The sequence below is a fragment of the Erpetoichthys calabaricus genome, chromosome 2 (genome assembly GCF_900747795.2).
Source record: "Erpetoichthys calabaricus chromosome 2, fErpCal1.3, whole genome shotgun sequence".
Taxonomy (NCBI): domain Eukaryota; kingdom Metazoa; phylum Chordata; class Cladistia; order Polypteriformes; family Polypteridae; genus Erpetoichthys; species Erpetoichthys calabaricus.
In genome coordinates this window covers 92,102,525-92,372,988 of record NC_041395.2, presented here as the reverse complement: position 1 = coordinate 92,372,988, position 270,464 = coordinate 92,102,525, and the positions used below count along the sequence as shown (strand labels likewise).

The window sequence follows — 270,464 nt, the reverse complement described above, 5'->3', positions numbered from 1 at the left end:
TGTAAACTGCCATCTTCAGGTCTCTCCACAGATGTTCTATGGGGTTTAAGTCTGGCCTTTGGCCAGACCACTCAAGGACAGTCTGAGACTCGTTCCAAAGCCATCCCAGCATTGCCTTGGCTGTATGCTTCAGGTCATTGTTGGTCTAAAAGATGAAATGTCGCCACAGTCTTAGGTTATATGCACACCTTAGCAGGTTTTCTTCAAGGACCCCTCTGTATTTTGTTGCATTCATTGTTCTCTCAGTTCTGACCAGTCTCCTTGCCCCTGCCTCTGAGAATCTCCCTTATAGCATGATGCTGCCATCACCATGTTTTATTGTAGGGATGATATTAGGCAACTGAAAAGCAGTACCTGCTCTTTGCCAGTCATAGTGCTTGGAGTTTTGTCCAAAGAGTTCAGTTTTTGTCTCATCAGAGAAGAGAACTTTTTCCCTCCTCCTCCAAGTATTTTATATGCCATTTATTCGAGAATGCCTTCCGTCTTGCTACTCTACCATAAATATCTGATGGAGTGCTACTAAGATAGTCAGGCAGGTTCTCCAAACTAAACAGAGGGCTTCAGAAGCTCTGTTCGAGTGACCATTGAGTTCAGAGTCACGTCCCTGACTAAGGCCCTTCTTGCACAGATACTCAGTTTGCCCAGATGGCCAACTCTAGGAGGAGTCCTGGGGGTCCCAAAGTTCTTTTATTTCACAATTGTGGAGGCCACTGTGCTCCTGGGGAACACTTAAAGCTTTAGAAAAGGGTTTATGCCCTTGCCCTGATTCTAGCCTCACCATAATTTGATCACAGATGTCTACGGAGATTCCCTTGGACTTCATGGTTTGTTTTTTGCCCTGATATGCAGTGTGAATTGTGGACCTCATATACACAGTCGTGTGCCTTTATTAATGACGTCCAATCAATTCAGTTGGCCACAGGTGGACTCCAATCAAGTTCTAGAAACATCTCAAGGAGAACTTAAGCAAACAGGATAACCTGAACACAGCTTCAAGTGCCAGAGCAAAGGGTCTCTATATGAATGAGAGGTTTCAGTTTTTGATTTGTAATAATTTTGCAAAGCTTTGTGAAAAACATATTTTCTTGTCATTATGGGTTATTTAGTGTAGATAAATGGGAAAAAATGATCCATTTAAAATTAAATCTACAGTACAATAACGTGTGCAGAAAGTGAAGGGCTTCTGAATACTCTCTGAATATGTATGTTGTGTTTCTCAGTATGCAACTCCTGTGCCCCAATGAACAGAGTGTCCAACAGTAAGGATCATTCAGAGGTGCTTGACATGTTTGTTTAGTACAATGAGTATTTTTACCTTTGCATTGTGTCTCGGTGTAAAAGTTTTCTTTTCACTATCCAGCGTACACATTGTGTTAGTTCACAGTGTCCCAGTGTAGCGTGAGTATGTACTGTATGTTGTGCAGTGACGTGTTTCAGTGTCCATGAGTATACAGGGGCATTTCTCAGTAGTGTGTGTGTGTGTGTGTGTGTGTAAGGTGCTGTCCCACCAAGTCTGCTATCTTCATTGTGTCTGTGTGTGTGTCTGAATGTAGTAGAGATTCTGCAATATGTGACATACAATATATGCATTTTGGAAATTTTTGCCTGAATAATACGATTAATGCTTCAGACAGCCTAAGTATTTCAGCTTCAAGTTCAAGACGTATTTGCTATATCTAACCAGGATATTGGAATCCTTATTTGTGTGTATTCTCCCAGAAACGAGTGAAAGACAAATAAATCAATAAAAATGAAGATTTGATGCGGGACTCGCATGCCGTGAGGCTTCGGCGCTGTCCATTGTGTCAAAGTGCCTTTGTTACTATTGCTGCTGTGCTCAATGATTTTTTTTAATATGCTTTGTTTTTTTCATGTAATTTTTAAAACTGCTACTACTCAGTACTGGTGTTAAATATCGAAGCTGCTATATACATACCCAGGAGGCAGTGGATGCACATTTATTTTCATGAATGGCTTCTTTACTTGATTCACAGGAAGAAAAGCTATGTCCTTTAGCAAAATAAAATGAAAGCGAAGGGTCTTGTACTTTTCTGTTTCTCCTTGCATCATGTTGTCTAGTTTTGCTGCATTCTCTCACAGATGAATATTATGATTTGTATGTGTGCAGTGTGCTTTATAATGTAGATGGCATGTAAGTATATTTCTGGAAAACATATTGACTGTTCATTTCTTGGCAATGCCCTCCATAAAACCTCTATGGCATCTCAGGTTTCCAAGTACTTGTGTTGCCTTCCCAGAACAGCTAACGTGTCTGCGGTCAGCCTCTGGTCGTCCACCATTACTGGCTACACTCGAGTCACTTATAAGGGGGCCAGCCAACTTGGAGCCAGCAGTCCACCTATTATATATGTGGAGAGAAGCGTCGGGAGCACAAGGAGAACATGCAAACTATACACAGGCCACAATCTGGTCAGGCATGGCACCCACGACTAGTAAGCCAGAAGCAGCAGCACTGACCACCGGCTCACCCTGGTTATGTATTTTGATTATGAAATCTTTATGCATTGTATCTGCAAAACAAATAATTAACATACTGTACATTGACACCATATGCAAAGTCTGTTCTGACAAGGTAGAACATTGTGGAAGTCTCCTGAACGTTGAAGTCCTCGCATTGAGCTGATAGAGGCCCATGGATATTATTTAACTAGACGGTACCAAGAAGTGCATCCATTGTAATGTGTGCTTTTTTACATCACTCCGGAGTGACTTGCTTTGATGCAGATCATTTAATTACACTCAACCCTGGAGGTAAATGGCACAGACTTCTGACTCACTAAAAGGGAACAAAATAGCAGGCATGATTTCTCCACCAGACAGCAGGCTTATCTCATCCACAGCCATCGATCTCACGCTTGCTCGTCACATATAAATTTGGAAGGCAAGTAGAGGAGGATTTCTTTCCTCACGTGCCTTGTAGTTTGTCATAATGAAAGCATGCTTATTTTTCTTTACTGTTGGGTCTCAAAAATCACGGAAAGAATTCAGGAAGGAGTGCGGCAGTAGATGAGTACTTGCAGCCCTGCCTTTAATGTCAAGCAATCAATAATCTTATCTGCTGAGCTTCATGGTCACATTTTTTTTTGTTTCTTATTTCTAACTCCTTTCCTTTTTCTTCAATGTAATAGACAAGAAATGGGTTTGGAATTAGCCTTACTTGTACTTTGAAGGTCACCTCTGCCTCTGCTGATGTCTTTTATTCTTAAAGATTTGTCACCCCTTATTTAATTCTGCAAACATAACACAATTTGGAGGGAGCACCTAATGCCAGGGACTGTTCTCTTCTGTTCCCAAGTTCAGTCATAGCTCCTGTATATTCATGTTTATGTGTAGTCACCAACCTTGTAGGTATGGCATAGTGTACATTACGTGTATTTATCCAGATATATACAGTAAAGCAAATGTGAACACTAAACAGAAATGTTTTGTTATTTGAGTAGGCTACTACTGACTAGCTGGTCTGAAATGAAAATGTCCAACCACATTGGCAGAGAACATTTCAATCAGTGGGGGGAAAAGCCACTAAAGAACCAGAAGGAGGTATCCCCGCTAAAAAGTCCATCAATCCTTTATATTTAATCAGTTTAGTCCAATACAGGGCAGTGTGGACCAGTTGGAGGCAGAAACCAACTCTGGGTGAAATGCCAACCCTTCACAAGACACATTCATGGACCTGCCAATCCACCAGTAATTTAGAGACACCCTGACAATTGCAACATTGAAAAATGTGCAGCCACAGGTCACTGCCTTGATCAATGCCCTGTTCAGGGCTGTGTCCTGCCTTGTGCCCAAAGCTTCCTGCACAGGCCCCCCCACTGCAGAGACTAGGAATTACATTATGGGGGAGTGCATGAGAAGAAGTTGGATGTGGCAATTACAAAGAAGTACAGAATAAGAAATGAGACAATCAGAAGTGCAGCAAAAATAGGAGAGATATCTTAGAAAGTTCAGGAAAGTAGGCTGAAGTGGTATGGACATGTGATGAGGAGAGGCAATGAATATGTGGGCAAAAGAGAGATGGGAATGGAAGTACAGGGGAAGAGAAACTGATGGAGACCAAAGAGGAGGTGGATGGATAAAGTAAAAGAAGATCTGAAGGAATGAGGAGGTGCAGGGCCAAGCTGTTTGGAGAAGGTTAAAATGGACCCCACATAGAAGTGGGAAGAGATGAAGAGGAAGAAGAAGACGTCAATGTTTTGTTACATATAATTTTTTCCAAAAGCTACTGTGGGATATGCCTGGCCTATGCGGCCAGCTCCCTCACATTCTGTACAGATACCCCGGGTACCAAATGCGTCTCAAGACGAGTGCTTAGCTGTTCGATGGGTGAAATGGTGACTGCCTCAGCAATTTCTGAGAAAATGTAGAATGCAAAGTGCTGGAAGCCAGAAATATTTATCAAAGGAGCACATCTTGGCCGGTTGCTCCATATCAGTATATGTAAAAGAGCACAAGATATCAAACAGTGGACTACGTTATTAATCAAATTTATTCAACAAATAGTGAAAGTGTAAATAAAAATAAATCAGCCTGAATCCTGAATGGAGCCACCTAGCACACATTTTTGCCCCTGAATTTGGGGGTATTTTGGTGGTTTAGGTGGGGTGGGGGGCTGTCTCACTTACCTACCCTTTGGATTCACTCTTAATTTCGGCTCGCTGTCTTATTGACTGCAGGCTCTTTAACTCGACTCAAGACTTTCAGCAGTTGGCGCCCTTAAACTCCACTCAGTGGTCACTTCCAAGCTCTTCCCAGAATCACCCTGTGGTCAGGAGTAGGCCTAGAGCAAGGATGTCCAGCTCCAGTCCTGGAGGGCCCACAGTCGCTGCAGGTTTTCATTCTAACCCTTTTCCTAATCAGTGACCAATTTTAATTGCTAATTGACTTCTTTTCCCTTCATTTAAATAGCCCTATTTGTAAGGATTCAGTCCTCTGACTTGACTGTTTTCTTCATTAAATGGCAGCAAAATAGAAATGAGATGTGAAGCAAGCCATTTGATGACCAGATAAGTCAGGGATTAAAACTCTAACCAATTTCACTCCAAACAGTTACTTAATGAGAAGCCAATTCTTGCTGTTAATTAAACCTGTTATTTCATTCCATTGCTCGTCGCTGCTCTTATTCTACCACAGCAGGCACTTCCAAAACTGTTGATTTTCTGTTTTTTTTTCTAAGAACACCATCAAAAAACTTTGGTGACCTGAGCAGATCAACTTTACTGAGACCTTCCTTCACCTTTGTTTATTTACAGATATTGTGTGATGGACACAGTTTAGCGTCGTGTTTTGGCTTGTTTTGTGTCTCATTATTGTTTGGCTGCTAATTAAGGAAAAAAGAAGCAATTCAGGGTTCTGAGTCAAGTCAATTCAAATTAAGGCAAAAGTAGTTAATTGGCAGTAAAAGAAGTGGTCACTAATTAAGAAGATGGCTAGAATGAAAACCTGCAGCCACTGCGGCCCTCCAGGACTGGAGTTTGAGATTTCTGGCCTAGAGCAAGGGTGGGCAGTGTCGGTCCTGGAGAGCCGTAGTGGCTACAGGTTTTCATTCCAACCCAGTTGCTTAATTATAAACCAATCTTTTCCAATCTAAGACCTTATTTAATTTTATGACTTGTGTCACACACATGCAAGTAGGAGGCAGCTAAAAGGCTTAAGTAATAGTAATACCACATCCAACCAGAGAGCGGCAGGGTGCACTGACTGTTGTTCTCAGTTCCCTGCAGACCTTTCCCAAGAAATCCTACCAGGTTCCAGCACCTTTGAAGACCTCACTTCCGGTTCCAGACCCTTTCGATGACATCACTTCCATTTTCCCGGGGGGCCCTTAGATGATGTCACTGCCGGTCCAGACGACATCTCTTCTGGTTCTGGGCCCTTAGACGACGTCACTTCCAGTTCAGAAGACGCCACTTCCGGTTCTGGGCCCTTCAATGATATCACTTCCAGTTCTGGCCCCTTTTGATGACGACACTTCCTATACGGGCCTTTAAAGCCGCCATTTTACCACCAATGAATCAGTTCTGTTTTGGACTCAGTCTTGTGAACAACTCTGTTCTTTTCATAAAGCCTTTTGCAGCCAGGGATATCATATGGGTGGCTGCTCCAAACCTTTTCACGATGTCTGGTCTGTGTTTCTATCACACTTGTTAGTCTGCAATGTAAGGTTCTTATATTGTAGACTTTTTCCTTTCCAAGGATATCATCAAAATGATTTGAAGCCTAAAACAGATCATTTTCAGTCTGTCACATTTTCTGTTAAGTGTTTTAATAAATCAAACAGTGCATGGTGAACACACAGAAATGTAAATCGAAACAAGCTAGATGGTGAACTGCTGACTGCTTTGTCATTTACATCTTATTGCTAATAATGAGCCATTAAAACAGTTAATGCAGCTGTTTAAGATTGAAATAAGCAGTTACGGGTGGGGAACCTTAGCAACTGAGACCACTAAAATGAAGCATCAAAATGTCACTTCAACAATAAGTACTTCATCAGCAGCAATTGACTTCTCATTAAGAAACTAGGTTGGAACAAAAACCTGCAGCCACTGCGGCTCTTCAGGACCGACATTGCCTACCCCGGCCTAAAGAGTCTGGGGGACACCAGAGGACCAAATACTATGAAGACACTAAACACACAAGCCTAAACATTTCAAGTTTCCAGACCCCATTACAAATCCAGGACACCTGGCACCATCTTACCATGCGCCCTGCGGGAGCTGTCTCCTCCCTTCTAGTTCCGGGTCCACCATAACCCTCTGTGATTCTTTTCAGTTTTGTTTATTTTTGAATGGCGTGGGCTCAGAACACTATGACAAGCTCAGATGCAGACTTTACTCATTACTAATAACATACTGAGTGCACATAAAGACACAGACAGGAAAACAAAGAAAGCAGTTTCAAATTGATTCACATAAATGGAGTCCAGTGAGATCTTGTCCGTCAATTCATTGTTAAACTGTGGTCTACTAATCTTAACTGTCAAAACTGGCAAGTCCTCAAGGTGCAAATGTCATTTTGTGTCTCCCTCCACATGTCCTCTACTGAGTTCTTCTCCTGTAAGGTCCAATTTTCAGGTCATTTTTCTGCTTTCATATTTCCAGCTTTTTTGACTGAAAATATCCTGGGCTGTTGATTTGTATTCCTGCTGCTTTTATTATGCAATACATTTCTGTTTCACATTAAACTCTGTTTTATTTGCTGACCTTCTTCTATTTTCATCCTGTAGTGAGAAATGTGACTTTTTATATTTTTGTTACACTGTTTAATACCTGCAAGTGTAATTGTCTTCATGTATTTTTTTTCTGTAGCATTTGTACTTACAAAGTTAATTCAAATAGTGAGCTCCCTAATGTATACAGAACAATGAATACAAAGCAGTGGAGCTAATATTGCTGGGACATTTCCAAAGGAGTGATCATTAGTAAGCAACCTTGTCGATTCTAAAATTTATCATATGCAATTTCAACATCATGACATTCTTAAAAACTATCTGCATAGGACTCAAAACTAACACAATTAGTTAAAAAAATACACAGTAAAATCTCCAGATCTACTAAGCAAATACATCCCATTGAGCATTAAAAAATAAAGGGAGACTCTGGGAAATAAGAACATCCAGTTAAAGCTGGAATTTATTTGACTGGGAAACCTGCTACCACTGTGGTCCTGCATGAACCACACCAAGGACACATGGGCTGTGAGATTTGATAAATGAAATAATGGAGATGAGGGCTGATGCTGGATCTCCCTTCCTGCTTCTTCTTCTTGGCTACACTCATGTTTTTAAATGTGTTGTCCACAGCCTTTTCCAGAAATGGTCAAAAAGCTATGATGAATAAACAGGAACCTGCCACTTGAAGATGAACCCCCACAAGTCTTAGCAAACACCCTTAGAGCTCTTTAGAAGTGAGTCCAGTGTATTACAGCTGCTTTGACTTCCCTTGAGGTTCTGCGTTTAGCCGTCTTCGATTAGACTGTTTTAGTTATCAACACAACAACAAGCCACATTCTTCAGTTCTTCTGTTTGCTCCCTGCCATAGTGACGCCGGTATTTAGGTGTCTGCAAATTGCTCAACAATGAAATTGTTCAAGACCAAGTCAAGGTTATTGTCACACTTATGGAGTACAGTGATGTTCTCACTTGCAAGTCAAGCCAACATGCAACACGTTGTGACTCTCCAGCGCCATGAGAAACAAGCATTGCTAGAGAAATGTGAACCTTGACTTGAGACCTCAAGACACTTTCTTTCTCGAATAGCATGCTACAAACAAAGCTGCAACTTATCCTACACAATCTCAACATCATGGCATTCTTTAAAAGTATCTCAAAAGAAACCTGCCTGAGGATCACGGCCTCAATATCAGGTCTTACTAATTCAATCCATCAGCTTTAGTTGTCATTTATACAGCTGTGGCTGGAATCTTGCATTTCAACTGGAGTAAAAACTCTTCTTTAGAAACCACAAAGCTCTGGCTTTCCCTGTTTTTCTTGGGTGTTGCAGTGCTACTTCCTTTCTTTGTCACAATTTTATTGGATTAATTTTAGTGTTTTCAGCGACATTTGTACAAAATGTCCCACAAGTCTAATATTTTCCTGAGTGTCATACAATGGACATACATTCACCAGACACTTTATTAGGAATACCTGTTCAACTGCTTGTTAACGCAGATATCTAATCAGCCAATCGCATGGTAGCATCTCAATGCATTTAGGCATGTAGACATTGTCAAGACGACCTGCTAAAGTTCAAACTGAGCATCAGAATGGGGAAGAAAGGTGATTTAAGTGACTTTGAAATATGCTTGTTGGTGCCAGACAGGCTTGTCTGAGTATTTCAGAAACTGCTGGGATTTTCATGCACAATCATCTCTAGGGTTTATGGAGAATGGTTTGCAGAAGGGAAAATATCCAGTGAGCGGCAGTTCTCTGGACAAAAATGGTTTGTTGTTGCCAGAAGTCAGAGGAGAATGGCCAGACTGGTTCAAGCTGATCGAAAGGCAACTGTAACTCAAATAACATCTCGTTACAACTGAGGTATGCAGAACAGCATCTCTGAACACACAACATATCAAACCTTGAAGCAGATGGGCTACAGCAGCAGGAGATCACACCGGGTGCCATTCCCCTTAGTTAAGAACAGGCAACTGAGGCTACAATTCACATGGGCTCACCCAAATTGGACAATAGAAGATTGGAAAAACATTGACTGTTCTGATGAGTCTCGATTTCTGCTGCGGCATTTGGATTGTAGGGTCAGATTTTGGCATTAACAACATGAAAGCATGGATCCATCCTGCCTTGTATCAATGGTTCAGGCTGGTGGTGGTGGTGTAATGGTGTGGGGGATATTTTCTGGGCACACTTTGGGCCCCTTAGTACCAACTGAGTAAATGCCACAGACTGCATGAGTATTATTGCTGACCATGTCCATCCCTTTATGACTGCAGTGTACCCATCTTCTGATGACTACTCCAAGCAGGATAACACAACCATGTCACAAAGGTCAAATCATCTCAAACTGGTTTCTTGAACATGACGAGTTCACTGTACTCAAATGGACTCCATAGTCTCCAGATCTCAATCCAATGGAGCACCTTTGGGATGTGGTGGAAGGGAAGATTCGCATCATGGATGTGCAGCCAACAAACCTGCAGCAACTGCGTAACTTATGATGCTGTCATGTCAATATGGACCAAAGTCCCTGAGGAATGTTTCCAGCACCTTGTTGAATCAACGCCACAAAAAGTCAAATCAGTTCTGAAGGCAAAAGGGGGTCCACCCTGGAACTAGCAAGGTGTACCTAATTAAGTGGCCGGTGAGTGTATAAGTATTTAAGACCTCTTTTATAAGGTCAGCATGGTATTACTGTAGGTACTGCTGATGAATCATAAAGTCCAGGGTTCGGAGGTTATCAGTATGCTGCTGCTGGAGTATGTGAATTTCCCCTTGATATTAATAAAGTATCTATCTATCTATCTATCTATCTATCTATCTATCTATCTATCTATCTATCTATCTATCTATCTATCTATCTATCTATCTATCTATCTATCTATCTATCTATCTATCTAATCCTGACTGCTCACTGTGTGGAATCTGAATGTTCTCTCTCTATTCATACGAGTCTTCCACCTGATGCTCTGGTGTTCCTCCAATGCAGCAAATGTTCGGTTAATCAGAAACTATTAATTGAGGGAATGAGGGGCTTACATTGAAATAATGCCTCTCCAAACGTTACCTTCTTCTTTGCACCAGGTGACGCTGAACTTGATAAGTGGGTTAGAAAATGAATGGATAAACTCTTTGATAAGCTAAAATGCTCTCCTATTGCCTCTCTCTATTCTGCTTGCCCTGTCTAAATTTTGAGATATCTGACGCTTTTTGATCTGCAACTCCTCTCTTTAACCACCACTTGGTCTATGCCTAGTGATGACTTATCATTTTGGTTTTTGCTCTTTGCTCTCTTGAAATCTCTTAGGCTCCCTTTGAATTTTCTTGAGGTGTAGCGTACTAGTCCAGTCTGAAATGATATTGGACTAAAAGGGCTAAGACATGGATAGATGGATGGATGAGTGAGTGTAGTAAAGCACTATAGGGCTATAGATGCTTTCTTTCAGGTTAAGGTAGAATGTCTCATCCATCAAGCAGTATAGTTCACAAGATGGGTACAAGCCCTTGACTGTGCATTAGTCCAACATCAGAATAAGTGGTCTACTGTTATCGCACAGTAGTGTTTCTGCAAGCCTGTACATGAAAAAATGTCCTTTGGGGTTTCCACTCTCCATCTTCCCGTCCTGGTAAGGTTCACAGTGGCAACAACAATTATACTCCTTTACCAGCAAAGCTAACATGCAGAGACAGAGTAACAGCTAAGATCTCAGATTTGAAGGCACTAATTCTCCCCCCAGCCATGTCACACTCAATTGTGCTCTATGCATCATAGTCTATTGACATCACAGATTCAAGAAAACCCACAAGAAGTTGAGCTGGAGCCCCCAGTTCTCCCAGTTGGATGTTCTTTAAGTCTTGGCTGTGCCTTGAAAGCCTCTGACTGCAAAATCACACACAACAGAGGAGATGAAACACACCCTTGGAAGAATTAAATGGGCTGAAGTACTTCATGCCAACTGATCTAAAGGAAATTCAGGGAATAATCTGAATGTACCATTAGCTCTGGAAATCCCATACTCTTACCTTAAATAACTTTTCACAAGATATTGGACCACCATCACCATGTCATCCATCCAAGTGATCTACCTACCCATATATATATATATTTTGATATACTACAGTATTTTAATCCCCAAAGGTAAATTGTCTTCTCATATGACTTTTGGTATTCTAAACCTGTTTGGCATTACAGGGTCACTGGGTCATTAAACACGGATTCAGCATTACTGGGCTCTAACCCGCGATAGAAAACCAATCCTCTGCAGAGCTCACTCTTGCCATCCAAGTTCAGAGCTACCAGTTAACCTAAAAGGGCCCATCTGAGATATAAACTTATGATTTTATCCTGTATATGTTACCCAGGATGTAAAAAGTCAGTTGTGTAAGTAGAGACAAAGCAATGAAATCGGGCCCATTTTGAAAGTGAAATGCTGAGAGAGGATTCCATCAATCTTCCTATTTGTATGGATATGGGTCAGCATACAGTAAAAGAGCTTCTATCTAGGAAACTTGGTCGTCTTTGGAATTCATGAAAAAAATCAGATCAACTCAAGAAAACCTCTACAGACACAAGGAGAAAATGCAAGTTTCACCAGTTTGTACAAACTTTGTTAAGGAAGAATCAAGTTGAGGTCTTTAAAAGTGTGAATTAGCAGTAATAAGCTATTTCAAAATTTCACTTCTCTACCTACATTTCATAACAAAATACAACAGTCTTGATCCACTGTACTAATTTCTTTCCTCATTTTTAAAAACTTCGGTCACATCACCTCTTAATCTGTTTGCATAAACTCATCACTCTTTAGTCTTTCTTTGTAATTCATCCCCTGTAGCCCTCAATCAGCCTAGTCGCTCTTCTCTGAACTTTTCTAGTGCTGCTATGTCCTTTTTGTAGACTGGAGACAGAAACTGCAAACAGTACTCCAGATGAGGCCTCACCAGTGCATTATAAAACTTGAGCATAACCTCCTTGGACTTGTACTCCACACATCAAGTCGCTATATAACCTAACATTCTGTTAGCCTTCTTAATGACTTCTGAACACTGTCTGGAAGTTGATAGCGTAGAGTTCTCTACGACTCCTAAATCCTTCTCATAAGGCGTACTCTTGATTTTCAGGCCTCCCATTGTGTATTCAAACCTAACATTTTTACTTCCCATGTGTAATACTTTACACTTACTGATATTAAATTTCATCTGCCACAAATCTGCCCAAGCCTGTATGCATTTAAGTAACTGGTGCCATCAGCTTCACCCCTCAACTCTGAATTACAGCCCATGTGACTTTACTTCAAAAGGATAATTTCTGTGAATTTTTGCCATTGCATTTTTGCTTGATATTAACATTGTGGTACAATATGTGCGCACTGCCAAACCTACGAGGGTTATTTAAGCCACTAATTTGACAACTACATTTTACTTGTAAACTAATGTCTAGAGTCAAAGGGGTAAGAGGTAACTGCAGTTAATCTGAAAAATATGTTGCATATTTCAGGAAAATTCTTCTTGGAGCTTAGTAGTGTGCCAATTAAATTTAAGGGGTCTTCCATATTTTGCATTCTCAACAAAGAACTTTGCAATTTCAACTCTGTAGGAAAACTCAGCAAATACGTATGGCATCCAAGCAGATTGAAATCAGCAGCCAGCTTCATTTGAACACTATGAGCCCTGCAGCACCAGACACACAGTACAGAGAGAATGCAGAAGGAAGAGCATGATGGGTGAATAGGTCTGCTTAAGGCTGCTGGAAATGCACACTTGTCATTTTGGACTATTAGCTACTCAAGCAAGAAATTTAATTTAATTTCATTATTTCAGTCATTCAAGTTTTCCAACTGACTTCATGGTATAATAAGATTCAGTAAGTACAATAACTGTGTGTACGTTTTTTTGTTTTAAACTAGTAATGACATACCAGAAGCACCAATAATCACATGCAAAGGAAAAAAAAACAGGTTATTAGCTTATGGATGCTCTGTGTGGGTGTTTATTAAATATAAATATAGGTGTGTGTTTTTATGTTTGGTTACAGCTTCTAATTAAAATTCTCTGATGAGAAGCACAGACTTGTGGGCGTGTCATCTCTGGGTGCAGCTGGACACAGGTCAAAGGTGAATGTGATGTCAGAGCTGCCCCCCCCCCCCCACCCCCTTTTCATTAAGGAGACTGAACCGAACATACTGCCTTGGAGAAAGATGATCGGATAGCCTGTGTGCCCAAAGCTAGAGCCAATAGATAGTAACTTATCATCAGAGTCTGTTGTGGACCTTTTTGATATTTAATTCTTTATGTGCCTTTCCTATACTTTTTTTTTGTGTTCTTTGTACATGCTCAATGTATTTTTATTGCATTTTTTTTGCCTTTAGTCTGTAGTATTGCTCTTAATTAGCTCTGTGATTGTGGTCACCATTTAAAACAAGAGTTCAATAAATAAGCAATCATTTATATTTTAGCCCACCAAGACCAGCTTGTGACATTCTGCATGAGTAACACCATTGGCTGGACTGTGTCTGTGATGATGGGCCAGCATCTGCATCAGCTCCCCTGTCAGACAGATGGACGGCCCTTTGTTCTGTGACATCGTGGCTGATCTTTGCACTTCCTTTTGAATTAAAGCAGCCAAGCTCGCGTTCTGACAGCTAAAGTGTCTGGGAAAAGTGTTTGTGAGGGTCAGGCAAATGTTTTGTAAAACAGAAACAGAAATTCACATTGTGCCCCCTTTTTGCCTAGGCTGTCATTCATATTTAGAAAGGACAGGTTTGGCAAAGCAGAGTTCCCAAACACCACCTTATGCAGACTCTCCTGAAGGAACATTTCCCAGGCAGATTCATTTTCAAAATGCACTTAGATGTTGACCGCTAAACATCAGCCAGGTGTATACTTGCAGCATTTGGAGAATATTTGGTTTCAGGCACTACAACGTTCTAATGCATGTTGTACTTTCACATGTGACTTGTCAGCATTACTGAAGTATATTCAGATGAGTACGAGGGTCCAATTCAGGGTCTTAAGGACTGCACTGGCTGTGGGTTTTGCCCTTATTTTAAGCCTGTTTAATGATGCATGTTGATTGATTAGACATTCAACTTGTTGTTCCTTTATTTTAGTCCTACTGTGTGAGAAACTCCAACATGGGAATATTTAATTTTTCTGAAAAAAATCAAGAAAATATTTCCTACAGTAGCAAAAAATCTCACTTATAAAAAATATTTTCTAGGAAGAGCTTTTCATATCAAGTAGCACCCAGGCTGACATATTACCAAATTATTCAGTTAGCTGTGCTTTCCTCGTTGTCTGTGCCTCACTGTTAATTGCTTATTGGTTAAGAAAAAACAAAGAATAAAGAATAAAATGCACAGAATAATTAGGCATTGTGCCCTAAAGGCTATCACAGCAGTAAACATTCAAGAGAAGTAAATTGTTAATTTCAAAGTTTGCAATCCAAAAACTGAAGTCAAATGTCAGATTAAACAAAGCGTTCAATCAAGAACAACTACTGACATCAAATTAAGAGACTGGCGTGAGTGAAAGCCCTGGATGACTAGTGGACGCCCCGTCTTAAATCCTGCATTCATACATCCTGAAGCAACCCACGCAAGCTAAGTGCGCTTTGGACAAAACCCCCCCAATTCTTGAAAATCTATAAGCTGTCTGGTCTAAGAGAAGGACCAGCGTAAATAATACACAGCATCCTTGTTGTAACATATTCTTACTTCATAACATAATCTCAAACAGAATTTCATTAAACACTCCGACTTTGAACTAAACTGATAACATTAAATCGTCGCCGTGTTGTGTATGCACGTGTCCTGCGATGCTGTGGTATCCAACTGGGCGCCACTTTCTGATGTTTCCCACTGCAACCTCTCTGAAAACAAAAATTAGAGGCGATATTAATATTCATTTTGATTAAATGTGTTCTTATAAAATGCAGATCCACTACACTGCCACTCACTACCTGTGTAGAACACCCCCATTTTTCCAGTTTTCATTGAAATTTAAGTAGTCCAAGTCCAGTGAATAACCTGAAATGGTACAAAGGTAAACAGTAAACTGCCAAAGGTTGAAAAAAAAATGGGATTACCAAATTACTGAAAAGCAGAGTTTTACAAAAGGCGTTCTTTCAGGAAATGTGCACTGGGTTTAACATCGTACAGCTTTTCTGCAGTAATAGAAGTTAATTAAGCCTTGAAAGTTGATGCAAACAATTCCTGCAAGTGTCCCTAATTTTGTTGATTACTCACAAGCCCTTTGTCCATATATAAGCATTTGTTGCTACACCCTCTGAAGCATTATTCAAAAAAAGTTGTACTTTATGAAATAGCAAGAAAAATGCAATTAACAAAGAAACTGATAGACCATCATAACTGTTAGACATGTAGGTCTCTCCTTCAGAGGAAATGCAAAGAAAGCCAAGTTGCTAATGAGCATACTTACCAACGGCAGGCCAAGGAACTTGGAAACTGGAGGAACTCTGACAGGACCAGGTCTGGGAGGCCCAGGGCCACAATACAATCAGAAGACGAGTTTCTGATAGTCAACAGCTTGCATAATGGGCTCCAAAAATCTTTTGATTGGTAGCGTAAATACTGTGTAGTAGCATAATATGCTCAAAACCACCTAATCCAATTTAAGATCATTTGGCTGGTCAGAGCCTATTCTTGCAGGGTTAGGTTGAAGTGTGGAGCCAACCCAGAGAGTGCACTGGCACAATCAGGCACACAGTCAGACACACACACTCCACGGGCCAAGTTCAAAATCAACGGACATTCATGACTTCAGAACATCGAAGGAAAACTCATGAAGACACTGAAAGAATATGGAAGCTTCAGAGAAACAGCAAAGTGTGAATTTCAAACCCAGCAGTGCTGCCCTCTATGCCCTTCCATGCTACAAATAGGAAATAGTCAAGTCAAGTGAAGTGACTTTATTGTCATGCCATCCATGCACAGTATTACAGCTGTAATAGACAACTGGGGACCTCGCCCCACCAGGACACCTGGAAAAGGGAAGGACCGGGAGAGGGGCAGTATCTTCCCCAGGACGCAAGAGGGCAGCTGCCCTGGATTGCATGGGGGCCACAGAGCTTGGAAGCTCAACCCTGTGGGGGACCGTGACCACCGCCAGGGGGTGCCTGGATGGTTCCAGAGCCATGGACTGCAGCATTTCTGCCACACCAGGACGTGCTGCTGGAACAGGAACCAGGTACACCTGGAGTGCTTCCGTGTGGCGGAAGTGCTGCAGGAAGGCCATCAGGGACCACCTGGAGCACATCTGGGTGCAGTATAAAAGGAGCCGCTTCACTCCATTCAATAGTCAGAGTTGGGAAGAAGAAGACAGAGCTTGGGAGAGGGGAGTGGAGGTAGCAGAAGAAAGGAAAGGACTGTGAGCATTTTTGTGGTGTTTTGCGTATTGTATTGTGTGTGTGTAGAAAATTAGAAAAAGAAAATTAAACAAGTGTGTTTTGGACATCTGGCTGTCTCAGTGTCTGTCTGTGTCCGGGCTTCTTGCACACAGCATAGAATGGCACGAAATAACGTTCACCAGGATGGCGAGGCAGCATATGCATAAACACAGGACAGGTGCAAGACAAGTAAAGAACTATGCTATAAATAAACAAGTGAAAAGCTAGTAATAATTTGAAATAAAGAAAGAAAGAAATAATAGAACAACTAATAATGAAAGACAACTATAGATAGCTGCTGAGTTGGTAAGGCCGGATCAAGCATGAGTCAAATGCGTAACAAAAGAAATTTCTCAGTGTAACAAAGTTCATTTTAAAAAGGGTTTAGTGAAAATTCAAAGCAAACAGTCCACACAAGAATAGAGAAAAAAGTTATTACTCACGCAGGATAAAAAACAAAAAAAGGAAAAATGTTTCTTCATTAAACTTATCTTTTTCTTGTTAAACTTCAGTTATTTCTCCATGCTTTACGTTCTATATGTATGGTGCTGCACATTCAGTAGAGCATGTTACGTTACAGACAACTTGGCACCTTTTGAAACTGTGTGCCCTCCATGCCTTACCAATCGCAAGGCACATCACTATCAGAGACTAATCTGTAGTCAGAGTGACAAGAGATAATTAGAATATTTGATTTCAGTTTAGCTTGTGGGGGTTATAATAGAATCTCCCAAATACTATGTACTAATATATAAGCAAACATTTAACATAACTAAGAAAATACTTCTATCAACTTAACATAACCTAAATAACTAATAAATGGCTCTTATAGCAACAGTAGTAACTAATGTAACAAATGTACTGTATATAAATAAGCTACTAGGAGCAGATCTGAGGGGGGCAGAACAAACTTCCAAGTCAGGACAGCCAAGGGGAACAAGCTGTTGCAGAACCTGGCATAATGTAATACATATAATAAATATAATAAAATATAAAATGATTTTGAATCAAACGCCCAATGAAGACTATCACTGCAATTATAAAATAGCCTTATGAAGCAGGTCTTGTGGTCGGGCGGTGGAAGGACAGACTGGAAACAGTAGGAATGTTGGGACACCAACCGGGTTGTCCCTTTTAATCGTCGTGACACAAAACAAACAAAAATAAACAAAAGCAATAAAAATAGCGCCTATGCGCTATCCAGAACAGGGATTTCTTTCAGAGTAATAATCCTTTCGAGAGTCACGTGCTCTGCCATGCGGCTCGTTCCGGTCTCCTGACAAAACACATCTTTCTCTTTGCCGGCGCTTCCTTTATATCGGTACTTCCGGAAGGGGCGGGGTTAAGTGCCCTTGCCAGGCAGCTTCTCGGAGCTGTGAGGATAGAAGAACAGGATAAGGTCAGCAGTACCCCCCCCTGTTGTCTCGGTGGGCTATTGTGTGCCTTTCCCCTGCCCTTAGAGGAGTCCTCCTATGCCCATGCGTGACAGTCTGATGAGAACATACCAATCTAAAAGATGTGAAGCATTAAAACTGAGGCTGATGGGTCTTCTCTAACAGTTGGCAAGTAACTGTTCAGTTTGGGTGCCCTACACCTGAAGGTTCTGTCTTCTATACAAGTTTCATTTCTCATTTAATCTTCAGATTGTAGTTGACACCCTAGAATATTGGCATTATTAAGATTTGTAATATAAGAAGCACAAACCATTTATAATTTCCTGTGTGAAAAGGAGGATTTTAAAATTGGCTCTGAACTTAACCAGGAGCCAGTGTAGTGATATAAGACCTGAAGTTATATGGTTAGACTTCTGAGTTTTAGGGCTATGTCCTTAATTGACCTGTAAAGGAGTATGTCAGTCAGTTAGTCATTGTGCAACCCACTATATCCTAACACAGGGTCACGGGGGTCTACTGGAGCCAATCCCAGCCAACACAGGGCGCAAGGCAGGAGCAGGGCGCCAGCCCACCACAGGGCACACACACACGCACACACACACACACACACACACACTCCAAGGACAATTTAGGATCGCCAGTGCACCTAACCTGCATGTTTCTGGACTGTGGGAGGAAACCGGAGCACCAGAGAAAACCCAAGCAGACACGGGGAGAACATGCAAACTCCACGCAGGGAGGACCCGGGAAGCAAACCAAGGTCTCCTTACTTCAAGGCAGCTGCGCTACCGTGCCGCCCTGAAGGAGTATGTGAACAATTCAAACACCCCGATGATAAAATGTTTTAATAGTCAATTCTGTTTGAAATACATGAACAAACAGGTGAATTCCTTTTTCACGATCTTACAAATTAAGGAACTGCTTTTTTCACACAATTTCTAAGAGAGAAAAATCAGGTTTTAGAAAGTATGGAAATAGGCTGAGTCAAGTTAAATCCGGAAGCACTTATTTACGCACATAGTTGTGGGAATCTAAAAACAAACAACCAAGACATGGAGTTAAAGCAGAAACCCGGGCAAGCTTCAAGAAATATCTGGATGAGATGGTGGGGTGGCTGAGCCATTAGCTAAACAAACAAGCTTGGTGAGTGAATGGACTGAATGATCTCTGCTCGCTTGTCAAATTTCTTATATTCTTATCAAAAATGACACCTGACTATGGGTTAATTTAGTCAAATTAAAGTTAAAACCTTTTTAATCGAGAGTCACTGTATTGCCTTAGTATTTTTAAAGGCCATGCTGGATGGTATTTGCTGGCCACTGAACTACCTGCTGTTGTGTGTTTTCATTATTTTGGGGTGGCTTGGGTGCACACGGGTTAACAGTGCCACCTCCAGAGCTAAGCCTGGGTTCAATTTTCAGTCTAGTCACTTTGTTTGTGGATTTAGTATATATTATATATTCAATATATATATTTTAGAATGATATATTTACTCTATATATACAAAATCCTAAGCAAAAAGTGCAACGATTTTGTACATTGATTTTCTGTGACAGTTTTATGTCACCTTTTTGTCACGCTTTAAATCAGGCTTATTTTAAAAGCTACATATATATGTTTTGTGTCATTCTTTAATGTGATGTTGTTAGATTTTCAGATTCTTATTCCTTTTTTAAATTATAAACTAAAAAATATCAAGAACTCACGTCCTGTGAGATGAGACTTTGTGCCAAGAGATTAAACCACACCCGGGGCCGAATATAAAAAAAAAATAGGGTTGGACAGCTGCTGTACAGGTTTTTAAATGTTCGAAGCACCACGTGAGATGCAGATCACACGGCACGGCAGCAGCAGCAACCTAGCAGCTGATCGAGCAAAGAGGAGGTCAAAAAAAAAAACTGTGTTTGTTTCCCACTGTATCACCGTTTAAGAGGGGGTTTCAGAGGAGCGACCGCGTCTCTTTGGGGTGCGTTCAGCCCCCATCTTCCCAACACAATCGGCGGAGACGTGAAGTGGCTGGTGTGTAGCGCAGGCCGGAGTGGTTGGCTAGCAAAGCGAGCAGGGGGCGAACCCCCTAGTTTAGTATATAGTTTAAATATATCCACATGAATTTCCTCCCGGACTGGCATCCCATCCAGAGTTGGATCCTGCCTTTTATGTAATCTTGCCATAGGGAGCTCCAGCTCCTTGTGTTATTATGTACAGTTCTGACTTTAGATATTATAGACATTGAGCTCACCACAGTGACACAGTGAGCCCCACGGTCCTGGGCATTTATGTTCACTTACCACCTTGGCCTTTTTTTGCATCCCAAAAATGCAGGGTTAGGTTAATTGGGTGAGCCGTGATGGACAGACGCCTTAGGTTTGCTCCGCTAGTATAGGCTGGAGGAATGAGCTTTGAAAATGGATGGATGGTTCAATTGAGGATTTGTCAGGTCACTATGAATCCTCAGTTTACTGTACTTTGCTACTTTAATTCATTTAATCTGTAGAATGTTATTTTTGTTACTTATTAATGATAATATGCACTGTTTAGATTGATAAACTGTGGTGGGTTGGCACCCTGCCCGGGATTGGTTCCTGCCTTGTGCCCTGTGTTGGCTGGGATTGGCTCCGGCAGACCCCCGTGACCCTGAGTTCGGATTCAGCGGGATGGAAAATGGATGGATGGATAGATTAATAAATGAGAGTGCAGGCATAGATAACATTTGGCAGTTGCTCAGTACAAGGCAGCCAATCATTTAATTATTCCTATTTTGTATTTGTCAGACCTCTTTACCCAAGGCAACTTATAAGGTTTGGATACGTAATAATTGTTTACTTGTGTGTTTTTACAAGTGGAGCACGTGCCATTAAGCACTCACAGGGGACTGGACGGCCATTCCATATGGTTTTCGGGGCATCCACCTTGGCCAATAGGCTACTCTGTCTTGTGTCAGCTTCTCAGGTTCTGTATAATGCGTGAATCCTCCTAAGGCTGCTTTAAATTTATTATTCTATTCATTTCACAAAGTGCTGTGCAGAAGAAATTAAGAACAATATTCCAAAATGAAGGCAACAAAACAAAGCCTCTATTTGCCTCAGTGGGGCTGGAGTTTCCTAATGTTTTGTCACAATGTGGTTGGTAGCCTGCAGTCAGAGCCCCCTCCAAGGACCCCATGATAAACAGTTGGTTTGTACCTTCTATGCTTTATTTCAAAGGAATACAGATCTCTTTTGTATCTCCTTTGTGACTGGGCAGCATTGCAATTTGATGTCTAAAGAACTCCACTTTAGTTACAATGTGAATGGCTGCAAGATGAATGAAGCTGAAACAGAACGGCCGGAGCAGAAATGAGTAAATAGCACATTCCCTCTTCTTTTTTTAAAAGACAGCAAATATCCACAAGTGTATTCAATAGTCTCCTTTCAGAGGACCTGAGGCTGGCTAGATAGATAGATAGATAGATAGATAGATAGATAGATAGATAGATAGATAGATAGATAGATAGATAGATAGATAGATAGATAGATACTTTATTAATGGATAGAACTTTATTTGTCCCCAGGGTGAAAATTAGTTTTTTTACATAGAGGACTTTCTTGCAGGGTAGATACAGAAGCTCTTTAAATAAATAAATACGTAAATAGGATGAACAAAGAAACAAATCAATCAACCAATAAATAAATACATTTATCCAGTGTGTGTTGTTTATTATTTGCAACATTTTTTAATTTCTTTGAGCTGCTCTTTTCAGTAGTTTTCTTGTTTGACTATTTTTTTTATTTCATGTCTTTCCTTTTTAGAAGAAATAAAGCACAGCTCTAAGTATGATAGTATGGCATTATCACAGAAACCTGAGATGTGGAAAAAGCTTCACTTCAATTTACAACAGCTCAAATTTTGATTAATCACACCATAACTCTGCAGTAGTGCACAGCCGGTATTTTAAAGCCATATCTTGTCCTTTAAGGAATGGCTTTCTTAACCCTGCCACAGGGGATGCACAAACCAGTGTGTTTCTTCGTTCCGGTCCCAAGCTTACATAATTGGGGAGGGTTATGTCAAGAAGGGCATCCGGTGTAAAATTTTGCCAAATCAATATGCAGACAACAAATTTTGGATGACCCGCTGTGGCAACCCCTAACGGGAGCAGCCGAAAGAAGAAGAAGAAGGAATGGCTTTCTTACTGCCACTCACCCTATCAAACCTGAAGCACAAAGTCTCCTCTTCACAGCAGAATCAGAAGATGTGCTTGAAGCTGTCATGCTGTGAGGCGCCTATCACATAGGCTGGTGACCCTCAGAAACGTGTCTTCTGATTGGGTTGCGACTTTGGGTCTGCCAGGTCTCTTCATATCAGAGTTTCCATTTGCCTTTGGATTGTGTATGACACCATATTCATTGACACTTTGATGTTTTGTTTTTTATTTGCAGTTTCTCTAAATGAAAGGCTTACACTTCTATGGGTAATATTGCTCTGTCTCGATTAATCTGTTAATTGCCATTTTCTTGCCATCATCACTATAATATTGTCCAAGCAGTACATCAGAGGATGTAGTAACACAGTCTGTTCCATCTCTGCTTTAAGATAGACAGAGGGGTTATTAAGTAATCAACAGAAGTTGGGACACCTATGCAAATTGTTTGCTTCAATTTGCAAGGCTTAATTCACTTTAATTGCTGCAGAACATCGGTAGGTTGTAACCTATTAGTTCTTACCTGAAGAATGTTCATTTGTAAAATTCTAAAAATTCTTTTTTTCAGGTTTTACTAACTAATCTTTAAATTTAAACCTCTGTCAGAATCATTTTAGCTTATTCATTGTATTTCAGTTGATTAAATTTGAAGAAAAACCTGGAAAAAGTGAGGTGTTCTAAAACCTTTACTCAGTAGTGTACTGGACACAGTTATGCAGCCCAAATTAATCTTATGCCTAAAATAACTGAAACTACAGAGTGGAAAAGGGTAAATACCACCGAGCAGTGAGCAAATGTAGCTTTTCTGTATTTCAGTACCATTCTTCATGGAAAACATTAACTTTAACTGATTATGAATTCATCCCTCGTTTGTGTTGCACATGTATGTTGACGCAGATGTGTGGGCTAAAGGACATGTAGTGGTGACAGATTTATAAAGAATGGCTTTCATACTTTTTCTGTTTTTGCTGATGAGGGCTGTGGTGAGCAGAACATAACTCAACTTCCCAGCAACTGTCCACCAGCTCCTTTAGGGGAATTCTGGCAGCAAGTTCTGGTTCTACGCCTGTGCCTCATATTAGTCCACCATCATAAGAAGCATATTTAGCACAGGCCCAGATCACTTAAAGTGACTTTACTGGTTTGGAAGGGCAATGACTCCAATCCAGAGTCCTCACAGAGTGTCAGACTCCTCACCACACATTCCAATCCAGCTCATCTGTCCTGTGTAATCTCCTATTTTTGATTCCCCACTGTCATGCACGGATGTCGGAGGACTCCTGTTAGGGCTGGGGAATGGTATGTAATAACCCGCTGAGACGAGAGGGGGGGCTACCGTTGACCTTGTCCTGTTTTTCTTCTTCCCTCACAGCTCCAAGAAGCCGCCCAGTAAGGGCACTCAGCCCCACCCCTTCCGGAAGTTTCACTGTAAAAGACACCCCGATTAAGAAAGAGGCGTCTTTTGCTGGAAGACCCAAACGAGCCGCATGGCAGAGCACAAGAGTTTCGTAAACCTCAAAGAAGGAGGAATCCCTGATCGGGAACAGCTCATTGGTGCATATTTTCATTACTTTTTATTTCGTCACAATTAAACAATTAAAAGGGACGACCCAGTTGGCATCCCAAACTTTCGACTGATTCCAGTCTATCCTTCCACTGCCCGACCACACCACCTAAAGCTCCTAATTAGGTAGGAGTGAAACTATTCAAGAAAAACTGAATTTGTAGTGAGGCCCCGTGTTTCACTTCAGAGAGAAAAGCCTGCAAAATAAGTTGTGTTTCACTTCCAGCAAAATCGGTGCCATTGACACCTGAAGAAAGACGACTAGTCCTGTCTAGAAGCTTTCACAGGACATACTTTAATTCCACATGTGTCTACTACTCATTTTTATTTGACATTTTGTATAGTACTTTGACCTACTTCCTTTGAATACAAATGTGCTATAGAAATAAATGTTCTAGTTGTTGATGTTTTGTTCCCTGATGCTATTCCCCAAATTATCAACAATTCACTGCCCCTTGCTAAAGCAATTTTGGCAACTTCTCGATGGCCATTCCTAACTAACTGGAAGGTTTGCCAGCATCTCCTTTGGGAGGCCATGAGAATGAATTTTGGATAGCCTCAGTTTGCCAGCACATTTTTGAGACTACCCAAAAGTCATTATCCACAACTTCATCTAGCATCACACTCACACGTGCGTTTGCTTCAGCTACTTCAGTAGCTGCTAACTTCTTCACCTTCCTCTTAAACTTAGTCAAATGAATGCTATAACTTAACAGGTCCCCTCCAGTTAGTACCCACCAACAAGTCCTAGGGCTTCCTCATGACTGTCACTGACCACCTTATGACCACTGCACCTTGCTGTTGTAAGTTCAGTTTTTCTGATTTACATGAGGCAAATCATCCCTCCACATACCACACTTTGTGACATGCATGCACACAGGGGACATCTTAATGGCTCTGGTAATTGTAATTTCCCACCACTGCAGGGGTTGGCGTTGTCTCCTAATGCCTTTTCTCTTCCCCTCTCTGCAGGCTAGAAGATTGACATCTATAATACCACTGACAGCATTTCCAGTGTTCGTGTACCTGAACGCAACTCTTCCTGCTGGAAGGACTTAAGAGCAGAAGATCCACCATCTTTAGACAGTTCAGATGAGTACTTGCATCTGAAAAGATGTCTCCGCAATTATTGCATGTTTTTGCTTTGTTTTTCAACTTTAATTATACAAGGTCACCAGGGTGGTGCCCCAACTCTTTATCTCTTACACCTTTTGTGTGTCTATTTTATTCTTCGTGCAATATTTAAGGTTGCCCAGTATGTCCTTGATTCATTAAATGTTATTTTTTCAAGCAGCACATCCATTGTTTATTAAAAAGCTGTAAACTCAGATTAATTGTCATGTACATACCCACAAACAAGAAAGACTTCCTTTCCAGCTCAAAGTTGCAGAGAGGAGACCCTCTCGTCCATCCCTCCATGTGCAGGACATGCAGCTGGTGGCTCCAGAGTATCTGTATATCCACACACACCCTCTCCTATGGAGCAGATCTGGAGGAGGTGAAAGGCCAGTTGTCTGTCAAGATGCTTGGTGAAAGACAAATGCTGCATGGGGAAGCAACTCCATTACATCAGACACCTTGCAAACTCCTCTGGCTCCTTGCTGGTAAGTTAAATGATGCGCCACATCCCAAGAGCCAGTTTGCATTATCATATACAATCTCTTTGAATTTGTTCCACTTCATCGACAATGCTATTCCTGCCAATTTCCACCCTTCAGCCTGCAAATGGAACCATAAAGGTTTCATACAGCTTCTTCATGACAAGCTCGACCAAGTCATTGGAAATATCTGTGAATGCCAATGCTCAGACCTAGTGCCAGCAGTGGTGCTCGACTCCAGTTGAGGTTCTCCCAATTCTGATTTGAACTACCATGGCAGATCAGATTTGAATATCTCTTTATGAAGCACACTTAGACATACATACAGTACCTTGGGTACCATCAATGTTCCAACTGTTAGTGGGGCATGCCAGTCCCTCTACCACAATAAGATCCCAATCCTAGACAGAATAGAAATACCAACTCCTTCATTTTTCACTTAGAAAGTGAATTCCCTAAGGATCCTTAGCTAACCAATGGTAATCTATTGGAAGAGGATGGGAGTCATGAGGTTGCTGGAAAGGGGTGTGTGGTGCCCCCAGTATTTTTGCAAAAGCACAAAGATTCAAGTCTTTAGATTCCTGGTGCTTCCTGTTTTGCAATATGGTTGCGAGACATGGACGCTATCCAGTGACCTGAGATGAAGACTGGACTCCTTTGGTACTGTGTCTCTTCGGGGAATCCTTGGGTACCGCTGGTTTGACTTTGTGTTGAATGAGTGGTTGGTCATGGAGTCCCAAATGAGGCATATTACCTGCATTGTAAGGGAGCGTCAGTATGGCCATGTGGTGTGATTCTCCATGGTTGATCCAGTTCACATGATCCTCATTGTTGAGGACCCAAGTGGTTGGAGCAGGTCAAGGGGATGCCCACGAAACACCTGGCTGCGGCAGACAGATGTTCATTTGCAGGGGAGGGGACTGGACTACATGACTGCCTGGAGGGTTGCCAACCAGGATCCTTAGTTGTTTCGTTGTGTAGTGGGTGCGGCAACACACTGTACCAATGCATGCTCCCCAACTTGACCTGACCTGACCTGCACTACCTCCGCTTTCTTTTCGGTCTTACACCCTAAGTAAAAGAAAAGAAAGGCAGCATCGTCTAGGCGTTGCTTGGTCTTACCTAACCTGCACAGTGTAGAATTATGCAGCTTTTTGATTTGACAAAAAACAAATCACACAAACAATATGAGTAGCTCTTTGAAATATTTGTAAGTAAGTTTTCAAGGACATCTCTGTGAGAGAACAGCCTTGAAAAGCTTTACAAGATTACTTCAGTTTCAAACAGACGTCAATTGTAGTAATTCAATAACACACATTAAGCAATCAGTGGGAGGATGTTGCTCAAACAAGGACAAAGGAGTACTGCTTCCTAGGCCATAATACACCCTAAAAAGGTTCTGAATTAAGATATAGTGACAGATACCAAGTTGGATCATCTCTCCATCAGTTTTCTCAAATTGAATTGGACAGCTTTCAAAAACTGATGGAAAGATGGAGTTTTAGATTTTCTAAATCCCATGACGGTAATGTAAGAGAACCAGAGCTGTCATTATTGTATGCAAGACTAGAACCAACCTAGGATGGCACACCAGTGCATCCCAAAGTTCACCCATGCTGATTTGGCTAACATACGATTAGAACACAATCTCCAGAAGAAACCTGTGTGGACATGGCAGCAGGACACCTGTGCATAGCCACCACACTCACTCACTCACTCAGTCATCACACTGGGCTAATACAATGTGGCAGATTACCGTGACCTGGGCAGAAATCAGAGCTCTCTGATAAAACCCACAGTTACCATGAGAGACACTAACCAGGCAGGGAGACAAAGCCTGGGCCCTAAATTTGTGTGATGGCAGACCTAGGTGCCATCCACTAGAGCAACACATGGCATAAAATTGCCATGTTTATTTTGACTCTCACCAACGCTTTACACTTTGTGGTATATTGACATGTTGCTTGAAATATTCACTTATTTTACTATAGAAGGCACCACAAGTGGAGTACAAGTCCAAGGAGGTTATGCTCAACCTGTGTAATGTACTGGTGAGGCCTCATCTTGACTACTGTGTGCAGTTTTGGTCTCCAGGCTACAAAAAGAACATAACAGCGCTAGAAAATGTCCAGAAAAGAGCAACTAGGCTGATTCTAGGGCTACAGGGGATGAATTATGAAGAAAGATTAAAACACCTGAGCCTTGTCAGTTTAGGCAAAAGAAGATTAGGAGGAGACATGATTGAAATGTTTAAAGAAGGGAATTAGTACAGTAGTACAGACTGTTACTTTTAAAATTAATTCATCAAGAACACGTGGAGCAGTTGGAGCCTTGTTAAGGGTAAATTTCACTCAAACATTAGGAAGTTTTTCTTCACTTGGAGAACCATAGACACTTGAAATAAGCTACCAAGTAGTGTGGTGGACAGTAAGACTTTATGAACTTTCAAAAGTAGACTTGATGTTATTTTAGAAGAATTAAGTGGGTAGCATTGGCGAGCATTGTTGGGCTGAATCGCCTGATCCTCTTAATGGTTATTCCAATGTTCTAATGATTTGCTACTTAAAAGACAAATGACAATAATTTGGTCAACATAAGAGCAACTGCAATAGAAATAAATGAACATCTGGAAGGTAATCGATTTATCTACCCATCCTTCTGTTTTCGGTAGCTGCTTATCCAATTCAAGGTGATATAACTCACTTTACAGATAATTTAGTTTTTTAGGAAAACAACATAATAGAGAGATGAGGTATGTTATGTGTGCCTTAAGCTGGCAAGCCATTTGATCTGCCTAGGTATGCCAGTATTGGTAGAAGGACTTTTAATTTGAATTGTCTGGCTGAGTGAAGGTGCATCTTGGGATGTGAGGGGTAAAGGGCTTCCTGTACAGCAGTTGTTAGAGAAGGAAGCTCTGTAAAGAAATGAAACCCTTTTGATTTGTGATTTCTTTAGAATTTAGAATATATTTAGTTAGAATTTAGTACAATAATTTTGAAATACATTTGTATGTTAGTATTACAGATCTACAAGCATTAATCTGATTTCCATGATTTTTTCCCCCCCAAGACCTCCAGTGAGTCAAATAAAAAAATGTTTAAGGAAAGCCACATGGCGCTTAGTGTTTGTGTTATGTTATACGTAATTAGTTGTATTAATGTAATACTAAAGAAAACATAAAACAGTCGCAGTAAATAGCACTTGGTGGCTTTAAATATTTCATATTGTACTCTCCACCTTTGAGAAAATAATAATTGAGTCAATTCTGTAGTTCTTGTTTGTGAAAAAGAGAATGTACTATATTTGAAATTAATGTTTTTTAGTTCATTATTAATGGAATCTTGGAAAGTGAGAGGATGCCTGAGTAGTGGAGAAGGTGTGTACTGTAATAACTACAGGGGAATAAAATTGATGAGCCATAGCATGAAGTTATGGGAAAGAGTAGTGAAAGCTAGGTTAAGACGTGAGGTGATGATTAGTGAGCAGCAATATCATTTCATGTCTAGAAAGAGCACCACAGATGCAATATTTGCTCTGAGAGTGTTGATGGAGAAGCATAGAGAAGGCCAGAAGGAGTTGCATTGTGTCTTTGTGGACCTGGAGAAAGCATATGACAGGGTGCCTCGGGAGGAGCTGTGGTATTGTATGAGGAAGTTGGGAGTGGCAGAAAAGTATGTAAGAGTTGTACAGGATATGTACAGTACGAGGGAAGTGTGACAGTGGTGAGGTCTGCAGTAGAGTGACGGATGCATTCAAGTTGGAGGTGGGATTACATCAGGGATCGGCTCTGAGCCCTTTCTTACTTGCAATGGTGATGGACAGGTTGACAGACGAGATCAGACAGGAGTCCCCTTGGACTATGATGTTTGCTGATGACATTGTGATCTGTAGTGAGAGTAGGAAGCAGTTCGAGGAGACCCTGGAGAGGTGGAGATGTGCTCTAGAGAGGAGAGGAATGAAGGTCAGTAGGAACAAGACAGAATACATGTGTGTAACTGAGAGGGAGGTCAGTGGAATGGTGAGGATGCAGGGAGTAGAGTTGGCGAAGGTGGATGAGTTTAAATACTTGAGATCAACAGTACAGACTAATGGGAATTGTGGAAGAGAGGTGAAGAAGAGAGTGCTGGCAGGGTGGAATGGGTGGAGAAGAGTGTCAATAGTAATTTGTGACAGACGGGTATCAGCAAGAGTGAAAGGGAAGGTCTACAGGACAGTAGTGAGACCAGCTATGTTATATGGGTTGGAGACGGTGGCATTGACCAGAAAGCAGGAGACAGAGCTGGAGGTGGCAGAGTTAAAGATGCTAAGATTTGCACTGGGTGTGATGAGGATGGATAAGATTAGTAATGAGTACATTAGAGGGTCAGCTTAAGTTGGACGGTTGGGAGACAAAGTCAGAGAGGCGAGATTGCGTTGGTTTGGACATGTGCAGAAGAGAGATGCTGGGTATATTGGGAGAAGGATGCTAAGGATAGAGCTGCCAGGGAAGAGGAAAAGAGAAAGGCCTAAGAGAAGGTTTATGGATGTGGTGAGGGAGGACATGCAGGTGATGGGTGTAACAGAACAAGATGGAGAGGACAGAAAGATATGAAAGAAAATGATCCACTGTGGCAACCCCTAACGGGAGCAGCTGAAAGAAGAAGATTAAGGAATTTTTCATATTTTCATGACTTGTGAATATGGTAAAACTATTTCAATTGTGCATATACTGTACGTTTATGCATTATCTGAGTACCTATTAGAAGTTAGAATGGAAATATAAATTGTACTGCAGATTGTTTTTTTTTTTTGTGCCTGGATTTGAATTGGATGGCAAGTCAGCCCAAAGAAATGGAATGCTTTATTCATTGCATGTGTTGAGTTCACATCTTTGTGTCTGAATTCTAGAACTTTCATGACAGTGAGTTACTCATCTCTGCTGAGAGCAGATAAGCAAGAAAGTTGAACTCTTTAGCTGGTCTGATCCTTGTTAAGTGGTTTTGGACTCTTGTTTAACAGATGTAATTATATATATATATATATATATATATATATATATATATATATATATATATATATATATATATATATATATATATATACACACACAGTACTGTGCAAACGTTTTAGGCAGGTGTGAAAAAAATAATGTAAACAAAGAATGCTTTCAGAAATATAAATAATGATTGTTTATTGTTATCAATTTACAAAATGCAAAGTGAGCGAACAAAAGAAAAATCTAAATCAAATCAATATTTGGTGTTCCTACCTTCTGCCTTCAAACCAGCATCAATTCTTATAGGTACACTTGCACAAAGTCAGGGATTTTGTAGAATTCTAGTCAGGTGTTTGATCAACCAATTCTACCAAACAAGTGCTAATGATCATCAATGTCACACGTAGGTTGAAACACAGTCATTAACTGAAACAGAAACAACTGTGTAGGAGGCTTAAAACTGGGTGAGGAACAGCCAAACTCTGCTACCAAGGTGAGGTTGTGGAAGACAGTTTCATGTCATGGCAAGACTGAGCACAGCTACAAGACACAAAGTAGTTATACTGCATCAGCAAGGTCTCTCCCAGACAAAGATTTCAAAGCAGACTGGGGTTTCAAGATGTGCTGTTCAAGCTCTTTTGAAAAAGCACAAAGAAACGGGCAACGTTGAGGATCGTAGACGCAGTGGTCGGCCAAGGAAGCAGTGCAGCAGATGAAAGACACATCAAGCTTATTACCCTTCGAAATTGGAAGATGTCCAGTAGTGCCATCAGCTTAAAACTGGCAGAAACCAGTGGGACCCAGGTACACCCATCTACTGTCCGGAGAAGTCTGGCCAGAAGTGGTCTTCATGGAAGAGTTGCAGCCAAAAAGCCATACCTCCGACGTGGAAACAAGGCCAAGTGACTCAAGTGTGCATGAAAACACAGGAACTGGGGTGCAGAAAAATGGCAGCAGGTGCTCTGGACTGATGAGTCAAAATTTGAAATATTTGGCTGTAGCAGAAAGCAGTTTGTTCGTCGAAGGGCTGGAGAGCGGTACAATAATGAGTGTCTGCAGGCAACAGTGAAGCATGGTGGAGGTTCCTTGAACTTTTGGGGCTGCATTTCTGCAAATGGAGTTGGAGATTTGGTCAGGATTAATGGTGTTCTCAATGCTGAGAAATACAGGCAGATACTTATCCATCATGCAATACCATCTAGGAGGTGTATGATTGGCCTCAAATTTATTCTACAGCAGGACAACAACCCGAAACATACAGCCAAAGTCATTAAGAACTATCTTCAGCGTAAAGAAGAACAAGAAGTCCTGGAAGTGATGGTATGGTCCCCACAGAGCCCTGATCTCAACATCATCGAGTGTGTCTGGGATTACATGAAGAGACAGAAGGATGTGAGGAAGCCTAAATCCACAGAAGATCTGTGGTTAGTTCTCCAAGATGTTTGGAACAACCTACCAGCCGAGTTCCTTCAAAAACTGTGTGCAATTGTACCTAGAAGAATTGATGCTGTTTTGAAGGCAAAGGGTGGTCACACCAAATATTGATTTGATTTAGATTTCTCTTTTGTTCATTCACTGCATTTTGTTGATGGATGAAAATAAATGATTAACACTTCCATTTTTGAAAGCATTCTTTGTTTACAGCATTTTTTCACACCTGCCTAAAACTTTTGCACAGTACTGTATATTTTTTCCTCAAAGATCTTAATCTTGTTTTGTTTTTTCTGCTTTAGTAAATCTGACGCTTATTTTTCTTTATAATTATTTGTTTCTCCGTCTCTCATGCCTCCTTTAACCGAACCTGGTAAACAGTGGTTGGCGTGGTGGGAAGAAAGTGTTGTGTTGCTCTCCTCTCTCACTAAGCGCCCACTTCAGTGACATATAGATGCCCAACAATTACTGTGAGTACAATAAAAGCAGGAGACGATTAGGGTAGTAAAAGTAGACAAACAAGGTTCAGAATACCATGTAAGCCTAACAAAACCGAGAAACCAATCACCAAAGGGGAAATATGGAAATGAAAATGTGAAATACAGAAACAAGATTGTAACCTGAATACAGATTTTATCACTGGGGCCTAAGTGTTTGAAAGCTAACTAACATTATGAATAACGAAGAGATGTAAATCCAATGATAGATAAGGCAGTATATAATCACTTCCTGTGACATCAACAGTGCTAAAACTGCAGTCATGTTCTCAACCAACCAGGTATTACAGAAACAAAAAAAGGACGTTAATGAAAATAAACTTTTTATTTTCAAGATCAATTATGGAAATCACTTCCAAAACAGATTCCTCATAGATCAAAACCCCAAAACAAACAAAGCTACACGTATAAATCAGAGTAAACTCTACAGACAGAAATGTTGCTATGTAGCAAGGAGGGCAAATCAAAAGGGAAAGGAATAAAAGGCAACTATCCGAAATTGTCTGAATGAGAACAGGAGGATGCCATGCACTGGAGTGCCATCGTGTCCACAGCCAGTTGTGCCCAGTGGCACTAGCATAAACTTTAGCCCCTCCACCTCTGGACTAGAAAAGCCAGGTTTTGAAACTGGAATAGTTTGAAAAATTGCAGGATTACTCTTTGATTACTCAAATGATTTTCTTCTTCATCAGCTTCTGTGTGGCAGTTGATAGACAGATGAAGTATATGAGAAGAACGTAATAATAGGGAAATGTCAAGTGCCCGTTTTAATGATATTACTATTAACAACTAATGGCTGGCATCCCATCTGTGGCCTTTTCTGCCTTACATCTGATTCTGGCTGTCTACAACATTTCCCCAGAAAAAACAGGTTGAGGAAATGGCTGGATTAGAGATGAATAGACGTACTGGTGTTGGGTGTACAGGTATTCATAGCAGGCGCAAAGTTATTCCTTCATGTTCTCACCGGGGACTCTTGTTATCCTGCCTCCTTGTCATCCACTCCCACAATTGTACTTCTCAAAACTGTTTTCAGAGATGGTGGTTCAACTGCAATGTCTTTTCCCCTCCTCAATATTCTGTCCAATGGCTGCTGAATAAAGGGGTTCTCAAAAGAGGCCTTGTTTCTCGCTGACTAGCGCTCACAGCTTTATTAAGAACCCTCGTTGGCCATTGCCAGTTAGGCTCGGATCTCTTATCCTATTAGGCAGATAAAGGCCTGGCAGTAACCCATAGCGACGATCAGAGCTCTTTAATCCGGCCCTGATGCAGAGCTGCACACGCCTTTCATGGTGTAATTTTCAGAAGCTGTTAGCTCTATTATTCTCGGGAATGAAGGGACAGGCAAAGATTAAAGAAGAAAAAAAGCCTCCTCTCTCTGCTTCTACTCTCATCGAAAATGAGATAGTTTAGCCAGCCTCAAGTAGACTCACTTCATGCTTGCCACGGCCAGAGCACACCTCTTGGGATTTTCTGTCCGAGGTTTTCGAGATGCCACTCACCGCTGCATGAGAAGTTTCATCAAATGTTGTGACCAAATGGGACTGGGAAAGAGGACTAAGGGAAAGAATCCAACTGAGCTCCCCTCAGCAGGGGGAAGGAGTGCCACACAAAAGCAGCAACATAAACAAATTACTGCAGTGGAGTAGAAAACATTGTTCACGACTTCTTTTAGGCAACAAAAACATATAAACAAGTTGAACCAAGCTGACCCTGCAGGCCGTTCCCAAAGCGCTTTCTTTCAAAAAGATGGCATTGGAGTGGGATCTGTAGAGGAAAACATCTGAAAGAAACTTTTTCTTCTTCGCAAGGGTTTGATGTTATTTGTTGAGGTCGATTCTAAGAATGCGTTTGAGGTTTCTCCAAGGTTTAGGAGTTGCCTGCAGTGACCTGCTTTCACATTCTTAAAACTTATTATTAGGGTGCATCATAAAGTAGCTACAACATATTTGTTTAAACGAACAAAACAGCACTTCAGAACTCACAGTCGCAAAGGCTTTTCAGCAAAGTTGAACACTTGAAGAAAAAAATTTTCTCAGCCTGGTGGCAAGCCACGTATAGTAAGCACTGCTTTGTTCAGCATTGTTACTGGAAAACAACATTCTGTTAAAACATCCTGGAAGGGATCAAACAAGTGGTAATCTGATGGAGCAAGGCCAAGGACTTCATGGTGGATGGCCTCAAGGCATTGCGACTGGGCTGTTAGAAGAGTGTGGGAAGCAGTTTAGATGACCATCTAACTGCAAAGCATTACTTTTGAATGGCGATCCCCCTCCTCTTTATTTATATCTGAAAAACTGGGACCATGTGGAGACACTCCACCAACCAGCACCCTAATGCCCGTGTTTATCAAGCATCTCAGAGTAGGGAGACGGAACTAACTTTCTCAAAAATCACAAATTTGTTGAAGTAGGAGTCAACGCATTTTATCAACTTTCCTCATTTAAGAAACTTGGATGAGCTCATGAGCCATCCTAAATCAATGAGAGCTCCCAGAAGACGACATTCAGACCGAGACTGGCATGCAAGACCTGGAAAAGGTGAAATGTTTTGGAAACGTTGGACAATGATGAATTTGTAAAAAGATGTCGATTTGGCAGGGATTGAATAATATTTGCAACAAATGATGTACACTACATGATCACTCCATCTACACAGAGAAGCCATGCGTCGTCAACCAGAATGAAAGTGTTGGTAATGCTAAGTTTTTTGGTCACAGGGAAATGCAGCTTTGCAATATGGATGGTTTGGGTATGTCACAACCAACTTCTTGAATTTTGCACTAAACTCTGACCGCCTTTATAACATGGGAGGTAATATGCAGATTTATACATTTCCCCACCACTCTTCCACTCCATCTGAACTAGTGTGGGGCTGAGGTGTCACCTGTTGCATGGCTGCACTTGGGTCCTAATCTGGGATCCTGAAGTTGGTTTGTTGTGTGGTGGGTGCGGCAATGCACTGTATCAGCGCGTGCTCCTAACCTCTTCCTTCTCTATGTGAGGTGATGTTAAAGCAAGCTGCATTTATGCAAATCACTGCATTTTTTTTGGAGTTGGTGGTGTGATTAATGGTGCACACATAAAGATCACTGCCCCAAATGTGGATGAGCATACATATGTGAATCGCCAGCGATATCACAGTGTCAACATACAGGTGGTCATTCATTCAGACTGTATTGTAGTAGCCAGCATATTACCCTGAAGATACAGTAAGTGGGCTGAGGGGGAGAAATATCTTGCAGGTAAGCTGAGCTCTTCATTCTACGAATCCATGGAACATTGAAGCCCAGGAAGGTTCAAGAAGGCAGACGGAGACTACTGGGGCATTGGATAAATGGAACCACACAGATGATCTTGGGAGATCAAGGGTATAGACGGACACATCATGCAACTCTGGAAGATGATCGGGAACACTAGAAGTGTGAACTCAACTTCGGAAACAGTGGCAGAATGGCCACAGCTAGTTTCAGTAGCTATTGTTTTACAAGGTGGTCTCCATGGCCATAACTTTGGAAAGGTGATTCTTCTGAAAGTATAGCTATAGATAATTCATTGTTAAATAAACATGACTGGTATCAAGCATTACTCTCTTTCGGTGTGTGTGTCTCAGTCTGTTCATCTCAGTGTTCGTTACTGTATTATTCTTGATACTGTTGGGAAGTGGCAACAATTACATGCAACTTAGTGTAATATCCTAACTTACTATATTTTACTATATTTTCCTTCTTTTTAATAAACATTCTGCAAAAGGATTCACCCTCTTGGCTACTTCTGCTCTTTCCTCTGCATGATTTGAGACTGTCCCAATGCCATCCCTATTGCATTTGTGTCTCAGATTCCTGCTCTTCTTCTTCTGGACCATTCCATACTCTCTCTTAGTTCATTGTAGCAGATGTTGCTCTCTCTGGGTACCAAGGTTGACAAACTGGCACTGGCCTACCACTAGAAAGCCCTTTTGTTGTCTTTTCCTGCCGACCCTTGGAAATCTCTTTTTCAATAACCCGATTCTTCTTTGCCTCTTGGCACTGAAGATTAATGAAACATCTGCCCCCAACACCAGGGAATGGCTGTCGTTCACCAAGCTTGTGAGTGACTGGATGTCTGGTGATGGATGATAATGGGAGCTCATCCTCCTTGTTGCCTTGTCTTTTTCTGTCCAGCTATGGACCGCAGCATGTTTTGATCACTCATGCAGAGTCCCTTCAGTCATTTTTTCAATTTCTGTATATTACTGTTGCTTACAGGGTTGGATTGTATGTGGCTGGTTTTATCTTGTAATTTCACACATCTGTTTCTTTATTTTTAATGAACTGTATTTATTTAACAAAAAAATAATTTAGGAAGTCAAAACTTTTATGTGTTACTTTGAAAATAACAAATTTTCTTTCTGTCACACTCGAAAAACAGTCAGGTTCTAAGGGTACTTAAATATAAATTGCACAGTTTTGATAATTTCACTGTTTATACACAAGTACTTTAGATATTTTTATTAAGTTAGATTTGTATTCACTATGTTACACATTAATGAAGTCATCAGGTGCTCATAAACTGTCCTGTCGGTGATTTCATGGTAGTCCTCCTTACTGTATATACATACACTTTTTTGTGTTTTGTAGCCTGCTGGCTAAATACAGTTTCTTCTAAAAGAAATTTCAAAATCTAGTTTAGTATGCTGTCACACATGTGCACTTAAGGTGCAGCCAAAAGGTCCAAATGAGAGCAAACGTACAACAGACAGAGGGTTGGAAACAAGTACTAACGCTTTTTTCAACAGAACAACAGAAGAAAAACAATTCTTTTTCATCCCAACCAGACGACAGTAACTTCAATACCCAGCAGACAACATCACTTCCGGCCCTGAACAATAAATGTCACTTCCGGTTTCCCTTATGATGACATGACTTTCCACCCTGTTCTGATGACATCATTTCCGGTCCTCAAATAATGACATTACCTTCATCCTCATCTGACGAGATCACTTCTGGCCCTCAAATGATGATCTCATACAAACGACCAGAACATTAGTCTTTGTTGACAATTCTGCATTCAAGAGATTATATGGGAATTCCCCCAACACTTTATGCTTGTTTCTGTCTTTTATATTTTGACAATGCAAAATTTGTGCTTATGGTTTTGCAGGTAGTTTTAGATAAATGATTACCCAAACATTTCCAGAACTGACAAGGGGTTTGTGTAATAATTGACTTAAAAAAGGAGGAAGAAGTACAGGTCAGCCCTTGTGATTCACGGGTTTACGATTCACGGATCCTCCTATTTTCAAGTTTGTCTTTAATAATTAATTCTGATGTGTATTGCAACCTAATGCTGAAAATCATAGACAGAGCTGTAGCTGAGCTACTTAAATGGACTCCAAATCCCATCAACCCTGGGAGTACTGCATTATTGGGCAACTTCAGTGCTTAACATGAGGGCTTCTAGCTTTAAAAGTGAGCATTAAGAAGCCAGTAGGATTGCAATGAGTTGTGTCTTTTTGTTTCAATGCTTCACTGAACAAATGGATTACAATTTCACCCAAAAGGATTACAGTTTCCCCGGATTTATATTCTTGTCCTGTGGCCACTTGTTCATGTGATTTTTTTTTTGGGTGGGAAAAAGTCTTTGACTTGGGAACTCTCCCAGCTTCCACAAATTTTCACTTACGTCATCATCATGGCAGGACAAAACTTTAGATAACTTTCAATAGGCTGTTCACAGGAAATTACATAGCTACACCACCATCATCTGCAAAACTGGACTGTGTCGTGAGAGTTTATCGTTTTGTGCTTGGGCTTTTGTTGGATTTCTTTTGTACCTGTAATATTAAACATTTTTAAAAACAGATACACAACTTTATTATAAAGACTGCTGAACTATACGCTTTATCTCTACAGCCAGCCAACCGCACACACGATTTGATTGCACAGTGATCGTTCTATCTTGTGTTCCTCTCAAGTTTTTGTATCTTACTTAGTGCAATAAACTAAGAATATATGGTAATCTGGTGCCCAAAACATACTCACAGATTTTTGCACTCCTAACCCTTGCGAATCACAAGGGATAACTGTAATTCCCAAAGAGTTGTGGCAGGTTCAAAGATAGGTGAGGAAATCGTGTTCCAGACACAGAGGCCGGAGATGTTCAGTTAGGGGTTGTGCATTTATATTTGGTCAATGCTGGATTCTTTGTCTATCTGGAGAAACATCTGTAGAAGTTTGTTTTGAATTCACAAGGATCTATCCGGACCTGGGAAGGAGTGAACTGGTGAGGGGTAAGCTTTCTGTTACTTGGGGATGTTGTTGGCTGTTCATTCAGTGATCATCTTGTGATGGTACAGATTAACTCTGACAATGTAAGCCAATTCAATGAGTCTTTTTCTACTTACGTTTGATGTGCAAGAAGTGTTGCAAAGGGATTATTCATGATATGACAATAAAAGAATAAGATTGTAAAAGGTTGGACATGACTGCCCTGAATGCAATGGAAGACATGGTTTGGAGTTCTAGGTCATAATCCAGAGAAATTCTTGAATGACTGAGAGAAAGAAGGTAGTGAAGAAGACCCTCAATATCAATAAAGATAAATCAGACTGAAGAAATTAATGTTACGATGATAAGGTTACAAGAGACTAGAAGTTAGGAGACAGGTAATGTAATTGAAGGCAGCTCCTCAAGCACGTCATTGGTACATTTCTTCACTAAGAGCCCACTCACTGCAAAGAGCGGCTTCTAGAACTGTACAGAGCACCAAGCCTCTCCTAGGATTGCTGTAATTATTACATAATCAAAAATTTTATCTGATTGTGATCATTTTACTTCATTTTTTTATATATCAAGGGATTTTTTTGGGTGAACTGAGATGTCAATATTACAGGAAACTCTACTTGACACTCTTGCACAAAAATTTCAGAACAGGATGGGCCTACATTTTTCACAAGCAGGCCTAATGTTGTTATTATAGTTAATTGTACAATCTTTTTAAAGAATACATAATTTTAAAAATCCACTAAACAATGTAAATTGGTTGTTTTTTGTTGTTGTGTCCTATTTAAATACATTGAATTTTTCAGCATAACTTAAATTAATTTACTAATGGGTGCTTCCTAAAAGTAAACTAACTGCCTACCTTTGGATGATCTTCACGTGTGCATCCAGTCTGCAAATGCGTAAGTGAAACTCTCCTCAATTGAGGAATTCCATAAATGCCACTGTTACCCTGCCTTACCCGGGTCACTCATTTTATTGAACGCTTTATGTCAGTGTTTCCCAGTTGGTGGGCCATGGTGGCATTCCACCAGAACAAAAACAAAACCCCATTCCTCAATTCACATCGGCACCATCAAAGTTGGATTGCGACCGACCCCGCATGAAACCTCATCTACAGGTCCAATGACTGTGATCAATTCACAGTGGCAGCATTGCAGGTAGACCCCAGTTCTGGACAACCTCGCCAACTCTGCTAAGAAGGAAAATCATTGACGATCGTGACTGATTCATCTAACGGTCTGATGCTCCGGTGATTGCACATTGAGGATTGTGCCTGATTCACCGAGTGAGACCCTCCCCTCTCTAAGATGATTGTGTCAAATTTACAGAGGACCAACCTGACACCACAAAGGTTGGGAAACACTGTTTTATGGAATGGTAAATGAGCACATGGGTACAAAAAGTAAGAACTGGCGTACATTGAGTATGTAAGCCTTATCTGGTATAATAAAGTTAACCCTAGACATCTATTCAAATTCCTTTTTACTTTATTTCCATTTCACGAATTGCATTTAGGATACATGGCTACAAAACAATCAGAAAGGGGTGGAGTCATCCACAAGTTGCAAGCTGCTTTACAACAATTTTTGCAAGAGTGGCACAACTGCATCTTCCAGCATGGGAAGAGAGACAAGGCGAGAACACCAGCGAGTGAACATCATGAAGGGAAGAATGTCAGGAAGAGGAAGGCATCTTGCAAACAGGAGAACACATGCTGCACATTTGAGTCTACACTTCCCAAAGTTTAGCTACACTTACATTTTTGCAAAAAACATATATCTTTCAGTATAGTGCACTCCGGCCACGAACCTGTTGTACCAATGAACCTTGAAGCTGCTAGGCTTACCATCAATAATGGAATCTGGAAACTCTGCAATCATTTTTATGATAATTAATCATCAGTAAAATTTTCATGATCATGATAGGTTTAGACTCCTACAACAAAGTAACCATTGTAGCTTGTACTATCTGGTCCATAGTACCATAGAGAAGGAAGCAACTGGGTAGAAGGAGACTGATCACATCCTCATTAACACTAAGACTAAAGCAGGTACCAAAGGCGAGGTGTCATGCACTTGAGTACAATTCAGTCCCTTGTGTGGTCACCATGATATTTTCTAACAGAATGAATACAAAGGCTCCAAGCAGAGCTACTGCTGGAAGGCATGATGTCCAGTTCTTCTGGCATGCCATGGTTCGGGAGTTCTACACAGTAGACATTAATGACCACTTTGCTGCTTTATTACTGAAAGCCCAAACTGACTGGGAGCATCTCAAGAATAAAACATTTAAATTACCACTTAGATCATGAATAGTACAGAGTTCGGCATAAGACAGGTCAGGACTCCGAGAGTTCAGAAGATGTTTTAAGGCCACCATCAACACCAACAGCACTCTGGCCAGCACATAAGTAAGGCACTGCAGTGGCAACTGTCACGGCCAGCAGGTGAGAAAAAACTAAAGGAAATGTTCTGCTTGGTCAAATCACACCTCTGAGTCGCTTGAATTTAGGCAGCAGTGGGAAAATCAAAACTATGGGAAAGGTCGGAACCCAGTGTCTGAAAACTTAACTAGGCTGCAAGTGACCAAAAGAGCAGGCCTGGCGCAAAGTTCACAAGAGACCGGAGTCCGTGCTCACAGTGTGAGCACCTGCCTGTTTTAAACAGCTCCTACTTAATGAACACTAAAGCAGATAAATAAATACAACATACATTTTAAAAAATACCTTGATTCAGTTTGGGCCTCGCCCTTGAGTTCTGTGTTGTGTATCTTTTGTACTTTAACATTGTGGCTTTCTCTTTGTCATTCTGTTTTAGTTTGATTTTGTTAATTTTCTTCATTTTTTTGGTTAATTGTCTTGGGTTTAGAAATCAGCTTTTGTTCTTCTAGTTTAATTATTTTTCCCCATTTTCCATTAATCATGTAATTTACTCTTTATTTGTTTTGGACGGTGGTGGGTCTAGGCCGTATTTATGTAATGGGCACCCAAGTGCTATAGTTGGTCATCATGGCAGCGCCAGGAGGACTACCACTGGCTTCCTAGTCACTCCATCAGCAGACTTGCAGTTGACTCTGTCTGTGTCCTAAACCCGCTCCTTTTCGAAGTCTTTTGGCGTCTTTAATATTTTCTTTACTTCATTGACACCTGCTTTGTTTTTGACCTTGCATTTTGGAGTGCAGTTTTGGACTTTTTGGCATTCTGGATTAAGTCATTGATAATTAGGCTTGTTTCACTTTATGCTTCGTATTGTTTTAGTTTAGTATTTTGAGTTTTCAAAATTAGCATTTTGAACTATCTGTATTTTGGAATTGGGATTTTCAAATGATTGGTTTTCCTTTTCTTCATTATTCAACAAATTTACTTTGATAATTGTAATTTTTTTCATTAACAAAATGAGTAAAATGGTATGCAAAAAAAATAAATAAGAAATAAAACTTAAAGCAGGTAGCAGAGATTTAGCGTGGTTTTCTATAAAGATGACATGAGCCAATGATGTCATCCCGGTGCAGGCCTGCCTTTATAGTGGCGTAGTCCAAGTAATAACAAATGACAAGAAGGTTGGTTCTTTCTTCCTAATATTCCTCACTTATTAGGCCTCAAGTTTTTGTTCACACGATGGTTATGTCTCTTGGCTGGACTACTGCAGCTCTCTGCTAGCAGGACTTCCTCCAGCTCCCCCAGAATGCACCTGCTCGACTGGGGGCCGCAGTTCCTCACTTCAATCGTACTGCTCCTCTCCTTCAGTCTCTCCACTGGCTTCCTGTTGCTTCAAGGATCTGCTTCAAAACTCTCATCTTGACCTACAATTCTCTGAACGGTTTCGCTCCTCAGTATCTCCAATCCTTGGTCTCTCCTATGTCCCCTCAAGAAGTCTCTGATCGGCGGCTGCCTGCGTGATGAGTGTCCCCACTCTTGCCAGATGAGCCGAGACTGGACATTGTTTCTCTGTTCTTGCTCCAAAGCTGTGGAATGATCTCCCTTTATCTATTTGAATGACGCCCAATTTCCTTGTGTCTTTTGAAAACATCTTTTTATCAAATATTTTGGATGTGCTTATCTTCTCTCCTACAGGGTGGCTGCTGTTGCACTGACAAGGAGTTTAGGGTACTGATTGTTGTATAATTATGTAGTTCTTCTAATCCCTTCTGTTTGCTCTTTATCTTGTTCTCTGCAGCTTTTGAAGCTGCAGCCTTCATTCTTTTATGTATTTAACTTGCTTTGTAAGTCACCTTGGATAAAGGTGTCTGCTAAATAATAATAATATTACCAAACCACAGTGGTGAGGCTGCCATTTTGGATTCCTGACACAACACAACATCAGCTAAACAATACAAAAAAAGGAAAAGCATAAACAGCCCAAAATGCACTGCAGGCATTGTTACAGGCATTAGTCAAAAGAAACCCCTGAAAGACAGAAAAAGACGTCAGGGCTTAGTTTCGTATTCATCCATTTTTAAAAATGGTCAATCGAGTTTAGGGTCATGTGGGATGAGAGCTTGTCCTGGCAGTACCCGGGGACAAAGCAGGTCTGTAAATGTTTAATCATTGACTTGTGCCAGAGATCAGCTGAGTGGTTACCACTCTCTTTTAGCAGACCCACCTGTCGGCTGGCAAGTCACCCTGAGCCTTAAGATTACATGGCCGTGGTATGTTGGTCCAGTTTTGAGACTATGTCCACATTAAACATAAGCCAACTTGAGTTCTTAGTGGAGGCCAATCTTGGGTGACTTGTAGGGCGTCAGTTTAGGGTCACCAATCAGCAGAACGCACTTTGTTGTTGGGATGGCGAGGAGTACCTGGTAAAGACTCGATGGTGACGAGGCTCAGCGTCAAGACCAGAGGTGTGAGGCTGCAGTGCTAACCGTGATAAATCAGATTACAATAAAATAGTTTAATTACACTCAACAGGAAAACACATTACTATAGCAATCGTTTAACACCTATAATGGTGATGCTCCTCACAAATATTCACTTTAAGTCCATTAAACTTGACAATCGTTCCTTCATTTTAGGTGGCACAGCACAGTGCTTACCACTGCTGTCTCTTCACTTCAGCCTGGTCACCTTCTGAGTAGACTTTGCACATTCTCCCCATGTCTGGGCGAGTTTTCCTCTGCGTACTCCGGTTTTATTAATAATGTATATTTTACAGACAACTTTATACGAAGCATCTTACAAGATCACTGGTTATAATCGGTTTTATTTTTTGACTTAGTGAGGATCAGACAGCAGAAAATGAACCAACAACCTGGGCCCCTAAAGTCGAGTGCCTCAGTCGGTACGCCATACTGTCGGATTAAGGTGTTCATCCCAAATGCTGAAGTTTCCTTTAAATTTGTGCTCTATGATGTTCTGACACGTTGTCCGCAGGTGCCCCTGTTGCTTCGGGGAGAGGCCCTAACCTCCATTACACTTATTTGAATCGCACAGGTTTATTAATGGAGGGATTTATTTATTTAAAGACACTAAACAGTCAAGGCTACTCCAGTCTGCTCTGAGGGGTTTCTACATCCCCAGTCCGAGATCAAGACCTTCCATTTTTATTTTTACCCATCTCTGTTTTTTATCTTTCTACTTCAGAGTGCTGCCAGTGTGTCTTTCATTTCAGTAAGTCACTCAGCTCAGGTGTCTGTGGCTACATCCAGGTTCACATGGCGGTGTACCAGAGTTCGGGCTGCTAAAACTGTTTATTCATTTCTAGGAGCAAAGAAAAGATAAATGTAGGCAGAAAGAGCAAGAGAATAAGTGTCTGTGCTGGAGGAGGGATGGTGGGCTACAGTGCATTTGGTGCCTGTCCTTGTGTCCAGTGAGGCCCACAGCCTGCTCCGTGAGTCCACTAGGACACCAAGTCAGACCTTCCTCAATCTTTGACTCCTTCAGATAATGTCAAGCAGCATAGCTGGAGCCCTTCATGTACCGTCGTCCACATGGGGCCAAAGCACTTTGGCCTAAAAGACTCCGAGACAACATGCCTGTCACGAATGAATGCCATGGGCTTGTTTAAAATAAACTGGCCTCTCCTGGAGGGTGAAGGCCAAGCAAGTAACACACAAGGCAGCGAGGACAGGAGCACTGAAGGGTACTGAGAATAGAGTTAGGAGCCAGGAACAGATAAAGAATCAAAGGACATGTTAGGCTGATGCTGTGCTCGTCACTGTAAGCCCTCCAGCCCTCACACTCCGTATGTCCAGGCCTCACTTCTGTATCCCATGGGGAGCCCCAGGAGAGAGCAGTAATCCCAAATCAGTAAGCCCTAGCACCCCCTCATCCCGACTCAGATAGTAAATAAAAGCTACACTTGCACCCTCTAGTGGAGGTGAAGTCTATCTGCAGTCACCAGGCAGGCCCACGCTTGCTTGCACGCAATACCAGATTGGGCATTTTAGTGAACCATGCAGTCAGGTCTTGGCATTTAGAAAGCTGTTGGAAAGCCCATCTATTCACAATGTTAGTGAAGACATCCTAAACCACAAGCTGAAACAAAAAGGTCTCCAGAACGGGACTCCGAGCCCGAGAGCCATGTAGTGCACATGAACCTGACGCTCTGATGTAAGCCATTTTTCTGCCGGCGTGAAATTAAAGCAGTGAAAATCAATGAGGAATTGAGGTCTGCGGCCTTAATTGTCTAAACCTTGGCATCCCTTTGACCTCCACCTGGTGTGCGCTAGCCAGCGTACAGAGCGCCGTATTGATCTCCCCCTCTCTGTGCTCTTGAGAACAGGGTTGGTTTCTGCCGCGCAATCAGCTCAACATCGGCTTCTGAAGTAGAAACACGGGTCACAAAATGAATGAAGTGACCTCTCATGGTGTGATTTGGCTCAATATATGGTGACATAAGTCCTTTTGGTGCAAAAGCAGCATTTTATATGGTGCCTTCCACACACTCAGGTCCTGTAATTTGGGATCCTGAGGTGGTTTGTCGTGTGGTGGGTGCAACAATGCGCTGTATCAGTGGTCCCAACCTCCTCCTTCTTCCACACGAAACATCGTCCCCAAAAGAGAAATAATTGCTTGCATATTTCAAAATCAATCAGTCTACATGTTTTAGTAGAACTATGCCAAAGTACAATTTTACATTTTATAATCGCCCCACACCATGCATTAACTGAATTCTAAAATGGCTTAAATCAATGAGATTTGCACCCCTCTGCCCCCCCCCCCCCCACTTCCTAAATCACCTCTGAAATCGTAAACTGGGAGAATAAAACCACCTCAGATGGGCCTTGTGATGGACCCTCAGGGCTTCTTCTAGCCTTGTGTCCAGTGCTGCCAGAAGAGGCTCCAGCAATCTGTGACTCCAAACTGGATTTCATGGGCTTGAGAGTGTTATGCATGTTTTCTAGATGTTTAATTCAGTTCAGAGTAAAGCAGCCATGGCAGCAAGGCAGGAAGAAGCCCTGGAGAAGGCGCCCACCCATCCGAGTGCTAGTTTGGGATCAGCGTTTCACTTAACCTGCAAGTGTTTGGAGATGTGGGAGGAAAAAGGACAGAGACACAGGGAGAACATGCAAACTCCACAAGGCACCAAGGCAACATTGGAGACCTCAAAAAGAAGCAACTTTGTCATTAATTAAGTTTTATGTTTTGTGTAGGATCTTTCACTAGACATGGCAGGCAAAAGTCAAGTACAATCATTTATTTTTCTATCCATATTTTACAAAGCACATTCAGCCAAGAAAACAATTAAATATGTTCTTGTTTAATTTGTGCACCTGTTATATTCTATATTGTGTCATTCACTAGAAGCACTCACATTTAAAATCAGTTGACATGAAGTTTGTGGGTTTTCCTTCATTCAGAGCATTAGCCATAATTACAATTAAACCATCTTTTTTACACTTTGTAGTCTTCTGTCCATTACATAGCCCACTTAATGCAGGGAAGGGGGGGGGGTGGGGGGGCAGAATTGTGCAGCACACCAATTACTTTCACATTTTGGCATCAATCTGCTCTTCTCTGGGAGCAGAGCACTTTATTCCTTTTACAAACTGTGGTCAGGCCTCATTTTAGAATATGCTGTCCACACACACACACGAGAGCCCAGTAGAATAACACACACTCATTGCTTGAACTCGGGTCACACAGAGCTTATCTCGGGAGTAATGCGGGGTCCACACACACCTATGAACCACTGGGCACCAGAGTGTCACACGCAGACCCCTTACTCCACACCAACATGAGTACATTTGTAAAATTAATCATTGTGTTTATTCTGTTTAGACTTCAATCCACATTTAATGTTCTTTCTGGCCAATAAAAACAAATTGTTTCTTAAATGCTCTCCAAAGTGTGCGAGTTTGAAAATGCAGCACAGCAAAATATGAAGACCGAGAAAAATGGCAGAATACCTGGTCTCCAGGGTTGCCGCTCCTGCAAAAACGTTGAATGAGCCCAAAACCAACCCAAAGGATTACGTATTGTCACTTTTGACCAAAATATATGACAAACCTGTGACGGGTGTATAAACGAGTTGCTACCATTTTCTTTTAACACATTCAGAGTTCATTCAGTGATGGCACCTTTACTGTGTGGTACTCAAATTGCATGGCAGACTGGCACTGCCAGCACACAAAACCCCTCGTCAACGACTCACTCACTGTACACACATTAATATATTTTACATTAAGTTATAACATATAATGGTTGTAATCAAGTTATTTTTTTCCTGCACTCTTCATAACAATCCAAGATTGCCCATTGCTAACACTTTCTTTTTATTTTTCAGTCGGATTTTTTGTGTTTTATTTCCACCTTTCCATTTTGGTCAGCTCTCGTCATTATCTATAACACAACTGAACTGTTCAGGTTTTCTTTCGTACCTTATGTGCCTCAGCAAAGACCGAGTGGATGACTTCAATTTGTGACAGCCTGATGTTTTCTTGAGCGTGCGCTCCAACACGTGTTTCATTTTCCAGAGTTCTGTAATTGACTTCATCTGCTGCGCCACCTCGCCTTGCCACCTCTGTGTTCGACTTCCTTCTCTAATTTGAGAGCGCGCGAAATTCCTGAAGACGCAAGCGCAATGCGAAAGCCACGCCCACTCCAGCGTACTGCGTCTGCTACAGCTGTCAATCTCTAAAATCCAAACGGGGTCGTTAAGGCAGTCCACTTATACCGGGCATATGTCACAGGTGTCTGGTCACACTTACAGGTAATCTAACTTTGTCACCATTAAAATATCCGACTACGCCGCCCAGTTTTATTAAGAGACTGGGAACTCCTGAAATTTACCAATAATAGCACACAGGTTTCTTTAAATTGGGCGGTGAGTAAACACACAATGAAAGACACAACAGTAATTTCAGAAAAAAACAACAGTAAGTTCTATTGTACAAGACAATATAAGGTACATTAAAAAGATAAACGAACATAACAGAACCTAAACATATCAGGAATTAATTTCCTTTTTTTAAAAGGAAAATACACAGTCCACACTCTAAAAGTCCGTTAAAAACAAGAATTGGAGGATACAACCTTTAGTGGTGCAGAGTCCAGTTTGTGCACTGTGTTACCCTAACACTTAATCGTTCAACTGTCCATGGATGCACTCTGTTCCCCGGACACTCGTTCCCCTACAGAAGTTGTGTCAAATTGTTGACTCCCTGTCAGCGTCTCTTCGTTGTTCCTTTTTCTTCCACTCTGGGCTCCTTGTGTTGCTGTGACCTAGGCACGCCTCATTTCTCGTCTGTCAGCTTTGCTGGGTCCTTTAATGCAGATTCCCTCTCTCGCTGAACCCACATCCGGCGTCTCTTTGTGGAGCTGTCTCTTCCTCCCTGGAAGTGTTGCCGTCCTTGTGCCTCACGTCGTGCCAGCCAGGTACCCTTGTCTGCCTGCGAGCCCCTGTGCCCTGTCCGAGTGTCTTGGCAGCGTTTTCTGTGGACTCTCCCTTCTGCTGGCCAGCAGTTTATATTTATTTCAGTCCCTGCTGTTGTCAGTCCTGGACAAACAGTCTAATCAATGGCACATCTAAATTGCCTGGGTTTAACAATTAATAAAAACACAAGTTAACAAAATGTATGGTTACCAAACATTAATAAGTACAGATATGCTGATTAGGAACCAATATTTCCAAGCCAGGTAAATACAGACATCCTCCAAGGCCAGACTTCAAAGCAGTGACTCCCTTGCAAGACAGCAAATACCATTAATAAGTACAGACAGCCTTTTAACTTCTCACCCCCCAGTCCCATCAGTGGGTGCTTAATGGAACCACCCAGTGCACAAAAAAATGTAAAAGTGTCCCCCTCTGACACATACACTGTGCGATTTTGGTACGATTTTAAGCGGAAATTTAAACAGATCTTCATTGGTCATCGTTTCACGTGGCTTTCTAAATGGCATTGAGTCTTACGATTAGGCTTTCGTTGGATCGGAAATATTTCTGTCACTTCAGTCGGCAGTCTTGTAGTGTGAGCAACCTGATGACGCAATTTTCTGATGTTACCATCCAGTTTCACTGTGCCTCAATTGCAGTTTATTATACATCAGGTATTGCTCATTTTCACATTTTTGATTATTAAAATCTAAATATCACATAGCAACATATATGCAACTAAATGGCCAATAACAAGCATGTTAGGAGACCATTACTGATTGAATTTAAACACACAAAATTACGGAAACTACTGTACCTTTGATTCTCTCTGTAAATTAGAAAGACCGTATTGTCCGCGCCTCACCCATCCGTGTGTCCAGTTACACCTTTTTCTTTTTTAGGTACTTTCAGACTCAGAGCACACTGCTGCAAGTGTCAGGAACGCATCACATTTCTTTGTTGACATTTTGAGAAGCCTGTGGCCATCGTGTTTTTTTGGAATGCGTAAAACGGTCTGTCTGGGCCATGTACAGGTACAGTATAGTCTAAGCATCCATTCAAAACAGCCATACTGTGCACTGCAAGTACAAAGAAAAGGAAACGGAGTAACTGGGCACACAGATGGTTGAAGCACGGACAAGTATCGGTCTGTCTTTTTAAGGGATAATTACAGAAACGTAGACTATGACACTTACCGATGTGTGTATGTAAACGTGAAAATGAGCATGATATCGGCAACACCCAATGTACAATATACTGCGATCGATGTACAATGAGATCATCACAGAAAATGACATCAGAAAATGGGGTCGTGAAACTGCTCACATTACAAGACAGCCGAATGAAATATCTGACATGACGGAAATCCTTCCGATCCTACGACAGTCCAGTCATAAGACTCATTTGGGCATCGCACCGTGTATGCCCGCCATTACTCCCGTTTATTCGTTTTCACTTTCATGATTTGTTTCGTTCTGGGGACCCGGGTTCACTTCCCGGGTCCTCCCTGCGTGGAGTTTGCATGTTCTCCCCGTGTCTGCGTGGGTTTCCTCCGGGCACTCCGGTTTCCTCCCACAGTCCAAAGACATGCAGGTTAGGTGGATTGGCGATTCTAAATTGGCCCTAGTGTGTGCTTGGTGTGTGGGTGTGTTTGTGTGTGTCCTGCGGTGGGTTGGCACCCTGCCCGGGATTGGTTCCCTGCCTTGTGCCCTGTGTTGGCTGGGATTGGCTCCAGCAGACCCCCGTGACCCTGTGTTCGGATTCAGCGGGTTGGAAAATGGATGGATGGATGGATTTGTTTCGTGACTGTAACGTTTTTTTAATAATGACAAAAAACGGCACCTCGTCTAAAGGGTATATTTCCCCGTGGAATTGTTTTCTAAGGTGCCCAATTTTACATCTGGTAATCCTGCGGGTCACATAGCGGTGTGAGCGGGAAACGCTTGCGTAAGACGTCACGTGATCAGGGCCAACCCCTCAGTCCTATCAATTGGTCCTTGGCTGCTAGAGGGTCGTGACAATGCATGTCTCTCCATCTCACCTTTACAGCTAGGACTTGCATTTGTATTGCGTCTTGGAACGCTCAACGGTTTCGCTCGGTTTATTTTGGCAGGAGTCCCAGTCCAGATGTTTCAAGGCCTGGGCAAATTTCGAGGAAAGTTAGTAATATTCACCACTCATGGCGCCCGAGAGCGACGACGTGTAGCATGTTGATTAACACATGCAATAATTTCACTGCACTCTGTATACGTAACAATAATAACCTTACGAACTTTTTCCTCGCCTGCAACCTTTAAAAGCAGACGTACTTAATCATCTGTTGTCACAGAAAGTCTGTTTTGTTCTTTTGGTATTTCGATTTACTTTGGGTTTGTTCCTTCAACAAACGGTGCACAGGGCTGATTAGCTATGCATGCCAAGAGGCAAAAGCTACGCATTAGTAGAGTTAATTATAAAACGCGAGTGAGGCCGGAAACTTTACAAAACGAACGTGCCCGTGTTATTGCGCTCCTCCATCGGTGCGCACACGCGCTAACTCGAGGGTGTCAAACTCTGATCCTAGTGGCTGCAGGATTTCATTCCAGCAACTTAAAATTGTAAGCAATTATTGCTGCTAACTGCCCAGCCATATTGATGCTATTGGCACCAGTGTTTGCAGAAAACAATACCTGCTGAAATAAATTGAAAGAAAAAAGGGAAGGCCTGAGAAAGATCGCTCACAAAACCATCTGGATGGTGCTTTGGGAAAGAAGGAAAATTAACAGTTTTGGAAATATCTGGTATGGCATAATGAAAGCATCAACAAGCCAGAAAATTAAAGTGATACTCTAACCATAAAATGTTTTTTTTTATGTTGCTTACTCCAAGTAGTTGGTAGTAGCAGAGCCAGTCAATCTATTACGTGGCCACCTATGGCACCATCTTGGTAACTTGGGAGTGCCTTTTAAAACTGAAGATTCGACGCTTGATGATGGAGAGAGGTGGGTCTTCACATCAGAAAGTCACTCCCATTACTCTTGTGTTTCTTGCTTGTTTATATGGTGATAATTTTGGAAGTGTCAATTTAACAATATTTTAACAAAAAAAAAACGCATTTATTTTGCAGATTTTGAGAAAGCAACTGGATTACAGACATGTGGATTGTGCAACGCAAAAAACACTCGTTTGTTTTGTTTTTTTCTTCCCATGGATGTTTTTCACATGGTTTGCCATTGTACAGCACTGGTCATTATTGGCTTCTGTTATATCATAAACATCTTTCACTCCGTTCTGCTTGAAAACATGACATTAAAAGTTTTCTCAGCCACTGCTACAAAGTACTTGGGGTAAGTGACATTAAATAATATATCATTTTTGGGTGGAGTATTCCTTTAAGTAATGAGTTTTATTGACGGCAACAGTTGACTTCTGATTAGGAAATTGGTTGGAGTAAAAATGTTGATCCAACAGGAATTAAGTGGGAAGCAGGTTAAGGAAAAAGAAACAAAGGTTTTGAATTTTAAAATGCAAATCAATTACAATGAAGACACCCCAATGGCAGCTGTAACTGGTTACTAAGTTAGAAAGTGACCTGCGGGCGTGGAGTTTGTGTGTGGACCGAGGGTAAGAGAGCAGAGTCCCTGGTGAAAGGTATATGTGTGTGTGAGCAGAACTTGCAAACTCCATCCTGAAAGCAGGGCAGCTGGAAGTCAAACTGAGAAGCAGAAATGCACAATTTGCACATCAAAGTAGCCAAACCTGTGTCACATATTGTGCATTTCAAAGGCAGCACAAGGCCTTGAGATCTTTCCAGTTGCATTTGAAATGTTTATACAGTGTGTTTATTTCACTAGGAGCACTAACCAACAGTGCAGTTAAATGTCGACTTCTACATTGTATAATTTAAACGCTATAATTTGGTTAGAAACGTAATGGCAGCATTGCGGCTCCACTCGTGCTCAGCTCAGGCCGCCTTTACTGTAGTGCAGGACTGTTTCTCGCACAGCAAAGTGAATATTCAGACCCTTTAATAAGAGCCTTTCCTCCATTTGACCCAGCAGTAACTGTCATTTCTGAATTTGAGTCACCTCTGCTACTCTCCAGCTGTCAATAAAGGAAAAGGGAAAAAATGACATCATTTACATTTCTTGATTGAGTACGCTCATTTTTTTTCCACTGCCTTGCACCCGGAATGAGGAATCCAATAACACAATTTCAGCTCGAAGAGGCAAATGAATTCCTGGAACCAAATTAAGGCGCAGGGTCAAGTTCTAGGAGTGACCTTCCCTGGAGGTGTGACAGGGCTATACGGACAGTCACTCTGAGCACATTGATCCATTATTCACACAGCGGCGTGCAACTCTCAGCAAGGTAGGACAAATCCAATAAGATCAAAGAGTCCACCGGGAAGGCCGATCAGCGCATTGGCTTTCACTTCCATATTGCTGGGCGGCCGGATGCATGTGTGTCGAACTACATTCTCTCAGCAGGCTTAGTGCACAAGACCTGTAGGGTAGCACAATGGCACAAGAGGCTCTGCTACTGTTTCCCAGCTCCAGGCTGTTTTGTGTCACATACATAAAGCTCGTGGTTCAAACCCTGGCTTGGAGTTTGTCTGTGTGCGCTTGGCACGCTCTTCCTGGGTCTGTGTGTTTTCCTTTTCTGCCCACATTACAAATACTTGAGGTTGGCCTAGGTTCCTTGATTGCTGGGCCTGATTACAACTCCTTGTAACACTTCATTGGTCAGAAACTGAATGGATGAATAAAAAGCATTTAAGTTAAATTATTTATTAAATGAGATGTATTTAAGTCCTAAAAGAGATGTGTTTGGATTAAGGGAGGATATGCACCTGTCAATGGGCACCTTTAAGGCATTGCTGGTACCTGTGATAGTGTTCCCAAGCTATGGCAGTTAGCCTGATCAGATGCAACAAGCACATGCACACTGCTGGTGGGGAACTGATCAAATTTCAAACAAATAATACAGCATTCTCATTTTAGGAAATTTGGGGTGCAGGGGGCCACAGCCAGTTCCAGTGGCATTCAATGCCAGGCAGGAACTAGCACTGGAATGGTTTGCAGAGTAAATTCAAGTCCACACTCTCAGTTTAGATTTCCAGTTAATCTCACATGCATGTCTTCAGAATCCAGGAAGGAAGCTGGAGGTCTGCAGGGAGAAAACACAAAGAGCACAGACCTGGCCCAGGGTTCAAAATCAGGACAACTGTGCCTGTTCATTTGTTTAATTGGCTCACATTCTTCACTACACAGTCGACTGGAACCTCTGCCAGCAGCACTGAGTGTAAGGTGGTAAGGTGAGCCTATGTCAGGTAATCCTGGACAGGGCACAGAGTTCATGGAACCCAGTGCATGATTATTTAACCATACTAGGATCTCAGTTCTGAATTATAGGAATTCTTGTTCCATTAAGGTGCCTCAAACTAGCACAGTACGTTTAGACTGCACTGAGTACCGATATGTGTGGTCTGATCAGATGTGTTTAACTGCAGATGAATCAAAACAGCCGTCCACATTAAAGAGTGGCCTCCAGGAGAAGGACAGAGGAGTGAACTTCATAGTTAATTAAATGCTATAGAACTGAACAGGGAACACATTCTTCTGCTTCTGTTAGTGCTAGATCCAAATGAATGCACTGCCAAATACACCACCATCTACAGGGATAGTGTCACAAGGGGCACCTCAGCTCAAGCTATCCCCTCAGTTTTGGCTAAAAGGATTTTGAACACTTTTACATACCTAACTTGGGCTGTATGTATTTACCACAGGATAAGCGCTCATCCTTCCAGTTCACTCCGACTCCATATTAAACACTACAAGAAGAATAAAAATGGCAGCTTTTGTAGTTTTACAACAATCCTTTGCTTTAATACTCAGCATTCATGTAGCAGTGGTAACCGGTGATTTTATTTTCATTTTGAGTCTGTATTGTTTGTTTCGTCACTGAAAAGATCTTCAGTTCACAACTAGTTGATTACCCAGTGGCTTGGCTCACTGAGTGCAAGGGAAAAAAATAAAATGTAGTCTATAAGTTATTAAACAGTAAAACGTTAACATTTAAGAAGTAAAAATATATTGAGCACTACTGGAATGGTTTGGGGTAAACTACATTTTAAAGGTGCTATAACACAACAGGTAAGTAGTACTAACGGGAGCAAAAATGTATTTGGATTATCTCTCGGTAGTAGATCCCTTGTGAAAGGCGCTACACGACCGCTGTGGTATAGAAATGGCATTTTCTATGTGATCGTCTAAATTTCTGTCTGACAACTTTGCACTACGTGCCTGTGATTTACTTCTTAAAATGATTCATCACAAAAGGAACTTTGAATGTTGCGGGGTTTTAGTGACCCAAACTCACCTTATGGGACAGTAAGTAGTAGTACAAGGTAATTTACAAACAGAGTCCTGCTTCGATGGCGCCGATTACACTCATTCGCAAAGATTTCCACTCTCCCAGGAGCCGACGGGGCACTTGAAGTGTCACAAACAGTGCGAGAAGAGAGGACGCTGCCCAAAACTGCGAAGCTCTCGACCCCGCGGAGCAGCCCGACATTCCACGCCTCCCAGCGTCCACTTTGTTCTCGCGCACATTGTTTACAGCTCACCGCAGTTAAAAAGTAGAAAGACGCAAAGCTGTTTTCCTCATCTCTTCTACTATCAAGTACTGCCAACTAAAAAAAGTTACAATGTGGCAGTTTCCGCAACAGTCACGTGGACGGCTCAGCGCTGTAATCTAGAGGGGAGGGCTGGGAGAGGACGATGCGGGGTGCACTTCTATGGGATAGATCGGCGTGTTTGTGTTTACTTCTTTTCAGTATCACTAAAATAACTCACAAATAATAACAATTTGTAAAGACGATATAAAAATGGCGTCCACAAACGAAGTGATTAGTTCCTGTATTATAATATGTTCTGTGGTCATACGTAATTTCCATATCGCGTGATCATACGTAATTTCCATTTCAAACGCGATTCCGTTTCATACGTAATTTCCATACTCAAAGCGCTATCCACACAGGGAGGAACCGGGAAGCGAACCCACAATCTTCCAAAGTCTCCTTCCATATCGCATGGTCATACGTAATTTCCGTTTCAAACATGAAAAGAATATTATATATATATATATATATATATATATACCGTATATATATATATATATATATATATAGATAGATAGATAGATAGATAGTTGTATATGTGTAGTGTGCTTGTTGCATTGACGCTTCTAAACACTTTTGTTATTCTGAGCTGTGAGGAAACAAGCAGATGAGAACCTGCAGGGAATATAGCCATGGGTCATATCACAACTTCTAAACGGAGCTTCACTGAACAGTATGGCAGTTTGGATTAGAAAATAGCAGTGGGCACTTTGATTCACTTTCCTGATTCAAACTTTCCATTTAATTGAATCAATTCATTTTATTCATCTCACTCAGCATTAGGATCTTGGGCTGGCAGCAATAAGAAAAACCTTACTGGTCTTCTCTGGATGATTGCATCACAAATATATAATCAAATAATAAATAATTAGATATACATCAGATATTAAACACACTAACATCATGGTAGCCTGCGGAGTCCACTATGTGTCCTAGGTCATTATCACAAGAGGTAGTTTTATACCAACCATTGTGTATTCAGATCTAACATTTAATTTCACCAACCCTAAATTTGCCTAAGCCAGTATGCTGTCCAGGTCTCTCTGTAATAATTTAGTTAATTCTTCATCATCTGCAAACTTTACCAACTTCTTGTTGATATTCTTGTCTAGATCATTTATGCAAATTAAAGAGAGCGACGGCCACAGCATTGAACCCTGAGGGTCACCACTCTTAACATCACTTCATTCTGAAAAAGGTCCCCTCATTGTAACCCTTTGTTTGTCCCCACTGATGCAGCACACTTGGAAGTTTCTGTTTTAGCCGGAGAAATCTCAAACCATATTTGTCATAGCCTGTGAATATTGAACCCGCTGAGATACCACACACTGCTTAGAACGGATGGAGTAGCTGGGAGTTTCACATGCAACTCCAGCTCAATGTCCAGAATTGGGTCTGACAATTCATTTTCATCCCTTGAGAGTTTTGTGGTCCAAGTGAGAATGCAGAACCGAGAGGGGCACCGCTTGAGGCAGATGCCCTCCCAAAGACTCCAAGTAAAAGCTCAACACAGTCAGCAATATTAGAAATGCCTGACAAAGCATAAAATGAAGTAACAGAAGCAACTGGCGACAAATGAGAAGGCTGGCTGGAGCAAACACATGCACCCTCAGAGGCCACCAGGATTGAGACTGGAGACCCCCAGCTTTAGAGCCTCCAGGTTGACATACTGTAACCTGCATGTCCTTAGGATGTGAGAGGACAAGAATATGAGAAGTTCAAACAGATGGGGCTCAGGATCTGTGATTTGTTTTCAACAGCAGCCATTTTATGGCATGTACTTCCAAGTGTATAAGCAGATCAAACTGTATTGATGTGCTCTCTTAAGGAAGCCATTCAGTGCTGTACTTTATCATTACTAAGGCAAAAACTTTGAAGTCTCTCAGTAACTAAAAAAAAAAGAAAATTAGGTTTCACGCTTTTCTGAGAAATGCTTTCTAATAGCGGTCAGAAAGTACTGATGGAAGAGACGTGGAACACCAAGAAAGCTCAAGATTTCCTAATTGGTCTCAGAAGATAGGCAGCTGCCTGAAGGATGCGACATCAAAGTGAATGCCTGTCAAGAGGCTGTCAGGTCCATGAGTAAATGAAATAGTCACCTGAAGACGAGCATGATCAATGGCATCGATTTCATCTGACTCAAAAGGAAAGCATCTCTAATCCCTGGAACAAATCTGTTCTTTAAGAAATGAAACATTGATCTGGTTTAATCCTGGCTCATCCGTGAATGGGAATACAGAGGGGAAACTCAGGAATTCCGGTCACTGCACCCAAAAGGATGATCACCTCTTCATTGAGTGAACTGTTTTATTTCTGCATAATTAATATCTTATTTTTGTTATTTATCCAAGGTGACTTAGTACATTTGAGATACAATTGGTTCCACTTCATTTGTTTTCCAGTTGAAACACAGGCGGGTGAAATGACTTGTTTATGGCCACAAAGTGTCAGTAGTGGGATCTGAACCCACATTCTCCGGGTCCAAAGCCTGAACATCTTCCATCTTCCATATATAATGCCACATCAATCCAGGAATCCTCAATTACACTGTACCATCTGATGAATCAGCACATATGACTTGGCATTCCAAGATCAGTGAGACTGTGGTCACAATAGGTTCAAGATTTTAAAAAACAAAGCAAAAGCCGCCACTAAAAGTCAGCGCTCAAAGTATAGCCCCAGGAGCCCTGGGTGGCATTTATGACAAGTTCAGATGTTGGCTTACCTGGAGTTGCCAACTTTACTGCACCAGGGATAGTGTGCTAAGAGGCCTTGACCATAAGACCTCTAAACATTTGCTGTGTTAGCGGTTGAACTTAGGAAGCATCTTTGTTAAGCACAGCAGCATGCAGACAAAAATCATCAATGAAGTGTCTACCCTGGGGATGCCTTGCTGTCTTAGTCTGGGCCACATGCCCCTTTCTCATGACGGTCACACAGGAACTGGCAGCAGGTGAAAGGTGTTCATTGGACAGTGCATGAGGTGACCTGCATGCTTCATCTGCTGCCACAGTTTTACAAGACATGAGCTGGTAACTGGCCGGAGCAAAGGTGACATTCAAAGTAGCACTTGTCATCCTAATGTGGTTTCAGTTTCAACCTGTGTAGGCCTGTTGGATGCGTTATTCTTCTTTTTGGGTTTGTACTGCAAGGATGTGAAAGTTTTCATGGGTAGCTGGTGCAGGACAAAGTGGCCATTGCCTGTTTTTCTAGGCGTCATTGGCAAACAAGGCCTGTTAAGACAGCAGATTTCACAGAAATGCAGAAATCCAGCTACACCAAATGGATACTCATTTTAGGCTTGTGACCTCAAACTGAACCTGCTCTGTACCCATGACCGAGTCCGGCCTAAGAAGCAGCCATTACTTCAAGAAAGGAACTTTGGCATCTACACTCTTGTGCCAAACAGAGTAATACTTTTCTCTATAAAGTTGCAGATGATATAGAAAAGGTCAAAACTGAGGAGAGCACAATATGCCATAAACAAAGGGTCATGTCACAAAGAGAAAGACAGCACTCCAACACAAGAACTTGAACACTTAACAACAGCAACTCCACACAACAGTCGACATCATCCTTAAAGATTTGGTACTGCAAAACTGTTTAACTGTCTGCATCCTGTCTTGAATAGCAACATGTATGCAGTTGTTTCTATAATCCTTGTGTTTATTAATAAATTGTATTATTCTGTTTCTTAAAATGTGTGTGCTTCAGTTGTCTTGATATACGTCTAACGGCCGGACACCACCTCCTACAGAGAAAAGTAGTAGAAATTATTTGCTAAAGCAAAAACACCAGAAGTGACTCTACTCCGTTGGGTCATTGGGCAAGGCCCTTAACTTGCAACTGCTCCGTCTTGGGTAGGACGTTAATCTGCACCCAGCGCTGCAAGCAGGTCCTCCAACTTACAGGGAAAACTTAGGGGTTGGTGGCAGGATTGGCACTTCAGCCACTGTACAAAACATGCACTGTTCAGTGTGTTGCTGAGGTGTCACCGGTTGCACGGCTGCACTCGTGTCTGATCCAGGTGGTGTGGGAATACGCTGTAATCCGCACATGCTCCCAATCTCCTCCTTCTAGGTTTATTTAATTACTGGAATCAATCAAATATTTTTCTCACATCATACACCATTTCCTACATTTATGTGGTGCCCCTGGGTGGGAGAAACATAAATCCCTCATTTTCCGACATTAATTTGGAGTCCCAAGGTGGACCAGAGTTAAAATCTTTCATTTTCCTACACTGGTAAACCAATGTAGGCACAAAATGCTTAGATGCCCACTCAGTCAAAGTAAGCAGACTGACCTCCACAATCCTGCATCTACTAATGGGGTTAGAGGATGTCACCAGGCCTCAAAGGATTGTGGGTTTTTAGCCCCTTAGGTAAAACTCTGCGAAACATCAAAATGTACTGAAAGAAACCTGCAACCCATTCAGCTTCTAAGGGCGACTCAGAATACTTTTGTAAGAATAAATAAATAAACTTCAACAATTATATAAATTGGAAGTCCCTGTGAACCAGTTCTGCTGAGGGTTCCAGCATTTCAGTGTTTTGGGATACCTGCAATGAATACAAGGCAGTGTGGTGTAGTGGGGTTAAGGCTTTGCACTTCAACCCTGAGGTTGTAGGTTCAAATCCTGCTAACGGACACCGCTGGCCCATGTATGTGTTTAGTGCATGTGTCAAGGTCTACTTGCCAGTTACAATCAAATTAATGGTACATGAGATTTGTTGAGATGTGTCATTTATAATAAAATGTAGCAAAAGAAAGTACGTGTAGGGGTCACAAGAAAGGATGTACTGTATTCTCAGTTGTAGGGGATATAAATGGGTACTAGTCATGGAACTTGCACATAACGTGTCAGCCTCAAACCCCTGAACGTTTGAGGAAGGCCAAGAGCAGCTTTGGTCAGGGTGCCAGTCTATCACACAGGGGCCAAACCAACCCGACAAGCATGGCTCTAGGAATGTGGGAAGGAGGCCCATGCAGTGTCTGGGTAAGCAAGTGGCTTACTGTACATAATGTAATTCTTGTAGGCTACACGTAAAGTCCAAGTCCAAAGAGCTGGCCAGGTGACTTGAAATAGTACAAGTGATTATTAAAACTAACTAAGAGGCTTTGGTCACCCTTGGTTTGTCCATATCTCTCGCAGGCTGTAACCTAGTATGGAATTCTAAAGTAAAGTAATGGACATCCATCCTTCTTACAAACCCACTAATCCAGACCAAAGTCTTTGGGCAGCTGGAGCCTATCACAGCAACCACTGGGTGCAAGGCAGGAACAACCCCTAGAGAGGGCACCAGTCCAAGTGACAGACATGGTTTGGAGAATAATGACACATTAGGGGCACACTACAACAGGCGCACATTTGTTACTTGTTTTATGATTTTCAGGCAAGGCTTGCTCTTCCAAGTGGCATTTTTTTTCTTTAATTTCTGCATAAAACACTAAAGATGGTTTTTAAATCTTATGATTTTCTGCACACATTGATATGACGACATCATTACAAATAAAAACTGATGTCATTTGTTGCAGATATTCCTGTTGGACACAATGCTTTTAACATCTCTTTAAACACCATTGCAGTGGCTACTCACAGTACTGATCCCCCACACACTTACCCCGTGGTCTTCACGGTTTACGGGGCTACAGCTCAGACCACCTATGTGTAGAACTTCAAGGTTTTACCACTTATAAACACAAAGTACTCTATGATATCAAAGTGAAAGAACATGCAAACATTTTTGTAAATTCACTTTAAACAAAAAATAACTGATGAAAAATTGGTGGGGAGAACCCTGGTGAAGTTACAGCTGAGGCTCACTCTGGCCGAGACTCTCCCACTGCAGCACATCTTGACAGGCTCTACCAAGTCAGACGTGGCCCATTTGCAACCAGCTATCTTGAAGCAATTGCAGATGCTCAACTGGACTGTCATCTGGCCCAAGTCTGCTACTCAAAGACTTTTTCCTTTTTGGTTTGACATTATTGTGCTGTTGGAAGATGAATCATCTTCCAATTCCAAGTGCTCCTGTGGGTTACAGCAGGTTCTTCTATACCTCTTTGCATCATTTTTCCTTCAGTCCTTATAGACCTACAAGATCTGTGTGGTGTGTGCTACTGTTGTCTCTTTTTAATCATGCACACGTTACTGTGTTTGAAGAACTCTGCTTTGGGTCTGCTTGGAATGTTCCTTGTTCTTCATGATGTAGCACCTTCCTGGAAATGCACCAAGCATGGAGGGCCGCACTACTCCACCAGTGTGTTTATTCTGAGAGCAGGCAGCTACCTCAGCTCTGGTCAGATGATAATGATGAGCTAACGTTAGGTGTGCCAAAGGATATGGATGGCATCAGTTTTCTTATTTTAAAAATTCAATTTAGGATAATGTCGGAATTGTTTTGTTTAGTTTGACATTAAAGAGTACTTTGTGCTGATATATAGCATAAAATGTCACTTAAACACAGCAACTGTCTTAACGCAACAAAATGTAGAGAGTCCAAAGGGAGGTGTGAACACTGACTTTCTGCCACTTTCTATGCATTGTATGGGAAAAATTGAATTTTTGTTGTTTGTCTTAGTATAATGACACACAGTGTTCTGTTTGTGTGACATTTAGGGTCAATTAATAAAGAATTAAAATTGGTTCAGAAGGTTTAGTTATGTAACATATATTTTTCCATAGGACAGGGACAGACATGTTTAGGAAGGTGGATTAGACAGATAATGAAAGTGTCAAAGCCTGAAGACAAACTAACCAAACTCTCACATGGTACATAAGGAATGGAAAAAATGGAAGACCTTTGTAAACCTAAACATCAATTAGATACGAGTAGACAAAGAGAAGACCTCAGAACATCATAAAGGGTTGGGGCTGACCCTTGAAACAAGACCATAGATGTCTTTAACCCCCCTTCAAATACTAACTTCTCACAGTGAAGTGCCTGCTGAATATCTACACGGAAATCAGCTTTTCCAGCTGTACAGGAGCAGATTAAACAAAGCAAAAGATATAGCGTCCAGCGCTGTGGTCATTTTATACTACAAGACCCAAAGACACTTAGCGAGTGAGTCTCCCACATTCTCAGCATTATCAAGAACTAACAATGCAGCTGTGCCAATGATGCTTTTTGTTTCACTGCATGTCCACAAAGCCACTGTATGTGGACGTTTTGAGTAGGAATGGCCCTTTCTAACTAGAGATGAGACAGAATGACTGCATTAACTCCTTTAGCACCCACCATGAGAACTACTAAACGATACATCACCTAATAATAATCTAGCGATTTCAGTGAAAAATGCCTTCATAAAGAATCATCCTCATCATCATCATCAGTGACCATAAGCAAGACGGAGACCAGCCTGTCTGCTTTATATACAGAGCAGCATAGGCAGAGCTATCACCTCACTTAGTGAGGATTCGAATGTGCTGCCTGGTTGTCGTCTCTTTATGCCTGTACTGGTTTCCCCCAAAGTTGTGCTGCTCAGTTGAACTTGTCATCTGACAGACTGGTGCTTTTCCAGAGTGATTTTTCTACCTTGGACCAAGTGCCACTGGGACAGGATCTGGTCTTCCATGTTCCAGAACTGGCTTAAGCAGGTTTGAATAAGTTTACATATACAGTATATTATCATCAAATAAAGCAACTTACTATTTTGTACAATGCAAGGAAAAAAGACTACCACTAATAAAAATACATTGACAAAAGATAAATTACAAATTCTGTAAAAGAAATAATTATAAATACTAACATTGTAAAAAAGGGAGAATGTTAAAGAGAAACAGACTTGCAGTTCTCACAAATGTTTTCCCATAATAAATTAAACTTTAATACTTTTTTGCAAGCTCCCACACTTCAAGTGCAGTTGTCTATTACTCAGATTGGAATTTGTGTAAATATGTTGTGGAAAATTCTCTTTGAAAGCTAATAAACAGAATTTACCTTGAGAAATTTGAAATGATCTATGATTACAAGCAGATCAAAGATAACTAGACCTTGTATAGTAACAATAAAACTACAATACAAAAAGTAAAAAGTTACATAAAATCTTTAACAATGGCCAGAATATACTACTACAAAGTATGCACATTATGTAAATAATAACACATTATCTGCCTTATTTTGAGGACTCTAAAAGCTCTTGGTATTATAAAACAAGAGCAGAACCACTGTGGTTTTTGTCCTTACCTAGATAACTAGTGATGTTAACAAGCCAAAGCGTGCCACACACCATGTGGTGACAGGGCCCAAACAGCTCGATTACTGCGTGTCTCCATAAGGTGGCAGAATTACTTTGAAGAAACTCCATTTTTCTCCCATACCAAACCACAGTCTCTTAGCTAGCAGCTCTGGCATTTCTGGCGAAGGCTCTGAAGAACTGCCAAGAAGGCTTCCAAGGATCTCCTAATGGTAGAGTGGAGAAAATTTATTCTCTGCAGCTTTATGAAAATCCTGAAAGAGGGGAGAGAAAAAAAAAAAGTAAGTAATCTTCAACTACAGTGAAATATGACCAAATTCTAGACCTGAAGGGTTTAGGAATCTAATCTGTAACAGCAAGTCGTGACTCCGTGTGTCTGATTGCACACAGAATGGATTTCTGTGCTCAGACCCCTGGAGGACACACCGCTACTTGTCCCCAAAAGGTTTCTAATCAGAGGAACAAGTCTCCCTAAAAATAACCACCACAGCATGTTACAGTGGCTCCAAGGACACAGAATATCAAAGTTCTTTTTTAAAAATAGCTACCACGTTATTCATATTAATTTTTTAACATTTAAAATTAACTGCAAATAAATGTGTCTGCTTATATACTGTACAGAAAAATAATTACTCTGGACACCATAACACCACACAGTTTAAGACCAAGAAAATAAGGTCTAAATCGATAAATCGCTTATTATTGGAATTTCCTACAGTGAAGCCATATTAGTTTTCTTTTGCCAGTAAAGAGGTCTTCATTTGATGGTGGAAATTCAGTAAGAGTATATCAAAGGGTACATTAAAGTTGATTTCATTTCCTGTTCTTTCCTTTCTCAAAAAGAAATAACCGTCTAACCTTCCACTGTTCTAATTGGTCTGAAATTTGCTGTTGCTTCTTTATGATTTCCTCCCTTTGTGCCACAACTTTCGCTGCTAACAGGGCATTTTCCTGTTCTAGTCCATGGACAGTCTTTTGCAGATGCTTTTGGCGACTCCGGTAATATGGAAGCAGAAAGCTGCTCACATCATCTTCTGGGACACCACTGGGACGCCTGAAGTAGTAACAATAGAAGAATAACAGGTTTTTTTTTATTATTTTGATCAGATTTGGACATGATGAACTTTAACCTGTTTGCAGAGACTGTTCAAGTACAGTCAAGCAACCTAAAATCTCTTTACTGGATTTCAACATTTTTGATTATTACTTAAATCACTAATGAGACAGCAAACAACTTTATGAACAGTAAGGAGGAATATCAGTAAAAGACTGGAGAAAGATGAAGGGGATTAGTGTGAACATGAAGTGAGCCTCGTTCGTTACTGTGTTGTAAACAATACGTCCAGAGCTGGTTTCAGAGATCCAGAAAGATCCATAACTTGTGACCATTCTGCTTTTAACCAGGCAGAGAACAAAAATGTATGGTACCCAGTTACATCACTAAGGTGCAACAGAAATACGCAAAACAATCGGACACATTTCAAGTTTAGAAAGCTAAATGTCCATATTGACTTTGTTCTGCACACAAGTACCAAATGAGTAAAGAACTCAAATGGTCCTTTAGTGATTTTTACCACGCTTATTTTAACTTCACCTGTTTGTAGTCTGGTACAAATCTTGTCATTAATATTTAACCCACTTCCTATTGTCCAAATCACTTGAAATTTTGCACACTTACTCACTTCTGATGACAATACATGAATCAACAATCAGTTTCACTAATTGATGAATTAATCCATGTTAAGAAAATAAATTTTCATATGAAGAATAGTTCAAGATTTCACCAATAGATGGCGCTAGTAAATGAAAGAAATATTAAAGGAAGTGTTAAAATATTGATTACAAAATTATACTAAAACAAACCAAAGACTAAAACGTTAAAATAAGTCTCTCATACATCACTCGTAAAATAAAAGTGTGGGCGCTTTTGCTAAGATTTTAAGTGTTTTGCCCATGCTTTTATTTTAAGAGTGTTGTATGAGAGACTTTTTAGTACACTTTTTAACTTAATATAAGCGTGGTTTTTAAAAAGTATTATACTGTATATATAATTTTTATTCTGCATTTGTAATGATTTTTGTTCCTTTAAGAAATGTACTGTACATGTTTATGTAATACATATATGCAGTGTAGTTTAAAATATACATTTACATACACACATATATATACAGTATATATTTACACTGAGGTGAAAGACTAAATACTAAGCTATGCTAACATATAGATTATTTCATGTTGACTGTGCAAGTCACTGCACGTGAAAACAAATGTTAGAGACACTTTTAGATCAGAGCAAAGAATAATACGTGTACTTGTTAAGCCACTCGAGGGTAGAGGTGCACTGGACAGCAGCAGTGAGAGGTAAACCCACAGCACGCTATACAACCGGACTCCTTTATTAATTAGTCTGAAAGACTTCTGAAAAGGCACAGAGTTCTGTAAGTGGCTCTTTGTACTACTCACAGATCAATACTTGCTCATGTAATTAAAGCAGTAGCTCTACACCACACCATCAATGCTTTGGTACTTGGTGATGAGCCATACCATCAATATACAGCAAGGCTTCAAATATTTGCCAACTGGTGTGAAAAGGCAAAGCCACCACTGCATAAAAGACCACCCTCACATCTCATTCTTTTAACTAAGGACACCGGAGAGACAGTCTGATGTTAAATTGTGACAACCGATGCAGCTCTTCTTTCCAAGGACAGTCACCAGCTCACTGAGCAACAGTCAATGGGAATGAAAAAACGTAAATTAGCATGAACCTTGATGAATACAAGTACTCACCACGCTGCTTCTTCCCGATTTGCTGCCTCCTGTTCTAACTTATCCAGAGTGCAGAGACCAGACTCCAGCTGCATCTCTTCTATCAACAGCTTAATGTCTCCCTAAAAACATCATCACACTGGTCAACAGATCAACAAACAGCATTTAAAGATTTGCTTGCTTTACAGCGACATTTTTCAAAATAGTTTTAATTTCACATCGAGATCTTTTTAAGCCTTTGCTTAGTGTTCTTTGTGATAACTTGAAAAAGGCGATTGATATCCTAGCCCACAGATCAGTTGAACAAACAATCATGCTGAGGTATGCCAACATGGATTTCGCTTTCAGGGTTGCTCAAGTTTCTTTTATGAAAGTTGACAAAGAGTTAATTTAGACCACCAGATTAAGCTAGAAAGACACCCCCCCCCCCCCCACAAAAAAAAACAAAACACACAGCTTCCCTTTTAAATTAATGCGGGTTTCCAATTCTGCAGCAGACAGACTGCAATCCACGGTACAGAAAATATTGTTATCTATGGAGATTTGTTTATCACCTCTAGCTTATTCTAGCTGTATCAAATTTGGAAGAAAGGATGCTATTACACATTTTGTGTTTCATTTGCTATTCAAAACTAGATGGTGCCAAGTAAAAGTGTTTTGGGACAGGACTTTTCTATTGCGGTGGCTCTCATAATTGTTCCTTCAAGGTTTTACATCCACTACTTTCATCAAGAATTACAGTTTCACTTTACATGGACTTTAATTACTTACCAATATTATAATGAAATGATTTTAAAAATGGAAGGCAAAGAAAGAAGAATTTGAATCCATCAACCTAAATTTGCAAAAAGGAGAGTCAATTCCGTGTACCACATCAGCAGCACTGGGATAAGACAGGCAGCCCTGCTGCAATCACCCAAAAACAAACAGGCAAAAAATAAGTGGAAAAAATGGTGTTCAGCATTTGGTTTCCTAAAATTTGACAAGGCATTTTCATTTTGATACATCAATATACTTTGTCATACAGACAAACTTTAATTTATCCAACAGATTTTAACAGGGATAATAAACACTTTTGCTGGAATACTTTATTTCACTTCCCTGCATTAACAAAACTAAATGTTTATCAAAGAAAGTTTTGATTAGCAAGTGGCACTGTTTTCCGCAGTTGGGGCTGGGTGTCCCTCTTAAGACGCAATAAATAAATAAATAAATAAATATCATTAACAATATTGAGAAGAAAACTTTCTGCAATCCAAATCAATGCAATTTTTAAATGAATTACAATAAAAACAGATCCCCAAAACAAGTTATTGAAGCACAGGCAAACACACCACATGAAGAAGAGCCCACTGTCAAGACAGACACGGATGTAAACATAGATTACTCATCATCTTCCTGAACACTCAAAGCTTAAAAGAGACGTCAATAGGAATATCCTGAGACACATAAGAAGCTACATTGAAAGAATGGGAAATTCTACAGGAAAATCATGTTGAGATCTCATGAAATGAACTTCAGAGATCTTGAAAAGCAAACAATGACAATTTGAAATATCTAAAAACATAATTATCCGATTTTGAAATCCACAGCCAGCTTACTTTGAGACATATAAAATTTTAATTTAGATATCTTAAAATACATTTGAGGTTTCTTAATGTAAAGGAACTTATGTGGAGTTCAGATCCCGAAATCATGTTTATATCACTAATTGTTAATTTAGCTTGCCACAGTGCAAATTACAACTTGGCTTACCATTTTCAGTAGTTTTCACCTTTTATGTGGATTGTACCCTAAAAGGAATACTCGATCCAAAAATGGTGGTTACTTACCCCATGTACTTTGTGGTGGTAGAGAAAAATTTTAATCTCACAGACTGAATGAGACCCAATAGTGATCAATGCTGGACAATGACAAATGATGTGAAAAATGTCCATGGAAGAAAAATATATATATATCTATCTCACGATATTGGTGGTGCATAGTCCTCATGTCTGTTATCCAGCCCTATGCTCAAAAAGTGAACACACATTTTTTGCCAACATTTTTATTAATACTTGCTTCCAGAAAAACCAGAGTACAACATAAAAAGGCATTCCCACAATACTGTGCTTTCGAATTGAAAACAGGACTTTTAACCAATGAATCTGGGGGACAGGCCAGCCTTCATGTAGATGTATTTGCTACCTGTGCATGTTACCCAGTGTGATTTATTCAGCTGGTCTCAGCCCACCTACTGTCACCACACAGTTTCTTCAAACTCTTTTCATTACTTTGCTGAACAGCTTCAGTTGGGAGTGTTTGGACTACTTGCTGAATGAGAGGGAGATGCAGATCTTCAATTCAAAAAGCACAGTATTATGGGAATGCCTTTCCTGTTTATGCTGTTAGACAATTTTTCAGAGGTAACTATCAATATGATTTTGGCAAAAAAAGCAGGTATGGACGTTTTCAGATTGCTTGCTGAAGTTATAAACTTTTTTCCTCTCATTCTTCATGAAAACAGATTACATTTTTTTCTCTAATAGGAATATGTGGTAAGTAACCAATAAAAACATATCACTTGTGGGTGGAGTATTCAGGGGGGTTCCCAAACTCGGTCCTGGGGACCCCCTGTGGCTGCAGGTTTTTGTTCCAACCAGATTCATAATCAGCGATAACACTGATCTCATTTAATTAGCTGCTCTTGCTTTCTCTTCTCTGCATTCAGAAAAGCACAGCAGTGTGATTTCTACTTTTTAAGACATTTAGAAATCTATTTTTGCTACAGTTTTAAATGCTTAACTCTCTTTTGTTGTTTTCCTATTATTTTTCTCTTTTTCCGTGCCGTTTGCTCCCTTCATTGTATCTTAATAATAACAATTAAAAACCAGCAGAACAGACACCCGAGCAAACAACAGTGAATCATGAAAGGCTGCAACTACTACAGCATCAGACCCACTAACTAGTAAATAATGAGTTAAATAACAAACACACCTGGAAAAGAAGAATGAAAATATCATTAAAAAAAAAAAAAAAATAGTACAGCATTTTAATAAAATTTATTACAGTTTTGTATTTTCTACACTGTCCCCAAAACATTGAAACTGGGAAATAACAGTTCACTTAATTGGGCTAAAAACAGAAGTTGGCTGGAACAAAAACCTGCAGCCACAGAGTCCCCAGGAGTGGGTTTGGGAACCACCGCCTTATAAAATACAAAGAACATGAAACCTCCCCTTAGACTGCTGTGTGCTGTCGATGTCCCAGTACTGCAGTGGAACAGCAGCAGATGAAGTGCAGGATTTGCTTGGTCTTTTAATGGTTACCTCAATGGAGTCCTTCAGCTCTTTGACAAACTGCCTGTGGATGGCCTGGGTCATTCGAGGCTCTTGTTTGTAGAATGGCTGGAAAGTGTGGGCAAACAACTGGAAACTGAAATACAGAGCAGGCCAGTCAGTTAAGACTTTAAGGATGCATTTCCCAAGACATATTTCGTTTACTAAGGCAACATTAAAGTGGATGTTACAGTATATCTGGCAGGCAGCTCAAAGCCCTTAAAGCGAGTAAAATTACAAGAACTGTATAAAAATATCAACTTTCACAAAAAGTAAAAAAAAAAATGCTTTTAACAAACTATCTGATAAGATAGAATTTAAAAAGTACTTTTCCCCAAAGAGAATAAAACCCCCAAGACCTGACTTGTGCCCTCCATCCCCTATATACTGTAGATATAAAAACTTTTGTCAATTAGGAATTTCAAAATCAACTTCTCGTTCAACTACAACATTCATTTTTATAGCACATTTTTATACACAGGATGTAGCTCAAAGTGATTTCCAAGATGTCAAAGAACAAGTTTAAAAAAAAAAAAAAAAGGAAAACAATTTAGAAATAGACAATATGTATCAATAAACATTTAATATTCTCTTATGGGTCATTCCATGTCAAATCAACCGATTTTCCAGAAATCCCACACACTTTGTTTCAAAAAAATTCTGAAAAAATACCAGGTGTACCTGTGTTGTCCAGGAGACACCCTGTAAAATTATTTTGATGTAAGATTAATACTTTCCATGATACAGTCAATTTTGTGAGGGGGGAGGGGTGTCAAATTTAGCGCCAGGTTTATTTTTACATCAGTTTCACAAGATCATATCTCAAGATCTAAACCACCTAGCAGGCTCAAATTTTGCATACTGGTACCTTTATTTGTATAGTAAGTAACAAAATTAAAATGTGTGGTCCAGATGACACCACTTGGTAAGATCAGACCTTCAAAAATGCAAAAAAAAAATAAAAATACTTTGCCTCTTTGGTTTCACCATTATTTAGGCTTTCAGAAAGCATACTTCTAACTAATACAACCTGCTGAACTTTTTTTTTCCATGTTTAGATATCTACACAGGGCTTTCCAAAAGGTTATAAACAAAAAAGAAACGGCATCAGGGTTTGACTAGAAGACCTCTCAAAAATCATTTTGGGTCTAATGTTTAAACCAGATTAATGTACTGTGGGAATGTCCAGACACTTAAAAAAAAATCCTGTATCCTACATTGTTCCTTCTTTTTCAAAAACAAGTCTTACTTTTTTATGTGAATCTCTTATTTTTATTTTCCAATCTAAACGTGGCTTAAATTCACCATTTGTCAGTAATGATAACCATTAAGTTCTTCATCACTAACTTGGGTATAGGATTAATGGAAAAAAATTAATCACCAAAGGCACATTAAGTACAACAACACGTGAACAATAGCTGCTTGATTTATCATTAAACACAACACTAGTTATAATGAAATGTCAACATCTTGGTATTGCAGCCTGCAGTGGGCTGGCACCCTGCCCGGGGTTTGTTTCTTGCTTTGCGCCCTGTGTTGGCTGGGATTGGCTCCAGCAGACCCCCCGTGACCCTGTAGTTAGGATATAGCATATTGGATAATGGATGGATGGTATTGCAGCAGCAAGAATGTGACCCATTTCATTTCTGTTTCAATCGAAGTGCAGAGTGTAGGGCATTTTTGTCTTTGAGATCAAGATGGTATTTGCCTGGTGTGCAATGACACACTGTAATGGCAACCAACAAATATAGTCTCTAGATGGCCAATGGAAAGACTGTTCAGGATAGTTTGGATGCATGAAACATATCAGGATGTCTGATTCCACTTCACTCTTATCACAAATCACACCAATCCAACATTTTTCATCATACATGCACAACATAGCCCTCAAATAGGACACTGGTCTAATGTGAGGGACACATCTGATCCATTAGGAGAGTGATTGTGAGAGGGCAGGATCTCAGCTGCAGCTTAAGTGGTGAATACTCAGACAGTCAATTGACTGTCTTCACCAGACACCTGAGTTTGAGTTTGCCATCTTCTGTAGGGATGTAACAGTGGTATTCTTGAGTACCAGGTACTCTTTTGGCCATGGAGAATTGTATTCTCAGTTCAGCAACATGAGATAGGACATCGTCATTTGATATGAAAAAAGTTTGACATTTTTGAGAACTTACTGATTGAAAACTCAATGATTATCACTATTGACACATGGTGCGTTCAGCCTATGTTTAGGATGGAAAACAAACATGAAAAATCTGCATAAGAAAAGTATGGTATGTGTTTTGAGAAAGAAAGAACAATGTAGAATAAATGAAAAATACTTAAATTATCTGAATATTCCCACATACTGTGAGGGTGCTCTGAAAGTGAAATCCAAAATGATTTTTTTGGATTTGAGAGGTTTGCTCTTCAAACTCTGATACAGTTACTTTTCTGTTTATTGCTTTTTTAGAAAGCCTATATAGTTATCTGAATAAGGGGGAAAAAAAAGTCCAAAAGTCTGTGTTGGTTACAAATGTGTATTTCTAAGTCCTAAACATAGTTAAGCCAAAAACTCTAATTAAATTGTGGTCAATATCAAGGGGCTGCTTTGAGAATGCAGGGTCATCTGGACCAAATGTGTTCATTTTGTCATATACTATACCAATTAATGTACCGGCGTGCAAAGTCTGAGCCTGTTCTGTGGTTTAGTTTCTGAGCTATGGACTTCTGAAGTTTGATGATAAAATGAGGCCAGATAAAATTGACCCCACCCTCCCCTCGGTAAACTGACTGTATCTTGTACATCAAAAAAATTTGCAGGGTGTCTCCTGACTAACATGGGTACACCTGGTAATTTTTCCAGAATGTTTTCAGTCCAAAGTGTGTGGGCCATTGGGTGATTGGACATGAAATGACCCTTATTCAACTACAGGATTGGTCTACTTCCTGGCTGTAATATTTTATTTAAATTTCAGACTCGGGTGGTTGTGTACCAACTTCATTGGCAGAGGAGATGGCCTTGCCGAAGATGTGAACACGTTAGGCTGGCACATTCACTTCTGGTGCCCACAGAGTCTTATTGGACTGCGCGCTGCAGTCTTCATTTAAGCTATGGTATTGGAATAATTCACTGGCTTTCAAGGACCTCGATAAGGCACATCTCCAGCTATACAATGAAGCAGACTGCAGCTGGGCCATAAGTTTGACAAGTACCGTGGGCACATCACTGGAACTGCAGCAGGAGATTCACGATTCTCGAGCTTATTAATGGAAATGTAAACATCGGGACTAAAGGCTAAGGCGAGGCCAATAGCGGACACACCCTGGTACACTACAACCTTCTGCCCCAAGATCACTTAATTATTGCTACACGATGGTCGCCTATTATCCTTATCAGAAGGACCTCAACACATTGCATTTAAAGATACTTCACGCTCCGCTAGTCATCCTTACTAAGATCTCAAGAAACAGCAGCTTCCCGTATCGAGAAGTTCTGCCGTATCTTCAACTGAGCACAAGTTAGTCTTCAACACAACTTTTTACAACAGGCAAACTTGAGCTAAACAACCAGACAGACCCAGGCTTTGCTACCGAAATCGCAAGATTTGTAAAGAAAAAGTGAATCAACATGACATCTTAAGATGAGTGCCTTACACTGTTCAAGGCTTCTCAAATGATTTAAGGTAAACGACAACAGCGGCTAACTGTCCGACAGGTAACGTCAACAAAGTTATCTGCGCAAAACTTGCAATATAATAGCCAATGTAGCCAAAGTCCTGTTGTCAGGTTTTCGCGCTTGCTCTCGGTGTACGTGATGCGGTCTAAGCCCACCTACTGTCGCTGATAAGTTTCTTCAAACTCTTCTCCATGACTTTGTTGAACAGCTTCAGTCGGGAGCGCCGGGGCTGCTCGTTTATGGCATCCGCCGAAAGCGCATTGTTTGGCTTGTTTTCAAACGGCTCTTCGTTTCCATCGCTTGAAAGCGCTGTCGACCTAAACCTGGAAATGCCCCCCAACTCAGCTTCCGATTCGGACGCTGCATTTCGACAAACTTCTTTATCGGAGTCTGTCGCAGAAAACACCGCGTCCTCTGTTTCCATTTTGTTCTGTGAATTCACAAGAAGCCGCCAACTGAATATGCCCGGCCCATTGGCATAGCGAAAGCTTATTGGTTGAACACAAACTAAAACCCCGCCTTTTCCGGCTATGCTTTTTAAGTATTGGACACTGCGATGTCATTCACTTTTTATAAACAGTCCTATTTCCCTTTTATTAGTAAACTTAATAACTATGATAGGAAGCGCAAAAGCCTGTTGGACACTAAGACATACGATTCTGACATTCAAATACGTTACTAGAGATGGATATTTTGTTTAAATGTACTGAATCGATTCTTTCAAACTACCCGATCGGGCGAAACAATTCTTTTTATTTGTTTGATTCATTCTTAGGATTAGAGGCGTATTTGTAATGATGATAATTCATACGACATTGTCCTGTTTAAGCACACAGCATGAGTAAACATTTGAAATGCCTAATTAAAATAAGATGCTTACGTTACAGAATCACAAGTGAACGAGGCTCGTGTGACGAGTCGCTCTCAGTTAATCAGTTTACTCGAAATAATCGGAAAATGGGCAACGTCAAGTGCATGCAATGAGACAGATGTGCGCTAAAGTGAAGTTGAAAGCAATTAACTGTTAGAAATCAGAATATTTTATAAGGTTCAGTTTTGTGTGTAAAATTAGTTGAATATACAAAGGGACAAACATTTTAGGATTAATTTTGTTATTCCGTTTAAATCAATGCCAATAGTGCCAACAATCCACCTCAATTAAAGGACTGTCTGTGAGTCAGTCTAGTTGCTGTGTCTGTCATTTCAACAGATGGCGCATCACAATCCTTTGTAGTAATAAAATGCCTTATGCCTTGTGTTTGTCACTTCAGCAGTCGGTGCATCACAAACATTTGTAGTAATGCATTTTATTACTACAAATGTTTGTGATTTGTTGGAGTGACAAATGCAATTAATTTTATTACAATATGCTTTACAAAATATATTTTTAACAGATGTTGTGCTGCAAACTGTAAAGCTCACACCTACAGTACGCTGATTGCTTTGATTTCAATCCATCTTAGACAAGTAGCACAGCAATAACATATAAAGCGCCTTTCCCATGCCCAAAGTGCTTTGTAGTAACACATTGTACAAAACCAATAACACCTTCTAATATAAATATGCTGTTATTGTGTTGTACTTGTATGATAAATGAGAGAATCATCAGTGACAAGTTTTCGTTTGCAGATATCGATAGAGTTTGAATTCAAAGCACTCGAATACGACTCAAGTCCAGACTCGTGATTGGGGCAGTTCTTGTGCATGCGCTGTAAACATATTCGAAAGGCACTGATGACACAGAACATGCATTCCCGTCAGCACTTGCATTAAGCCGGACTGTTGGGAACAGAGACATACAGTATATAGATAGACGCCGCATTCACTGTGTTGCCCCAAATAGATATTGCTGCAGACCGGAGTAAAGTGGGCGTGAATATTATATTATTATTAAATAATTCCTCCCAAATAACTAACATTTCTCGGACTGCCTTCTTCCATCTCCGAAACATTTCTAGACTTCGTCCTGTTCTTATGCAACACAGTACCGAAGTATTGGTTAATGGCCGAGTCACCTCATGTATAGATTACTGTAATGCTATTTTATCTGGCATCCCACAAAAACTTAGGCATCGCTTACAACTTCTTCAAAATTCTGCTGCCAGGATAATATCCTGCTGTTCTAAATCCACTGAACATATCACACCTATTCGCTCTCAACTTCACTGGCTCCCTGTTAACTACAGAATACAATACTAAATACCGCTCTTAACATTTAAAGCTCTCCACAACCTCACTGATCTCCTACAGACTGACACTCCCTCTCGCTCACTCAGATCCTCACCTGCAGCTGTACTTTCTGTACCGCACGTCAGACTCTGCTCAATGGGAGCTCGAGCGTCTCTCATAGTGCTCCTCAGCTCGGGAATTCTCTTCCCTCTCATATACAGTCCATCCGGAAAGTATTCACAGTGCATCACTTTTTCCACATTTTGTTATGTTACAGCCTTATTCCAAAATGGATTAAATTCATTTTTTTCCTCAGAATTCTACACACAACACCCCATAATGACAACGTGAAAAAAGTTTACTTGAGGTTTTTGCAAATTTATTAAAAATAAAAAAATTGAGAAAGCACATGTACATAAGTATTCACAACCTTTGCCGTGAAGCTCAAAATTGAGCTCAGGTGCATCCTGTTTCCCCTGATCATCATTGAGATGTTTCTGCAGCTTAATTGGAGACCACTTGTGGTAAATTCAGTTGATTGGACATGATTTGGAAAGGCACACACCTGTCTATATAAGGTCCCACAGTTGACAGTTCATGTCAGAGCACAAACCAAGCATGAAGTCAAAGGAATTGTCTGTAGACCTCTGAGACAGGATTGTCTCGAGGCACAAATCTGGGGAAGGTTACAGAAAAATTTCTGCTGCTTTGAAGGTCCCAATGAGCACAGTGACCTCCATCATCCGTAAGTGGAAGAAGTTTGAAACCACCAGGACTCTTCCTAGAGCTGGCCAGCCATCTAAACTGAGTGATCAGGGGAGAAGGGCCTTACTCAGGGAGGTGACAAAGAACCCGATGGTCACTCTGTCAGAGCTCCAGAGGTCCTCTGTGGAGAGAGGAGAACCTTCCAGAAGGACAACCATCTCTGTAGTAATCCACCAATCAGGCCTGTATGGTAGAGTGGCCAGATGGAAGCCACTCCTTAGTAAAAGGCACATGGCAGCCCGCCTGGAGTTTGACAAAAGGCACCTGAAGGACTCTCAGACCATGAGAAAGAAAATTCTCTGGTCTGATGAGACAAAGATTGAACTCTTTGGTGTGAATGCCAGGGGTCACGTTTGGAGGCTCACTTGAGCACATAAATGCATAGCTTTGCTAGGTTAGTCCGGCGTAGCTAAAGTTAAGATTATAAAGCGGGATTTTCTAATGGCCAAATATAACCAAAACAACTGTTCAGCTTTACCCATGAAATGTAATCCCTGTGATCTGGTTTGGAGCGTACAGCGGTTTATACAATCCCAAGCAGCGCATTATTCATTACTTCACTCCACAGCAGTGCCACTCACAATATGGCGGCGACGTTGACGTACGATGCTGCTGGTCATGAGGCGTCTAGTAATTCTATGTCTATGGTTGGGAACGTCATTAAGAAAGTGAGATTAGTTTTGGATGGCTGGGTTCTTATCACGGGTTCAATCTCGGTCTACTGGATTGTGAAGGAAGTCCAACTGTAGTTTCAGCTACAGATCCTCTTTGGTTACTTCCATCGTCCATAGTCGATTTAAGTCTGCATGATTAATGATAAAAAATCAATCTGTTATACCGGAGTGGAAAATTGTTACTCGATATATTAAGTAGTAGTGGGGTGTTGTACTGTGTTAGCCGTTTTCACTGTGGCCCTAATACGCTTCCGTAAATAAGAAGTCAAGCAGAATGACACCTTTTATTGGCTAACTGAACAGATTACAATATGTAAGCTTTCGAGGCAACTCAGGCCCCTTCTTCAGGCAAAATGTAACAAATAAATAAATAATAATTCATAATAAAATAGAATAAATGTTATAATTAAATATTTTAATTAAAATAAAAATAATCAACTATAACATAAAATAATAATAAATGAATAAAAGGTGTCATTTTGCTTGACTTCTCCTTGCATCGATATATTAAGGAAAGATTTTATGGAATGATATCATTTTTAACAGACTTCTCTAAAGACATTACGTCTGGACAGGCTGGATCAGCTGCTTATGCGCCGGAACTTCAAATCACGAATCTGTACACACAGCCGAACTGCATGGTCGCAGTCATTTTAGGTTTGCGTGGGTGGAGTAAACTATCGGAGCTGTTACACATTCAGACTCACATTCAGGACTGACGAGTATTCAAACTGGACAGACTATTTGCAGATTGGATCTGTTATTGGAAGTCAATCCGATTTTATTTCGCCTGTAAATTCTGGGTGTTAATACGTGTGCTTCTCGTGAGTTCCTAGGCATAAAGGTGTTGAAGCGAATGACTGCCATGGACACGGTCTGCTGTGGATATCGATATCCGAGTTTGTGAAGCTGAAGCTAAAGTACTGATAAAATAAACAAAATGTGTGGGATAATGGGAGTAAAGGGTGCCATTTGTAAAGAATACAGTACTTACAAAATGCTGGATTTGGGGTGAAGGTGGAACAACAAGAAGGGAGGGAAAAATAGATAGATAGATAGATAGATAGATAGATAGATACTTTATTAATCCCAATGGGAAATTCACATATACAGTCATACACGGAGCTGCTGAAAAGGCTGCCACTCACGGGTTACAGCTCTTCCTCCATCACTTACACACTGCTAAGTTTCCATCCAGTTTTTTGCGACGTTTTGTTATCGACAAACAGAATATACGTAAAAGAAATGTGCGAAATTTGCTGTCTCCAGCCTGTTTCCATCAAACTGGCTTTTTATCGATAAAATGGTGTGCGTGATGACGTCACCCCCCCCCCCCCAAAACGAACTGTCGCATAACTTTTGTTGTATCGCGAAAAAAATCTGCCCTTGAGCCGTTTCCATACATAATTTTGTGTATGTCGCAAATTATCTACCTTTTGTTTTCCACGTTACACCCCCTCCACTAAACAAAGAAACAAAGAAATGGAGAGATTATTCAGACAGTTTTTTGAAATTTGCCAGCTTACTGTTATTTCAGTTTCACAAATAATTGGAATTGTACATAATATCCGAAGACGACAGCAGAATGAAGCAGTTGCTTGTCTGATAGCCCTAGAGCTCGAAGAAAGTACCCCAGTGCGACGAAACCCACGGGTATGGGAGAGACGACGGAATAAGACCTTCTGGGAGGAGGTGGTGGAGAGACACTTCACAGAAAATCTCTGGCTGCAACATTTTATAATGACACGGCCGACGTTTGAGATGTTGTGTGGATTCATCAGTCCTGATGTTGCGCCCATCACAGGTTGCCACCGACCACCGGTTCCAACCCAAAAGCGGATTGCCATCGCCCTTTACAAGCTGGCAACCTGCGCCGAGTATAGAGTAGTTGGAGAAACTTTCGGGGTTAGTAAAACTACCGTCCATCGATGTGTATATGCTGTGTGCATCGCTATTAAAGAAAAATTAATGCGGCGTTATATCAGACTTCCGACTGAAGCGGAGGCCAATGAAATTGCATACCGCAATTCCTTGGTGCATCTTGTGCCACAGATTTACGGTGCGCTGGATGGCACGCATGTGCCTATTCTTCCCCCGACGGAAGGCTACCGCGATTACATTAATCGCAAAGGGTGGCCATCTATTGTTCTCCAGGCCCTTGTTGATGACAGGTGCATGATACGAGACATTTGCGTTGGCACTCCTGGAAGTGCCGATGATGCAGCTGTGTTTGCAGCATCGGATCTGTACAGGTGAGCCTACCTTTCAACATCCCTTCACTGTGCGATAACAACTGAATTAACCTGCTTCCCTTAAGGTTTTTAATTAAAACTGAAATTTGAATTAATACAAAATAACGACGTTTAATCAAAAAAAAAACTCTCTTCATCAGACCATGCGAACCGCTCCGCCATTCTCGTTTTGATTGCACGTGATGAAAATGTGACACATTTATTTGCGTTAAAGCCCTTTTTTCCGACAAAAACTGTTTCCAATGTAGTTTTTGCGACATCTGAAGTATCGATATGGAATTTATGCGCTAAAGTTAAACGGAAAAATATTATGTCGACATGTACAACATTTTATCGATAATTAGCATTTCCATCAGCTATATCGGTAAAAAATTTGAAGCGCTAAATATTTTTTCGCAAAAACTCCTTGGATGGAAACCTGTTGTTGCCAAACTTAACGAAAATTCTTAAACCATACTGCCATCTACCAAATCGCAAACTCATTTCCCGAAACTACAAACAGTAATGCCCTATTGTTACAGGATTCACATTCATTTCACCTTTTGTGCAAAACTCTACACAAAAATCCCTTCAAGCATCTTTGGTTTATGGGGTCATTTAGAAAGCACTGGATTCAATATCATTAACTCAAGTCAGCAAAGCTGGAACACATTTAGCACACAACTCCCCAAATACAAACACTACCAATCGAAAATTATTCACATACCAGTTGTAGCCTTAGGATAGACAGATAAAAGGCCCATGGGTCAGTTCACTTTTTTTTGGAACAATGGATCAACCGCCAGAGGAGAAAAAAAGAGGAAGAGGACAAAGCAGGGGAAGTGGAAGAGGGTGTGAAAATATGAGCAAGAGCAAGGAGAGAAATGGTTTCAAAGGTGATTCATGCCACTCTTGTTGACCATGTCCTTGTGCAAGGCATGTTGATAGCAGAAGCCAGTCAAAGATTGCAACCAAACCTGAGCCTCTTCACAGTAGCTTCTATAATATGTACCCTCAGAAAAGAAAATATGTAGGTCATTTACATACTGCGCTCTACTTTAACTATAGAGTACTGTACACTGATTTGTACTGAGATGTTCTCTCTGTTGGAATGTACTGTATGTGGTTTGAAAGGCATTGAAATACTGCACTGTTTAACAGTTACTGTATGGTCCTATTGTAAAGTGTATGGCTTTACAGTTAATACTTGCAGTGTTTTATTTTCCAGAAAATGCAAGAAGTCATCCCCCAAAAAACTGCCTGGCCAGAGCTCATATTGCATGCAATGGTGATGAGATTCTCTGGCCTGACCCTGACCAGAGATGGGATGCTGCAGCTGAACAGAATTTTATTTTTTCTCCCCCAGTTCTTTATGTGACCGGCGGAGATGTGAGGGATTTGTGTGCTGTTTTTTGGGGGTTTTTTTCACATTGTATAGGATGATAATTTAAATATGGTTTATAATCTGTCACTATATTATTGGATGGTGAGGAGGGGATTATTTCAAATGTGTTTTTTTTTAGTTTTATCACAAATTTATGGTATTTGTATTTCTGGTATTTTTTTTTTTTTGGAGTGACATTCACCTATCACTTTGGGATTTAATTTAGCTTGCGTCACATGTTCCGCAATGGGACTAATTAGGAGGCAGGACTTCTACTTTAAAAGGATCGGCCAGCAGTGTTCGGAGAAGTCGGGATTCTGGCTTGAATGGTGCGGGTTTTTCGGTCGCACTCAAGGAGCGCAGACAGCTGGAGGAGATTGTTTTACTGCATTGCCTTCAATTGACAGGATCCAGGACCGACGGTACGCCCAGCGTGAAGGAGAGAGGCGCAGCGAGCGGAGATCGGGAATCATTTAACTGGTGTGTCCAATTGACTTCATGCTGTCCGGGTTTCCACTTGGTCGAAGCCCGGAAGATGTGAGTATCCTCAATGCTGTCTTTGACTGGGGTAAGGCCCGGGTTCTCAACGTCGGTCCTGGGGACCCCCTGTGGCTGCAAGTTTTTGTTCCAACCAGATTCTGTTTTTAATTGGACTCCTGGGGTAATTAAGTGAACTGTTATTGCCCAGATTCTGTGCTTTGGGAGCGATATAGAAATTAGAAAACTAGATTTGGTAAAAATATATAAGCAATATGGGAATCTTTTTTTTTTTTTTTTTAACAATACTTTCATCTTGATTATCATTGTTTTTTTTATGGTGTTTAGGCCATTGTTGTCTAATTAGTGGGTCAAACGCTAAAGTAGTTGCAGCCTTTCATGATTCGGTGTCGTTTGCCTGGGTGTCTGCTCTGCTCGTTTTTAATTGTCCTTAATAACCTACAATGAAGGGAGCAAACTGCACAGAGAGGATAAAATATAATGAAAGCAACTAAAGCATTTTAAATCTATTACAAGACATTTAGAAATATTTCTGATTTTGCTAATGTAAACATCGTGCTACTGTGCTTTCTTAATGTAGAATAAGCGAAGAGGAAAAAATAACACTGAGCTCAATTAATTAGCTGCTGTCATTGATTATGAATCTGGCTGGAACAAAAAACTGAATCCACAGTGGGCCCCCAGGACCGACTTTGAGAACCCCTGGACTGGGATGATTTAGACTCCGATCTTAACTACTTGTGCTCATTCAAGTTGATTCGAGAGGAGAGCCTTGTCTGGCACCGTGTGTGTCGTTTTAGGAGCTGATGGAGCAGCGTGGGAAGCCGCCCCTTGAGACGGGCTCATGTGGAGGACTCTTGGTGGATTTGGCGTCGAACTGAATGAGGAAAGTCTGTGGAGCTTTTATCTTTACACGGATGCGAAGATAATCGACAGAGGCGGGAACTCGCGAGCATCTGCGCAAGCGCTGCATTTGGGCTCGTGTCCAATGATTTGTTAAAATTTTTTTTTCTTTAAAAAGATTGTCTATCCGATGTGGTTGTTGCTTATCCCTGTATATAAAAGAACCTGTGCTTCGAAACACTTTGGAGTTGGCTAATTTGAATCCCAGTTCCCTTCCCTTACTGGGTGGCATAGTCGGTCAGTTATTTATTTTTTTTTTGGGTATTGAGTTGGGTTGAAGTTGGGCATTTAGGCGCCCTTGCCGGGGAAAGAAAAAATAAGGCAAAGTTGTATGCTAAATTCACCAGACCCCTTCACCCCTCCCGAGTGTGCACGTTAAGGTGTATTGGATTAAAAATGAGAAACGCAGCCAAAGATTGCCACGCTGTAGTAAGGTGACAGATTTAGCCACGTAATACGGAAAAATGAAGCCGAGATGTTCGGGGAACTGACGGTGTTCTGATCCACTCAACCCATTTGAAGAATTTTCCACACCTGATGGAAAATATTAAGCATGAACGTTACTAAATGTGTAAGATAAACACCTAAAAAAACATGGAACGATGTGTTGTGAAGACCGTCAAGAAAACCCCCCGTATCTAATGAGGAGTTCACCCAGTGTTGGCACTGGGTCAAAGACGGAGGTGGAGGATTTCATTTGGGAAATTATTCTACGTAGTTCCTGTTGATCTGTTTCAGTAAAAGAATTTAACTTAATTAAAAGGAAATGCTGTGATTCAATTTAACTTGGGAGAGATGTTTCTATATTTCCAGCCTTAATTTTGTGTTTTAAAATATATTAAACAAGACTCAAGTTTCACATGTAATATTTCGAAGGCATTCCACCGAGTTGGGTTTAGAAGACAATCAATAGTTGAGAATAAAAGTTTTGGATTACCAGCATTCTTTTATAATTTTGGAGAAATAGGACTGGCTCTTAAGGTGGACTGCGTTTTTATATTCGGACTAAAAAAATGTGATCTTGTGAAGTGAGTACATCATTCACAAAACTCTGCACCCCAACACCAACCCTAGATTTGCTTTCATGCTTATCGGGCTTTCAATCTTGTTAATGAAGTCAGAAAAATTAACTCGGCTGGGGCAGGATAAGCGAGCCAATGTCAAATAGCCATCAGTCCCAAAGACTCGAACACCAGCGTCGCTATGAGTGGGTGAAGTCCTGACAGTGCGGAGTAGCGGGTCCACCGCTCAAAGAGTTGCCATTTTAATAAACAAACTAGTCGACGCCCGCCGTAGCATACGGCGGTGTAAGAATAGGAACGGAAAACCGGTGAGAAAGGAATTAAACATTTCTTGAAAGATGCAGTTGTGCATAGGTGTTTTGGTGGAGAAGACAGAAGAGTCGAAAGATCTAACCCTAGAAAAAGCCACGTACAACTGACCGTAGCTGCAGACTGGTATCAGGTCTGTGCTCTGGTCTTTGGGTATCCGACAGTTCATGTAGAATTTCCGGCCAAGCAGGATTACAGGTGAAAGTGATAAATAAATCAGGCTTTCCGAATTTCCGTACTATGGCCATGGCATCCTGATAGTTTTGTTGCATGTATCTTGGACTTCCTGGAAATGTTGCAACCGTCCCCAGTCTCCCGTACCGTCCACAAGTCTTATTTCTCCAATTAGAAACATGCTAGAGTGATGATACTCATACTGCACATGCTCAGTTAGGCCCTCTCTCCACCAGAGAGAAACTATACCGTTTCATCATCTGCTGCTGCATTTATTAAAAGAACTGTTTTGAAGGTATGAAAGTAATTTTTTTTGCAAGTTGTTTTTTTGACTTGCTGTCCATAGCTTTTATTTTAATTAATCAAAACCTACCTAGTTCAAATCATTGTGGTGTTGACTTTTAAAAAGTATTGTTAGCATGTTTCCCTGACTCTTTGAATAGCTAGCACATGGTGCTCTGTCATGGCTGGCAGGTCAGGGACGGTTGCACAACCGTCCCCAAGCCAACCAGCCATATTGAAATAGACTACATGTCATTACTTTTTAACATTTTTAGTTCAGCATCAGCACATTTTTTTTTTCAGTTTAAGTCCGAAGTATACTGCTATACAGCTTAACTGTAGTTTATGGATCTAAAAATAGAAATAATATTCTGTGTTTTCCAGTATGCCAAGAGTGAGGAAGAGTGTTACTAACCGAGGGGTTCCCCTCGAAATTTTGGAACAAGCCTCAAACGTAATTAGGAATGAGGGCAGGGCAGGACAGTCCGGGCAGTCGCCAAGGACTTTTCCATCTGTCATACCACCTTATTTCGATTCCATAAGAAAAGAGAGAAGCTTGCAAGTGAGGGATCAGATAAGTTACCACGTGCAGGGTACTGGACCATCAGAAGAGTGTAAATCCTGTTTTAGACTCCTCTCTTGGTCTTCTGAGAACAAAGGGCAGCAGACTTATATTATGGGTTAAGTCCTAAAGCGGTAATTTCTCAACAGAAATGTATAAAGAGGGTGAGAGGGTTAGGGTAATATCGGTAAAAAGTGAAAGATAATAACTATTTACATTTTATAACATTTTATTTCAGGTTCATAGGCTTGCATTTCAACTCGCCTCTCACTATAAGTGCAACTTTCCCTCACAGTGGAATGAGGCCTGTATGGCTGGTGTTGACTGGTTTAATGGTTTTTTAAAACGGCACCCAACTCTCTCAATAAGACGTCCTCAAGCCACAAGCCTTTCGAGGGCAACCAGTTTTAATGAAACGTGTTAATTTTTTTTAACAAGTTTAAGCCAGGTTTTGGACAAACACAAGTTTCAGTCACAAAACATATGGAACTTGGATGAAACTGGGATAACAATTGTTCAAACTCCCGACAGGGTTGTGGCAAGACGTGGTGACAGGCAAGTTGGTGCAGCTACCTCAGCAGAAAGAGGCACACTTGTCACACTAGCTTGTACAATCGATACACTTGGTAACTCCATACCCCCAATGTTCATTTTCCCACGTGTGCATTACAAATCTCATTTTGTTCAGGGTGGCCCACCTGGCTGTATTCGGACAGCCAACACATCTGGGTGGATGCAAGAGGCTGACTTTCTTGTTTACTTGAAACACTTTGAGCTACACAGAGTTCCTCAGATTCCAAAGTTCTTTTAATTCTTGACAATCGCCCATCCCACCTGTCAATAGAAGGCATCAACATAAAGTCTGCACACCCGGAGGTGGTGATTACACCTGCCACAACTGTGAATCTGACTAAAAGAGTTCTATTATTTTGCTCTTGTTTGTAGAAAGGTTCACTGGAAGCCAGTTCCCAAAATTGTTCTTCTAACTGGCCGATTTCTACTGTTAGTCAGTATAGATGTGGGGTACTTTATATGAGGGGTGATTAGCCACTGTTTAGGAATATCTGTGCAACTTTATTTGGGTTGTATTTGGTATTCTCAATATTGTACAATAAATATGTTTAAATACTGTTAATTAGTAAGAATTATATTATAATTGTTCTAGTAACTGGCAGATTTATCCTGAGAGCCAGTAGAATTGTTGGGGTGACTTTAAATTCACTTTGTATTCAATATTTTTTGACATGTTTTAAAGCAGATCCATGTTTGGACAATAAATGCATTTTTAAAAAATCCCGTGTGACACACATACAGAACTTTCAATATGAATAAAAATCTACTTTATTATTGTATAATTGTAGATTTACACAGTACTATGCAAGTTCAGAGAAAAAGCAAAGGTTAATTATTGAAATTCAATATATGTTTAACATGTTGCAACCGTCCCTTATATGTGTTGGAACATCTGACTTCTTCAGTTCAAATCAATATTGTGCAGGATATGTAAAATATATAATTAACTACAAGTACTATGGGTAATTAGCAGACAGATGTAAGTTTTATAGTATACAAATTTGGCTGGTGTAGTCCAAACAGTCTGAGTAAATGAGAGGAATGCAAAGAGTGTTGCAACCACCCCCAGTCTCCCCTAATCTGATCATTTTGCCTACACGTACATTATTTTTAGCGTTTGCTTGCAGTGCATCTGATAGTCCTTTGTACTGTTCCACGAGCAGATCTTGTTGATGTAATCTGAGATAGTTGAGATGTGCGCCCTCTGTTTTAACATACGCATCTATGATGTACTGTTGGAATAGTTTGCCGCTGGAGTGCAAAATACTAAATGTACTCCTCATTGCTAATCTGTACGCGTAAAATTGGCATTGAGTAAGCCTTATTTGCTTGGCAGTTCTTTTATCGGGCACATGTTGTAAATCTTTGTGCCAGCCAATGTCTCCATATGGGAATAAAAGTGAGTAAACCATAGGATCGCAATTCATATTGAGTGTGGAAATCTGTTTTACAGGAGTTGCCTATGGGATAGATGCAAATGTCCCTCTTGGCAGGCGGTTCGCCATCTTCTCCGACGAAAATTGCTGCAATGTGGGGGCATTGTATCGCCGTAAATCCTGCCCAGGGTTTTCCTTGAAAACCATTCATACAGATGCTGTTGGATTGGACTAAGCGATTACATGCATGTGTTTGTATGATTTAGCAAAGAGGTTGATGGTTCTGAGCATGGAATTTAGCTGGAGAAGTACATTTTCGCTGTATGCAGTTTGCTTTATTTTGTAAGCTTACTGTAGTAGCTTGCACTGTCAAAAATATACAACTGTCCATATCCTGGAGAGGTAGAAATGTTAGTGTAGAGAGATTTGGTGATTAAATTTGCCCGTGTATTTTAAAACAGTATGGTCCGTGGTCAGGAGGTTGAGTTATCTGTGCACCCATGGAAGCAAACGCTAGAGAAGAGTTGTACTCTCAAATGTGTTCACGATAATTTTTAGCTTCTGATGTTTACAACAGCTTCATACACTGCAAAGACACAGGAGCTGCAGGCAACATGGAAATGTGTGTGTGTATATGAGAAGAGATGATGAATGCGCTGGGTGGCACGGTGGTAATGCTGCTGCTTCGCAGTAAGGAGACCTGTGGCCCCACACCACCATACCTGCTGTGCACTTCAAAAATGTTCCCAATTGCTCCATTGTCCATTTTGATGTCCTATGCAGTGGGAACTTGAGAAATTTGACAAACAAGTGGAGACCATTCAGTCCATCAGACTCGTTTGTTTAGCTAATAACTAAACTGTCCCAATATCTCATCCAGATGCTTCTTAAAGGTTGTCAAGGTTTCTACTTCAACTCGTTATCTCTGTAGGTTGTTCCAGTTTCCCACATCCTTATGCATAAAGAAGTGTGTCCTGGTTTCAGTCCAAAATGGACTTCCCCATAAGTTCCATTTGTGTCTTCGAGTATATGATTCACCCTTAAGGTAGAAGAATTCTGCTGGATCTACTTCTATCAAAGCCTTTGAGATGTAAATGATCTCTGAAAATATGATGCTTGAACCAGATTCCAGTCTGGACTGCTAGCAGAGGCCCACAGTTATAAGTCTGTGCACTGGCAGAAAGCTGAGTGGCCAATGGAAAACTGGCCAATTGCTCTTACTGATGAGGATAACAAGGGCCTAAGTAGCAAGAATGAATTGGGGGAGAAGAAGAGAGAAAAATCAAGAATGGGTGGAGGTGAAAAAATGACATGCTCATTTGGGTAATGACTGTGTGAAGTGATTTGTCGCTACCTGCACCTAAACAATCCATTAAAAGTAGAGATGGCTAAATGTTCACAAATTCATGGTGAAACACTGGACAAAGATGAAAGTTTGGGCAAGATCAATATGTAAAGGCAAATAAAAAAAATCAGCAGTGGTCTCCCCTCATATACTCCAATATGAGATAGAAAGCTACGTTTTGTACCCAATACTTGTATGTAAAATGTGGTTGACCTAAGTGAAAGCGTGCTCAAGTCATCATGTTTACACACCCACACAGACATAATTCCAAAAATGGTATCTTTGGAGTCGGACTTCTAAAACATCGAGATTCATCAAAATCTAAAAATGGAATTTTTGGAGGATTACACTACTTCCCCTATACGAGAAAGTAAAAACGGGCATTCTGTGACTGCGCAGTGTCATACACTTGAACTATAAACTGACCAGAGTGTGCATCCTCTGTGGCCGTCTACGCCCGTATATAAATGGGCCTATAGTGAGAGAGACGCACCACAGCTCAAGGGAGAAAAATCAAGCCAATTCTTAATCTTTTATTTTCCATTTTAAAGTATTTATTGGATATTTTAGATTTTTTTTAATTTACACAAATGCACTGTTTTGATAGACTATTTATTGGAAGAATTTTGCACTGCAATTTTTAAATATTTTTATTTTTGCTGGTTGTAAATAAATGCATCAAAGTTGTTTGTGTCCTCCTTGTCCTAGTATATCTCAATCTTGACTATCAAAGTCCCAGATGACAGAAGATTCCACAGCCGTTGGCCCCCAGAACCATTCACTGGATGTCCCAGCTCTTCCCTGACATTGTGAAGACCTACTCACGTAACGCTGTTTTATGGGCAGGCCTTATTTGTCGCCGCAGTGGCCATCATGAATATATGCAGTGATTATCTGCACTGTTCATTTTTTGATGTATGTTGTGTTATGTGGAGGAGTCACAAACCTGATAAAAAGGGACTGAGGCCTCCAGAAGCCCCCATAAAGGCAGGCCAGTGCCTTCACTAACCAGTCCAGATCAGTCTCACCCAGTCCAGCCTGATCCAGACAAAATACATCAGGCTTTTAAACTTGGGAACACTAGTTTAATAATTCGAATCTTAAAAAAAAAAATGTCCAACACTCAACCCCCTGGCTTGTAATCAGAATGTGCAACAACGAATTTATAAACCAGGGCACAATGCTTAAAATAGCAAAAAAAAAACCAACACCACGTTGTAATACAGAAATTTCAAAGGTAAATAAGCAGGCAAGAAAATACAGGAACCAGCAAAAAAAAAGATTAATTGTAATACTTCTTACAAAAAGCCACCTCATACAAACCAGTACGCTCTCGCTCTGAGCTCAAGATAAGGGCAGAGGGAGGACCCAGCAGCGGTGATGTCAGGGTGGTCTTGCCCAGTCTGTGTAAACACATTTCAGCAGAGAGGCTTCTGTATCAACAGGAAAGACAGCCCCTCCAATTTATAGTGCCTTCACTGATGTAGAGATGACCACCATAGAAGCTCTGATCCAGCAGAACCAAATGCACTTGACAGACTATTTCATAAAAGTGCCAAGACTACTATTCCCCCCCAGAGGCTTATAGTCCCAGTGAAGTTAAGGGAAGGCAAATTAGGCAGGAGAAAGTTGTTTAAATACACCCTGAAGGCCCACTTCACAAAAGGCAGGATCAATATCGCTAGCTGGGAGAACTTAACCATGAAACATGGCACCACGATTCACTAAATGACAGTTTATTTTGAGAATGAGTGCCACTCTGTAGAGACAAACATAAGCCTGAAATGGAAGCAGAGGGAAGAGAGTACAGCGCTTCTTCTAAACAGAATCTTCTGTTCCCACCCTCCTAAGGTTTGTAACTCCAAGATTAGACTCGTCAGCCATCTCGAGCCATACAAGGTACCACGATGGACTTTATTTTCATTTAGTGTGACTGCTGATAATGAATGTATGCACCTATAACAGAATAAAGAAAGTCAAATAACCTTTTCACAACATGTGAATATGTTGATAAAAAAAACCCATCTTTTTTCGTGAATTAATTTTGATTATAGGATATTTCCTGAAATGTAGGTGGTTTACAAATGTCTAAGCTGTGCACCGAGACTGAAATGGAAGCACACAGACCACAAGAAGTAAATTGTGAGCTGGCTTTTTATTTACAGTAGGGTGATGTACAGTAAAATTCTCGAGCCTTCAGTAAAAACACCATTGTTTGACAAATATTGCACAGCACAAGATATATGCCAGTGACTGCTCCAAGTCATGTGATGGGGGCTCACATCGAATATATGGCAGACGGAGGACCCTTACAAACACATCTCTTCAGAAATCGTTTTACAGGACTGTATCACAAAGCTGCAAGTGGGAAATTCGTGGACACCAGCAGTGGAATAACTAGCCATGTGCTCAAGCCAAAGATCTAAACACTAAATGACATAACATCGGAGGAAGAAGGGGGCGTTAAATTGTTATGTCCACTGTGCTTTGAGCAATTAACATCTTTGACAACAAGTTCTGTTTGGTATCCAGAACAGGAGCGGTCAGTGACTGTACATTAATGGAATTAACATCTCGAGTCGCTAGCATATACATTACAGTAACAAAGCACAAACAGAATTACAAAATAAAGCTCAAATAAATAGTTAAAAAAATAAAACTGTCTTACATTTGCTTCTTTTTCTAAGTTCAGTGAATAAGCATTGTTCACATTTTTCAATACTGTTTAACATTATAACAACATAAAACAATCATTTCAGCAAAATTAACATTTTATTACAAAAATAGACAAGCATACTGTAAAGTAGTTGAATATCTACATAGGGCCACTGTTCAGTATTCAGTTTTTTTTGAAAATTTGCTTTTTTTGGGAGGAGGGGGTGGGATTGGTCTCTGAGGTGAACATATGTTGACAGGTTTCAGGACAGCACTGGGGAGCTTGACATGAAAGTGAAAATAAAATTTTTAATAGGTGGGACTTGACAAAGACAGTTTTATACTTTTGAGGTTGCCAACCTTAGTGTTTAAGGCAGTCTCTATGGTGAATCGACACAAACCTCACTTTAGAGTGGTAAAAGCAACCTCCACTTGGAACTTCACAGCCAGTTACCATTTGTTAGATATGCCATATGTGAACTGCCGGAAGTTTTATCGCTTTCATTCGTTCAGACCTCACTTACACCTTGGTGAATCTACTCCGTGTATGCACAGTTTAGGACAAAGTGGTTTTTCTTCAGGTTTGCTTTTGAATTATGGCTAGGATCATGGTGAGGCTATGAAGGTGCAAACATGATTGAATTTGAGATTTGACGACAGACTGAACTCAAATCTTCTCCCTATTAGTCAACTCAGTGCTGGTATCAAATTGGGACCTAGAGGTACAAACAAGGCTTCCTATCTCCTCATAGTGCCACAGAGATATACCACAAGATGACATTTTTGTTTTCAAAGCTCAAGTAAAATTATTATCTAGACAGTCAATATATGAGGTGAGACACAAAAGTAACTGGATTGGTAAAAAAAAAAAAAAAAATTTATTGATGAATTACAGCATTCTAAACATTGTCACCTTCTATATACTCCACCTTCCAGTCTCTACATTGCTCCATACGCATCTTCCATTGATTGAAACAGTGCTGGAAGTCTTCTTGCTTGAGGCTCTTCAACAGGCTTGCCATTTTTGTCTTCACTTCATCCATTAAAGAAAAATGTGTTCCCTTCAGGTCACGTTTGAGTTTCGTGAACAAGTTAAAATCACAGGGAGCTAAATCAGGCAAATAATAACAATGATCGAGGACAGGAATGTTTTTGTCAGTCAAAAACTGCTTTACGGAAAACGAGAAAATTCGCGAGAAATTTGATGTTGATTCGCGTATGATTTTTTTCTACGGCAACTTGTGTAGCAATTGTTGTGCAAATACGGACTGGGCTATTCACAGGATATACTTAGCCAGTTGGTGGTTTGTGAGGGCGTGTAGGAGGGAATATAGTTCTATGATTCACGTTCGGCTGACCTCCGGACGGTTTTCCAGGAAAGCCCCAAGCCCGGTCTGGTTAGTTTTGTGTCTCACCTCGTATGACATGGCCACTAACCGAGTCAAAACTGTGTGTTAGAATGCGATTTAAGAAAATTTCCTCTATATGGAGAGGGCAGTAATTTTGACACTATATTACAATATATATGCATTTTTCAGACTTTAGTTTTTTCCTAATTAAAAACATACCTGGTTAGGCAGATGATCTTGAACATTCTAACTGAAATCAAGATCCACCAAAAAAGAAAAAGTTTAAAAATGTAAACAATTATTGATGCAATGCCATACACTTAAAACTTTAAAATTCTGATGATTGGACCCAAACTATATGGATTATTTTTAACCTATGTCAAACAGTTTCTTATTATAACTGAAAGCTCAATAATTTAAAATCGGGGTCTGAAAGACAGTGTTGTTTCGTAAAAACAATTCATATAATTGAAAAATGTGGACCTTTTTTGCAACTCCTTTGTAAATGGCTACTGAATATAGGTGCATTCCTGAAAACATCTGCCAGCACTCCATATTAAGGTTAGTCATGAAAACAAAATGATTTATGAGATCCCATCTGGCACAAGACTAGCCTTCACAGACAAGGGCCTCCAGGGCTCAGAAATGTTAGTTGACATAATGGTACAAGAGAGAAGAGATACAAATCAGACCACTAAACAAACCTTGGATAAATAATGGTGTTAGAAATTAGACAGTAACCTCTGAAAGTGAAGATATATGTATTACACAGTAGATGGTGGTCCATTTGAGGACATTATGACTTTGGTAACAAATGGAGTACGTCTTCTGCAATGTTTTTTTTAAATCAATAGTTAAATATATTTAAGCTACAAAACTGTCTGGCTGTTAACTTTTCATTCCACCTAAGAACACATACCTATTACTGTAACCAAGCACAAGGTAAGTATAGTTAGGCAGTTGTAGTCTTATTCAAAATTCAAATATAGTAGAACCAGATAAGAATTCACAGCACTTATTACAAAAGACTATACCTACAGTGGAGTCTAAAAGTACTTTTTAAATAGCGTAAGTATTTCTTAAAACAAGATTTGGAGGTAGCAACTGTGTCGTGTGACAAGGACAATTACAGACAACAACATAATGTTAAGATAAATATGAACTTTTGTTAACATACTGTATGAAAGAAAGCAAAAACAAGTCCTGTGCCAGGTCATATAAGTCAGTTAAATGGGAAGATGAGAGACAGAATATTTAGCAAACTGTACTAGATGGTGTCTTAATGCCATTTGTGCACTTACGTTTGAGGCTCCTTGCACACACCTTTAGTTTGAATTAAATTATAAGCTATATACAGCTAAGTTCTTTCTTTTTAGCTATTCTTACAAAATAAAAAAATGTTACAAAAATAAAAGGTTCCTATTAGTTTTTGCTCTTTGTTCCAAACATGGAAGGAACACTGGGAGCCAAAGGGATGGGATACTCATTAGTCAGTTAGGAAGGATGGGGATGAGACTTCAGAGTGAAAGCTTCCTTCTTTTTCCAGTCTTTTGACAACTTCATCTCTGAATCTGGTAGAATATCAGCAGTCCAAATGTACCAGAAAAGATTTTCGACAGTCAATGGCTTTAGTACTGGGAGGCTGAGCTCTATGCTTTCGAAGTTCCTCCTTGCCAAGTGAGCTGGTAAGGCGACTATAAGCAGTTTTGTACTTTTTATCAAAAGCAGCTGCAGAAAAGACAAAAAAGTATTACCTTTTAGAAATATAAAAGTATACTTTAAAAAAAATGACAAAACATAAATAGTAAGTTAAAGGCAAGGTTCAATGCTTCAGCCAATATCCAAATTGAAAAAAAGAGACAAGACAAATGTTTTGAAAGTGCATTATCATTTGCTGCTCCTTCATTAATTCTAAAATACCCATCCATCCACACTCAAACCAGCTTCATCCTATAGTCACAGGAGCAGATGACCACGCAGGCAGAGCCCACCACAAGTGAGACCAGGCCAGTCTAGAGTCACCAATTAACCTAACACAACTCTTTAAGATGTGGGAGAAATAAAGGAGAACCTTGAGAATATTTCCAGGGAAATAACAGGTCATGCAAACCACACACATGCTCTTGGAGCTCTTGCTGTGAGGCAACCACTAAAATAACCAAAAAAAAAAAAAAATCTTTCAAAAAGGGCAATTTGGTAGCGTAGTGTTCAGCATTGCTGCTTCATGGATCCAGAGTCCTGGATTTGAATTTCATACGCATTTCTTCATGTCTGTTTGGGTTTCTTATCACATCCTCAAAGAAGTATAGGTTTTGTTAATTTGTGACTCTAAACCTCTCCTATCATTAGAGGGTCTTGTGATGGATATAATGGTTCAGTCCAACTAACATCGGGTTGAAGCTCTGTTAGGATGTTAACATGGCAAAGGATATCATACCAAAATACTTGGTTCTCTTTTAAAAACACTAACACCACAATGTATGCCAAGTAAATTAATCCATAAATCTTGATGAATAAAATTTTTTTTCTTTATCTCTTGAATACGCAGTTGTAGTCTATGCAAAACAGTTAAAGCGTGCACCTATAAAGCAAATATCAGGAAAAAGCAACTTGCCAACATTATCCTTGCCCATTGCTGCCAGTGTCAGAAAAAGGAACTCTCGATACAGACTCCTAGAAAGAGAGATGCATTGCCAAAATAAGTGCATACCATAATCTCACAGGAACACAACAAAGTGTATCATTGGATATCTGGGAAAGAGGTTATGCTACAACATCAAAAACTGACAATTAAAGAATGGGTTTTAAATATGCATTATAGTGAAGTATGCATAAAGTGTCAAAAGTATTAATGGAAAAAAAATAATTTCACGAAATAAAAACATTCATCAACAAACAAAAAATATAAAAGAAAAGAAAATGCTGACTTGCCATAAAACCCTTCAATTCCTGTCATGTACTAAACAGGAGAGATGGAGTGGATTGACAGAAGATAGATACAGTATAGTATTACAAAATGTTCTGCTTTGATGTTATATCTTTACATTGATAACAAGGTTTTTAAATTTAAGATTATACTTTTTTCATCCTTTTCAGTTCTACTTGCGTAAAAAATGCAATATGCCTCTTAGAAGGCAGACTGAGCACTTTGTTCTCTATAGGCTGTGAGGCATCTATTCTTTAATGGTGTAAGAGGAGTGATGATAACTGTTACTGTTTCCATAACTGAAGAGATTTACTGGTTTATTCTAATTTTCATAGTTTTGTGGTAAAGTGAGAGCTTTATGTAAAAGAAGAACAATGAACACATTGTTATATGAAAATGAAACAGTACAGACCAGGGTTTGTAACATTCTGCATGACTGTCTAATGTGCATTAAAGTTTAAATATTCAAAATTGAATTTAACATTGCTTTTTAAAGGTTTCTCCTTTATTTGAGAACAAAACATTACAACAATATGACCCAATCAAACAAATAAAATTCACACAGATAACACAACAGTATACTTCAAAATCAGTTCAAAAAACAAAATAACTCAACATTCAACTTTCTGCCAAACATATTTCAAATGTTTCTTATCAAGTGTCACATTATAGAGACATTCTATCCAACATCTGGGATTTGCAGATCAACATCTTGCCTTCAAATATCACTTCCAAGAACAGTCTATTCATATGTTAGGTTGATATAGTTTCTGTTCTATTGTCAGTGAAACAGATGCTGTCCAGGGGCTAAACAGCAGCCTTGTCAATGTCAAATGGAAAAGAAGACCCATCATCCATTTCAAGTAGAGCTAACAGGGTTACCTGAAGACTGGCTATACTCTACTTTATGCAGAGGTCAAATTCTAATCCTCCACATGCAATTATGGATTTTACCAAAGAGAGAATAAAATACACACCTCATGCTATCGATCTCTTTGTACTTGTGCATAGTGAGGCCATGAGATTTTGTGTAGAGCTAAACTCAGACAAAAATCATTTGTCATAAACACTGAGGAACTGGAGTGTATTTCCCATATACATTTTTTTTTACAAGTGGGCAGCACACAATATTAGCAAAATATTTAAATAATGCAAACAGCACCTTTTTACAACAAAAAGATACAAAAGATACAAGATATAAATACAAAAGATACAAGATATAATTCCATATATTTTTTTAAATGAACTACAGTTAAAGTACACCCACAAAATTACATTACATTAAAAAATCACACTCAAAAAAGACATTAACACAAAAAATGCATACAGATTTTTTAACTGAATCCCATTTTTTTGACTGCTTTACATTACAAGTTAAATTATTGAGAGTGAATGCATTTGCCTTGAGAGCATATTATTGCCTAAAGGCAGCATCAGATATATGTCTCAAAATAACCAGCAATATGTTTTACATGAAAGTCATGTCATTTCTGGATTGCAAATTCTAAAATGTCACCAATCCTCACTCGTTAGAGCTGTCATCACAAGTGAATTACAGTGTGTAACTACAAGATTGTAGTCTAGATGCAACATTGCATTGCAAATGAAGAGGAAAGTGAGGGTGAGTTTGATGTGAAGAATGCTGGAATATGAACAGGAAAGCCTCACAAATTTAAACAAACAGCACATTTTCCTTCTACATTTGCAGAAAGACAAAAAAAAAAAAAAAAAACCCAAAACACATAAACATCCTCTTACCTCTGTATGCGAGGAGGACTAGGCTGCTGGATGACGGTCTCCAAAAACAGCACGATTGCTTTGTGGACTTCATTCATGCCTACACAACGCAATACTTCCTCCAGGAAAGTTAGTGTAAATGGGTGATTGTGCCGACGCCAGCTGTAGGTTCGGGTTGGTACTCCACCTGTAAACAGGGAGTAAATGGTTAATTCATTTCAGTATTGTACTTTGTTTCTGAAGGAAATAATGATAGTAATCTCCATGATTCATTTATACTTTTAACACACTGACACTTCCATATTTAATCTAGTGATATATCTGCCAAGACAACTATAATCAATACTTAAAACGGGTACTTTCAAAGCTTTGACTGCACTTTGATAACTTGTTCATAAGTCATGAATAAAAGGAGAGATATGTGGACTTCACTGGAGAACACCTATATCAAACATTACATAAATAGATTTGAATATAGACACAACTAACACTTTAATGTAACAACAGCCCAAGATACACATACTCTACAACACCTCAAAGTAGTCATAAGTTCACAAAGCATGTGTAGAAAATCTGGATCCCATGATCCCTCAAATATCCATGCCCGGTTAAAGACTTAGGTCCCAGGTGTAAAAACAAAAATCTGCATTGTCTGTCCTGAATCTGATTTTCTCCTCATTCACCTGCATCGTCTCCAATTCCCAGGTAAGACAGAGAACAACGGTCTGGACTCAGTTATGTGACAGTTTGTCTATAACTTTTCAGTTACCCACAAAAGCTTAAGTTCCTTCCCCACCAGTGCACTGACATTTCTCAAGGTTCTGTTTTCATTACAATGGGCTATTCCATCTGCATCTGTCCTACATTTGAACATCATCCAGCTAGTGTTGAACATGGGCTCAAACCTTTACGTTTTGTGTACTAAGTTTAGGACTGGCTCCAAGTGTGATTTCTGATATTCTTAGTAAGGATTATTGAGCCTTGATATTCAACAGAATGATGATGGAGACTGCCTTTCAGATGAATTCTCTGTTACAGCTGATCTACAAGGAGGACAAACCACTGAACAACCTGCTGTAGCACTAATGATCCCTAGAGGCTCCAAACATCTCCATCACGTTAAGGTCATAATCACCCATCGTTTATCATCTTTAACTTTGTTGGTGGCTTTGAGAAAATTGTAATGATACTAATTAACACAAGGTGAAAGGATAATTAAGTCTCTGCAAAGAATTTTGTTTTTGTATTCTTGGAGAGATGTACATGTGTGAAACTCATGCAAAGAACATTCATCACTAACCAAACTTCTCTGTGCAAGAGGAGCCAGCAGAGAGAATATATTTGGAAAGTTAAACATGTTTACTGCAGCAAAAGCTTAAAGAGGCGGAGCAAAATGTACCAAAGCATAAAAGTGCAGAGAAAAAAATGAAAACAACCCATAATTGAAATGTACAATAAGTAATAAAGCTTTCTGAAGTATTTACTTTATAGAGAAGAACCCTACAGATTTACAGTTAAATTTAAGTTAAACATATAATAAACCATAACAGGAAAACAAGTTTTAATAAATACATTTTAAACACAAAATTTAAGATTCTTTGTGTGCAGACTTGCTTACTATGTATTCGCCAAAGGATGTAGAGGGGAGGCCACTGGTCAGTGTCAGGGCTCAATGTGTCCCACATTAGACGGACACGTACGATAGTCTCGTCAGAGTATGTCTATGGAGAGAATCCATTGGGGTATTCAGGCTTACATTCACAGACAGTTTATCTTTAACATTACATTTAAATATAAAAAATAAAATAACAATAATAATAATGATTTCCAACAAGAAACTTAAAACTGGATTAGTTACTCTTTATGTTCTAGGATTAATTAAGCAACCAACGCTAAATTTGGTTCTAAAAAAAATATTTTAAAGTAGATACACATGAAGGGGAATATGAAAAAAGCAATACTTTTTTTAATGGAAGTGGCAACTATATTTATTTGAATCACTCATATTCTGTACTTTTTTTTGAGAAAAAAAATCTTTGATAAAATATTGTGAATTGTTACATGTAGACCGACGTGCAGATCTGCAATTTATTTCTTTTACTTTGAAATTTCTCATTATTTTAAGTAATGGGGTGTACCACATAATGCATTCTCAAACCTGTTTAATTTAATTCAGGGTCTCAGCAGACAGCAGACCCAAGTAAACAGGCAGGAAACAGCTTCAGACAGGGTAGATGTCCAGCGCCGAACACAGCCGTGGATACACGGAGCCAATTTAGAATAGCCAATAGTACTCAAAAAAAACTCCCGCAGACAAACTCCACATACACCAGTGTTAACCACTGCACCACCATACCTGATCAAACCTAATATTGCTCTCTCTAAATGAAATTCTTTAAATGTAATATATTCTACAATTTTAAATACATATTGATCCTTTAAAATATTTTTTAAACTTTATTCACTTTATTCATCTTCATTCAACATTACATTTAGAATTAAATGGTTCATTCCTCATATTCCAAACTTCCATATACATACAAAGATATTCCCCTAATAACTGTAAATATGAAAAAAGTCAAATTTCATTTTCAGAATAGACATTAGGTGCTTTTCATCACTTCATTGCAACACCATTAAAATGTCTGAAACCATTTTAATTGCAATCATATAGTCTTTACTAAAAGAATAATTAAAATGTCTGAAACCATTTTAATTGCAATCAAATAGTCTTTACTAAAAGAATAACGCAATTATTTGCAGTTATTCGCAATTATTAAACGCAGTTTCAATTACTTTTTTATTGTAACCTATAGATGTTGACTAAGCTACAACTATTGTAACTTTACCTGAGTCAGCTGAGAGGCTAGTTGAGAAGCCATGATGAGGCCCAGCAGATTATTAGGCAGTGCCAAACGCTGAAAGTACCATACCAGGTTCCAAAAGATAATTGCATGGTTATCCACCAACTGTGGGTCTGAGAGGACACCATCACCCTCGTTTTCTAGGAGACTCTCAAGTTCCTTGCGTAAAACAAGTGGGCTCACATAAGCCACAGTGGCCTTTGGTGAACTTTTATCTGCATTCAAGGGCACCTGTCATAAAGAATATGTATTTATATTTAACTGATTCCAAATTGTGTAGCATACACTTTTGTTAATCAAGGGGGAAACAAAAGTGAGAAAACTAAAAGTAACAATCGAAAATCCCAAAAACTGCTTTAGTACCTTTAGATTCTGATTTTGGATAAATCACCTCTGTAACAAATTTACAGTTTTAATATTTTTAGAACAGTCCTTCACAGACCTAATAAAAGTCATTTACACTTTTACTAAGGATTCAAACAAAAGATATGTCCACCATCCTGAAGAATTAAATGAAAAAAATGAAAGTGCTAACCCAGGCAAAGCAAATTAGAATAAGTTTCTGTTATAATGATGATGATATTTATAATTGCACAAGTAACATTGCTGCAGTATAGTTAATAATAAAATCTATGAATAAAGACTTAAGTGATAAAAAAGTATAAAGTTGGAGGTGACTGAGTGGTGGATTCATAGGAATGTACATGAGGATAAAAACTGTTTGCATAAATGGTGGCAAAGCAGTAGAAACCACTATATTATTTACCATTGACACGGGACAAATGCTCTGTTTGACACAGTTAAAGTATCTGTTGGGCCATTTTGAGGAAAGATGACACAGGATCATGACAGATTCTCTGCAATGTGGACTGCTCTTCAGTCTTTCCATGGCAGACTCATTAATGTCAAGGAGAGAATCAGCACCTTCACTTCAATAATCTGCACCTTTGCTTTCTTGATTAAGTGGAAATATCAAACTATACTCATGTGACTTCTGTGCCCAACTATACAGTTGTGCATGTTATGCCATATTTAAGAAACCCAGCACATGATTTTTAACATTCTTTTATGTGTTGAACAGAGAAAAGGAAATGGATGCTTAAGTATATATTTATCAGTTTGTCATGGCCAAGACATTGTCTGTTGTGGGCTTGTCTCTAGCTTCACTCCCACATTCCAAAACGAGTGCTAGGTTAACTGGACACTCACCCTTATCAGAAACTAGCTTAGAACGATCACTGGACAGGAAATGAGCATTGTAATTAAATGTCAATATAATATGTAAAGCATATGTGATATAGATTCTATTATAACTCTGTTTATATTTATTTTTTAATGTGATAGATAACTTCAATTAACTTTATAAATGACAACAACAGACTTACAAAGTCACAAGTCCATCTGCAAGTAAAAAAGGTACATCAGAGTGATAGAACAACAACTGAAAATTCACATAACATGCTGATAGCATTACACTATAATGGCAAATTAAGACAATGGTTTCTTTGCAGGGTTTAACTTTTTTTCAAAACTATGTTTTCAACACTGTTTTTCTGAACCAGATTAATCAAAAACTTGGGACCTAGTGTCAAAATGACTACCCTCTTACCTCCAATATTTTAAAAGACAATTTACTATTTAAACTATTTGTGGGTTGGTTTTGACAGTTATCAGATTGACCCCAACAATTTCTAGTGTTCTGCCAAGACCGTCACACATTTTACGAACTATAACTGTATATGCAATTGTCTATGGCAAATATATATGTATAAATATCAATATCTCTCTATCTATATACAATCTATATCTATACAGTGGCATGCAAAAGTGTGGGCAGCTTTGTTTAAAAATTCTGTTACGGTGAATTGTTAAATAAGCAGAAGATGAATTGATCACCAAAAAGGATAAAATTAAATATGACACATTTCTTTTCAGCATTGTATGCAACATTAGTGTATTGTTTTGTACAATTGGACAGTGAAAACAGGAAAGGAGCAACATGCAAAAGTTTAGGCACCCCACGATAATTGAGGTCTCAGATAACTTTTACCAAGGTCTCAGACCACTTGTTAGGGCTGTGGCTTGTTCACAGTTATTATTAGGAAACCCCAGGTGATTCAAATTGCAAAGATGAAAAATGATCTGACTCCTCAAACCTTGTCCCAACAATCAGCAGCCATGGACTCCTCTAAGCAGCTGCCTAGCACTCTGAAAAAAAAAAAATTTATGCTCACAAAGCAGGAGAAGGCTACAAGAAGACAGCAAACCGTTTCTTCAGTGATTTGCAATCTGTACTAATCTCTACTAGTCTAATCTCTGCTTTCTTTTCTGCTTCTTCTGTGGTGGCAGATCTGTGTCACTAGCACCTGATCATGGCCCCACTATCATGTGAAGCCTGAAAACCAAGAGGACTGATTTAAAAACATTTATGTTGGATAGAATGCCCAGTGCGTGGGCTGGATGGTCCTTTTGGCCTTGACAACCACTGCAGATTTAGCTTTTTTCTCCAGCCTAACTGGATTATTTTTGCTTTTTCTGTCCTCCCAGCTATCTGACCCTACTTTTTTCTTTGCTACTTATTCTTCAATATTATTATCTAATCATATTTGTTTTTTTTACTTCATATAACTTTATGTCATCTTGTAAAGCACTTTGATGAGCTGCACTGTTTTATGAAAATACGCTATATAAATAAATGTTGTTTTCAGGTAGCTGTTTCCTCAGTTCATAATGTTATTAAGAAATGTCAGTTAACAGGAATGGTGGAGATCAAGTCGAGGGGTGGAAGACCAAAAAAAACTTTCTGAAAGAACTGCTTGTTGGATTTAAGCTAGAAAGGCAAATATAAACCTCAGTTTTACTGTAAAAGACCTTCTGAAAATTTAGCAGACTAAGAAGTAGTGGTGCACCATTCAATGTGTCACAAAATTCAGCACCTGAAGTTTGCAAATGCAAATCTAAACAAGCCTGATATATTTGGGAAAAGTCAAATAGAACATTTTCGCCACAATGTGCAAAGGTATGTTTGGAGAAAAAGGAGTACTGAATTCCAGGAAAAGAACACCTCTCCAATTCGATTAATCTTGCTTTGGGCTTGTGTTGCAGCCAGTGGCACAGGAAATATGTCATTGGTAGAGAAGAATCTGGATTCAAATAAACACCAACAAATTCTGGAAGCAAACATCACACCATTTGTAAAAATGTTGAAGATAAAAACAGGAAGGGTCCTACAACAAGATAATGATTTGAAACACACCTCAAAGTCTACAATAGAATACCCCAAGAGGCACAAACTGATGGGTTTTCCATGGCCCTCACAGTCCCCCGACCTAAGCATCACAGAAAATCTGTGGATGAATAGATCTCAAAAGAGCAGTGTATGCAGGACAGCCCAAGAATCTTGCAGAACTAGAAGCCTTTTGCATGGACAATTGGGCGAAAAAAAACCCAAGTAAGAACTGAAAGATTTAGCGGGCTACAAAAAGTGTTTACAACCTCTGATACTTGCCAAAGGGTGTGTTACTAAGTACTGACCATGTCTGGTGCCTAAACTTTTGCTTCAGGCCTTTTTCATTTATTTGGTGTTTCGTACCTGTGAATGATAATGCTTAAAATATTAAAGAAATGTGGCATCTTTAACTTTATGCCAACCTGGCCAGGACACCCCGGATATGAAAGGATGGGGGAAGGCATCTTTTTTAGGACACTGCCCCCTCAACCCCAGATATTAGAGGGCAGCTTCCTACCCCGGATTCCCGAAGGGCACCATGGGACTTGCAGTTCTTTATCTCAGCCCTGTAGGGTGCCTTGGGTAGCCGCCAGGGGGTGCTGTGGAAGAACTGGGGGACATAAATTGTCCGCCAGACCCAGATGTACTGGCAGACATTGTGGGCGGAAGAGCCGAAGCACTTCCGAATTGGACAATATATAAGGGTCTGCCTTAATCTCAGCCAGCGAGCCTGAGTCAGGAAGGGGTGGACAACGCTTGCTGGGAGGTGTGGAGGAGAGAAGAATAGGAAAGAGAAAAGAAGGAATCATTGTGGTTGATTGCCTGTTTACTTGTGGCCATGGTGCTAGAAAGCTCTGTGCAAGAGAAGAAAAGAAATAAATACATTCTTGGTGCTTTTAGCCTGTGTCCTCAGTGTCTGTCTGTTGGGTCTGAGGAGCAACAGTGCCCTCTAGCGTTCACACTACTCACTCATCAACAAAAACTCTATTTCATGTTTAGTTAAAATCCTGAAATTTGTCAGGATGGTACATTTAGTAGGTATCCACTAAGAAAGCGCATTTCAATTTTCGATATATCAATATTAAAAAAAACGAAATACCGCAAAGTCTCAAAAATGCCTCAGTGTAACACATAGGATTATCAGCATTTACGTATATCCACTTCAAGCACTGCTTTGCATATTGTGACCGGTTGCTCTGCACTTTTACTCTCTGAGCCTATTTCTGCCACAGAGAAAACACACTTTCAAACAGCAGACAAATACAACAGAAACATACTGTCAACCAGCATATAACACATATATCACATGGTGGTACAAGGCTTTAAAGCTAGTTCACATAGTAATTTGGTCTCTGTCCTGTGCAGGATGCTTGAGGTTCCAGTCCTGCCTCTTAAACTGAACACTCCTAAGGAGGATGTCTGAGTCCTTTTAATCTGAAGAAATCACTGCTGGGCTGGAGCAAAACAACTAAGAAGCTGTCAACTTTGCTGTGAGTTTGAATAAAGCTCCAATACATTTCCTTTAAGTGCCAGAATGAATGCATTTCTGCCCAGATCTCTCTTGGCTGTCTTTTTGTGAAACTCCATAGCACAATCGCAACCACACACATTCACATATGCAGGCTTTAAAAGGAGAATACATGTAACTGATGAAAAACACAAAAAGAAACACTGTACTTAAGTGAATGACATACACAAATGAAAATTAAACATTTAGTAATGATAAAAATATATACTCAAATTTTATATTATTCCCACTGATTACCTGTTTCAATCCAAAAAAGTACACTTCAAAAATACACTGTAAAACTGTATTGCAATGACCATTAACAAACACCAAGTCACTAGAAGAAGCAGAAAAAGTCAGGAATTGATCTAATACAAAAATGTTTTACTCATGGACTATTGTCTATAGCATGTCTAAAAGTATGCAGCTTCACTGACATAATAATTTTATTATTACTTATTATATGACTGAAGCCTTCATCTAATATGACTTACAACATCTAAGACACAATTGGTTACATTTACTTAGTTTTTCCAATTGGAGCAAAGACAATTGAAGTGACTTGTTCATGGCCGCACAGTGTCTGTAGAAGGATCTGAACCCACAACGTCAGGGTTTGAAGTCCAAAGAACTTAATCACTAAACCACACTACCTACCAATAATATTAGCCTTTGGCTTTATAAAAAAAAAAAAAAAAACTACAAATACTGTACATAGAAAAGCACTTAGTTTGTTACATAGTACTTCTGATACACCTGATTAACCAATGACACTAAAACTGACAGCCCAGGTAACAGAGCTAGTAGAAATACTATATATATTATTAGATATATATATACACATTCAAAACAAAAATTTGGGTAATGTAATTCATTTATTGGCATTACAGATAATTGTAAACTGAAAACAATTAGGAAAACCTACTAATATCACGGAGGTTTTATCAGACTGTTGGCTGCTGCTGCTCTCTGAAACAGAATCTTCCTCATTGATGCCATTGTACATTGTATGCTCATTTGACCTTTGAACAGAAGTGGATGATATCAAACCTTCTTTATCTATGTCTTCAATGATGTGTATCTCATCTGTAGACACAGTATTACTGTGAAAACAAAAGTATTTCATTCATTCATCTGTTATTGAAACCATTTATGATTTTGATGTATTAAAATGTTTAGCAGACTGAAGAGTTATTACAACAGAAGTCAAATAATAATTAAACATTAATATGCATCTATCATCACATGAACACAAGTCTTAAACTTCTTACGGTTGTCAGATAAACAGACATTTCATTAAAGCCGCAGGTCACAAAGTCAGTGCAAATGTTTAACAAAATAAAGTTTAAAAAAGAAACTAGATACACACTGGATGTCCTCAATATCCAGGGTGTGCCACTGATACATGTTGTTCACCAGGGTTAAAAGGAATGCCATACAAATTTATTAAGACTTAAAAACAAGCAATATCATAGTAAAGAAGGAAGATAAAAGATGTTATAGTTAAGTGTTATGTCATTTCTAAGGACTGACCCCTAGGCTGAAGTAAAAAAAGAATTTAATTTAGGAAGACATGCTGCTGTTTCGTGTCTAGTAGTGATATTTAAGACTACACTAGGAAGCAATTATAATCCAGTTAAGCTGTAAGAAAAAAAAAAACAAATTACATCAGATAAATCTTGTTAAAGTGATTCCAATTCTGAGTCTCAGAAAAGCACCAAGAATCAGGAAAGGGCTCTAACTGATCTGCTCTTATAATTGCAGAATAATTTTCCTCATACTGAAATTGGAAATTAAAAATTCAACGTTTATAGAAAAATACTTTGAAAGAGCAGATACAAAATTATTGACTGGAAAGTGAATTTCAATTAAAAAGAAGTTTCTCATAATGCATTTTAGACTCAGAGTGATTTTAATAGTTATTAGATAGATAGATAGATAGATAGATAGATAGATAGATAGATAGATAACTTTATTAATCCCAAGGGGAAATTCATATTGCTAATCAATTATATTAATAATCATAATTAACTTAGAACTTAAATAATTAAATAACTACATATTACTACTATCCTTAAATTACTCCAAATATAATTACAATAATTGGTTCAATATGGCTTTCAAGTATGTTATAAGGCAAGTTGCTAGATATGTACAGTAACAAGAGAAAACTGGAACTTTATGACTGTAGTTAAATTATTTTTACAAATACTTTAATAATATAAACTAAAAGGATGCAAAATGTATCTGACCACTTATTAATAAAGAATCCCTATACACTCTTTTTTTACTTTCTTCATTGTGTTCCTTAACAATTCTAGCTCTGTCATTTACTTTTTACTCTTTATTTGGATTTGTTTTGTATTTTTTTTTGTGTATACACAGTTACCACTGTACATCCATATGTATTGTCCTTAATCATCTCTATGAGATTTGTCTTCTCTGTTGTAATGATTCATCAGTTACTTTATATTGGTTATAACATACAACTACTTTGATCTTTATTACAATATACATAAGTCTGTACCTTATCACTTTTTCCACAATATAGCTGGTTTTATAATTCCTTTCTTTTGTTGTAAGGTACATATTATATTCCTTTTGGTTTCTATTAGACAATTATATATAAAATATTTTGAAGTAATTATTTTGCCCATAGTTACAGCTTTACTTAGTTTACAGCTTTATTATTTCATACAAGTAATAAAGTGTACTATGTAACACAGCTGATCTTAACACTTTGCATGTTTTGCTATAGTAGAAGAGAGTTTTTAGATTTCTTTAATAAATGGCTTTACCAGTATCCTATCAACTCACAAACCCAATGAACAAAAATAATTATGACTCAAAAAAAAATTACCCTTTAAATTTTGAGCTAACATTTAAACATTTTATAATTCTCGTAGTATAACCAGTATTCACTGATCATTTAGTTGCAAATTTTTCAATGATAAACATAATGTAATGTATTGTAAATAAATTATTTTGGTTAAAACGATTTGCGTTTAAAAATTTGAATACCTTAAATTAATAGACTAGTCACTTTGCCACACTATTAAAGCTGCACATGTTACCTTTGCTGTTGTAGCTGCTGGTCACTGAGCTCTATATTGAGCAGTGGAACAAAAGAACCTGAGCAAAAGGGGCAGTTGGAGTTTAAGTTGGAGTCATCAGAGGTCCAGCCAGCCATTATCTCCTCATCATACACCAAGCAGTTACAATTCCGGCACAGGGAGCAGCTTGACATTAGGGCCTAGGGTAAAATAAATGTTTAAGAAAGGAGTATTGGACCTTCCCAAATTAAAGGAACAAATGAAGTAGGTCTTCACTTGACAGTGGAATTTTTGAAAATCACAAAGAACTAGAATAGCATCGGGGCTTGATTTGGTTTATCTAATACAGAAAATAATATCTGGGGAAAATAGCACGTTGATGGGACATTTTTAGTCAGTTCCAATCCAAAGGTTTACAGAATATAACTTTAAATGGTCTTACTCTTCTCTATAATGTATAAGGTGCTCTGCAAGTCATTGTTTAGGTTTTATTTCAAGTCTGATTCACCTCCATTAATTGCACATTAATGTTTAAAAAGCTTGTTTGTAATTTAAAGTTTTTGTGTTTTTTAGTTCATAAAGATCTGGGTACTGGGAATTATTTCTGTCATTGAGAAGAGATTAAAAGGTAAAAAATGAAATAAGCACCCAAGAGTTCTACATAAGCATTCTTCCACAACAAAAATATGATCCCTTTAGTTAAATTTCTTTCTGGTTCTTCATGCAGTTAATCTACCCCCTTTTTAACAAGATTATACTTACCTCAACTGCTGGCACCTCTTGACTTGAATCAGATGACTTTCTTATATTATATGTCCATGTATATGAATCTGATATGTCCAGTTCACTGCCCACTGAAAGAGAACTCTAAAATGACAGTAAAGATCCATTTAATCTATGTCACAATTTAGGGAACTGAAGCATACACTAGTGGTAACAGGCACCAGGTAAGATCACAAGCACAGTCACATTAGGTATACTCACTGTTGTCTATAAAAAAGAAAACATTCAGGAAGCATTTAACAGTGCATTGACAGTTCATAATTAAAAATACTGTTTAGCAAATTTTAATTTTAATATATATATATACACACACACACACTACATGTGCAATGACAGAAGCAGAAATAAATACAATACACAACTCTAGTGTCACAATGTCAGTGGTCAAGTACTCATATCAGTTGCAGCTTCATTTAGCTCTGCTATTTCTGGTCACTTCAGCTAATGTCACCTCTCCACTCTCTGCTACTGTTAATGCTACATTTAATGCAACCCTTAAGGGTTAAAAGCCATTACTTACATTCTAAAGCCAGCAGGACATTAGCCAATTATGTGAACTTGCAATTCCAGTCAGAACAAAATGCTACAGAGAATACAGATGGCTAGAATTAAAGTGTATTCCCATGATAGACACTTATTTAAGCATTTCAGTTCTGTAAATAAAGTGATTATATCACATTTACATTGGTTACTAGGAATTTTTTTTCCTTTAGCCATGGCAAAGCCTCTTATGTCCCATTCTAGGATTTTGTCCTTTTCCATACTCTGGATATCTGTCTTTGACCCCTCTGCCTACCTAGGCCTATGTCTTAAGCATAACTAAATGTTTAATGAACTAAAAGAATAAACACATTTTTATTTAGATTAAACAATTCCAAAAAAAGTCAAAACCATATACTCTGAATTTGCCTCAGTGGGTGAAAGGGTCACTTGAAGTTAATTTTAAGTTGGAGAGGAAAACCTTATCTGTTTGACAGAATTTTCCAAATAACTATTTGTATTATTGTTTTTTTTTTTTTTTTTTTTTTTTAGACACGATGGATTGGTACTTTAAATAGTACCATCTACTAATTCTGGCATGGTACTCGGTGATTTCAAATACTCTATACTGGAAATGAGAAAGATACCTACAGAGGTTTGGTTTTGAGAAATGACATTCCTGATTTGAATATGAATCAGGAATTGTTACTGGATTTCTGTGCTAGTCATGGACAATCAATAACAAACATCATGGGCTAAATGTCAATCATCAAATTTGTAGCCATGCTGTCTAACGTAAGGCTATATTATGGCAAAAATGAAAGGTGCTGAGCAGTCAGTTTGTCATCACTTAGGAGTGAGATGATTAAGAAACATAGAGCACCCTTCTAGAAACCTGTGAAAGATACAAAAAGGTAATGAGGGTATGATGGATGAGTGGAGGAAGAGTTTCTCCTACATCTCATGTGATGGAGTGTGAATTTGATCATGTTGAAGACTTCACTTTTGGAGAAAGTTGCAAGGAGTTATCGTCAGAGAGGTATTAGTGGTACTCATAACAGTAACACTCAAATTTGTTGGTGGACTTAAGTGTAATAGGAAAATGTCAAGTTGGAAAAAGAAGCCTTCTGTGTAATGTTAGCAGAAAGGCCTCCAGAATCAACTGAAAGGTAACAGCTAACAAAAAGGACAGGAGATACAGCAGTGGCTGATGTGAAAACATGGGTATAGATGGAGGTTAGTAGCCTATATAGAATGACTTTTGGGTAGAATATTATTTGACAATTTATGAAAGGTAGGCAGAACATCCCCAAGGCTGTTCTCAGCAAAGGGTGGGGAAACACTGACCTCAACTGCACACAAAGATTTGGAGAATACACTTTGTGGGACTCTTAAGTCAGGAAAATACTTCCCCCGTTGGAGGAGTCAGTCAGAGCTGGATAGAACTATGTCTATTTCTTTGACTGAGCTTGCTGTAATGATTCAAAGCCTCAGTGGTGATAAGACTGCAGGGATGGATGAGATCCAAATGTAAATACTAAAAGTATTGTAAACAAAAAAATATTGTAGTATATTTTAACTAATGTGTGTGTCTCTTCAATGTTGTGTGCAAATGCATTAAGACAGGCAAATAGGAGTGCTGGTCTATATTTTTAAAAAGGGTAACAAGGTTTTTGTCTTTGCAAAGATATTCAAGAGGTCATGGGAATTTTCCAATCCTATGTTTATGCGCTTTGTGGACTTAGAAAATACATATGACCATGTACCATATAGTATATTATTATGGTAGGTGCTTCAAGAGTACTGGGTTTTGGTTATGATGCTATGTGAAATTCAGACACTGCATTTGGATTGCAAGAGTTCGGCTTTCATGTGTTGCATGGAGTTCAATCACTGCAGGCCAAAGAGCTATCTAGTCTCCTCTCCTGTTGATGTTTTTCATTGTGAGGATATTAAGACACAGTCAAAAACGGTAGAATACCCAATTTTGGGAATGTACTTGCATCCCTGTTGCTTACAAAGGAGAGCAACTGAACATTCCACAGTTAAGTATGATGTGCCTGAGATGAGACTTAGCACTTCTAAATTTGAGGTTACATCCTGTCCTTGAAATTAATTATTTAATCTTTGCAGGTAAGGAGTGAAAAACTGCCTCGATTGGAGGATTAAAATTTTTTCAGGGTCACGTGTATAAGTGATTGTGCGTTGGACCAACGAAAGTGCAGAAGAAGCAGTATTGTAGAAGTTGTACCAGACCATGATAGAAGGAGCTAACAACTTAGAAGAAATTTTCAATTCACTCATCAGTTTACATTCCTGTTCTCACATATGGTTATGGGGACAAAGAGCTAAGCGACTGAATGAGTTCATGATTATAAGAGATTGAAATTAGGTTTCAACTCATGGCTGCTGAGCTTGTTCACTGTGACAGGTCGAAAAAATCAACAATACAAAAGGATCTGTAAATAGAATCTCTGCTTCTCAGGATTGAGAGGGCATGTAGTTAGGATGCCTCTGAGCACCTCCAATTGAGAGAAAACCTCAGGTCACCTCCAGGACATGTGTTGATCATGTGGCGTGGAGAAGTACGACTAGGACTAGTTACAAGAGGTTGCTAAAGATAGGGTGTTCAGTTCAGCATGTTGCCATCTTATCCCTCATCATAAGGAAATTGAGTTAAGGTGAAATAAAGGCAATAAAACATAAAAACATTATTTTCAACATCATAATTGCGCAGCAATATTTTCATTTTTACCATGCTATGTGCATTATAAAAACTCCTTTTAATATAGTATACCCACCTCTGAAGCTGCAGAATGTAGACTATCCTTTGCTTTCAGTACACTGTCATTCCTGCGTGATTGACGGTGGTCAGAGACTTTCTTAATAGAGGCAAGTACACCTGTTTGGTATCGTTCATCTACGCTAGCTGTGCGTCTCACCCTATTCTTGGTGGGAGTCAGAAGCTGCTGGATTTTTCCGGCCAAGGTACGGCTTGGTGAGGCTACATTATTGCAGTTCTCATCCACATTCTTTTTAGCTCCCCTCCTACTTTCCCACTGACTGGTCCTCTTGACACTGAGGATTTAGAGAAAAAATATATTCAAGTTTATTAAAATAGTACTCGGCGGTATCAATTCTACAATATATTTCACAGAAAGCTGAAGGTAAGTAAATGATGCTAAACATGAAGCTCAGTTACTTATGCACAGTATTGCAAATACTACAGATTTATACTGCAGCCCCAATGTGTGTTAATCATGCAAGGCATTATCAATCATATCTAGATGAGGAGGTGTAGTGTTAATGGATAAATTTGGTATTTTTCAAGTTGTAGTTATTTGATATATATGCATCTGCTACAAGAAAATTTGACTAAAGCTAAGCTCTTTATATAAATTTAAAAAAATATCTTGCCCATTCTGGTGCTTTACAATGGAGGGTATGAGTCATGGAGGAAAAGTTTAAAAACCAAAAGTCAAATACATCCATTTTTTAAGCCAGACAGTTGCTGGGTATTGATCTGCACCAGTGTTTCTAATGCATGTTTGTGACAACAAAAAGGAACTGAAAATAATTATGTTATCACATAGTCCTGGTACTATTTTCTAGTGGTAAGGTTATGTTTTCTATCTGTCTGTGCAAATTCTTGCATAAATATGGATGCAAATCTAAACAAAACCAAACACATTGTACGCTAAAAGTTTACTGTTATTTGGTCTGTCAGGAGGAAACCATCCCCCTGAGGATGTAAAAGGTTGTTCTGCAGAAAGAAATAGTGCTGAACTAATGTGCATGGCTGGTCTTCTTTTAAAGTTCAAAATTTAAATTTAAAATGTGTGTGTAATCAGAAGGAAATATTTGGTAAGTTTTTAAGCTTTTCCTCTGTGCTCCATAGACTGCAATGTAAAACTCCAGTGCAAGCAAGATTATTTTTAATTAATTGAAAGAAATTAACTTTAGAATACAATTTTGTATGGCAAATGAATATATAGGATATTTGTGAAGAAATAACTGACCTGAAAACTATCAAAATTATCCTTTAATACTGATCACTGAAAATATATGTATTTATTAAATACATGGGTGGTATGTGCATGTATCAAACAAAAATATTAATGTGGGGAAAGTGAACAGTGTAAGTTATTTAAATGTGCACTCGCCACTTCACTGTTCAGTTGGCCTTTTTGCTGTTGCTATTTCAACTTCTGCCAGGGTATACATCACATTTTATTCTCGCTCTGAAAGGTGCTATATAAAGTGACAAAAGACTTTTTGAAAGCTTGGTTGATACTGAATACACAAAGTCTAACAAAATGCCTCTCGTTTCTTTCACTAAGACCCAAAGTTTATATCTCTTCCTCTCCTTTTTTGTAAGCTCCAGGAAAGGTCAATACTTAAGGCTTATGGTGTACTTTTATCTTCCTGTACTTCTACCCACTTTTTTGTTTTTGCTCCTTCCCTTGATTGCCACACGAAGCCAGTCCACAAGCCTTTAGCCTTTGCACTCTGTTTAGAAGTTATGACCTCCACTCTCAACTACTCTACCTTCAAATAATTTTTAAAATTATCCCACTTTCTTTCAAAAAATTTTGATCATTAACACAACAATCTAAACTCAAACCTGCTTAATCCTATTTATGGTCACCACTGCTGTGTAGGAGGAAAACCTCATGCATACATGGGGAAATCATGCAAACTCTACACCAGGAGTGTCAAACTCAATTTTACTGTGGGCCAAGAATAACAGTTTATATACTCGACGTAGGCTATATATCAACTAACAACTACTGCCGCATTTTCTTTACAAACAACACACACAGTTACCTCTCTGCTCATCACAATTGTATATTCTTCCTCACTTCTCCTTTAAAACTGTCGTCCCACTTTATTAGGTTTTCTTTTCTTGGACATTGCATTCCAACAACCACTGGACCGAAATCAGCATTGAGTGAAAAAATTACATTAGTCCATAAAGTCAAAGACGACTGGCAGTCCTAACAGATGCAAGAATTTATAGCAAAAGAAAAATACATCTATTCACACATGCACTAACACCACAATCAGATTTCATTTGACCACATTATAAAAAAAAAAAAAAAAAAAAAAATGGGTATAAACAGTGTTGAGGGATCACACAGACCACATTTGGAATTGTTTAGAAACAGATATCGATCACAATACCTCAACAGGAAATACAAATATGTTTTCTATCCACACACAAAATTCAAGTCCGTGGAAAAAGACAAAAGAATTGTACAGGGCAGTGGCAGCAGAGAGGAAAGCAGCAAAACAGTGGCCAGCCCTGACACCAGTGCAGCTTTAAAAAGTGAGTGACATGTGTGAAGTCAAGCTACCACCTCCTTTATGGGACTGTCATTTCTTTGGCACCATACTAAAACACTAAAGGTGTTTCTTGGCATTGTCGTATGTCAACTTTTTTTACTTTTTCTTGTTGGTTATTACAAGCAGCTTGTTTCCATTTTAACTGAAGGTCAATAGCTACAGAGCACTGCACTACACAAATAAATGCAAGTGAACACTGCGTGACACATTTTAATTACATTTAGCTCAACTACATACAGACTGAATCTATACTTGAAAGGCATATTAAAGGTTGTCTTGGAGAAAACCAATGGTCATATTGGGACATATGTAACATATTTTGAATATCAAATAGATCCATATTCAGTTTAAATATGTGTATCCTGTAAGTGTACTGGATCTGGTCCTTGACTTATACTGCCACATCTCTTATTTAAAGAAATCTGTGACATTTTTCCATATATTTCATAACAGGCATCCAATATCTTCTTCTTGCTCCTTTGTCTTATAGTTCTCTTTCTTCAGTTATTTCCTATTAGACACCACTGTTCTGATTCTTTTATGTGGGCACCACTGCCTCTCACTGCAAAGCTTCTAAATATTTTTCTGCCAATTTCTGGCAAATGCTCTTTGCTTCACAAAGTTATTGCTAGTAAGTCAGGAACCAACACTAGATTTTGCAAAAGTACACTGCAAGGCACACTTAAAGTTACAAACAATTCCACTTGCTGGGAGTTCCTAACACATTTTTTCCATTTTATTTATACAATGGCCAAACCATCTCATAATCCTATTGAACACAGTGTTTTTCTATTTGAAGATTTTTTTAGTTTTAGCTTTTATTCTGTTTTTGATATAATTTTTTATTTAGTTTTATTTTTTCACCAATTTTAATTTGTTATTTCTTTTTTTGTATGGTTTACGTTGAAGTTTTTCAACAATTAACTTTTAGTTTTTGTTACTTTAGTTTTGTATTATTCACCACACAGACATAGTCTTGCAAGTATAAAAACAATTTCTTTATAGTATTCAAACTGCATATTATTCATGTTGTACCTGTCAGCTTAATACATAGTTTTACTGGCTGTAAGAGACCGTAATGTGACAGTTCAAGGCTTCCAGGATAACCAAAATTGCAAAAATCAAATAAGTATACTCTGATGTCATTTGTTACTTTAACCTTTGCCTTTTTCAAATTTTCTTTGCAAGCAGAAAGATCACCACACACATACAGTTAGGTCCATAAATATTTGGACAGAGACAACTTTTTTCTAATTTTGGTTCTGTACATTACCACAGTGAATTTTAAATAAAAAACAACTCAGATGCAGTTGAAGTGCAGACTTTCAGCTTTAATTCAGTGGGGTGAACAAAACGATTGCATAAAAATGTGAGGCAACTAAAACATTTTTTTAACACAATCCTTTCATTTCAGGGGCTCAAACGTAATTGAACAATTGACTCAAAGGCTATTTCATGGGCAGGTGTGGGCAAGTCCGTCGTTATGTCATTATCAATTAAGCAGATAAAAGGCCTGGAGTTGATCTGAGGTGTGGTGCTTGCATGTGGAAGATTTTGCTGTGAACAGACAACATGCGGTCAAAGGAGCTCTCCATGCAGGTGAAAGAAGCCATCCTTAAGCTGCGAAAACAGAAAAAACCTATCCGAGAAATTACTACAATATTACGAGTGGCAAAATCTACAGTTTGGTACATCCTGAGAAAGGAAGCAAGCACTGGTGATCTCAGCAACACAAAAAGACCTGGACATCCACGGAACACAACAGTGGTGGATGATCACAGAATCATTTCCATGGTGAAAAGAAACCCCTTCACAACAGCCAACCAAGTGAACAACACTCTCCAGGGGGTAGGCGTATCGATATCCAAGTCTACCATAAAGAGAAGACTGCATGAGGGTGCACTGCAAGGTGCAAGTCACTCATAGGCCTCAAGAATAGAAAGGCTAGATTGGACTTTGCTAAAGAACATCTAAAAAAGCCAGCACAGTTCTGGTAAAACATTCTTTGGACAGATGAAACCAAGATCAACCTCTACCAGAATGATGGCAGGAAAAAAGTATGGAGAAGGCGTGGAACAGCTCATTATCCAAAGCATACCACATCATCTGTAAAACACGGTGGAGGCAGTGTGATGGCTTGGGCGTGCATGGCTGCCAGTGGCACTGGAACACTAGTGTTTATTGATGATGTGACACAGGACAGAAGCAGCCGAATGAATTCTGAGGTGTTCAGAAACATACTGTCTGCTCAAATTCAGCTAAATGCAGTCAAATTGATTGGGCGGCGTTTCATGATACAGATGGACAATGACCCAAAACATACAGCCAAAGCAACCCAGGAGTTTATTAAAGCAAAGAAGTGGAAAATTCTTGAATGGCCAAGTCAGTCACCTGATCTTAACCCAATTGAGCATGCATTTCACTTGTTGAAGACTAAACTTCAGACAGAAAGGCCCACAAACAAACAGCAACTGAAAGCCGCTGCAGTAAAGGCCTGGCAGAGCATTAAAAAGCAGGAAACCCAGCATCTAGTGATGTCCGTGAGTTCAAGACTTCAGGCTGTCATTGCCAGCAAAGGGTTTTCAACCAAGTATTAGAAATGAACATTTTATTTCCAGTTGTTTAATTTGTCCAATTACTTTTGAGTCCCTGAAATGAAGGGATTGTGTTAAAAAAATGCTTTAGTTGCTTCACATTTTTATGCAATCGTTTTGTTCACCCCACTGAATTAAAGCTGAAAGTCTGCACTTCAACTGCATCTGAGTTGTTTCATTTAAAATTTATTGTGGTAATGTACAGAACCAAAATTAAAAAAAAGTTGTCTCTGTCCAAATATTTATGGACCTAACTATATACTCTTATTTTACATTTATTTCTGATGTCTCCTGATGCAGACTACATGTCATTTACCTATTTTGAAACTTTGAAAGTGTTTTGTTTTCAGGTAGTACTTATTTTGCTGTTAAAGTCACTACTTGAACTTTATTAATAAACAATAACAGCAAAAATAGAGATGGAAGTATTTCCATGTACTGTATATACTGCATTTCTACAAGCATACCAATTACATTAAAAACTGAACAATTCTCATAGCAATATCATAGATATTAGCAACATAGAAAACCTGGCCAGTTACCTGTAAACCTAAACTGGGAGGATGTAATTTAACAACACATGTAGGCATAAACTAATTTTGGCAGTTAAGACCCTAATGACACACTTCTAATATCCAGCTATATTAAATAATATCTGAAGTTATGCATAATCAGTCCATAAACACATGAGGAGAACATACAAAATCCAATACAGACACTGAACAGGCTAGCAATCAAACTTTTGAATGTCTTTATTTTAGAGCTTTTCATGCAATTTAACAAATTTTAAAGGGTATTAATATTAAAATCAATGCTGAAAATGTTTCTGCTAATACAAAAAATCCCTTAATCACAGTGGTAATAATTATTACACTTCACAATGCTTATATGAAAGAGTAGGTAAATAAAATTTACTGAAAAAAATAAACTGTATTATAATTTCTTTGTTAGTATACACTAATACCTAAATATGAATGACTATATTATTATAAATGACTTGTCTTTCTCTTTGTTTTTTGTTCAGAACTAAAATAAGTTTCCTGGGATTTGTACAACTTATTTACACAAATTACCTTTGCCCTCTAATAATATAAATGTGGAATGAAACTTCAGAGTTATTGTACTTGTATATTAAGGAGAAAAAGATTAGTTAATTGTTTTGATGTGGCAAGAGTTCACCATTAGCTGTGACACCCCAGACCAAGGGACTCAACTGAAGAAATAGGTAATACATCTGTGCATGTAGCTGAGATTTTCCCTAACCAAACCTCACCTGTCATCAACCTCTTCAGGATCACAACCACATCTTTGCTCTTCTGCATCCTCTTTATTCTCAGTCTGAAGTTCTGCAAAATCCTTGTAGAATGTGGACAGGCAAATCTCTCTCCGTTGCACCTTTTCTCCAAGGGTAGGGGACATAGGCCATTCTTTAAGCTGTTGCCCACTGGTCGGTGGTTTACGAGCAGCCAAACTACCATCATAACTCTTTGCCGCTGTTCGTCTACACTTGGTTTCTGTGAAATGGACATAAAACATCTGTAAGAAGCAAGATACAAACAAACTGATTCAGTCTTGTTGCTTTCCTTTTCTAAAAAAAAAAAAGAACACACTCCAGTTGTACAGCAGCTGAAACCCACTATTTTGAGGCTGGCCAAAAAATGACAAATTGGTACTGTTATCTTATATTTTTGACAATGGTATATTTGGCAATGTTTGCTGAATGTACAGGTATGAAATATATAAACTATTAACTTAATTTGTGCAGCAATATCTAGAAATAACATGTCCTATATATATATATATATATATATATATATATATATATATATATATATATATATGGAATAGAAGAGAGCTTTGACAATTTATCTGATATAGACTAGGAAATAAAGTGACGACAAATATCTATTGTATAAGTGGAAAACAATTTGTAGAACACCATGATAGATCAAGAAGCACCTTAATATTAAATGTTTAAAATATGTTCCGCTTTTTCTGTGATTATAAACAAAATGCATTTAGTCTGCAGTGTTGGTAGAAACAGTTCATTTTTTGTATATGCCTTCCATTTTATTACTTGTTAATACTCACTCTCTGCTGAGCCCAGCATGCTGCTTAAACTGTTACTCTTCACCAGTGGCTTGCTCAAGGATTCATTACTGGAACCACCACTTAGTCCACTCCAGCTCGCTTGGCGAATCAGATTGGACTGGTGGCGGGGTACTGGCGGCTGCTCCACCAGGACATCTAAAGAGATACCAATGGAAATGCACCTTATCAATCCTATGATTCCATAAGAGCACCTAAACTAAGAGGTAAGTGTATAAATTCCTGTAAACAACTACAAATAGTGAAAATCGTGCTGCAAAAGTAGATTACAGCTAGATTATTTGCAGCTTTAACTAATTGGTTTGAATGCTCAGACAAGGAAAGGAAGTTTTCTGAGTAAAAGAAATATCGGCAAAAATTCTCTTGGTCTCAAATTAAATGACAACATTCCTTACTTCAGGTGCTACAGGCTTGTTCCTGTCAAAAGAGCTAACATGTCTTGGTATTTATTTGTATAGCATTCGTCATCTTTTCTCACTTCAACTATAATTCATTCCTTTGATCAGAACCATTACACTTTGTGAGAAGATGATGGCCCTGAATATCTCACTTCGCCATGACTTCCATTTATGTTTTTTGCTCATATTCATTAACTCAACTTTTCATTCTTTTGTCCTTGAAAATCTGGTATATTTCCTGTTGATTACCTCTGTGCTAATCATAGGTTGCATCTAGCATACATGCTAATTATAAAATTAATTAATTCCATTTATGTAGCGCTTTTCTCACTACACAAAGCACTTTACATAGCAAGTGGGGAGCCACTTCTACCACCGCTAATGTGTAGCATTTACCTGAATGATGTGACGACTGACATTTTTGCTCCTCATGAAACATTAGCTATTTGGTGGTGAAGTTGTGAGAGAGTTAGTCAATTAGAGACAGAGAATGATGGGGGGATGGGGTTTGGATTTGATGGTAGAATGACTAGACCATTGAGGGCAACTTAGCCTGGACATTGGGAAACTCCCTGCTCTTACAAAGGATGGCCAGGGATCTTTTATGGCCATAAAGAGTCAGAACCTCGGTTTTACATCGCATTCAAAGTACGGTGCCATTTTTACAGCAGTGTCCTCATCACTGCACTGAAAAACTGGGATCCACAGTCAGACCACAGGGTAAGCTGCACCTGATGGTCTCACCAACACCTCTTCCAGCAGCAACCCAAGCTTTTTCTAGATGGTCTCCCATCTAAGTACTGGCCAGGCCCAAACATGCTTAGCTTCAGGTTGATGACCTGTTCTGAAGCGCATGTGGTATGGTTGCTGGCTTCAACTTGTAAATGTGTAATTTTCTGCATTTGGATTTCACTAATGTTTCTGTGCTCACAAACTGCACAATGGGCTGTCTATCGGCTTATCACAAGCCACATTACAAAGTCTGCATCTTTATTCTTCAGTGGCTAGTACATCTATTCTAATATTGCTTTGGATGTAATGGCAATAAAGCTAACCTCACACAATTTAATTAGTAGATTCATGTGGCTATTAATACAGTATTAGTAGTGTGAACATGCTTGAAGGAAATTAAGTGAGGAGAAAAGTGGACACTACAGGTATATAAATACAGGAGGAGTGAAAATCCAGAGAACAAGGTTTTATCTTAAACATAATCATGAAAATCAGTAGTGCAACATAGTTAAACAGACATTTTGATAAGGCTTATATACAGTTCAATCCTGTGTTATCACTCATATATTATTTTTTCTTTTACCAATTTATCAATTTAATTTATTTTATTTGAAATTTTAATTGATTTTTTTATATTTAATTGTTACTACAAAATGTATTGTATGGTGCCATTTCTTTCCTTGCATATTGATTATTATTTTTTTTAATGACAAAGACAAAGTGATACTGTTTGTCATTTGCTTAAGTAACAAGAAGCTGATTTTTAGTACCAAAAGGTCAAACAATGTCTAGCTTAGCTGGATGTGGCATAGCCTCCTCAAAATAAGAAAGTTGCTTTGTTTAATGTTTACAATCTGCACAGAGGTTCAGTAGCTTTATAAAGAATTACAAGAAAGCCTTGTAAATGACAAAGTATATTTTACAGTATAACACTATAAAATATTTTGAAGAAACAGATGAAAACACAGTCAAACGCATATAATCTGCCTACTCAAAATGTACTCTTGAGAATAAGGCTGTGTTTGTCACAATTCTATGCACATTCAATGTGACTATGAAAGCACTTTAAGGCTTAACATATTAGGTGGACATTCTTACATAATATCTTTAGATTGTATACTTCATGTGAACCAATCTTTCACATGTGCCAATATCCATTATACATATCCGTATACATAGTATAGAGAAAGTATAGGCATTATGAAAAAATTCGAACTTGAGAGTCTGATGAATCTTGACGTTTTAGACCTTCATGAGTCCAAGAATACCATTTTTGAAATTATGTCTGTCTGTCTGTGTGTAAACACAATAACTCGAAAACAGTTTGACATAGTTCAATCAGATTTTGCACACCTGCTTTATATCAAAAATAAGGAATCCTATCAACTTTTGGCCACTTCTGGCAAATGGAAGTGATAGTTTAACTGAATACTTTCACATATTTTCAAGTAAACTATGGTTAGATAGATGATTCAAATTTTATATACATATTTATAATGATAAAAAGCAAACAGATATGAAATTTGAGAAAAATTACTCAACCAGAAGTAGTATTTTATATAAATAAATGTGTACACAATATTAAAAACTGTATTCAATATAACGCATATTCTTTCAATAACTGTTATTAATTTTATTTTAATTTATACATCATCAGTTTAACAATAACGTGTAAACATTGAACATGCCATGTAAATACAAAGATGTATTGGGAACAATAAGCTGCTATGTCCCCGTCGTGTTCCTGGTACACATTTAATTTTATGAATTTTTTTTTTTAATTTCCACCATCATTATCATAATTAAATGTAAATAAATGCAATTTTACCTGTGGCAATTTATTGCTACAACTATTATATAATACTAATACTTTTTCTATGTTTTTAGGTGACTATAACTCTTTTTACTTTGCACGTAATCTAGGTAATACATACAGTTAGGTCCATAAATATTTGGACAGAGACAACTTTTTTCTAATTTTGGTTCTGTACATTACCACAATTAATTTTATATGAAACAACTCAGATGCAGTTGAAGTGCAGACTTTCAGCTTTAATTCAGTGAGGTGAACAAAACGATTACATAGAAATGTGAAGCAACTAAAGCATTTTTTTAACACAATCCCTTCATTTCAGGGACTCAAAAGTAATTGGACAAATTAAATAACTGAAAATAAAATGTTCATTTCTAATACTTGGTTGAAAACCCTTTGCTGGCAATGACAGCCTGAAGTCTTGAACTCATGGACATCACCAGATGCTGGGTTTCCTCCTTTTTAATGCTCTGCCAGGCCTTTATTGCAGCGGCTTTCAGTTGCTGTTTGTTTGTGGGCCTTTCTGTCTGAAGTTTAGTCTTCAACAAGTGAAATACATGCTCAATTGGGATAAGATCAGATGACTGACTTGGCCATTCAAGAATTTTCCACTTCTTTGCTTTAAAAAACTCCTGGGTTGCTTTGGCTATATGTTTTGGGTCATTGTCCATCTGTATCATGAAACGCCGCCCAATCAATTTGACTGCATTTAGCTAGATTTGAGCAGACAGTATGTCTCTGAACACCTCAGAATTCATTCGGCTGCTTCTGTCCTGTCACATCATCAATAAACACTAGTGTCCCAGTGCCACTGGTAGCCATGCACGCCCAAGCCATCACACTGCCTCCACCGTGTTTTACAGATGATGAGGTAAGCTTTGGATAATGAGCTGTTCCACGCCTTCTCCATACTTTTTTCTTACCATCATTCTGGTAGAGGTTGCTCTTGGTTTCATCTGTCCAAAGAATATTTTCCAGAACTGTGCTGGCTTTTGTAGATGTTCTTTAGCAAAGTCCAATCTAGCCTTTCTATTCTTGAGGCTTATGAGTGGCTTGCACCTTGCAGTGCACCCTCTGTATTTACATTCATGCAGTCTTCTCTTTATGGTAGACTTGGATATGGATACGCCTACCCCCTGGAGAGTGTTGTTCACTTGGTTGGCTGTTGTGAAGGGGTTTCTCTTCACCATGGAAATGATTCTGCGATCATCCACCACTGTTGTCTGCCGTGGACGTCCTGGTCTTTTTGCCTTGCGGAGTTCACCAGTGCTTGCTTTCTTTCTCAGGATGTACCAAACTGTAGATTTTGCCACTCGTAATATTGTAGCAATTTCTCGGATGGGTTTTTTCTGTTTTCGCAGCTTAAGAATGGCTTCTTTCACCTGCATGGAGAGCTCCTTTGACCGCATGTTGTCTGTTCACAGCAAAATCTTCCACATGCAAGCACCACACCTCAAATCAACTTCAGGCCTTTTATCTGCTTAATTGATAATGACATAACGACGGACTTGCCCACACCTGCCCATGAAATAGCCTTTTGAGTCAATTGTCCAATTACTTTTGAGCCCCTGAAATGAAGGGATTGTGTTAAAAAAATGCTTTAGTTGCCTCACATTTTTATGCAATCGTTTTGTTCACCCCACTGAATTAAAGCTGAAAGTCTGCACTTCAACTGCATCTGAGTTGTTTCATTTAAAATTCAGTGTGGTAATGTACAGAACCAAAATGAGAAAAAAGTTGCCTCTGTCCAAATATTTATGGACCTAACTGCATGTAATCATGAAAAAATTCCAACACCATTTTCAACCTCCGTAAGTGTGAAAATATCATTTTAATATATGTATGATATTATAAATTAGCTGATGAGAAACAAAGAGATATTATATTTGAGAAACATTGCGCAACTGGAAGTGGTTCTGATTACCTTTTCCTCTATCTCGGTATACGAGAAAGTCAAGGGGAGCACACTCACGGTTTTTTTTTAAAATCCCTCTCAGTGCAACAAGTGTAAAGAGTCCAAAGTTACTGTGGCCCATCCCAGAAGGATCAATCATAAGACAAGAGTCTACCCTGGATGGAAATGTAGTGTATAGTATAAGTTTACTATTTCAAGCATTTCCTCTTGGATTTATAATGGACTAAGTCCCCAAGTTAAAACCACAAATTCAACTGCTCTTACTCAAATTTGGCACTTTGATTGCAATGCTAAAATCCTAGATTGTACTGATATTTGAAAATACACTGGCATAAGGAAACTTTCATTTTAATGAAAGCAAAATTCAATACAAATACACCTGAAAAGGCATAGTTTTCAGCTGGTCTTGGATGCTACCATTTTACATTTACCATAAAGATTGCCAAGATTTCACTTTTTATAAAAAACAGTCCATAGGAAAATAAAAATAATTTATCAATATATGTGTGTGTGTGTATCTATCTATGTTACAAGACATTTTTTCTTCTATCTTTTATTAAATTTATTAAAAGCATATAACGTTCCATACAGTCAAGTCAAACTTAACAAAACTAAATTCAGTTCAACCACCACCCATGAGAAAGAAAGACATTATTAAATAACTAGTGAGGAGACCTGACTTGTCAGTCACATCTGGCACATTTGGCCACAGCTTTTACACATTTCCAGTGAGGCAGTTTCTTGCCCTGTCTAAAATGAAATGCTTGATAACACTTCAGTTTTTCCAGTTTGTCTTCACATTTAATCAATTGAAATGCAATGAATGACCTAAAATGGTGAAAAGGTAAGCAGTAAAGTGTCAGAAGTTTAAAGTTAAAAGTTAGGTTTGCAAAAACTGAAAAAAAAGGAAATTTCAGAATACTGTATTACAAATGAGACTTCTTTAGGGAAAAACTAATAAGCTACAACCTACAAATCTTCCAAGCTGAAACAAATGATTTACACAGATGTCCCAATGTCTGTTGATTACTTAAAAACCCTCTGTCTGTCTTAAAGCAGAGTTGTAACATTACAGTGAACAGTGGAACAATGTAGTAGTACTTGAATAATGTTATACTGTAGAAAGTTGTAAATTCCAATGATAATGGCAATTAACCAATGAACAGAGCATTATTACCCTTAGAAGTACAGGCCTTTCATTTAGAGAAATTGAAAAAAGAAAAAAAAAAAGTCAAGTGTCAAATGTACAGAGTCGTACACAATCCAAAGGCAATTGGAAACTGGAAAAAAAACTATGCTAGGCAGAGATCTGGCAGACTCAAAGTCACAACCCAATCAGATGACAAATTTCTGAAGGTCACCAGCTTACATGATAGGCGCCTCATCACAGCATAAGAGCTTTAAGCACAGCTTAAACAGAGGTTGAAGAAAAAAAAAAACAAGTCTCAGTTTCTACTGTGAAGAGGGGACTTTGTGCTGCAGGTTTGACAGCGTGAGTGGCAGTAAGACAGACATCCCTTAAAGGACATAATAGGGCCTTAAAATACCAGATGTGGACTACTGCAGACTGAAAGAATGTCCAATGAATCAAAATTTGAAATCTTTGGTTCATCACTCAGGGTGTTTGTATGCTGTCGAGTTGGTGAAAGGTTGGTTCCTTGGTTCCTCAGTGTGCAATACCAACTGTCAAAAATGGAGGATGGAGTGTGATGGTCTGGTGTCCCTTTGTTGCAGGCAGAGTTTTTGACTTGCACAGATTGACTGGAATTCTGAATCAAAAGGGTTACCACAGTTTGTCTGTTATATCAGCAAAAGGTATCTATTCTGTTGAATCAAACATTCGAATAAAACTTTGTACACTTAATGATTTCTTGACCTATTTTTATTTGCCATTGCTTATTTGTTCTATGCATAGATTTCACGAGACATTAAGAAATTAAACTACATGCACTTCCATTAAACTGAAAAAAAACTGAGGTGTTCAAAAACATGTGACTATTGTCATAAGGTTTTTCTGGTAAGTGTTTGAGGTATGCAAAGTGCTCAGTAAATAAGGTTAAAAAATAATTTAGCATGAAAACCCTATGTTAATATGAAAATAAATATATCCTGAATTTTAAATGCATATGCATATATATTCAAATATTACATCTTATATATTAAACATTCTAATCTCAATTATTAACTAACAGTTCTTCTACACACATAACAGCTTATCTTACATTGGCTTACACAGAACTCATTTTAGAAAGACACACACTTATGTGTTATGTACAATGAATGAGTATTCCAAGTCTTCTGAGATATTTGAAAACCATTTCAACAAAAAAAAAAAAAAATTAAGTGGGTATAATTGCTACTCTAACTTTTCTCAAATAAATGAGGAATTGGCAAATTGTAATATAGTACAGAAACACAATACAATCTTTAATATATTACAAAATACACATCAAGAAATTAGTACATTCTTGTATTACGGTGTCCCTGTAAATTTCCAATGCCTACAAATCACAAAAAATGCTTTAGTATTGATAGAACTGGTACAAGACATGGTGCTGCATTGCAAGAATGTGCCTCTAGTAAAGAAGAGCTGCATATGGTGTTTAAAAATGTTAATGCAGAGAAAGGTGTGAATGTATTTTTAGTGTCTGCATTGATGTCAATGTATATGGAAGTACAAACTGCAGTTAAGACAGGAGAATATGGATCATGGAAGTGGCTGCACCAGTGTTTTCTTGTATGTAGATGATCTTGTTTTGATAGCAAAAAGACAAGTGTTAAGCATAGGAGAAAATACTTAAATGGACAAATAATTTGGAAGCAAAAGGCTCCAAACATAAATGCACAAAAAGACCAAGGTGTGGAAGAGGTCAGCGCATGACCATGTAAGATGTGTAGAAATTTAATCCAATGCACGGGCTGTTGAAAGCAGGTACATAAAAGATGTAGTGGTGTCAGAGGCAGGCGGCAACTGTGACCTTTGCTTGTAGAAAGTGTGTGAGGGGGTGTAGAATGTTGATGTAGTAAGTGAAAATTAATGTACTGTCAATGGAGTTGTTTTGGAGAAGGTAGTGAAGTTCCGCCACTAGGATGACATGTTGAGTATGGATGGAGGTGCAAGCACAGCGATAATAGCCAGGGTGAGAAGTGCATTGAAGAAATACCAGGAGTTGCCCCCCATTTTAACATCTACAGAAGTCTCTTTGACATTGATTAGTAAAGGTCTGTTAAAATTGTGTGAGGAGAAGACGTATGCCAAGTTAAAAGAAAGGCTTGTGTTGTCGACAAATGTTGTGCTGAGGAGAAACACAATAAAGTGCTTTGAATAAATGGAATTAAAAGAAAAAGGATGACTGGGCGAAAAGATGCACCAAGATGGAGATGGTGGGAAATGAGGCTAGGAGGGAGGCCAAAGAAGACATGGTTGGAAGAGGTGTCAGATGATATGGAAACAAAAATGGTTCTACCCCAAAGGACGCTTGGGACCATGAGGAATGGAGGAAAATGATTTAGGGACAACCAGTTAACCTAGGTAAACCAGTAAAATAGACGTTAATCTGGTGATTAATGAAGGTCTAAATTATCCTCTTTACAATTTGTTCATTGTGGGCTTTACTATATTATATGTCATTTTCAATGATTTGGAAATTTCCTCTTGAATCCTTAAATAACCATATATTGGATGTGTTTTACAACTTCCTTTTTCTATACGACATTGTTTTTTTTTTTTAAATGAAGTATTACCGGTAGCCACAGCTCACCCACAAGAAACACCAATGTCACATCATATTTATATTTATTGAGCAGTAACAAAATATACACTAAATGATTATTCTAAAATGACTAATTCAAAACGTGAATACAGGTAATTAGCTTTACTTTAAAGTTTTGCTAACAAACTGCTTGTCCTCTCTTACATTTCAATCTTCAATTATACTACATAACCAGACATCTTTACTTCTTAAATTTTATTTGTGATAATTTGAACCTTTCATTACAAACTTGATGACCATTTTTTTATTTATTTTTTTAACTATAATGTTTAAATCATCTGTCAAAATGGTATTTCCCATAATATACTACTTTACCCAAGGTGTAGCTCTTGGGCTTACAATAATGCTATAAGATTTTTCAGTTTACCAAAAGCCAAGCAAAATGACACCTTTTATTGGCTAACCAAAAAGATTACAATATGCAAGCTTTCGAGGCAACTCAGGCCCCTTCTTCAGGCAAGATATCTTGCCTGAAGAAGGGGCCTGAGTTGCCTCGAAAGCTTGCATATTGTAATCTTTTTAGTTAGCCAATAAAAGGTGTCATTTTGCTTAGCTTTTCTCTACATTCATAATGGCTAACACAGTACAACACCCTAGTACCTCAGTTTACCAATAAAATCTGTAGAAATATTTAAATCTTCTAAGTATTTGATATGCTTCCGCCTGACACTTAACTGTTATAAAATAAAATTACATGCTATATGCATTGAGAATTCAGAATTTCTGACAGCAGAAATTCTTTAAATAAAAATTATCTGTGTAGAACAGAATAACAATTTCAAAGCAATAAATAGTATCCTAAAATGTGTTAGGACTAGTAGCATCATTGTTTGTATGTCATCACATTCACACAAGAATAAAAGTCAGAGTTACCAATTCTGAGACAGTTCATAAGATGGTATTTTTCATGGTTTGTGAAGACATACTTCAAACACTCCCATACAAATAAATGTGCCATATAATGTAACTATTCTCTGACATATTAGCAGCAGAGCCACCAGTGTTTTTGCCGATCAAGGAATATGTCATGAATAGCTGAAGCACTCGATTATCTGCCTCCTCTTCCTTACTGCCTCTGGTTGTACACTGTTGTATGTTGTAATGTTCTAAATATACTCAATGCATTGTATCACTATAACACCTATTTTTTGTGTATCTCCAGGAAAACATAAGCAAAAAAGAATTTTAATCTTCATTTGTAAATAAAACATTAACACTGAACTGCTGCAATGTTGAGACACATTATACAAAATATTACTTTTTATACATTGTAAGTGGAAATAACCTCTACAAAATATGTTTTTACAATGCAGATCTGTAATAAACAGTATGTTCAAACTATCCAGCAAAAACATTTTTCCACATACCTGATACTTAGACTAAGTAGTGCTCTGGGCTCAGCTTCTTATTTAGAATTAATTGCTATACAAAATTTGGTTTATATAAAAACAAACAAAAAGTAGTTTCAAAGTAAGATCTACAATGAAACTATACTATGATCACCTTGTCTTTAAATGATGCACTCATAATCACGCAAATTTTAACATACATTTTAAAGTATTTAATAAAAAAATAAATCCTACTTCTTGGACTTACCTGACGTGTTAGTGACAGATCCCTGCTCAAGCTGCCGTCGCTTGATTGGCTGCCTGAACTGGGCCACACCAAGGATAACATTGCGCAGCTTAGTCCATCGCAGCCTCCCACCTTGATTGGTAGATGGCCACTTGCACTCTAACACCGCCTTGAAGTATAATGGATTAATATGAAAGTTAATGTATGTTTTTACAGAAACAGTAAGTGAACTAAACCTGCTGAATTAATTTCTGAGGTCCTGAATATTCTACATTGCAGCTCTATCATACAGAGAGTATGTATAATAAAACATATTCATAGATCAAACCTTCACATTATATTACAAATCATAATGGATGTGTAATGAAATCTGTTCATACCTCCAGTTATATTTCTATCAGCTCAATTTCTAAGCTAACCTAGAAGTCTATTTTACAGTATTCAGAGGACCCAGTGCATACCACGGTAGTGCTGAGGAAAAGACAAAAATCGTTAAACTGTGGATTTTGGAGTCACCATTTAATCTAAAATGCACATCTTATTGGTTTCCTTTGCCACCATGCATACTCTGATGAAAGCCATGTAGACATGGGAGAAGGTGTAAATGCCACATCCATATTAGCTACTATCACAAATGCAACCCCAGAAATTAACTAGAATTTAACATTCACACATATCACGTCAGCCTTGCAAGTTTCCAGAGTGGCAGCTTTCAAGCATGAACCTTTCATTCCAGGTAAAGATCACCAACTGCACTTTTTAATGTCTAAAAGACAGTATACTGGTAAGCAGTTATACCATATAATATCCTAATTATAGACCGGAATGATTAAAAAATTCTGCATGACTTAACAGCTACCTTTTTCCTTTTATTTGTCAATATACTATTACCAGTATTCTGTATCTGTACAGAAATGGATTTATAACCCCCTGTTAGCTATCTGAGCTGCTCTTTAAGAAATGATGTGAAGTAGTAAGCAAAGTCACATTTGACATATGAAGTTGTTACATGATGAAAAAACACTTGCTACTAAAGAATTCAATTGTCATGCAGACCAATATAAATGCAACAAAAAGGTGTTAAGTTCCAGATGAATTTATATTTTAATATTACATGTTATAAGCCAGACATTTGACAATAAACTTTAGATCTATAATACGAGAAGAATTTATACCTAGATGTATCAATCTGCTATGAGATATTTTTTCACAAGTATTGTGCATATCTTTGAGGTTTTATATTTCACTACCAGTATGACAAAAAAATGACTAACCTTATTGTAGTAGCCATAGGTGATGGTGTTAGGTGTAATGCCTGCCTTCTTCATCTCTAGAAGCACTCTGACAGCTAACACTGGCTGTCCATACTGACCACAGAGTTGCATCAGTATACGGTAGCATACCTGACATAGAACAAGGTAAATAATAAAAGTTACATATATATATATATATATATATATATATATATATATATATATATATATATATATATATATATATATGAATCTGAGTAAAAATGTCTAGGATTAGAAAGCCAAATATTTTATGCTAAATTGTGTTTTTTGTGTTTTTAGCTTCAAATTCATGGGAAGATACCATGTGAGTAGCTACTCCTACTCTAAAGACTACCATAAATAATGTGAACTGATTGTAATTAGAATTTCTTAGTTAAAGAAAGGTTTTGCACTTTTACATATTTTCAAACAGGTATCTTTAATAAATGTCATTTTAGTTTAGCAGCAGTAATCCACAACTATAATTAATGAAATGAATATTAATCCTGAGTGATATTTATTGTACTGGCTATTGTAATGTATTGCCTTGTCAAACCACAATACATTCCACAGTTGCACCTGCTTAATTTTAATATTGTGTAAACTGGCAGATAAGCCTCTAACATGTTCAGCTCTTAATCACACATTTATGTACAATCAATGCATTACATTTGTTTAGATTGGGAGTTTGACTTGAGAATGAGGATTACATGTGTTCATAAACATATAAATAACATAGGGAGGGGTCTCTATTTTTTCTTTGTCAATGAGCTGATGGGTGGTTCCCCATGAAGTTCAATGAGCTTTGACCCCGCTGTAGTTTTTGCAATGTCATTAAGCAGGGTAGGGGGAGCATCCATGGAGTTTTTATAAGGTTAACATGGAAGGGCAGAGGTGGATTGGGAGGTTGTCTCCTGTGCAGTTTCTGTACTGTCAACATGCACTGTCACAAGGCAGAAAGGGTCTCCGATACTTCTTTCAGAATCTTGCATTCTCTTTTCGAGCTGAACTTGTTGAACCTGGCCTGGATAAGTTAGCAGTTGTCTAAAATCTTCTCCACATGTAGATGATCTTCCAGACAGTTAAATAGTTTACTTCCAATTGTTTGGAGATCTTTTTAGATCCCTTTCCACACTTGTAGGCATCTACAACCTTCTTTCTACATGACTATTGATCATTTTATCAAAGGGGGTCACAATGGCCCAGTGAGTAGCACTGCTGCCACATGGATCATGAGTTCAAATTGCAAACCTGGTTACTATATGTATGGACTTTGGAAGCTTCCTATTTGTATGTGTGTTTTCTTCACTGGGTATAGTGTTTGCGTTAGTTTAATTGGCAATTTCAATTTAGCCCTGTGTTAACGTGAGTTTAGGTGCTTGTCTTGTTCACCTTGTGTGCTCAAGCACTACTAGAATAGGTTTTGACACTCACAGTCCTGAACTGGATAAAGTGGGGCTGATGTATTATGTGCTTAAAAAATAGTAGGAAGAGACTGAGATCATCATATGGCTAAGTAACAATGTAAAACTAACAGTGTACAAACTATAAGATATAGATTTATATCCTTAACAAGACCAGTCAGTCATTAATGTAATATACTGTCATTCATTAGATTATTTGATGTCATCAAAATTTTTTTGATTTTTTAAAAAAGCAACAAAGGCAGCACAGTATTAAAATAAAGGCACAATAACTGACCACAGTCTATTTCCATCATAATTATAATATCATATTGAACACACTAATTAATTTAGCAGTTCTAATGTTAATAAAAAACCAAGACCCACCTCATCAGGTAGTACAACCTTCCTAGTCTCCATATGCTTTAGTACCTCATAAGCAGTGTGTAAGGCTCGCACCTTGGAACTCTCAGCTCGCACATATGTAGGAAGGTAGATGAACCACAGACCATAGCAATGACCAAGCAAACATTTTGACCACATTTCTGGCACTGAAGAATATTTTTGGGCTCGTTTCTGGGCTAGCTTGATTTCCTGGGACAAATAAAGCAAACCTTTAAAAAAATGTCTTTTATCACTAACAAAGCATACAGTGAGTAAGATTTAGAAGAATTTTGTCACTGCCAGCTGCTTATCCAGTTTAACTACAATGTAACAAATCAATAAAAGGCAAAAAGATTTCTTGAGAAAATATGTTTTCATATGTTTCAGAAAATAAGTTAATTATATTAATATTCAGAGTTTTTTATTTTTATAAAATATTTTGATTGTGGTCAATAGACTTTTAAAGTTAATACGGATTACAAAACTCTGCTTGGCTTGTTAACTATGTTAAGCCGTATATCTGCTTTCAGGGTTACCAATCTAAATGCAATACTGTATATGTTCTACTCTACTGAATAACTGCAATTAATATTACAACACTAGATGGTACCATATTAACAGGCAGAGGCCAACAATTAAATCACCAATATGAATTTGCGTGATAGACAGAAAAGTTTGTATGTCCACAGTGTTTAACCATATAACATATTTTGTACAAGGGATACTGTATATGAAAGAGTCAATTAATTCACATCTTACAGACAAATAATGAAAACACCATATCAGGTGTCATTCCAGGATCTCTTATAGAAGCTTAGTTGGACTCAGAATAGGCAATTAAGTAAGCTAAATGTAAAATGCTACCATCATGCTCATCAAAACATTTTTTGCCTACACATGCTCTATGGATATGCATATTTTATTCTGGGAGTCATCCCTGATGGCAGGAAAGAAATGATGTAATATGGGATGATGGTAATTACTAAGTATTTTGTAAGAGTGCAGATGCAAAGACTAAAATTGTTAAGTTGAACTTTGGTAGGGCTAATTTTGACCAGATGCAACAATGTCTAAGTAGGATTCACTGGGATAAGCTTTTAAGTGTGGAGACAGTCGAGGAGCAGTGGAACAGGTTTAAAAATGTTTTACATGTAATGCAGGACAAATACATACCTAAATTTGGAATTAATAGGAAATTTTAAAAAAACTCCATGGTGGATTAATAAAGATTTAAAAAAGAAGTTGCAAAGGAAAAAACTGCTTTATAAGGCATATAAAAGTAATGACTGCAAAGTGAATTGTAGAGAGTATGAGAACATGAGAGCAACCATTAAGAAGGATATCAGGGAGGCTAAAAGACAGTTGGAGAGGAATATAGCAGATTAGGCAAAAGAAGACCCTAAGAGATTCTTTCAGTATTTTAGTAGTAAATGAACAGTCAAGGAGGAGGTCAAGTGCATCAGAAATAGTAAAGGGGAATTAAAAGATACAGAGTGAAATAGTGGATGCCCTAAAGTAACATTTTTCTTAGGTGTTTACAAGTGAGCAAGTGGATAACCTCCCAGAGGTAAACGCGACTACTAAGGAGGTACTGAGGGATTTGGAAATTGTAGAGGAAGAAGTGCTGCTCAGATTAAATAAACTGAAATCAAACAAATCACCAGGACCAGATAATATTTATCCTCGAGTTCTTAAGGAGGCTAGAGAGTACATACATAAACCCTTGACACATATTTTTAGGAAGTCATTGCGCACTGGAGAGATTCCGAAGGACTGGAAAATGGCAAATATCACCCCATTATATAAAATGGGTGACAGGGCAGATCCAAGCAACAATAGGCCAGTAAGCTTAACATGCATCATAGGAAAATTAATGGAAGGAATTATTAAGGATACGATTGAGCAACATCTGGCAAGGACAGGAGTTATTCTGAACAATCAGCATGGGTTCAAGAGAGGGAGGTCGTGTTTTACTAACATGCTGGAATTCTATGAGGAGGCAACAAAAGGATACGATCAAAATGGAGCATATGATATTATTTATCTGGACTTTCAGAAAGCATTTGATAAGGTGCCACATGAGAGGTTGGGCATCAAATTAAAAGAAGTTGGAGTTCAGGGTGATGTTTTTAGATGGGTGCAGAATCGGCTCAGACACAGGAAGCAGAGAGTGATGGTACGAGTAACCTCATCAGAACTGGCCGATGTTAAGAGTGGTGTTCCACAGGGGTCAGTGCTAGGTCTTCTGCTATTTTTAATACATATATAAATGATTTAGATAGGAATATAAGTAACAAGCTGGTTAAGTCTGCAGATGATACCAAGATAGGTGGATTAGCAGATAATTTGGAATCTGTTATATTATTACAGAAGGACTTGGATAGCATACAGGCTTGGGCAGATTTGTGGCAGATGAAATTTAATGTCAGTAAATGTAAAGTATTACACATAGGAAGTAAAAATGTGAGGTTTGAATACACAATGGGCAGTAGGAAAATCAAGAGTACACCTTATGAGAAGGATTTAGGAGTCATAGTGGACTCTAAGCTATCGACTTCCCGACCAGAAGCCATTAAAAAGGCTAACAGAATGTTAGGTTATGTAGAGCCTTAATGTGTGAAGTACAAGTCCAAGGAGGTTATGCTCAACCTTTACAATGCACTGGTGAGGCCTCATCTGGACTACTGTGTGCAATTTTGGTCTCCAGGCTACAAAAAGGACATAGCAGTGCTAGAAAAGGTTCCAGAGAAGAGCGACTAGGCTGATTCCAGGGCTACAGGGGTTGAATTATGAGGAAAGATTAAAAGAGCTGAGCCTATACAGTTTAAGCAAAAGAAGATTAAGAGGTGACATGATTGAAGTGTTTAAAATTATGAATGGAATTAGTACAGTGGATCGAGACTGTTATTTTAAAATGAGTTCATCAAGAAGACGTAAATTTAAGGGTAAATTTCGCAAAAACATTAGGAAGTTTATGTTTACACAAAGAACGACAGACATTTGGAATAAGCTACCAAGTAGTGTGGTAGACAGTAAGATGTTAGGGACTTTCAAAACTCGACTTGATGTTTTTTTGGAAGAAATAAGTAGATAGGACTGGCGAGCTTTGTTGGGCTGAGTGGCCTGTTCTTGTCTAGAGTGTTCTAATGTGTTCCAATCAAATAAAAAAAAAAAGAATTAGTGTTTAGCACTGCTCTTAACTTCTAATTGAATATATTGTGTCTATCAAAAGATTAAACATCCTTATTGAGATGTCAGATTTTGTTGATTTAAATTGTCTTGATTTGCTGAAATCAAGACAAATAATGTCAGAACTTTTTCATTTTTAATAAAATCTTGTTATAAATATATGTTTAAGTAAATATGAAGCAGACTATTTTTAGAATAAAAACCATCAATAATGCTGCAGAGAGCTTTGATATTCATTGTGCAGTTTTATATCTTTATTCATATGAAACAGCACCATTTTACGGATGGAAAGAGTGAATATTAATGCTTAATCTTTCCAGATTTCTTTGTAATTATTTTTTTTGAGGTCTGTCCTACAGTAGTCATGTACCATATGACACCAGTATTCAGAAACGTGATGTCCATTGTAAATGTAAATAAGCAGGGTTAACATTCATTAGCCCAGAACCATTCAAAATAAACTGCTCAAAAAAATTAAAGGAACACTTCGAAAACACATCAGATCTCAATGGGAAAAAAATCCTGCTGGATATCTATACTGATACGGACTGGGCAATGTGGTAGGAATGAAAGCACGCCACATTGTTTAATGGAAATGAAAATTATCAACCTACATTGGGCTGAATTCAAAGACACCCTGAAAAATCAAAGTGAAAAATGATGTGGCAGGCTACTCCATTTTGCCGAAATTTCATTGCAGCAATTCCAAATCATACTCAGCAGTTTGTATAGCCGACACATGCTTCTATGCATGCCTGACAACGTTAGGGCATGCTCCTAATGAGACGATGGTGTCCTGGGGATCTCCTCCCAGATCTGGACCAGGGCATCACTGAACTCCTGGACAGTCTGAGGTGCAACATGGTAGCATCAGATGGACCGAAACATAATGTCACAGAGGTGTTCTATTGGATTTAGGTCAGGACAGCGTCGGGGCCAGTCAATAGTATCAATTCCTTCATCCTCCAGGAACTGCCTGCATACTCTTGTCACATGAGGCCAGGCATTGTTGTGCACCAGGAGGAACCCAGGACCCACTGCACCAGCATATGGTCTGACAATGGGTCCAAGAATTTCATCCTGATACCTAATGGCAGTCAAGGTGCCGTTGTCTAGCCTGTAGAGGTCTGTGTGCCCCTCCATGGATATGCTTCCCCAGACCATCACTGACCCACCACCAAACCAGTCATGCTGAACGATGTTACAGGCCACATAATGTTCTCCACGGCTTCTCCAGACCCTTTCATGTCTGTCACATGTGCTCAGGGTGAACCTGCTGTCATCTGTGAAAAGCACAGGGTGCAGGTGGTGGACCTGCCAATTCAGGTATTCTATGGCAAATGCCAATCGAGCTCCACGTTGCCAGGTACTGAGCACAGGGGCCACTAAAGGACATCAGGCCCTCAGGAAGTCTGTTTCTGATTGTTTGGTCAGAGACATTCACACCAGTGGCCTGATGGAGGTCATTTTGTAGGGCTCTGGCAGTGCTCATCCTGTTCCTCCTTGCCCATAGGAGCAGATACCGGTCCTGCTGATGGGTTGAGGACCTTCAATTGCCCTGTCCAGCTCTCCTAGAGTCTCCTATCCTGTCTCCTGGAATCTCCTCCATGCCCATGAGACTGTGCTGGGAGACACAGTAAACCTTCTGGCAATGGCACATATTGATGTGCCATCCTGGAGAAGTTGGTTTACCTGTACAACCTCTGTAGGATCCAGGTATCGCCTCATGCTACCAGTAGTGACACTGACTGTAGCCAAATGCAAAACTAGTGAAAAAACAGTCAGAAAAGATGAGGAGGGAAAAATGTCAGTGTGTTAAACCATTCCTGCCACCTGTTAAACCATTCCCGTTTTGGGGGTTGTCTTATTGTTGCCCCTCTAGTACACCGGTTATTAATTTCATTAACACCAAAGCAGCTGAAACGGATTAACAACCCCATCTGATACTTAACTGACCAGATCAATATCCCAGAAGTTTCATTGACTTGATGCTATACTCTGATTAAAAAGTGTTCCTTTAATTTTTTTGAGCAGAATATTTCAAATAGTTACTTAAAAAAGAAAGTCTGCTCAACAGAAAAACAAATCGGGACTTTTTACATTCCAAGTCAATATTGTAATAATGGAAGAAATGATGTAAATAAACGGTGTGTGAATAATTCCTCATTATTAAGAAAAAAAAGTTGAAACTATGCCAGGGCCTTTAACTGAAATTGCTGACATTGCATCTGATTTTAAAATACTATATCAGCAATTCAGCTTGCTTCATATGCTTTCAGGAAGCACACACTTTTACCTGTTTTGTCCTGCGAGGGGCTGGACTGCTGGGTGCACTCCCTTTAGCTTGCAGTTTCAGCAAATCTTGTGGTCTATCAAAGAGCTCTGACTTTAAGAGTGGAAACACATCATATCTGTAAAAGATGCAAAATTATGTTTACTGCCGACTACAATAAAGCAGATCACTACCACACAAATAGATAAACATACATGGGTGGAGATGCTCTGAAACTTTATATCTGTTTTCCAAACTGATAATTAGAATGTTTTATTTTAAATATATCTTTGTTGTAGTGTTAAGTGTGGGGTTACAACCATGGCACTGCAATTACCGCTGCTCCCATTAAAGCTCCAGGAAAATGGGTGGAATTACAAGTTACTGTACTTCCACTCTTGTCTGTACAGAACCCAGCTAAACTGGGTACATTCTATGGAATGCTCTTATTTCATTTGCCATTTTACAAGTGAAGACTTTTCACTGTTAATTTGGAAATTTATTAGTCAGAATACTAAGATGCATAGTATTCTTTAAACAATTTGCTGAAAAGACATTACCTAATTGGCATCAGCATGGATCTTGCAATTCTCAGAAACACAACAGCACTCTCACTGCTTAGGAATGATTAGGATATGAATTTCAAAACTTTTATATAGATTAGATTTTATTTGTCCCCAAGGAGAAACTAAAATCCCACATATTGTTATTCCAAACAACAACTGAAATTAATATACTTGAATTCTAGAATAGCCTGGTGACATAAAAGATGAGAAGGGAATGAAAGATAAATAATAACAACAACAATAATAATAATTCTTTACATTTATAAAGCACTTTTCTCATTTCTCAAAGATCATTTTCAAATAAATGCTTACCTCTATTACAATCAAGTTATTGATTAAGTATTTTATCAAGAAATCAAAATGTTTATTTAATCAAATATTCTATTCTTAGTAAGTTTCAGTGAGGTTTTAGAACAAAGCATAGAACAGAAATAAAGTAGTACATGACAAGTGGCTTAATATGGACAGAGGCCACAGATCTGTTCTTGTTCTTTTACGCAGGAGTGCACCATTTGACACCATAGACTGCAGTATTCTCATAAATCACCTTAACACTTGGTGCATCTCTCAGGCAGTGTCTTAAATTGGTTTAAATCTTATTTAAAAGGTAGAAAGTACTTTGTTGGTTGTGGTAATTGTAGTCTGGAAGTCCATGATACTGTATATGGTGTGCCTCAAGGATCTATTCTTGGCCTGCTGATTGTTTCAATATACATGCTCCCATTAGGCCAAATTACCTTAAAACACAAGGTGAACTACCACTAGCTTTACCTGTCTATAGCATCTGATGACCCTGGTGTGCTGAATTCTGTGAGACAATGTCTGTCTTGTATTTCTGAGTGGGTGAGTAGTAATTTTCTCAAGCTAAATAAGGAAAGAACAGAAATCTTAGTTGTTGGCACAAATGGAAATAGTGAAGTTTTTAGAAATAAACTTGATCCCTTAGTATTAAAAGGGAAAGTGGAAGTAAAGAATTTAGGAGTAATAATGGAATCTGATATAAACTTTAAATTTCATATTGATCATATTACTAGATCTTCATTTTTCCATTTAAGGAACATTGCAAGATGTGTAAAAAAATCACTCACGTGTTTTTTTTAGTAGACTAGATTTATAGTAATGTACGCCTAACCAGTCTACCTAAGAATGACATCAATCAGTTTCAAATAGTTCAGAATGCTGCTGCAAGAATCTTGAGCACATCTCACCAATTTTAGCGTTGTTACATTGGTTACCTGTACCTTGTAGAAGTGACTTTAGCATATTACTAATGGTATATAAAGCTTTAAATAATCTAGCACATTCCCAAATTTTGGAACGTTTGCCCCGCTACACTCCAAGTCATAACCTTACGTCTTCTAATAGTGGTCTGCTTATTATTCTAAGTGCTAAACATAAAAGAAGTAATGAGGCAGTCTTTTGCTGTATGCAAAAATTTGGACTTCTGGACTTTGGTAGACTGTTTCGAGAGCAGTAAGTGTTTTTGAGCTGTTGTTGGTTTTTATTTATTTCTAAAGTGGATTTTTATGCTTACTCCACAAATCAATCCATGTCTTTTGTTTCTCAGGCTGCCAGTTTCAGTTTCGGTTGTTTTAACAAGCACTTTGTCTTTTTAATTCCTTTAAAACTCACAGCACCCATTGAAGGTATTTAAACAACTGTTTGCAGCCCCTGGCCAAGCAAGTAACTTCTGGACTTCGAGCATCTGTTTCGAGACTAAAAAGTGTTTTTCGGCTTTTTGATTAACTTGTGTACAAGAGAAGTGTTTTTTTTATTATTATTTCTGAGCTGCATTCAGTTCACATCTGTGTGCTTACTATAGGTATCAATATGCATCCTTGTTTCTCTGATCAGTTTCAATTATTCTCGCAAGTGATTCATTATGTTAATTGCTCTGATACTTGCGGCTGTGCTCAATCAGCTGCTCTATATTTAACAGCCCTTGTGTGAACACCAACTTGTGTAAAAATCGCTAGTCTACCTACACGAGTCCACAGTGCAAGAACATCAATCAAGCATGTGGACAATCTTTTCCAAAGTACTCATTTTCTTTACTCTCATTTCTCAAAATATGCATTCCTGTCATTAACACTAAATGTTTCTCTTGTCCCACTAACAAGAGAGAGTGTAATGTAGAAAATCCACTTCGACAAGCCACAACTTCAGAGACTCCAATCTCTTTCGGCCTATGGAAATGTCAGTCCATAGTGAACAAAGCAGAGTTTACTCCAGCATTTGCCACCTAAAAAAAACTCCAGGATGTGGCATTGATTGAGACATGGATATATCCAGGAAATGCAGCAATGCCAACAGCTCTTTACTCCACTGCACTCATACGTCTTGGTCAACTGAAGCAGGTGGAGGGACAGGTATACTAGTCTCCAAGAACTGGAAATTCTCACCACTGAGTAACATATACAATTACACTTCTTTTGAGTTCCACTCAGTCACCGTCTCTTACCCCAGTAACATTAACATTGTTGTTCTTTACCACTTTCCAGGTACTGTGTGACATAAAGGTCTGTAGTAGAGCAAATTTTTAAAAAACAGTGCGACTTGGGCTCAGTGGGTGTGTGAGTGGCTGAGGAGCTAGGCAGACGCGAGGTGTTTGGTGTCAAGGTGAGTCGATTTCTTAATTAGATCTACTACTCTGCATCGGCACTCTGCAGATGTTAATTGGGCCCCACAGTTGAATAAAGAGGAGCCAGAGCAAGAAATGGGTGACCAGATTGAAGAAAAAAAAAAACGAAGAAAAGCAGGTAGAATCAGTAGGATTGTCTCCCACTAAACAGCCTGAAGGAGACGGGGGTGATAGAAAAGTCTCCCAGGGATCTGGCAGACGCCAACGGTATATAGTAGAATATGGAGGTTCGGCTCAGAGCATCCAGGTAGATGCTGAAGGAGGCTGTTAAGGCGAAAGCCTGATAAAGGGGCCACGGCTGCTTGTGTCTCTGCCAACTGCAAGACTTGATGGGGTGAGCTGGGGAGACAAGGGAGAAAGATGCACTGTTCTGACAGGAAGGACAAAAATAGGAAAAGAACCAGATGTTTGCATGATTTTATGGCTATTTTTGCTTTAATTTTTTATTGCTGATTTTACTCTCACTTAAAGAGTACAGTTTTATCGTGGATTATTTATTTACTTATTGAAGAATTAGCACCACTGTTTGTTTATTTCAACACTGTTGTTTGGTTGTAATAAAAGCATTCCTCAGGTCATCCCAGTCATGTTATCTGTGGTTTTGGGTTCAAGGACTGTTAAGGCAGCTGCAGCCACACCGTCACTCCACTGCATATACCTGACCACTTTTCATTCAGTTCTCTCTGCTCCTTCCCTCTTTCTCCACCACCATTCCTGCCATCGTGTCCTTCAGTCATCAGCTCCATTGCCTCTCTCTCACCCATTTCTCTTCCTTGGTCTCCTCTGTGCACCTTTTCCTGAGCACTTCTCTCGTCGCCAGTGCAGCCATTGACACTCTACGCTCAACTTTGTCCTCTTACTTTAATGTTGTTTGTTCTCTTTCCACTAGGCTCTGCATGTGAAAGACATTCCTGAGCTGAAGCTCTACTCAGTCTATGGACAGAGCTCAGGATAGCTGAGAGGAAATGGAAGAAATCAAAGTCCCAGGCTGATCTGTTAAGTATCAAACTCTTCTGTCTTCTTTTTCTTCTGCTATTAGAAGTGCTAAGGTAAGTTTCTTTCAAAACAGAATTAGTAACACTTCTGACACGTGTGGCTTGTCCTCTGCTTTCACCTCTCTCCTCCACTCTCAACTTCCTTGACTGTTGATGACTTTGCAATCCATTTTTCAGGAAAAGAGTCAACTCTCATCACAGCCAGCATTCTTCCTCATTAATACACCTCAACATTCTCTGTTTTCTTCCCTCTCTCCACCAACTCTCAAGCTGTCTCAATCCCTGTCCACTTGACTCCCTCTCCCTCATATCTAATCCAGGATCTCTCCCGCTTACTCATTTCTGCAATTACATATGACATAAATACCTCAATCAGAATAGGAACATTTCCACATTGTTCAAGCAGTCCCAGTAATTCCTGTCCTGAAGATGCCCACTCTTGACCTATCTTTATTAGGTAATTACAGACCAGTCTCTCTCTCTCTCTCTTTCCTTCCAAAATGTTGAAATATGCTATTTGTAATCAAGTCTCTTCCTTTCTTCTACAGAACAGACTGTGTAATCATGATCACTTAGAATTGAACAAAAGTCACTCCACTGAAACAGCACTACACACCACTGTCGATACATTAGAGGAGACCACAGCTACCAACATGTCATCTGTGCTCATCCTGCTAGATCTCTCCTCTAACTTTGACATAGCGAACTACCAGATATCCCTTGGCATCACTGGGATTGCCCTCAGGTGATACGAGTCCTCCCTTGAGATCCTACAAGTGGTGCAAAAATGGTGGTGCCTCAAGGATCAGTGCTGACCCCTGACCCCCCCCTCCACACCTTCTCCCTTTACACCTCTTCACTAGGCTCTATTATACTGTCCCATGGTGGTTTATCTTATCAGTGCTATGCTGATGATACACAACTAGAACTCTAGAAGACCACACAGTTTCAGCTGGAATCACTATACATCTCACTGATATTTTAACCTGGATGAAGAAACACCATTTTCAGCTCAATCTGGCAAAACAGACCTTCTTGTATATAGCACAATTCCTGGTTTAGGCTTTGGTCTTGTCTACCCTAGAGATTTTATTGTTTTTTTTCCTTCAGCTTAATTGGAGAGACAGTTCTATATTTAAAGACTCTATTTCTCGTAATTATATACCTGTCTCATGTATGTGCACATTATTTTTTGTACAGTATTTATGCATTATTTTTCTTATATAATTTTGTTTTGCTTTGCATGTAATTACTTCTTTGACATGTTGTAAACCACTTTGAGCTACATCATTTGTATGAAAATGTGCTATAGAAATAAAAGTTGTTGTCATGTCTGGACTACTGCAACTCCATGCTGGCAGGAGAACCGGGCATGTGTCACCAACCTGCTGCAGATGATTCAAAATGCAGCAGCATGTCTGGTATTCAACCAGACGTGGTGGGCACATGTCACTCTTCTCTTTGCATCACTACACTGGTACACCCAGAGTGTGAAAAGTTTTTTATACAAATAAATGTTGTTTTTGTTGGTAAGAGGCCCCAGTCTCTTTTCCGACTATCCTTTGTTTTCCCCCTTTAAGTTTGTCCATTTCCTTGTCTTCATACTCTACCTTAGCAAATATTACTTGTTCATAACAGGTTGAAGCAGACACACCAACAGTACCTGTACAATGCCGGACACTCATTGCCATCAGGTCCTTGTGGCACTTCTGGTGGCATTATGAAGACAGTGTGCTCTCCACTGTGAGTTTCATCCAAATCAATGAGACGTACTTCATCAGGCTTTTCCACATCTACCTAAAGAGCGAGCAAGTAGTACAATATGTCACAACAATAAAACACAGGTTTGAAAATTGCAAGTCTTCCTTATGACATGTCACTGAAGTAACACTAAAAAATGTAATTACTTTTCATGGGTACTGGTGCCACTGAAACTAGTAATAGTAATACCAGTGACCACATTCTTACAAGAGTTATTTATGGTTGTCTCTGCTTATTTTGCTAATGTTTACTGAGTTTTCACCACATGTTGTCAGATATGGTTGTTTGTGGGCTGCAGAAGAAATGATGATTACTGCTGTCCTTATAAGTTTATGTTTGAATTGTATGAGTTTCGATAAGTCAAATATCACCCAAATGATAAAATTACAATAAAACAGATACTTTTAATTAGAGTCATATAAAAGTGAATGTCAATTTCAATACGGTTGTACTATGTTAGGGGCGGCATGGTGGCGCAATGGGTAGCGCTGCCACCTCACAGTTAGGGGACCTGGGTTCGCTTCCCGGGTCCTCCCTGTATGGAGTTTGCATGTTCTCCCCGTGTCTGCATGGGTTACCTCCGGGTGCTCCGGTTTTCTCCCACAATCCAAAGACATATAGGTTAGGTGCATTGGTGATTCTAAATTGTCCCTAGTGTGTGCTTGGGGGGTGTGTGTGTGTGTGTGTGTCCTGCGGTGGGCTGGCACCCTGCCTAGGGTTTATTTCCTGCCTTGCACCCTGTGTTGGCTGGGATTGGCTCCAGCAGACCCCCTGTGACCCTGTAGTTAGGATATAGCAGGTTGGATAATGGATGGATGTACTATGTTAAGTCCTTAAAGCAGTGGTAATAATCTGAGGGGTTGCAGTGACTGAAGGTTTCTATTATAATCAGTCTCTTAATCAGAGGTTGTTTTCTGCCTCTCACTGAAATTCTGGGCTAATTTACTTTAGTTTAATAATGTCTATGATCTCTGTGTGTGAATTTAAAATACAATGTGTATTGATTTTTAATTGAAAGAAGAGCAAAAAGTAAGGGGGTATAATTCATGTAATCTTAATTGTTTTTCTAAACTGATTCTAGGAAACGTAAAGCTGTTAAGCTACAATGAATTGTAAGAGCTATGTGGTCCTTATTCATTGAACACCAGCTTCAGTAATAAACAAACAGACTAAATGCAAAGGTACATTGAATTCAGAAAGTATTCAGATCCCTTCATTTTCTGCACACTTTACTGCATTGCAGATTTTATTTTAAATTAATAAATTTTCCCTTAAACCTACACTCAGTATTCAATAATGATAAAGAGAAAACATGATTTCATAAAGGTTTACAAATGTATTAAAAATCAAAAACATTAAAGTGATTTTAAGGCACTTTATTTAACATATTTACTGTTTCCCATTTCTAGTCTGTACATTTTTTGTTCATGCTGTCTGCACTATAGATTCATGAAGTAAATTATAAAAATAAACAATACTAAAATTATTTAAGTGTTAAGATATGTTTAGGCAAATGAGTTTAAAAAGGCAAATTACCTTTTCAACACATTCATCAAAGAACTCTAAAGAGGCATGGCGGTCACTGACAAAAGAGCACTCTTCAATGAACTGAGTAAACATTTGTGTGCGGGTCAGTTGAGAATAAAACTTCTGGTATGTTCTTTCTCTGGATTTCAGAAAGCCTGAAAAAATGAACAAAGTCAACAACTTATTATCATTATGGTCTCACTCTTGCAATAGGCAGAATGCATTTGTCATGGGTAAACAAAATACAGCAACTTTAAATTGAATCACGTGAACTATTATTAAATATATGTTGTACTCCTCTTTTTTTTCCCTAAGCATTATCATGATACTGACTGATATTCCTTCCAGGGCTCATACCCATCTTCTTTGTGAGACTGAGTCTTTCTGTAGAGATCTTGTTTATTATTTGTTATTTTTTATGAAGCAAGTTTAATTTACCGAAAAAAGTTTTTTATTTTTTAATCTTTTGTGTTTCTTTATATACAGTAATTATGATGGAGAATAATAGAATCCTATCAATCAAAGTTAAATATAATATAAAATTTAAATAACCGAGTATAAATATTCTACTAGTTATTAACTGGAATTGACAAGGAAGGAATGCGTAGATATCACCTGCTTTGTTCTGAATAAAGTTTTAATTATTTTTCCTGACATGGCTTCCTAATACCTCAAATCACCTCTGAAAAATAACAGATTTCATGAGGGCTAATAAAAACTTTTAGGCAATTTGTAATGAACATTAAGATAAAGAATTTCCTATTTCTACTGAAAATGTTTAAATCTTTCCAGAAGTAGTAAGTGTACTACTGATATTGTACAATTAAGTACAGATTTGATCAATCAGTAGAAGGTGATTTAGAACAAAGGATAACCAAAGGAAAGAGCATTGGACTTCTGGTAAGTTTTAAACATTTATGAGTGACAAGATAAATAACAAATATTGAACTATTAGTACATTCTAAAGTAGACCAATGGAAATGTTTTATGTGGCAGAATTTCTCCATCTTATTAGATTGAATTGTTTAAAAGGTTTATTAAATGACTTAGAAATACATTAAACTTTAACAAGAAATTTAAAAAGATGTGTTATTGTTATATTTTAGGCTTAGCACACAACATATGTAAAATCTTCTAAATTAATGTTTTCTCTCTTTGACATTAATCTTTTTAAAAAATTTTCTATGTAAATTTCAAGTTATTTTTAATGTATACCAAAAAGATCACCTCCAATCAATGACTAAGTGTATTTAGAGTGTCTGCTGCCCCACTTACCCTGCAAGTTGAAGAGTGAACTGGAGTCTGTTGTCTTTTCAGAAGGGGCCTGTGTGATTGGCAGCAAATACGACCGATATCCCTTGAGAAGGCTGCTCATGAACCTCAAAAAAGCCTCTTGGATCTCAAGTTCTAATTGCTTACGTCGTCCATAGATGAGGTCATAATCAGTAAGAAGAAACTCCAATGTCGCCTCTTCCAAAGCAGGGGCTAGCACTGTGGGACAACAAAAGTAGGTTTAAAGTTTGCCTTGAAATGCACCAAAACTATTTTCTTAGTGTTCACACTAGTTGCCATACTAGATCTCAAGAATTTACTTATATCAATATGGATTTTGTTTCTTATCTGATTAGTACAGTGCTCCGCAACCGGTGTGCCACGGCACACTGGTGTGCCTTGAGCCGATACAGGTGTGACGCGGTCAAATAAGACAATTTTCTAACTAAATAATATTTCAACGGTCCTCCTTAGAAACACAATAACGAGAATACGTGCAATGAAATATTCGCGTAAATAGCCTTTTAAAGGTTTCATAATTTTATGTGTCATTTCTCTGAAATAATAAATCCCATCGCCTGGCGCCTGTCGCCTAAGCCGTAGGCCCTACGTAGTCGCAAGACAACTCCGTAGTACGCTTTGATAGGCAGAGCGCTCCGTACCCTCACATAGATTCAATTCAAGCCGACGTAGGCCTATTAGTCGTGCTACGTCGCATTCACTTGTCTTGCGTCAGTAGTTATCATTCATTACTATTAGTTGTGTTGCTGAATTGTGTATGGTTAACGTTCTTCGTGTGATTCATATTTAGTTTTATACCCCTTTAAATATGGATACATTTTTACGTGGAAAAGATTCGTCTTCACGTACAGATGATGAAGAACCCAGCACAAGTGTTGCAAAAAAAAAACAACAAAATTGTGAAAAGGAAGTACAACGACGACTACATTCGATATGGATTCTCGTGGTGTGGTGACGAAACGGCTGCAAAGCCACAATGCATCATTTGCGGCGATCAGCTATCAAACGAGGCAATGGCACCCAGTAAACTAAATCGCCATCTAAATTCAAACCATCCCAGTTACGCCAAAAAAGTCAAACAACTCTTGTGTTAATTAAAAATGATAAGCGGTCATGCTTAAAAGATCTTGACCAAGAACTTCGGGTTGCGCTGTCAAATATTGAGCCGAATATAAAACTTTTGTGTTCATTGAAACAAGCTAAGGTATCACATTAATCAGTCATTATGTTATAATTATTAAGATTGCATAAAAGTAAATATAGTATAGTTTTTTATGTATGTATACTTATAATAAATGTATACATATAATAAAAAATGAAAAATTATTGTAAAATTCGTGTATTAAATTAATATCTATATATCAGTGGCGTAGCTGGAGTTCATGTTGTCCAGGGGGGTGAAAAATTTGACACCCCAACGCTGAAAGAAAATTTTTTTTGCGCCTCCTCAAGGAACAAAAAAAAAAAGGAAAGTACCGTAGTTTGGACGCCCCTAAATAGCTGGAGCTCGGAGCGGACCAAGCCCAACCCCCCCCCCCCCCCCCCCCCCCTAGCTACGGCACTGCTATATATTTTGGCTTTTGATGTGCCGCGGAATTCTAGGAAGAACTTTGGTGTGTCGTAGGTGAGAAAAGGTTGCGGAGCACTGGATTAGTACATAGCTGTATACAAGCACTTGACTTATTGTTCATACTAGGTATGCTCATGTTGCTCTCATGTTCGTTGAATTTGATGCTGGCAATGATGAATGTGGAGCTAGCAGCACAATCTTTTAATGAGCACTGTACTGATATTTTGGACAGGGTTGCACCTATTAAAGTTTGACAGCATTCTGTTGTTTATTCAGCCCCTTGGATAAATGACTATCTGCAGTCTCAGATGGTCCTGTCAGAAAGCTGAGTGCTTATGGAAATTTACTAATCTGGAGGTTCATCGCTCTTATCTAAAGGAATTGCTCATCTCTTTTAACTTTATGATTAGGGATGCCAGAATTGCTTTTTTTCCAACCTTATTTTTGACTAATAGGTGAAACCCTAAAGTTTTATTTGACACTATTTATAATATTGTTTCACTGGTTCCAACTAATATGCAGGTAGTTTCGAACAATGACTGTGATAACCTACTTTCGCATTTTGTTAGTAGGATTAATGATGTTAAGGCTAACTTACTTCCATCTCCTTCGTCTTTCACTCACACTTCTTTATTTTCTGAGTCTTTTAATGTTTTTCGTTGGTTTTACTTTCTGATCTTTCTGCCTTGATCAGTAAAATAAAACCCTCATAATGTCCTTCTGATTCGTTGCCTACATCACTGCTGTTACAAGCTTTTGACTGTATAGGTCCACATGTGTTGAACATTATAAATTGTTCTTTGCAGTCTAGTATTGTTCAATCACACTTTAAGCATGCTGTAACTCAGCAGCTGTTGAACAAACCAATAGTGGATCCTTCTATATTGGATAATTATAGGCCTATCTTCAACATGCCCTTCATTGCTAAAATTTTAGAAGAAGGTTGTTGAACTTCAGCTTGGTGCCTTTTTTGAGGAACAGCAGCTCCTTGATCCATTTCAATCTGGTTTTCTGAAACAGCATCAGTGTGGGGGTCTTTGGTTCTGTATTGGACTGGTTCTCCTCATATCTAACTAAATGGAATTTCTCAGTTGGTGTTGCAGACATTACATTTGTTATTGCTTCTCTGACTCGTGGAGTACCACAGGGTTCTGTCCTAGAACAGGTACTGTTTTCCTTATACATTCTTCCTTTGTCTCAGATTATAAATTCTTTTAAATGCCATCTCACATCACCTTTATGCAGATGATATATAACATTATATCTCATATAAAATGGCCTCTGTTCCCGTAGTTGCCAAGTCAAATTTATGTAATCTGGGGATTATTTTTCATCAGTCTTTAATCCTAGATTCACATGTAAAGCATGTTAGCCACTCTTGTTTCTTTCATTTAAAAAAATTTTTCTAAATTGAGGACTGTAGTCTCAAGACCAGAATTCGAGATGCTTGTACATGATTTTATCTTTTCACGTCTTGACTACTGTAATGCCCTGTCTACTGGTCTGAATAAATTCTCAATTTCTTGGCTACAGTTAGTCCAAAATGCAGCTTCTAGGCTTTTAACTCGATCTAGTTGGAGGGCACATATTAGTCCCATTTAGAATGCACTGAACAGGCCTCCAGATTATTACAGAATGAATTTTAAAATGTTGCTGCTTACCTAGAGAGCTCTTTGCAGACAAGCCCCTGGGTATATCACTAGCCTCCTGCACTGCCATACAGCCTGTTGAGCACTTAGGTTGGGGCAACAGGGCGTCTTAGTCATACCCAGCTAAGCTATGTGGGGACTGTACTTTTCAGTCTGTTGCATCAAGGCTTTGGAATGGCCTTCTGTTAGGGTTGCACATAGCTGAGTCAGTTGAATCTTTTAGTAAACAACTTAAGACATTTATGTTTAAGCAGGCTTTTTGAACATAGCTTAGTAGTCTCTGCTTGCACTTTTAGTTTTGTTCTTGTTATTTTATCTCTTCCTTTTTAATTTTCTTGTTTTGTTATGTTTAGATGGCACTTTTATGTGTTTTATTATTTTACAGCACTTTGTGAAGTCATGTCTGTGAAAGGCACTTTATAAATACATTTTACTTACTTACTTGATAATATTCATATTCATATAAAAATAAAATGTTAAGTTAATAAACAAATACATGACAATTAGATGTTTAGTTAAATAAATAAATGATAATTATCCAATAACACTTTATTAGTCTTTAGCTTCAAAAATAAAATATGAGCATACTATTGGTTTGTGTAGCCATTTCAAATAACCTAAAATTAAAAACAAATTCCAAATTTTTAAAATACACTTAACAGTCAAAATCTAAAAAAAAAACAAATGACAACAAACCTCTCCTCCCATATGACAATTGTGTTTGTTTATTAGGCAAGACATTTATTTGCTCATTTTTATACCATTAAAAACGATAAATGAAAAATGTTGGTTTAAATTTTTTTTGTAACTTTTCTGATTTATTAATTACTTTTATGAAGAACTCAGAGCTCCCCTTGTATATGAAAATGTGCTGTACAAATAAATATTGTTACATGATACTGACTCAGCTTAAGTATGCAACTTTGAAGTTATGCCCACTTAAAAATGTTCTTATTTAGAAAAAAAAGAAATACTTCTGTTCTTCTAGGCAACCACCTTGGTTCTCCAATCATGACGCACAACTGGAAACACTCACTTACTAGCTTTTTAATCACACTTGAACAAATCTGTAAAGTATAGTCTGGCAATGAACGCAAAAGTTTTTCTTTTCATGAAATTTTCTGATAATTTAGAGCAACAGTGATATAGCAGAGAGACCTTGAACAAGAATAATGTAAAAAAGCAAAATGAATTAGAGAATAATAAATTACTAAATTCCACAAGATTTTTCACATTAATTAAATTAACAGTTTACCTAATAAACAGATCATGAAATTCTGGCTGATGTATTAACACAATTTTAATATTTTATACTACTGCCATCTAGGTGCTTGTCAACTAGTGGTAGCTGTCAGCCACCAGCCAATACAATTTCTTAAACTGGTATACACTTAAAGGATTACACATTGGTGGCAGACTTGTAAATGGCATGTCCATATACCTGATACCCAAAAGAATATTTTACTAACATTAAAACTCTGTATCAGATCAGGGAAGGTTGGGTGCTACTGCCTAAAACAGGCTATACACAGGCCAGGAGCGTCTATAGTTCCAAGTGATGGAAATTATGGCCAGTGACTACCACAGCCTAGTAGCTCTGGGATTTTGAAGGGCATTCCAAACACTTTACGTACCCAGGAACAGATAGCTGCACACTTTCAGTGGACTACTGGGATGCAATGGGTTGAAGCATCAATTGTATTAACCCCAATATATGTGAGGAATATCTAGGAGCCATGAGGGCATATTAGTCAGTGTGTCTTGTGAACTGGGCAAGTATGTATGTCAAGTTGGAATGCATTTTTGCATTGTGTGTGGTACTTCATGCATTTTCTTATGTACATTTGTTTCATTGTTTCAATTAACTGGAAATGAGAAACTAAAACACACAAATAAAAAAGTCAATTTCACTGTTTGATACATGCAGATAAAAATACTTCTCAAAATCTTGTTGCTGGGCATCAACAGACATTCGGTGAAGCTGGCTACTCAAGTACAGCCCTATTCTTATGCTTGGTAACAGATTATTTCATTATAGTACTGCTGTTTTTTTCAGTTACCAAAGGTCCTATGGCCATAGCATTCTGACCAATCAAGTTTTTTATTTCTTCAACCCAGCAGTTGATGTGGAATAAGACATGATCATAATAAATAATTTAAAATGTTTTTACTAAACACAGAATAGCTGTAATCTGTTTTTCCGACTATATATAAACAATCAAATACAGTATTCTCAGTCATACAGTACAGTTACACTGTGCAATATGTTCTTTTAGGATATCAGGAAGTGATGTTGCTTAGTTACATTAATAGTCCCTATTTTAAAATGTTGCCAAAGTCCAAAAAAAAAAAATTAACTTACTTTTCTCCAGCTGTTGATGGAGATTACTTAGTGTCTGGATGAGAGCTTTGCAAGGTTTACGTGGCAACAGTCGCCAAGATAATATCTTCTTTTCTTCACTTCTCAACATGGAAAGAATATTTTTTGTTATTGCTGATAACAAAAATTGAACGTTTTTCATATTTCTGACATGTCCCTATAGTATAGCAAGCAGTCTTGTTAACTACATAGTACATCTAATTTAATACATTTGTAGTAACATTATGTTGTTCATATATAAAAAAAGAAGATATACACTGTAAGTATAGGCTATTCAAGCTGACATTGTTTGTCTCATTACACCAAACTATTCAAATCTACTCCAGAGTGAAGACTTACTGGACTACCTTATCCTGATGCCCAGGCTAAATTGCCCTCCATAGCCTAGTCAATTTGGCACCCTCTTCATTCCCCGTTTCTAACTGCCTCTCTCACCACTTAACCACCTAATAGCTAATGTGTGGTGAGCGCACTGGTTAAAAAATGGCTTCCGTTGCATCATCCAGGTGGATGCTACATACTGTATATAAAGAATTATTATTACTATTATTATTTATTCTTGGTCAATTACATCCAATCAACATTTCTGAATATTTGTGTGAAAAATACTTTATTATACGCACAAAATCTATTTTAATTATCAGCAAACTATAGCTTTGATGTTAAGGCTATAACATAGTATTTTACATCAACTAATTTATTTCCATCAATTATAAATGCATATTGTCAGGATGTCCTTTCATTTTGGTTCTTTCAGTCTTTCCCTCTTAATTCTTACTCTACAACTCTGGGATGAATCTGTTAGCTTTTTTCTGAAAGTTCTCAGATTCAGAACTGCATACAAGAGATAGCTAATTAAGAATAAATACTATTGTACTATAGACTTGAAGTAACATAATTATGGTCTAAATATTCATGAACAGATTAAAATGAACATGTCTTATAATAAAGATATTCAGTGAGCGGCTAGGGCATAAGGCAGGAAACAAAAGGGAACCAGACCAGTGCAGGGCTTACTCATGCATAACTACACTTGCACTGGGCCAATTTGGAATAATCAGTCAACCTAATCAGCACATTTTTAGGGCCAATTTGGAATAATCAGTCAACCTAATCAGCACATTTTTAGGGTTGGGGAGAAAAGCCCATGCAGAACAAGAGTTTCCAGAATGTTATATTACTTTTAAGATATGATGATGTATTCACAGGTTGCCTTGTACTTTTGACATAATATTTGTATGTCTGCACTTAATATTAAAGATGGACTGTCCTGATGAAGTATAAAACAAGGATTATATTCACATTCAATATTTATAATTAATATTCATATTCACCAGTATTTTGGCTGACAAGCAGAAACACAATGATAATTTTTACTTTTTACTAGGGGGCTCTGCTCTGCTCTTTGAATTGTTGTTATTTCATTAGTTTCACTTTTATTTCAGAACTTATGTAAAAATGATATTTGGAATCTTTCGAGTCCCAATATGCTGACTCTTTTAAATGAGGTCAGTGAGACATGTGTTTAATGACTTTGTACCATAATTCAGGATAGGTTTCTCTGTTTGGAATTTCAGCACAGACAAAGCGATCTGCATCATCAGCAGTTAATCATTTTTTTTTGCAAAGTAACCAATAAATGCATGTGAGGTAAACTCCGTTTTTGAAATTCTCTGACTTAAACTTCAAAGCCTTACAATATTTACATACTTCTGACATATCACCTGTGTCCATATATTCGATCTCTATTTGCCTTTTAGTAATTTCACCGAGTAATAATTTCTCTTTTCTTGCACTAATGCGATGTTTACTTTCTTTGTTTTGACACTGTCGTTTTCTTCTGCTTTCCTATTCTGTATCTTGCTCTGCATGTGTTTCGCGTCTATGTTTTTTGAGTCTTTTGAATTCCAGTTTTCATTATCTCTAACCTGCTCTGCGTGTGTTTGGCCCTTTTGTTTTGTAACCTCTTTATGACGTTTTACTTTGTTTTCTACTCTGTCTTTTATTTCTGACCTCACTTTGTCCTGCTTTTTTTCAATGACACCTAGTCCGTGGTGATTATTTTCCCTTTTTCGAGTAATAATTTGTTTGTTTGTGCTACTGCAGTGATCTTTACTTTCTTTTTATTATACTTTCCAATTTTCCTACTTTCATATTCTTTAACTTTCTCCACATTTGGTAATTTTTTTTTTGAGACTTTCGAATTACATTGCTTTCATAATCTGCTCTGCATGTGTATAGCGCCAACGTCTGTGAATGTGTTTATGAAGTTCTACTTTGTCTTTTACTCTGTCTTTTAATATTGAGCCTGATTGGACGTGCTTTGTTTCAATTCCACTTGTTACGGGCTGATAATGACTTTTCTTATTTTCTGAATTTGCACCTAGATTATTTTTGCTTTTTTCTCTCTCCAACGCTTTTAAGTCTCTTTTCTCCACGCTGCTTTCTTCTTCGCTTAGTCGTCAGCGTTTCATTTATAACGTATTGTTCTTATACGCTTTATATGCGCTAAGACCCTGGATCTGTGCGTGCTCAAATCCTTCACATGACTGAATGTTTTGCTGCCCTGTTGTCTTATTTGATATTGATTGTAAGTAGGGCCTGTCTTGCAAGAATCTCATGTTCTACATCATCGCGATACGGTCCTGGGTCAATCTCTTGGCACAATGTCTCATGTTTAAGGTCCTCGCGGGTCTTTTAACTGTCTTCTGTGATCTTAACGTGAAGATCACATCTCGATGCCCTACTGTTTCTCTCCAGGATTTTTTTTTATAATAGAGAGATATTTAAGATATTGGGAGCAAATACAGCACACACTGACCTACTGTGTCAGCAATGGGGAAAGCAGAAAGAGACGTACAATTTATACAAAAAATAAACATCTTCTTATATGTAGGTTTGGCAATAAAAGAGATTTTCTATAATTTCAACTTTATCTCTAATTGCGTTTATAAACTTGCCTTCTAGTCGGTGTTCATCCAACATTGAGTCATAACAAGACAATACTCTCACTGTAAAATTTTGTACATTACAGACAGTAGCTGGATCAGTACAAGAATCTGAGTCACCACAAAAAATATGAAGCTACAAACTAATGTTACCTGCTGATAGCTTAGATTTTATTCTGTTTTTGATCTTCAGAAACACTTTTAAAGGTAGAGAGGCCTAGAAAAGTTCCATGACAACAGCATACAAAAATGTTCCTCAGCAAATCAGAAAATAAAACTAGCTGGACAAAGTATAAGAAAAATTCATCAATTGTAAACAGATTTAACAACTTAAAACAAAGATTTTTTCATGGAAAAAACATAGCTAATATTAACAAAATGGAAGCTGATTAAATAATTGAATCAAATGGATCATCAAGAAGTAGACCGCGATCAAATAGATTGGAGGTACTCAGAAGACTATTCATTTCTGAGTGTCCCTATTTTCCAAACAAATTTTACTTGGCTTTTCAGCATTTGGTCCACAAATGATGATCTTTAGCAATCACCATTTCAAAACAACCTGCCCACCAAAAATTGGTAGTGAACAGCTTGCTTCACATTTCCTTATTTTATATTTTGAAGTAGTTTTGACTGGGCCAGATAGGATGGATTATACAGAACCTACTGGAAAGGCAACAATAATGAGAAAAGGGTCCTGAGGAAATGCAGCTGTGGGTGGTCCAAAGTGCCAATTCATAGGAGACTGCAAATTCATGAATCTGAAAGTTAAGTACTTCAGCAATTTCCATGTCTGTTGTATAACATTGGAGGCAAAAACTGGCTGGCATCAGCTTGAGATAGGAACAGTAACGAAGTGCTCAATCACTGCTACCATGTTCACAGCAGACTTTGAAGTAATCCTAATTCGCAAATGGTAAAGGGAGTCAGATCTCAAACAGGACCATCACTTGTCAGCCTTGTGGAGCAATATGGATGATGTTACCATACCACCCTACTCCATGCAGCAGCAGCATATATAGCCTGGCTTGCGAAAAGGCTTGATGAACTCCTTATTTGGGACAGCATGAAAATAAAACCATCTAAGTCTCGCAGCCTATCAATTCAAAAAGAAATCAGGAATGATCACATCTTTTACTCTGTCAGCAGAGAAGAAGTTTCTTTGCTGGTAGAGAAACCAAGGAAGACTTCATTCAGCCAATCTGTAAGACAAAAGGCATGGCTGCTGTTATGAATCTTTTCAGTGACGGAGTGGACGGAATCAACAGAAATAAACTCCCAGGGATGCTCAAGGTCTAGTGTTACCAGTTCATCTTATGCCCGCAGCTGATTCGACCCTTGAAATTGTGTGTGATTACTTTATCTGCAGTAGTAAAGATGGACGTAAAAGCCAACAGCTTTATTCACAAGTGGCTAGGTCTTCACCATTGTCTCTACAACACAGCCCTGTTCGGCAAGAACTTACTCCAACTGCTACTGAAGTCAATTAATTTTGAGCTATAGGACTCTTTTGACAAATCAACGCTAAACACCAAGACCCAAGTGGAAGGCAGAGCAAGCAGTCAGACAGGCCATCAACTGACTGCAACATACTGAGATCAACAGACACAGCCGGAGAATGAGGGGTTTGAGTTGGGATCTACTACTAAGATGTGGTCCAAATCCTCAATAAAGGAGATGAAAGAGCTGGTGATCTCTGAAGTGGTTAAAATTTAAGAGGAGAAGTATAACCTGAGAACCATGACCCAAGGGAAGCAAGGGAGAAGGACAACCTTGCAGGTTGTAACCAGCAGAGCCAATAACCTGGGCTGACACATGGAACACACCTCAAGCCAGACATTAAGCTTTCTCATTAGGTCCATTTATGACATTCTCCCAAGCCTCAGCAACCTCCAGTACGAGGTTACAGTACGGCCTAGAGTCAGCTTGCCAGTCTGTGATGTACCAAACCCAAACTTGCAGCTCCAGGAAGACGAGGTCAGTCCTGGTACCGAGAGATGAGTGGAGCATTAAAGTGTTCCTCGAGTCTCAGCTGAAGTTCCTGACTGAGATTACCATAATCTTCTTGTGCAAATACATCATCCTGTGGTTCATCTCTGTGAAGACAGAGGTAATAATAGAGCTTACGGTTCCATAGAAGGAAGGAATGGAGGTGGCTTTTAAAAGAAAGAAGGATAGATACATGGAGCGGATAGCAAAATTCAGGTAAGCAGAGTAGAATGCAACCATCTATCATGTTGAAGCAGTTGCAGAGGCTTCATTGGAATCTCAAACCAGCGTTTCTGAAATGCCTGAGAGTTAATGGATTAAGATAAAGGAAGGCATTCAGGGAAACAGAGCTTCTGGTTCTGGCTAAGACAGAAGAATAAGGTATAGGAAAAACAAGGGTCCTAGGGTCAGCTGCACTGGAATGGTAAGGAGACATCCCTGCTACTGCTCCTCCACCTCAAGATATCCCGGAAATAAATAAGCAAAAGATTCAACTTTGCCCTTTGGCACCATCAGAGATGCATGAGGCAGGAATGCCCAGCAAGATGCTGATATTTATGTTTATATCCTGGCTATTGATTGCTTTTCATAAATCATTTAACTCCATTTAAAAAGCCCTACTATACAGTTTTTTTCTAGCTTTTACAATTTGCTGTTCAACACATAATCTGATACAGTGATGTTTTAGGACACTTGTCCTCCTTGAATAATACATGAATTAACCTATCCTTTTTTGATTCTGCTAATTCAATTCGGAAGTGAAAAGGAACAAAAACAACTGGAGTTTGTGTCACTGCTCAAGTCACGGTGTCAGAGCTCACTAAATATTGCACATTATGCACATACTAAAGCATAAAATGTTTTTTTTTTTGCTGTACTAGTATCTCTCCAATAATTAAGGGAACACTAAACTTATTAATTTTATGAACTACAAAAAAGTCAGCAATCTAACAAATACACTATGTACTCTTTAGGAAAACCCAAGTTGTATCTTATAATGTAAGAGATGCATACCTTCACTACTACAGGGAAGCATTTTCAGAGTTAATATTATTTTGCTCAAATGAAACAGAAATCAACACTTCCAGATAATGGATGGAAGGAGGAGACCAAAACAATATTATGTCTCTTTCTATCACCCTGTACAGTATTTAATATGCTTAAAGAAACATTTAGTATTTTTATATATTTATTTTAGATGTCAGATGGATAAAATGGTAATCAAATATAATGTAATTATAGTATATGTGAATTTCCTTTGTGCAATTTTCATTCTCTAAGTCAAATCTGTTCTGTGTCATTTAATACCAAGATTCATCCATATATCTTTCTAACCCACTTATCAAAGGCTGGGCTGTGGGGCTGCTAGAACTCCCCCATCTTCATACGGCCTTAGGCAAGAACAACACCTAAGATAGATCATCAATCCAGCACAAGACAACACACATGCTGGAACCCCCAGGACACAAACCTAATCTTTTTATGCAGACATAAAGCAACAAACAAATAATTTATAAACCTGTTAAGAAAATGTGTTGGTATATTAATTTAGATATAAGAAGCTCATGTAATTGTTGGACTACATGCCATGGGATATTCTTAAACTACTGGAACACCTTGTGCATTTCTAGTCAAGTTGTATAAAAAAAAAAAAAAAAACAACTGCTCCTTGAGAAGATTCAGAGAAGACTACAGGTATACACTATGAGTTTAACCAAATGGAGATTAACCAAATTAAGATTACTACAGTGGATTCAATCATTCTTCAACAAGAACGCTTGGGTACAGATGGAAGTCATTAAGGGTACCCTTTGCACAAATTTAGAAGGTTTCTTTTCACTCAGAAAGCTACTGATATGTGGATTAGGTTACCAGGTAAAAAAAAATGATACTTTGTAAAAGTTGGGTAAAAGGTATTGACAAGCTTTGCTAGGTTAAAATAGCAAAATATTCCCTATGTCATAATACTAACTAACGTATTAAAGATCTTTTTGTTTTTTGACAAGACATGCACCAAAGTTGTCAGTTCCTAGTTTTAATATGCATACATGTAGTACATACAATCTCTAACCTGCTTAATCTAGTCCATGGTCTCAGGGAAATGGAGCACATCTCAACAGCAATGGGCATAATTCAGTAAACAGCTCCTGACAAGTCACCAGTTTGTTGCAGTCCGATTGTATATTTTTACTTTCTCGTATACAAAGTATAGGGAAAGTATTGTAATTGTCCAAAGATTCGAAGTCGAGATTTTGACGAATCTCAAAGTTTTAGACCTCCCTGACTTTCTTGTATACAAAGTATAGGGAAAGTATTAAAATCCCCCAAAAAGTCCACTTTGAGATTTTGATGAACCTTGATATTTTAGACCTCCTGGAGTTCAAAAATAAAATTTTTGGAATTATGTCTGTGTGTCTGTCTGTGTGTGTGCGTATGTAAGCACGATAACTTGAGTATGCTTTCACTTAGGTCAACCAAATTTTGCATACAAGTATTAGGTACAAAATGTAGATTTCTATCAACTTTTGGGCTACTTCTGTTAACCGGAAGTAGTACTTTACCTTTTATTCATGCAGCTGCAGAGTCTGATTTATTCAACTTTACTTTTATAATAATTGTTCAATATATTATTAATTTGATTTGTTGTTGATGGTTCTTTAATGTACATAATATAAAAATATAATTATTGTCTTATAATATCCATCCCTATATCTGAGAATACAAGAAAGTCTAGGGGAGACCACTCCCAATTTTTTTCTTCAATTGTTCTTTAACCATAAATCTGTTAAACACTAATATTTAAAATTTGGAACAAATTATTAACTTTCATAATTTTTTTTATTTGTGAATTTCTAACATAATTAATGGTATGCTGTTTTATGTTACTAATAAGCAGTATGTTTTTTTTGGATACCCAAGTACAACACATGGAATTGTTATCACGGGGCAAAACAAGACAGTGCAAATAAACACTGATATAAACTTCATGCATCGGTGAACTTCTGTTGTGTCAGTGCGTGCAAAATAATGTTATCAAGGAGAATAATAATAATAATTCATTACATTTATATAGCACTTTTCTCAGTACACAAAGTGCTATCCACACAGGGAGGAACCAGGAAGCGAACCCACAATCTTCCACAGTCTCCTTACTGCAAAGCAGCAGCACTACCACTGCGCCACTGAAGTGAAGCACATACTTCATGTGGAGAGATAATCATGATGCTGCTGATTTGCAGGTAATATGAACTCAAGATAGCAAAGTTTTTAAGAACATCTTTAATTTCAACTTTTACATGTGGCTGTCAACATTGTGATCTCAAAACAAAAAAAAAACATATCTCTCTATTATACAAGGAAATCCTGGGATGAGACTTTCTCTGAGATAATTTCAACTCCCGCGAGAGATAATTTCAGATCCCGCGAGAGATAATTTCAGATCCCACGAGACAAGACTTTTTGCCAAGAGATTTTGACAAGTCCCGCCAACCTCTCAAACATTTACAACCACAGCTACAGTCCAATCACTTCTCATTCGTGTGAATGCTATGGTCATACATAGCTCCTGCGCTCTCAGCTCCAAGCAGGGTCAGAAATAAAAGACAAAGAGTAGAAGACAAAGTAGAACGTCATAAAGAGGTTCAAAAACATTGGCGCGATACACATGTAGAGCAGGATAGAGATTATAAAAGTACTAAAATTTGAAAGTCTCAGAAAACTGATAAAGATGGCATTAGTGCTAACAAATGGAAATTATTACTCAGTGAAATTACGGAACAGTGAAGAGAGATCAAATATATGGACATAGGTGATAAGACAGAAGTATGTAGATATTGTTTGGCTTTAAACTTTAAATCGGAGACTTGTAGATCATCTAATTTGTGTTGCCATCAAGGAAAAGTAGCGTTTCTTCCCAATGAAGAGGCGTATCCACGAGAATTAAAAGATTTGTTGTTTGGTGAAAGTGAAATCCACATACAAGAGTGGCAGAGACGCGATGTGGCTGGTGTGTAGTGGAGAGCAGGGGGTTAAAGCCCCCTACTAGTCATAATAAAAATATTTTGAAAGCATGGAATGGTAATTTTTATGGAGTGCTGGAATTAAGATATATCTTCTATAATGTTTAAGATACAAATATTTATACAGTAAGTCAGTCAGACTTGGGTTTATGGGATTGTGCAAATTTTTAGTCACCCACTACATTACCAATGTATTTTTCAGTTTTTCAGAAAATGTGGTGAATTATTGGAATTACATTGTGCATATAAATCCAGGAAAGTATTACGCATTCAATTCAATGATAATAAATAGACAAAAACTAAAGGTAATGCAGTGAGAAAATCAAAATGAATTTGAAATATTTTCATAGATTACAGGGTTACATTTGTAGAAAATACAGATGTCACAGATGAAATCTACATTGATGTTACATCTAATAATATCAACAAAAAGTCTAATTTAACATTGATGGAATCACAACAAAATACATTAATGGAAAGTAACTCACTAGAAGATAGTATTGGTGTCCAGATCAATGCAGATGACATCATGAGGAGGGTCATAGAGATCAAAATAGCTAGAGTGGACACCAACAATGAAAGGCATTGGTGCACACAGTACATCAACCAAATTCAGTGGACAGAGGGGGATATAGGGGCATTGCCAGCGGAGTGGGAACGTCATCTAGACAAAGGAAAGACAATACAAATTAATTTTAAATTAACCAATAATGTGTTATTTACTATTTCAAATAATAACAAAATCAACTGTGGTGCACATTCTAAACTATAGAAAATGAGGCTTTAGATTTAATAAATTGAAAGTGAAGTTTTACTATTGGCAAGCAATTTAATAAATTTTAAGTTTTTTTTTGACAGTGAAATGTAATTTTAGAATTGGTCATTAAGGAAATTACTCATAGGGCTCATTGACATGGGTTCAAATTCATGCCTAGATGTACAATTTGGAGGTGGAAAAATGGAGAAGGACTACATTCAGAATGTGGTCTATTTACTCATGCTGAATTAATGATCTTTTTTAGATTATGCTAAGGTTGTACATATGCAATCCATCTCATGTTCACAATACAGTGTGGCATAGTTAAGAGGTCATCCAGAAACCTGCTAAATGTAAGTTGGGAAGAGCTGACCTATGCCCTAACAGAAACAATTGTTAGACCAGGCATAGTATGTTTGCTGTAAAAAGTAAAAATACAGATATACCACTCACAGATACAAGGGCTTCGCTCACACTGGTTAAGACATCTGGACGCAGTGAATGGATCAACAGCTTATGCTCAATTAGAACTGCCATAAGGAGGGTAGCAGCATTCTCTGGGCCCAGGTTCTGTATGAGTTTCAAAAAACTTGCTCCACTATAGGAGATGGAGAGACAAAATTGACAAAAGAAGTCAACTATAATCATCTGATAAGTATATACACTGTATTTGTACTAACCGAGACCTGCTATCAGTTATGTGTACAAAAGTTAATAAAACACCACAGTAATAAAATAAATCAAACTAAGAAAATGCACAATAATGAAATTATGGACAATAAGACAGCTATGGACAATGTGTTAAAAAATATCAAATAAAGAACATGTGACAATGTTGATCCTATGACAATAAATGATTAATAGATTGCAACTTGATGAGGAAAAAACATTCAAAAATGAAACAAATGCAAAACACCCCAGGGGCCTCATTTATAAAACCATGGTACAAACACATTTAATCTTAAATTCCATGGATCTTACATGAAAATCAACACTGGCATTCAAAATATGACTGTTCAAATCCATTTAAATAAAAACATGCAACACAAAATGTGTTCTGTTTATACTCACGGTTTCTGTCTCATTATTTTAAATATCACACATTATATATACAGTATATAAAATGTATGTGTGTATGAAATCTTTGAACATTAAGGAACCATGGTAATATATACTGAATGTGTATGAAATCTTTTAAAGATTAAGCAACCATGGCAGCATTTGTTTTATTAGAGAGTTAAAGTACATTTTCTAAGGTAAGCTAGAATTTTTCACTAATGATGAGCGACTTGTTAGCCAACTTATACACCTCTTCAAGCAGCTGCTCACCACTCATAACACCTCTGCAATGTGTAACCATGCTATTTCTAGTGGAAATGAAAGATCTCTCAGTGCTTGGGGGTTTCTTACAAAAGGGACCTTTCAGAGAGATTGCAAATGTGCCAAGAAAGTCTCAGCCTACTCTTTGTCAATCTTGTAGGATTCAGTACAATCTAAAATATTTCTATTGGTCTCTTTCTCTGTCAACAGAACCTCTTTGTAAGTTGAAAATATATTTCTCTTTTTGCTCAGAACTTGTTACTTAATGATAGAGTTAGTTATACAGGATTTCTTGCAGTCTATATGGCATTATATCCTACCACATATGCATATCTGAGACTTTAGCCTGAATGTAGATGAAGCAATCATTCATTGGCAGTAATTACAACATGATTTTTTTGTCTTAAACAGGTAATGAGTGGGAAGGATTTAGGAACATTATTTGTGCGTATGGACATTTGAAAAATCATTCATAAAAACTTTTAAAAACAATCATACATTTAGATTTAGTATTATTCTACCATTTTTAATAAATTAGGCTCCAGGGGCCTCATGCATAACACCGTGCGTAGAATTCACACTAAAACATGGCGTACAGACAAAGGCAGAAATGTGTGTACACACAAAAAAATCCAGATGCATAAATCTGTATGTTTGCCAACTTACACATTCTTCCACTCCATAAATCTTGGTCAGCATGAAAAGTAATGTACATGCACGTGCCTGCTGCCCCACCCCAACTCTTCCCAGAATTACGCCTCTTTGAATATGCAAACCAATATAAATAGCCCTTACGCTCAGCGTTCTGTGAAAAGGCAAAGGCAAAAGCATGGGGGAAAATAGAAGAATTTCAGTGAATACCAAGTGGAGACAAAGAAAAACGTTCTATTTGTTGGTTTAAACAGTAGTATAAACAACAAAAGGAAGTTGATTGAGTGACATAGTGTGTCGGAGAAACTCGAAAGCTCAAGTTCACAAAGTCGCACAGTGCCCAAAATAAAAAAAGAAGTTGTCAGATATCAAAGTCACCGTGAAAAGAAGAGTCGTAGCCCACCGTCTGAGTGTCATATGGAAGCTTATTAGGGTACAGAGAAAAGAAAAAAAAATAGAGACACAGTGGGGGAAAAAGCTCGAAATGTTAACTTTAATCTCGAAATTTCCACTTTAATCACATAGTTTATTTTATCAATAAAGTAGAATGTCATAAACTTCATCTTAAAATCATTTAGTTATGATGGTATTTGTGAAACTAGTAAATTAAAGTAGCACATTAAATGCTTTGTTTTGTATGTGCTCTTCTATGTGCTCGATGTGTGTGAATCACTACGTGCTTCTTAAACGGGCTTTCTCTTTCTCTGACAGGACACAGAATTCATTACATTCGTGATATTACAGCTCTCGGAATAATTAAAATACTGAGATGTATACTTGATATCATTTTCATGATGATAGGAGTTAAAGCATGTATTAAACTTGGGAACACGGTGGCACAATGATAGTGACGAGCCAGTGCCCTGTCCAGAGATTGTTCCTGCCTCCCACAAGATGCTTGCTGCGCTGTGCGTTACCTTCGATTAAATAGTTTATTGCAGCAGTACTGTCTCTTTCAAAAGTACTAACCAATTCCTGTCCTTCCTTTTCTTTCTCCAAGTAACCAATCGCCACACAATCAGCTCTGTAATAGATGTAAAGCCATCTGAACTCCGTTGCTTCAAAACTTTTAAGGAACATTGAAATATTTTCGTAGTACATGTTTAATTATTTCATCCATCTATTCATCCAGGGTCACGCCAGTCCCAGCAAGCATACAGCACGAGGCAAGAACAATCCAAAAACGGGACACCAGCTCCTTGATAGTGTTGTGACACCGTGTCCTCACATGTTTAATTATTAAAAATATAGATTATTTAAATGATGTTAACATTTTATCTGTATAATGTTATAACATATTTTGCTGCATTTCATCAACTTTTTTCTAATTTTGGTTCTGTACATTACCACAATGAATTTTAAATGAAACAACTCAGATGTAGTTGAAGTGCAGACTTTCAGTTTTAATTCAGTGGGGTGAACAAAACGATTGCATAAAAATGTGAGGCAACTAAAGCATTTTTTTAACACAATCCCTTCATTTCAGGGGCTCAAAAGTAATTGGATAAATTAAATAACTGGAAATAAAATGTTCATTTCTAATACTTGGTTGAAAACCCTTTGCTGGCAATTATAGCCTGAAGTCTTGAACTCATGGACATCACCAGATGCTGGGTTTCCTCCTTTTTAATGCTCTGCCAGGCCTTTACTGCAGCGGCTTTCAGTTGCTGTTTGTTTGTGGGCCTTTTTGTCTGAAATTTAGTCTTCAACAAGTGAAATGCATGCTCAATTGGGTTAAGATCAGGTGACTGACTTGGCCATTCAAGAATTTTCCACTTTTTTGTTTTAATAAACTCCTGGGTTGCTTTGGCTGTATGTTTTGGGTCATTGTCCATCTGTATCATGAAACGCCGCCCAATCAGTTTGACTGCATTTAGCTAGATTTGAGCAGACAGTATGTCTCTGAACACCCCAGAATTCATTCGGCTGCTTCTGTCCTGTGTCACATCATCAATAAACACTAGTGTCCCAGTGCCACTGGCAGCCATGCACGCCCAAGCCATCACACTGCCTCCACCGTGTTTTACAGATGATGTGGTATGCTTTGGATAATGAGCTGTTCCACGCCTTCTCCATACTTTTTTTCTTACCATCATTCTGGTAGAGGTTGATCTTGGTTTCATCTGTCCAAAGAATGTTTTTCCAGAACTGTGCTGGCTTTTTTAGATATTCTTTAGCAAAGTCCAGTCTAGCCTTTCTATTCTTGAGGCTTATGAGTGGCTTCCACCTTGCAGTGCACCCTCTGTATTTACTTTCATGCAGTCTTCTCTTTATGGTAGACTTGGATATCGATACGCCTACCCCCTGGAGAGTGTCGTCCACTTGGTTGGCTGTTGTGAAGGGGTTTCTCTTCACCATGGAAATGATTCTGTGATCATCCACCACTGTTGTTTTCCGTGGATGTCCAGGTCTTTTTGCGTTGCTGAGTTCACCAGTGCTTGCTTTCTTTCTCAGGATGTACCAAACTGTAGATTTTGCCACTCGTAATATTGTAGCAATTTCTCTGATGGGTTTTTTCTGTTTTCGCAGCTTAAGGATGGCTTCTTTCACCTGCATGGAGAGCTCCTTTGACCGCATGTTGACTGTTCACAGCAAAATCTTCCACATGCAAGCACCACACCTCAAATCAACTCCAGGCCTTTTATCTGCTTAATTGATAATGACATAACGACGGACTTGCCCACACCAGCCCATGAAATAGCCTTTGAGTCAATTGTCCAATTACTTTTGAGCCCCTGAAATGAAGGGATTGTGTTAAAAAAAATGCTTTAGTTGCCTCACATTTTTATGCAATCGTTTTGTTCACCCCACTGAATTAAAGCTGAAAGTCTGCACTTCAACTGCATCTGAGTTGTTTCATTTAAAATTAATTGTGGTAATGTACAGAACCAAAATTAGAAAAAAGTTGTCTCTGTCCAAATATTTATGGATCTAACTGTAAATACACTCTTTATAAAGTGGCTCGGGTTGTGCAATATTATACAGTAACTGTATCGCAAGTTTACATTGAGGTAATTGTTCTTGTAAGTACAGACAGTTCTACAAGGAGCACTTGATGGACTGATTGAATGTGTTTATAGTTCTTGGGATGAAACTGTTTCTGAACTGCAAGGTCCGTACAGTAAAGGCTCTGAAGCGTTTGTCATTTGAAAGCAGATCAATAAACTGTGTGCATGGCTGAGGCAGCGTGTGCTAGATGCTGTATACCAATAATTCTCTTTCCGATCAGCTGCTATACAGCTGTGATTCCACACTCAGATACAGTGATATAAATACACCGAGTGGTGCACTGAGAGAAACAACGCTAAAGCAGCTATGGTATTTGTAATAGTTTGGCCATTCCATGGACCATTATATTGTTACAGGTTAATTACAATCAGATGCCTTAAACCAATAAACAATATGCGGTTAATTTCAGTGGATTTGAAAAAGCCGCGTCAGGGATGTGGATATAAAAAAGAAAGGGAAACCACACTGGAACAAAAAGCACTGCTTTGACGCTGGGTGCCGCCAATTTGCAAAACCGAGTGGAGAACTTGCATACGCCAAGCATTTAGCTGGCATGAAAATGTGCGTGGCTTTACGCCAAGTTTAGGTTTTATACAGAGTGGAAACTGGCTTATGCAACATTTTTGTGCGTACGCACCGTTTATACATGAGACCCCAGGTGTTTTATCAAGTAACAAAAAGATGTCATTGCACAATCATGAAAGAGGCAGTTAGATAATAACATGGACAAAAATATGTTGCAAAAATGCTATTTTAGAAGTGGTAATATTAAAATTCATAAAAACAGATAAACCGCCTTTGTTTTTATAGCACCTTTCTAGATACATAATACAATTGTTTGTATACATTTTTACATTTCGAGCACAGCTTAGCTAAGTGACTTGTTCAGGATCAAACAGTGGTATAGAGGAAGGAATTAAACCTTTATTTTCAAGTGCACAAAAGAATGATAAAACATAATCAAGCAAGTACCCTAAGTTCTTGTCTATAAGCCGGACTCATGTATTAGCCGGAGACCAAAAATCATACGAATTTTTAAAATAAAATCGTAGCATAGATAAGCCGGACTCATGGATAAGCCGAACGTACTATAACCTATAACTAATAGAAGGGAGGGAGGTCAGTGGTCTCACTCGCGCCCATTTAATTTCTTTAAGGGGGGAGAGAGTGTGAGATATTGCCGTCTCTCTCACTCCCCGCATGGCGCGGTTGGAGCGGCCGGAGCGCGTTCTTTCTGCTCTGGGCGTCGCCGAGTCAACACGAGCGCGTAGCGGTCATTTAAATTGTGATTTTATATGTAAGCATATTTAAATATATATCGCGGATTTCTGCGGACAATGGGTCTTTTAATTTCTGGTACATGCTTCCTCAATTGGTTTGCCCAGTTGATTTCATACAAGGGACGCTATTGGCAGATGGCTGAGAAGCTAGATTGCTTACTTTTCTGTCAATCTTGCGCTGACTATCTGTGATCCTGACGTATGGGGATTGAGCAGGGGGGCTGTTTGCACACCTAGACGATACAGACGCTCGTCTAAAAATGCTGAAAGATTATCTTCACGTTGCTATCTTTTGTAAAGCTGATTCCTGAAAAGACATGCTGCACAGTGCTTCGCATACTTAAAAGCTCGAAGGGCACGTATTGATTTTTGACTGAAAAACAAACTCTCCCTCTCTCTCTCTTTGTCTGCTCCTGACGGAGGGGGTGTGAGCTGCCGCCTTCAACAGCTTTGTGCCGCGGTGCTTCGCATACTTAAAAGCCAAACAGACATATTGATTTGTTTGCTTCACTCCTTTGAAGAGGAAGATATGTTTGCATTCTTTTAATTGTGAGACGGAACTGTCATCTCTGTCTTGTCATGGAGCACAGTTTAAACTTTTGAAAAAGAGACAAATGTTTGTTTGCAGTGTTTGAATAATGTTCCTGTCTCTCTACAACCTCCTGTGTTTCTGCGCAAATCTGTGACCCAAGCATGACAATATAAAAATAACCATATAAACATATGGTTTCTACTTCGCGGATATTCTTATTTCGCGGGTGGCTCTGGAACGCAACCCCCGCGATGGATGTATAAGCCGGACTTATGTATAAGCCGATATTCTATTTTTTCATTTTCACAACTTTTTTCCTTAGATAAGCCGCGGCTTATTGACAAGAACTTAGGGTACATTCTCTAAAAGACAAACGTTTACTGCAGCTAATATGGTTGTGAACTTCCATTATGACTACCCTGTATTAAAAAACTGTCTTAAGGTTATAAAAGACAGAGGTTTATTTCTTCCAGGTATGCCATTAACTGGGGTTTTTGTTTTTCTCTCCTCTCCAATTCCAACTGTGAACAGGCCAAATCTCAATTCTTATTTTAATAGTAAATTTACCTTAATAGGACTTTTTGTATTTAATCAATAAGATTGATTTTAGTTTTACTGTATATCACAATATAGGGAATCATTATGTAAATTAATTTTGTGTATGCTGGAGGAGCATCTAAAAGAGTAAGTCTATACTCCTCCCACTTCTGGTCAAAAGTTTTAGAATACCTCCGTTTTTTCAGTTTTTATAGAATACATTTTCATGTCTTAATGTTTCATGAAATCAAGGCATTGAACAAATAAATAATGGTAAATAAAACAAATAAGTCAAGGAATCATTAAGTGTATAAAATTTTGTTCAAATTTTTGATTCATCAAAATAGCCACCTTTTGCTGATATAACAGACAAACTGTGGTAATCCTTTTGATTCAGAATGCCACTCACTATGTCCAAGTGACCAACTTTACATCCAGCAAAATCACCCCAAACCATCACACTTCCTCCTCCGTGTTTGACAGTTGGTGTCACACACTGAGGAACCATCCTTTCATCAACTCGATGGCGTAAAAATAACATGCATGATGAACCGAAGACTTAAAATTTTGATTTATCTGTCCATAAGATTTTCTTCCAGTCTGCAGTAATCCATAGCTGGCATTTCAATGCCCTATTTTGTCCTTTAAGGAATGGCTTTCTTACTGCCACTCACCATTTGTCAGACTTGCAGTACAAAGTCTCCTTTTCACAGTAGAATTAGAGACTGCTGTGAATCGCCTGTCACTCAAGCTGGTGACCTTCAGAATCTGTTTTCTGATTGGGTTGTGACTTTGGGTCTGCCAGATCTATTCATATCAGAGTTTCTCCCAGTTTCCAAATGCCTTTGGATTATATAGGATACTGTACACACTGACACTTTGATTTTTTTTTTTTTTGCAATTTCCCTAAATGAAAGGTCTACACTTCTAAGTGTAATAATACTCTGTCTCATTTCATTTGTTAATTGCCATTTTCGTTCCATTATCACTGGAATTTCCAACTTTCTATAATGTAATATTGTCCACGTACTATATCAGAGGGTGTAGTAATACAGTCTGTTCCAACTCTCCTTTGAGACATACTGACGGACTTTTATGTAATCAACAGAAGCTTGGAAACCTGTGAAAATTGTTTGTTCAATTTGCAAGGCTTAATTAACTAATGGCTACAAATAATTGTTTCCTGAAAAAGGCCCATTTGTGATATTCTGAAATTTCATTTTTTTCCAGTTTTTACTAACCTAATCTTTAAATTTAAACGTCTGGAAGTTTACTGCTTCCCTTTTCACATTTTAGGTCATTCCTCGCATTTCAACTGATTAAATTTGAAGAAACACTGGAAAAATTGAGGTGTTCTAAAACTTTTGACCAGTAGTGTATGTCTGAGAAATTACTTTAGACTAATAAAAGTTGAGAATGCATGAGAGCATTGTACCATTTTTGCTCCTACAGAATATTATAAATACAATGTTAATTGCATTTGTTTACCTGAGAGGCAAAGGTGACGACACTGGTTGGCACAGCAATAGGTTATCATATGGAGACAGCTGCAAAATAGAAAGGATCATAATAGAATAATACAGCAAAGTTCAAGTTTACGATGCAAAACAATCTTCTATCATTAATATTATGGAAGACTTTTTAAAGTTTTGGTAATTTTTTCATATACTATAACACACTTGAATTAAGAATGTCTATGACAAACAGAAATTTAAAAAAAATAATCACGTTGTTTTTTCATTGTTCTTTGCGGTTCCGGCTGCTTTTCTATATATAATCCACCAAGTCACCCGACCATGGTAGTAGCGAGGGGGGGGGGTGCGTGTACAAAGGGCAGGGACGTAATCAGTGCGAGCGTATGACCCGCACTTACTGGGAATTCCTCGTTCGTGGGGAACAATTGCAAGCCCCGGTCCCCATCACGAATGGGGTTCAATGGCTTACCCACGCCTGTCAGCGCCGGGTAGACACACGTTGATCCATTCAGTGTAGCGTGCGTGCAGTACCGGACATCCAAGGGCATCACAGACCTGTTAATGCTCAATCTCATGTGGCTGATAGCCACTTGTCCCTTTAAGAAGTTGGACGTCGACCGCTTGGCGATCCCGTAACTATTTAGCAGTAGGGAGTCTCATTCGTTTTCGGAATTATAAAGACAAATTGCTCCACCAACGAAGAACAGCCATGCACCACCACCCACAGAATTGAGAAAGAAATATCTATATATCTTCTTAGATATAGAAAGCGTCTGATGCGGTGTTTGGTGAATTGTTGCAGTTTGTGAGTTAGCAGTTGTGATGGTTTTACACTCCAGTACATTGCGGTGAACGCTGGTAACAGTCAGGCGGGCGGGCGTTCTCGTCCCATGCTCTTACAGTTGGTGGGCGTGTCTCTGTATCGGTTCGAATTGTTGGGCGGTGCTCTGTCGTTTGTATCCCATGGTCGGACGACTTAGTGGATTATATATAGAAATGCAGCCGAAACCGAAAAGAATAATGAAAAGTCAACGTGGCTCAGTGGTGCATATGTACTGTAACAGAGACGAAATCGAGTTGGTGAGTTGTTGCATCCGGGCACATGAGCAGGCACTGTGAATGCCTTGAGAGCGTGGGTGGATGCGTGCTCGAGTTGGTGGGCTGGGCTTTGTGAGTTGACTGACATGGCTATTTTTTGCATATCCCATGGTTGTCTTCCGGCAGTGTGAATGCCTCGAGAGACAGGGTGTCCTTGTTTGGTGAGTTGTTGCAGTTTGTGAGTTAAAAGCTGCGATGGTTTTACACGTTTGGTGAGTTGTTGCAGTTTGTGAGTTAAAAGCTGCGATGGTTTTACACGTTTGGTGAGTTGTTGCAGTTTGTGAGTTAAAAGCTGCGATGGTTTTACACGTTTGGTGAGTTGTTGCAGTTTGTGAGTTAAAAGCTGCGATGGTTTTACACGTTTGGTGAGTTGTTGCAGTTTGTGAGTTAAAAGCTGCGATGGTTTTACACGCTGGTAACAGTCAGTCGGGTGGGCGTTCTCGTCCCATGGTCTTAGAGTTGGTGGGCGTGGCTCTGTGTTGTTGGCGGGCGTGGCTCTGTGAGTTGTCGGCATATCCCATCATCTTAATGTTGGTGGGTGGATCTCTGTGAGTTGGCAGGCGTCGCTATATCGTGCGTATCCCATGGTTGTCTTGCCTGTGCGTATCCCATGGTTGTCTTGCCTGTTCTGTCGGCTTAGTGAATTATACTTAATATATTTTCTTCTCTTGTAAGAACAGATATAGGCTTTTTTATTTCTGTAAGTGGAGCATGTATGAAGATATTTCATTGAAAAATGCTTTCCCCACTTTTATATTAAGTGCTTGGGTTCATTTTCACAATACTGCAAGAAAGGAAATTTCTTGGCCACACCATAAAATAAGGCTGTCACACTGACATTCAATAGGATATAAAATTTTAAATATTCAAAATTAAACTGAATATGTAAATGTCTCTAGTCTATGTCACCTTTCCATAGGCATAATGCACATTTTTATAAGATTTTTCTGAGCTAGTTTTTAACACATTCTGAAAGTGAAACATAGCTGCCACAATGGGAATTTTTTTTTTTAAACCTAAGTAAGAAAGTATTGTACTGTATAAACATGTACCCTATGGAATTTCAAAACCACATTTTAACATAAAGAAAGAAATATTGATTTTAAAAATGAACGTTTCTAATTTTAATTATTGGTTAACACGACAGACCCCCATTTTATAGGTCATTCTTCAGCCTGATAAATATAATGATATAAATACAGTATGTGTGTTTACTCAAAATATTAAAAAAGTTATTTTGAATTACCATTAGATTCTGTAAACAATTTGCAAAACTCATACTGTGGCCCAAATATCAAAATAATACTATATTGTGCTGTTTTTTGCAATTGAAAGCTAACAACTAAATATCTTGCTGTTTAAAAGCAGAAATGCCTCAATCGCCAATCTAAATCAGCCAATTTCACTAAAAAAAGACTTGATTGGTGATCAGTAAATTGGCCTGCTTTTCTAGGCTTTACGGTAATTTAGTTGCAGTGCTGCTTTACACAAGGTATATGAACCATAACTTTGCTTGGGAATTATTGTGTTTGTAGGTTGAGGCACTAGGTTTGAAGTAATTTAGTTGCAGTGCTCCTTTACGTGAAACATTTGAACTGTAATTTTCTTTGGGTATTATTTTGTCTGTAGGTTGAGGCTCAGAGGCTGCCCCTTATGGTTACAGGTGGCAAAAGGCAAGTAAATATAAACCATCAAGTTTATGAGAGAACACTAAACTTCAGAGTTTGTTATGTCCGCAGCCATGAAAAATGAATACAGATTTGCTTAATTCATTGCTAATATGTAATTATGACCCACTTTGAATATATTGAATGACTAAATCTTACCTGTACTAGGATTCGAGGTCTTTGTGGTGAGGGAAAAGGGACATTGTGCATAAAGCTAGAGATGTGCCTGCAAAAAAATCATTTCAATTTATTAATTTAATATCAGAACATTACAGTGACATTCAATAGATCTAACATAATAATATTCCAGGTACAAACACTTATTTCAAATTAATTACAATAACAACAAAGGAAAAAAAATACAAAGAAAACGCAAGAAAGATAAAAAGAATAAAGAGACTTTGTGGTCTCTACTCATGGAAAATGCAAAAAAAAAAAAAACCACCTTTACCTTTTTTTTTTTTTTTTAAATAAAAATGATAAAACTGTTAAAGACATTAGAGACTCAATTCTAAAATAGTATTACAGGTAGTCCCCAGGTTACGGACACCCGACCTACAACTTATGAACGAGGCCGCAGCTGTGATGCATGCGCCTCATTAACTGCCGCTCCGTCATATTTGGCCGGAGGACGCTGCAAGTAGTGGCTGGAGGGGTGCGATTTCGCTACTTGCGCAGTGTAGTGTCCCTGTGTCCCTCGGGCAACTCCCGGCAGCAAGCGAGCAGTGACCCATGGTCCATAGTCACTGGGGCCACAGCTATCGCTTGTGTGCAGGACGGAGGCTTAATGGGGCGGTTCGCTGTCCGCCGCAGCTACTGCTCCTGACTGGACGCAGGCTGGATGGAACGGTGTAGGGCGTTTCACTGCCCGCCCACTACACACGGCTCCCCCCGAATCGTTTTCAGTGGGCTGCTGGTAATGCTGCGAGCGGTGACCCAGTTGTGGCTGAACGGAGGCCATTGAGGGTGAATGGAGCGGCGGGGGGTAGCATTGTAATGTGCTTCGGGTGGCTGCCTGTTGAATAGGGGCGGTAGTGGGCGATTCACTACCCGCCTTTGGCTGCACCGTGTTCATTCTCGGTGGGCGGACGCACGCTGCAGGCTGCATACTATAGTGGAGGTGACTGTGTGGTGGGTGGGTGGTGAACCGCCCCTCGCTACTCCCATTCATTCTCAATAGCAAGCCTGCTTGTACTGTTACGTACATAGCAGGAAGTTGTCTCTTGTCAGTACACCAGACGTGCTGACGAGGGATGACTGCCTGCTGTGATAACGTGTACAGTGCTGTGCAGAAGAGCTCATCTTAACCTTTTGTCTTCACCCTTCAAGAATGTCTCTGAAACACAAATCTGATGCAAGTGCTGGTGATACAGTAAAGAAAAGAAAAACCATCACCATGGAAAATAAAGTAGAAATAATAAAAAGGTCAGAGAGAGGTGAAACTCCATCATTCATTGGCAGAGCACTTGGTTACAGTCGGTCAACAATAGCATTTATTAAAATAATGTACCTGTTCCGACTTACATACAAATTCAACTTAAGTACACACCTACAGTCCCTATCTTGTACGTAACCCGGAGACTGCCTGTAATTAATATTTGCCATATTTTTAAAAAAAAGTTTTGGACATAACCTGTAAAAGAGAATTTGATTTTTTTCTAATTTGAGATAATATAGAACATCGTTTACCCACTGAATTATAGAAGGTTCTTTGTGATTCTTCCAGTTGAGCAAGGTAAGTCTAGTGCTAGTATTGGGGTATAGGCTATTACAATCAATTTCTCCCTATGCACTTTAATGCCATCAGGAAAAATGCCATTATTGCCTTTCCTTCCCCATCCTAGTATTCCATCTCAGGTTAGTTTCTTGCTTGCTCCTACTGTACTACAATAGTTTTCTATTCTCTGTGATACCACAGTGGTGTCCTAAAAGGGAGTCCTAAAAATATAAGGATATTTTTTCCACTTAAATTAAACTTTCAGGCTTTGTTTTGGCAGGAAGTGAGCTAAGGAATGGAGCATTTCAATAAAAAAATTTTAAGTATTATCATATATTGAAGCACCTTGTCCTCCTGGTCCTGTCAAAAGAGAATAGATTTCTCTTACATCTGTGCAGACAACTGTCACAGAGACAAAGTACTAGTGTTACCTTTGTGTTTTCTTTCGCCATTATCCAAACTGTAACTGTACTTGACTGCTGTGTTTCTTACGTATAATGGCAAGAAGCAAGATATGTAGGATTTCACTGGTATGAAAATATATATTGACATTACTTTCTGTCACAGTAAAAAGAGTTTAAAATATTTCAATATTTTTTTTAAGTATAAACGAGAGACAATTGGGGGAAGGGGTCAGGTAATTTTTAGAAAAAAAAAATAAATCAGAGACTTTGACACTTTGGTACTGATATATACAGTACAGCCATCAAGAAGAAATACCAGTTAGATGGTGGTATTCATGTTTTTTTTTTTTTTTTGTTTTTTTTTAAGTCACAGGGAGTGAAAAGTCATATACAGCATATAGTACTGTAGTATTACACATTGCAATAAAGTTAGGAAATAAAGTTAATTTGCCTTCCAGCACATGCATTCTCCGATTCCTACAGTTGCACTGCTTCTGAGCGCTCAAGCAGTATTACAATTACTTGGTAGCATCACTAGTATCAATACCTGTGATATCCAATATATGACAAATGACACTAGAGACTAACAATTTTTCATAACTCAACAGATTCAGTTTTGGAATCCTGACCTTCATTTTAGTGTACCTCTGTGGTTGATGCTCAACATTAGAAGTAATTCTGATGAAAGATGCATTATATATCAACATAAATTCTTTAGCTGTAGGGAAAAAATGGCAGTAACTGCAAATAAGGAACGCACAAAACAATAACGAACTACACTTTAGCCTGAACACAATAGGGCCTGAATTCTTAAAGGAATTCATTTTTAATACAGCCCACAATACATCACAATCTATTATTAGAAATGCATTGTTTTTAATAGGATAATTAGAAGTAAGCAATATTTTTAAGTTAATAGCCCACAAAAGTGAAATGTTTTGGTGGAAATTACTGTGGTTATGCTACAGTACAATCTTTAAAAAAGGGAAATGCTTGTATTGTCAAAAACTTCTTCAGTGTTACTTAATCTATCTTCAATGTACTCATTTTCAATGAACAAAGGTGGTGAAGTAATTTAGAAAACAGATCAGAAGAAAATATTTGCGAACTAGAGAATTTTAAAAACTAAAAAACAAACAACTGAGTATTCAAGAAGATGTTTTTATAAGACTTCTTACAATGTTACATACTGTATTATTATTAAATTACATGGGCATCACATATCTGGCACCTGAAAAGAAGGATCAGTGTTACTATCTGACATCATGTTTTTCTGTTTTGATTTTTTTGTGCTGCTTGTATTGTATTGTTTTAGATGTACATGAGTTTAAAAGTTTATAATGATGAGGCAGTCTTACACATTGGTCTGTACAATGGACATTGTTTTGTCTTAAGGCTTTTACTCAACTTATCTTCATGTGTCACATCTGAAACTTACACTGAACTGTCAATACTTCAGAGAATACCGCATTTAGTGGAATTGGCCCTATGATGTTCAATATCCCCAGAATTTCTTAATACACATAAGTCTCACATGCCAGAGGTATCATATTATGGCAACTCTAAAGTATGAATGAGTACATATCATTTTTTCTTTCAACTCAATTTCAATTAATTTGCTATTATTGATTTCTGTTTTTTACTTACATTAAAGAGGATTACTTTTGACACAAATACTTACTCATCATTTTACCTCTGGGTTGGTATCAGAAAAATGTGTGGGTTCTGATTTGGCATTGTGTGATTACAATACAAGTAAAGCCTATAGTATTTTTGATTAACAGCAAATACAGCAAAGAGTGCATACACAACAGTACAGAGCAGAGTGAACTGCATCCTACACAATGTATTCTATAGATTCACACTAGTGCTCAAAAAGCACAAGCAACCAGTGGTTTTATCAATCAAACATGTATATGGTGGCTCAAGTGCATGCACAGGCTCACACATACGCAGAATACAACACATAAAATTTAATACTTGTCAGTGCAACAGAAGACTATAAAGAAAACAAAATTTAAAAAAAATCATAAAACCTCAAACTTTTCTGCAGCTTAGTCTACCACTGCATGTATCTACCAAAGCTACTAAAATAACATTAACATTGTGAATGTATTGTTGGTTTAATATTTATCATGATTCTACCAAAAGTAAAACTGCACAATTCATTTTTCTGCTAGGTACACAGATGCAGCTTAGCATGGAGAGAATAGGCACACATGCTCTGCTCTGTCCATGCTATTCTTAGACAGAGTGATTACTTTTCCACTAATGCAACATAAAAGAAATTTCATGCACAATTTTATTACTGATTTACTGCACAACATTATACTCTACACACCACAATAAGATCTTGGACTTTTACTGTGCATCTGTTAAAAATGTATATAGGTCTATTAATAAACCACTATTAGGGTCAGTTGATCCTAACATTTTACTTCTTTTTATTTATAAGGCTAACCTGAAATTGGGAAAAAACACTAATAAAAAGGAGTAAACTATGAACTGAGAACTCAATCTTACTCCTGTAAAAAAAAAGTAAAAATTAGGGACACCTTTATGGACTCACGGTCATATATTGTTGTATGCACAGATGTTACTGGTAGTTACATCAACTTCTGTGATGATATGCTCATCCCAACAGCATACAGTGGTTCACTAAGACTCTCAAGAGTCCCTTAAATGAGAGAAGCAGGTCCTTTACAAAGGTGATTGAATTAAGAAACATACAGTGGATTGTAGGAGGAAAATGAGGAATGTTGTGCTTAACTATAAGGACAGACTGCAAAGGCAACTGGATAAAAATAATCTGCCTTGGGGATGTACACTACAATTAGTAACAAGAGTAACAAAAACAGAAAAATGTGGAATTAAAAGGATATAGACGACAGGCATCAGGTAGAACAATTAAACAGGTTCTAATTTGTGGATACATTTTAAAAAATATTTAAGTACAGTAACCAATAACAAGTAGCAGTTTGATGAAAATACAGAAGAATTGTGTAAAAAAAAATCTGCAGTGTCTGTTCTGCTTATGAAGGCTAAGATCTTATATTATCCATGGCATTAATAAAATTTTATCTGTATGTGAACTCTTACAATGAGAGCAAACAGTAGCATTTCTGATTTTCTTACAATTTCTATAGGGTCACCACAGAAGTGTGTTCATTTGCTCTTATTGCATATGACATTTTGACTAAACAGAGGTGCATATTCAGTAACAGACTAAGACAACTGCTCCAAGTAGCACTATGTAAGGTCGTCTCTACCGACAGCCATCAGGCTCTAAAATGAGTCATCCCTTGGCCGAGGAGGTATTGTTCCCCGTTTGCTAAATGGTACTGAGCTGGTCTAGCAGACAACCTAACAGGAAATGACACTATATGCAATATACTATGCCAACAACTGACATCTGGTACTGTGAAATTGTAATTTATTAGTATGTGCAATTCTAATCACTTTATACTTAGTAAATACAAAATCCTTTGGGATTAATAAAGTTTCTATCTAACTATATGAAGTATACAAATTGTGTAAGTACTCATTCAAACAGGCATTTTTTTGATGCCTGCCAATGAAACATGCCATAGACCCGTGGGTAAAGACTTTAATAAATGGCATGAGGATGCCTTTGTACAAATAAAAGTAGTAAAAACAAAGTATATGGCGATTGGTGTTAGATTGAGACCACATGCTTCTCAGCACCTACAAGTATTTAGGCACAATAGCCGATAAGAACTAGTGGTTTGATGAAAATACAGAGGAATTGTGTAAAAAAATTCATCAGTGCCTGTTCTACTCATGAAGGCTAAGATCTTTTAATGCTGATAAGACTCAAATGGTGTCCTGGTGTGGAAAATCTTAGTTTTAGAGTTATATACTGGTGATATTATAATACATTATATTATTATATTTTGCTCAAACAAACCTAGGAACTGTAAGGTGTAAGGCCAGGCATTACAGAATTAGTTTACACCTTGAGAAAGGAAAGAATGTGGAGGCACTTAAAAGATCAAACACTTTCATCAAAGTCATTTGTCATCAGGTCAAGATAGCCAATCAAATGTGTGCAATATCACATGTCCCAAAACCCCACGTGTACTTTTTAACATAAATATAGCTCATCTGATCGAACAAAAAGAAGAAATGACAACAGCAGAAGTGCAACATAGGAACCAACGTCATTGGTCAAGAAAAGTGAGACCATCTGATTTTGACGTCAGAAGATGCAACCTATAAATAACACGATCACTAAATCAAGGACGCCTAGGACATTACCCTTGACACTTCTGATTTTCAATAACATTTTCTAAGATATATATTTCTATATATTTTATTTTCTATTATATTTTCTTCTTCTTCTTTTGTATTTTTATATGTTAATAAATACCATGTTACTTTTATATTTTTCATACTTTGTCTTTAATCTAGAGTAACTGAAATAATAAAAGGGTACCATGTTTGAGTTAGATAACCACTTTCATATTCACAAGGTTTATCAAGGCTATTGAATTTGCTCCTCAATAATTAGAATAACTGTGGTAAACGTGAGACATAGTTTTGTTAATAAGTGGCATATTACCAAAAGGGCAGCGCTTTTATTTGTGTCACAATGACACCTACAAGTTTTTTAGAGCTGCTTATAGTGAATCCCTATATAGAGAATTTTATGCAGAATATTGTGGAATGACTGGCAATTGGCAACACTCAAGGCTTTGTATGGATAGGGTTGCTTCGTGTATGTGTATCTTTTTCTGTGTTAATCTTCAAGTGCAAGAGTAGACTTAACCCCATAAACATTTCTGTTAAGTCTAATTAACTTCAAGATAATACACATGGTGACATTTTGTAAATCTTATACCTAGTATGCGCTATAATTTTCCATGATCTACTGGTTTGTCAGTCTCAGCATCAAATGTAAGAATGTACTAAATGGAACTGTCAGTTACAGCAGGAAGACTGTCCTCCATTTGCGAGACAGAGTAGTACTTGTATATAAAGCCTTAAATAATTTTGTTGCTTCCTATATTTTGGAGTGCCTGTCCCCCTACATTCCAAGTTGAACCCTAGACCTGCTAATAGCGGTCTGCTTAGTATTCCAAAAGTTAAGCAAAAAAGAAGTGGTGAGGCAGTGTTTTGTTGTTATGCACCAAAAATCTGTATTGTTGCCTGATGTCTTATTGAAAGTGGATACCCAACACCCCACAAGACCCACTGCGTCAATTGCTCTACGATGAAAACTAAAAAAATGTAAGATGGATAATGGGGACTGGGTGGTCTTTTTGGCCTTCGAACCACTGAAAAGTTTTTTTTTCCTCTCCAGCTTAACCAGAGGATATCTGACATTATCATCTTATCTTTAGAGACTTAAAAAATGATTTTGTCTCAGAAGGACTATAGTTCTCTATTAATTACATATCTATCTTATGTAATTAGATTTTTTTATGTTATTTATTCATTATTTTCTTAACAAATTTTAATTTGTTTTTAATTGCTTTTAACTATTTCTTTGATATCTACTAACACACTTTGAACTACATCTGGAGTATGAGTACAGAAATAAATGTTGTTGTTTTAAAGACTAGTCTTACAGAAAGTCAAGGCCATCCTCTCTGATTGCAGCAATCCACTAAATACTGTTTTTTCCTTCTGGTATGCATTATATGCTACCTAAAACGAGCAGCTGCAGGTATACATATTCGTTTATCCCCACTGCAATTAGACTATTTTACTGACATTTTTGTCAAGTAGCTGTAATTATAAGCCCAAATTGCTTCTTGGGCTTATAATAAAGACTGAACTTGAGCTTAACCGGTAAGATGCTACAAAAATACAACCGTGACACCATGAATTATTTCAATAGTGCAGCAACTATGTCAGAACAGAGATACTCACTTCTCAATGGGAAGGACATGCGGCCCTGAAATGGAGTAACGATAGATGAAAGTCAGAAACTTCTGGAAGACGTCAAAAAAAGGCCAGTGAGACAGTACGCAGATGCTCTTTTTCACCTGCACCATCCGATTAGTGATTGGCCGCCGGTCCACAATGCTAACTAGGCCAAGACGCTGCTTTTGTTTGTCCTTAAGCCTCTCTCGAGGGTATGGTTCATAGAACTGAATAGCAGCACCATAAACCTAAAAAGAAAAAAAGTTGAACTAAAATTAAAATTATTCCAAAGCACATGAAAAGACAAAAAAAACTTTCTATTTGTATATCATTACATGTTAGTATAAAGGATATAAAAAGGCTGAATTAAACTTTTGTACTATGTCTGCTAGGTGCATGCCTGTACTGCTGCTCTGTTTCAACATGTAGAATGACACAACTCACATAAAATTAACAACAAATACACATTATTAAATTTACAGTCACTGGTTTATATTTAAAAGCGTAAGGTTTTTTTTATGTTTAGAACAACAACAGAGCCCAACAGAATTATCTCTAATGCTAGTTGCAGTAAAACAATGCTCACTGATTCATCTACTTTACATGCCTACTTCCAAGCACACTGGGCTTCTTTAATGAATAACTACAAAGTAGTTCATTGCCAAATTGTGTTGTAGACAAATGTACAAAGGAAAAATGGCACACAGCAAACCCCCTTTGATAATAACATTTACAGTACAATAACATTTTACAGTATGCAAATATTCAGTAATCAGTATTCAGTATAAATGTATTCTACTGAATTGTGATTTTAGCACTGAAATGACAATACTACTTACTGGAAAGAAACTTTTTTTTTTTTTTTTAGAAAAATATCGATAAAATAAGAAAATAAGGCAAACAAAATTGGCAAAAAACAAACATGCAAAAATGGAGACGAAACACATTAGTAATATTTAATATTAAGAGTAACTGCACTATGCAATTTAAAGTGCCACATTATATGTAATCCCCCACAAATTCAAAAGCAAATCCTGTCCATACGTCGGTATTAACTGTCACAGGTGGCAATTAAGCTGAACATATGTTGATTTGGTCAGTTCTTGTTCTGGAGGGAAAGAATCCACAAGTACTTAAACAGCAGCAGGCACGTCATTAAAAGACACAAACATCAAAACTAATAACATTTAATGTGCAGGTAAGAATTCAATTTGTTAATTCAAATGATTTATTAAAACCATTCAACCATTCCTGAAATAGAACTTTATTTTCTGTCATCCTAAGATCCTCACAATATTAAAGCGTAGTATCTTTAAACAGAAAGTAAAATAAAGGACTGCTTTAAACATACCTTGTCCCCAGAAGCACTAGTCAAGACAAAAGTTGAGAAAACAGGAAGCTGGTATTTGGTGTTTAGAGGCCAGCTTTCAATTGTGACCCCCATTGGTAAACAAAACACTGGCACGGATTTCGGCAGCTGGAATAATTCTATGTCTGTTTCTGGGTAGCGGCTGATTAATCCTATAATACAAGTGAAAGTGTAAGTGAAAAATAGGTTTCTGATCTGTTTGGTTTTGTATATTCCAATTAAATTTTAATTTGCTACTGTCTACTAATTTCTAAAATTTATTTATAGAGATAGATTAATTCATATATTTACACAATCTACACATAAGAAACTTAAACTAACATATCACCAATTTAGTAAATGTAAATCAAGAAGACATGATTTGGCCCAAGCATACTTACCTTCTTATATTTTAACTTGATCTTTTGCTTAAATTAGATGCCTGTCCTCAATGCATGTAGAAATCTCTTTAAAAGACATACAAGGTCTCAGACCTAAAATAAATCAGATTTTCTTTTCTTCTAGTAACTTGCATAACGTCTTGGCTAAAACTGAGCCAATAATGCGATTAAAAATGTATTCTTTTTGACAATGTCAATATTTTCTTCTAATTTTGGCTGATATGAACTCCCAGTCCATATACACATCACTGTATGCTATACTTTAAATAAGAAGCACAGATACAATTCTAGAAAATCTTCCCTGTAACCCCTTGATCCATAGCATAAAACAAATAACCGAAAATAACATAAAATACAATAGAAAACATAACATAATGTAGCGTTCTGAAACCCACATAATTCAGCTTAGGACTGCCTAGGGCCATAGCATAGCCTAGCAGCACTGAGTGCACAGCAGGAGTCAACTCTGAACAGGCCCACTCAAGCACACATCGTACTCAATCTAAATTTGTTTTCAGCATAGTTTCCCTAAGGAAACATGATTTCTCAAGATTTGCAAGATCTGATTTTTTTTAATATTTAAAATTGACTATCTATGATGCCTGTTATGTTGCTAATGTACAGAAGCATCACTTTTTCATTAAGAAGTTGTATGTTTCTATGCAACAAAAAATATACAGAGTTGCCAATTAAATTGTGTGTTGATATATGCATAAATATACCAAAACATGGGCTAGCATCAGTGTTGTCAGGCCCGCAGTTTCTTGCCTAATTGGGCTATTTTTGACCGTCATTCGCAGAGAAAAATGGGCTTTCACGAGTTGTGGCTTTTGGATTACTTTATTTAAAAACAGTGTGGCATTTTCAGGCTATTTTTCAACCAACTTCCAACAAATATTTGCCAGGTTTTTCATCCACCTGTTACCCCTTTCCCTGCTATTCGCACTTGTATATGTTCTTTACTATTGTAAAATCCCTGTGGAGATCCCTCCCTCTGTTATGTGATGATATTAATCCATTCTATCACTCTGAACATCTCAGAGGGGACCTCTTGGGCGTTGATGGTATGTAAGTAACTCTCTCATTTTGTCTAATTCAGGCATTAGGCCAGTGTTTTGGGCAAATTCTCTATTTTTAAGGTGTCCTTAGGCTATTCATTTTTTAGGATCTGGATAACCCTGGCTGGTATTCATCTTCAGAGTTGCTTACTTCACTGTTTTGGAGGATGCCAAGATAAGTTCTGGCTCCCCAAAATTCTGAACTGCAGTAAACAGATTCAGGAAAAAGGTTGATGGATTGATAGAAGGGAGAATAGAATGTTGTTTTATATGTACAGTACATCAAGGTAGATACATTTAGTACTTATCTTTTTATTATTGGCTAATTCACACAGGTTAATAATACATGAATTTGTTTATTTGTCATTTACACATATGTATTTTTGTCATCACATATTCAAAAACTTCTAAAATTACATAAAACAATGCTGACGTTTCTTAGATGAGCTAAGAGGTAGTAAACAGTTTAACTTTTAGATTTACATTAAGTAGACCAGTCCAGGCTCAAAATTGTACAACCTAATCTAAATGCTGAAGAAATGGCAGGTTTATGTTTTTTTTATGTGGAAGATGACATGCTCGATACTGGTGAATTATATCTAAGGCTCTCATTCTCAGTGTTAAGAGCCAGAAATGTATAAAGTTGATCAATTTACAAACATATACTCACCAGCTTCATAGACAACTGCATTGGCCTTGGCAACTGCTCTCTTATAACAAAGATAAAGGTCAGGTCCCCACTGTAGAGTCACAAAGTTACAACAGTTAGAAAATAAAAAAGGCACTTGAGCTTTTAACCTACATTACTGGCTAGAAAAGAAAAATAAAACAAAACATTTTGTACATGTTGTGACAATGCTTAAAACAAAAACTTGTTGTGTAAAGAATGACACTTTTGTCTCTCATCATTTACATATACTTTTTCAAATAATAGTTTTGTTTTTAAAATGGCCTTGTGTTTCCTCCGAGATCAGATAACAAAACCTTATTGAGTACAACATTTCACAGACTTCCTCTACAGCTATACTGATTGTATTTCACTATTGTTGCAAAAATGTTGAGAAAGCAGAAATAGTTTGTCATATAGGTAGCTCAACTGTTGTATAATTTGACATCTAACAAAAATCTACAATCAACAGGAAAAAAAAAAAAATTAGATAGCTGCGGAAACAGAAAAACCTAAACACTACAAACTGTCTCAAATCATTAAAATTTCAAATTACTATCTTTATTTTTTTTACTATAGAATAAAAAGTATTTGCTATTAGTCCCACTAGCGCTACAGGTTCATGTGCTCCTGGGGCCCTCAATCCATTGCAAGGCCTGCATGTGCACACACCCACACCTACACAGGGGCACATTAGAATCATCTATAGTTCTAACACACATATTTTTGGGATGCACAAGGAAACCCAAAGACACTGGGAAAATGAGCAGACTATGCAGATATGTGGCTGGGTATGGTATTAGAAACTCAGGGCACTATATCTGTGAGATAGCAGGGGTAACCACTGTGTCACCCTACAACCTCTGCTGCTGCCGCATTAAAAATGTAGCAAAGCAGTACCTGGAAAACTCACCATTCCATTGTTGAGATTCTTGTCCACTTTGCAGAAGGTGTGTGGAACACTCTCTCCTTTACTTGGCAAGATTACTGAGATATCAGTGACCCCTAATGTGTTAAGCGCCTGAGAGTCAGGAGCTCTACGGTACATGATGAATGTGCGGTGGATTCCTGGTCCTCCGGAGCCCAGGTTGGCTGAATGGCTATAAGGAGTGGTCTCAATAACATTCCATCCAGCTTTTACTTGTTCCTTTCCTTCACACAGAACCCTGAGGAAAGTTTTGAGCAAAGACTTAAGTTAAAACATATCAAGTCTAAAAGAACAACTCAAACCATCTACAAGGTGATTTTTTTTATATGTAAGTGAATATGCATTGTGGGTTAATGATACCTATGATATAGCCCATTGAGGAAATAACTTATTTTCCTGTATGTTGAAATTACATGGTGACATTTTTTTTCCTTTTGCCATGATACAGGCATACAGACCTTGAATTGTTTGAATTTCATAAAACGCTTTTAATGCCAAAAACACCTTTATTATTGCCACTTTTATCATATTATGGAATTAGTTCAAACAGAAAAAATTTTAATGTTCTGATCGATGGGCCGCCAATCAAAATTGGCTTTTTTTTTTTACTACAGTAATCAGTTATCAGTAAATTGGCAAATCAGAGAAAACTATTTTTTCAGCATCTTCCTTTTTAAGCTTTATGGTGATTTTGTTGTAGTATCTTTACACAAGTTATTACTGTAATTGAGGTAGCACACATGCATGAATTTCCTGTAAACAGAGAACAATAAGGCTGATTTTACTAGACAGAAGACTGGAATATTAGCTATATATTATAATATTAGCAATATTATTGGAGCAATAAACTGAGAAAAAGTAATTAGAGGAGTCATCCTGTGCAATTAGACAAATGGCAAGAAAAGCTACTGTAGTGAATGTTGACCTTTAGATTTTGTCTTTTAATTAAAATGGTCTGATTTTTGGACAGTGAGCAAGCTTGTGTTATGTAAAGTAGCTTACATTTTCAACTAGAAAAAAAGATAAATAAGAATTTGAAATTGCTGTTTAGTAAACAATAGGCTTTTTAGCTTAACAATAAAATATATCCATTTGTAAACTTGTTAAGCATGTCAGCCTTGTATCTTCTTGATAAACTTCTTATGAACATTTGATCGCTGTATGGCTTTTTAATGATTTGTACTGTTTTTATAATTTGTTTGTGTGTGAAATACAGTATTAAGTTTTAGTAAGAAACAAGTACTACACAATTAAAATTGTAATCTGTATTTATAAATATACCTCAAGAATTAGGAATGTGTAGCTGGTACAATGAAGAAACAGCTGTATAAATATAGTAAATGTATATTTTAAAAGCAAAAAAGCTGCAGTGCAATTAATGATTAAAAATGATTAAAACCTATTAAATGTGTGCAAGCTTACATTTAATCAGTGATTATCAGTGGTGCCCATAGAAGAATGAATTTAATTCAATTAAAATGCATAGAGTCTTTAAATAATTCCAAAAAAATAACTCTTAACAATTTGAAAATCTTTCCAGTTATAACCATTAACCTACATACTCTAAATCAACTTTTATATGATGTACCATTTTCTTTCCAAAGTTAAGCTTTTTAGAAATTTCATTTTAATGAATCTATGCATTTTAATTGAATTAAATAAATTTTTTTATGGACACCCCACAAATTTATTTTTAGTCGCATATGACCAACAAAACCTTAGTACAAGAAAAAATATATATATTTTTTTACTTTTCAGTGCATTTAGAGGTTAGTTGTTATCATTAATGGCCTTCTCACAGTTTCAAAGTTTAAGCCTTTTAAGCACACATGTTTATTTGATATTTGGACTAAAGTCTTCACACATTATACACTTCACATCATTATTTGTATAACATGGAAAAAGTTTCTGCTTTAGATATGTGTTCAGCATTTCTTGCATTTCCTGTCATCCTACATTTACATAGATCTTTATAGACACGGAACATACATGAAATGCATATCGGGTAAATAATGCAGTATATCAACTCTAGGAACCTCACACGCAGATAAGGAGCCTTTGCTTGAGATGAGAGAACACCGGGTGGTATGGGGTTTAAAATGGGGTGGGTTTTGGGATGATAGGATAGCAGGCTGCTTGTGCTAATCGACAAATTTACAAAACAATAGACGCTGATGGAGAGGTTCCAAAGAGATTCAAGGTGGCCCAGGATTACAAGTTTTTTCGTAGGCTTCAGGGATCCTAGTGTTAATCTGATTTCCAAAGGTTTCTTGCATGGCACTTCCTTGCTTCATAAACTATCTCTGGCAAGTAAACTCTCATAGCCTTTAATTCTGTACCATTTTATCACCCAAGAACCACATCCTTTTACACTAAGCATGATGCTACAGGAGGGATGAGTACTGTATTTCATCCAGTGCTAACAGCGTGAAGCATCTCCTCCCCCTAAATGACCCTAAATTGAATTACAGTAAGTAAATTTGATAAAAGATGGATAGAGAAAGAGAAAGAGAGTGACAGACAACACTTCACCTACAAGTTTTCATTAATTATTACTGGGCTGCTGTATAATGAATGCTGTAACCCACTAGCTGGCATTTTTTTTTGTTTGATCATCTGAGGTGACCTGACAGCAGCTTTCTGCAGAGACAAAGCTAAAGTTTAATGTCTAATGTAGCCTGTCATTTTACCTCCTTTGGTACACATGTTTTCCCCATGTTACAGTCCTCAACCTCATCACATACATCTTGATTATTAAAATCATTCAAAATGAGTTAAAATTACTACAAAGTACAAATCTGTATTTGCATCAGAGTCTAAAAGCAGAACTTCATTCTGGATTTGCAAAAACAACTACCAGCCAGAAACAGATTTAATTTCTTTAAAAATTGTTTTCTATTCAAACATTAATGGTTATATTTGCCAAACCCCATTTATTTCATAAATGTGTTATTGTTAACCATAATACATTTAAATAACCTAATATCCGTCAATTTGAGCTTGATCCTAATCTATAACCTACTTGTTAACAGTTTTAGAGCACCTCTGTTTTTCTTCAAATGTAATCAGTTGAAATGCAATGAATGAACTAAAACAGATGAAAAGTTAAGCAGTAAACTGCCAAACGTTTAAATTTAAAGTTTGGGTTAGCAAAACCAGAAAAAAGGAAGTGTCAGAATATTACAAATGGGCCTTCTTCATGGAACAACTAATAGGTTACAATGTACAGATGTTCAGCAGCAATCACTGTAAATTAAGTCTTGAAAGTTGAAGCAAACAATTTGCTCAAGTGTCCTAACTTCCATTGATTACTTAAAAACCCTCTGTCTGTCTTAAAGCAGAGTTGGAACAGACTGTGTTACTACACCTCTACACCCTAGAATGTTGTAAGTTCCTGTGATAACAGCAAGATAAGGAAATTAACAAATGAAATGAGACAAAGCATTATTACCCTTAGAAGTGTTCTTTAATTTAGAGAAATTGCAAAAGACAAAAAACAAAAAAAAGACTGGAATATGAGATGAGAACCATGTCCTACACAATCCAAAGGCAATTGAAAACTAGAAGAAACTCTGGTAGGAAGAGAACTGGCAGACCCAAAGTCACAACTCAATCAGAAGACAAATTTCTGAGGGTCCCTAGCTTGCAAGGTAGGCGCTTCACAGCAAAACAGCTTCCAGCACAGCTTAACAGTGGTCGAAAAAAAACAAGTCTCCCTTTCTACTATGAAGAGGAGACCGTGTTGCAGGTTTGACAGGTTGAGTGGCCGTAAGAAAGCCATTCCTTAAAGGACACTTGAAACACCAGCTGTGCACTGTTGCAGACTGGAAGAAAGTCTTATGGACCGATGAATCAAAATTTAAAAACTTCGGTTCATCATGCATGCTGTTTGTATGCCATCTAGTTGGTGAAAATATGGTTCCTGGAGGTGTGATGGTCTGGGGTTCTTTTGCTGGAGGTAGAGTTGGTGACTTGCACAAAGTAATTGGCATTCTAAATAAAAAAGGTTACCACAGTTTGTCTGTTATATCAGCAAAAGGTGGCTACATTGATGAATCAAAATTTTAATCAAATTCGGTACACTTAAAGATTCCTTGACTTATTTGTTTTATTTGCCATTGTTTATTTGTTCTACGCCACTGTAATATTGTCTAAGTAGTACTTCACAGAGCATAGTAACAAAGTCTGTTCCAACTCTGCTTTGAGACAGGTAGATGATTTTTAAGTAATCAACATAAGTTGGGACACCTGTGCAAATTGTTTGCTTGAACTTGCAAGGCTTAATTTACTTTAAATGCTGCAGAACATCTGTAGATTGTAACCTATTAATTGTTCACTGAAGAAGGCCCATTTTCAATATTCTGACATTACCTTTTTTCCAGTTTTGCTAAGCTAAAATTTAAATTTAAACATCTAGCAGTTTACTGCTTACCTTTTCATCATTTTAGGTCTTTCATTGCATTTCAACTGATTAAATTTGAAGAAAAACTGGAAAAAGTAAGGTGTTTTAAAAATTTTGATTCATAGTGTATATTCTTTAATCACAGTATTTTCTTTTGAATTGTTCTTATAGGTTTTTTACATTGGTTTGACTGGATTCCGACATTTTAAGCATTTTATCTCAATAAGGACTTGATCACAAAAAAAAAGAATTCAGTCAAAACAAGAGATCCACCACTTGGCATTTTCTGCTTTGTTATTTATGCTGCATGCCAGTAATGAGATTAAAAAATAACTGTAGCAAAAGGAATCACATCTAGGGTATGGAAAACCATTCTGTGAATATTAAAAAGAATTTTAAAATGGCTTTTGACTTGTACAGAATAATCTGCATGTTCACCACTTAAGGTTATGTAAATCAGTAAATCATGTTAATTACAATATTTGGAATATTAATTCAAAAAACGATGAGCTCTAAATGCAACAACTGCTTATCATTACTCTGTACAAATTGAAGACTGTTGAAAGCAGTGTAGGGCATTTTGCTGTCCTTTATCACAATGCAAACCCTGACCATCATTTCTTTTTTCTCCACTATTTATTTAAGTGACTGGATTAATGAAAATGAATAGAAACTCCAGAAGCATGCAAACCAAATTGGAGTTGACATGTATTCTGTTATTTTGTTGTGGATATAACAAAACAATTCTCTGTTTTTTTACTAGATTAAAATCCCTTCTTCTGAAATCTCTTGCACAGTAATAAAGATTTGTGTATAATGTATATAATTATTAGGAAGTCTTATCACAACAAAATTTTTATTCTATGACTCAGTAATACAAAATCAATTTCTGTATAAAATAACCTTATTGTGTATATTTAAGTAATATTCACATTTTAACACACCAAATGATCAGTTTTATTAACTTTTCATTACAAAGACAAGGAAGGAAAAGCAATAAGGAACAACTTACCCAAGGTCAAGGATGGGAGGCTTTTCTCGTCCTCGTTTGTAGCATAGAAACATATGGGGATTGTTGAGCAAGCCAGCACTGAGGTCTGCAGAGTGTCCAGACTGAGATTTTTCAATGCATGTAAAGCCCTCAGGCACATCTTCTCCAAGTGACCGGATGATGACCACCACTTCTGTGATAGGCTCCACAGGACGGGCACCTCTCTGCTGGCCATCTTCATCTAGTGGCTTGGAACCTGCTGTTAAGCCTGCCACCACAAAGTAGTCAACCAGCTGAGGGCATTTCTCTTCCGTCATGCTGCTTGTGCACCTACGACACCTGAAGGAAATAAAACAAAAAACATATATTTTGATTAATTATTCCTTCCTTTTTCTGAACCTAGTTAATGTTATTTTACAGGTACTAAGTGCCACAGCTTTTACTGTTAAAACTTTGTGCAAGACAAGAACCAGCTCTGAATGAGGTACCAGACTATCACACTACACACACACACACTGGGCCTACTGATCAACCTTACAAGTCTTTGAAAGTGAGTGGAACATTGGAACCCATGAGAGAAAAAAAGAGCACAGGAAAACACGTTGAGATAATGTACAAACTCCACACAGTCAAGGACTAGACTGGGGTTTAAACTAAGACTCCTTGAAGCAGTAAGCCAACAGAGCTAACTACTGCATCACCATGTTAACATGTTATGATTAATGTCACTTCTAAGATCACTGCTGGAGACGGAGAATTTAACTACACTTCTCTAAGACCTCAGAATGATATGCTTGCTATTGCAAAGGACATCCCCATCATTGATAGCATTTACATCCAAAGGACAACATAATGTTATAAGCAATGCTGGATCAGTTACTTAGTCTGGAAAAAAAAAATTTGTCAGCTGATTGAATATCATAAAATTCTGTCAATCTCCCGAACAGGCGGCCATTGATCCTTAATCTGTGTACTGACATCACATTTGTTCAATCATTTAAGTCTGGTATTTGATATAATCCAGGCTTGTCTGACTATAAATATGTCTTTCTTTACAAACCCAAATTTTAGGATTTAGGAGAGAAACCTTGAATTCTTTATAGATCGCACATCATCTTGAAGTGATTCCTGAGAATAAGAAGCAAACAACCTGGAAATGTTTTCACTTTAACTCACATAAAGCTATATGAATACAACATGATATAAATTCCTAAAAACAGATCTTTGCATGATGTGTTTTGGTTTATGATTAATCCCTCCTACTAGAAACACATTTAAATTATTTCAGTGTTTCAGAATTAATAAAATGATATGACATTTTTTTTTTTTTTTTTTTTTTAGAGTTTCACTGTAGATACAGCCTTTATTTTACAAAAGGCAAATTTCCATATATAACATCATCTTAGGAAGCTTTAGATTAGAATTGTAAACACAGACCACATTTATTTGACTTTAGAGACATATTTTTTCATTCCTAAATTCACTTTACAGACACAGTTTTTGGGAAAAAAGAAAAATAACTGCCACACTACAAAGGACATGCAGAGATGCCTGGGAAGAGTCAACATGCACGTCCATTATGTAAAACTTCAGTTGTCCATTTTTCAACCTATTTATCTAGGTCATGGAAAAATAATTTCTCTAAAACCAGTAAGCAGAGATCACAATAATCGTGGTCTGCAGTTTAAACAATGTTTTGTTAATTTGCTGGTGTATTACTAGGAGAATAAAATGCTCTGACACCAATACGATTTAGGACCGGTTTTTCCTATACTTTTCTTAATTCTTTACAACAGCTTTTACAATGGCTGCACTAGAATACAGACCACTTGAATTGATCTTTTGCGGGAGGCACAAAAAAATGATCTGGCCCATGCAATCTATAACACAGACATGCTCTTCATAATTTCATGATGTCCAACTGGCCTGTTTTGAAAAGGACTGTAGCCCTACAACACCCTCTCCCTCTGAGTTTCCCTGTGTGCAGAGTAACTTATTTCTCTGAGCAGTAATTGCTTAAGTACAACAAGGTGAACGTAAAACAAAGCCTGCGCATGTGCAGACAGTGAACTCTACGTCACATCCATCTGCTTTACCTGCCATACTATCAACAAACACTTTGTTTATATCAGTTGCAAGACTCCATCGATTCTAATGCATATATTGATTTAAAAGTCAATAAACTACAAAACATAGTTATCTTATAATTTTAGCAAAGAATATAGAGGGTAGGGATTGGGTCTTATTATAAATACAATATTTTGAAAACCTCTCTGAATTTCAACAAGTTGTTAAATTAGGCAGGACAAAATACTTTTAAGATATTATTTCCAAAGGTTACTGAAAACCAAGAGTATTGCTCAAAACAATAAATGACATACTTAACATTCCTGACACACAGCTACATTATAGGCACTGATCTTCCTTTATACCATCTGTCTCCATCCCTTTATTGTGCCTGACTTTTGACCTTGTTTGCCTTTCTTCGCTTGCAAAAACTGTTTCCACATCTTTCCCTCTTGATGTAATTCCAACTTGTTTATTTAAAGAGACTTTTGATATTATTGGCCCTATTACCCAGCCTATTATTAATACTTGTCACGCCACCAGTAATGTCTCTGCCTCATTTAAGCATGGCATGGTTCAGGCTGAACTTTAAAAACATGGACTAGCCCCTAGTTAATTTAGTAAATCAGACCCTATTTTTAAATTGCCGACACTCTCTAAAGTTGTTGAAAAGGTTGTTTTTTTTTTTTCTCTGCTGCTGTCCTTCGTTGGTAATTACAATATACTGGAATTATTCCAGTCAGGGTTCACAGCTTTCCATAATATGGAGTCAGCTCTTTTTAAGGTTACCAATGACTCGTTACTTGATGTTGATTCACAATGACAATCACCAGATTTTACTGAATTTAACTGTTGATTTTGATACAGTTAATCATACTATATTCTGCAAATACCTTGAAAATTGGTTCAGCGTCCAGGGTACATGGCTCAAATGTCTTGCCATTTACATTCACAGAACTTCTTCGGTCAATATTGGAAATCAGTTCTACTGCTGTTGTCTCATGTGGAGTCCCAAAGGGCTCTATTTTGGGCCTGTTCTCTTTTCAATTTATATGCTACCTTTGACGCAGATCCTTAGGAAATAAAATATTTCCTTTCAGATTTATGACTGCTAGAGAGAAAGAGATTAAAGGCTGGTTTGCAAATATATTTCTCTAGCTGAACGAAAACAAATTTTAAGTGATCTTCTTTGGTCTTCCTACACTTGTAAGGTTCTCCAAAAGCCTAAAGCACTGGTCAAATCTGGGGTAAATTTTTATCCTCAAATCACAAACAAGTAAACTTGATTGTCAAGGGATGCTTTTCTCATCTTAGAACGATCTCTATAGCGAGGGCAATATTATTTACTGATTTAGAGAACGTAATCCATGCATTTGTATCTTTACATTTAGATTACTGTAAGTCTTATATGGGTTTAAGTCAATTGTCTTTGCTGTTTGCAATTAGTACAGAATGCTGCGGCAGGATTGATCAGCACAAGAAAAGATGTCACATCTCTCTGGTTTTAGCTTTCGTTCATTGGTCCCAGTTCATTTTAGGATTCATTTTATAGTATTACTATTTGTTTTTAAAGCTTTAAATCGACTTGCCCCAACCTTATATTGTTGACTTTGCCACCACTCCACCACTGGGGGTGTCATTTATAAAAACTTGCATGTATTTGAGCTTGAAAGTATGTGTATGCCAAATAACAGGAAAATACATGTCATTTTTTGTTGTGCTTCAATAAAAGGCATAAGGAGCAGGTAAGCAGTATCACCTGGCACATGTAATGACATGATTGCTGTTAATATGAAAAGTACAGGCCATATGAATCAGTGAGGGCTCAGCCAGTTACCTTACCAACAACCAGTTATTACATACAGCACCATCAGAAAGCAGTCTGACAATGCTTCTTTGTCTCAAAATAAATGAATCATGGATTATCCCAGGTCACCGAGCCATGACATTTGTCAGTCACATCTTGGTTTTATAGATGAATTGTACGTTAATGGAATATAACTGCTTATGGTTAATAAAAGCAGTTTCTTTCTTGTTAGGTGCCCTTCTTACAACGTATTGCTGTCAATTGCCCCAAATAGATTAGGAAACCGGACATTGCTGCAAGTTATCTTTTTATATTGGTCTATACACCCACACCATGCAGAAACTGAATGTAGCACCTCGTCAGTCATTTATGGATTCCAACAAGCAGGTGTGATGGAGCTGAAGCTTCCCTCTGGTAGATACTTGTTGCCAGAAAGCCAACTATTGGTTAAAACCTGGATATTAACCAGTGGAGGCTGATTTTGGGCAATCTGTGTTTCTGATGCCAGGAGCAATTCAGCACATAGTTTAAAGCGGTTGGTTCTTGGAAGCCTAAATTGGTGCATAAGCTAGTCGCAATGGTCATAAAAATCCTGCTGGTCCCTAAATGCTTGTTCCCTTCATGGATGATTTTTTGCATAGTCTAAAAGAATTGCAAAATAAGCCATGTTGTGTCAAACCAATACGCTATGAATTGGCTACATGACTATTTTTATAGCATTCCTGTACTCAGAGATTGAATTAAATCTTTGTTTTTACTTAAAGCAAATACTGATAATAAGGGATTGTGTTGGTTTCTAATCCTGAGAAATGACAACAGGTAACTTACATATCCTGTCAAAAAGCCCAAGAAAGTGATTCAATGCAAATATGCCCTCTTAAAAGGCAACTACAGTAGAGTTTGTACAAACACATTCATCACTTTTGAGGTTTAATATGTTTTTCATATAAACACACATTACAATATCAGATCGGTGTGTGCAAGTTGTCACTTAGCAGGTTTGGCTGCAATTCCCTAAGTTATCAATGGTGTCATCATTTCTCACTTTCTCGGACATGTTGTCTACAGATAGGTCACAGCTGCCATAAATATACACAAGTTCTCCTAGCAATTGCTCTTTTATAAATAACCACATTTGCACGGAAAGTTGCTTATTCACATTTAGGGTCTACTTTTGTGTGTACGCAAGCTTTATCATTTTTGTGTAATTTGTTGTTCATTATTCATGCACATAGTCACTAAAACCAAAAACAAAAATAATTTACAAAACCCGCTGCCATTGTGCATCTACTTGTTGAGATTACAGATACTGTATCTGTGTGTCAACTTTCCTCCTCCCTACACAAACACACAGAGAGAGAAAATCACTCCTTTAATAAGTTGAGCTCTCCTCTGCCACGTGCCAATCAGATTTTTTCATATTGTGTCAGCAATAGCCCATACTGCCCATGTCATTCCTTCATAATATGTATATTTCAAAGATTTGACTTCCACAGCAGTTACTCTAAAAGGATGTAAGTTGTAGTATGCTTGCACAAAACCATAAAGAACATATTGTTTATTACCCATGTACCACACCTCTTCCTGTTTCCTGGAACTTTCTGGAGAAATTAAAGTGTCTAAATGCCACGTTAGTGTCTTTATGATAAAACGCCTCCCAAGAAGAATCACTTCTTAAGAAGAACAACATTATAGGAAGAATTTTTCAAAGAATCAACAGAGAAAGAAAGAAGGGCTGTCAAGTGACAGGCCAAAACCCAAATGGTGGTGGCAATAGTACACAGCAAAAACAGGTTCTGCTGGAGTGGATTAAGAGAGAATGTAGAATGGTCCAGGAGAAGGAAAATATGGGTTAAGAGAGGAATTTGGACAGAAACAACTTATAAGACTTTTAAATCCGCATGTTTATGTCCAAAGGTCACCATTTCTGTGTAAGCTAAAGACATTTTGATGTAACTGTGAAATGATTGATTTCTTATTTTTATGCAACTTAAAGTATAAGCTTTGATTATTAATGAATTTTAACTTGTACAATAGTTCTATTTAGGACAGAGCTTTGCATAGTAAAATTTATTTCAGCTTAATATATTCTTATATATGTTTCCCATGTACAGGCGCAGTGCAGTCACAGAGTTTACAAACATGAAACTGTGACAGAACAGCAGAAAAACAGTAAGTCTTTACAAAAATGCAAACATGTCAATTACGCTGCTCTGTAGCCTGTCCTGGAATTATTGATAAACCAGCCACGGAAGGGATCACAATCCACTTAATTCCTCCAAAATAATATCAAGTTGAGTTTTGAAGGTCACTAAAGTCCTGACGTCTACCACACAACTTATAACTTATTCCATGTGTCTATGGTTCTCAATGTGAAAAAAACTTCCTAACATTGATGAGTCCACTACAACTCTTAAATGCTTCTCATAAGGTGTACTTTCAATTTTCTCCATTTGTGTATTCAATTTTCACATTTTTGCTTCCTATGTGCAATACTTTGCATTTACTGACATTAAATTTGATTTGCCACAAATCTGCCCAAGACTGTATGCTGTCCAAGTCCCTCTGTAATGATTCAACGAATTCTAGATTACCTGCCAGTCCTCCTAGACTGGAATCATCTGGAAACTTAACCAGCTTGTTATTTATATTCCTATCCATCCATCCATCCATTTTCCAACCCGCTGAATCCGAACACAGGGTCATGGGGGTCTGCTGGAGCCAATCCCAGCCAACACAGGGCGCAAGGCAGGAACAAATCCCGGGCAGGGCGCCAACCCACCGCAGGACACACGTGCACAAACACACACACACCAAGCACACACCAGGGCCAATTTAGAATTGCCAATCCACCTAACCTACATTTCTTTGGACTGTGGGAGGAAACCGGAGCACCCGGAGAAAACCCACGCAGACACGGGGAGAACATGCAAACTCCACGCAGGGAGGACCCGGGAAGCAAACCCGGGTCTCCTTACTGCGAGGCAGCAGTGCTACTACTGCACCACCGTGCCACCCCTGTTCCTATCCAAATCAATTACATATATATATATATATATATATATATATATATATTATATTAAAAATAGTACCAGCCATAGCACTGACCCCTATGGGACACCAATCTTAAATTCACCCAATTCTGATAAGGTTCCTCACATTATCACCCTCAGCTTCTGTGCTTTATCCAATTCTGCACTCATCTATTTATGACATCCTGAACTCATATCTCTTTGATTTTTCCAACCTCTCACATAGGACCTTAGCAAATACTTTCTAAAAGTCACTATAAAAAATAAATGAAAAAATGTTCCTGGAAAAAATAAACCTGTGTGTCTGTGACTGGGGTGGGGGACAGCTTCAATTTTTATTGCTTAAGCAAAATAATAAATCTTTACAATGGACAAGGTGCCTCAGCAAGATCCTGAGAAGATGCAGAAAAAAAGTTTGACAAATATAACTTTTTTGTTAGAGCTGTCCCAATCTCTTAACCAGATATTTTCTAAAAGCTTTTAAGGTTCTGCTCAAATACTCAGTAACCAGATAAAAAAAAACCATACAAAATAGATCTCTAACACAGAATTTAAGACTTAACTGTTGCTTAACTGTTTTATGTTGGGATTGTGGGGCTTAAATGCTTACAATCCCAAAAGTGTCACAGTTGCCTAGAAACTGATATCACCTCTGGAACTCAGGTATGGTAACAATATCAGTGGTAACATTACCTCTAGTGCACAAAAAACAATTTAAGACAGACAATGAATTTACACAATGTCAAACAAAAAAACACAAATTCTAAATTTATTTCAACTGATGATATACTACTAGATATATTGTACACTGGCAAGCTGTCACAACAAATAAAAAAATAATTAATATTCTGGAGGCAAGAATGTGCTGCTAAGTAACAAGAATGCTGGCAGAGGTAGTGAGACTAAAGCAGCTATAAAAAGCCAAACTGGCGGAGCCCACAATGGTTTGCTTTACAATCACAGCTGTATGAAAACAGTACATGTACCTTTTGGCACAGACTAGCTACACATGAGCTAAAGATAGCACAAAACTTTAGCTTAAAACATCCAAAAAATAATCTGCAAAAAGAACTTATTTTTTTAATTCATGTTTAAACTTTACAGATAAATGAGAAGAGCTCATTTTTGTAGACACCTGGAATCATGAAGTGCTCAGAGTAAAGATTCAGTTAAATGGAAAATACCAGAAGAAGGAAGGCATCAGTAGGGAAAGGCAAATATGTGATTAGGTTACATGAGAGAGTTCAAAAACCTGAGGAGACAAACTAAACCTAAACCAAAACAGGACTGTGAAAACAAAAATTAAAATATCTTTGGTTTCTTTTCCCTAACTCACACTAACGAACAGCTTGGTTTTTCAAATTTCTTCCACACAAGGATAACATAATATTGCATGCTACTATCTTAAATAAGCTGGGAGTGATGACTCAAAAAATTGCGTGAATCATGTGATTGGCAGCCATCATGCTAGAGAAAGTCACAAAAATGGCCTTAAGAGTGTCATCACCAAGTAACAATAAAACAGAAAATAGGAAATGAATAAAGATTCCAAAAAATTAAACAAATCAGTTCCAGAAAAGCATAGCACAGGTGCAGGACGCACACAATCTTAATTATCTTTGGCTTCTTTTTATAGAGGGAAATGCCCCCTTGAAGTCAGAAAACAATAGGTGATTTCCCACCATAGAAACGTTTTTCAGGAACCAGGGATACTCAGGGAAACTTTTCAGAAATTCAGGAACTTTTGTAGGATTCCCACCGCCATTTGTTGTTTTCAGTAGGTAGTTCCTGGTCATTTTTTTAGCTCCTACTCCAGGTTATGAATTTTCTGTTCAACCAGAAACTCTTGTGGGTAGGGCTTGGGCAATGATTTGTGCAGAATGGTTGACCATAAGCAACGGTGCCACCTTACAAATCTGTTAGTAGGTTGGACTTTGTAGAGTTTTCGGTGAAGATGGAGTGATGCACTTTATACCATTACGCTCTTCAGAGCCACCTCCCTGGTGTGCCACACAATGCTCCGCATCCACCCAATAATCTCCACTGTAAAGTCACGATCACTTTGAAGCGATACGGTTGGGGAGGTCCCAAGTGAACTCCCAATCACGTTGCATTTTGTACCACATCACTCTTAAGAGCCGCACTGCATCACTCTTCTTTGAATGTCACATATTTTGTATAAAAGTTACTTAATACAGGAACTCAGTGGTTACTGAAAACAAAGTTCCAGTGGTGGGAAGGCTCCTAATGTCTACTTCATCACATGCCACCTGCATGAAATCACAGTGCTGCTGTCATTTTGGATCCCCAGAAAGAATAAGACCAACCAAAGAAAGCAATAAGGAAAACAAATTTGAAAAATACAAAGACATGATCAACAAAAGCTAGTATTCAACTACTCATTAAACAATGGCACATTCTAGTGAACCAAATAAGCAATAAATATTTTAAGGTAGACAGCTTTTTAGAAAACATTTCAACTATTCACTTCCCTTTATTCTATTATGCTATGGATTTTTGTTTGTTTTTCGCCCACTGAATACATTTGTGTTCTTATGGTTTGTATTCACTTTGATTTTAAACAAAGGTTTAATTTTTATCTTTATTTTATTGATGTTTCGGTGTCACTACTTTCTTTTACAAATGTCACAATTTTCTGGCATTTTGCCGATACGAAAAGTGGTCCATTGTTGCCCTATGATGACTGGAAATCGGATTTAAATGGCAAGGGTACAGATAATTAAAGCACAAAACTTCACAAAAAGTAGTTCCGGTTTAAATATTTTGGCAACCAGAAATTTTGTGCGTTTTCTTCAGCTTCAAGTTTTGGTTTTACACAGATAGGTGTAATGACTGATGGTCCCTCCAGTTTTGACCCTCTCGCTTTAATCTCCTAGCCCAGTTATCTTGTGGCTTGGCCATTGTTCCACCTTGTCGGAACAGAATGTACATTTATTTTGAGTAAGAACTGCATTATATTTGTCATCCTTTTTATGTGATGTATTTCAATAAAAAATAAAGCCGATAAAAAAGGAAGCATATTGAATCAATAAACTTTTCTTTCAGCCACATGGTCAAAGCACTTTCACATGGACACCTCAACTAAAACTCATTAATAGTCCAGAATGGTTCTTTAATACTACTGTTTTTAATATTTTTATTCCTATTTTAGTGAAATATAACAAAAGAGGAAAAAAGAAAAAAAGGAGAAGTCTGAGGTTATTTAAGACCAGCACAATTACAAAGTATCTATAGCTGGCTTATATTTTTACTCTGAGGCTAAAGGCTGGGCGTTGCTGTTTTTTCACACTTCCCTCTTTAAACATCTCCAAGCATCCCACGCCAAAACTAAATGTTGTGACAACCTAATGAAATGGCACTAAAATTAACAGCATGTTGCAGAGTGCTTTCAAACCGTCAGCAACTTGACATTTTTCCATGTGCATACTTCAACAGGAATATTTAAAAAAAATGAAAGGGGTAGAGAGTTAAAAACAACTAAACTCTGATAAAATAAAGACAAGGGCAACATGCTTAACACTTCTGTCTCATGATGCCTGAACTTGGCGTGTAAACCCTGGACTGATTCCTGCCTGTATGGATTTCTTCCCCACGTACAACGGTTTCCTTCCGACTCTCAACTGACATTTTAGGAGTGAGTGTGGGCATATGCATTAGTTAGCCCTATCTAGAATAACTAGTTCCTGCTTTGATAGCTGAGCTGCCAGGAAGCCCAGGCCTTGTGACCTGGAATTGTAAAAAGTAGGCTTGATAATGGATGGACGGCACAAAGTTAACCCAAAGGAGACATTTCTAGAGAGCGACCATTATAAAGCCAAGATTGCTTATACTTCCAGGTCTATTGCTTTTAACCAGAATAATTGTTTAATGCAACACATAAGCAAACAGAGCACTCTGTGAGGCACTAGATATGATTCATATACTGTATAATTATATTGAAATAAGTTTTAAAAAGTGACACTTACTACAAAAGTCAGACAGTCGACTGCAATTGTAATAAACAGCCAATGAATATTTGCTACTGTTTATACAAAGAGTAATTGCCTCTTCTTGATATTCAAGAAAGACTCATATGAAAAACACAAAAATGACTTCCCTATAAACTCATTTAGTATGTAACTGGCATGCTGTGGAGCAGTCAGCTAAAACCAGCCTGGAAGAAGGACTGTATCCTAATGCAGTAATATTTCTAGGTATCTGTCACCCGGGAATGAAGTCATGATGCAAATAAAGGAGTCTCTTCTTCACAAAGTTGTTTCAAGCTAAGTGTGAAAGTAAGAGAACGAGAAATCTGCACTAGGAAGAGGAGGCAGCGGCAGCAAGAGTCAGAGTGCACATCTGCAAGAATGAGATAAAGACAGTTAAGGGACATGAATCATAAGCACATCATCAACAACAAGTTGAAAGAAAGAAAAAAGAAAAACAGAATTTCACTGGGTCAAAACAACTGCTGCGTTCTGGGAGAATGGCAGGCCATGAAAGCAGGAAAAAAAGTCACAATAAAATATCAATTAAGCTTGAAACACAGTTTATATACAGCAGCATTTTACAGTACGGACAGAAATATGATAAAATAACTGAGGAAAGGCAGAGGTCAAAAAACTTTTACTAGTGCATCAAAACCAAACACAAAATTCCTGAAAACCCTGAAAAGAAAACTCAAACTAGCACAATTTTTTTTGTCCACAAACCTGACATTGATGGTAGCTCATAGTTGTCTTATATACTGTTGTGACTCTGATGTTAAGCGCTGAAATTTTTGATCGCTGCAACAGGAGATGCTGAGGAAAGCAGAACTCCACAAAAGGTTGGTAGCCATAAATAAAACCAGTAACCAAACTGGAGGTGGTGACAAATACTGAATAAACAAAATTATTCAAGGACTCAGAACCAAATCAAAAGTAAAAAAGAAGTGCAAAACTGAAATGAGCACATTAACAAATTCCACATTCATAAATTGTTTAAAGATCTAGGAGACAAATTGTCTGCCTAGCCAAGCAAGTTTCGGTGCTAACTTTTGCCAATACATAAACTAAATGAAACAACCTTTAAATAATATAGTGCCTTTCCTACAGTGAACGACTACAGTGTTACTTCCCTATATTTTATCCCTATACACTTCCCCACAATTTTTTATTACCATGCAAAAGATTTTTATTTTTTTTTGTCTGGAAAGCTGGTATTGTAAAGTCCGGGGTATTAGGCTTAGGTTGCACTGGTCCAAAAGTGAAATACAGTAATCCCTCGCTACTTCGCGGTTCACTTTTCGCAGCTTCATGACTTAGCGGATTTTATATGTAAGCATATCTAAATATATAACGCGGATTTTTCGCTGCTTCGCGGGTTTCTGCGGACAATGGGTCTTTTTACTTCTGGTACTTGCTTCCTCAGTTGGTTTGCCCAGTTGATTTCATAGAAGAGATGCTATTGGCGGATGGCTGAGAAGCTACCCAATCAGAGCACGCAGTTAAATTCCTGTGTGCTGCTGATTGGCTCAGCGACGGAGTGCTGCATTAACCAGGAAGTCTCATCTCACTCATTCAGCATTAACGTGCTCCTGCTTCAGGGGCCGTGTCCAAGCGCCAACAGAAGATGCAAATGATTGCAGAAAAGGTAAAAGTTTTGGATATGTTGAAGGAAGGGAACGGCTACACCGCTGCAGGACACCATTACAGCATCAATGAGTCCACGATTCTTTTTATTTAAAAAGGAGGAAAAGCATATAAGATCTACGGCCGCAGTGTCCTTTAACCAGGGCGCAAAACAAGTTGCAAGTGGACGTGATAAGGCAGTAGTCTGGATGGAATCTGCTTTAGGAATCTTTGCAACAAGGTCGACGATGTCATGACCGTCTACAAGCTGCTCTTCGACCGGAAAAAGAAGCAGCGGCAGCAACTGCTGATCACAATGTTTTTGCAGCCTCGCAAAAAAGAGCCAGTTCCTACTACTACTACTACGGATACACCTTCGGAAACCGTGGAGGAGGTGCCCCAGGAAATGGCACCGCCGTCTGAAGAGACGTTAAATACAGTCATCGGCTGCGCAGTAAAAGTCATCATCATCATTTTTACTGCACAGCATATTCATCACGTCATATATAGCTACGTGTACTTCGCTATACAGTAAGTGTAAACTTATCTACTGATTTCATATTGCTTAGCAGTTGTCCCTATTATTAATAGAGTAAAGGGTGGGTTGTAAACAACACAGGGAGGGTTTAAAAACGTCCAAATACACATTAAATAATTAAATAAATATGGTGTCCCTACTTCGCGGAAATTCAGTTATCGCGGTCGGTCTTGGAACCTATCTCCCACGATAAGTGAGAGATTACTGTACTGAGAGTCACAACAGCATATCATATTACTGGCTTTAAAAAAATTCCAGATAAAATAATTTTCAAATGAAAAATTTTCCTTGCATTCATTCATCTATTTTCAAACCCATTTACTTATCCCATTTCTAGGTGTGTTTGGATATAATGCAGAAAGCAACTAGTATGATAGACCTGTCTGTCTATCTGACCACATACAAAAACCTCTCTCCCAGTGGAGTGATTTTGTTTAAATTTGGCTTACTTATTTTTGAGGAAATTTGTTTGAACAGTTCAACTATTTTTGAGATATCTTTGAATCAAGTGCAATTTTATCAACCTACTGCTAATTAATTACAAAGGAAAGGTGCAGCTTCTCTAATTAATATAAACATAGCATGGACTAAGAACAACAACTACAGCTGCAGAAGATCAGAGCCACAGGGAACACAACAAGGACTAAACTGTGGTGTTCGGTTTCTAAAGTATACAAACAGGCTGGTTGGGTCGCAAATAGTAAGGATTAAGCAGAACTACAGCTTGCGCTGTGTTAAAAGAGTTGCTTAGTGGTACAACATACAACAAAGACTGAGTTAGGGTTATGGTTTATCCGTGTCTGAAGACATGCTTATGCATCTGTGTATCTTGAAACTGAAATTAAACTCTAAGATTACTGTCACCTTTGATATTCCTATCATACAATGAATCAGTTCCTTTCCAAGTCGTTAGTTATTTTGATAATTAATGAATTATTGAGTTTTTAGTAATACTAATAGCTAGACAGGGAACTTAGTGCAGTTGCATTTCTCCTTTTGTGGATTAACATTGATCGTGATTTTTGTGCTAGTATTGGTCAATTTGCAGTCACACTTTTATTTCTTTTGGCAATTTCACTTTATTGTCGATATGTTGACTTTCATCAAATACCAAATTTAGTGGACAGCTAAGTGGTATGGAATTGTTACTAAAACTGAGAAGGTGGGCAATGTATTTACCTCATTAAAGTTTTGTTGGGGTGGTTATGGGGTGGGTATTCTTTTGGGATCCTTTTGCTATTTAAAAACATTTTTAAATAAAAAAGATTATATAATATTTCACATTACAATATTTTTCTGACATTATAATTTATCAGTAAAGCTTCAGACTTGGTTTGTATCCTAGTCTGAAGCAGTCGACAATTTTACCTTGAGACTTCAAAGACTAACTCTCTACCATGTACTTTATAAAGATGTTATGTTTAAGAAATACGAACAACAGTTAGCCACAGACCCTCCAAAACTAACAAGAACATAGCAAACAATACCATTTTTACATCACTTGAACTCTGTGCTCTGTGAAAGCGGTTGAGCCATCACAAGCCTATTTAGGCTACGTTTTTAACTACATACTATAAAGTACTGTTAAAACACATTTATTTAGTGTGCTCTACTAATTCATGTAATTGCATATATAAGAGCAATATGACTTATTGTTACAAAAAATATTTAACAAAAATGTGGTAACTTTGATGAAATAACTAAACATTTAAAATGCACCAACTTTCAAATCAATTAACTAAGTCACTGAATTAATCTGAATGTTACAGCGTGCTTACATTTTCAAACCTGTTGTATACTAGGTTAGAATGAGCCAGACCCCTTCCTGACAGTCCATCACATGACATGCACTGAAGGCAGTTTAGATGATGACACAAAGAAGTGATCTCAGCTAAGAACTAAGCTGAGAGTCATACACCAACCAGCATTGTCATGCAGCAAACAATATCTTGCTATGCCAGCATTTCATGCGTATGTACAATGATGTGGTTCATGACAACAAAAATAAGAAGGATAAAATACAGTTACTCTGAAACAGCAAGTGTTGCTATTATCTTTTCCAAATTAAATGGCAAGATCAAAAGAAGACATACTTAAGCCTATAACACTGCTTATATTATGCAGGCTTTAGTATCTGTCTATCTATACAGCATTTAAGAGTAAAACTCTATGCCAAAACATATTGTCAAGTTAGTCATTAAGTTTAAAAGTTATGGAACCTGGGGTAAATTACTAATATAGGCTCTTTCATATGAATTGGACACACTAATCAGCGATATTGTTATCTTATTGGAAGCATCCCAAAAAAGTTTTAAAAATTGAGTGCAAGAAAAACAGAAAAAAAACAGTTTGAAATGATCACTACAGTATATTGTTATAAAACAGAGCGAGGTGGAATTTAAAGTTTTCACTACAGGATGTGGTTTTTATGAGGGTTAATCGAAGACTGTGACCTTTATTGTATGCAGATGAAAACCAAAAGGAGACAAATGGGTGTGTCACAAAAAGTTGGGCGAAACTGACAAATAAGTATTTTCTTCTGCTTCCTATTCAGGTGAATTGACTCCAGTGAAAATCTGGCTAAACTAGAAAATTAATTTCTTAATAAAATGAACTGATTCTGCAAACTATTATTCTGTAAACTGCTATTCTCATTTGTTGCTGTCAACAGAGAAGAACTGCACAGATTATTACATCCCCACCCCCCCCAACTTAGTCCAGTGCTTCTCACTTTCAGTCCTGTGTTTGCAAAGTTTTGTCCAAAACAACATCTGCTTTTAATCTGATTTCTACCTTAATAAACAAGCTATTATATTAATTTTTAAAAATACAAATGTTTCTAGATTTCTTACAACTGTACATCTCTCATTACTTTGTTCTGTGAAAATGGAATAAAGGAAGAAAAAAAGACCAATTAATTAAACAATGAGCTCAATTACAGAGACTATCTTATTGGAAAATACACTGGAATGGCAATCTGCGGCCACAGTGGGCCCCCAGTGCTTCTCTAGTGCAAGGGTGTGGTGCTACTTTAAAAAAAAAAAAAAAAAAAAAAAAATCTTTCAGTTAATACTGTACAATCAACATTAAACCAGGAACTTCACCACCCCACTTTGCTAAAAGTCTATGGAAACTTCCTCAGCAATTTCTACATGCAGAAGCCCAAGCAGTATTCACAGACTTATACACCATAACAATGGAAACAAAACGCAAGAAATGTAACATAATAATAAGCAGAAATGTATATTGTATATCAAAGAATATTTCATAGCAGATTATATACATTAAAAAAGATTATTAAATACACAGATCATAGCAACCAGTGGCTGCAGGGTTCGTTCCAACAGTTCCACAGTGAGGGAGTCATTTTCACTGTACTTTATCCCATCTAATTAGCTGTTTTTTTTTCCTCTTCTCATATTCTGCATTTAGAAAAAACAGTGTGATTTTACATATACAAGTCATTTAAAAATATTTGTATTTTTGTGATTTTCCTTTTCTGTTTAAAGCAGAAAACAAACCTAACACTCTCCTTCTAGTAAATACAGTAACTAGCCCAGTCATTGCCCCTCAGCACAATGTTATTGTGAAAATGACTTTTGGAAAGACCAATGAAAGACCACATACTGTATAAAAGCTCTCTAAAACCAAAGACAAGCAGCCCAGTTATATAATGTGTTAGTCAGTGAAGCAGACTCCAGGACTGAAAGAGAAGGATTACACAAGTCAATTGGTGATTTGTTAGATGCCTCCAGACAAATTTGCAAATATTACAAGGCAGCTCACTGTGTTATCAACCAGAACATAATTGGTTTTTGTCTTGTGGTAGAAGCCAAACTAAATTCTGTACCCTGTTTACTGGAATCAAAACAAAAAACAAAAGCTGGGACACAAGTAAAGCATTAATGAAGAGCGGTTTCTCTAGGATACTGTTTTACAAAGAACACAAAGAAGTGAAATAATGAGGAATAAAAGAAGTACTGATTACATATAAGGATTTGGCAGTGACATCCAAGCCTGGTGTGGTGGTTTGGCGAATAGTTACTAAATGATGACAACTACAGTACCACACTGTAGCTTAGCAGATATGTGACCACAGTGCACCACAGTGCAAATCTGTATAGCTTTTGAATGAAACAGGATCTCATTAAATGAATGAATTCAAAGAGGAGGAGAAGGTGGATTAGGACAAGGGAAGTAGGCAAGAAACAGAATAAACATACTAAATCGTGTGCCTAAGAGATGAAACTGGAAGAATGGAAGGCAGTGATGAAAACTGCAGTACTACTTCTTGGCTTCTCATGAATGTAACTGGAGCATACTACACTCAGTCGGATTGCTGAATACAAGAGGATGTCCCCAAGTTAATATATTTAAAACAGCAAGTAGCAAGCTAAAGAAACAGGGAAGGATTTATACCAAAGTAGTTATATGTAAAAGGGCATATCAATCAAAATTTTGAAAACAGAAATTCTACAGCAAAGACAGAAAGAGTATACAGTGTAGATGCTGAATAATGGTAACCTTGAGAGCTGTCATAATTAAACAGGAACAGATATCATCAGCGCCAGGATAATGAATGAAGCTAGTCGACCTCAATAAAGTAGCAGGGTTAACTGATAAAATAGATCCCTTTGCAAAAGGAAAAAAGCAACCAAAAGACAAAACCGTGAACTCAGATCTCTGAGAAACTTAAAAGTTTGGTTTCCACATGCACAATTTACCATTTCAGACAGCGCAATACACACTGAACTATCTGCTATTAATTTGTATAGGGCTTGTGATACTGACTTACAGTTTTCATTTTCTGTGTATAGTGATGAGTGTACATTGCTGAGCAACACTGTAAACAAGCAGATGTGCAAAAGTGATGTCATCTTCCTGCTTGATTAGCAGGCTTTTTTTAAAGGAAGTGTCTAAATCATAAAACCGGACATTTACATTTTTCATAAAATATGATGAAACCTGCTTAATCCAATCCTGGGTCATCGGAGTCTATCCCAGCAGCATTAGGTTCAGGGCAGGAACCAGCCTCCTCAAGAACACACACCAGAACGGGGACAATCTGGAACATACACACCTTCAGGGTGTGGGAGGAAGCCCACACAAACATGGAGAGACCCAGTGATCAGACACAGGATTTGAATACAGCATGGGCATGTTGAGCAGTGCAATCACTTTACCACAATGTTGACCTTATTGCATTTTCAGATATAAAAAATTAAGGTTACATCTATTCAGAAAATGTATCGATACTGTCTTATAATAGCTATGTATGTTTTGTGCATGCTTTCAAATCCATCTAAAAAGTGTATTCCGTATTTACACTATTTTTACACATATATGAAATGGAGAAATGTTCTTTGCAACTTTGCCATAAAGGAAAACCAAGGTACATAATTTGTGATTCAATCTCAATTTTACCTTTAGAACAGGTACTTGAACTTGTATATTTTACTCTTTTACCGATATTACAGCTGCTCGGATGCCCAATGTAAGTGAATAAGACACTGGGAAGCACACAAGCACGCGCACACACAAGCAGCTCATACAGCAGCATCTTCTCCGGCTACTTTAAGTTAACTTATAGAGTACAAAAAAAGTCACTTTGCTGGAAATAAATGTAAGAGTAAAGCAATCATGTAAGCATATTTAAGACTGAATTTATTGAACAATATTATTTGCAGATTATTATTGTCAAGAACCAACGTTATCAACCTGCAGCTAAATGGTGTTTGAAGTAATTAATAACAAGGGAAAGGAGTAGGTGCCCTAAAACACAGGACAGAGCCCCTGATCTTTAAGTCACAGATATACATGTACAATCATGGCAAGACAATGATATTCTTGCCCATCATATACTACTCATATTCCCATTATCCAATAAATTAGTTCCTTTCCAAGTTCTCTCTTATTTATATAATTTTATTGAATTACTGTGTTTTAACTAATATTAATAGCTAGATGGGAAACTTATTTCAGTTCTTCTCCTTTCATAAGGTAATATTAACACTGGTTTTATGCTGGTACAGTATTGGTAATTTTGTATTAATACATATTTTTAAAATGCTAATTTCTGGATATTACTCTATTAGATATATTTTCAAAGAAAACTGAACAATTAGTCATCAGCCCTCCACCACTAATACACATCAATCAATGACATTTTCACATCCCTTGAATACAATCTACAGTATATGAAAGCTATTGAGCAAAAACAAGCCTATTTATGCTCCATTTTTAACTCCATTCTAAAGTGCTGTTGAAAAGCATATATTTAATGTAGTTTACTAACAGAGGCATGAATTTTGGACCAATGTAATGCAAAATTAATATTTTATTTGCTTAGCAAAAACTTTTTTGCAAAGCAGCTTACAAAAGTGGTCAACACAATTGAGTAAACATTAGTCCGGGAGACTGCAAGACGATCAGGGGCTTGCAACAATTGAAGATCGGGCTTAAGCGGAGTGGTGGCTCTGAGGCTAGAGATCTGCACTGACAATTGAAAGGTTGCCAGTTCGAATCCCGTAAATGCCAATAGGGACTCTGCTCTGTAGGGCCCTTGAGCAAGGCCCTTAACCTGCAATTGCTGAGCGCTTTGAGTAGTGAGAAAAGCGCTATATAAATGCAAAGAATTATTATTATTATTAAGCCACTCCCTATTCCATGTAATTGCATTCTATTAATCGCTCTTATTTGTGAATTTGACTCATTGTTACAAAACTATTTAATGAACAAAATTATAATAACTGACTCTTGGGTGAAGTAAAAAAAAATATGAAATACTCCAACTTTCATATAAATTAACTCAGTCACTGAACACACCTGAATGTTTCGTTATGCATACAGTATATTGTCTGACTTGTTGATTCTGAATCAAGCACAGTCACATAGAAGTGTGCTAGCAGGAAAGAATACATAACCGTTCCTTTCCAAGGCAGGGACATATAGTGAAGGCTAAGAATTGGCAGGTTAAACAAAAAATACTTTAAGTAGTAACCATTACACATCAAAACATGACTAACTAATCCACATGTCACTCCAAAAATTCTGCCATATTGCACTTGAACAGAAAATGTCTTTGATTCTACTATTATACTAAAGGCTATGCTGTGCCTTTCTCCAAGTGATCTTGTTTTCCTCTCACATCTCAAAGATCCTCATTCAATATTAATTGACAAATGTAAAATGATTGGTGTGTAAGAATATACCCTGCAATATACCTGTGCTTCAGTCCAGGACTGGTTCCTGCTTGGTTCTCAATACTATGTAATTAGACTCCAGCTCCTTTGTGGCCCTAAAATCTGGACTAAGCAGGTTCACTAAATTCCATCCATCCATCCATTCTCTTCCGCTTATCCGAGGTCGGGTCACGGGGGCAGCAGCTTGAGCAGAGATGCCCAGACTTCCCTCTCCCCGGCCACTTCTTCTAGCTCTTCCGGGAGAATCCCAAAGCGTTCCCAGGCCAGCCGAGAGACATAGTCCCTCCAACGTGTCCTGGGTCTTCCCCGGGGCCTCCTCCCGGTTAGACGTGCCCGGAACACCTCACCAGGGAGGCGTCCAGGAGGCATCCTGATCAGATGCCTGAGCCACCTCATCTGACTCCTCTCGATGCGGAGGAGCAGCGGCTCTACTCTGAGCCCCTCCCGGATGACTGAGCTTCTCACGCTATCTTTAAGGGAAAGCCCAGACACCCTGCGGAGGAAACTCATTTCAGCTGCTTGTATTCGCGATCTCGTTCTTTCGGTCACTACCCATTGCTCATGACCATAGGTGAGGGTAGGAACATAGATCGACTGGTAAATTGAGAGCTTCGCCTTGCGGCTCAGCTCCTTTTTCACCACGACAGACCGATGCAGAGCCCGCATTACTGCGGATGCTGCACCGATCCGCCTGTCGATCTCATGCTCTATTCTTCCCTCACTCGTGAACAAGACCCCGAGATACTTGAACTCCTCCACTTGGGGCAGGATCTCGCTACCAACCCTGAGAGGGCACTCCACCCTTTTGCGGCTGAGGACCATGGTCTCGGATATGGAGGTGCTGATTCCCATCCCAGCCGCTTCACACTCGGCTGTGAACCGATCCAGAGAGAGCTGAAGATCACGGCCTGATGAAGCAAACAGGACAACATCATCTGCAAAAAGCAGTGACCCAATCCTGAGTCCACCAAACCGGACCCCCTCAACGCCCTGGCTGTGCCTAGAAATTCTGTCCATAAAAGTTATGGATCACTAAATTCCCATGCTTTAATATTTTATGACTTAAAAATATTTATATGGTCTGATACAGCATAAATGCTTCTGCTGTTATTCATTGTAACATTTGATAATTGGGAGCAGGTGACCTCATACTAATATAAAAGTGATGTAATAACAGGTGTATATATTGGGGAGCTTTCATGACTGAGCTTAATCAATTAATTCCATTAGAAACCTGACAAGACAACTCTTTCAAGACTGCAAGATAAGTCACATGGAAAATTTGTTATGTATTCATCATGAATTCAATTTAGCGTACAAGGCAGGAATTAACACTGAGCAGGGCGCTGGAATGTTAAGGGCTAATATCACTAAAATGAAGAATTTGTGACATTAAGTTCAATCTACTTTTTCTACTTCCAAACAAAACAAGGCATTTTCAAGGTAAGTTTACTCTTCCATGGCTATACTGGTCCCACACGCTTTCATCTTTTAATAAAGTGCATTACCTCTGAATATTGCTTGACGCTTAGGGCTTAATCCACAACTGATGATAACCTGTTCCCAAAATAGTCCCCCAGACTAATGTTTACTCAAATATATTAACCACTTTTGTTAGTTGCGTTAGCAAATAGATATAAAATGTAAATTTTGCATTAGATTGGTCTCTGTTACATAGGAAGAGTGTTTTTTCACCTGAAGTTCCTCTTGCATGTTTTTAATCTATGTATTTAATTTCTTAAAACTTCTTCATCCATATTTAAAACTTCCTTTTATGCTCACCACTCTTTTTTGAAAAGTTATTACTAGATTACCACATCACACAATGGTGCAGAAGTTTAACTGAAATAGAAGACATTTCAAACCCATATGTGAAGGTGAGAAAAATGTCTTTACATTAACAATAACCTCAACTTCATGTATATTACAAAGAGATTATTCAAGTAAGGGTAAGCCAGTTCTACTCAGACAGTAGCAATATGTTGCATGTTGATTAGTACATACAGGTAAGAATCTGATTGTACTCCATACAACTCACAATAACAACACTAAACCTATTATTGTAGAATTTATTATGTGCCATCATATTGTCATTAGAAAGGCTGCTTTGAGCAATGGCTGAATTTTGCAGGACAATACATACAATGTTATGTTTCTTTAGCTCAGATTCCTAACTTATTGAATTGTACCTCTTGTGCTAGGATAAGAGAAGCACACTTATAGATTAAATGATAACTTACAAAATTCCAATGGCTGGATTTTTAGTCTTGTTTTCTCCTGAGTTAGCACATTGTTTAGTGCTGCTGCCTCACTGCATCTATATACTGTCACACACTAAAGGGCTCGAAAGATGGTAATCCCACGCCAGACCAGGGGGTGTCAGTGTGCATCGACCTTTTCTCTTTTTCTCTTACAGACCACCAGAGGGAAATTCTGCCTGGGCCTGTCAACATCACTTCGGATTCTGGGCCCGATGACATTATTCTCCGTTCCGGGTCCAGATGACATCACTTCCTCCACCTGACTTTAAAAACGCCATCTTGTTAGGAATGAACCAGCAACCCCGCGATTCTCGAAAGAATCACAGATCCAAGAATGGCAATCACCTTCTGTTCCCTCCGATATTTGGAGGGATGAAATATCATGGAGGGTGGGTGCGTCCTGGGAAATGTCATTTAATTAAATAAACATATTTGTACTAAAGTGGTTTCTTTTTGGAGCTGTGATTCATCTGGTTCTGGTGTTTCAGAAGCGCACTGTAGGCGCCTTCGTTTATTGTTTTTAACCATACAGTCTCTTTTTTGTTTTTCTATGGCTGTGTCGTCAGGGAGAAGTCGTTTGCTGACGGCGGCGGATTTACGTGCTGAAGTGACCATGGCGGCGGATCCGGGCATGGAGGGCTACATTAGTAAAAGAAGGTGGTATATGCGGTGGTGTGGGCGGTCTCGTTCGGGCGGCTGTACAACCTGGCGTGCACGCTTTACCTCAGGTTTAGTTCACAGGTCGTAGCCATGGTAAAGGTTTCATTTAATTAAATAAACATATTTGTACTAAAGCGGTTTCTTAGTGTGGGCGCCTTCGTTCATTGTTTTTATCCATACGGCCTCGTTTACAGGTCGTAGCCATACGGGCTCGTGTTTGTATTACTAATTGTTGAGCTCCTTCCATTTGGAGCCGTGACTCCTTTGCCTCTGCTGTGTCAGAAGCGTGTTGTGGGCGCGTTCGTTCATTATGTTTATCTATACGGGCTCGTTTTGTATTTCCGTTAGTTGAGCTCTTTCATTGTGGAGCCCGTGACATCTTTGCTTCTGGTGTGTTTGAAGCGTGTTGTAGGAGCCTCCGTTTATTGTTTTTATCCATGCGGTCTCGTCTTTGTTGTTCTGTGGCTGTGTCGTCAGGCAGAAGTCGTTTACTGTTAGGAAGCATAATCCAACTTACATTTAATACTGAATTACCATTATGTGATTCAAATATGCCACACTGACTGCTGGCACAGTGGATTACAGCAAGTGTAGTTTACAGGTTGTGGTGTTTGGGCGCCACGTACTGACTCTGGGAAGTACGGGCTCGGTTTTGTATTAGAAATCGTTGAGCTCTTTCCATTTGGAGCCGTGACTCCTTTGCCTCTGCTGACACCGACTGCTGGCACAGTGGATTAGAGCAAGTTTAGTTTACAGGTTGTGTTGTTTGGGCGCCACCTACTGACTCTGGGAAGCCGCTGGGTTTGACTCTGGGGCGCTGCGGCGCAGTGCGCATGCGCTTCGGTGCGTCCGCCGTCCGTGCATAAATTAAACTGTCGTTTAATAATATAGATCAATTCTGTTTTGGACTCAAGCCTGTAAAGACATACTGATGTTTTTTTTTTTGCTCTTTTTCCAGGAAAACCTTCAAGTATACGGGGTGGCTACCCCAAACCTTTTTCTGTATTCCTTTCTTTTATTCACAATACCAACCCTGTCATTGTCTGGGTAAGGTTATTTTTTCTAAGCCTGATATTGCTAACTGATCTCATTAATGTTCCATCTAGGATTCATTCCTGTCTCTGTACAGTGGTGCCAGGATAGGTTCTGTCCACTAGTAACCTTAAAAGTGAATTAAGTGGGTTCTGAAAATTAATTTATGGATGTTTTCCTATCCATATTACTAACCGAGAATGCTAAACCGGATGATGGACGCAGGCACATCCGGCCATGGGCCGTAGCTGCAAAAAGACGTACTGCGCCGGCGCAACAAACAGTCCGCGAGAGTCGGCTGAGGACCCGAGAAAGGCGGACAAAAGAGGGCGAGAGAGGCGGATGCAAAAAGAGTCCGAGAGTCCGACAAGAGCACAGAAAACAGGAGTGAGCACATACAGAAAGGAGTCACAAAAATGAGGCTCAACAAGCACCAAAATAAGGAAAAAAAAACATTAAAGAGCACTCAAACGAGGGGAAAGCACGAAACACATTGCACACGAAACTAAACACACCAAAAAAAAAGAACAGACGAGCGCACAATAGCAAGGCACGACCATACCCAACCCCCCCCCCCCCCCCCCCTACAGGCACGGGACGGGACGGGACACACACCAAGAGGGGGATTCAACAAGCCCATGGAAGACCAAAAAAAAGAACACAAAACCACCCCACAGACCCTACAAGCAAGGGACGGGACACACAAAGAGGGGGAGAGAGGCGGATGAGGGGCCGCGAGAGACGCAGGCGCAAAAAGAGTCCGACAAGAGCACAGAAAACAGGAGTGAGCACATACAGAAAGGAGTCACAAAAATGAGGCTCAACAAGCACCAAAATAAGGAAAAGGCACATAAAAGAGTACTCAAACGAGGGGAAAGCACGAAACACATTGCACACGAAACTAAACACACCAAAAAAAAAAGAACAGACGAGCGCACAATAGCAAGGCACGACCATACACCCCCCCCCCCCCCACCCTACAGGCACGGGACGGGACACACACCAAGAGGGGGATTCAACAAGCCCATGGAAGACCAAAAAAAAGAACACAAAAACACCCCACAGACCCTACAAGCAATGGACGGGACACACACAAAGAGGAGGATTCAAACAAGACACAGGAACACAAAAAGAAACAAAACGCTCGCGCAACAACGATCCCCCCCCACACATCCATAAGAAAAATGTCTCGACTCCAAAAACGCAAAGCTCAACTAAAGCTTCTAACTAACGATGTACCTAAAAGTAAAAACTTTATGAACTGCATTAGATCCTACAATGGTTCATTTGCTTTTGCATATACCGGAGTAAATATCAGGCCACCAAAAGGCAATGGCCCATACTGCTTTCGCATATGTGCACAAATACTGCATTGCATTGGAACAGTGCACCCTGAAACAAATCAACAACGCAAATATGCACAAATCTACATCCTAGATCCACATTACGCAATCTATCAATCAAAGTGTTGCATCGCAACAAGCACGGATTCAAAACGAAACACCTCCCGTCTCAGACATACATTAATGGCAGCGAAGGCTACAACGGGCTTCTCACACAGCACAGGCAAATCGATTACAGCTCCATAACAACACGTCCCAAATACTACACATGCAACAACGCGCCTCTCAAACGGCACAAGAAAAACATACACCAGGAAAATTCATTCGGATTAATGAATGTCATTTGCAATCATTGTCATTCAGTTCACTTCCCTGAAGAAACAACTGGCAATACAAGTTATACATTTACACGTTGTTGTCAAAAGGGTCAAATTAGACTGCCTTCTTTACATTCATATACTGAATATCTACAGAAGCTTATAACTGACGATGTACCTGAAAGTGAAATCTTTATCAACTGCATTAGATCCTACAAATCGGTATCCACTATGAACATTAACGGTGGCACTGCACGTGACATCCGTCTTGAAAAAATGTTGTTTATTGATGAATGTTCAATGACATGAAGTCACTTACTCAACACCATTCATAAACTTCTACAAATGTTTATGAATAATAATATTAGATTTGGAGGAAAGGTACTTTTATGAGGAGGAGATTTTAGACAGTGATTAGCTATTCTTCCAGATGCCATGCACTCAGCTATTGTTCAGTGCACCTTAAAATACGCAGACAATTGGCATTACTTTCAAAAGATACAGTTAGTAAAAAAGATACGATGTCCAGAACCAGATCATAACAATTGCTTATTACAACTGAGAGATGGTACACTCACCAATACAGATGGACTTCAGCCACATATTATTACAATTCCTCAAGCCTTTATCTGCGACGACTTAGTTACAGAGAGATTTGGAACAGCAATCTCATTAGACCAAATGCCCCTTTTAACACAACGCACTATATTATGTCCAAAAAATATTAATGTGGAAAACATAAATACCCAAGTCATTCCATTACTTCCTGGAGAGACACAACTCTTTCTAAGCTCTGACAAACTTGACTCTGATCACAACAATAACCATCTTAAATGACCTTACAAGTTCTGAGCTGGAATTACCTTTTACACTTAAACGGCGTGTACAAAGAAATTTTCAAATAAACCTTTACACTGTGCCACACACTTTATTGTTTGATTTCTATTTGCATCATCTACACCGTCACACTATTCTATATCTCATTCATACATCACGCTCTTTGTCATTCCCAACACCAGGGGTTGGCGAGCGAAGCCCACCCCACAGACCCTACAAGCAACGGACGGGACACACACAAAGAGGGGGATTCAAACAAGACACAGGAATGCAAAAAGAAAGAAGACGCTCACGCAACAACAATCCTCACCCCACCCCCACCCCCCCACACACACACACATCCATAAGAAGTGACACCCAAAGCCACATATTCTAAAGTGAACGTCAACACCTTCACACTAGACAGCATAGGTGTCAGCATAGGTGGATCTCCTTACAATAAAGCACTATTAACCGTTCAACTGCAGAAAAGGAAACATATTAACAGTGACTGCGATCCTCCGGAGTGGCAGCAAATCTGTTAATAAATGGTCGTACATGTCACTCAATATTCAAAATACCGGTCCCAATCACAGAGACATCAGTATCCACTATGAACATTCACAGTAGCAATGCCCGAGACATCCGTCTTGCAAAACTGATAATTATTGATGAATGTACAATGGCATCCAGTCACTTACTCAACACCATTGATAAACTTCTACAAACGTTGATGAATAATAATATTCCCTTTGGAGGAAAAGTTCTTTTATTAGGAGGAGATTTTAGACAATGCTTAGCTATTGTTCCACATGCCATGCGCTCAGCTATTGTTCAGTCCACCTTAAAATACGCAGACAATTGGCATTGCTTTAAAACAATACAGTTGGTACAAAACATGCGATGTCCAGATCCAGAATATAACAGTTGGCTAATACAACTGGGAAATGGTACACTCACAAATACAGATGGACTTCACCCAGATATTATTTCCATTCCACAATCCTTTATCTCAGACGACTTAGTAAAAGAGATATTTGGAACAGCAATCACATTAGACCAAATACCCCTGTTAACACAACGCACTATATTATGTCCAAAAAATATTAATGTTAATCACATTAATAACCAAGTCATTTCATTACTTCCTGGAGAGACACAGATCTTTCTAAGCTCAGACAAAGTTGACTCTGATGACGACAATGAACATATAAATTTCCCCTTAGAATATTTGAACACTATTAACCCTGCTGGATTACCACAACACGACCTTGCCCTTAAAAACGGAACAATAATCATGCTATTAAGAAACCTTAACACAAAAACAGGGTTTATGCAATGGCACACGGTTAGTCGTCAACACCATGACACACAATGTTATTCAAGCGACAGTTCTTACAGGATCACATGCTAACAATACTGTTCTCATTCCTAGAATTGACCTTACAAGTTCTGAGCTAGAATTACCTTTTACATTGAAACGCCGACAGTTCCCCATTAAACCTGCATTTGCCATGACCATCAACAAATCACAAGGACAAACCATGGACAAGGTTGGCATCTACCTCTCTGAACCCGTTTTTGGACATGGACAACTTTATGTTGCCTTCTCACGTGTTCGCCGTTCATCTGACGTTAAAGTTAAAATTATAAATAATCCATGCCAAGGAAGACTCATTCAAGGAAAAGACACCATCTTTACTACTAATGTTGTATGCAAAGAAATATTCCAATAAAACATTAATATATGACAAACACTCTATTTGTTATTTCTATGGGCATCATCCAAAGCTGCACACTATTCTATATCTAATTCATACATCTGACTCTTTCTCATGTCCCAACGCCAGGGGTTGGCGAGCGAAGCGAGCAGGGGGCGGAGCCCCCTAGTATTAATATATAATAAACCGCAAATGCTTTTCACAAATTTTCTCTAGACACTTTTCTGTCACATCAGTAGAACAAAACTTAATCTTTCAAATACAGATAGATAGATAGATAGATAGATAGATAGATAGATAGATAGATAGATAGATAGATAGATAGATAGATAGATACTTTATTAATCCCAAGGGGAAATTCACATTATATATTATTATTATTATAAATACAGTCAAATAACATGTCCTTTAAGTTCTAAAGCTGGTCAGAAAGTGAAAGAAAATAGAAGTGTCATTTAGTTAAGGTACTGGACTTTAAAACCACAAAGCTATGGATATATGCCATTTAACCTTCATGCTGTTTTGAGTGTATAAAGGATACACACAAACAGTAGCACTATATTTAAGTACTTGTACACCCTGGGATGGCATTTCATTGCACGAGCTAAATTATCATATCCTACAAGAAAAGATTTACATTTATGTTAACCTTACATTTTTATTAGGTTTGCAAATGAAGAGTGTAATGGAAATGGAGATATAAAGCCGATGGCAAAATATGTGTCATCTGAAAAGAAAAAAAAGAAAAAAAAAAGTAAGCAAATGCATCTCATGTCACTTGAATGTTCCTCACCCTTGTAAGTTTATTAGCATAAGTAACATATTCACAATGTGATCATATTCATACATTTTAGCTAATTGACACAGGGATTCATCTCTGATTTCATTAAGATGTGACCTACTGTCCGCACACAAAGCTAAAAATTTCTTCATACCCAAGTACTACACTTAACTGTAAGAGAGATATGAAAACTCAGTTCAGGTCACTAAGACCTAAGAAAGCTCTTAGTAACTGAATGGATGGAAGGGTACATTTCTGTTGATAAGAATGTGTACAACACCTCTAGCTTTCAAATAACCTTTCCAGTCATCAGAATGTTTTAAAATACATTGACTATGTTAATAATCCAGAATTTCACTTTGCCCATAAAATAAAGGATCTCTTTAAGGCTGGATTCATATTTTAGATTGAATCTATATTCAGCCAGTATGGGTAAAGGAGAACAACACATCTCTGAGCGAGAAGTAATTGGTGTACTGTCATTTGGAGGACCTTTGTGTTCTGTCAATGGCACAAAGCATCGAACATCAATAATGATGACGATGATTTAGTATATTTTAGTGTTTCATTTCTGTAACATGTTATAAACTGAAACAATCTGGTGGTACGCTTAGTAGTAGGGTGTTTGTGAGTGTGTGTTGAGGGCTCAGTTGGTGGGAAAGAGTTAAGCTTCATGGCTCTCTTTCTCACACAGGCACATACACACACAGAAGCTGTGCAATGTTATTAGAGATTCTCTGATTTCTGTTCACAATGCAAACAGATTCTTCGCACTTTTGCAACCCTAAGGTTGCTGGTTCAGGAGCTGCACTTGGTCAGTGGACTGAGGCAAACTCTGATTGTTCCAGGTTACATGCAAGAGGTTTTCAGTGGCATTACATGCATTGGCCTCTAGCAGCACACAGAGGGGCACAGCTGGAAGATACAGAAAGCAATTAATTACTACCCACTCAATTTTGAATCATGAATTACGCTTCCTGGTTTTCCTCTGTGGCAAAGTTGCATAACCTCACAGTGTCTGTGATTGTAAAACAGATTCTCCATATGATAAGTATGATGCATGTTCTTTCAATATTATGTTTAGTGCACAAAGTGTAGCCAAATTTTTGTCACCATGTGATATATTAGATCAGCCTTAAATCAACTAGATCTGACCATGACATATACCTCTTCAGTTTTTTCTGAAGATGTATCAATCTATGGCTTGGGGAAAGGGTCAATAATGCAGTTATTATAAACAATGTGATAAATTCTTCCCAGGTTCTAGTGTAAGGGAGAAGCCGGCACCTTCTTGTGATATAAAACTTCAGTCAGGAAACAATACAGAACAGCAGGAAGTAAAGACTGTAGTAACAACAGGAAGTTGTTCTGCAATTCATTTATTTATGTTCCAACGCTTATTCAAGACAGGAACGCGACAGCAGCAGTATTGGCAGTGAGGCCCGTATGTCTCTTTCCACAGCCACACTTGTCAGCTCATATTGTGGGAACCCCAAGGTATTACTAGGCCATCTGGGAGATTTAATCTTCCCAGAGAGCCATTGGTCTCCCTCTTGGTCTCCTCCCAGCTGGTCCCACCAGTAAAACCTCCACAGGGAGGCGTCTGGAAGGTATCCGTATCAGAGGCTCGAACCACCTCAACTGTGATGTGGAGAGTTAGTGGCTGTCCCTCGAGCTGCTCCCGGATGTCTGTGCTTCTTATCTGATCTCTAGAAGATGGTCAAGCCAACCAGCAGAGAATGCTCATTTCAGCCACTTTTACCCGCAATCTCATTCTTTCATTCATGACCATAGGTTAGGGTAGGGACACAGATCAACTGTTAAATTGGGAGCTTCAACTTCTGGGTCAGCTCCCTCTTCACCACTACGGATTGGTATAGCGACCCCATAACTGCACCTGTCGCCCCTATCTGTCTATCAAACTCCCCTTCCCTCATTCGTGAAAAAGACCCAAAGATTACTTTGACTCCTCCACTTTAAGAAGTAACTCAGCTCCCACTCGGACAGGTTAGTCCATTTTTTCCCCAACTGAGAAACATGGCCTCAGATTTGGAGGTGCTGATCCTCAACCCTGCCACTTCACACTGTCCCAACACATGCTGAAGTTCACAGCTCAATTAAGTCAACAGGACCACGTTATCTTCAAAAAGCAGTGACACAATTCAAAGGCCATCAAACTGGCCATCCTCCTCTCCCTAGCTACACCTTGATATCCTGTCCATAAAAATTGCAAACAGGACAGGAGTGTTGTACAACAACATTAGTAGAATTTGTATATTTACATGAAGTTATTTCACTAGACAGTGCTAACAACATTCCACACTGGCAAGGTGTTCTAGGTTCAGTAACAGATGAGACAACTATGCTCACATAGTAATACAAGAGATTTTTGCGGCAGCCCCTAGCTTCAAAAACAATTGTGATTTTCCTTGATTTCTGAAGGATGGCACCATGCTTTCTATAATAACTTTCCTGCGTTTATTTCCACAAAGCACATATGAATATAAACAGTTTCAGAGATTTAATAGAGGTGTGTTTTTTATAGTCTTTTCCATTGTTTATTTTAGCATTTCACAAAAAGATTAGTAGCAGCAGCAGACACTTCTCATTTTCGTTGGCAAAGGCATTGATTTTTTTCTGTTGTAACCTGTTTTCTGGTGTCTGGGTTTAGGGCACAAGCAAAACAAATTTAAGAAAATGGACAATCTATGCATATGTACATACAAAGATCCAAACTATCTTCTGCTTGAGTATAGGCATCTTTTTAGAGTGCAGATACTGACAGATTAACTACAGTATATCTAGCAGCACAGCAGTTACTCTCATGTGAGAATTAAAGGATTTATAGCGTAAAGGAGAAATAGGCCAGTTATGAATTGCCGGTGTGTTGACAGTTCTGTCATATTATATGAACTGGCTCTTAATCATACACACATGCAAAAGAATGTATTTTTTACATTTCTTAAATTTACTAATCCTGGGTTAAGTTACTCGTCACTCTGAATTGGCACATTGGGTGAGTCTGGGTCAGTGTGTAAATGTGCCCTGCCTTGGCTGATGCTTGCCCAGGGTTACTTCCTATTTTGCAACTAATGAACTCCCTGCAAACTTGACATAGATAGTTATAAATTTGGATGGAAGGAGGAATATAGAATCCATAGTTGGTGAGAAGTACCTAATGTTTTCAAAGACAGTAGCTCACATGTTGTTACATGCAAGGATTACTTACAGGGCCACCTCACAATTTGTAAATCAAAGCAGAAACCCACCTGTAGCCACAAGTGGAAAAAAAAATAGTGTGTAGTGAGACACTATGGTCTGTAAGCCCATTTCATTTTAATGCAAGTATATTCTGTTCACATGTTTGATTTTAGTACTACAGTTTAAGACTAACAGGACACACCACTCATCACCTTTTCACACACATACCCTGAAGATGACTGAAAAAATTTCTACACTAGTTTTCATAAAATATCTTTGACTCTCTCTACAGTTAATCAATTGACAGCTCTGAGTTTTCCGCTTTTAAATTTATGTTGGACTGCAGAACAGGCAGGGATGCCCATTCAACATTTAGCAGAGGAAAGGGTCGTGTTGGGCAGGGAGCACACAGACTGTTCCTTTCAAAGCACACTAACGGTTTACTACCAAGTGGAAAGGTGGTTTTATAAAGTGACCTTTGAACAAGCCAATCAACTTCAAAATTTTCCACAACAATATAAGGTGGCAGCAAGAACCTTTTATAGCACACTAACTATCTGGAACCGAGCCGAACTGGAGTCACTTGACTTCGTCAGAAAAAGTGGACGCATTATTAGGTTAATCTACCCTTCCCACTTAACTAACTTCTCAGCCAACAGTGCTACTTACTATAAAAACGGAAGGGGTGGGGGTACCAAAGGAATCTCGCAGAAAGAATTCTGATCAAAAACGGGTGAAAGTAAACAATTAAGCAACACAGAACATGGCATGGTAGGCATTACCACTTGTGCCACCATGAAGATTTCGGCAATATTACTTTCATTGGGGTTTCGCACACAACTGTGTCAGACATGTGTTGAGAATATGCTGATATACTAAACAAATCCAGCCAATCTTTATCCTGTGGTTAGAAACAGAATGTTGATGAAATGGGTCAACAATGGCCCGATTATTAGTTGTATAAACTAAGAGCTTGGCACAACAGTGGTGCCAAAACAGGCCTATCTGAACATGAAACATGTCACACATGGGGTATGGTTACTCAGTATCCAATAAAGCAACTCACCGTCAGCAAAGATAAGATGATCAGTCAACAGATTAATACATTTCATGTAAGCTTAAATTTGTTCATAATCACAAAGTTTGCAGTCATCACTTACCACATAAAAGGACATGTACTGTAATAGGCAGCAAATGCCTTCCAGTACACACAAAGATGACATTTCAAAGACACTACTGCCATGAATTAATGGCTGAAAGAGCCAACCCATCCTTACGAAACGTCAAAACTTAGTGTAGAACAGACATATCTGGCATAACTAATGTACTTGTATGAGCAGATCTCCAGCTAAATACTATATCAGTAGTTGAACCGGAGTTTCTTACATTAAATTTACAAAACCTGCACACAAAAGCAAGGAGATGCATCAACAAAACCGAAGACAAATCTTACCTTCAAAAATGCACTGTGTCAAGTTGACAAACCTGGAAATTCTGACTTGGCATTCACACTTAACTCAAGCGACAACAAAAGGACCTGCACCAATGATATCACGCATCACAATAAATGTCCTGTATCAAGAAATGTGCTGAGGTAAGGCCTTATTCAGGCAGTGGACTTTAAACCCCAAGGCTGTCATTTCAGTTCTTGTTTCTGTCTCATTGTGTGCAGCTGTGCAAGTCCTTTAACAAGTTTGGCTAAACATGTCAGCCAAATAAAAATAATAGTAATAATGCTAATTCAGTGAATCACTGCAGAACAGCAGTCACCTAGCACAGAGATTTAACACTGCTGTAACATTAGCATAGTTTCTCATTTACTTTCAGATATTCTTTTTTTGTGGAAGCTGTATCAAATCAAGCAAAACATGAGCTCTTTAAATCAAAGGATAACCTACATTAGCCGAAAAAAAGGTGTCAGCATGTACATTTTCCGTCAACAGTTATTTCTTATGGCAGGAAGTGAAGTTGAAAGACACTGTGCCGATAAGAAACAGCAAGTTGTCAACAAGCTAAGACAGCTTGATCCTTCTTACCAGCAATCAATCTTGCATTATGCACAAGTACCTGCTAGTCTTGCTGTTTCTTCAAGCAGGCCAATACACTAACACTAAAGCTTTGTGTCTTTGTTAACAGTAATAATTTAAGTGTTCTTGCATATTAATAAACTACAGTATATATTAATTTGCTTTGACTGGGTTTCTAATAGATAGATATCTCTGCTGTCTTAAAACATAACTCACAACAGCGCATTAATAATTGGATCTATCCTAAACTGTAAGGGTACAGAATTTAAAGACCTCTGTGTTTTACATAAAGAAATACTAATATTGAGTGGTGTGCAGACATAGTACAGTAAGTCATGTCTTTGTTGTATGCACTGGATCAGCTTCCACATGGAGTTCTGTGTGAAGTTTGTGAACTCTCCCTGTGTTCACATTTGTGCTACTGCTTCATGAATCCAAGATCCCAGGTTTGATTTTTACACATTCTACCAATGTTTGCATGAGTTTTTCCTTACATCGCAAACACTGGCAGGTTAAGTCAACAAGCAATTCTAATTGAACCTGTAGAGGTGTGTGTGTGTGTGTGTGTGTGTGTGTGTGTGTGTGTGTGTGTGTGTGTGTGAGAGGGAGCCCTGTAAGCACCCTGTTTAAAGCTGCTTCTTGTCCCATATCTGATACTGCCACAACTGTCTACAGACCTGCTGCACTCAATTAAATTAAACTTGTTTAAGAATGCTATCCGAATCAAAGTTACCCCCATGAAAAAAGCATTTATCTCCTTCCTGATTTCTTCCATTGCTGTTCATTCAATAAACGATACAACAAAAAAAATATTTGTTCACTCAGGTGCCCTTTATCTAATAAAAAATTTAGGTTAATGAACTAAAAATGTTCAGTGTCAAAAATCTGTAATAATTGATGAAATCAGAAAAGGGACAAGATTTTTTTTTACAGCACTGAATGTGTATATGTAATAAGCATATACTACTATATAATAAAACACTAAGGTCTTCAATTTGAAATACAGTAATCCCTCGCTATATCGCGCTTCGACTTTCGCGGCTTCACTCTATCGCGGATTTTATCTGTAAGCATATCTAAATATATAACGCGAATTTTTCGCTGCTTCGTGGGTTTCTGCGGACAATGGGTCTTTTTACTTCTGGTACTTGCTTCCTCAGTTGGTTTGCCCAGTTGATTTCATACAAGAGATGCTATTGGCAGATGGCTGAGAAGCTACCCAATCAGAGCACGCAGTTAAGTTCCTGTGTGCTGCTGATTGGCTCAGCGACAGAGTGCTGCATTAACCAGGAAGTCTCATCTCACTGATTCAGCATTAACGTGCTCCTGCTACTGCTTCAGGGGCCGTGTCCAAGCGCCAAGAGAAGATGCAAATGACTGCAGAAAAGGTAAAAGTTTTGGATATGTTGAAGGAAGGGAACAGCTACACCACTGCAGGACACCATTACGGCATCAATGAGTCCACGATTCTTTTTATTTAAAAAGGAGGAAAAGCATATAAGATCTACGGCCGCAGTGTCCTTTAACCAGGGCGCAAAACGAGTTGCAAGTGGACGTGATAAGGCAGTAGTCTGGATGGAATCTGCTTTAGGGATTTGGATTGAAGAGTGCTGGAAGAACAACAATGGCGGTGCTACACAATCGCCTGAAGAGGCTCCTTTAGAAGAGCTGTAACGCTATCCTTTGTTGTGCAGTAAAATTAAACTCATCGTTATCGGACAAGTCGTCGTGTCATTGTTGGTGAGTAACCATAATTAATTATCTATGTACAGTACTTATTACATGTACATAGTTTAGTGTCACTGTACACACATTTTACTGTATACAATTTTTCTTGCATTGTACGTATTTATTGCTGGTGGCCTGTCTGTCGTAATGGCTGTAACATATGTGATATCGGAGACGCTCGATATCTTTAAAATAATATTTAGGTTTTACTGTATATAAACTGTGTTTACATACATAATTTCAACGAATCTTACCTAATATCTAAGAGAATACAAAGGGTTTATGCTGTATAATTGTGCGGGAAATGTTTATAATAGTGTGGGAGAGTTTATAAGGGCTTAAAATATATAAAAATAACCATATGAACATATGGTTTCTACTTCGCGGATTTTCACCTTTCACTGGGGGTTCTGGAACGCAACACCCGCGATGGAGGAGGGATTACTGTATGTGCACGTAATTTGAAATTGAAAGTTGATACCATATATAGAGTTAGCTGATTTCAACTTCAACCCTAATATTGAATGTACCATCATTTACCACTACATTGAAAAGTGGTTAGTAGCAATGGCATAGCAACAAAAAAAATTAATTTGTTCAAAATAGGCTGCCAAGCCATCCTCAAACATACCTAAAAGAAAAAATAGAGGAAACAAGCACAACCATCACCAAGAACACAGATATATTTGGATAGCCATAAAGACACCATATTAACTGAACAGAGGAAGAACACACCAAATAGTAATATAGGAGAGTGTTTTATTATAGCAAGAATAAGCAGTCAAGTAGAAAGAACAACATCCAGATTACTAAGTTGACAAAGAAGTAACCAACCACAAAATCATGTTAACAAGAAACACTGACAATTCATAGGTTTATAGCGTTGCTTTAATTAATTTTGTTCTTAAGGTGTAATACATGAAAATTTCAGGTAACTGATGTTTTAAACACTAGAATTACCAGAGCCTACGAAAAAACTCATAGTTCTGGCCCACCTTAAATTCCATCGCACCTCTCAGTCAGCATCTTTTGTCCTGTAAATGTGCCGATAAAGACAAGCAGCAAGCAGCCTGCTATTCCATCCCCCCCACCACCGCAGAATGTGCACAAAGTTCTCCCAGCTTATGCCTTGATTAACTGGGAGTGGAGTACTGGTGTTTTACAGTGGAAATAATAGATCGTTATTTGGAACAAATGCATTTCATGTGTTTTCCGTTTCTACAATAATCTGTGTAAACACATTGTTAAAACAGAAACGTTTTTCATATTTTAGTAGTAAATGACAAAATGTTGGCATAAACAGTATGTATCGTGATCGTGACGGAGAAAATAAAAGTGAAAAAAAAAAGTACCATAAATGTACACCGTCATTGTACCAAATGTATGTGTGTACTGTATAATATTAACAATAGAAGCAGCTCACTACTGAAAACGGCAAATATAGGAGGCAGTCAGGATCGAACCGGGGACTCTTGATTACAAGTCAGCAAATCTTACCGATACGCCTTGAACCTTTTGTGAAAGAGTTTATTTGATCTTTTGACTTCAGGCTTCATGCATTATATAGTTTATACCAACATTTTGTCATTTACTACTAAAATATGAAAAATGTTTCTGTTTTAACAATGTGTTTACACAGATTATTGTAGAAACAGAACACACATGAAATGCATTTGTTCCAAATAATGATGTATTATTTCCACTCTAAAACTCCAGCACTTCACTCCCAGATAATCAATCAGGGCATGAGCTGGGAGAACATTGTGCACATTCTGCGGCGGTGAGGGGGGGGATTGGAATAGCAGGCCGCTTGCTGCTTGTCTTTACCGGCACATTTACAGGACAAAAGATGCTGACGGAGAGGTGCGATGGGATTTAAGGTGGGCCGGATCTACGAGTTTTTTCGTGAGCTCTGGTAATTCTAGTGTTAAGAACTAACCAGTCATTAGAAACCCTCATGTATAATAAGCACAATCTTAAAGGGCTTTACAAATACAGAACTTTACAGCTATGGCAGAAGACACCAGCACAGTGGTGACAACATTGTGGTTTTAAGTCCACATCCTTCACCACTATGCCACACTGATTGCACTATAGACTAATGAAATACGGGAAAAACACTGCCAAACATTGATGTAATCTCTCCTTACTGCGGTGTTGCATTTTAGCTTTTAGGGCGATGAGACAAATTTATCTACCCAAAGTGAATAACTGCTGTGTTGCAACATATGTCATTAAAAAAAAGGATTTCAGTGCCAGTGAAGCATGACATTTAGCATGCAGTTTCTGGGAAATTTGTTTAATGTAACACCCCAAGTCAAGCTAAAATTACCATAAACTATTTGTGTACGAAATGAAACACTGTAGCCTGGCTCAAGATGGATTCATTACACTAAAGATATCTCAAAAGAACCTGCTGAAATGCAAAGTGGCCATTCATGAAGCGCAGTCAGCTTTATTGGTTTGAATTCCAAACAAAAACACAAGAAACCCAGCAGGCTAAAGAGAATCCAGCATTCATTCATTTTACAAAATCTGCTTAGTCTAATAGTAGATTACAGCAGGTAGAAGACACTGCAGGATGGCTACTTCAGGGCCTTCAGTACATCCACTCTTACATCCAATATTTTTTCCCAAATTAAATTTTTTTGATTTTAATATACTTTATTAATCCCCGAGGGGAAATTGTCTTTTTCGCATGACCTTTGGGGATCAGAGATCACAGCATATCCTGACACAATTATGCGTAAGGCAGGAACTAATCCAAGCCAGAACATCAGTCCATCAAAGAAAATGCTAACACACTCACTGCACCAGGTCAGTTTTAAGTCACCAATTACAAAATCACAACCTTGAGATGACACCAGTCCATCAAAGAACATGCTTGAGCACACATCTACACTGGGCCAATGAACCCAACATGCATGTCTTTGAGATGTAGGAGGAAACTGGATGACCTGCTAAATAACCATGGATATAGTAAGGCCATAGAAACTCCACACAATTTCCGGGCTGGGATTGAATTTATAATTCTGGAGCTGCACAAATATGACACCAGCACTACTGAATTAGCAATTTTAAATCACAGAAGCACACACCTCAAAAGACGCACAAAGCACCTGTAGTTTTCACCTGTATGTAGCTTACTATATTAGTGTACTGCTTTTATAGAGAAAAGTCGCATTCAAAGTCTTGGATGAAAAAAAAATGCTTGTGATAAGTTTAATGTTAAATCTCAGTATTTTACAAACCTCCCCAGTTTTAATATTGCACTCCTCACAGAGGTCTTACAGTTATTCCTATACTGTAGAATGCCTAGGAGGGTGTGGGTGGCTAGCTTGCCTAATTCTCCAGGACTGTGACTGCTTCGTCTCTTATACCTGAACATGGACCTGCCAGATGTTTAATTTCACTATTGATGCTGCTGATTAGCATTTTTGACCTCGTCTCCTCCACTGTAAACAGGTCATACCTAAACAATAACATTGAAGGAAATCTATTATTTTGCTCCATTCATCCTTTTGAGTCTGCCTTGTTATACTGAGTGTTTCAGCAAATCTGTACCTTTACATGCATACATTATGTAGAGGTCATTGCATTTTTTAGCATTCTGGGTCTGCAATATACAAAAATAAAATGGAGTATTTTTTCCATTGGAAACATTTAAGTAACTAACATGTCAGAAGCTAAAATACGTTAACAACACATTTTCTAAACCACCTAATCCAGAACAAGGTTGTGGAATCTCATTCTAGAAATGTTAGGTACAATGTAGGAACCAATCCTTTTTTGGTAGCTGTAGGCTACACCCTTGCAACCAGCACTAGTCACTTATTGGGCTTTAGAGTCATAGTTGCTAATCAGCCTAACACAACCTTGTGATGGGTGTCTTTCAAAAAAGCCACACAGACAGTGACTGACACAACACCCAGTCTTTAAGACAGCATCACTTAGCTCTGGACAAAATGCTGCCCAGGTAAGAGTATACTGGTAAAAAAAGCTCATCTCAGAAAGAAATGGCCGGCTTCAGAAACCTTTCCGTTTTACTGGAGTCTGAATGAAGGTCAGAATGTATATTGTCTTTGTACAACATCCAACGATGTGAAGAAGCTGCTCTTTTTCTATTTTATTCTTGGGTAATAAGCTGAATTAATCATCACATTTTGATACCATTCTAATGTTCCTATAAATTTCTATTTTTTTATTCAAAACTATCAGTTTATTGCATACTTTTGCAAGCTACACACTATAAGTCTGCAAAAAAAAATTCATTTGTTCCCAGGGGGAAATTTGTCATAATCGGTACTTTTATCTTTGAGTTAATCCACATTTCTTCTTTGACACTGTCACGCACGTGCACAAAGGGGACAGCTTAAGGGCTCTGGTGATTGTAGTTACCTGCCGCTCCAGGGGTTGGTGCTGTGTTCTAATGGCTATTCTCTTCCTCCCTCTGCAGACCAGATGACTGACAGCTGTAACATCTCTAACATCAGTTCCAGTATCCGTCTGCCTGGACCCATCTTTTTCTGCCAGATGGACATATTACCAGATGTTCGGCCATTTAGAAGATAGTTCACTCCTGTCTGAAAAGACATTCCTTGCAATTATTGCTCGTTTTCTGCTTTCAGTTATTGGTGGTGCCCCAACTCTTTCTCTTAGTCGTAATCTCTTACAGTGGTGTAGTCAGCAGGATTTGTTGCAAAGATGACAGAGCAACAGGATGTGGCAGCTTTCCTCCAGGCCATGGCAGTAGAACTCCAGGCAATCAAGGTTCAGGCTGAGAAACAACGGACTCAGCTTCCCACTCTCCAATGGGAGTGACTGGTGGGGCTGTTCCAGGGACTGTTGCCACTACACTCTGATGATGATATTGAGACCTATTTTCTAGTGTTTGAACATACTGCTACCCATCATCACTGGGAGAGCTTGTTGTCATTAGTCTCACAAACATACCAGCGGCAGGTTTGCGAACTAGCACACACCCATTTAATAGGTGCCCCTGTTGGGAACTGAAAAGGCTATAGAAAAGATTAAGCTCCGATTTTATTGGCCAAGAATTAAAAAGAAGGTTAATTGCATTTGCGCTGCTTGCCTGGAGTTTCAATTGAGACAGATTCTTAAGAAGGACCTTACTCCTCTCATTCCTGTCCCACACATTGACATTCCTTTTGAGAGCACAGGGGTCAATAATGTTGGACCCCTTGAAACTTCTGTCAGAGGACACAAATACATTTCAGTAGATAGATAGATAGATACTTTATTAATCCCAATGGGAAATTCAGTACTGGTGAATTATGCCACACGCTATCCAGAAGCCATCCCACTGAGAGTGGTAAATTCAAAAAGTATTGCACAGGAACTCATAGGGGCCTTTGCATGTGTTGGCAAATAAAAAGGAAATGTATTTACTACACATTTGATTTTCTTTAACCCTTGTACAGACATCAATTATAAATGTAAGGCTTACAACTACATATACTGTGGGCTACATGTGCTGTGTGTGTAATACATATACATTACATACACACACACACACACACGCACACACACACACACTTCCTGAGAAGTCATTTTTATACAGTGGTGTGAAAAACTATTTGCCCCCTTCCTGATTTCTTATTCTTTTGCATGTTTGTCACACAAAATGTTTCTGATCATCAAACACATTTAACCATTAGTCAAATATAACACAAGTAAACACAAAATGCAGTTTTTAAATGATGGTTTTTATTATTTAGGGAGAAAAAAAATCCAAACCTACATGGCCCTGTGTGAAAAAGTAATTGCCCCCTTGTTAAAAAATAACCTAACTGTGGTGTATCACACCTGAGTTCAATTTCCGTAGCCACCCCCAGGCCTGATTACTGCCACACCTGTTTCAATCAAGAAATCACTTAAATAGGAGCTGCCTGACACAGAGAAGTAGACCAAAAGCACCTCAAAAGCTAGACATCATGCCAAGATCCAAAGAAATTCAGGAACAAATGAGAACAGAAGTAATTGAGATCTATCAGTCTGGTAAAGGTTATAAAGCCATTTCTAAAGCTTTGGGACTCCAGCGAACCACAGTGAGAGCCATTATCCACAAATAGCAAAAACATGGAACAGTGGTGAACCTTCCCAGGAGTGGCCAGCCGACTAAAATTACCCCAAGAGCGCAGAGACGACTCATCCGAGAGGTCACAAAAGACCCCAGGACAACGTCTAAAGAACTGCAGGCCTCACTTGCCTCAATTAAGGTCAGTGTTCACGACTCCACCATAAGAAAGAGACTGGGCAAAAACGGCCTGCATGGCAGATTTCCAAGACGCAAACCACTGTTAAGCAAAAAGAACATTAGGGCTCGTCTCAATTTTGCTAAGAAACATCTCAATGATTGCCAAGACTTTTGGGAAAATACCTTGTGGACTGATGAGACAAAAGTTGAACTTTTTGGAAGGCAAATGTCCCGTTACATCTGGCGTAAAAGGAACACAGCATTTCAGAAAAAGAACATCATACCAACAGTAAAATATGGTGGTGGTAGTGTGATGGTCTGGGGTTGTTTTGCTGCTTCAGGACCTGGAAGGCTTGCTGTGATAGATGGAACCATGAACTCTACTGTCTACCAAAAAATCCTGAAGCAGAATGTCTGGCCATCTGTTCGTCAACTCAAGCTGAAGCGATCTTGGGTGCTGCAACAGGACAATGACCCAAAACACACCAGCAAATCCACCTCTGAATGGCTGAAGAAAAACAAAATGAAGACTTTGGAGTGGCCTAGTCAAAGTCCTGACCTGAATCCAATTGAGATGCTATGGCATGACCTTAAAAAGGCGGTTCATGCTAGAAAACCCTCAAATAAAGCTGAATTACAACAATTTTGCAAAGATGAGTGGGCCAAAATTCCTCCAGAGCGCTGTAAAAGACTCATTGCAAGTTATCGCAAACGCTTGATTGCAGTTATTGCTGCTAAGGGTGGCCCAACCAGTTATTAGGTTCAGGGGGCAATTACTTTTTCACACAGGGCCATGTAGGTTTGGATTTTTTTTTCTCCTTAAATAATAAAAACCACCATTTACAAACTGCATTTTGTGTTTACTTGTGTTATATTTGACTAATGGTTAAATGTGTTTGATGATCAGAAACATTTTGTGTGACAAACATGCAAAAGAATAAGAAATCAGGAAGGGGGCAAATAGTTTTTCACACCACTGTATACTGTATCCCTGATTGACTCACTGGCTGACTGACAGATAAGATATCTGCAATAAACCTAAGGAAAATTTGTTTCACATACACACACACATAATGCATTTCCAAAACACATTAATCCAATTTAAGGTCAGAAGAAAGTAAACACCACAGGTTTCATACTACAAGATATTATAAGATAAACTAAAGAAGCCATTGAAACATTTTTAGAGAAAAAAACAACTTTTTTTTGACCCAACAAACAAACAGGGAAGGCAACACATTTTAATCAAAATGTATATTAAATAAACAACAGCAGCAGCATAGGACTAGAAATTATCCTGTAACTGCCTTTCTTCACTCAAGGCAAGAAATGATCAGCTCGAACCCAGCTGAAGCAAGCAGAGTATACAAAAGGCAGGAGCCACAAAATACAACCGACTCGATTGTGTATGTTTTACTTTGCTGGGAGTGTAATAACCAAAGACCCTGTGTATCACCAAATTCCCACCAATCTTAATTATATAGCAAACCCCGGCAACTTCAAGTTTCTTGTCGGGTGTACAGTGGACAATGAGATACTTAAGAGAAATACAAAAAACACACATCAGAAGCACTTGTGCCAGTGTCAAATGAGCCAACTCTACACAAGTTCAAAAGTACACCTGCGCGGTGCAATTATTTACAAATACTTTTTCAAATGAAGCACCAGCAAGTTACTGTAAGTGACTTGGCTAGGTAAAAAAAAAAAAAAAAGAGTGACTGGTGAGGACTTTGGTTTAAAGATCCATTGTAGCCACTAACCCACATTGTTCACCATGGATCTGACTGTTCCAGGTTTATCTGGTCAGTATATAAGGCACTTGGACCTGGTGACCAAAATACACTCTATGGCCAAATGTTTGTGGACATCTGACCATCACACCGATATGAGCTTGATGGACATCAAAGTCCAAAACCATGGGCATGAATATGGAGTTGCTCCACGCCCTTGCAACTAAAACAGCCTCCACTCTTCTGGGTAGTCTTTCCACAAGATTCTGGAGTGCATCTGTGGGAATTGTGCCCATTCTGCCAAAAGAACATTTGTGATGTCAGGTACTAATGATGGATGAGAACAAGTGGCTCACAATTGCCATTCTAATTCATCCCAAAGGTGTTCAGTTGGGTTGAGGTTAGGGCTCTGTGCAGGCCATTCAAGTTCCTCAACACCAAATTCATCAAACCATGTCTTTGTACCACCGTGCACAAAGCCAGGTCCATAGTCATGCTGCAACAGAAAAGGGCCCGGCCCAAACTGTTGTAACAAGGTTGAAAGTGCACAACGGCCTAAAATGTCTTTGTATGCTGTAGCAAGTACCCTTCACTGAAACGAAAAGGGCCAGTCCCAGACCATTATCACTCCTCCGCCATACTTGTAGTCTGGAAGGTGGTGTTCTTCTGACAACTGCCAAACCCAGATTTGTCCATCAGACTGGCAGATAGTGAAGCATGATTTATCACTCTAGAGCAGGGGTGGGCAAAGTCAGTCCTGGATGGCCACAGTGGCTACAAGTTTTTGTTCCAACTCAGTTGCTTAATTAAAAAACAATCCTTGTCAATAACTTAATTTCATAGCTTGTTAGTGCTTTAGCTCTGCCATGTTAACTCATTCTCATATCCTACATTTTTTTCCTATCCAAGGATTTTATCCAAATGATTTGAATTCTAAAACAAAGGAGTAATTCTCAGTGTTTCACTTTTCTCTCTTTACTTTCCTTCCAAGTGTTTAATTAAACCCAATAGTGTACGGTAAATACACACAGGTGTAAATGGAAACAAGCTAAATGGAGAAATACTGGTTACTTTTCTCATTTTCATCTTATTGCTAATAAGGAGCAATTAAAAACCAAGACTACAGCTGTTCAAGACTAAAATAAGCAATAAAGGTTCAAAATCTTAACGAGCGAGACAACGAAAATGAAGCAGGGCTGTTACTTGAGCAATAAGCACTTGTTATTAAGCAACAGGGTTGGAACAAAAACCTCCACAAATGAATTTGCCCACCCCTGCTCTAGAGGATACGACTCCACTGCTCCAGAGTCCAATGTCTGTGCGCCTTACACCACTTCAGCCAATGCTTTGCATTGCATGTAGCGATCACAGACTTGTGTGTATCTGCTCCGCAAATGGAAACCCATTTCATGAAGCTCCAGACGGGCAGCTCTTGTGCTGATGCTGCTTGTAGAGACAGTGATTCCTACACACTATGCCAGGGGTGGCAAACTCCAGTCCTGGAGTGCCACAGTGGCTGCAGGTTTTCATTCTAACCATCTTCTTCATTAGTTTTTGCTGCTAATTAACTTCTTTGCCTTAATTTTAACTAACTTGATTCAGGCCCCTTAGTTGTTTCTTTTTCTTTAATTAGCTGCCAAACAATAATGAGACAAAACAAACCGCCACATGACCAGCTCACCCGTGTCCATCACACAATATCTGAAAATAAAGAAACGTGAAGGTCTCAGTAAGGTTGATCTCTCAGGTCCCCAAAACATTTTGACAGTGTCCTTAGGAAAAACAGAAAATCAACAGCTATGGAGATGTCAGCTGTGGCAGAATAAGAGCAACAACGAGCCATAGAATTAAATAACAAGTTTAATTAACAGCAAGAATTGGCTTCTCATTAAGAAACTGGTTGGAGTGAAAACAGTTGGCGTTTGAAGCCCCAATTTAGCTGGTCAACTGTTGACTTGTTTCATATTTGACTTCCGTTTGGCTGTCATTTAATGAAGAAAAGAATGAATTCAGAGCACTGAATCGTTAAAAACAGGGCCATTAAAATGAAGGGAAAAAGAAGTTAATTAGCAGTGAAAACTGGTCACCGATTAGGAAAAGGGTTAGGATGAAAACCTGCAGCCACTGCAGCACTCCAGGCCAGGAGTTTGCCGCCCCTGTGCTATGCACTTCAGCCACTCTCTGTGTAAGGTCTAGCACTTCATGGCTACTCTGTTGCTCCTCCTAGACACTTCCACTTCACAATAATAGTATTTGCAGTTGACTGTGGCCAATCTAGCAGAAGAGAAATTTCATATACTGTACAGACTTGTGGCAATGGTAGCACCCTATGACAGTGCCATAGTTATAGTCCCTGAGCTCTTCAGTACGACCCAATCCACTACCAAAGTGTGTCAACAGACACTGCATGGCTAAGTGCTTGATGTTATGAACCTGACAAAAAAGGGTGCGCCTGAAATGCCTGAACTCAAAGACTTGGAGGGGAGTTGTGACGATGTGGGTTCGCTCCACGCTCCTATCGTCCTTCCAGGAGCCCTCAACCCGACACCGTTGGTAATGTCACAGATGAGCTTGGCAGTGAGGCACAACAATGGAGCAAGGAGATGGTGCAAAAGTACTTTTATTTAAAACAGCAAACAAAAACAACAGTGTCCAAATAAATAAGTGCCGTGCTTTTCAAAGTCTTCCTTAAATAAATAATCCATTAAAACAGAAGTGAAATAGTGGAGGTTAAAAAAAAACAATAAATTAATCCTTTAAAACAAGGTTAAAACAATGGCACGAAGCTGTCTCTTTTAAAATATCCAAAGCACGGTGCCTTCTTTCTACCTTTTCTACTTGGCGGCTCCCCTACTTCTCCCATCGGGCTTCACAACAGGAGAGTCGCCTTCCACTCTGGTCCGGTAGCCCTCCGATCCCTGGCTACGTCGGGCTCCAATCCAGACCGAGACTTGGGTTATTTCCCCAGCGGCCAGGGCGCTCATGCTGGGGCTAAACCAGCCCAAAGCCTCCTCGACTGCCACTGCCTTTCAATGGCCAGACATCATCGTCATTGGTCACTTCAGCTCCTTGATCGCTCAGCTGGAGCGACCGCTTCCTTCAGCCCCACCGAGTGTCGGCCAAACACTCTTCAGCAGGGGCTCACCTCCCAGCTGCCTGCCTTCTCTCAATCGAGCCTGCTCTCTCTCGCTCACACCGGCTATCCTCTCCATGCTTCTGCCGCCTTCTTCCCTGCAACCTCCGTCTCTCTTTCCGATCTTCTTTTATATATTCGCTTCTATATATTACAGGGACATGGATCAGCTGTGGCAATCAGCAGCTCCTGGGAACTTACGGATATGGATGATGCCCCACCTGTGCACTTAAGTGAGGTTCGCCCGCATCACGATTTCTCTAGGAACTGCTCGGCCACACACCACCACACCCCCTCGCTAAGCCGCGAGTGCTGCGATTATTTATTTAAAACTGGCCCTTTTGACATGAGCTGTGGACCCGTTATACCACATTAGTCCACCTACATTTGGACATATAGTGAATGAAAACAGGCAATGAAGGTCAAAACAGGCACACCACCATTACAGCTATTGCCCACAAATTAAGAGATGCACCTCCCTGGCCTCGGTAACTCAAGAGGCAGTACGCACCAAAGGGCTCTGTTTGTTCTTTATGTACTTTCAAGCCCCAGACGCCCTGCCACTGCCACTATGACCACACTGCAGTTTCCTTGGGCTGACATTGTGATCTCAGCTGAAATTTCAACCTTGTCATCAGCAAGTATAAACTGCTGCCTCTTTCTCAGAATAAACGGACAAGGGGCAAAAGGCACACGACACGTTTATCAGGGAGAAGGTGTGAAACCAGGGATCTGAAGACACTACAGTGCTAATCCACTACTAAATACCAATAAATCAAGTGAAGGCTTTTGTTTTTCTCAGTTTTCCTCTTTTGCTGTGTGCTCCTTTGATAAAGCCTTTAAATGACCAATTTTTTCCTCATGTTATATATGAATTTAAGTATACCAGGCATTACTAAGGAAGCTGCTAGAACAAAAATGAAATAATCAGAGTTCAACAATAACAGAAATTAAATATACTACAAACTAGTTACTAAGCCGCCTTCTTGCAAAAACCAACTGGAAATACTAAAGAAAATGTAAATTCAATTCCGTTTAGAGCCAAGTGATTGCAGTAAGAAGATAACAAAAAGCAGTTAGCTGGAAAAAGAGCGTCCAGCTTTTGCAGTCATAAGCAACTTGTTCTGATTGAGGTCCCAGTGTAGCAGGCCAGACAGCTTAGCGGAGCAATCCAGTCTCGAAACTAATGACTCTGTCTTTTAAGATTTTCACTGCCAAAGCAAACTAAAGATGCACTGAGGCCCCACTGTACATCCCTTCCACCTGCGTTCCAGCCAACACAAAGAATGATGACAAAGGCGCAGGAAGAAAAATATTAAAAGGCAAAGTGCATAACAGTTGTTTATATAAAAATGTTTATGGAAGATCCCAGCCACCATTTATCTCTTTGCCCCACTTTGACAGATGGGCTAATCAGAATCCAGCAAGCCGTTTTGGGACACACCTTGTTTATAAAGTGTCTAACAGCCATTTACACTGTGCCTTTAAGTCTTCCAAACACATTTTAGGCCAAAGACATCCAATGGCAACAAGCAGCAGCTTTGTGATTCTGCCCTCAGTACACAGGTACAGGATATTTCAAGATGGGTTTGCGTTGTGAGGGATGATACGGGGTGTTTTAGCGGACCACCACATGCCTTTAAAACCAATCCCACTCACCAATTTACAGATGTCAGCACTAACCACTAGTAATTCAGAATCTGCTTGATTTAAAGACTGTCTGTAGAAACGCATAAAACATACAGGCAGCACCAGAAACTGCAGGTTAACAACTTAAAGGACACATCTCTACTTTTACTTCACATTGAATCACACTGTAACAGGAAATGGGCAAGTTACAAACCAACTGGTCAGTCACAATGACAATGAAAATCATGCAATTCCAAATGCTAATGGACTGATTAGCACACATTTTTCGACTTGTACTCGTCTCACCAGCACACATATGAATTCACAACTCAGTCTTATTAAGTCAGCCACATGCATAAGCAAGATAAGCAGGTCCCTACTAGATAAGCCCTCTATGAAATACTATAAATACTGTACTTGAACACTCTTAAGCAATGCAGTGGCACAGTGGTTAGCCCTGCGGCCCCCCAGCTTCAGAAGACTGGGTTTGAATTGCTGACAACCAGGCACTGCTCATCACTTGTCCAATACAGTCCCCACAGTGAAGCATGGCGCTGGCAGCATCATGCTGTGGGGGTGTTTTTCAGCTGCAGGGACAGGACGACTGGTTGCAATCGAGGGAAAGATGAATGCGGCCAAGTACAGGGATATCCTGGACAAAAACCGTCTCCAGAGTGCTAAGGACCTCAGACTGGGCCGAAGGTTTACCTTCCAACAAGACAATGACCCTAAGCACACAGCTAAAATAACGAAAGAGTGGCTTCACAACAACTCTGTGACTGTTCTTGAATGGCCCAGCCAGAGCCCTGACTTAAACCCAATTGAGCATCTCTGGAGAGACCTAAAAATGGCTGTCCACCAACGTTTACCATCCACCCTGACAGAACTGGAGAGGATCTGCAAGGAGGAATGGCAGAGGATCCCCAAATCCAGGTGTGAAAAACTTGTTGCATCTTTCCCAAGAAGACTCATGGCTGTATTAGCTCAAAAGGGGGCTTCAACTAAATACTGAGCAAAGGGTCTGAATACTTAGGACCATGTGATATTTCAGTTTTTCTTTTTTAATAAATCTGCAACAATTTCAAAAATTCTTTTTTTGTCTGTCAATATGGGGTGCTGTGTGTACATTAATGAGGAAAAAAATTTATTTAAATGATTTTAGCAAATGGCTGCAATATGACAAAGAGTGAAAAACTGAAGGGGGTCTGAATACTTTCCGTACCCACTGTAGCTTAACTGGGCCCGTATGTGGTGTTTTTGTTTGGGGGGGGGGGGGTGCGAGCACCCTGGGCCCCCTGTCACCAGGGCAAATTACACAAAACGACAGGCTGTAACTACTTCAGTGTTACACCCACTAGCTAAACTGTTAATAAAAATGGGGGCTTACACAACCAGATCTCCTGGAAAAGTCGGATGAAAATTACAATGAGGATGAGAAAAATCATAAAAATGAAGGCATAAAGACAGCACATTACCTGTTAGAAACATACACAAATGCCTGCTAAATTACAATAAAATTAACCAAACCCAGTTGCTGTTCTGTATAATCTGATAATGAATGAGGCAGACACTGGGGCAGAATAGAATTAAAAGGAACAAACTCCACAGAAAAGGCAGATAAACAGGAAAATGGCAAAACTGAGTTAAGAACTTAACACTATGGTAAAAATACAATTTTTCTACTTTCTTATGAATGTAAATCTTGCAATTCCTTTTTTCTAAATGCAGAATGAGAGAGAAAAAACAAAACCTTAAATAGCAGAAGGGTCCTGTCAGCATTAATCGAGCGGCGGAAACAAAGCTGAACATGGTGCCAATCAATCACAGGGCATACTGGCACACAATTTAGAGACATCAGTAAAACCAATATTTAGGGAATAACACAAATACACGCAGACTCCAGCCAGAGAGGGTCCCCGGAGCTGTGACGCAGCATCTTTAACACCCTGGTAGATTATTACAAACAATAGCAGAATTAAAGTTTTTTTTTTTTAATCTGTTAAAGCATATTCTATGTAAAAGACTGCAGGGCGTGAGGGCTTTAATACTTTAAAACTTGGAAATGGTAAGAGACCCTTAACGCCACAAGGGAAAATACTCGTATACCCCAAACACACAAGCACGTTTTGATGGGTCTGGCTTTAGATCCCAATTGCCATTTCTGCCTCACAATGTCCCTTGCCCGTTTTTATGCACCTTCAGGTCGTGTCCACCTGTTTCTGCTTTTTTGTCCTTCATTTCAAAATGTTTCCTCTACTGACATCCCTTCTGACCCTCGACTCTGACTTCTATCTCTCATCTCATCCCCCTCTCTCCACCCCAGCAGAGGCCATACTCTCTGGACACAACTGCTGCAAAGTTATACTTGCTTCCCCTTCCTTGCTCATCTCTAAAGCTCTTATTTGCAATTTCAATCTTCTTGAACATTCAGTGGCCAAGAACAATGGATTATCCACCCCAGATATGGCTATATGGCAAACCATGGCGCACAGATCGGTGACCCTTGTCACCAATCTCCTTCTTAATCTTCTAATAATTTGCTGGCGAGGGTGTGCTCCTCTCCTTGGCGTCTGGCACTGGGTATTGTCAATATTTTCTGGTTATCTGTTCAGGGCTGTCACATGAATGTGTGGTTCCTGCTCTTGTTTCCATGGTTTCTTTACTTTTATCTTACTGACAGTTTGGGCTTTTGTGGTGTAAGGTGGTAACCATACAGTAGGTAGAAGGTGACAAGAGCATGGTGGTGTGGTGAAAAAGAGGAAGAAGAGAAGAAGAAGAGAAACCAGAAGTGTGGGAGATAAAGCAAACAGACTGAATTATCCATTGTGCGTATTTCAACTATTCAGCATCTGTATTGTTCAATTGTTATTTCTGAGAATCCCCATTTTACTTTTCTTGCTAAACCTCAACATAAATGCCACTGGGCATGACTTTTTCCATTATATATGTTTAACTCTTGAGGTAAACCTATTCATTAACAGGTCAATTACAGATTTCATATTGTTTTGTGAGTAACAAGTGCACAGTACCATTTTTATACTCTTGCACAATGCGGGCACTACCAAGTGAAGTGAGCAGCTCAAAGTCAGATAGCCAGTCGGCGCTGGAGCCTGAACTAGCACCCTTTATGGCTTAAACACCAGCTGCTTAGCCACTATCATGTCCAGATTTTAGTAAAGGCTTACCGGAGAACAACAAAATAAAAATTTCTTGCAGCAAATTTGCTGGATTTACTTTCTTGAATGATTTCATGAAAATTCACCATGCTGCTGGCATAGGCAAACATTTTTCCCCTTGGTGCCCCATGATGCTTTGCGAGGCTAATGTGACACACGTTGCACATTCCTGGGTGGTTCTGGAATATATCATCATGGTAAAGCTTGATGCAATCACTCCAAAACAACAAACAAATCTGATACTGTGGCAGGATGGCATATATTTTCAATTTTTTCATTTCAACATAAAATGAAAAAAATACATTTTTTTTAGACACCAGAAAGTGTAAAACCCCTTTTATGATGCACACTCACTGAAAATCCATCCAGGAAAAGCTACTATATATATATTTATTTTATGCAGATTTTTTCAGTTATTTCTAGTTTGTGGACATTTGTTGTATTTTGTTTGCTCCATATTCATCAGTGGTTAGCAGATTGTCCAGATCAGTCATAAGCATTTAAAGAAATTTTACCCATTCAAGAGCTTTTCTTGTAGAGAGAAAAGAAAATAAAAACAAACTTGCAGGACAGATACTAAAATGGGATGTTGTCATCAGGCTTTACCCAACATTGCCTGTCACAACTGCAAGTGGTAACTGATCTTTCTCCAAGCTCAGGCTTGTGAAGAATAGGCGCAGATCCACAACTGGACAAGAAAGGCTGAATCATTTGACTCTGATGTTAATGACAAGTGATCTGGTTTGGAAACTGAACTTTGGGGACCTGAAAGAACTTTGCTGCAAAGAAATTCAGAAAAATACAATTTGTAAATGGAAGCATTTATTTGTCTGTGATACAGAATGGCTTACGCAATTTTGATATAACTGCTTTTGTAGTCATTTGCAGCAGGATTCTACAGTTGACTTTCCAAATTTTGATTTGTGATGTTTACTTGTCATCTGTGCAGCAATGGCTAGTTAAAGATACAAGCTTTGATACAGCATACTTCATCCCTCTTATTTTTTCTTTTCTGCGCAATTTTCCCCCATTTATTTTAAACGCTAAGACTCTGTGCGTCTCTAAGACCTTAAAGCTGATGTGTATCTATTGTATGTGTACAACAAGAATGGCTGGCATTCATGAGATTTTGTGTAGGTAGGGCCTCAAAAATGTCTCTTGCCCAGCCTTTACAATCTGGCCCTGGTCACTGGAACATTCAAGCCCATGAAATCACTTCTCTTTGGATGTGTACATACAGAGTGAAAGTAGGCAATTTGCCATTTTTCTCAACTTCTTAACCATTTCCTTTGCAAGCCCTTTCACTTCCGCATCAGGTATTCAAGCCTTCTAAATGTTCAGCTGCAGGCGTCCAAACAATAAAAAGAGAAAGTCTACAACTGTTGGGCAAGCCTGGTGTCCTCGGGATGAACTAAAGGACCACAGTGGCAGACTCTATTTCAGGCTACATCTTTTCATGGCATTCCACTCAACACTTTCAACATGCGCTTAAGAAATATGGGACCACAAACAGGTGTCTCCCGGGTCCATGGCGGCAGAGCTACGAGCGGACCATAACAGTCACCTCCGCGCCTGAGCTATAGACGATTTAAACACACACTCTCGACACGTGAGAATCTGCAGCCATTTTACTAAATAAAACAACCTCGCCCCCCCAAGCTGGCTTCTTTTGACGGCGCCACAATCAAATAGGCGCTTTTTCTGAATCGTGTTGCTGCCCGCTGCGCGCCGCCCAGTGAATCGTGCCCGCGCCCGTATAAACCCAATCTCTTCGCAGGAGGGAGCGCGCAGCGCACGCCGTTACCTCCTTATAAATAGAAGCTGCAGGACGAGGTAGGTCGGCCGGCCAGCCACTCGGCCTGCCTCTCTTGTCCGAAGCCAGTGTAGCAGTTTAACGGTATCACCGTCACACAGCTAGCTGATAGCGAAATCGCTCCTGTCACTGTGCACAACCTTCGCCTTCTCATCAACGTAGAACGCGATACTTCGAAGGGGCCGTCCTTACTTACCCCTCACTGCATGTCGGCAGAGACTGTCAGTTTGTGCATTGGACATCCTCGTCTGCGTCGTGAACCCCTCTCGCGCCGGCTACTCTCTAGCGGAGACCGAAGGGCGGGGAGGGTCGCTCCAAGAGGCGCTGCGTTGTGATGCGTTGCGACACTGACGACTGTCGGCGCGGAGGAGAGGAGGGGACGGCACGCGCTCGACGTGTGCTGTCAGAGCCCGGGCTGGCGCCGCCTCCACGGGCGCTGCGACTGGCTGGCTAGCGGTTGTAACCAAGGGCTATAAAAAGAAACGGACAGACCAGTGGTTTCAAAGAATCGCAATGTGGGAAAATTATTACGTTGGAGAAAGCCATCGATTCTCGTGTAATGCTACATTATTACAAAAAAAAAGCACCGACGGTCAAACACGAGCTGGTGTTCGTAGTTTAGTGTCAGATTTCGTTCCGGTTAGTCCTTTAATCCTACCGAATACTCAATAGATAGATAGATAGATAGATACTTTATTAATCCCAAAATACCAATGCAGCGTTTTGTTTCTGGCCTTTTTAAAAGTACTTTCCAGATTTTCAGCATTTGGTAAAGATGCGCATGGTTTGTACACTCTTTTGGTTCATTCCGCGTTATTACGTCTCAGGATGGTATGGTGGCGCAGTGGTTAAGGTGCTTCTGCCTCGCAACCAGTTCCTAAAGTGGAGAAACACACGCCGATTAGCCTCAACATTAAAACCGCTAATAAGTGACAGGAATAACATTATAGTAATAATTGTCTTGTTATAATGGCACTGAAGCTAGGGATTTGCGCAGGCAATGGGAAGGTTGCTGGTCGAATCCTGTAAATGCCAGAAATGATTCCACTCCATTGGGCCCTTGACCAAGGCCCTTAACCTGCAGTTGCTCCATCCTGGGTATGATGTTAACCTTCATCCAGCCCTGCAAGCCGGTCCTCCAACTTGCAGGGAAGACTCGGGGTTGGTGACAGGATTGGCGTTTCGGCCACCGTAAAAAAAATCTCACACTGTTCCACTCCATTTAAACTAGTGTGGTGCCAAGGTGTCACCTGTTGCATGGCTCCGCTTGGGTCCTAATTTAGGATCCTGAGATGGTTTGTCGTATGGTGGGTGCAGCAACACGCATGCTTCCAAAGAAATGGGCAGCAAACGCACTGTCAGTTCTGAAAGGTGATGTGTTTGAAGCAGGATAAAAAGGCATGCATAAGGACCTGAGTGACTTTCACAATGGCCAAATTGTGATAACTGGATCAAAACATCTCCAAAACAGTAGGCCTTATGGGGTGGTCCCTGTATGCAGTGGTTTGTACCTAGTGATGAACTGGTGACAGAGTCATGGGCACCTAGGTCCTCATTTATGTGCATGGGAAGTGAAGGCTAGCTAGTCTGGTCCAATCCCAAAGAAGAGCTACTGTAGCATAAATTGCTGAAAATCTTAATGTTGCCCATAAGTAAAAAAGTGTCAGAACACACAAGGCATTGTAGCCAGCTGTGCATCTGAAGACTGGCCAGAGTGCCCATGCTGACCCCCATTGACTGCTAAAAGTGCCTACAATGGGCCATGGAGCAAAGGGAGAAGGTAGCCTGGTCTGATGAATTGTGTTTCCTTTTAGATCACATGGACCGCCGAGTGTGTTTGCGTCATTTACAGGTGGAAGAGATGGCAGCAGGATGCACAATGGGAAGCAGACAAGCCGGTAGAAGCAGTGTGATGCTCTGGGAGGCAGTGTTTTGCTGGGAAACCTTAGGTCCTGGAATTCATGTGGACATCACTTTGACTTGTACCACCTACCTAATGATTGTTGCAGACCACGTGCAACATCCACCCTTTTCACAGTAATGGTGGTGGCCTTCTACAACAGGATAATGCATCCTGCTACACTACAAATATTGTTCAGGAATGGTTTGTGGAACATGACAAAGAGTTCAAGGTGTTGATTTGGCCTCCAAATTCCCCAGATCTCAATTTGATCGAGCGTCTGTGGGATGTATTAGAAAAACAAGCCTGATCCATGTAGCCCTCACCTCACTGCTTACAGGACTTACAGTAAAGAATCTGCTGTTAATTTCTTGGTGCTGACATCCAGATACCAAAGGACTCTTTCAGAGGTCTTGTAGGGTCCATGCCTCAACTGGTCAGAGCTGTTTTGGCAGCAGAAGGGGGGCCTACACAATATTACACATGGTGTTAATGTTGAGGCCGACTGGTGTAAGTGCCCCTTCTTTCTGTTTAAGGGGGGAATGGGGGTAGCCCCTTTTAGTTTTGGGGAATTTCAAGCGCTGATATGTACTGCAGGTCAATCGGGGGGGGGGGGGGGGTTTGGGTACTGTGTGTAAGGCTCGCCCTTGGAGTTTCAAGTGTGCTGGTTTGCTATGAAACACTGCTGCTGGAATGTAGCTGCAAAAAAAAAATGATAAGTACCAGTGCTGAATTCAGACCTTGCTCACAACTCAAAGAAACCGAAGTGGAATTTGTAATTTCAATTTAATTTGTGGCACCAAATTGTCTCTGTACGGCACAACCCTTGGTCCAGGCACTGGTCTTGTCATGTGTGGACTAGATGAAGATAGAACAGTAGAAAGTGTTCTGTCTTTGGCCGCGTCTGGACTACTTCCACTCTCCACTGGCACGAGTACTTGCATGTTTCACCAAGGCATTGCAGGCGATTCAGAATGCAGCGACACATGTCTGCTGTTTAGTCAGCTGATGAGGGTGCAGGTCATTCCTCTTTTCAGATCACTACATTGGCTCCCTGGATCAGCATAGATTAAATTCATATACTTGATTCTCGCCTACAGAGAAGTCAGTGGGTCAGCAACTATATATGGAGACACCTGCGAGGTCCTATACTCCTCCTCAAACTACTCAGGGCTGCTGATGAAGAGCACATAGAAGTGGCATCAGATCTCAATCCAGGCACTTCACATGTAGTTTCTATGAACTGCCCACCTCCTTTTGAACTTTTGACTTCCACAACGTGTTTAAGAAGCGTTTGAAGACTTTCTTGCTCAAGTAATGATAGGTTCTTGTAACCAAGGAATTGTAACTAGCTTGCATTTTGTTCTGAGCTCTGCACTTCTGATGATACATTTTGAAACCTTGACAGTCCAATGCTCCCCCTACCCTCACCTCCTTCCTTTTGGTGTCAGGTCTGATCAGCCATTACTTTTTGATTCGAGCCAGATCGGTCCTGGCTACTTACAGAAAAAAAAACATATCTCCTATCACTCTTTGCCGCAGTTACTACTTATCAGGTTAAAAACAAAAAAACAAACACCTTGCCTCCATTCCATGATGGCATGCCCTTACACCACAATCTCATGATAGCTCACTAAAACAACCAACTTGGTCTTCATGAGGTATCAGCACACTCAGAGATTTGTTGGACAGAGCAGGACTTGCCTTTTTCCAGTTTCTTAAAGGAAATCTGCAATCCTTTCCTCCTCTTTCTTTTGTTATTTACAGATTAAATCTGTTCTCACGATGGGTAGAAGATGTTTCTCTGCCCCTGTTCCCAGCCATCCTTTATTTGACTATTTTTTTCTTCATCACCCACTACCAAACACATTTTCTGTTTGTACGCCTGACTTTGTGATTCCATTATTATCCCAGTCACTTAGAGATGGATCATTGACCTATCCCTGTCGAATCCATTTGTTTTGGAACAAAATTTTTGAAAACAAAAAAAAATTCCTCCAGAAATTCTAATAATCAACACATCCAATATAAAGTTATTCTTAAGAGTTCATCACTATCCTAGAAAGCGTTTCCTGACGGGTTTAGCTCCTGATCCACTCTGTCACCAGTGTTTCCTTAATTTACAGGGTAAAGTGTTTCTCTGCACTTTTTGGGAATGTCCCTCTGTTGCAGTTCATTGGGCCTCAATTGCTGTTGCGTTCCTCCATTTAATCTGTCTCTATTGATAACTTATTATTCTACTCCTTCTTGATTGTACTTCTTTCTGGCTCTCTGTTCATCTCCAGCGTATTATTTCAATAGCAACAAAAGTTCTTATAGCTTCCCAGTGCAAGAACCCTGACCTCGTTACCTTCTCTGTCTGGAGGTCTTCTTTTTACCACCAGCCACATGGGATCAGTGGTGCACCGGCTCAGCCCATCAGCAAGTGAGAGGACACTATTTCCGTGATTAAATCATGGATGACAGCTAGTCCATGATCCAACTTAATTTGTAAATTATGTGGGCTGTTTCAGTGATTTGTGTCTTTTATTAATTACATTTTTACTGTTTTCTTTTGTATAGCCCTGGGGTGAGGTGAGGGTGGGTTAAAATTTATATGTTGTTATCTTCTTCCTCCTTTTGAAATCAAAACAAAAAAAAAATTGTACCGTTATCCTGTAATACTTGTTGCCAAACAGTCCCCCACGTTAAGGTTCACTCAATTATGTTGACCTCTTTTGTAAGTCGCTCCGGTTAAAACTGCATTCTAAGCAAGTACAGTAACTATAAATGTGCGTGTAACTAATTATGGGTGTGTGCATGGTTGTGGTGCTGTATGGTTAACTGGCGCACTCTGCAGTGGTCAATACAGCTGCTACACTGAACAGCACAATCTGGCTTTAAAAAAATGTGTGGATTTTTGGTAAATCAGCGACATCATATCTTACACATACTGTAAGTGCAAATATACAGAATATAAGCCAGATTGTTTTTCTCAAAATATTAACTTAATGCTATCAATCCTTATGTGATCTGCTTTATCCAGTAGAAAGTTATGAGAGGAGAGGAAGAGAAATGAATCCATTACTGGGTCTGCTTACGTTTTCTCCGGGTACTCCGGTTTCCTCCCACAGTCCAAAGACATGCAGGTTAGGTGTATTGGCGATCCTAAATTGTGCTTGGTGTGTGTGTGTGTGTGTGCCCTGCGGTGGACTGGCGCCCTGCCCAGGGGTTTGTTTCCTGCCTTGCGCCCTGTGTTGGCTGGGATTGGCTCCAGCAGACCCCCGTGAACCTGTAGTTAGGATATAGCAGGTTGGATAATGGATGGATGGATGGGTCTGCTTACATACAGTATACTTGGCCAAGTTAAAGGGCCGACAAATTAACCCAACATACATATTTTTGGATGTGAAAGGAAAACAGAATAGCCAAACAGTCAGAGAAAGAAAGGGCATACCCCATACTGACATTGCACAGACCTGAATTTAAACCTTGTCTTCTGGATGGCAGTCACTACTGTGCCATCATGTTGTGCAGCTTCCACACAATGTCTTTCAAATTGGTTATGAACAGAATGTAATCCTGAAATCACATGATGATCAGCCCAGAAGCATGAAAGGAAAAGAAAAAAACAGATATGGCATGTCAAGCTACAATAAGCACTTCACTGTGGTGGTAAGAGTTGACGTCTTTGCAACAATTACTTCTCACAAACTCTAAAATTAAACTTGGTGTGCAACGCTCAAAGACACAGACTCCCGGCCATGACTGATGAATTTTTCTTTTTCTTTGATTTTCCCAGTTACCCTTTCTAAGTAGAAAAGAACAAGGAAATGGTAGGACCATAAACACGAGTCGGGGAACAACCAAACGGGGATCAAGTCAAAATCTCGGATTGCTCTCTAATACAGAAATTTGTAGAAATAAAATGTCTTGAGAGTAGAGTCGGAATCATATAAATCGTACACAGCCCAGTTTCACCAAGCCTGTATAATGTCTGATTTGTCTCCCTACTGGTGAGTACCTATGTCAGATGGAGCGGGGTTGGTGATTGTATTTAGTCCTGATAATTATGGTAGAGCAGTCTGAAAGTAAACCTTAAGAATTTGTCTGCCTCTCACAAAATGATTTCCTTTCATCTTTGGCTTTGTGGTATATGGCTGCACCTCTGATTTCTAGGCTAACCTGGAACAAAGTCACAAGCTAAAATTGAGGGATCAAAGTATCAAAATAAAATCCAATTTTGTGTTCTTTCTGAATTAGTTGGTGCACTTGCCCACCTTACATCTGATCTCAGTGTTTCTCATCAGTACCAACGTCAACTCACCTCACAAATCTAGGCATAAAGATGCTCCAAAAGGGTCCGCATTTGACCCACCTGCAGTTAACTTCCGAAGTCTTGGTCAACCCACAAAATCCCAGGGCCACTGGAATAGACTGTGAAGTACTTTTTGACCCATCTGCCCAATGTAATGCACAGCAATGTAAGTACTTGTGGGGCTCCAAGAGAGTGCCTGCAAATTTCACGCAACCTGTCCTTTACCCGGTTGCCCCCTGCAATCCAAGCTTTCTCTTCCAACAACAACAACAGCATTTATTTCTATAGTACATTTTCATACAAACAATGTAGCTCAAAGTGTTTTACATGATGAAGAAAAAGAAAAAAGACAAAATAAATATGAATTAAAATAAGAGAACACTAATTAACATAGAATAAAAGTAAGGTCCAATGGCCAGGGAGGACAGAAAAAACAAAAAAAACTCCAGACGGCTGGAGATAAAAATAAAATCTGCAGGGGTTCCAGGCCACGAGACCACCTAGCCATCTCTAGGCATTCTACCTAACATAAATGACCACAAGCAGTCCTCATTGTATTCAGGGTTCTCATGGAAGAACTTGATGATGACGGTCATGTGGACTTCTGGCCTTTAATCCATCAATGTAAGGACATCACAGTCCTTTGATCGGGTGGTGGTCATGCAGATCGCCACCACAGAAAACCAGAAAAAGAACAGGAGAGAAAGTAGGGGTTAGTACGGATTTTGAAAATGAATACCATGAATAATAATGATAATTAATTGAATATACACAGCATCAGGATTTAACTAAGATGAAGCTATGAGAAAGCCATGTTAAAGTAATGTGTTTTCAGCAGTTTTTTAAAGTGCTCCACCGTATCATCCTGGCGAATTTCTATTGGCAGGCTATTCCAGAATTTAGGTGCATAACAGCAGAAGGCCGCCTCACCACTTCTTTTAAGTTTAGCTCTTGGAATTCTAAGCAGACAGTCATTTGAAGATCTAAGGTTACGATTTGGAGTGTAAGGTGAAAGACATTCTGAAATATAGGATGGAGCGAGATTATTTAAGACTTTGTCAACCATAAGCAGGATTTTAAAGTCAATTCTAAATGGCACAGGTAACCAGTGTAGTGACATCAAAACTGGAGAAATGTGCTCAGATTTTCTTTTCCTAGTTAGGATTTTAGCAGCTGCATTCTGCACTCGTTGCAATTGATTGATGTCTTTTTTGGGTAGTCCTGAGAGGAGTGTGTTACAGTAATCTAGTCGACTGAAAACAAAAGTGTGAACTAATTTCTCAGCATCTTGCAATGTTATAAGGGGTCTAACTTTTTGCTATATTTCGTAAGTGAAAAAATGCTGTCCTAGTGATCTGATTAATATGTGATGTAAAATTCAGGTCAGAGTCAATAGTTACCCCTAAATTCTTTACCTCCGTCTTGACTTTTAATCCTAATGCATCAAGTTTATTTCTAATAACCTCATTATATCCATTATTGCCAATCACTAAAATTTCTGTTTTCTCTTTATTTAGTTTGAGAAATGTACTATTCATCCACTCAGAAACACAAGTGAGACATTGTGTCAGTGAATCAAGAGAGTCGGGGTCATCAGGCGCTATTGATAAATACAGATGTGTGTCATCAGCATAGCTGTGGTAGCTCACGTTATGCCCCGAGATAATTTGACCTAATGGAAGCATGTAAATCGAAAAGAGCAGCGGACCCAGGATAGAGCCTTGTGGAACACCATATAGAATATCATGTGTCTCTAAAGTATAATTACCACAACTAACAAAGAAGTTTCTACAGTGGGACTCAAACCAATTTAAGACACTGCCAGAGAGGCCCACCCATTGACTAAGGCGATTTCTAAGAATATCATGATCAATGAAGCCCTTTACATTTTTGTCACGCCAGCACCCACTTTGAATATACATAAAACATCTAAGACAAAACAGGTTGCTGGTCTCCTTGTTGGGTGACCTTATCTCTTGCAAGTGGCTAGCCAGCTAATCATTTGACAGCAGCCAAACTTTGTCTTTCCTCTCTTCTTCCTTTTCCACTTTTCCTACATTGTGCCAGCATTTCTGGAGGCACTCATTAAGAGGGATGGGTACGTTCGAGGTCATGATTGACCCCAAGTATCTTTATATTTTTTCCAGTATTGTACATTGCCAGCTCCAGCATTTACGTTAAGCTTGTTGTGATAGATTTCTCATATAGTTTCTTTATGGTGGTTACGAACTAAAATAAAAAAGCAATTCACTTCCTTTCGTAAACATGGCCTCACAAAGAATTAGAAACCACTAAGTAACACAACAGTATTATATACTGTAAAGGAGCCCACTTAATGTGTTGCTGATGTACTCCTTAAATAGGTTTGCAGTCATCTTCAAAGAAATATTTGGCTTCACTCACTACATCTGTCTCACCTGAGGAAACCACTTGCCGTCTGCCACTGGAGCAACATTTAATAAGAGTAATGATGGGTGTGTGCATGAGTGGGCTCTGCAATGGACTGCCAACCTGTCCAGGGTTTCTGCCTTGTGCCCAGTGCTGCTGCGAGAGACACCAGCCCTCAGCGAGTTTAAAATGGATGCAGCAGGTTTGAAAATTCAATAATATACTGTACAGTATACTCATTTGATGACCAGCAAAGTTAACCTCAGATTTACATGTCCGTGATGTAATGTAGCATGGCAGTACAGTCCAAGGCCAGACTGCTATGCCTGAAAATGTACAACATGGCACTATATTATGGTGTTGTGTGACAATTGTAACATGTACACCACTTCTGGACTGAAAAGGATCTCTTGTGTGTGTCATCTGCACTTTATAAAGAAGTACAATTCGATGTCTCACTATTTTATCGGAGGCTCATGCCTACATTCACTGGATGTATTTTCTTATTTATTTTTCTCTCCATCCAGCCATCCAACTGCTGAAGCTGTTTAATCAAATCTTTAAGGTTATGGACATTTGGAACTTACATCCTGGTCACACTGGAAACAACATTGGATACATTTAAACTATTCACTTAATAATTTTCTTTTGCTATTATTCTCTTCTTCTTTCGGCTGCTCCCGTTAGGGGTTGCCACAGCAGATCATCTTCTTCCATATCTTTTATAAATAAATGTGTATTTGCTTTTAAATTTCTACTCTTTCCCTGTACATCTTGCATAATAAAGTAATAAAGTAGATACAGAGCACCTAGTTTCAGAAAGCAGCATGGTGGGAATAATGCATCACTGATTGGTAAGAGGCATTGCCCTACTTGTATCAGCCTCCATGTATCTAGATTATTCTTGGGGTCCAAGCTATATCCAGGGACACCCAGGTGTTGTTCATGCTAAAGTTTGTGACTCCCAATATGGAGTATTGAGGCATGACAGGCTGTGTAGCCATCACTTATAATTCAGTGCTTAAGTGGATACAGTATATGTTTGTGTGTGTGTGCTACGGTGTGAGGGTAGACCAAACTAGAACAAACTTGGTAAGTTCCACTAACCCCACAATAACAAATGTGGGCAACCACTAAATATCTGACACTGGCTCTCTTCACTCTTGTCTGCTTTCAGTGCTGGCTTGTGGCTTGCTCGAAGGCTGCATAGCTGTTATCTTGTTAACGCTGCTTCTCTCTGTCTTGCTGCAGCAATATCTGCAAAAATAGAAGTTTATGTCAGCCTCATTGATATACAATAGAATAGAATATCTTTATCGTCATTGTAACAAATACAACGAAATTAGGTGCAGTCCCTGCGGTGTCAAAATATAAATAAATATAATTACAAAAGGATAAGAAGAAATAAGATAGAACACAAACATTCCACATAAGACCTTAATTGAACATGAACATTATTGCACAAGATGTCATCTATTGCACTGCTGCATTGGAGGTGATGAAGTGGCATTCAGTGCCCTAATAGCAACAGGGTAGAAACTGTTATTCAGTCTATTATTCTTTGCTTTGATGCTCCTATATATTTTTCCTGATGGCAACAGTTGGAACATGTCATGAGCGGGGTGTGAGGAGTCTTTAAAGATGTTTTCTGCTTTCCTGAGGCAGCAAGAGCTGTGCAGTTCATCCAGAGAGGATAAAAAGCAGCCAATGATCTGCTGGGAAGTCTTTACGATCCGCTGAAGTGTTTTCCTCTGCGCTGTTGTGCTGCTGGAAAACCACAAACAGAAGCAGTAGCACAGGATACTCTCGATAGAGCAGCGATAGAAGGACACCAGCAGTTTTTGGGGGATGTTATTTTTCCTGAGGACTCTCAGGAAACAAAGTCTCTGCTGGGCCTTCTTCGTCAGCTTAGCTGTGTTCACACCCCAGGACAGGTCTTCCATGATGTGGACTCCCAGGAAGCGGAAGTCTGACACCTCTCCACACGGTCCCCTTCGATGTAGAATGGTTTGATGTCCGTTTTCTTTTTCCTGAAGTCTTACTTGTGTTCAGGAGCAGGATGTTGTCAGTGCACCACGCTGTCAGCTGCTCCACTTCGTCCCTGTAGGCAGACTCATATTCCCCAGAGATGAGCCCCACCACAGTGGTGTTGCTGCGGTGGGCGGGCGGCGCAGTCATGTGTGTACAGCGTGAAGAGCAGGGGGCTCAGCACACAGCCCTGAGGAGAGCCGGTGCTGATGCTGATGGCCAAGGAGATGTGAGGGCCCACCCTAACCCTTTGTGCGCTAGTCCCAGGGCTAGCAGCTTGCACACCAATCTGTGAGGGAGGATGGTGTTAAAAACAGAGCTAAAATCAATAAAAAGGAGACGTACGTAGCTCCCCTGGTGCTCCAGATGGGACAGGGTAGCATGGAGAGCAGCAGTAACAGCATTCTCAGTAGACCTGTTAGCCCTGTAAGCAAACTGGTGTGCGTGAAAGGTGGGAGGGATGAAGGACATGATATGACTCTGGACCAGTCTCTCAAAACACTTCATCAACACCGGGGTGAGCGCTACTGGCCGATAGTCATTCAGGCAGGTTATGGGTGATTTTTGTGGTCATGGGAGTAAGATGGAGGATTTCAGACAGGGAGGAACTGAGGCCTGGAACAGTGACAGGTTAAAGATCTTTATAAAGACCCCAGCCAGCTGCTCTGCACCGCTCCTCAACACACGTCCAGGGACACCGTCGGGACCTGCTGCCTTCCTAGGATTGACAGCCTGGAGTGAGTATCTCACCTTGTGTTCCTCCACCCTAAGGGAGGGGGTGATGTTGTGAGTTGCTGTTGCGTGTGTAACAGCTGCCTCTGGTAGTTCCATCTCAAAGCGAGCAAAGAAGTGGTTCAGCTCCTCTGCCACTGAGGCGTCACCTTCAGCAGCTCCATGGCTGGTCCTGTAGTTGGTGAAGTGCTGGACTCCCTGCCAAACCTGCCTGCTGTTATTACTGTCCAGGTGCTCCTCAATCCTTCACCTTTAGTCCCTCTTAGCCCTTCTGATGCCTCTGTTCAGGTTGGACCATGTCATGCTGTAAAGAGCCTTGTCACCACACCTAAAGGCAGTGTTCTTTTCCTTTAGAAGCCGCTGAACCTCTCTTGTCATCCAGGGCTTCTGGTTTAGATAGACACGGATACGTTACTCCACTGTGACCTTGTCAATGCAGTACAAAATTATGCTAAAATGTATTCGTCTTTATAAAATTCATTAGCGTTCAAGTTACTTTAATATAATGAATCAAAATCCTGACTGGGTAATCCATACACAAATGGCTATCCTTTCCCCACTAATGTCTTGTAGTGGCCCATCTTCCTTTATTAGTACTTTGCCGTGATAAAGTTGTCCTGGGGTTGGGCGGTTTACTTGGCCCTTTGTAATCAACCTTGAATCCCCTTGTCTAACAGGTCACTGCTCATCTCCCTCAAATATCCTCAACCATCACAATAATTTAGCTTTATTCAAAGCAACAAAGCCAGCCATCTATGCAGTTACATCCCATAAACAGCTTATCTAGGTACTGTACTGATGTTATCTTTCTAGATCAGAAGACAAAGGTTAATTATTGACTCTAAATATGCCTAATTAGAGGGCCAAGGGTCAGAATGGTTCTTGTATACAGAAAAATCTTAGAAAACTGAGAGAATACAAAATAAATCAAGACACTCACCTGCCGCACTCGGGTCCCAATCCAGGTGGTTCATCGTGTGGTGGATGTGGCAACGCAGAATCAGTGCATGCTCTGAACCTCTCTCCTCTCTCTTATCAAAGCAGGCCTCTGCCCTAAACTGAGCAACTAAACAAGAAGGCCTTGAGCTAGAGATGTGTTTGCAAAGTCAACCACTGTGACAGGGCTACAGAGTTCATGGCTGAGATGAGAGGATAGTCATGTCAGTTGTGTTTTACAGATACAGTATAATGTGGACTCTGTGGGAGGGGGTGGGAGAGATGAGTGTCACACCTAAATAACACAGATGTAAGACTCTGAGCTGCATATGGCACAATAGCAGAAAACATGAAGTCTCTGACCTGAATGAATAGCTCTGTGTCTGATGTAAGCCAGACATCTGTTGAATACTATTTCTGCCATGGCATTATTTGGGTGCGTTACAGCAGTATAAGGTGGATAACATGTCAGGATATGTAGAACAATGAGCAAGAAAATACAGGCCAATTCTGGGCTGAGGCAAACATTCACAGTCCCAGAGGACAACGGTCATGAGAATACAGCCAAAGCACCATGGGAGGGGCCTCGGAACAAAAAGGTCAACTTTCTGAGCAAGTTGGCCAAAACCCAGAGTGTGATTTTTTTTTTTTTTTTGGAATTCCACATCTAGCTTGACTAAATCCACAAGGGAGACAAATCCCCACATCCAGAAGTACAAAGAATGCACAAAGCTTGAGTTGCTGCCAGATGTGCTTCAGACTATTAGGAGGTAAAGAGTTAAGTAAACAAGATTTTATTTGCTCAAAATGTCTTGTTCCAAAAAACATGCGATTCTCCTGTACGATAGATTTAGTCTTTTTTGGATGGCTTTCACATTAAAATTAAAAATGATTCATTAAGTTATGAGAATTGTATGAAGATAATTTATAGTTGTAGTACAGTCACATGCACAGAGCATAGTGAAATTCTTACTTTCAAATCCAACCAACATGTCTGTCATGGTGCCAAAGAATGGCAATGTCTTACAAGAATATACTAAAATGCAATTAATTAATAAAAAAAAATACAAATCAAGTTACCTGTGGTACTGCTTACCTGTTTCCACACCACTTTTTCAGACATGCACAAAGTAACTGCAACCTTAATGGAATGTGTGTGTATCTACAATGGAGTCCTTCACATTCTGCACCCTGTACTGTGTTCTAGATTTAATTGTAAATGGATATATTTGCCTATTTTTGCCCATTAATCTACACTTGAGTTGAAAATATTTATGCTAATTTATTAAAAATGAAAACTGAAATCTCTCATTTATTTGCTTTATTTATCCTTGAGATGTGCCTAGAATGTGACTGGAGTCTATCTGTGGCCAACTAAGTTAACTGGTTACCATTTACAAAGGCACACACTTGCGGAAGTAAGGTTCCACAATTCATATTGCATGTCAGGACAAAAACCAAAGCATGATGTTCAGGAATAGAACAAAGTGAAAGTAAAGAAACTGATGGGAGATTTACTTTACAGGATTAATAAATTAAAATAAAATCATCATGTGGTTATTGCAATCCACAAATATTTCTGATGGTGAGGAGCTTAAGTCCATGCTTACATCATTCATTAAAAATACCTAAAGGACAGTTTAGTTAAAGTACTTTAAAAAACATTACAATAACTCAGTTGCAGAAATGTGGGAGAACTGCAAGAAGGTTATCACTGAAAGTGGAAAACAATGTAATGTATAACAACTACAGTATTTCATATACAGTACACCCCCAAAATTTGCGGGGGTTACGTTCCTAGAGCACCCGCGAATTGTGAAAACCACGACTTTTGGATGTGGTTAAAAAAAACCAAAAAACTATTTTTATAGTTTCAACCATAAATACAGTTTGCCCCCAAAGCTCTTTAATTTCGTTGCAAACTCAGCTTAATACATTAACACATTACCTAAAAAATTACCTTAATACATTACCTAAAAACAGAAAGTAAAGGTAACCCTGTCTACTGTACAGTACTGTACTGCTATGTCTCCCACGGTGCTAGAATGTAAAATACCGATGTTACCGCTATACGCACTGTATAGTATGTACTGTACTGTTTAAAACTCCTCAGGTGGCGCCTCTTCTTCAGGCGCTTCAGGAGGAGTCGTATCTTTGTACGGGTCTTCTTCTGGTGGGGTTTCGTGCTGGCTTTTCATTATTGGTTTCAGGAACATTGTGATAGGAAGTTGCTACATTGTCTCCTGTAGCGAACTGCTGGTACAATTTCCGTGCTTTCCCACTGATGATGTTACCATCCAAGGGGATGTTCTTCCTGCAGTCGGTGATCCAAAGTGCCAAGGCAGATTCCATCCTGACAATATTTTTATTCCTTATGGTCGTTACCTTTTTGGCACTATCACAGAAATGTACAGATATGGTACTCCAGATTGCTGCTTCATTCTTCTTTATGTAGTATACGGTGCTTTCATTAATGCCATAGTGGCACGCAACTGCAGGATAACTTTTAGTTACCAGGAGCAAATCCAGTAGTTCAACCTTCTCCTGGAGTGTTTTAAACTTCTTCTGGTGCTTAGGCTCAGTTCCAGAAGCCTTAAAAGGTGCAGAGCGATTTGACGACATTGTGTGCAAAACAATAACAAAATGGAAAACACGAGGACACTCAGCTGGAGACGCATCACAAAGCAACAGTCAGTCATCAGCAACGAGAAATGAATAATGCTCTCGGATTGGTTACTTTCACCATCCCAAACCGTGGTGGTAAACCCACTCATCTAGAGATGCGTCACAAAGCAGCAGTCGATCATCAATCAGCAAGGAGAAATGAATAATGCTCTCGGATTGGCTGCTTTCAGCATCCCAAACCGCATTTCCCTCAGCGGTGGTAAACCCACTCACCAGGAGACACGTCACAGGGCACCAGTCAATCAGCAGCAAGGAGAAATGAATAACGCTCTTGGGTTGACTACTTTCACCATTCCAAACTGCGTTTCCCTCAGCGGTTGCTTCCTGTTCTCTCTACAGCACAGTATTGCCACGAAAAAAGCCATAAAAAATTGCGGAGGATATTTGCGCTTTCCGCTAACAATTAATAGTTAGGTTCTAAGAAAAAATCCGCGTACGACTGAGTCCGCGAACCCTGAACCACGACTTCGCGGGGGTCTACTGTAATTTATTTATCAGACAATTGCTAAGCCTTATTTACTGTCTACATTTTAAAGATATCCATCTTGTGAAAATATTTTTGAGCTACTCAAAAAATCCTTTTATCCTATAGGGTCCACTCAGTAACATTTTAATGCTTAAACTCTTCACATTTTGCATGGAGAATAGTATTACTTTTCAATGTGGTATGCCACTATACACCAAAGGATTTTCGACTGTATATGAAGTTAATTGTGCAAATAGTCATAGAGGGATTTCATTTTTTCAGTAATACAGTAGTTAAGCCTCAGTTCAAAAATGGGGAAAAAACCTTAAAATAATTCCAATATGAAACCAACATCCATTTGTACACCCTTTTAATTATTTGAATGAACACAGGAGTTCAGTCAAGTGCTGGCACTTTGTTGCCCACCCTGACATGAACTTTGAGCTGTGGGAGTAAATGAACATTGCTTTATACAGTATTAAATACAGTAATCAAATAAAACAATTACTTTGATACAGTGAAAAGGTGGATTTTATTTAAAATATTTTAATAAAAAAAGGAAAACAACATTTCCATATACCATCTATGAAATATTTAACAATATATAAAGAACCACATTTGTACATTCTGAACCCCAATCATTCCCCATTCCCCATCCCATTGTTGATGCTGTACACATATGCAATTTAATTAGGAAACAAAAGAAAAATATTACCAGAAAAAAACCCATTAAATTGTAAATGAACAAACATTTATAGTAACAGTTGACAAGCACAGAAAACAATGCAGTTATACATGAAAACATGTTTCTCATTTAGACACTGCAACAAGACAGAAGACCCTAGACTGGACTCCATCAGATTTAAAAGAATGGTTGAAGCAAAAAAACAACTTCACATCTGCTCTCTGACCCTGAGAAATGTCTTTGAGTGAAATAAATCTGGGTTTTTCACATGGGTTACACAACTTCTCAGCATTTTGTAAGCTAGGTCTGAAACCTTTAACCGTAACATCAATGATTCTGTTTTAGCACACTTTACGCAGAATGGCAAAATCTCCTATCAACACATTCAAGCCATACTGTTCAGCAAGATAAACTATTGTGAACTTGTAAGGACTTCTAGATCAGGAACATAGAATATATGCCTCTAATGTAACTACTATTTTTTTTGCAATTTGTTGTTGGCACGGTAACAAAGAATGTCAAACTTAGACAGGAGACAAACAGGTCTTCAAAAGCAGAAATATGCAATTCGAACAGAACAGAGTATGTGTGTTTGTTGGACACAAGCAAAATTCATTTATAAAATAATCCAAAGTTAATTCATTTTGGCATGTATCCATATGAATTTGCATGCACTTTTTTGCTTTATTCATTTTCCTTTAAAGATTTATTGTTACTAACAGAATAAACAAGTCTTGTGTACATATATCTTGAACTTAAATAAATCTCATGTCACTTCCTGAAGTTGCATGCACAAATTTAAAATATGGAAATCTGTTTAAACCTTGCCTTGGCTTCTGCCATTCGTCCCAAAAGTGTATGACTGCACTACAGCCTGGGTTTGCATTTTAACATTGTCCAATAACATTTGGCTTATTGACCATAAAATTAAATAACAATTTTAACGCTACATTAGACATTTGACATGATGTTAGCTGTATCTGTCTCTGCTCCTTAAGTACATGCAGTGATTTTGTGTTGAGATGTTTTGCTATAAAGCTATGAACCTGCAACCTGATGGCATTAAAGCAGAAATTTCGGTGCTCACTAGCAAAATTGACTTCTCTCCTTCTTCTCATTGTTTGATTTATTTTTCTTAAAGTTTGGTCTCTAATTTAATTCCCAACAGGGCTGTCAACTTGCTGTGTATTCTCTCCATTTTTCATGTGACTTTTCCACAGGGCGTATGGCCTGTCCTTTGTCCATAGAAGAATGTTTCAGTTAATGTACAACATTAAATCAACCAGGAAAATAAACTAGAGGGTGTAGTTTTTGTTCTGTTAAATCTGAGAAATAAAGTTGAAAAACAAAAAACAAGCAAACAAAAATAGCAGATCACCACAACATCTGGCACATCTTGCAAGGTATTATGAATGGTCAGTCCTGCTATGTAATTGTAACATGTTGTGTAGATTTTCTCAGTTCACATGACCCCCTTATATGGAAAGATACAATATTTATCAAATAGGTTACTATGCATGGATGTGTAATGAACACAACTCGTTGGTGGCTAACTGAAAGAAGAAGATTAATATACTTATCATTGTGCTTACAACTTGTTTACTGATGCACACCACTCTTTTTCATACAACAGTCACCTATAATATCTTTATTTTAAGGAATTCAGAATATTTTCATAAGTATGCTGTTGTAGAAGAAGCAATACATTGTGCCCTGCAACCACATACAGTAGTCCAACTTACTGGACTTAATATTCCACCAAAATCCTATATAATCCAGTGGAAATTCACTGCAGCATGACATTATTACAAAGATCAACCTTTAAAAATTATGTGAAATGGAGTTCACTTTATATCATAAAACTATAACAGCATCAATAAAAATATTTCCTTATTTGCTACCAGTTACAAAAACAACACAGGGTTTACTTTACTGAAAGGAGTCTGAAAATGATGTGTGGAAATTTTAACGTTCTAAGTACAGTGTGCTAACTTGGACCCATTGAGTTGAATTACAAAAAGTTCAGGCCTCATGTAAAAATGCTAAAGAACAAGAATACCAGGCTGAAACTAAAACGTACTGATTACTATCGCCCCATAGACATTTCTCAAGGATAAAAAAAAATGTATATGAAATTTGGGATTTTTTGTGCACTTCCATTTTACTGTACAAAAGAATCCATAACAAAAGTTAATTTGGAATTGGAATGAAAACATTTACAGGTCTTAAACAACTATTTCTAAGATTGTGAAAAGGCGCTAGAGGTGTTTATGATTGTCTAGCCTTTAAAACATTTACTTAATAATAACATTAATTGAATAATACATTTAACCTGGGTGATGGCATTTTGATTTTTGTCAGAAAGCTTAGGAAACGTACTGTGAAAGTAAAGATCTGCATTCAAATGCCACTAACAATTAGCAGTACCATCTAAAGAAAATCCAGGAAAGTGTATCTTGAAACGTTACATATTCCTCATGTATATCCCGGCACTGACTTACTCATTTCAGGTAACTTCCTTGTTATTGCTAGCACCCAAAAGATGGCAGTGAACAAATTCAAAGGTTTTAATATAAAACTGAAAAGCGGGGGCATGAGTAATGTTTATCTGACAAACTATGGGAAGAATTTTAGAATCTGACGGTGCAATTTCAAAATTTTTTAATTTTATTAAATTTACCGTACTATTAATTAAAATATATAATTTGGAGAAAAAAAGTGATTTACATGAATATGGTGCAGATCATCTGAAATATGACGTAAAATAAACAAACTTTTTAACAGTTCATTAGTGAACTTAACAAAACACTTATAATGATACATTAAATATTAAAGTACTAGTAATGTTTTTCTCTTCATTTTCCCATTATTCTCTATTTAATACTAAAACTGGGTTTGACATGCTAAAAAGGCACTAATTTTAAAGTGGCACTGCATTAAATTAATCTTGTGTTTTCTAAACCAAGTAATTCAGGCCGTTACTAAACCTGGATTAAATGATGGCTGTTAAACTTTAGGCAAAATCTTTGGAAAAGAAAAAAGACTCCCACTGTAGCTCTATATCAAGTCTAGTGTAATAATGTTTTAGAAAACAACCTTCATAGTAGTCTAAGTAATTTACAAATCCTTTTTTTCAATTAAAATATACCAGGAAATTAGCAGGTTGTATCTCCCCTAATAAACCTGTGAATGCTTTAGGATAAAAATGGCAAAGTCAGTTCTTTGCAAGTGAATGGAGACAGTTTTAAAAGAGGTACACATTTTTAATTTTGAACTGCATCATATTAAAGGACTGGATAAGGTTTTTATTAATAATCTGAACCTTAACCAAGAAAGCCATTTCAGCTAAATGTGTTATTGGTAAAACTTTATTATTGTCCTATTTTTGGAACATTGGTGGAAAACTACATACTGTACATAATTCTCTTCATTTTAACTTATCCAAGTTATTTAAAACAATGGAGTTGGAACTTAAGGACCTTAACAATGCCCCGTTTAATAAGTACGGTATTAACAAAATGAAAAAGGCTACCCTAAAAAGCATATGAGGAAAACTTACACTTGTTTAGTTGATTTAAAATTGTTAAGTGTGAACTGGATAAGGCAGGGTTGGTTAGTGGTACAGCAGTAGCACTGGGGCTCCATAGAGCTCTGGCTCCACATTTGATAACTAGCTGTGGTGACTTATGGTCAGGTTTCTGTCAGGTGATCTGGTTCCTTTTTACATTTCAAAGATAAGAGGCCAGGTCAGCTGTAATGTCTAAATGACTTATGTTTGGGGACAAACACTGCTATACATTGGTATCCCACATAGGGCTGTTTCCTGCTTTGACGCTGGAAAAGATTCTGCTTCCTTGCAACACTACTCTGAATTAACAGGTTAAAAAAAAGGTTGGATGAATAGAATACACAAGCCCTTATTTTCTTTGTAAATATGAATTACACTTTTGGTTCCATTCAGTACTTGACAATAGCATTCTCATAATAAGTAAATGATCGGGTTATTGTAAGACCACACAACTAAGTAAATCTACAGAGAGTTGTACGTATTATGTCTTATAAAAAGTGCTCTACTGTACAGGACCTGAACTTACGTAAATAAAATTCATAATACAAAGCTCTGCTCACTTCCACAATTATATAGCGTGCTTTCAGTGAGAAGAACAATTAGCAAACTGATGCAACTTTCAAAGCAAATAAACCAAATGGAGCCTGGCTAAAATAAAATCCAGTGTCAATAACCATTAAATGTTAATATCAAATTAATACACAAAGTGAACTGCACAATAGATATTACCAATAAAGAAACAACATTAAGATGATGCATGTTTAAAAGAAGGAAAGTGGGATGGGTTTCACGGACAGTTAGCTACAAACATTAAGTAAGTAATTGAGTAAGCCTTTCAAAGTTACAAGTGCTTTTTTCATTTTTTATCTGTAAAATAAACAGTGCTATTTTCCATTGTTTCCATTTGAAAAATGAGAGAACATACACACTTTGTCATTAAAAAAATCTTGAGATACCTTATGTTAGGTTTAAAGAAGAGCATATGGCTATTATGAACTATTTACAGGTGAAGTTTCTTTCCCATTAGCTCTATAACAATACATTAAAATGAACCGTTAGCAAATTGCTATATACAAAATGAAGAAATATCACATTTAAAAGAAGTACAAAAAATTTAAAAGGTTTTAAAACTGAACCCCATATGACAATGGAAAAAAAAAAACAAAAAAAAACATTGCAAGTCATTAAACAACAGAAACCTATGCTTGGCATGACAGAAGTATTTACAGACAGATGGCTAATTTTGTTATTTATTGGCTCAATGTCTGCTAATGACACACACTAAACATTGGAATCTTGCCTGCAACTGCTTGTTGTAGCAATATATCAGAAAGCTGGACTATCAAAGCAGCATGTAAGATTATTATGTAATAAGATGACACTGAGCTGGTTCTGAGTTATTATAGCAATAATTCTGCTATGTTTGATCTATACATCCAAATTGGCACTTCAGGCACTCTTGTTACATTTCTTTATAGAGAAAAATAAGTTATATTTCTAGAAGGCCACTAAAATCATGAAAGCTGACAGAATTCATAAGAATAAATCAAAGATACTGAGTAAGTCGTGAAGACATGATCTTTTTATTCAATGTTAAACTTCTTTGTTTCTTTTTTACCACTTTACTTTTTGGCTGTTTTACTGTCTTTATTTAGATGAGGACTAATGACAAACTAGTACTTTTTGGTCTTCATTATCTTTTAGAGCAAGGGTCACTGTGGCTTTAGAGAACTGAGGAAGTGTTAGCAGCATTGCTCTCTACTTGAACATAGTGACCTAAGTTGCTGGAAAGCGCTGCATTGGGGGATTTCCCCTTCTGAATCTTGACATGCCTGTGCTTGTACAGTATTTTAACCTCACATACTACCATCTCAGCGCATTTCTTCAAACACTGCCCGTTTTTTTTCCCCATTTTGAATAACCCATCCAAGAGGGAACAATGCTAGACCGCTATTAAACATTGCTACAGCAACAGCTTCAGAGGAAGATTTAATTACGTATTAAAAACATACAATTTCATGCCAGCCACAATTGTACTAAAAAATAAATTAAAAACACAATGACAATCTACTTGAATAGGCCTTCACCTTTTGCAGCTAAATTTTGCCCTCTAGTGGTAAAGTGGAGGAATGTATACAGTGCAACTATAAGACACTTTGTTCTGTAAATTCAGAGGCACAATCTGGGGGTTGGGGGTGGGATTTACAGTAACTGACATATTCCCTGCTGTCAAGCCATATTGGGATATGTAAACATGGGAAGCCCTTTAGGATAGATGGTGACATGACCATATTAACAGGAATGAAGGGAACCCTTATTAAAATTTGACAACGGAGCTCTTTCTGTTCTACTCCCTGAGCTACTCGTGAAATCTAAAGGCACCCAGTTTAACACTCCTGCTTTTTGTGCTTTCAGAATTTGAGGCTTGACAGAAATTAAATGGTTGAACCATTTACTATGTGGGTTACATCTTGAACTCTTTACTACTGCACTGCAGCTACATTAGCACTCTTCTCTTCTCTGTTGCAGTGTTCAATACTCTCTGCTACTTTCAAAGAGCTGCTAATCTCTCCATAGCTCAGTTTAACTTACAAATCCTTTAAATTCTACCATAAGAAGCAACCACAAAAAAACACTGCCCTTACTGTGTTGTCTGCATTTCTTTAAATCAAAATCATTAAAACTCCTCCTCTTTTCAGTTACACTGCAAATCCAGTGAGCTGGTCATGTATTCCAAGATGCAGTACATTGAGCTTTCCCAGAAAAATAGGCCAACTGCCACTCTGCACTGCATATTAGATATCCATCTGGTAAGTCTTTCCATGTCAACAGCATTGCACACTGAAGCCAAGTTCCTTATTCATTGGTCAGTTTGACTATGCTGGTCCCATTCTTGTGGCTGTAACTATTTGCTCAATGTATGATCTACTCAATGACAACAGTGGTATTTGAGCCCTAGGATCTTTAGATATCTGCCTACATAGCAGGCATTAAGAGACAGAAGTGGTGGGAGGGTTTGAGGGTAATCATTTAGAGCACACTCTTAAATGAGCTATAAAAGAATACTTTGAGGGGATGTACTAAACATGGAAACAAGGCCACAAATGACACTCAAATCTAAGAATACAAAACCTTCTGGCAGCATAGCCAATTCTCACTAATGGTTCTTGAACCCATTTCTTCGAATTGAGTGTAGACTTTAGTCTTCCCACCACCACTTTCCTGTAATTCTCACTTGAGCCGGTCAGAACGGAGTGAGTCCTCGACAGAAGTATCAGAAAGCATAAGGTCAGCATCAGACAGCATGTTGAATCCCTCCAAATCCTCATCCAGTGGGAAAGTGACCCCTTCAAATCCAGGTACACTTGCCAAGGCACTTGTGATCTCCTTTGATAATCCAGGAGGAGAGTCACCTGAATAAAAGACAGGAAAAGTTAGATAAAATGACAAATAAAATGAACAATGAAACAATACAATAGTATACATGATACATCAGTTACACTGGAAAAATATACTACTAGCAGAGAATAAAAAGTGATTAAGAAGTTCTTAATAAGAACATACTGTCATGAACTTAGTATTTACTGTAAATCCATTTTGTGGTCTTTCATTAACATTTTATAAACTGTCCCAAATCTCCATAACTTGAGGCTTAAACAGGCCACAGTGTGCAGCAAATATAACCCATCATCAGTACAGTACTGTTATTTATGCAAAGAAGCATATGATTATGTGCTATATTTACAGAAAGACTAACAGTTAAAAAGAAAATTATTTTGTACTGTGTGGGATCACAAGGGACAGTGGACAAAACAAAAATTCAAAAGAAGAATGATGGCAAATCTTTCAGGAAGCTTGTGAGAATTTACTACAGTACTACTTGAAAAAACTGATACAGCATTGACCCAAAGAGAATTTTTAAAATAACACCAGAAATTCTTTTATATTTTCATTGTATCAATGAAACATAAGAATAAATACTTTCTGCCCGTGTAAGTAAAACATCTTTTATTGTTTTTCGGGGAGGCAAAGATTTTTTTCCACAGTATTATATATACACACATATAAAAATGTTTTAGTTTACACTTGAAATATTATATATATTATAATAATATAATAAATATTAATACTATATGAACTGTAGAACAAGGTCATTTTTAAAATGTTAACTTGCAGATAGAAACAAAAAAAAGATTACAACAGAAGGCCTAGAAATTGTAAGAACCTCTAGTAACAGAGGGAAAAACTTTGAAGAAGGGGCACATTTTAAAGTATACTATTTATTGCACAGAAGCTGTACATTTGAGTAAAATTATGAAAGCAGCAGCTACCACAACCTGCTGTTGCTGATTATTTGTCACAATTATTGTTTTCTAGTTAGAAGTCATTTGACCAGACTTTGGACTTTTTTCCCCAGAACCATCACTACCCCAACTTGATCAATGTATAAAGGCTTATTGCACTGTTTATTGTTGAGGTAGTTTAAATCCATTTAAAAAATAGCTAATTTAGCCTAAAAATTACAATCAGACTGTTATTCTTGATTTTTTTTTGAGAAATTCCCACTCGCAAAACAAATGTATTCTTTGAAAACTCCAGATCAATTAAAAAAAAAAAAAAAAAGAAACACATAAGGGTGTTTAATCTACAGCAACATTTAAAAAAATTAAAAGGTTTCCTTTTGAGAACAGAAATTGATGTTTGAAGTATCCAGAGAAACAGCAGATGTAGGAAGAAAACAAGGAAAAACGTCAAAAGACAGAAGCACATTGACCAGCAAGACAAAAAAAAAAACATGCAGAGAAATTCATTAGTTACTGGATTTTGTGGAAATAGTTAACATTGCTGACAACATTTTTAAATACACTGTTTCTTTTTTCTTGCACCCCTAACGTGACTGTACTGCACATGACTGTCTGAGCCACAAATCCAGAAAGTAATCATTTATATTAATACAAAAGTTACACCTATAATACATACAAATTTCTAGTATTGCCCCATAACGTTTCTAATACTGTTCATACCACAGCCACCTCTACTTTGAGAAGCGGTGGAGCTTCCTCCTATCACTGTCTGAAGACAGAGGAAATGTAAGCAGTGCAAGAAAATGTATTTTTATGCAAAAATGCAGCACTCGAGTTAGGACCACAATAGACCAGTAGTCCCCTCAGTCCTGCTTGTCGCCCACCTTCCTTTCTCTTCCAAAGGCTCCAATGTGGAATCAACCAGGAGCACAAACTTCCTGGGAGTGGAGATAACAAATGATCTCTCCAGGACCTAACACACCTCCTCCGTAGTCAAGAGAGGACAGAAGCGACTGCACTTCCTGTGGCAAATGTAAAGGACTTGCCTCATTCCTCCCACCCTCATCACTTCCTACAGAGGGAGTATAGAGAGTATATTGATGCCCTGCATCTCTGTCTGATATTGGGATTATAATGGCTCCCTGCAGAGTGTGGTGACAGCAACTGAGAAAATAAATGGGACATCTTGCCATAGAGCAAACACTGCCTTAACAGGGCCAACAACATTATAACAGATCACACTCAAGCCCAAAATGGTCTGTTTTCCCTTCTGTCCTCTGGCAAGCACTACAGAATCATACAGTGCAGAACTGCCAGATTTCATGAAAGTTTCGAACTATAAGACATAAGAATCTTAAATAATGATCTGTCTGATACCAAAATACTAGCTTGTTAGTAAAGTGCAATATGTAACTCATCTGTGCAATATTTTAACGATTCTTTGTTTTTTAAACCTTATTTTAATTGTTATTCTAGTTTATCTTTGTTGTCTATTCTTACACATAATTGGGCCGGGTGACATAATTTCATTCGGCTGTGCACTGGTATATTCTCAAATAATAAATAAAGTTAACCTTGTCCTTGATTATTACAGGCAGCACACCATTCGTAATATTTATTGCTGGGTGTTGCACCAGCTGCCACCAGCTCACCTGATTCATTACCGTCCACCCTATTGTTTACAGATACTTGCGAGACCATTGTATTTTCTACAAGTTGTTGGCTTAAGAGTAAATGCTCTGAATAGGAGTCTGATTTAAAATAAGTAATTTTCCACCTGAACTCTCCTTACTATTCAGATTCATGATCTGATGTCTTGTCTGCACCTTAAGGCTCATTTTCTGTAGTGTTTTCATCATAATCTTCCTCAATCACTTTATTGCTAGCAATATCAATCCGTTTACACTCACTGGCATCGTGTCCTGCTCTCCCACAAATGAAGGAGTTAAAACAACAATCAAATCCATGTTCAAAAACAAAATAATAAAAAGACTTAAATAATTAACTAATTAGTCCCCACCATATGCTAAAAAGAAAAAGTAAGAAAAAAACAAACAAACAAACAAACAAACAAAATGCTTAACATCCTTATGGCACCTTCATCCAAACATCCTTATGTGAGGAACCACATAAATGCCCACTCCAGACCACAGCAATTTACACACAATCTGACAGCAGGACAAGATAGAGAGAAAGACAGAAAGAAAGACAAAACAACAACCTTCCTTTAATACACACAAGAATTACAAAAAAGAAAGGCAGTCACAGTGAGGCACTGTAAAGGCACATTGATGTAAGTATAAAGGAACCTATGTAGTGTTTCTTGACATACTTCTTTAATTTTTTTTTTTGCAGTCAATTATAGTGTGTCAAAGAGAACAAGTGCAGTGTTGTGTGGATAATGGTCATAAGTTTGGTCTTTATTCTTTCTTGCTGTTCCTAACTCCAATGGGTGAGAGTGCATCGCATAACCAAAGCCTGTCTTATTAAATGGGTTGTTGATTCAGTGGGCCTCTCTTCAAGTGATGTTACTGGTCCAGCATAGAAAACTACACTATCACAGAAATACAGAACATGTAAAGGATGTCACTAGCCACATTAAAGGAATA

General features: G+C 38.6%; 3 protein-coding genes across 7 annotated transcripts in view; all 3 read right to left on the bottom strand.

Annotated features, from left to right (window-relative positions):
- Positions 1-62,785: 62,785 nt before the first annotated feature.
- si:dkey-6i22.5 (polyamine-modulated factor 1) lies at positions 62,786-73,398 on the bottom strand. Its single transcript, XM_028794119.2, has 5 exons — positions 73,083-73,398; positions 69,258-69,363; positions 65,971-66,071; positions 64,039-64,234; positions 62,786-63,434 (listed from the first exon to the last, which is right to left on the bottom strand). Exons 1-5 carry the CDS (start codon positions 73,349-73,351, stop codon positions 63,387-63,389), a joined length of 720 nt encoding a protein of 239 aa, XP_028649952.1. The 5' UTR covers positions 73,352-73,398; the 3' UTR covers positions 62,786-63,386.
- A 15,932-nt stretch (positions 73,399-89,330) lies between these two features.
- Positions 89,331-244,516, bottom strand: LOC114646119 (DENN domain-containing protein 4B-like). The gene is made up of 29 exons (XM_028794114.2): positions 244,063-244,516; positions 190,045-190,362; positions 184,616-184,868; positions 183,706-183,775; positions 181,580-181,749; positions 180,235-180,476; positions 172,378-172,444; positions 169,467-169,525; positions 161,103-161,247; positions 160,381-160,556; positions 150,919-151,016; positions 145,320-145,535; positions 144,054-144,199; positions 142,420-142,553; positions 136,579-136,693; positions 131,097-131,303; positions 129,307-129,435; positions 128,054-128,201; positions 117,809-117,964; positions 116,991-117,231; positions 110,579-110,855; positions 107,277-107,381; positions 106,536-106,714; positions 104,387-104,564; positions 98,711-98,956; positions 97,480-97,582; positions 95,883-96,048; positions 93,813-93,871; positions 89,331-92,926 (listed from the first exon to the last, which is right to left on the bottom strand). The coding sequence occupies exons 2-29, from the start codon at positions 190,338-190,340 to the stop codon at positions 92,781-92,783; spliced, it is 4,527 nt and encodes a 1,508-aa protein (XP_028649947.1). The 5' UTR covers positions 190,341-190,362; positions 244,063-244,516; the 3' UTR covers positions 89,331-92,780.
- Positions 244,517-261,108: 16,592 nt separating this feature from the next.
- The window catches only part of LOC114646118 (CREB-regulated transcription coactivator 2-like), a 365,689-nt gene continuing 356,333 nt past the window's right edge, over positions 261,109-270,464 (bottom strand). For all 5 annotated transcript variants that reach the window (XM_051922804.1, XM_051922805.1, XM_028794111.2 and 2 more), the window contains one exon: positions 261,109-266,964. In XM_051922804.1, the coding sequence (XP_051778764.1) occupies positions 266,783-266,964 (182 nt within the window). In that variant the 3' untranslated portion in view covers positions 261,109-266,782. The remainder of the gene's footprint in view (positions 266,965-270,464) is intronic.

Excerpts from the sequence above, each read along its gene's own strand:
- LOC114646119 (XM_028794114.2), bottom strand. The coding sequence starts at position 190,340 with ATGACGGAAGAGAAATGCCCTCAGCTGGTTGACTACTTTGTGGTGGCA. Across the intron at positions 144,200-145,319 it reads TTCACTCTTCAACTTGCAGG|GCTTTCTGAAATCCAGAGAA; the intron begins GTAAGTGGGGCA and ends TCATTTTTTCAG. Across the intron at positions 128,202-129,306 it reads CCTATGGCTACTACAATAAG|GCGGTGTTAGAGTGCAAGTG; the intron begins GTTAGTCATTTT and ends TTATACTTCAAG.
- si:dkey-6i22.5 (XM_028794119.2), bottom strand. The coding sequence starts at position 73,351 with ATGGAAACAGAGGACGCGGTGTTTTCTGCGACAGACTCCGATAAAGAA. Across the intron at positions 69,364-73,082 it reads AAACTTATCAGCGACAGTAG|TTTCCAGTTGTTTGCCCACA; the intron begins GTGGGCTTAGAC and ends TCTGTATTTCAG. Across the intron at positions 66,072-69,257 it reads AGCTGAAGGACTCCATTGAG|GGAGACATTAAGCTGTTGAT; the intron begins GTAACCATTAAA and ends TGATGTTTTTAG.